General features: G+C 36.9%; 7 protein-coding genes across 18 annotated transcripts in view; 3 read left to right on the forward strand and 4 right to left on the reverse strand.

Moving 5' to 3' along the window:
- Positions 1–19,653: 19,653 nt before the first annotated feature.
- On the forward strand, positions 19,654–27,437 carry ufm1 (ubiquitin-fold modifier 1). The gene is made up of 6 exons (XM_051910608.1): positions 19,654–19,822; positions 19,924–19,980; positions 21,808–21,865; positions 24,003–24,042; positions 25,179–25,211; positions 26,224–27,437. Coding segments are annotated over exons 1-6 (273 nt in total). The 5' UTR covers positions 19,654–19,820; the 3' UTR covers positions 26,307–27,437.
- A 10,573-nt stretch (positions 27,438–38,010) lies between these two features.
- On the forward strand, positions 38,011–102,015 carry frem2a (FRAS1 related extracellular matrix 2a). The gene is made up of 25 exons (XM_051908759.1): positions 38,011–43,189; positions 45,508–45,597; positions 55,701–55,847; positions 59,919–60,149; positions 65,745–65,870; positions 67,077–67,328; positions 81,556–81,705; positions 83,175–83,384; positions 84,186–84,383; positions 86,091–86,255; positions 86,473–86,655; positions 86,900–87,030; positions 87,130–87,288; positions 88,471–88,774; positions 88,963–89,094; positions 90,267–90,598; positions 95,247–95,439; positions 96,466–96,570; positions 96,684–96,710; positions 96,821–96,948; positions 98,448–98,582; positions 98,757–98,883; positions 99,021–99,208; positions 99,808–99,954; positions 100,108–102,015. The coding sequence occupies exons 1-25, from the start codon at positions 38,191–38,193 to the stop codon at positions 100,612–100,614; spliced, it is 9,366 nt and encodes a 3,121-aa protein (XP_051764719.1). The 5' UTR covers positions 38,011–38,190; the 3' UTR covers positions 100,615–102,015.
- Positions 102,016–104,956: 2,941 nt separating this feature from the next.
- Positions 104,957–112,230, forward strand: trim47 (tripartite motif containing 47). The gene is made up of 8 exons (XM_051908758.1): positions 104,957–105,268; positions 105,552–105,769; positions 106,057–106,102; positions 107,366–107,461; positions 107,597–107,821; positions 109,343–109,365; positions 109,463–109,578; positions 110,271–112,230. Exons 1-8 carry the CDS (start codon positions 105,083–105,085, stop codon positions 110,798–110,800), a joined length of 1,440 nt encoding a protein of 479 aa, XP_051764718.1. The 5' UTR covers positions 104,957–105,082; the 3' UTR covers positions 110,801–112,230.
- On the reverse strand, positions 111,259–147,808 carry trim3b (tripartite motif containing 3b). Of its 6 annotated transcripts, XM_051908754.1 has the most exons (14): positions 147,689–147,808; positions 146,466–146,533; positions 124,220–124,401; positions 122,412–122,652; positions 121,864–122,015; positions 120,769–120,949; positions 119,957–120,689; positions 119,733–119,836; positions 119,400–119,567; positions 118,451–118,619; positions 117,513–117,572; positions 116,831–116,901; positions 116,126–116,266; positions 111,259–116,025 (listed from the first exon to the last, which is right to left on the reverse strand). In XM_051908754.1, the coding sequence occupies exons 3-14, from the start codon at positions 124,363–124,365 to the stop codon at positions 115,873–115,875; spliced, it is 2,319 nt and encodes a 772-aa protein (XP_051764714.1). In that variant the 5' UTR covers positions 124,366–124,401; positions 146,466–146,533; positions 147,689–147,808; the 3' UTR covers positions 111,259–115,872. The 6 variants fall into 6 exon arrangements, with proteins under 6 accessions (XP_051764714.1, XP_051764713.1, XP_051764712.1 ...); XM_051908753.1 differs by lacking the exons at positions 146,466–146,533; positions 147,689–147,808 and adding an exon at positions 139,803–140,052; XM_051908752.1 differs by lacking the exons at positions 146,466–146,533; positions 147,689–147,808 and adding an exon at positions 129,354–129,521.
- A 1,922-nt stretch (positions 147,809–149,730) lies between these two features.
- fhdc3 (FH2 domain containing 3) lies at positions 149,731–158,694 on the reverse strand. 2 transcript variants are annotated; one of them, XM_051909551.1, is made up of 12 exons: positions 158,519–158,694; positions 156,979–157,360; positions 154,871–154,932; positions 154,503–154,602; positions 154,128–154,213; positions 153,856–153,956; positions 153,361–153,431; positions 153,143–153,250; positions 152,941–153,011; positions 152,741–152,858; positions 152,426–152,590; positions 149,731–151,207 (listed from the first exon to the last, which is right to left on the reverse strand). In XM_051909551.1, exons 2-12 carry the CDS (start codon positions 157,234–157,236, stop codon positions 150,044–150,046), a joined length of 2,304 nt encoding a protein of 767 aa, XP_051765511.1. In that variant the 5' UTR covers positions 157,237–157,360; positions 158,519–158,694; the 3' UTR covers positions 149,731–150,043. The 2 variants fall into 2 exon arrangements, with proteins under 2 accessions (XP_051765511.1, XP_051765510.1); XM_051909550.1 differs by having other exon boundaries at positions 156,979–157,471.
- Positions 158,695–159,395: 701 nt separating this feature from the next.
- arfip2b (ADP-ribosylation factor interacting protein 2b) lies at positions 159,396–175,062 on the reverse strand. 6 transcript variants are annotated; one of them, XM_051909553.1, is made up of 10 exons: positions 174,816–175,062; positions 170,473–170,583; positions 169,230–169,262; positions 166,256–166,364; positions 165,464–165,526; positions 164,120–164,235; positions 163,801–164,022; positions 162,910–163,067; positions 162,207–162,381; positions 159,396–162,092 (listed from the first exon to the last, which is right to left on the reverse strand). In XM_051909553.1, the coding sequence occupies exons 2-10, from the start codon at positions 170,569–170,571 to the stop codon at positions 161,937–161,939; spliced, it is 1,131 nt and encodes a 376-aa protein (XP_051765513.1). In that variant the 5' UTR covers positions 170,572–170,583; positions 174,816–175,062; the 3' UTR covers positions 159,396–161,936. The 6 variants fall into 6 exon arrangements, with proteins under 6 accessions (XP_051765513.1, XP_051765512.1, XP_051765514.1 ...); XM_051909552.1 differs by having other exon boundaries at positions 169,206–169,262; XM_051909554.1 differs by lacking the exon at positions 169,230–169,262.
- Positions 175,063–203,453: 28,391 nt separating this feature from the next.
- The window catches only part of LOC127520785 (protocadherin-16-like), a 104,212-nt gene continuing 19,307 nt past the window's right edge, over positions 203,454–288,358 (reverse strand). The window contains exons 3-21 of the mRNA XM_051909351.1: positions 228,426–228,614; positions 226,249–226,480; positions 225,274–225,510; positions 222,630–223,676; positions 221,616–221,803; positions 221,284–221,380; positions 220,930–221,087; positions 217,248–218,097; positions 214,392–214,631; positions 212,963–213,088; positions 212,213–212,422; positions 211,248–212,114; positions 210,186–210,299; positions 209,830–210,041; positions 209,349–209,500; positions 208,828–208,958; positions 208,415–208,701; positions 207,918–208,059; positions 203,454–207,601 (exon numbers count right to left, since the gene is read on the reverse strand). Coding sequence (XP_051765311.1) covers positions 204,978–207,601; positions 207,918–208,059; positions 208,415–208,701; positions 208,828–208,958; positions 209,349–209,500; positions 209,830–210,041; positions 210,186–210,299; positions 211,248–212,114; positions 212,213–212,422; positions 212,963–213,088; positions 214,392–214,631; positions 217,248–218,097; positions 220,930–221,087; positions 221,284–221,380; positions 221,616–221,803; positions 222,630–223,676; positions 225,274–225,510; positions 226,249–226,480; positions 228,426–228,614 — 8,103 coding nt within the window. The 3' untranslated portion in view covers positions 203,454–204,977. The remainder of the gene's footprint in view (positions 207,602–207,917; positions 208,060–208,414; positions 208,702–208,827; positions 208,959–209,348; positions 209,501–209,829; positions 210,042–210,185; positions 210,300–211,247; positions 212,115–212,212; positions 212,423–212,962; positions 213,089–214,391; positions 214,632–217,247; positions 218,098–220,929; positions 221,088–221,283; positions 221,381–221,615; positions 221,804–222,629; positions 223,677–225,273; positions 225,511–226,248; positions 226,481–228,425; positions 228,615–288,358) is intronic.

Raw genomic sequence — 288,358 nt, forward strand, 5'->3', positions numbered from 1 at the left:
TGTTCTCAACCTCTATATACCTCAATGGAGCCCACAGGTGTTGCCAAGGGAGAGATCAATGATTTGGAACAGGTGCTGTTTCTAGCCAACATTGAGCTCAAGAAGTGAGAGGAAAGACAAGGTTTTGTGCACATCAATGCAGCTTGAAAGCTTAACTCCTAATACCCCTATGATATCTCCCTCATCTTTCTCAATATCTCTCCTCAATAAGGGCTGGTGGTTTCTTCCAGTATATCATCCAGTGGTTCTCAAATGTTCTGACAGGGTTGTAGAAATGTCCACATTTACATGCATGCACAAGAATATTCTGACATTACAGTAAATGGAATTTGGTCATATTCTGATTAGACCTATGTATGCATCATGGAAACTTTTTAAATTTAATGAAATCAAATACATACAATTCTTATTTTTCATGGGATGGGATATAATAGTAGCATTCATTATGAATGATTTATCCGTGCACATCATTATTTATGTTTTTTTAAACACATGTGCCCTTGTAATATTTAATTAATAACTTCCCCTCCCACTTGCAGCAAATCTCTTCTTTGATGTGCTGGCACAAGGGTGGAACAACCTGTCACCCATATGAGATCGCATCAATGGCAAACATCTCAGTTACTACTGTAACCCTTGTTCCCTGAAGAAGGGAATGGAGACGTTATGTCAGAACTGAACTGAAGAATTGGGATCACCTTCAAGTGTAAACTAAATGAGCCAATGGTGTCCCAATGATGTGTCCCAGCCATTCAGCGGTGGTACAGCAAATGTGGTGAAGGGACGTAACATCTCTGTTCCCTCCTTCAGGGAACGAGGGTTACAATAGTAACCGAGACGTTCCTTTTCAGTCAGTCAAGTTCGATGTTACATCAGAACTGAACTGACGAATTGAGATCGCTACCAAATCGTCACAATTGCTGCCCTTTCCAGCACCCCGCATAAGCCGCCTTATTCCCCCACACCTTCTGGGGCAGAGAAAGGACAGGGCTTAACGCAGAGAGAGTGTCAATCACTGCTGTTCCTTCTGACCCATACAGTGAGACTTTTGGAAAACACTGGGAAAGCATACCTATGGAGAGAGGGATGCTACAGAGACCGCATCCTGCCCGTAGGGAGGTCTCATGTGGAAATTGCACATATGGACTGGACAACAGGGCAGTGCTACATATAGAGGGACTCTGTGGTAGATTCAGCCTAGCTAGGGTGTTGTCAGTACCGAGCAGAGACAGCAGAGCGGGCTCTGCCAGGGAAAGACATGGGCTCGCCAACAGGGGAAGCGTACCGTGGAAGAATACATATGTGGGATCACCCGAAGGGAATCACAGCACATGGGCACTTAATCTAGCAGAGGGGCTGGCCTTCTGGGCATACACACAAATCCTATACCTAGTGTCTGATGCCCTCCTCCGAGGGTGCTGGGGGGATCCAAGCAGGGTTTGCCAAGTGGGGAACTCACCCCAGGGTTACTGGCTACTTGTGGCAAGTACACGGGAGGACACAGGCTCTACGCAGAGATTGTAAAACCTCACAAATGTGTTAGGTGTCGCCCAGCCTGCAGCTCTACAGATGTCTGCTATCGAGGCGCTGTGCGCCAATGCCCAGGAGGAAGCAACACTCTGAGTGGAATGAGCCCCACAGCTGATCTTGGGCTTGGTAAGCCAAGACTATGGCGTCCACTCTCCAGTGGGCCAGCCTCTGCTTGGAGACAGCCTTTCCCTTCCGCTATCCCCCATAACAAACAAAGAGCTGTTCTGAGATCCTGAAGCTCTGTGTTCGGTCCACATACAGGTACAATGCACGAACGGGACAGAGCAGAGCAAGGACTGCGTCTGCCTCCTCCAGGGGCAGCACTTGCAGGTTCACCACCTGATCCCTAAAGGGAGTAGTGGGAACCTTGGACGTGTATCTGGGCTGGGGTCTCAGGATTACGTGAGAGTTAGCCGGTCCAAATTCCAGGCACGTTTCGTTGACAGAAAATGCCTGCAGTTCCCCTATACCCTCTTAACAGAAGCCAGTGCAGTCAGGAGCGCCGTCTTAACTTAAAAGACAGGATTTTAAGCGCTACTGATTGCAGTGGTTTGAAGAGCACTCTCTGTAAGGCTGCTAAGACCAAGGATCAATTAGTCTACACTCGAAGGTGATCCCAGTTCTCAGGCAAGATCCCAATTCATCAGTTCAGTTCTGACGTTACATCGAACGTGACTGACTGAAAGGGAACCAAAACCATCCAATCAATTCCCAATGGACAAAATCAAGTCCCGCCCTACATTTTTTTCTTGTTGGGAGAAGCCACTTGGGTATAATTAACAATAGGGAAGAAAAAACTATCACAACTTCCATTTCTTCATGCCGACTTTTAAATCATTTTACATAACCCAGTTAAACCAATAGTCCTGTATTAGTGCGCTACTTTTGTTTTTCTGTGTATACACGCAGTCAGTTACTTTGTGACTGAAATTTAAGTGGTTATTCACTCAAAACCTTGTCCCTCAACATCTGAATCTGGCGCACACATGACGCAAGGAACTCTATCTGCGTCTAAAATCACATTCTCTCTTTAGTAGTTATTATTTTGAATACTTGCTAAAAATGTATGTTATATGTAGTATGAATGTGTGTAGCATGAATGTAATCCAGACATACATTCAGTGTTAGGTGTAATGCATTACTAAGTAATTTCTTTTCCCTTGAAAAAGTAAAGTAAGGGATAAATCTTAATTTTTCTGTAATTTAATTACAGTTACTTCTGATGTAATTGCGTTAAATACTGTATAGACTGTAGAACCATTCTATATAAAAAACAATAGGACTGGGACAATATATCGATTCTTGATTCTTGATTAGCAATACAATAATTCTAGATCGATTCTAAAATATTTTCTCTCTCTAATCGATTCTGAGCTTAGTTTTAACAGCAGATGGTGCTCTAGGCTAGTTTTTAACCACACACTCAAATGCTCATGAAGAAGAGTGCTGGACAGCACTTGTGCATTCGGGTGAGTCATGTAACTGGTTAAATATACTTGCACCACAGCTCAGAATGCTTTTATGATGCGAGATTAAGGTAAACACAGCCCATTGCGAACACCCTTGTAATTTGCTTTAACCTTTTTCAACTTTATGAATGATTATTTTTAGGTTTAAGTGGTGTGGATGGAATGGAAGCAAGCAGAGTATGGGTGTTTCTAAAGCACATAGTATATGCTGTTAAAAACTAAGCCCAGAATCGATTCGAGAGAGAATCGCGATACATTGGAGAATATCAGAATCGCTCCAGATTCTTTGCATCGTGAATCGAGAATCGATGTATTGTCCCAGCCCTAAAAAACAATAGTGGATTTAACATCAAAATTGAACGTCTAATGATAAAATGTATGTGCAATATTATGCAATATTATGCAATTCTATATTTTTTATTTAAAAGAATTAAAAGAGCAGTTTCATGTCTATCCTTGTATTGTTCAACTGGTTGAGGTTGATGGGATTTTTTATAAAGTAATTAGTAAGTAATGCAGTACTTTTTAGAGAGAGTAATTAGTACAGTAATTAACACTGTTGAAGATGTAATAAGTACTGTAGCTAGTGATTAATTAGCTTACCCAGTAAATTTTTTTTTTTTAGCTTACCCAACACTGACTACATTCATTATGATATGCTGCCATTGTCATGTGACCTACTAGCGTCAGTTATGTCCTTTCCCGTGGTCTCACGGGATAGTAAAGTGTACATCACACCTCAGAATCTCGCCAGAAGAAATAGGTCATCCATATACTTTTTGCCTACGCTTTTATGAGTACTGTGAATTCGGACATACTACTCTTGTCACATACACCTACTATGTAGTAGGGAAGTATGTGATTTTGGATGCAGCCCATGTTTGTTTACACTAGCCAGCGAGGTAATGGGTGATGCATTACAAACTTTCTTCATTGTCAAATAATATAAGATGTGTCCGATAAAATAAAATAGCTGACAATCATTTTGATATATATTTTTATTTGTTAATATAGATATTTCAATATTTTTGAATTATGCTGGGTTGCCACTTGATGTCCATTATCAAGTCCATCCTGAGAGGTAAAGCAAAACCAGTAGACAACGAATGATCTAACGCCTTTACCCTCATATATACACCACTATAAACAGGAGTCATTTAAAGCCTTGTATAAAATATCTAGTATATATCCTGAATACGCCCATGTCTATGTCAAGCTGAAGTACAATTTCAAGTAAAAGTGGGGAGATGTGCAGCTGTAATGAGGCTTTCTGCTCTTGAAATAAATCGTACAGCTACCTTCATTATCACTGCAAGACATGAGAAATGTATTTCATTCTACTTGTGTTCTGGTAGCAGCAACGGTATAAAAAAGGACCATAAAGGTTAAGCTCACAGTGTGGGTCTATGTCTTTGCCTGTATGACATCTGTTAATTGGGCAGGCGCCGGTGTCACACACATTGTGGACAGTGGTAACAATGAACGAGGAGTGAAGAGAGAAAGATCAAGGAAGATGGCAACAATATTAGATGACGCAAAGCTTGGTGCATTACTCCAGCTGTGCATGCTTTATTAGGGTTACTGGGTGATGCCTGAAAATGTGAGGAAGGGAGTGGGCGTATTTCTATTGTATTGTACATCCAGTATACCTGCATAAACAGGTAAAATCAGGCATTAAATTTTTTTTCTGACCCCAAGATTTGACAATCAATAAATATATATTTTTTACTGAATATTGCTGGAGAAATATACTTTTTGTAAAAACAAATACTTATATATTATAATCAAAAGTTTTGGATTTATATATATATATATATATATATATATATATATGAATGATCAAAACGATTGATATATATATATATTAAAATATATATTTTATAAATATTAGTTTTAATAAATAATAATATATTTAATACAATATTTTAGAATATTTTACATTTTATATAATAATATATCATATGAAACAAAATACAAATTATTATTTAAATATATTTTTAAAAAATCATAAATTAATTATCTTTCTTAAATACTGAAAAAGTTACATTTATTTATATCTGCGTCATGTGTCCATATCACTTCATGTTTTGTAATGGAACTCATTAGAACAAATCATTTAAGTTGCACACTGAACTTTATAATGAGTACACAAACAGTTGGACAGTCAATTATGGCGCCATAATAACTGTGAGAATATTAATCATTTAAATGTAGCTGTACCTTCTCAATGTTATTTCAGAGCAAGTCTCAGCTGCCCACGCTCTAAATGTAGCTCAAGGCGCTAATTAGCAAATCTGTGATTGTGGTTCAGGCCTCTGACTCCTTGTCATCAGAGCCTGATCATGAAAGCTAAACATAGCGATATAAAAGGAGAACTGAAAAAAATAATATCACAGCATGACTCTCCACTTATAAAATGAAGAAAAAAGCCTTAAATGGGACCTATTATGTCCCGTTTTACAAGATGTAATATAAGTCTCAGGAGTCCCCAGAATGTGTCTGTGAAGTTTTAGCTCAAAATACCCCACAGATCATTTATTATACCATGTTGTAAATGCCCATTTTTGAGGGGAAGGAAAAACATGCTGTTTTCGTGCATGTGTCTTTAAATGCAAATGAGCTGCTGCTCCACACCCCGCTTTCCAAAAGAGGGAGGAGCCTGTACAACTTGTGTCTCAGATACTCTGCCAAAAACTAGCAAAACATCTGTTTGGTTTTCATTATCATCTCTATCGCGGTATACATTGCAGTTCTTCGTCATCATGAAAGTTAATTATTTGCATGTGTTTTAAAGCTATAACACATCCGAAGCACGCGCACAGAAAGCTGGCTGTCCTGTGAGCATTAAACTGATTTCTCTTACACGTCTTATTGCACTTAAACTGTCAAAAACATACAAAGTTCACAAACACAGTCTGTTATGTCTGTGACGTAAACAGCGGGGAAAGAAATTGCATGTGTATATTAGAACTTTGTATTAAAGGGGTCATGAATTGAGAAATCATATTACTTGAGCTTTTGACATATAACAGGTCATCATACTACAAGAATATCCTGTAAGTTTCAGAACTGAAAACTTCCTTGTTGGTCCAAAAGCAGCTTTTATTGAAACTTAGCCCAGATTACGACTCGTTGTGGAATGTGCTTATTTATTACATCATAGATAGGTGAAAGACCGCCTCTGCAGAAGAAGATCAATGTCTACTTCTACATCATTACCACTGTAGCCCCACCCACTGATTCGCGCACGACAAGTAATAGTAGGTAAATAACACTGCATTTGGGGCGTTGGTGTCGATGCTTGATGGAGGGCATGTCTGAAGCTTGGTGATGACGTGACCGTCATAGTGACAACAGCCAATCACATTACTTTCCGGTACTGCATAAATGCAATTGGCTAGCGTCTGCGCTAGAGTATTTGCATAAGGTGATCTGATTGGCTGACGAAATTTTCAACTTCTGTCTTGAGCAAAACCAGTGACGCGACGCAACGGAACCCACAAATCAGTTCGGCAACACATGACGTCACCAATTTAAAGTAAATGAGAAGCGTTAACGCCGACGCCCAGTGTGAATTCACCATAACAGGCGTGACACTAACACTGGATCGAGCAACTAAGCGATAAACATGCCTTTGATGAGTGCAAAATGTTGTGCATTGCCAGGTTATGGAAAAACACATTAGAAATGACGCTGTGCCTATATTGGGTCCAACAGGAACAGAGCAATTAACACACTTATGTGAGTAAAAAACTTTTTACTGTGTCACTATTGCTTTGTTACAGATCGTTTGATATGTACGGATTATGTGGATTATGCTGTTAATATGAACCTTCCAACAATCTCCATTTCTTACTTGAATGCTGCTGTTAAATGCTTTAGTAAGGAGATAAACATGGCGGACTGTGTACAGCTCACTCAGGGGAGGAGCTAAGCTAATAGGGCAGATTCCGTTGCCAGTCATGGGTGGGGCTTCCCCCTACTCTTACATAAGAGTATCTGGAACCACTCGTTTGGAGAGACTGTTTATGGTTTATTGGGATTATAAAAAAGGACTGGGTGAATTTTTACCATAATAGGCTGGTTGTTACACACATTGTGGACAAACATCTGTTTTCAAACACCTTATAAAAGTAAATTTTGCATAATAGGTCCCCTTTAAAGGTAAATTTGAAAATGAAAATGTACATAAAATGAACAAACTGTAATAGCTGAGATATTCTTTAAGGGTTGCTTTCAGAGCTTTGACCTGCAAATGTTTATTCAGACCCTTAAACAGCCCGATCAGCTCAAAAGGTTATGTTGTTATAAGTTGAATTATAATAATTATTATATAGAGAGAAAAAAAATCCCACCTTCCTTTATAAAAAGGTCTTCTTGTATGGTTTTCAAGGCTCTAAAGTAAATATATATCTCTTCACAGCCCCACAATACAGGATGGAAATGCTTCTATCATTGCTAATTCTGTTTAGATATCAACTGTCATTTCTTATAATCACTAAAATGGGGCATCTGTCGTTTTGTTATGATCTTGTGATCACTGAATTGCATTTTAATCATAATGACTCACAGTGTGTCAGCTTTCAGGTGTACAGATATTTATTTGACATTTTTGGCTGTTTATGATCACTGATTTGCATATTGATCAAGCATGAATATATATATATATATATATATATAGATAGATAGATATAGATATATTCATGCTCATATATATATATATATATATATATATATATATATCTTATTTATATATAAATAAAATTTCCACCTGTATAGAGAATGTTTTGCTGCCATAGCCTCATGTGTTTGAGATCTCTAATTGTGTTTGGCATGGAGATTACAGATTGCAGGGATCTGTCAAAAGCAAGTAGATGTGCAGATGGTTGATATAACATGCTGAAATCAATTAAACCTGCATGAAGGGTAAAAGATGTAGACATATAGATTACGCTGACACAATTCGATTACCAGTAAGACTCTGCATTTCACTTTTAGGCATTGGAGAAGCTCCTCTTCATAATAATTTAGCAGCTCATCTATTTGGCACAATCAGCAAATTTGCTCTGAGCTATTGCTCAACATTAATACGTACATTTTTAAATGCATGAGTGAGTAAATGATGACACAATTTTCATTTTCAGCTAACTGTCCCTTTAATCTGGAAACACTGAATATGTCATGATCTGTCAAGAGAATGTGTGTATGGATTTCTCTCAAAGACAAACAGGCTGTAGCTCTGGCTGGAAGCCCCGATGAGCAACTGTGTGTCTCCCTCCAAGATTAGCACAGTTCACTGCATGTTAAGAAATCAGTTGTAGCTCTACATGGTTAAAGTCTAGAAGAGACAATTAATTGGTTTTGACCATCGTTGTCTTTGCTGAGCCAAATGGCTTATTTGTTCCCTGTTGTTTCAGGTCACTGCAGCCTATAGAACCATCAAGTGGACACAAATGATTGTGTAATCCAATTCAAAATACATTTAATCAATTAAATCCTACAACCTCTGTTTTTCCAGATAAGGTTGAATTGCATCCCGTATTATTGAATCGAATGGAATTGGTGGACCTGAACAAAGTATATCAGATAAAATGGTGTTTACCTGGACACCTTTCCCCTCTTGTGCACTACTGCATGATTTGAAACAACTTTGACTGCAACCAACAGACATGCAGATGTGAAATATAATGCTTAGAAATTGTGTCACTTTCATTTTCATTTGTATTTCTGCTGTAGCTGTGTAATCGTTCTTATAAAGAAAAACGGCATGACTATTAATCTATAATTAACCATGCATATATGAACAAAATAAATGGAAGTTAATCAAGGTTTTTAAAAAACAAGCCGCAACAGGGCACCGTCGTGATGTTTTTTACATTCTGCCTTTTATCTGTTCTGAGCTGTTGACACCATCAACACAGTATATTCACCACACAGTTAATCAGGGTCAACTTCACCTCAATGATTAAATGCTAAGAAATAGATAAAATGTGTAAAGTTGAAAATGAGATGAGGAAAAATTTTATAAAAGATTAATACTAAAAACTGTGTGTGTATGTATGTCTATATATGAAAGACAAAACATATGTTGTTAGGGATTTGTATTATGTTTCAAATCTGTGCCTCAGTTTTCTCTCATTTCTTTGTATTTCAGTTAGTCTCCTAGATTACAAATGGTTTAATTAAGTTGTCACAGGTGTTTCACATTTCTTTGACTGGTTTGTTCTATCTATTTAAGCCCTATGTTTCTTTCAGTTCATTGTCAGTTCTACTTTGCGTTATAAGTTGGTTGTTCTGTTTCTAAGTTTCTTTTGTTAATAAAATGAAGACTGCTGCATTTAGATCCTTTTCTCTTCATTATTGCAACCAATTTGTGACAGAAGAACTGACCAAATAATATGGATTTAGCAACAGTCCAGATCCTACTGCTCTCGCAGGGGAACCAATCTATAGAGGAACACACACAGGCTTTCCTGGACCTTCAACATCTAGTCCACTATGACGACACCAGCCTGTGTGTGTTTTTCCGGGCAGGCCTAAATGAGAGGACCAGGGCACGCCTTCCCAGAAACAGGCCTCTGGTGAATTTTAAGGAGTAGAGTGGGTACTCCTCCACAACGGTTTCCCATCTGCTAGAGCAGGGAGGAGAGCAGAGTGTCAGTCATTATCATCAGCCCAGCGATGCCGGAGCCCACCGCAGACAATGAGCCAGAGCCTGCCGCACTTAAAGAGCCTGAGCTGAAGCCAGAGATCACCAAGGAGCTTGAGCCAATCACGTATGATCAGGTGTGTGAGCCAGAAACATCACCTGTGCCCCTGGGAGTCCTGGTAGAGTATGAGGTTATGTCTTGGAGCCCAACACCCCCGACTACACAAACTCGACGAACTGCACATAGACTGGGAAAGTGAGTGCTTAATGCCAATTTCTGTTCCCTACACAGAGCCTGTCCCTGTTAGCAGTACTGAGCTCTTAGTTTTGTTTTTTCTGCCCTGCCTCCTGCTCCCACCTCCTCTGCCTGTTTTTAAGCTGCCTGTTTCAAGTCTGCATGTTCTGTGCCAGCCTAGAGACCTGTTCCTGGATTTCATGCCTTTTCCATGTTACCCTGTTGTGCCTGTCTGTTCTCCCCCACCTGTACTGCCCGGAACTCCAGCCTTGCTTGCACTGCCTCTCCTCAGTCCTTCAGCTCCATCTCTGATCATCATTGGGTCACCTCAGTCAGAGAATTCATCAGCCCAGCCCTGGATGGTCGACCCAGTAGCTCCACCTAGGACCTCCATGCCAGCCATTTCTCCTAGGTCTGTCGAGCAGTTGACTCCACCGTGGCTCATCCCTCCCTCAGGTCCACCTGTGGACGTCGTCCCTTCGGCTCCACTGGGCTTCCTCATCTCTCTGGCTCTGCCTTAGTTGGTTGTTGCTCTGCCTATGCCATGGACTTCCGTGACTTCAGCTGCACTTCGTCCCTCCAACCCTTTCGACTCAACCTTCACCTCAGTCCACCAACGCCCTGGCCTCTGCGTGATTGCATCTTGAAGCAGGTGTGAAATCAGTCCAATAGCATGACGAAACGTCATAGGCAGGTGACGTCATGACCAGGAAGCTATGAAGTGCACCCAGACCAAACAATGTCAGCTTCTGATTGGCTGAAGCAAGTCGATCACAGGCACGCTGGAAGTATGGCAGGGTGACGCAGCGTCTCGTTCCCTCTTCAGGGAACCGAGGTTACAGTCATAACCAAGACATTCCCTTTTAAGGGAACTTGCGCTGCATCGTAAGTTTATGACACTATGGGAACGTTAATACCCACTCCGCTGTACTGACCAGTGCCTGTCTTGTGTGAAATCAGGCAAGCACAACTAAGTCAGAATCTAGGTTGTAAAACCTGACAAATGTGTGCAGAAAGGACCAGCCCACCACAACACACACATCTTGTAGGGATAGCCCTTATTATAAGGCTTTCGAAGCCACCATACTCCTTCTCCTAATACAGCTAAGGCTGCCACGAATACCTTCAGAGTGGAGGGGTATAACCCTGTTGAGAATTTTGTGCAAGAATTCCAGCAATGTACCAACCGGGCAGTTAAATGAGTCCAGCTGATGATTCTCACACCGTGAAGGGAATACTCTCCACTCTAAGGCATAAAGTTCCCTCATGGAGGCCAAACCCACAGCTTCCACAACTCTGGGCGAGGGTGAAAGATAGAGCCCCTCACCTGAGATAGAAGGTCCCTCCTGACTGGAATCTACCAAGGAGAGCCGTCAAGGAGGAATATCAGATCTGAGAACCAAACTCGTGTAGGCCAGAGTGGAGCCACTAGCAAAAGATAAGCCCCATTCCGGCGAACTCTCTCCAGAACTCCTGGGAGCAGAGCGATCTGAGGAAAAGCATACAGACTTAGCCTCAGCCACGTCTGAACCATGGCATCCAACCCCAGTGGAGTTGGATGCATCAGAGAAAACCATAAAGGACAGTGTGACGTTTCATGTGACGTGAATACATCCACTTCCACTTGGTCAAACCTCACCAAATGAGATCCACCATCTCTGCCCCTGCCTCAACAGGATGTCTGCTCCCTGATTTAGGTGTCCAGGAATGTAAGCTGCTCCCCTGAGCCCACGGGAGGATCTGGTATGCCAGTTTGTAAAGTGGGCACCGATGCATTTTCTGTCTGGACAAAGACATGGTGGCCCCTTAGGTCTGGGAGGATGTTTTTCAAAGCCAGAAACTTAGCAACTTATATGCCACAAGAGATGATGGCACTTTCTACAGGCCTTGAGTCAAGCGACCCTCTAGGATCACTCACCTAGCCCGTGAGAGAAGCGTCCATCGTAAGCATCATGCGAGGAGAAGGAGCTCCCAGCATGGGGCCCTGGGAAAAGAACCAGGTCTTCCTCCACATCGCCATGGTACGAAGGAGTCTGCTTGTAACCTTGATCATGCGAAATGGGTTGCTCCTTGGGGAAACCCCTCCAGATTTGCCTGCATCCTCGTTGAATCCCAGTTACATCCAGAAAAGTGGTTCTCTGTGCTGGAGAAAGCTCACTCTTCTTGACGTTCAGCCTCAACCCCAGCTCTTTCATGTGGATGAGAACGACATCTCGATGTTGAACCGCCAAGTGCTCTGAGTGAGTTAATATTAACCAATCATTGATATAGTTTAACACGCAAATGCCCTGGAGTCGCAAAGGAGCAAGTGCAGCATCCACGCATTTCGTGAAAGTGTGGGGTGACAAAAGGAGCAACCCAAATATGATACGCTTCATCCCCAAAAGCGAATCTTCATCCCCAAAGCGGAACTTCCTGTGTTGTGGAAGGATGGGCATATGGAAGTACGCATCCTCAAGGTCTATCATGACAAACCAGTCCTCTGATTTGAGTCATGATTTGCTTCAAAGTTAATAGAACTTAGAGCTTTTTGACCATCCTTCCTATGATGTTCCGTCTCACCGATTGGATTGATTTCACATGTGCTTCAAGACACAATCATGCAGAGTTTGTTCCCATAGTGTCATAAACTTATGACGAAGCACGAGTTCCCTTGAAAGGGAACAATACTTCAATACACACAATAACAATACTACAAACTAACAATACTACAAACACATTCAAGGTCAAAAATTGCATCTGTTAACATATGTAATTAAAAATGTACATTACATACATTTAAAAAATGTTAAAACAAATTTACTTTGACATTTAAAAATGTTTTCATTTGACATTTAAAAATGGTTTGTATCATAAACTGATACATTTTGCTTGATGAAGGTCTAAAGCAGAGAATGTACTTCAAATGGCACTTAAAATGTGTGGCAGACAAATACAAAAATACAAAACATATGCAATTGTACGAAATGATTGCATATGCTCTTTGTTTTAGAATATATGCAATTGAAGAAGAATGTTGACCTTTTCTGCATTTTATTTATTTATTTTTATTTCTTTTGATGTACAAGCACTTCAGTTGAGGCCTGACAGGTACATTCAGATGTGTTTAAGGGTAATGACTCACTGTTCAATTCTTTTCAAGGGGGATGTGGCAGTTGTTAGCACTTCTAAACATTGTAAATGGAGAGAACAGCCAGTCTACAAAAGAGGCCCATTTTAACACGACTGGCACTATTGCTGCGTTCACGCCATGTCATAATTACCGTAGTCTCAAAATGACAACACGTGATGTTCTAGGAGCAGTTCACATCCTCAGACTGGGAATTTTGTGTTTCTATGGCAACACTATCGACGCCTAAATTATTCTGTAGAGGTCAAGTAGTACAGCTTTCACATGGTGCAAGTAGGAGCTCTCAGAAAATTCCCATCTTACAAGCTGTAATTACGAGGTCTATACGAGGACGTGAACACTTTTTACAAGTTGAAGTCTCGTATTTACATTAAATACAACATGGCGTGAATGCACCTAATAGCTTTCAATTTTTACCAGAAACATTGTGAGGAATTTTTCATTGTGCTTTACAAGCAGTTCCTAATTCATTCATTTTTAATTTTAAATATAATTTTTTATTAGACAATTAAATAAAAAGTGTTCACGTCCTCATAGAACTCGTAATTACAACTTGTAACATGGGAATTTTCTGAAAGCTTCTGCTTGTACCATGTGAAAGCTATAGCTATACCGGAGATGGTCTTATTATAGAATGTCATGTGTTGTCATTTCGAAAATATGGTAATTATGTCATGGTGTGAACGCAGCATTTGATAATCAGAGTCTATTTGTTCTTTACTTCAAAAATACATTGTCACTACACCAAACTGTAGGCTACTGTTTATTGGAATAGACTAGTGGAAAATGTATTATGGAAGGCCATCTGGACTTCACCAAACAAATGTTTATTGGTAAATTTCATATATATCACGTAACGGTGGTAAGGAACTCTCAAGACGAGGCAGAATATTTTACTTCCAAATAACAGGAGAAACACAGGGAAAAAAACACTCTACATACAAACGCCATGGCGGATCGGGCAGTTCGGGGTGCCATGGCGGATCGGGCAGTTCAGGATGCCATGGCGGATTGGGCAGTTCGGGGCGGTGTGGCCTCCGTGGCCTCGGCCCGGACCCCAGGCTCAGCCACTATGACGACGGCCATCTTGACCGAGGGCTCAGGCGTGGCGGCAACCATCTTGCGACAAGGCTTAGGGATGGCGGCCATCTTGTGACGAGGCTCTGGGATGGCGGCCATCTTTGTCACTGGACTGAGGACTTGGGGATTTGCCGGAGGACAGAAATGGATGGATCAATTGGAGTGGTATGTCTTCGCTGGGGCTGGATGAGGCAGATACTTTTCTTCTTTAACTTCTTCAATTTCAAAATTAGAACCATTTAAATAGAGAATAAGATTAATAGACTCAACTAGAGAGAAATAACAAGCAGGTTCGCTATAGCGAATAGTATCCTCATCCAGACCCAAGCGAAAAACATACAACGAGAGAGGCATCAGGCCCGCTCTCTCCTCCACATACCTCTCCAAAGGACGACCATTCTGCCTCAGGCTCCAGAGGTGGTCCTCAGCCAGGATCATGTTGTTGCAGTCGGTTCTTCTGTCACGTACCGGTGGTAAGGAACTCTCAAGACAAGGCAGAATACAGGAAGGTAGACTTTTACTTTTACAGGAAAAACCACTCTACATACAAACGAGAACTGACAGAGACAGAGGGAGAACACAGGGTATATATACACAGCAAAAAAAGGGAACTTAACAAGATAAAGAGATAAAGAAACACTTGAACTCAAACTCAAATCAATCTGTAACCAAGGGAACTAAATAACTAACTAAATGCCCCACCTCGCAACTTACAGAACTTAAAGGATCTGCTCTTGGTGCCAGATACCACAGCACACCTTCAGGGGTCTAATGGAGTCCATGCCTCGAGGGGTCAGGGCTGTTTTGGCAGCAAAAGGGGGACCAACACAATATTAGGAAGGTGCTGTTATGCCTGATTGATGTGTGTGTGTGTATATATATATATATATATATATATATATATATACACACACATATACACATACACATACACATACACATACATATATATATCAAGACTATTTTCAATTCACATAATAAGACAGCAATTAAAACTGTTTCTATGTTAGTTCTTTAATATATTTACATAATGATTAGCCTACCCCCCGGCTATATGTTTTGCTATGTATATAGTCTATGTATTATTGCAGTTCTGTCTGATATTCAACAAACAGTTAATATTGAAAAACATAAATATTTGGCGCAATATTGCTTATTCTTCTATTTTTTGCTGATTTAAAAATGAGGCGCGTCTCCACACAGTAGCATTGTTAATTTCCTGAATGAATCAGTGTGTTTGAATTGACTAAGTGAATGATCCACTGATTCATTCATTTTCACTTGTTTCGTTCCAGTTGGTTGGCTGAATCAGTCGATGTCTCTCTAAATACAATCACTTCCCGCCATCTTCTGGCGTAATAATGTAACCTCCAGAAAGAGACACTGAAAAAGTATTAACTTTTCTAAAATTTTCAAACTGGATCATTTTTTTTTTTCTGTACAAAGTATGTAATTTGCAATGAATTCTTCCAGGCTCAACTGAAACATTTAACCTTTTGAAAAACCTTCACTTTTCTAACACAGCCAAAATACATCTGACTACTTTATAGTGGACCCTGAATGAACCAAGAATCACAGTCAGAAAATAAGCTGATCAGTTAAATGTAAAAAGAGACAAAATGTTATTTTTGACCAGGTCACTATTTTCTATCATTCAATTTTCAGTTTTATTGTGATGTCATTTATGCTTTACAATTGAAATTGAATTCCATAACACTACAGACATGCACTGTACTTCATTTTTATAATCAAGGACAGACAAGAAATTTTGTGCACAAGAGCAAGTAGAGATATTTAGAAGCTCATATCCCTGAGGGCAGTCCTGTTCCACTGCACTGAGGATGCCACACTCTTTTGCCCTTATCAAGAACCGGCAGATGTTCTAAACCTGTCCAAATCCTCTCTTCCTCCAGAAAACAGCACAATTCTGCCTAAAATAGCCTCCAGATTCTGCTGTCAAGCCCCAAGGAACCACAAACTGACTCTGTGTGTTATTTATAGCACAGATGAGGTGTCACACTCAAGACAATGGAAGGGGAAATGGGTTTGATAAAGTCCTATGGTTGCCTATGAAAAGCTTGCAGTGAATGGTGAATGCAAAGATAATGGCTATATATTAAATCACAGTACAGAAGAACCTAACATGTAGGTGTGAAAGTTTTTATTTTTAGAAACGAAGCAAAGAAAGATTCCTCATCCTCCAAAAATATGACTCATTTTAAATCAGAAATTGCATATTACACTGCTGGGTTCTCTCACATTTTGTTCACTTGTTGAAATCAATTGAATCGCTAGCAAAAAAGCATTATATTTGGATAAAGACACACACACACACACAAAAACCCTAAAAAAAAAAATAACAGTCCCTACTTGAGTAACAATGACTTCTCAATATTTGTACTATAAAGTTGCATTGCTCTTGTGATATCAGTACGGGTTGCTTTTGATGGTACAGTCCAGGATTCAGGACCATGGACAGTGACACGGTGAGACTTTGAAACCTTGACTTTCAATTCTCCAAAATACTTCCTCTCATTATAAATATATTAGTGCTGATCCTCTGACAAGCTTGGTCAGGAGAAGGTGTTACCATTACACATTACACATTAAATCAAGCCTGTCCTAACGTGAAAAATTAGACATAAAATGGTGAAATTTACAAATAAAGACTATGGAGCCTGAGGATATAAAGCAGTAATTCTTCTGTTCAAACAACAATCAACACTGGCCTTATTTATTTGGTTATTGCATGTTCCTGCATGTCATACCCAAGTGCTACCAAATGCTTTCTTTGTAAGCTTTTATCAGAATAGAATATTTAATTATTATTATCTTTTGTCACTCTAAAATATGTCACAATACATAATTATTATCATATTTTATTATATATTATTATATTACATTATCATTCATAATCCATGATTATTGATACAAGTCAGTGCAGATCCATTATTTAGAATTATTGCATCACATTCTGTAAACTAATCAATAAATTTGATATTCGATACACTACCATTTATTTAAATACTTCACATCAAAAGACAAAGTACTAATAATGATAACGGCCTATTATCATCATAAACCAAATTTAAATGTTACTTTTTCTTCAAAAAATCAAATCTATTTGCATTTCATTTACAGATCTGAACATCTCTCTTGACATGCAAACAATCCTTATATAGGCTAAATTTTCATTGTTTAAAGTGTTCAACACATCTGCCTTCAGTTGTCACAGCTAAATTATTCGTTAGATTGTCCACACGAAAAAAGTTCATCTGACAGTATGAGCGATGTTTTTGGTATCTCATCCCCATCACCTCAGGAACCGCACAGCTGCTTGTCGCCACAAATGACTCACTACGGGCTTCGGTACAGGACATGATTAGGATAAATTTAGACAACAGAGTTAGGAAAGTCCTTCAGGAGATGTTTGTCAAAGAGAGGAACAGACTTTTGATCAAAGGTCTTTCAGTGCACATGTCTGTAATATTAATTACTGAAGGCTTAGTATGCATAATTGAATATTTGACATTTTGAAGGTGTCATGGCTCCTGCCTCTGGGTGCGATTTGGCGACAAAAGATTTGATAAATTCGTAGTGGTCTTAATAGCTCACATTTGATGCAAAACAACTTTATTCAGTGTCAGTAACGAAGCAATTGCACTATTCTCTGGTTGGTATTCAGCAGATCAACTTTTCCGCTTTATCTAAGTGGTTTCAATAAGCCTGTGACAAAAGCGAAATGGACTCCTGCAAAATTGTCAGCGTCTAGTGAATTTGGGTTTCAAGTCACACTGAGAAGTCTGTTTTCTTCAACACCCACATGTCCCTCTAGGGAAGCTGCTGGCAGTGTGCCCTATGGTGCCAACAAGCAGGGTTTGCTTTATGAGGATGACTCATGAGACTCAAGTTAGCTTACAGCCCTCCATAAATCCAGCAGCCGCCAGCGCTATATAATCTTCACTCTGAGACCAGCCAGAAAATAGACCTTTGGGCCAAACAGATTATGGCAAATGTGTATTTAAAATATGATTAATCAATTGTTCCAACACCAGTCCACCCCCGATTCCTAATTGGGCCTAAATGGGCTTTTGCATATGAAAAAAAAAAGTGTGAGTATAAAACGCAGGCCTATTTCCATCAATGTTTTTTTTCTTGGTTATGTGAATGTTAAGGGAACATTCCATTTTGCACCCTCAAGTTGTTTCAAACCTATGAGTGAAGAATATGGGTAACCATTTTTGACATTTTTTTTTTCATACTATGGAAGTCAATAGTACCCCACAACTCTTTGGTTTCCCATATTTTTCAAAACTTCTTCATTTGTGTTCAGCAGAAGAAAGATATTCATGCAGGTTTGGAACAACTTGAGGTTGAGAAAAATCCAGAGATCCAGTGTATGAATGTTTTTGTGTTAACGTTTTAAGAACATTATTAAAGACCAAATAACTCTGAAAGAACATTCTCTTAACGGTATTGGAGTTTGAGAGAACTTTGCCAGAATGTTAGGGAAGTTCTGACAGCATTCCCTGTTAGCTGGGTTGGTTCAGTTATCTGCATTGGTGATACATAAAAAAAATACTTACTGAACTTCTTAAAAAATGCAGGTTTTTCATATTCAAGATAAAGACTCTTAGAGTGATTGTAAGTTAACTTTCAGAATTTACAAAACAAAAAAGCTAGAACAAAATGAATGCAAATGTTTTCAAGTATTGTTTTGTGTTTTTTGTTTGTTTGTTTGTTTGTTTTTTGCAGTACCTCTTTATTTATAAATGTTGTTAAGTCAAAGTCTTTAAACGGCAAGGCACAATGATAATAATGTTAATGGGCCTTATATAATTCAATTTAATTTTGGCTCCAAAAATATTCCAAAACTTTAAAGTACAAGTTAGAGGTTTAAATTCCAGTGATTTTGCCATGACACTATTAGATATGTTTGATCAATTATTGACTAAAATAAATTAACCAAGAATGACAAGCAGCAAGTTTTAAACACATCAAATGTCTTCAGAATTGGGATTTTGGCCTATCCCTTAAAATAAACAGAAAATAAAATAGTTTTAACAATAAGCATTTCCTGAGGTTCATCTTGAACCAATTACCGTTTGTTGAAGAAAATGATGAAATAGACTCTATTTTATTCCTTATTTGTGGGAATAATTTAATTTAATATTTAAAGAAATAACCTATTGCACAGGCACATTTTTAACACAAAACATTTCACAAAAATAGGCCTAAGTTAGGCTAGTTGAAGGTAATTTTGAAATTATTATAGAGAAAATGGTTCAGCATAATTTGTATGCAGATACAACTCCTGTTAGTCGTTTTTATAGCAATGACATTATTATTTACACATTTTAAGTATGATTCTTCTTTGCAAATGCAATTCATCACTATTGCCCTTCATTTACATGTCTAAAATGCTTCGGTGCATTAACAACACACTTTACGGTAATACCCACTTCGAGGCGGCTTGAAATTTGCCTGACTGAAATGCACAAGCCGCAACAGTTTCTGTTTTATCTGCTTTTTTCCTTCTTCTTTTCATTTCTCTAAAATACTTGAATATGATCCAATTGATAAAATGTAACACTAGTAGTTTTAAAAAGGGCAAATTGAGAGAGACGGAAAAGAGAGGGCCATTGAACAGATGACGTGTTACAGCAGGTCCTTGCATCTTCCGGGTCGGTGTAAACAGTGTGCGGTCTTCTCATACAAATCAGTAAAATGTAAGTAAAGCTATTTATCATTTAACAACACTTTATTTTAGTTATACCGTGTATTTCATCTATAAATAAACTCCATGAATATGTGTCTCTGTCTGTATTAGGTCGAAAGTAACGTTTAAAATCACGTTGACGTCGGACCCTCGGTTACCATTTAAAGTGTGAGTGACACATCATTCAACACATGACACACACACCATCAACATTAATATTCCTGTTTTAATTGTTTCATTAGCCCTGATTTGCTTGATTTTATTGATTCTAATAGGAGCGTAAATTATTATGTGTCGCAGCTCTGCAGTTTGAGGAGCTGAATCATTTTTTTTTTTTTAACCTTGATTGCTTAATTCTATTCATTTATTCATTAATTTATTCATTCAGTTTCTTCGTTAATTAAGTAATTCATAAGCTAATTGCCAAACTGACTGATTTATATTTTTAAAATTTAGTTTTAGCACAACTATCAACTGGGAAATGTAAGGCAAGATAAAATAGGTTAATTATAACCATGCTTCCCCCGTTGATTAAAATAAATAGTGCAGTATGACAGTTGTTTTGTATTATAACTTTTCTGAAATACTATGATTAAATGTGCACATGAAACATTATCTAATTAAACTTGCACGAATTTGCATACATTTCCAGAACAACAATTAGATCATTTGATACAGCCAGGTTCAAAATTGTTGTTTCATTTTGTTGACATATTAAAGTTAAAGGCTTTTCATGGGGAATTTCGGATAACTTTTTTTTTTCTACTTCATAAATCAAAAAATACTTTTAGCAGTAAGAAAAAAAAAATTACCATATTTTTAGGAATAAAATGTTATACAAATCAAGTGAAGAATATATCATGTATAAAAACCCCTTTGTAAAAACCTTCAGAATATAGATAGAAATACAGTTGGTGTATGTAAATTTTACTGAAGTGTAGGTTTCTGGCTCAGTGCATGAGAGCCTTTAAAATAAGTATTTTGATTCAAATCTACAGATGCAAATAGTTAATGTGTAATAAAATAAACTCTTAGATGTGTGTTTTGCATATTTTCTTTACACTAGTATGCAAGAAGAAATGTTATGGATGCAAAATAGTCCAAAACCTTAAAATTGGTCAGTGCATGGGAAAAAAAAATAATAATAATAATAATTTCCTGTATTGTCTTGCCTTATGTCAGTTCTTAAAGGGTTAGTTCACCCAAAAATGAAAATTCTGTCATTAATTACTTACCCTTAAGTCGTTCCAAACCCGTAAGACCTTCGTTCATCTTCAGAACACAAATTAAGATATTTTTGACAAAATCCAAGAGATATATGACTCTTCTATAGACAGCAATATAACCACCACTTTCAAGGTCCAAAAAGGTACTAAAGACATCGTTAAAATGGTTGACGTGACTGCTGTGGTTCAACCTTAATTTTATGAAGCGATGAGAATACTTTTTGTGCACAAAAACAAAACAAAAATAACGAATTTATACAACAATATCTTCTTTTGGGTGAACTAACCATTTAAGTCTGTTTGCCATATTGATTGCAGTCACTGTAATAGTGCTATGGTCTGTGGTAATTTATAAATGTCACACTGTGTCTGATGGCAAACACACATTTGAGAGTGGTCTGTTAAGTGCCATTCAATTTCAAACAGACTGATTTACCAGCTCAGCCTTAAGCACCTGCAATGCTGATGCTCACCGGCCAGTTTGGATGATTTTTTTCAAATGCCATGTTTTTGAAAATATCATTCAGTGACAATCGATAGACATGAGCTGGTTAAGATGACCAGAGAATAATTTGAAAAAGCGTAATGTTTTTTTTAATGTACTCTGTTTTAAAACAAAATTAGACAGTGTTATGCTTCATATAATATGCTACTGTTGTGCTTTGTTTCTGGACAACCCATTCTCTATAGTAACACTTTCTACACAGGGTTTTTTTTTTTTTTTTCCCCAATTGTTACACAAAGATTCATTGGCATGATTGTATTTCAGATTAAGTGTACCTGAGAGCACGCCGTTCACTGCAGTTTTGAAATTTGCAGCAGAAGAGGTGAGCTGATTCATTGTCTGTTTAAAAAGAATTGGTGCAGTTGTGCATATGTGCATATGTTCACAGTCTTACTGCAACCTTATTTGAAAACTTATTTTTGACAGATCTGCTGAGGTGTAACATTGTGTCTTTGCCAAGCTTAGTTACATGTTAAAACATGATGAAAAAAATATTCTGCATGAGAATGATCTTGTATTATGACTGCCTTTCTGCTCAATTCTGGGAAATCATTGAATAAAATGGTCTACATCACATAGCATGGATCATGACGTGAACTTTAGCTCAGTTATATCCCATAGCTTTAATACTGTCTTTTTTAGTCTGATTTATCTTTTTTTGAGACACACAGCTTATCTTTGTCCACAGCCTCATTAAAATCAGAGCATGATCAATGCAGAATCAGATAATACAGTTGATAAGGATCTAAGTCATAATGAAACTAGGACCAATGTTAGTTTGACAACATTTCATTTCATTTAAGTAGATTATATATCAATATATATTTTTGCAGATTAACCAAATGAAGACTGATATTGTAAAGTTATACTGTTTAAATAAGAAATGACATTAGGGATTGATCAATATTATTTTGTAAAATGATATTGATTTTTTTTTTTTTTTTTTTTTTTTTTACATTTAAGTGATATAAGAAAAAAAAAGAAAAAAAAATATATATATTTTTTTTTAACATTTAAGTGATATAAGAAAAAAAAAAAATATATATATATATATATATATATAATAGGATTATAGGATACATTATATATGTAAATTATTTTTTTGCCAACAACAATAAAACACAATATGCATTATATACGCAATATGCATATTTTAATATTCATTAATATTAATAATTCAATATTTATGTAATGTCAATAGATTGTCAGTGGATTGTAAGCTGTTTGTTTTCAGTTTTTGTGTGTGTGTGTGTGTGTGTGTGTGTGTGTGTGTGTGTGTGTGTGTGAGAAGTTTGAGTAAATGTGTAAAAGAAAGATTTGATACATTCAAGAAATTGTGTACATCTTATTAGCAGTCAATAAATAGTTTTGGTTAAATACCTCCATTTGTATTTTCTATTTTGCTCTTTATATATAGCCATTAAAAAACATTTTTGACACTTGGCATAGGCAAAGAGTAGACCAACTATTTAAACTTGAAAAGTAAGGCATGATCTTTTCAAGCTGATACAATAGTTATGTAATAATTTACATAATTACAAATTATGGCTGATACCAATATGTTCACTAATGTGCATCCTTTTTGATAAGCCACAAATCTTTTGAAACTAGGTAAAAATTTGACAGAATCCTCTTGATTTCCTGTGGGCTGTCTGGTCTCTTTCACAGCTGTATTCAGAGCACGCAGACATACGGCATGGCAGAACGACGATGCAGATTAGCTTGGGTCGTTGCTCCTTTTTTGACATAATGAAATGCCAATTCTGACAACCTCATAATAGGAAGATGTAATGCATCAAGTGGGAGCTAGAAATAATGATAAAGTGCCAGGCTTATTTTCAGGGTTTTTTTTTTTTTCACCCTCTCAAAAATTTTTGTATTCCTGCTTCAGGTTATGTAAAGTGATGGTTATGTGATCTTTCATTGTTTTTGTTGTCTCTTTTCCTCCTGACAAAACTGACGAACAAAAATTAGGCAAAAGAGAAGCTGAATAAACCCCCACAAAAATCTGTATTCATTGAATTTAATATGCATTCTGAACAGTTACAAAATTGATTTTGCTGGTCACTAATTCTGGCACCAGCCAGGCATCTTGCTTCCCATCAGTTTTATACTGTTCAGTGGTGTACAAATGCCTTCAGGACACCCAGAAAGTGTTATTATATGAATTAGCCTGATTTTTGTTTGTTTGTTTGTTTGTTTGTTTTACTTTCGTGGCTCATTGTGACAGTCACAGCTCAGCCCAGAGAGCTCTTTCCTCAGACGTTTCAAGGCTTCTGTTTTCTAGCACAGACTCTTTAAATCACCTGATGCAAATGCAGACTCAAGTTGAATTTTTCTTATCCCTGCCTGACAGAGGGACTGACGGGTTGTTTATGGGATGTGTCTGACTATCAGCATAAGTTGTTGATGGATGAACAATAAAACTTTTTTTTTTTTAATTCCTCTTTGATTTAAAGTTTAAAGTGCCAGCAGCCACCAGTGCCATCATTACAAACGGTAAGTTGTTGATATTATTATTGTCATTATCATAATGCTCATATTTGATTAAATCTTTAAACCAGTGGTTATCAACCTTTTTGACACCAAGGCCTCCCATCATCCATAAAAATATTGTCCATAAAGTCCCCCTAGCCCCAGTTTTGTCTTCAAATAAAAATAAGTCACTACAATGATTATAATTAAAATAATACAATTTCAGAATTCCCAAAGTTTTAAGAGTTGATTGTTCTTCAGGGATCCCATTCTTTTTAACCAATGCATTTACATGACTCTTGCGGTTATTCGTGATTCTTAGAACAATTTTTACTCAATTCCTATTTAATAAAATATTTTAGATATTTGAATAACTAGAAACATATATGTTCTTTATAAACATGCCCATGGCGTTTTAAGATTTTATTAGTTTGACTTAACATTAACATGACTTTTCCAGGGTTAGAAATCACAATTTTAAAAATCTCATATATTCAGTTTTCCAAGACCATGGGAAACCCCTTTTTTTTAAGATAAAAGTTCTTATTTTAAATAATGTTATTGTTAATCATCTTGAGGCTCCCTTTGATGTTTGCTCAGCCTTTTTTGGTTGAGAACCACTGCCTTAAACCAGAGTATTAAACTTCGCTAAAGTGGCCAGACTTACTAACACCTAGCAACCACCAGGTGCACCCTAACAACCACATAGCAACATCCTGGCAACCACTCATACACATTTGTATCATCATGGGTTGGGTTCTTCGATAACTGCACTAAAAAAAACTAAAGTAGCCCAATTTACAAACAACTGAGTCTTTATAAACCAGTTATTTTAAAGGCTGGTGAATTCTTCACTTAAACTCACTTAAATCTTTCAGAGCACATTCAAAACAAGCCTTTGTGTGTACTTGTATAGCCGTAGACTCGTTAATGTAATTATTGAACAAATGCTAAACAGAACAAAGAGATAACTCACCTCTCACAACACAAGGCAGTTATTGTAAATGAGATGGTTTGAATTGTGATTGTTCAGCGTTTCAGTGCGTCAGGGTTTTTCTGTGCTTTTGCCCATCTGTCTGATTAATTGATTGTCTTTAAGTTTGATTGTTTTGTGTATGTATTCACATTGCTGATGATCTTTGTGATTATTATTTGTGTAGATGGCATCGGAATCAACCCGGCGCAGACAGCAGGTCGGTGTCTCTACTTCGCTCGATCAGGGCTGCCCTGTGGAGCAGCATCTGGCTGTAATAAATGTCATTTTGTCAGCTGTAAATTGTTTCGATATATCCAAATATCACACATGGCTGGAAATTTCTGTTGCCTGTGCAAATGCATGTTTGTTTGTTTGTTGGTGCTTTAATCCACCTTCCATATATATTTTTTTAACTTCCTCTTCCCTGCATTTTCTCATCTTATGAAGCGAGATACCTCATCTCACTCTCACCATTTACATGCGTGGCTGAGATTTCCAGCCTATCCTTCATAATCACCCGCATGCAAATGAATGGATCCTTCTGTTTACTACCTCATATTGTTCATGTTTATCCGCCTGGGGACCTTTTGAGAGATCGAATGATTTCCTAAGACTCCTTCAATAGGCTCTGCATGTTTTTTGTCTCTGCAATTTCACATATTACCTAATGAATATTGATGATGTGCTTCAATTATACAATTCCCCATTGTTGTGAGTTTATTCCCCTGACTAAATGTTCCTTTACAGATGTTTTCCATCCTGCATTACTTGTCATTTAAGACGGAAGCCATCTATCTCTAATCAATGGCGTTCTGTCAATATTTTCTTCCCTGAGTGCCCTGCTGCATGTAATCGCATGAAAATGACCTGTAATTTTTCATACATGTCATGGATTGAGCCCTAAATGTCAAATGAGCTGTAATTAGTTTTATAGTAGCAACATGTATAGCCTGACCCTATGCAGCAGGTTTGTACTATAGAGACATGTATCTTTAGCTTGGATTGAAGTTATACAATCACATACTAAATATAGCCTGTACTTAGACACCTGATTAGATTTATTTTCATATGCTGAGCTGAGAGTGTTTCTTATAGAAGAGAGTCTCCGTTTGTGCTTTCATATTATTTTATGAAAATTAACTAGCAAATAGACTTTATTTGATGCGATTTTAGCTGTAAAAATGTGTCTCATACTGTATGCAATGTCATAGATGTTTGTGATTCTACAGGAAATGTGTTCCTAAAGCACGGCTCGGAGCTACGAATCATTCCCAGAGATCGGGTCGGAGGAGGTCGCCGGCCCAGGATGTGACTATCTAGTGATTTTCTGTCACAGACGATAAACATACTTGTGTATTTATTGTCCAGCCCTGAGGTGTCAACTCTCAGCTGCTCTAACAGGCACTGCTATGGCTCCAAGTCTGTCAGAGGACCTCTCAAATCTCACCGAGCTGCCATCATTTCCCCCTTTTCGGCATAAACACTCACTGGACATTGTCGTTTTTGCCCCAGAATTTCAAACCACTAGGTATTTCGATCTTTCACAAAATGTTCCAGCTGTGTAGTTTAAGATCACATACTTAATGTTTTCATAATGCATATTTTTATAGTCAATTTAATATCTTTTTCTTTCAGTTTCATGTTTTATGGTCCCATAATGGTTGTTTTGAGCTATGTATTATGTAGCTGTTATTATAGGCAGATAATGACAATGTCAGCGTTATGAAAGTCCTTCAGTTGTGTAGGTTAGTAACTATACAAAATAATATGGTTAAAGAAGCTCTAAATACGATAATCAAGCAATTCATATTATATAATATGTAAATGTATATATTAAAAAAACTTCCCATAGTTATTAAAAAGTGCAATGTTACATAAACCAATTTGACGTCTAAGTTGCTTTTTGTAGCTTTCTTGGTCACTCAGCGGCTGTGCCTTTTCATTAAGTCTTAAAACCGTGACTTACTGCAAGAGCTGAATAGTATATCAGGCTAATGAATGACAGGCTTCTACCTTTGCTTTTACACCCTCCACTTACCCTCCTTCTCTTACATTACTGCCAGGCGGAGGAGGAGAGTCTGACTATTCAGTGTCATAATGGATCTTTCATTTGTTTTAATAAAAGAGCAGGCATGCTGTGCCCTTTCCATGCCACTCATTACTGGGAAAAGGGGAGAAGTGCATTATAGATACAGCAAGGCCAACATTATTCAAACGCAGACATGTTACTCTGGATCACATTTGAAAAGGCGTCGCTTGTTTCCAGCCTCATTTGGCAGGAAATGATGCGGTTTGTTCATTAGCCGTGGAAGAAGTTGTGCTTTTACTGAAGCGAATGAGTTTTCCCCTATAACAAATGTCAAATTGAAAAGTAAAAAAGTTACAAATACACTTCTGAGTGTTCATGTCATAAATATTAAAGAATGCATTGAATAACAAACTATATAGTGCCTGTTTTTTTGTTAAATAAAGATGCTCTGCTTGTAGTTGTGCTACTTGGGATTTTTTTTTTTTTTTTTTTTTCAATTTGTTAATGTAAACACAAACCATGTTTCAAAGCTTTAAATGGATACAATAGGCTTCAAAAGTCTCCTTTATGGTACAAAGACATGCAGTGATGTTGTTATTTGCATGAATTCAATCCCATGCCATCTGTAAGAGGCCTACTTAAGCAAGCAAATGTTGAATATTTTTGTTGTATAGGTGTCATGGACATGATTGTGTGATTTGAGGGGTTTAAACAAGCCATTACTTGGCAACCTTTTAATCAGAGCTTAAAGTCTTGTGATGGCACAGATATGGGCCAGCTAAGCCTATGAAACAGCTGGACAGTACTGGGTCTTGTGTTTATCTGACCTTGTTTTCCCTCATATTTCTATAGAAACTTAATTTGAACATTTCTAAGAGGTTTGTGAGAGACTGAAAGCTCGCACAAAGGCTGGCACTCTGAATTGCTGTTGTCAAGTAAGTAATTTTCCCCCACACCTCCTGAGTGGCTGAATGTTGTCCACATGTATTACAGATAAGCTATATTGCTGCCTGTCAGTTCTGCTTCTCACTCAATGTATCTTTCAGATGAGCAGATATGTAGCATGAATTTAGAGCTTGTGCATTCAAGCAGCAGATTCGTTTTCTGGAGTTCACAGAAGTAATTAATTTGCTATATTTTTCAAGCAAAGGAAATACTTGCTTTGCTAGTGTACAGTAGCAAATTGGTTTGGCTTTTGAAATGTGGTTTTGTGCTGTTCCGTTTTTTATTTAAAAAAAAAAAAATGAATTATTTGTGTTCTTTTGTTATAACAAAGTTCAGGGAATATCAAAGAAATGCTTTTTTTTTTCTGTCACTGCCGAATACATTTTTTGACTTTACGAGACTGTAACGTCATAATTGTCAAAAATGCTTTCTGCATAAACAATAAACTGGAGGTACACTAAAGCCACAAGAATTAAAGCAAAGCAAAGCCAAAAACAAAACAAGAATCAAAGCAAAGTAAAAAATAAACAAAAACCAAAGCAAATAAAGCCAGAAACAAAATAAAAATCTAAGTCAAAGACAAAACAAAAATCAAAGTGAAGCAATGTCAAAAACTAAACAAAAAGATCAAACAGAATCAAAGCAAATCCAAAAACAAAACAAAAATCACAGCAAAGACTGAAACAAAATAAACTCCTAAACAATAATTTTGGTTTATTTTACATGCTTGAAAAGCAAATGCTTGATTCAGTTATTTATTGTTTGTTTGTTTTGGTTGGATTGTTATATTTCAGTATACTTTCACACTTGCTACCACTAAATTTGCTCTTAAAGCTAGAAAACAAGCTAACATTTATCTTGGAATTGTCTTTAAATTCTCTTTTGCAGCATATTATTTGTGAGATCATCCTTAGATATGAGATCAGTCTCACACTTGCACCTCTCTTAATTGTTTGTTTCGTATTCTAGTGGTGTCTTGCCCTGCTTTAAAATCTATTAAATGAAATGTCATGCTGGCACGAGGTTGCACCTTCTTAAAGCCCGACTTCAGTTTCATTTTACACTTGATGTGACAGGAATGACTGAACAGGACGTTAGCAGCAGTGCACGGAATCATCTGCAATTCCAACATGTGAAGAAATGTTGATTCAATGTAATATGTTGTGAAAATGTGTTTTTCATGATTGCATATTATTTGCTATAAAAAAAAAAAAAAGCATCTAGTCGGGCATTTCCAGATATATTATAAATGGTTTGCGTGACATTTGGCACTCATTTTTCAACAAACCAATCTGATATCCGACTATCAGCATTGGTAGAATATAGTCCAAGTGATGTTTACACAAACAACAATGCTAGACAAATAGACTAGGCAATGGAAAAACATCAGGCTATTAACATAACATGGAAACACCTTTGGAAGGTTGGTCATAGATCACCGTGAAAAGCACATGCAGCTTGAGGCTAATGTCACAGTGAGCGTCTGGGTGTGCTTAAAGAAAATGAAAAGCCTCAGACAGTTCAAGTGATGATAAAGCTCTTGGGTAGTAAAATGCCTCTGAAGGAATAAAAATATGTGTGTCTGAGAAACATAAACATGCACAGACAATAAGACTTCTTTCCTCTTGAACCAAGACCTGGTGTTGGCACTGGTTTGGATTTCTCTGCATGCATCACTGCAGTTAAAAACATTTTCATAACTTAATGGGAACGTTAGCAATACATTTTTTAAACATTTTTGTTAAGCTATGGTACCATCTTCAGAACAAAGAGGAAAAGAGAAAAGCTTTATAAATGCAATTTATGTTAATTCAATCAACAAACACAATTAAGTTGGAATCTGATACAAATAAAAATCCTGAAACATGAGATGGCTGTAAGCTAAAATCTTCAAAACCCATCAAATCCAGCGTTCTAATGATCATCGTTTTGATTCACCAAATGGTACAAGCATTTCAACCTAATCAGCTTCTTATAAATGTGTTATTTGATATCTCAGGTTTTGAAGAACCACATTTGTGCATGCGTACAAACAGAATGCAAACACTTATGAAAGCGCCATTATGTCACTCTACAGCATGCGGCCTATAATTAACCTCCATCCAACCTTCTCTCTCTCTTTCTCACGCCACTCCTCCTCCCTTGCTTTCTTCCCATTACTTTAGACAGGAAAAGTATGATGTGGTGGCACCAATTATAACAGCCTATTTTCTTTAGTGAAAAGGCTTGAGGTTGAAATTTGGCTCTACAAAGCAGCAGCAGGGTTCTCCAAAAAGCAAGATTAGAGCAGTCAACCTTCCCACTGCTTTTGTCAGCCTCATTAATGACCATCTCACTCCGCAACCACTGATGTATTACTGTCCATAAAAGCATTTTGGAAACCACAGATCAAACTGCAATACAGCTGAAGTACTTTGCCTATGTACATAAAGATTCAATTATGGCTTGTGTAGTGATTTGCGAGCTTGTTTGATTGGTTTGATCCTCTTGGAGCCCCGAGCTAAGAATTCATCTCAGTGTTTAGCTGTTGTTAATATTGTGCATGATCTTTGATTAGAAAGTCAAAGGGCCTCATAATTAATCTGACAGAGGCTTGTTGCAGACAGGCAATATACAGAATGCCCTCAGTTGGAGTATTTGAAAATTAAACAGCACCTTTTCCCGTGTCAGATTAACATTTTTAATAAGAATAAGTAATGCCGCTCATTTTACCTATGACTTGTGCCTATAAATGACAGTATTGCAGTGAAGTGGTATACAACCCGAATTCTGGAAATGTTGGGACGTTTTTTAAATTTGAATAAAATGAAAACTAAAAGACTTTCAAATCACATGAGCCAATATTTTATTCACAATAGAACATAGATAACATAACAAATGTTTAAACTGAGAAATTTTACAATTTTATGCACAAAATGAGCTCATTTCAAATTTGATGCCTGCTACAGGTCTCATAATAGTTGGGACGTGGACATGTTTACCTTGGTGTAGCATCTCCTCTTCTTTTCAAAACAGTGTGAAGACGTCTGGGCATCGAGGTTATGAGTTTCTGGGGTTAGAATTTGGTCCCATTCTTGCCTGATATAGGTTTCCAGCTGCTGAAGAGTTTGTGGTCGTCTTTGACATATTTTTCTCTATAGGTGAAAGATCTGGACTGCAGGCAGGCCAATTCAGCACCCGGATTCTTCTACGATGAAGCCATGCTGTTGTAATAGCTGCAGTATGTGGTTTTGCATTGTTCTGCTGAAACACACAAGGCCTTCCCTGAAATAGACGTCATCTAGAGAGGAGCATATGTTGCTCTAAAACCTTTATATACCTTTCAGCATTCATAGTGCCTTCCAGAACATGCAAGCTGCCCATACCGTATGCACTTATGCACCCCCATACCATCAGAGATGCTGGCTTTTGAACTGAATGCTGATAACACGCTCCTCATTAGCTCGGAGGACACGGCGTCCGTGATTTCCAACAAAAATGTCAAATTTGGACTCGTCTGACCATAGAACACTTTTCCACTTTGAAACAGTCCATTTTAAATGAGCCTTGGCTCACAGGACACGACGGCTCGTTCACATATGGCTTCCTTTTTGCACGATAGAGCGTTAGTTGGCATCTGCAGATGGCACGGTGGATTGTGTTTACCGACAGTGTTTCTGTAAGTATTCCTAGGCACAATCATGCCGATGAGTGATGCAGTGTCGTCTGAGGGCCCGAAGACCACGGGCATCCAATAAAGGTCTTCGGCCTTGTCCCTTATGCACAGAGATTTCTCCAGTTTCTCTGAATCTTTTGATGATGTTATACATTGTAGATGATGAGATTTGTTTGTTTGAGATTGTTTGAGATTGTTTTTAAAGTATTCCACAATCTTTTTATGCACTCTTTCACAACTCTGAGACTCTGCCTCTCTAAGACATCCCTTTTATAGCTAATCATGTTACAGACCTGATATCAATTAACTTAATTAGTTGCTAGATGTTCTCCCAGCTGAATCTTTTCAAAATTTCTTGCCTTTTCAGCCATTTGTTACCCCCGTGCCAACTTTTTTGAGACCTGTAGCAGGCATCAAATTTGAAATGAGCTCATTTAGTGGATAAAAGTGTACATTTCTCAGTTTAAACATTTGTTATGTTATCTATGTTATATTGTGAATAAAATATTGGCTCATGTGATTTGAAAGTCTTTTAGTTTTCATTTTATTCAAATTTAAAAAACGTCCCAACATTTCCGGAATTCGGGTTGTAGGTGAACTATGGGTTTTAGCCCTGTGGACTTTTAGAAATTAAAGTCTCTGAAAACACACTTTTCACATTCTCATTAGTATATTTTATTTGTCCAATAGTGCATATAAACACATTATAGCAGAATTGTGAAATTTTGTCTTTCATTTTTTTTTAAAGTAATTAAAATTCTCACCACAGTGTCATATCTCAAATCATGTATTATGTTTAATAGCATTCAAAATTACAGCTTGAATGGAAATGATGCGCAATAAAAAATATTCTGTGATATTTAGTAATGTGATATTTACCTTTTTTAGCCCATTTATTTCATTTCATGTGTTATCTCAAGCTTTTCACTGACACTGTTGTTCTCTTGATAAAATAAAATAAAATAAAGAAAATAAAGAATTGAGAATTGAAAAAGAGAATTGTTTGGTGTCATGGAATGGTGACAGAGCTGTGGGAGTCATAAATAATAACTTTTATAAAAATGTATTTTAAGTAATACAATGATAAATAATAATATAAAAATAATAATAACAAATATAAATGAATTCATATTTTTATGATGCATTTTCATAGTTTACAATAAGAACTACAGAAAACTGTATTTATATTTGTTTGACTTCATGTGAATCAGATCAAATTTTATGAGTAATTTAAATAGTGTTCGCATACCTATTCCTTCTTATATGTCATATTTGTGTTTGAGGTAGCCCAAGGAATGTAATGAAGTCTGCTGCAGTCCATTATAAATGGTCTTTTCTCCTCCATCACGATTTTAAATTTACAGGTCTGACCTTCTCACACTCTGGTATTTCAAAAGTTACACACAAGCTTTGATGGATGATGGATTCTCTCTAAGTCGCCACAGTCAGTTTCAGTGTTAGGGTCTGACTTGAAAACTATATTTCATTCTCTCTCAAATGGTGAAATCAGACACTATTAACCTGATGTGGCACAGTCCTTTCTGATTGAGCAGATCTTCGCCTGTGGCCTTTCCTGACACCAGTCCACCCTGTCCACCCTTCACAGGGCCTGCATTAGATCTCATTTTAGATTATCTGCCTCAAATGGAAATCCAAGAGACCTTTTACTGACAGGGTCTGAACACACATGAAAGACAAACATTTGTTTCCTTCCTTGATTATCTCCACTCTTGTTCAAGCTTATTCTTTCAATTACAACCTAACACTGTAATATCCCTTGCAATTCTGCGCTTGTTTGGATCAATACTGTAATCAGCTGAGGCATTACTTACTCTCTGAATCATCAGTGAAGTCTGACATTAAATGATATGGAATGGTACAACAGTGCCCTCTTCAGGATCATCAACCTTATTGCGTGAGGATTTTGGACATTTGCCATGAAGCCTTAATGATGCCTAATTATAACTTGCTGCCACAGAGCTGATGAGGTCTTTACTTTTCAACCCCTACAATCAGAACCCTTTATGTAACACTCAATTAATCTCTCAAACAGGCAACAGTACTGAGAGTTTCCTCTCTCCTGCAGGTTACTTTTGAAAATTAGCCTTGGTAATAGCAGCAGGTGACGCACCGCTGGCTGCCAACAAATATATTATACCTCACTGACTCTGACTCATATGTACTTTTAGACCATACATGTAAAAAAAAAAGTTATGAAACAACATTTAACAGTGACCAGAAAGGGCTTAAGATGGTAGTTTGTCCTTGAACTTTGACAGCGGTCATTGACATAATGTCACTCAGCAAACAAGTGCTTGTGCACAAGATATAGAGTGCAAGACAGAGAATAATATGTAAATTAAGCACTAATGAGGGCTCTTCTGGTATGTCTGAGGGAGATATGTAAATATTTACAATAGAGTGTGACATTTAAAGAAACTGTAACAATTCATTAATTAAGCTAATTACCCCCCCTCCCCCCCCACACACACTCCCCTCAGCACCACTAATACAGAGAATTAATCTAAAATTTCAACACACTGTATATGTGATAAATGTGAAACTTTTACAGAGTTTTGTCATATTTCCTCTTCTATTTCCGCTTCTATTAAATGTGTTGTTATAATTCAGCAAACAAATGATTTTAAGAAAATGTAATCAAAGAAATTCAGAAATAAAAAGGTGTTAAAAAAACTTCCTCTTTTTGGCATTTTCCATTACAGAGAAGGAATAAGGAGAAGCCAATCATGGATGGCCTTTGTTGGATCAATGAGCTTGTAAGGCAACAATGATATTTATTTCATAATTTTGATTTCTTTTTTGTCCCAGAATTTTGACCTTTTATGGCATGATTATGAATTTATGTCATAATTATAGTTTATTTTTCTTATGTAGCAGAAATGGGCTTCCATAAAAATATGTATAATGCAAATTATGCTAATTATTTCTTAGCATCTCATTAGTGGGGCTTTTTATCTTATAATTTCGACCTTTTATGTCTTAATTATGACTTTTTATCTCATAACTCAGACTTTTATCTCATAATTATGATTTACCAAAGCTTTAATTTTTTTGTTCTTTGTCTTATATGGTGGAAATGGGCTTCAATAAAAAAAATAAATAAATAAAAAAAAATTATGCTATTATGCTAATTATAACTTAGCATCTAATAAGATTAACTTTTTATTTTATCATTTCAATAATTGACTTTTTATCCCATAATTTTGACATTTTTATGTCATAATTGTGATTTACTAGTGATTACCATGTTTTTTGTTGTTGTTGTTTTCCCCCTTTTTCTTATGTAGCGGAAATGTTTATAGTTTATAGGCCTATAATATGATTTTAATTATATTATATTCTTTCATTATTCTTTATTGTCGGATGCTGCCAATTTACAGCAGCTGGAATGGGAATTTTGTTAAAAAAACAAAATGGCAACTGTTATACCTCAGAGCAAATGCATGTCTGGTCTGACTCAAGCACAGCGGCATCAGCACAGCAGTTGTTACTCAATGATTGTCATTTAGCTCCAAACAGAGGTCTAATTTGAACCTAAAGCTTTCAATTTGAACCCCCCACCACCACCACCACCCGCTGTTCTCAGGTCTTTAGAGTGAGAGTAGCTGAAAAACAGATAATGTTAAACGAACATTTAGACAACACTGAGCACTGGCTTAAGAATATTTGCCGTCCCTTCAAGCATCTGTAACAGAAATGGCAACAGTACTCAAGAGGAACAAGTGACCTTTCAGAAAATGCATTGTAAAGTTCTGATACTCTCTGACAAACCCCAGATGATGTTTTATTCTTTTGCAAGGTGCAAAGATGCATTGTTGACGTTAACAGGAGGTATTTTTAACTGTGGTTTAGCTTCTTCCAGATCCATTGGGAGGACAAAACCTAGAAAATGTTTTGTTGTTACCAAGATTGTGTTTCACATATCTTTTCTTTTCTTCAGGATCATTATGGGCAAGCTATGTCCTTAATATTCTTATCTGTGTTCATCTAGGATAAAGTAAGATAAATAAATTCCACAAGTTTGGGAAGAATCTGAATATGTTACCCAGCATAATTCGAAAATGAATAAATCTGATCATCTGCACAAGAACATCCCATTAGTGACTGATAAATTCATTATTTCTGAACAAGTGTCCAGTTTTAAAATGTATTGTTTCATGAATCATTCAGTGAGACTGTCTGACAAGTGAGAATTTTTAAATTTGTTTAGGTGGTATTTTTATATACTAGACATGTACTATTTGGCATTGTAATTCTGCAGTCATGCCAAATGACAGACTGTCACCACAGGAGAACAGAGGAAACCTGAGAAAGGACGTTCAACAGCTGTGAACTTTAATATAAGCGGGCTGCCTTATTTATCACATGTATTTGGATAATGTTGTGTATATGAAAATAAAATGCACTGTAAAAATCCTCTAGGACATCAAATAAATAAATAGATGGTTTTGTCAGTAATTGTTGTGTGCTTTATATCAACGGAAAGCTCAAGTCTTGATTGCATCTTTTTTAATACCCTAAAATCCTTATCATACTAACATCAGTTTAAGCACTGAAATTTTTTTTTTCTCTTTGTTGTTTCGAAGTGCTGTTTCGCCCCACTTCTTGCAGAACTACAAACTTTTCAATGCTTTTGGTCCCTTTGGACAAAGTTTGTTGTAGTCTTGATCACAGAGATTAGAGTTCTGATTGATTCTGTCTACCTCCACCAATAAAGTGGGCATATTTTCCCAGAGCTACATTCAGACAAAAAATTAAATTGAAAAACTGAGATGAGGGAGAGAAAATACCAAGACTCTAACTCAGTCAAGCCATCAGGAGTTTTTATGGTGTCTGAACAGATGATTGATTACAGGTTTGAAGGTTTGTGGGAAACAGTCATTCTCAGAGAGCACACGTGAAAACACTGACTGTAGTCTTTCATACTATAATTATAAAACATGTGTCCCAACAAACTTCTGAAGACTCTCTCCTGTCCTCTCCCGCATGGATTTTTCTTTCACTGAAGAAGGAACCATTGTACAATGTGTCATGCCCTAAAACATCTCATAAACTGTAGAGAAGACCAGGGCATTTAAAAAAAAAAATTTTTTACTTCTTATCTAAGAGACTACACACAATACAAATCTGGTGTTCATCTTTTGGTATAAGAAAAAAAAATATATATATATCCCAAATGTAATAGTACCATTTAAATATTTAGATTAAGAAAGACCTGATCATAATTTTATATTTAATTCAAAAAGTCTGAATGTTATGTTAATAGAACAATATTAACCTACTGCATCTCGCATAAGAGCTGACCATATATTAAATCATTAATATTTAATGCAATGTAGTTGTTATCTTTATATGATACTAATTCTTTTAACTGTCAGGAGTAATGTTTTTAAAGCAAAAGTCTAAGTGGTAGCCACCTACATTATTAAAAATGGATTAAATCATTTTTACTAAAATATATTCATCAACTGAAGTCAAAAACTGTCTTTAATCTAGACACTTTAATTAGATAATGTTCATTACATACAGTATTTTAAATATTCAATACTTCTGTTCAGTCATACAATTTTTATTTCATAGCTAATGGCACAATTGCCCCCGACCTTATAGCTGAGATAAGATTAAGTCTTTTATGGCTCCCAGTGACAGTGTGAGTATGTGATGGTTATATTAACTCTTCATTGTTTTCTGTATCCTGGGGGTTACAGATATTTGAGGGGCTGAAGGGAGGATTCATGAGTGAGCGGACCTAATATCTGAGTAAAATATTAAAAAGGGTCCCTAAGGCAGGTCAAGTGACCTAGCATAAAAAGTTTTAACTGACTTTAAGGGAAATGTTGATATCTTCTACAAGTTATTTATTTTTATTCATTTGTCATAGTTTTTCAATCAAAAGCAATTTACACTTCATTCAAGGCTCACATACAGGCTATTATCAGTTCATGCATCCCTTGGTAATCTGACCCAACAGTTTTATTACTGTTTAAGCGACTTGGGAAATACAAACTTTTAAGTGTGTTGCAAATGAAAATAATTTTGTATATGTATTAATAAAATAGAGCATTAAAACTTAAGTACTGGATCTATTAAAAAATATATAGCACATATAGGCAACATATGTACCAATATATGTATTTTTCACAAACGATAGAGATCATTTTACTGATAATAAACAGAACAAATCTCTTCAGTTTATCTAAATGTATAGAATTTGTACCCAGACGCGACTATCACAACTAACAGTGACAGTAAAATTCTGTGAGAATACCACCTGCTAACGTGGGAATTCAACTCTCCATCCAATAGAATGAGGCTATGGGCGTGTCCTCCTGCTGCCATCCATGCACAAGTTAAAACTGAGCTCGCTCTGAGTCCGTGGGAATGCCGCGCGAGCATCCTGGCGCGCGTGTAGGATTTCTGAACTTTCTGTGTTTGTCTCCTGTTCCCTCGTGGATGTAATCATAACAGCGGAAAACCCAATCGAGCACTATTTGGATATTCAAATTACTCAAGAACATCCTGTGGCTGTTCACATTCGCGTTCAGCATGGAACTTTACAGATTTCTCATTCTCTTGCTTTCTTTGACAGGTAGTTCAGCGCGAGGAGTTGAAACACACGGTTTGTCGTACGCGTACACGCCAGAACTCTCCGAGGACGCGATACTGGTTGCAAACAACGGCATACACGTGCCTTTCGGGAGATCTGTTTACATCGATCCCATCAACGATTTGGTCATTGAAGTTCAGCCTGGAGACAGGTGCAGTATTACCGTTCTGGATAATGATCCACTGTCTCAGAGACCGGGACATGTGTCTCCTAAAAAGTTCCCGTGTGAATTTGGTCCTAACGATGTGAGATACTCTCATTTAGGTTCTAGGAGCCCTGCGGGTGACAGGGTGAAGCTGCAACTCAGGTATGACACTCAGACTGAAACTATTATCATCCCCTTCATGCTGGAAGTTGAGGTTGTTTTCACTCAATTGGAGATTGTTACTAAGAACATGCCTCTTATTGTTGATAAACTGCGTGGTACTAGCAATCCTATTGGCAGGAAGGTTTTAGACTTTACATATGATAAAGACTCTGAACAATGTGAGGTAACATCACTGGCTGCCAGCAGTCTTCTTCCTAGATATGGTAAAGTTGTTGATGAGAGCAAACTGGAGAAAATGATGGACTGTGACCTGTTTCTCAAATCAGATATCCGCTATGAGCACACGTCTACCCACAAATCACCCAATAAGGATTACATCCCGATGGTCGTGGAGCTACGGAGCAAAGAAAATAATTTACTGAAACAAGAGTTTTTCCATGTGATGATCCGCATAAAAGAGGGCGAGGAAAACACTCCCCCCAGACCGAGTTTCGTGTCTATGATGATGATGGAAGTTGATCAGTTTGTTATGACGGCTTTAACTCCTGATATGTTGGCTGCGGAGGACACGGAATCCAATCCTGATGATCTCATTTTCAACATCACTTCTCCTCTGTCTTTTGAGGAGGGTTATATTGTGAGTACAGATGATAGGAATTTACCTATCACATCCTTTTATCAAAGGGATCTGAAAGATCTGAAAATAGCCTACAAACCTCCCTCTCTGGACTCAGATACTGAGAGAATCTTTCAAATAGAGTTAGAGGTCATAGACACAGATGGTGGGATTTCAGATCCTTTTGCTTTCATGATTGTTGTGAAGCCCATGAATACATTAGCACCAGTAGTCACTAAGAATACCGGCCAGCTGTTATATGAAGGCCAGTCTAGGCCTTTGTTTACTCAGAGCAATTTAGAAATTAGTGATGAAGACAACCTGGAGAGTGTGAAGATAACTGTGGTTAATGGGCTGCGTCACGGTCTCTTAACTGTTCTGGGCACCAGCAGGAAGTATTTTACCCCAGCTGACCTGGAGGTCGGCATTGTGGTTTACCAGCATGATGGCAGTGACACATACAGTGATAATATAATATTCAGAATGTCAGATGGGAAGAATGAAGTTGAGTTTTTGTTCCCCATCACAATTGTACCCACAGATGATGAGCCGCCCATCATAAATGCAAACACAGGGCTGATTTTATTCAGAAATCAGATGGTGCCTATCTCACAGCTTATGCTCAGTGCAGCAGATATTGACTCTGAAGATTCCACTATTAAATTTACAATCGAGTCTCCCCTTTCTGCTATTGGTGAGGTTGTGGTGAGGCAATCTGAAGCACCTGAGGACCCGTCATCCTGGAAATTCAATGCAGAAGATGGTGTGTATGAAAAAGTAGTGACACAGTGGCTACAGAAAGATATTACAGATGAAAAGCTCTTCTATAGGCATACAGGGCCACACATCACAGAGACAGTTACTGATCAGTTCGTTTTTAAAGTACAAGATGATGCTGATCCTCCCAATCAATCTGGTGAGCATTCATTTATTATTAAAATTTTACCTATTGATGATATTCCACCCGTGCTGTTCCCAGGCACTACTTTGCAGATGACTGTACATGAATACCAGCTGACTCATTTTAGCAAGAATGTTCTTCGTTACACTGACTTGGACTCTGAGGACCGTGACCTGAAATATACAATAACTCGACCACCAACTGACACAGATGAGAATAATCCCATTAAATTTGGGTCTGTTGTTTTAACTGATAGCTCTGATACTGACATAACAGAATTTACCCAAGCGCAAATCAACCATCATAAGATTTCCTATAGTCCACCAGACCTTGAGCTCGGCATCATACCTCATGTGGTGCAGTTCCATTTCACAGTAGAGGACACGGCTGGAAATGGTGCTGATGGAGTTTTTACAATTTTTCTGCAGCCTGTGAACAACAAACCCCCACAGATAACGAACACTGGATTCACAGTCCTTGAGAGAGGGGTGCATGTCATCACGAGTGCCGAACTTGACGCAAATGACCTTGACACTGACAGTAAGCAAATTTCATTCACTCTAAGTAAAACCCCACTACATGGCCATGTTCAACATATATTTACTGATTTAAAACTAGGGAGTAGTTTCAATTTGATGGACATCTCTGATGGCAGAGTATCTTATGTCCACAATGGAGATGAAACGACAAGTGACTCTTTTAAACTTGATGTCAGTGATGGTGTTCATGTTGTAACGATCACCGTGAAGGTAGCGGTAAAGCTTATTGATGATGAGACCCCAACACTCAGACTCACAAAGGGCACCTTTGGCTCTCGCTTGGATGTGCTGGAAAATGGTGCCACAGAAATTACCTCTAATATCATCCAGGGAAAAGATGAAGACACTGATGACTTGAGGTTGACGTTCATTTTGGAAGAAGCCCCTAAGTTTGGAGAAATTCTGGTGAGTGGAGTTTCGTCAAGCAGATTCACCCAAGCTGATATAATCAGTGGCCTGGTTGTGTATGCTCACACCAGCGGTGAGATTGGTCTTACTTCGAAAGAAGATTATTTCAACCTGACCCTCTCTGACATGTCTGATGAGTGGAATGTAGGGGGTAACCGAGTAAACGGAGTCCGTGTTCACGTTACCATTCTCCCTGTTGATAACCAGACTCCAGAGGTCACAGTTGGCAATACCTTTAACGTCTTTGAGGGGGATAAAAACACAATCGGTAGGAATCAGATAAGGGTTGAGGATCCAGACACTCCAGTTGAGGACATCCTGTGTACCATCATTGTTCAGCCCACATCAGGATATGTGGAGAACATCTCTCCATCACCAGGCTCTGAAAAGTCAAGGTTGGGAATGGCAGTAAGTGCTTTTACCATCAGAGATGTGAATGAAGGTCATATTCATTATGTCCAAAGCATACATAAAGGAGTTGAGCCAGTGGAGGACAGGTTCACGTTCAGATGTTCAGATGGTGTGAATTTCTCAGAGAGGCAGTTCTTTCCCATCGTCATTATTCCCACCAATGATGAAAAACCAGAGATATTTATGCGAGAGTTTGTCGTAATGGAGGGCATGAATGTTATCATTGACACGCCACTCTTGAATGGAGTCGACGCTGATGTTCCTGCAGAAGAGTTGACATTTATCATCACCAAACCTCCAAATCATGGGTTCATCCTCAATCAGCTTGCTAGTGGCTCCGTCCCAATCACCAACTTCACTCTGGAACAAATCAAGGAAGCCTCTAGCATAATTTATGAACATGATGATTCTGAAACCACTGAAGACAAGTTTTATGTTCTTCTTACAGATGGGAAACATTCAGTTGAAGGCATCATAATGATCATGGTTATCCCTGTGGATGATGAAACACCGAGGCTTGCCATTAACGATGGACTTGAAATCGAGATTGGTGAGACAAAAGAGATAAATAGTAAAGTACTAAAGGCTACTGACCTGGACTCAGATGATGATTTGCTTACTTACATTGTTCGCTATGGCCCCAGTCAGGGCTTCCTTCACAGAAAATCAGCAGGATATGTGGACAAAAGATCTGCTGAATCACTGGAGAACATAACAATTGGCATGAATTTTACACAAAACGAGGTGAACAAGGGTCTCATTTTGTACACTCACAATGGACAGGAAGGCATTCGTGACCTTGTAAAGTTTGACATAACAGATGGCATCAATCCACTGATTGATAGATATTTCTATATTACCGTGGACAGCATTGACATGGTGTTTCCGGATGTCATCAGTAAGGGGGTGTCTCTTAAAGAAGGTGGCAAAGTTACACTCACTACAAACCTCCTAAGCACTAGCGATCTCAACAGCCCTGATGAAAACTTAGTCTTCACCATTACAAGAGCCCCGGTGAGAGGGCATTTGGAAAGCACAGATACACCAGGTATGCCTATTGTGTCCTTTACTCAGTTACAGCTGGCAGGGAGCAAGATCTACTACATCCATACTGCTGATGATGAGGTCAAGATGGACAGCTTTGAGTTTGAGGTGACCGATGGCTACAACCCTGTGTTCCGCACATTCCGTGTTTCAATTGTTGATGTTGACAATAAAAAGCCAGTACTGACCATTCACGACCTTCTAGTGACCGAGGGACAGACCAAACTCATTACGCCCTTTGAGTTGACTGTTGAGGACCAAGACACAGCTGAGCACCTGCTAAAGTTTACAGTTACCCAACTGCCCATTCATGGCAAACTGCTCTTCAACAACAGCCGACCAGTGACTTCGTTCACAAAGCAGGACCTGAATGAGAATATGATCAGCTACAAGCATGATGGCACTGAGTCGGACAAGGACAGCTTTTCTTTTACAGTCACTGATGGAACCCATTCAGATTTTTTTGTATTCCCTGATACCATTTTTGAGACCCAAAGGCCTCAGACCATGAAGATCACCATTGTTTCTGTGGACAACGGTATGCCTCAGATAGTGGTTAACAAGGGTGCACCGACTTTAAAGGTCTTGTCTGCAGGTCTGTTTGGTTATCAGATTACAAGCAAAGTCCTGAAGGCAGTGGACAGAGACAGCAGTCCTGACATTTTGGTTTTTCACATCACTGCACAGCCAGAGCATGGCTACCTGATTAGCCTGGACAGAGGAAATGACTCCATCAACACCTTCACACAAGGTAAATGAATCATCAGCACAGAAATGTTCTTATCACCATTGATTTGGTTCTGTGAAATCTTATTACTTTTTACACTCAGTGTGCTAGAACTGTGCAATGTAATCCCCTTTAGAACTATCATTTGAAGATACACATGTAAGAATTGTCTTCAAATGCTATGTACCCATCATGTTCAGGACAGGTATTCTGCTCTTATTAATGCTTGAAATAATGTAGTTCAATCTTTAAACAGACACTCAGCCCTTTGCCAAGAGCACAGACTGTAAGATGTGTCTGTCTCTTAGCCTTCAGCTTAAATTCTTGATGAGACAACTAGAGCGTTCACACATCTCCTTTCAATTATTAAGTTCTCATACTTTTGCCTTCTACTGTCCCTGTAGTGACTGACTATTTTTTGAAAAAAGTAACTGGTTGGAGGCAAACCACATTTTAAGCAGAGTTAAATGTGAAGTGTGTAATTTCTGTGCCGCTAACCATAACAAAAAGAATTGCAATATGTATTTTTTAAGCATTTTGACTAGGCCGTACTTAACAACATTGGCTCAACCAGTGGCATGAGTTTGGGGCGGGGCTAACTGTTAACGGAGCAATGGCCCATTACACACTCAAACTTTAGCTATTTAAATACTCAATGTTAAGATTTTTTGTTTTAACATTTTTTTTAATAATCAAGCTGAAAACTTGATGTTTTTGGAAGGGCATTTTGATGTTTAATGATTTAATTTATTTTATCACATGCATGAGATGTAACATGAGATGTTATGATATATAAAAAAATTACAGCTGACTCGTGCAGTTGTATTCATAAGTTTATATAGGAGTGAAATCTTGTAATTGTAAAAAAGTAAAAATTTTTATATTTATAATCATTTTAATTTTATATCTAAAATTATAATTTTTTACCTAAAAATATTCATCAGGGCTTTTCTTTATTAAATTATATGGATCTTGCAGATTTTGCAAAGGGTTTATAAACTAAGGAGCTTAACTCTTGTTACTTAGAAAATTTGATCATATCACTTTTTATAATAATTTTTACCTTAACCATGAAAATACATAAATGTCTATTAAAATGTTCTGCATATCACAAACAAATATATATATACAATTTATCTAAATATTTAAATTTAATGTTTAGAAACTCTTTCTTTTAGCTTTCAGGTAGCAAAATAATCAGCAAAATGAGTCAGCCGATAGCTTTGCATAATGCGAACAGGTTAGCCTCCTAACCTATCAAACTCTATGCAAATTTGTGAAAAGAAAAAAAAACTTAATAATTTGGCTTTTTTTATTTTTAAAAACATGTCTTTATGCGCATCCCTATAGTGCCTTTTAGCCAGAATAATAATTTTGCTCTGAAACAAGGTATTTTAATCGGCACAGGTTCATGACCTTTAACAGCGAAAGCATAAACGCACTCCTTCAAACATGAGTGCCTAGTGAGAAGATGTGAAATCCATGTCAGACTAACTTAGTCTGAAATGTGTCCCAGACGTTGGAAGAGGGCAGAACTGTGAAAACAAGAGGGAGAAACCTGGCAAACCTGACTTGACCTCATCAGTACGAGCAGTGAAGCAGAAGGGACAATCACTTCTCTTTATTTACTTTGCCCTTTCCCCATATTCTTCTGCCACTTGCTCTTTGGCATTCACTAAATATTTCACATATGAGAGAGTGTGCCAGTGATGAAAGTAGACATTTTATTTTTGATATGAAAAGCGGTTTCATCCATGCATAAAGCATCACAGGTTTACATTTTTATGAGGCCTCTTCCTCTGATTATCAATAATTTAAAGTAGTAGGTCAGAGCAAAGGGTTGAGCCAGAGAACAGAGAGCCAGGTTGTTCATGGTACATTGTAACTTAACCACTGTGTATCAGTGCAGATGTGGTTAAGGGGTCTAATTTGGTAGATGGGACAGACCAGATGTAGGGAAGTTTTAGGTTGGAATCCTGTGTTTTAAAATTCTTGTTCTCTCCTGTCATTATGCAACAGCTTGTCACCTGTTTTGCTGATTGTTTTGTGACTCAGTCCCTGCTGCTTTGGTGAAAATTCTCACCTGGATTTAGTAAAACTTAAAAAGCCTTTTATCTGCAAATGTTTTTTGCAAAACCAAGAATGTGTTTTGCATTAAAATGAAGATATTTGTAAGTTGAGCGGCTTATAGAATAATTTGATCTTTGAGCGTTTAACTCTAGGGTCTTTAGATCATCAGAAAGTGAGGATTTTCATAGGTTGTTTTGATCTGTTTTCTTCTAAATGAATAATAATTTTAATTTGTGCAGTTTAATCTTACCGTTTTGTGTTTGTGTTTTCAGCTGACATAGATGATCTTAAGATCTGCTATATCCTGAAGGATGAGAACAATGCCACCAGTGACCTCTTTAGTTTCACCGTAGAGGACAATGGTAAGTCCTAAAAAAATCGGCATTTTTAGGCTTTTTAATGATTTAATTATGCATTTAGAATTATTCATTAAAACATTTAGCCATATAAAGTGAGGAATAATACAGCACAAATTATTTGAATTCATGAATGATATAATGTGCTCTGATTTTAGGTGTCATTGCATATGGAATAGCTTAGATGATTAATTGTGAAAGTTTAGACCCAAGAGGCATATATTCAGATATGTAGCATTCAATTAGGCTTTTTTTTTTTCTTTCATGGTAGGTGAACTGTCTGTTGAGCTTATTACATGCTGCACTACCTTTGACTGGGGGAAAAAAAAAAGAAAAGAAAATTAAAATGAGTTTTTATTACATCAAAGAAAAACTTAAAAGTGACTTAATGTGGGTTAGAATGACCCTAAGAACATATTTCAACAGGGTAGGATTAAATCTGGTGAAGCATAGATAATCATGTATAAATTAGGTTGAACGTGCAATCTAGTGACTGCTACTGGAAGAGCTTGCAGCTAAAGACCTTGTTGCGATTAGTAATGATTTGTGTTTTAAGTTGGAAAGCCAAATATGTGATATGCACATTACAAAGCACACTATAGGAGTGAAACGTGGATTGTCTTTGTCAGTGCCGAAGGGCACATCATGGATTGAAGGGTCTGCATGTACACTACACAAAGGGCCGTTGAATATATAAAAGTAGTGGTAAGTTGATGCAAAATTATAGCTTGTACCTGTGATTGTAAGCCACACCCCTTGTCAGGCTTACAATTACTTTAAGTATTAGAGGGTGTCTGGCATTGGAAAGAGTTGGGAAAATACAAGCTCTATAGAAAAACAGCTGGTTTAACTGCAGTATAAAGACTTTGTGTCTCTCTCACGCTCACAATCACCAGTTGTGTCATAATATGTTGCGGCATGAAACAAGATAATAATTACAGACTTCTTAGCACCTTCAAGTCAAGAGGCATTAACTGTTTGTAAGGATTGGTACATGGCTGCATTTTGTGTTTTTAGTCGGGATGTTAACTGATTAACAGTTTTAATTGCATGGTGTGCTAATTAATTGTATGATTATTATTATTATTATTATTATTATTATTATATTTTACATAATTTTTATAAACATTTAAAAAATGTTTTTATAAATATTATATCTTTAATTTTAAAGTCACAAATAGTGTTGTCACGGTACCAAAATTCCAGTAGTCGGTACCAATACCAGTAAAATTTTATGGTTCTTGGTGCCAATTTCGGTACCACAGGAAAATCTGTTGGAACTATTTTACTATTTTATTTAACTAGCCTATTTTTAAAAACATATTAAATATGATGGTAATCATACATATAAATATTTGGAGCATGTGTGTGTGTATGTTTGTGTGTGTGTATAGCTACCTCAATTAAATAAATTTTGAAATATAAAAAAATAAATAAACAAATGCTCAAACATCTATTTTGAAATAGACGTGCGTGTTTAGCCTATTTTAGCTATTCCTGCTATTCCTTCAGTGAAACGACACACTACAGCCTGTAAAACTATGAATTAAATATCAGTATATAATGGTAGCTAACCTAAATAATAAGGAAGTATTATTCTAAAAAACATTTGTTTTTTATTTCCACACAAAGATGCGTCATATAGCCGCTCTGCGCTTTGAGAGGGATGTGGGACACGAGCAGGAAAGAGACCATTTCTCTTTAGCAATATCTTCATGTTATCTCCTGATGTTACAAACAACTGACACTTGTTGTAAAAGGTCTGAAGAGCTAGTATTTATCTTCAGACATTCAGGCTATGTTTGATTTTGTGCTGCCAGAGAAAGTGAAACTAAAAATCGCCGGTGTGTGAAACGCGCTATACAAATAAACTTGACGTGCCTTATAAAGTAGCCTATAATAACAAGCAAAAACTGTTAAATAGAAATTGACGTGCAAGCAAAAAGGTTTCTGTCCTACGGTGTTTTTTCTACTTTACCACAGTAAAGAATGCGAATATAATCAGCCTAATTAAAAGCAAACCAAGGAAGAAACGTTTATAATCCCCTGCGTCAGTGAAGATTTGGGAAAAGAAACAGAGATTCCATGTTCAGTGGAATTACTAATGGAATATTGTTAAATTCTCTGCTAATCGGGTGACCAGATTGCGATTCGCAAAACAGAATACAAAGCCGACAAAGCTTAAATGCATGACGTACCTCTCTCTTTCGGCATGAACCAAAATGTTTCCATGGCTGCGATGTCACATTTAATTGCTAACCTATTAGCCTATTTCTTCTGTAAACGAAGCTTTGTGCTTCACTCGTGTCATATTCACGTAAATACTGGCACAGCCCTATCAGTGGGTAACAAATATACCCGGATACTCGGTACTCCCGGTACTACAGAAATGCTGGTATCGTCACATTTTTAAAATTTCAGTACCGAAGTACCGGTACATTTGACAACGCTAGTCACAAAATTAGTTGATGTTCAGCTGACAGGCCCAGTTTTTGGTTTATGTTTCTATTTGTTCCCTTAAGTTCTTTTTCCTCTTCCCCCTCCCCCTCCCCCCCACTTTGGGAGTGGTTGTCGTTTGTCCCACTGTCAGTCATCTCTCAATTCAGGAAAGACTGAGGAGCAGGAATTTTTTGTTATGCAGCTGTGTTGGTGTCTGACCCCTGAGCCCAGTGGGTAATTACCGGTTTTGTTTCTGTGCATTCCTGGGGATGGTTTCACTCCATTGGTGGCGGAGGCATTTATTTTATAGGAAAGATCCTAAGCAGTAAGGGACTATCTGTATCTTTCTCATCTCTTTTTACAGATGTAGTGTGCAAACACAAAAGGGCTCAATTGAGCCGTTTCTATCATGAGGTGCCTCAAGGCTTTCTCCTAGGACCCCTTTTTTCCACATTTGTGCAGTAATATACAGCTTCAGCTTGAAATTCAGTGATTACAAACACTCTGCCACATTATGCCTGAAAAAGCTGGGCTAATTAGACTATCTTAGATTGTTCTTGTCCAAAGAGCCCAACAATCACAACAAACATCATAAACTCCATTTTACAGCCAATTTGTGTTAAACAGCTGCATTTATATAATGCACTCTGTTGGATTGCAACTTGCATATTTAGTACAAGTAGTATTCCAGAGGGGTTTAATTAATTGTTTTGTTTTCCAAAATGTTATGTCCTTGCATAGCCTATAATGATGATGAGGCTGTTTTTCAATGTAAAGGACTATTATCATGTTTTGATAATAGTCTATTTGAGTTTTAAAAAAAAAAGATTGTGGCCTTCTGAAGATATTTCTGGATGCACTTTTTGTGCAAGTCATCCATCCTTTTGGTGTATGGCTTAGGCTAAATGTCTGTAAACTGTCCATCAGAGCTAGCTAGGGCTAGATCATCTAGTTTTTGTTTATCTTTGCCTCTGTCTCTTTGCTCTGTTCCAAAACCTAGTGAGCTGCCTCTGGAGACAACATTGTAAGGCATCAAAGGTAATGCAGAAGCTGGCAACTTCATTATTCTGCCTCTTAAAATGATGAATATCTGGTTGTTTTGTTGTTGCAAATCGTTGTCAGTACAATATTAACATGACTTAAAAACAACAACTTTATTTTAGCCAAATTCATCGCATCATGTATCTCTTATGGGAAGGTAATCTAATAATGCAGTAAGCTCAGTGAAAAAATAAAATATTAAAAGGTGGCAATTAATAAATAAACTTTCATTCAATACTAAAATGTATTGATAAACATAATATTGTTTGTGCTATGTATTTTTATACCTAGAGAGTTGTGCTGTTAGCTTAGCAACATGCTAACTGCAAACTATTGCTCTATCCGAAATCACTCCATACACTCATTCACTATTGCTGACATTACTCCACTAATACTGTGTGCTTAAAGTAGTGAATAAAAAACAAGTGAGCAAATTCAGACACTGTGCCAGAAGTGCTGTGGACACTATCTTCTGGCGAGACACAGTTAATTTGCCACTCAGTGAATGGGTATTCTCTAGCTGCTAGCCATTAAGCATGCATTAGTTGTACACTCTTTTTTGAGGTGCATAATTTGATTGAATGACTTTCAGACTCCATTACAAACAGCTGTTTTCTTCAAATGGTGCACTATTTTAAGGTACAGAACAGCCTATTTAAGGTGTTCTGTAACAACTGGGTTTTTACCTTCTGTGTAGTCAGCGAGGCAGCTCATTTGGTTTTGCACCAGAGCTAATAGCTGTTTAAACTGTTTTTAGTCATATAAACACCCTTTCTGACTGACACTAATAAATGCAGTTCTCCATTTAACGGTTTTAACCAAACTTAACGGTTAAAAGAGGACAGATTTATCAGTTACCCTTCCTTTGCAAAAGGTCATGACAGATAACACTCATTCTGAATCCTCTACCCCTCTCCCTGCAATCATGCCTCAGAGGCAGAGGGAGAAATATGACAGGAACGACTGCAGGGACACACAGAGGCTACAAAGAACAGAGGGAGGCTTTACGTGACACATCATAGCTCTGGGATGTTTTTTTTTTTTAAATTTTTTCCTGTTGGACTGAGGGAATTTTTATTTATTTTTATTTTTTCAACATTTATTGATGTGAACATACACCAGTGTTCACTCTCAAGCAAAAATGCCATTAGGTACTCAAATGTTTTTTTGTACCGTTAAAAAGAAAGTTTGGTTTGTTTTCAACAGACCTGACCATCAACATCAGGTTGGGAATCAAAGTGGTGCCTATTTTCCAGACTGTTCACCACCTTTTAGGTTGTTCCTAGAGCTCTGTTGTGTCTGTGTTTTAAAAAAACAACTCATTGCTGGCTCTGTTTTCCTTGGTGTGCACATTGTATTATGGAGAATTTTGCTGTTGATTTGTTGAACATGGTCCAGGTTGTATGAACAATAAAGAACAATGCTAATCTTAGTGTGGATGTAGATAACCATATGTTTGAGCCATTTTTTTTTCTTCATATCAAATTAACCAGAAATAATGTTGCAGTGGGATGTTTTTGTAGCTCTGTTTCTCATTGTTGGCTAGACATAAGATTGTGTATTCACATGTGGATTAGCAAGAGCTAGCATTGAATTTCCACTGAAAGCCTTGTCTCTTCAGACTAAGTGAAAGGTGGGATGTTTTGTTTGGTTTTAGGGGTAGCGTAGGTATTTAGGGTCAGTTCAGATGTGGATTTCTAGATTAACCTTAGACCTGCATGGCTGACTGATTCAACGACAAGACCACACCTGTAGGTATTCCTGGTTAAACATTTTGAAGTGCCGTTGATCGAGTGGACAGGTGTCAGACCAATGAAGGGTTTGCGACTGGTGTCTTTTGTCGGTCTGTCGGCAGTCAAAAGATCTGCCGTTCTTCAAACAAAGATCTTCTGAATAAGGTTATGCAGGTCATTGCCGAAGACAGAGGGATAGAAGGGAGTAATTGAGGGCATCCAGGCAAGTCGTGACCTTCGCAGAAGAAAACTTCCTGTGTTTTGTGAGGTTGTGGACCTCTTGTTTAAATCTGAGCAGCCTAGATACTGTCCACATGTCCTTGTTGAATGTTTCTAAGTTCTGACTAGCTCAGCCTTCTCAATCCAAGAAAACAGTAAAGCAGACAGCCAAGACTTTGTGTCTGCAGCCAAGAGCACATTGAGCTCGACGAGGAGAGGCTAGAGGATCCGTGAAAAGACCAACAAGCTGCTGTTTTTAGCTGAAGCACTGTTTGAGCAACCATCCATCAGAATGCATGTGTTTATAATCAAGCTGAAAGTTATATTGTGAGGTTTTTGCTATTCGAGAAGCACCTAAATGAAAAAATAGCATTACTTTCAAAAGCAGTACTTTCATTGAGATGCATTACATTTGTCGAAAGTAGCAGTAAAGGCTTTCTATTTGATAAATTTTCTCTTGAACTTTCTATTCATCAAAGAATCCTAAAAAATAAGTATCATAGTTTCCACAAAAATATTAAGCAGCACAACTGTTTTCAGCATTGATAGTAAGAAGAAATTTTTCTAAAGCAGCAAATCAGCATATGATTTCTGAAAGATCATGTGACACTGAAGATGATGCTGAAAATTCAGCTTTATATCACAGGAATAAATTACATTTTAAAATGTATTAAAATAGAAAAATTATCATGATAATATTTCACAATATTACTGTTTTTACTGTATTTTGATCAAATAAATGCAGTCTTGGTGAGCATAAGAGACTATTGAACGTAGTGTATGTTACGGAAAAAGCGTATTCACAACGTACGTTTTGACTAGCACATATCTTGTATTATTTGAAACAGTCATATTCTTTTTAGATTTCTCCACTTCTAATTTAGTTGTCACCAGATTAATTCCGTAAACTAAAGGTTAGGAAATCAGGAAATATTAGTTAGTGCAACAGATAAGAACAGCTTTGATAAACAGGCCTCAAAGTAGCACTTATATGACTTGTGTTTAACTAAGTTTTGGGAGTGTGGAGCTCCTGAGGATTTGTGTTGATGTTGATGCTTTTGGCGTAGCGTTAATAAAAAGAAATTGTGCTTTAAAGCACATAATACTCTTCTCTACTCTTTTCATTCATTCTCATGTTAAGATTTATTTTCCAGCCCTGTTAATATAAGACCTTTATGAATCACTATAGCAGTTTGTAAATACCCTCAGGGGTCATCTCCATTTGACTTCTGTCAGGCTTTATCCAGTCTCTCGGGAGGATTGAGAGTGTATCTGATGAATTATTTGTGAGCTCTATTTTTAGATGTTGTTAAGAAGTTCTTCAAAGTTTCTCGATAGAGTAAAGCTTCTCATGCACTAGACACTGATTAGCTTTTAATGAGCTATTCTGAGTGAATGTCAGCTGTTGTGCTGTCATGTCTTTCTAGGAAACACTGTCTGAGCTATCCGGCTTTGAAACACTACTGTTTAATAAAGTCATTAGGGGCTTTTTGTGTGAGAAGCTTCATGGAAACTGTCAGTATCAGGGTTTGGACAAATCCACTGGGCTTCAAAGCAACTGTCTGTTGGTTTTTCAGAGGCAAAGCTAATGAGAGCATGTTATTGTTCAGCTTGACAACTGAACAAAACAAATACAAACAAATTTTATATTCACATGTGTGATGCTATCCTTTTATGACTAAATGGCTTGTTTTCTCTTTTCTTCTAACTTGTTTTGTTGTCTTCATTCGTCTTTTCAGTGGCTTCTACTAAGGCAAGAATCTATTTCTTATACTTAGTTAATGTTTTTCAAAACCCCAAGTATTTATGCTACAGACATGGATGACATTTACATACTGTGATACTTATTTAAATCCTGTGATACTGATATTTTTGCTGACAATACTTTGTGTTGGTTTTATGATTGACAACATCTTTTGAATCCTTAAAATTGAAAGAGGAGTTAACAATAGCAATTAGCATTACAGCTAGCATTGTGGCATGTTTTTCACAGGCAAACCTCGCTCACATTTTCTTTAGAAGATGTAAAAATCCATTTGGTTTTGTTTATCTTTCTAGCAACTGACGGTGCTGTGTGTGTGTGTGCTCAGCTCAATGACCTGAATGAACACACTAAACACACAGAATAGTGGAGTCCTTGAGCTGAGACCTTTTTCTTTACTTGCAAATGGTCTTTGCAGACACACCCTATCAATCACTTCTTCCCTAAACTGATAGAAGATGACAAGATGAAAGAAAGTGTCATTGCTGCTCGGATAATGCACTGCATTAATACCTCTGTCTGCATTGACTGCAGAAATGATGGGAGCAATGCTTTTTGCCTACTTATATACACTCACAGTGGTATAATACAAAAATGTATCAAACATTGTCACTTGTTAATATGTGATTGATTATTAGAATCTTTGTTTTAACGGATGTAGCTTATATATATATATATATATATATATATTTATTTATTTATTTATATATATATATATATATATATATATATATATATATATATATATATATATATATAAAATATAATTTTTTTTTTAATTTATAGTTATTTTTATTTAAATATTTATTTTTAAATTATATGTATATTTATTACAGCTTCCTTTTACAATTAACCTGAAATCCACATCTATATATGGAGTTGAAATATGAATAGATAAATCCTAGACCCTTGACTCCTAATTATGTTGACCACTATGCTAATTCAACGAATGAACCATAAGGGCTTACACTGCTAATCTTCATGAAATGTCAAATATAATCACTTCAACGTGTGAAATGGTTTATTTTCCTGCATTCTGAATTTGTATATGCTGTATATCATCTGCCTAACAGTTATCACCTAGCAACCGTACATCATTACAGATTAATACAGAGTTAGAAATACAGCATTACCAACATGTCAATTTTTCCAGTCATGACATCTCTCGGGCAAGGTTAGAGAGTGAGATATTAGGAGCCCGGGGTTAGCTCGAGGAAATCAAGTGAAACAAGCATTGAAAAGTCATGAATATACATGGTCTAGCTCGTTGAGAAATTGGGAATTTGTCTCTGATGTTTTCTGTGCACGTGAAGCGAATTATCAATATGCGTGCAAACTCCGATACATGATGTAAATATAGATTAGGTATGTGGGCACTAAATGTGATAAATTCACACAGACTTTTGCCTTTGACACTGACTTAATCCTAGGCTTCGTAATACATGAAGTCTAAACTCTTTGTTCTTGGGTATTCACTCATTTTTAATATATTAGAGGTGCAGACTGCCTCGGGAAGTGACTGGGATCGAGGGTACCATGGTAATCATCATCCAAGTATCTTGGGATCAGTTTGTGCTTAAACTAAATGATGATTGTGATTGAGTTACAGCTGGATGATACAATTAATGCGAGATACAACAAGAATTGTAAAACCAAGCATGTAAAGTGCGAAGTCAGCATGCACAAGATATAAATATTACATTATGTCTGTTCTGCACTGAACTACATTCTTTTTCTCTATAAACAAGCCATTATTTTTAGTTTGCATGGGTAAAAGACAGTTGCTAAGGCAATCTGGGGCATGTACCTGAGTGTAGAGACATTGTGGGTGATCAGAATATCAAAATTTTCATTTTCTGTTTAAAATAAGAGTATGCTACATGGGTCCTGTATATTGGGCTGTTTTTATGCTATAAAACCTGATGAAGTAGGTTTTCCCAAACGGTTTACATGCAAGATGTAGCATATGAGAGAGTTATTTAACATGAACCCCTTAAGTAAACACAACTGGTTGTGTGCACATTATGTTTGAATAATGATCTCTAATTAATCCCTTCTGAGTCCATTATGAGGGTCATATTCATAATGTATTCGTAGGAACGTGCACACAGAACTCCAATCAAAAGCTCTGCAGATTTCCACAGATTTGTTACGACCTAAAGTATTACATGTCTCCACCTGGACTAATAATTTATTTTTAAGTATTTACAAAAATATTTCACAGAGGTCTGCAGGAATTAGTCCTAAAATCCATTTTTTTAACTTTGAGTTCTGCTGTTGCAAAATCAATAGGTTTTTTTAAATTGGTACTTGGTAAATTCCTGAAATGTGGTCTGTGGTTACCACAAGCTTAAGAAATGTTCACGTTTTATTCAGCAACATAAAATAAGTCAGCAATACACCATTCATTATATTTTAAGATAACTAAATGTGATTATTGTCTGTGACAGTAAACACCATAACTCATCTACTCATTAGTATGCTATTACAGCCTAATTGTGTTTATAATCATGCTCAAACTTTTCAATTTCTAGCATTTAAATGATTGAAAGAGTTGTCAGTGGTGACGTTGAAGTCACGTGACCATGGTGTAGTTAGTTTATATTCTACGTTTACTTTTGGCAATTGTATTTAGGCTTCAAAATTCATAATAGTTTTGTTAATTTGTGAAGATTATCATGATGAGCAAATGTGTAAGATTCATAAACTTTTGTTAGTCACAGAGCTTATTTCCTACAATAATCCAAAAGCCATTGGAAAAATCCTATTCATATTTTTCAAGGGAACCAGTGTAATGGTAACTTTTGAGTTGGCCTACGAAATTACGTCATTACTGCAGCACTCTGTTCATTTAATAATGCTTTCAACTGCCAATAATAGTGCCCCGTCGTACACATTTTGTCTGTTATTTTTAGGAGGGAACAAATTGAAGAACCAGCAGTTTCGTCTGAACTGGGCTTGGATTTCTCTGGAGAAGCCGAAATATGTGGTGGATGAGCAGGATAAAGTTCTCGAGGTGATCCTCAGACGTCGAGGTTTTCTGGGTGAAACGTCTTTTGTTGGTGAGTATCAGAGCACTGGATCATTCTTTATTCGATTTATCTGCCATCAAAATGCTTTATTTCATATATTTTCCATTCTCCACCTATTTTTGCCGCAAAAACAAACCATTATCCAGAATTGATTAAATTTGACAAGAAGTCACCAGTACAACAGTGAATCATTAGCATTCAGTAGCGTCTGTGTTCACAGTGAGAGCTGTTATTACTTAAGCTTATCAACGGGAAGCTGTTAGAGATGTTTTTCTAAGTGCTTTTGGCTTCTTTGTGTCTGAGATGAAAGCCCTCGCTCTCTCTGACATCCGTAGAACAGTCTGAACAATTTTTTTTTTTTTTAGCGTACACCTGCTTATCTTGCCCTGCTCTGTGCTCAGCACAGCCCCACATGTGGTCAGTATTCATGAAACCAAGGGTCTTTGTTCACGCTGCTTTGGATTTGTGGTTTGTGTGTGTTGGCTTTGAGGGATGTTGAGGTTGAAAAGATGTAATGTGAAAGTGGAGAGCAGAAGGCAACAAGAGAGATGAGAAGGAAGGAAGCAGATAGAAAAGATGGATATGGGGTATAAATAATGAGGTTCTGTGCAGGTAAATGAAAATGAGTGATCAAGCTGTCTCCTCTCTGACCTTAATCAGTCCACTCATTCCTGATTTTCTTATTATTCCTGTTATGGATAACATCACTATACTCTGAGGGGCCCTTCTCACAGAGCACGTTTTTGCATTCCATCAGCTGCTGATTTTTTTTTTTTTTTCTCAATGTGCTGGACTGACTCCAGACATTGCGTTTGTGTCTTTTACAGTGCATGAAAAGGTTAAAAGTAGTTTAACTTTTAAGAAAACACATCTCTAGACCTAAGCTGCATCCAAAATTGAATACTTCCCTACTGTAGGCCTATAGTATGCAAAAAACAGAGGATTTATGAATGGAGGTGAAGCGACGCAACTGACGCTGGTACTGTAGGTCACATGATAATAACAACATGGTGGATGTATTACGTCTGGATTACATTCATACTACACACATTCATACTATATAGAACATACATTTTTTAACGGCCGCAAGCCTGCAAAGTACATCCAAATTCAAATGTTATTTTCATTTTTATTGAAAATAAATGCAAGCTTGTCAAAAGGTGGATTCAAACCCGCATTAAAAGCCACATCTACGAGCCTTACTCGCTACTGCTGCGCCATTAAAAATGTTGAATTCTGCGCATTTTTTTTTTTTTTTTTTAAACTTGAGTGGCCCAACCAGACATTGGTGGGCGGAGCTAGTGTAAATAGCATTTGCCAACAAGGGACACTCTTTGCACATTTAGTGTAAATAGACACTCCAATTTGAATATACACTACCATTCAAAAGTTTGGGGTAACAATTTTTTTTTTTTTTTTTTTAAATTAATACTTTTATTTAGCAAGGATGCATTAAATTGGTCAAAATTGACAGGAAAGACATTGATAAATTGTTACAAAAGATTAAAATGTTTCCACTAACAGTTGACCGTGGAATATTTAGTAGTGAGGAAATTTCATGAATTGCACAGGTGGCAACCTATCACGGTACCAAGCTTGAATTCACTGAGCTCCTGGGAGCAACCCATTCTTTCACAAATGTTTGTAGAAGCAGTCTGCATGCCTAGGTGCTTGATTTTATACACCTGTGGCCATGGAAGTGATTGGAACACCTGAATTCAATGATTTGGAGGGATGTCCCAACACTTTTGGCAATAATAAATATATATATATATATACAATAGAAAACAGTTATTTTAAATTGTAATAGTTGTAATAGTTCACAATATTTAACTTTTCACTGTATAAGAGACTTTTTTTCAAAAAATCATATCCACCCCAAACTTTTGAAAGGCAATGTACAGTATATAATTAAATAAAACTCAACACAATTCTTTTGAATTGGACAGCAAGAATGATTGCTTCAAATCACTGTGTAAACAAAACACAGCGAGGAAAAAATGATGTCCAAATTTCATTTTCGGATGAACCATCCTTATAACAGCAAAATTGTGATAGTGTTGCAACCAGTGAAGAGTGTTTGAGATCATGTTTCATCTGCCTCTGTGCTCTTTGGAGCCTGGAGCTCCGATCTCTGCCAAGCATCACCCCCCCACCCCCCAACAAAGCTTTCTACTTTTTCACACCCGCCTGCCTCTGTCCTTTTCTCTCTTTTTCCTCACGTCTCACTGTGGTTGGCGTCCTATGCTGCTTGTTGTGGTTAGAATGGGCCCCCCTGTTGTTAGAGAAATGGAATTGAAAGTGAACTCTCTCTCATTCTCTTTTTATTGTATTCGCCTTATATCTTTCAATCAATTTCTGTCTTTCTGTGCTCTGTGTTTTCTCGGAAGATTTTTTTTTTTCACATTTTTTCTGAAGTAGCAGCTGAATGCTGCAGCTAAAAAGACCTTTAAATGGCAGTGAACGTGACCAACAAGTATGAAGCTGAAGAAAGTGCCTCCATCCATCATAAACATACTCCACACGGCTCCGGGAGGTTAAAAAAGGCCTTCTGAAGCGAAGCAATGCGTTTGTTCAAGAAAAAAATCCATATTTAACAAGTTATAGAGTACAATATCTAGCTTCTGCCAGACCGCCTTCCATATTCAACTTACAAAGAAAGTGTAATGCTGCTCGCAGTTCAAAACGCTTACACTACATCCTATGCCTTCCGTATTCAACTTACTGGCTGTTACGCTTTTTTCGTAAGTTGAATACTGAAAGTGGTCTGGCGGAAGCTAGATATTTTACTTTTACTTTATAACTTATTAAATATGGATATTTTTCTTGAACAAACGCATTGCTTCGCTTCAGAAGGCCTTTGTTAACCCCCCGGAGCCGTGTGGAGTACATTTATGACCGTTGGATGTACTTTCTTGAGCTTCATACTCGCTGGTCCCATTCACTGCCATTATAAATCTTGGATGCATCAGGATATTTATTAATATAACTCTGATTGTGTTCATCAGAAAGAAGAAAGTCATATATACTTAAGGGTTGAGTAAATCTTGGGGTAATTTTCATTTTAAAGTGAACTAATCCTTTAAAAGGATGGTTGCCCAGAAACAATTCCAGTTCTTAAGGAACACAATATCAGCCATAATTTCTGCACTAAATATGGTAGAATAGTGTTTCAACTCTGTCTATGCATCAATAAATGCTCCAGTCAGTGGTAATTTTTCACAGCTTTTTGTTGTAGTTATACTTTTGGATGTAGTCATTATTCCGTTATTGGCATGGCAAATTCATAAATTTGAGTCGAATTTACTCATAATAAAATGGCATTTAATTTTAGCTGACCAAAATAACATTTAAAATGACAATGTGAAAAAAAGGAAAATGCGTTAAACTGTAAGCATGTACATTTTATTTTATTTTTTTTATGCTTGTCATGTTTCTAGTGGGTCAATAAAAAAAAAAAACTATTTATAATTAGATCCCTAAATCTACAGTTTTTTTTTTTTTCTACAATTTTGCTTTTCTTGTCATGTAGTAGCTTAAGTGTTATGGATTGAAGAGCAGCAATCATCCAGCATTGATCTGAAAGACTTTGGTGATTTAATTCCTCACATCTGTTAGGGAGGTTCTGGCAGACGGATCCCTGACAGTGTCTCTGCTTGATGTATCAGAGATCAAACGCTTCCGGGCAGGTTCACTTCAGGTTTTCCCACTGTGTGGGAATCCCATCACAGCTTCGTACCTATGTTACAGTAGAGAGGAAGTTAAGTGTACATGCTGTACTTTAGTTCAACATGTTCCCTGATTTTATTCCTACATCTTAGCCTCGAAGCATTAAACACTTACAGGCCTGGGGCTTTTTAACTTCTATACATGGTGCATCTCTTTCTGAATGGCATCGATAATGCTTAGACTCTTGCGCTGATGTGAGCGATCTTTATAAGTCTGGGAAATGCAGACCTTAGCTAATCCGAGCGTATGAATTTCATAATAAGCTTCTTTAAATAGATCATTCTCAAAGTCATGAGTTGTGACACATCTGGAGGCTGGAGATATGAAGTCAGGAAAAGTTTGTCAAAATTGTTGTATTTGTGCTGTTTTAAGGGATTGGTACTCTGGATGGCAGTGCAGAGAAGGAGAAGGATTTCCTGGGGAAATCTCAAAAGCAGGTACAGTTTAACCCCGGCCAGACCACAGCCACATGGAGAGTGAGGGTTCTCTCTGATGGGAAATACGAGCAGTCCGAGATGTTCCAGATTGTCCTGACTGAGCCGGTGATGAGTGTTTTGGAGTCGCCAGCAATAGCCACAGTTGAAATTGTGGATCCAGGTGATGGTAAGTCCAACAGAAGTTGATCAAACATATTCTGATAAACACGAAACAGTGAAAACATTTTTAAAGTCCTATTATGCTTTTTCACTATTAGTTAGTGAGTAATGTTGCTGTTTGATTAAAAAAAAAAGGTTACAAAGCTCAATGTCCACTACCAAAGGGAGATATTTTATTTAACGGAATCCACTTTCTAAGAACTACAACGAATGACTCGTTTGGACTACAACACATTTTTTCTGGGTTTTGTGAAGTCAAAATGTTACTCATTTAAATAATCCCCGCCCACGGAATGCACAAAAAATGCTTCCAGAACCTAAGAGGGTACAATGTAGGCTATGCACAAAAGCTTCTCCTGAAATGGAGCAGTTCTTACGTTGTGTTGTTTGTGGATCACAACTTATGAGTATGTCTTATTTGTAGTTGCGTTTTAACAGTTCCAATTATGTTTTATGTTGTTGCTACAATGTAAGCAAAGGGCAAAGCTTTCCCTTCAATTATGTGATTTAAAAAAAACCATGTGCATTAGCTAAAGGTGATATATAACCACCATTTAAAAGTTTGATGTCTGTAAGAAGTGTCTTGTGCTCACAAAGGCTTCATTTATTTGATAATATTGTGAATAAATAACTATTATAAACTCATATCATTGGTTGAGTCAATATGCTACTGTTGTCCAGCTGATCAAACAAAACAGCAATATTTTGAAAGTGCTACAGTGTTTATACCTTTTTTTTTTTTTTTTTCTTTTTTTTTTGGTTAAGTCAGGTGTAAACTTGAAAATGGCTTAGTTATGGTTGTCCTTGCATATTAAGCTGGGATATAAGTATTTTATAATTGGAAAAATGCTGGTTGATGCAGACCAGTACTTACCTGTATTATCTGAATTACACTACTGTTGTTTGGGGTCTGTAAGATTTTTTTCTGAACATTTATACTATTAGATTTCTGTTTCAAACAAACACTATATTTTTTAACTTTCTATTCATCGAGTTTGTTGAGCACCCAATCAGCATATTAGAATGATTTTTGAAGGATCATGTGACACTGAAGACTGGAGTAATGATGCTGAAAATTCAGCTTTGCCATCATAGGAATCAATTTCATTTTAAAATACATTACAATAGAAAACATTTATTTTAAATTGTAATATTTCACAATGCTACTATTTTACTGTATGCTTGACCAAATAAATGCAGCCTTTGTGAGCATAAAAGACTTTCAAAAAAATGTAAAAAAAAATCTTACTGACCCCAAACTCTTTAATAATAGTGTATATTACATTTTATCTTTTCAGACACAAACATATATGTAATGATTATATGAGATCAATCCTTTTTAATCAGACACATTTAACTTTTCAAAAATATCCAAACATCTCCGCTTCAGCTGCTCAATATACTGAACCCCCATTATATCTAGTGAAGATGTAAGTGAGTCAGAAGCAGGCAGGATGTACAAGAGACCAGAAAAAAACACAAAAAAAAGATACTAAAAACATCCCAGGCTATTTTATTTTTTTCATTTTCAATGTTGCAGATAAAAACACAGGCCTTATCTCCATATTGCAGATGCTTTTTTTCTCTTTCAGTGGACCTCAATTATTATAGCATTTGATATCTCTTCCTACCTGCGAGCTTTCAGCGCACCGCCCACCCCCGCATATTGGCGGCCCTTCTTTTCATCTCGAATTCACCGCACAGCTCTACGTTTTGTTTTGAAAGCGTCTCGTCGATAAATGTAAATTGACAACGGGTGTTTGAGAAAGGCTTGACAGGTCTGCACTGGCTCCCTCTGTAATTAAATTCGCATTTGAAAGTTAGTTGCACAGTTTTCAAGGGGTCGTTTCAGAGGAGGCGCTGCACTTTAGTCTGCGAGGACCTAAACAGAGAGGCAGCATAATAACAACAGAAAGGCATAATGAGACAGCCGTGGATAAACCTGTCATCAGAAACACTTTTCACACAACAAGTTTTTTAAATATATATCTCCAAGCAGCTCTTACAAAATATGGCTTTGTCAGTCTGTTGATCAAACCACGTTCGTCTCACACTGTCTGAGAGCCGTGGCTGAATTATTTGCCTGTTCATCATCACGACATCATCTCATATTCTCACAATTATGGGCGTATTTAGATGTGCAGTGCAAATAACCGGAGGCTCACGTTATTTTATTCTGTGAGTTTTTGTCTTTATCGCCTCCTCGGGGTCCCTGGATAATTAAAATTTTCATCTATAATCCCAAACGCTGCGATAGTTTCCATCTGAATGTTACTTAAGCCTTGCTATCTTTGCAGAAGTTATTTCTCCTTAGAAAAAAAGAAAGAAAACTCCGCTGCTTCCCCAGTGAGCTAATTATCAGTCTTACGGTGGGGTTTGTTTGCTGAGGCTGGTGCCCCATGGGAGGCTTAACGTGACGGAGTCTGGCTGCTCTTTCTAATGGCGAGAGGGAGGGGAGGATGGGGCGGTCGGCACGCTGCGGTCCTGTTGCTCCACGTGCAGTTTTTTTCCTTTCAGGTTAATTATCCTTTTAGCTTTTATGCGTGTGTGGCAGTGTGAGGTCAGGCATTAATATTTGAATGCAAGTGGGAGGTGGTTTTCTTCCGACAAGGGCCTTCGGAGACCTGTCTGACCCAGTTGCCACAGAGTCGTTCACACATGATGGCTTACACCGACCCGCAGGCTCAGACAAAAGCCTGCATCTGGAGTCACATCTGTGACTTGAATGGCTGTGATGTGACAAGCTTCCTGCTTTACAGCCAGAACCTTTCACTGCTCATTAGCGTAAAGAGCAATTAAGAAAGAGGAGAGGCTAGAAAAGCATTTTAAAGATGCTTGCTTGAACTTTGCTTTCTGTTTTTAATGTCTTATGTTGAAAAAGGTTTTAATGAAAGTTTAAATGACTTCACCTTTTCCTGCTGGAACACACTGAAATACTTCATTTTGAAGATCATGTGACTTGAAAAGGTCAAACAATCTACACTGCAAAAAATCATTATTAAAACTCTACATCATTAAAACAAGATACATTTTCTTGAAGCAAAACTGCATAGGATAATTAGGCATTTATTTTAAATAATATATCTTGAATTAAGTTCGTAAGGAAGTTCGTAAGGAAGGAATGAAGTTCGTAAGGAAGGAAGGAATGAAGTTCGTAAGGAAGGAAGGAATGAAGTTCGTAAGGAAGTTCGTAAGGAAGGAAGGAAGGAATGAAGTTCGTAAGGAAGGAAGGAAGGAATGAAGTTCGTAAGGAAGGAAGGAAGGAAGGAAGGAATGAAGTTCGTAAGGAAGGAAGGAAGGAAGGAATGAAGTTCGTAAGGAATGAAGGAATGAAGTTCGTAAGGAAGGAATGAAGTTCGTAAGGGAGGAAGGAAGTTCGTAAGGAAGTTCGTAAGGAAGTTCGTAAGGAAGTTCGGAAGGAAGGAAGGAAGGAAGGAAGGAAGTTCGTAAGGAAGGAAGGACGGAAGGAAGTTCGTAAGGAAGGAAGGACGGAAGGAAGGACGGAAGAAGGAAGGAAATTTTCTGAAAAATATTTTGTCTTATGCAATTTTGCTTCTCAAGTAGATTTATCTTGTTTAAGGGCATTTAATATTTATTATTGGAAAACAACACATTTAAAAAAAAAATAGGTTTAAGAGGCTTTTTCCCCGATGTAATTATCCTGTATGTTTGTTTACCTAATGCAGTGTATATTTCTGAGTTCATTGGAAGTGAATATAGAAAAGTACTGCAATTCTTTTTTATAAATAATCTGTTATGATTGACATGTATATAATTAATATAAATCCCATCTATACCATGCTATTCTGTCAATCAAAAGTAATTAGACCGCCTCTCTGCAGAGGACTCGACCAAGAGCTGAATATAAATGCACAGGATTTTACTTTCTAATCGGTCTTGTTTTTGTTCCTTACAAAACAAGGTCATTATTTTGGCCCCTGACGCATGAGAGTTTCCTGTGTGAGGGTAAGACACAGTCTCTCTCAATACGTCTTATACCTGAGAGGCTACATACATTCGCCTCATTGTTATTCTTTTCTCAGAGCCAACGTTTGAGTCTTGAGGGCTGTAAGATTCATTCTTTTATCAGCAGAGCAGTCACTCAGTCTACACAAAACTCAGAGACTGAACATTGCACAATGTTTTGGTTTTGCAGAGGATATTTTGTTCTGAAATTCACAGTCTCTTGCAAATGTCATGTGACTGAAAAAATCTGGGGTGGATAAACTGTTACTAAATATAGTAATTGCTTTCTCTCTTTTTTTCATTTTAAACAAATGGGGAGAATAGAAGATTGACATTTTCTGAAAAACCTGTCAAACATAGGATCAAACTGAGCAGTTTATATGAGCGGTTTTATTTTCAATTCATTTTCAAAGAGGTTTGAATCTTTTGCAACACTATTATCATGCTAACATCCATAAATACAGATTAAATTCTTTACAATATTAAATTATTTATTGATACAAAATTAAAAAACAAATATTTGAAAAAATATGTCAGAATTTGTAACAGAGTAGCAAGTAACAGGGTTGCAAATTTAGCCTAAATTAAGTTGTAATTCAGTATGGGCTAGCTAATTTTAGACCAAATATAGTTAGCTCATATTTCCTATAAATTAAAGAAATATTATTATTTATTTATTTATTTATTTTTTTTAATAATAACTTGAGTAACAGGGGTGAGCATCAATGCTATAATTTATGGAAAAAATGTAAACATTTGATTTGTTCAAAACTAGCCAACTGAGTTAATTTTAACACACAACATTTGTGAATATAATATTTTTAAAATATCCTGGGACAACAAATTGTACTGTAGGCCTATTTTTTGAATGTACATTTTATATTTCAAAGATGTCACTGTTTACCGATTACTTGAACAGCTAGTTGCTCTATTTCTTTACCTCCACTCCCCCTCTGTGCCAAATGACCACTTGCAGACTGGATGATTGGAGATGTTTGCAAAGGATCATGTATAATTGTATAGAAGGATCCGGGGCAAGAGAGGCCATGCAAAGAGGGATCTTTTTTTTTTTTCTCTTATTGGTCCCTGTGCGCCTCTGCTTCAAAAACACCACCAGGCTTTCACTAGTTTTGTCTATTTTATAGATTTTCCATCTCTGGCTAGAGGTTTTTTTTTTTTTTCCTCCATCAGTTCAGTGTGCTATAAAAATCTGTTTAGATGTTGACTCAATCCTGACCTACGGTATTTGAAAATAGCAATACCTGAACAAGCTCCCACTCAGTCAGAGGGTTTACACTGCAACACAATGCAATACACAGCCAGTATGTACAGATATCGATGCCGCGTAGTCCAAAGGCCACTAAAAACCTAATATGAAGCGCTCAATATAGAAAAATCTATTTTCTCATACAAAATGTGTTTTTGCCTTTTGTGCAAGATAAATGTGCAATACACGCCCAGTATAGAGCCGTATGATTTGAAATAATTATATATTGAAGAATCAATCCACCGCCTGTGGTGTTTTAAAGCCCTGCGGTAATAGTCTTTCTGACAGGGAGCTGCTAAATCCCTCTGTGACTGATATAACAGAACAGCAGTCCTAATACTGAGCCATATCTTCTTTTCCCTTTGACAGAGTCAACGGTGTTCTTTCCTCAGGCCAGCTTTGCTGTGGAAGAAGATATCGGAGAACTCCTGATCCCGGTGCACAGGAGTGGAGATGTCCGTGAGGAACTGATGGTGGTCTGTCACACCCAGCAAGGTGCAATACACAGCATGTAAACATTATGTATGCTCTCATTTTTATACAGACAGTCTTAATATTTAGTAGAATGGTAGATTATGATGGCCAAAAGTATTAACTTCTACTAAAAATTTTTTTTTTGCACAAAAACTAAACTGGAGCTTAACTGTGTAAAATAAAGAATTATGTAAATGTGCAAATTTTATGTACAAATACTAATTTTACAAGTTATTTATTTTCATGTAATGCCTTTTGTTAGTGGTGGAACTGCAGGTAGTTTGTGAAACTGCAATAGAAATTCAATGCAAATTAAATAAAAAATTATAACATTTTAATTATAAATTAAATGATTAAAATAGCCTCTACAAGATCTTATATAAATTAATATAAAATATTATATATATATATATATATATATATATATATATATATATATATATATATATAATATATATTTAATTTTACAGTCCATTTCATTTTAATTTTTTATGCCAAAAACTTGATGTTGAGAAATTCATTGCATTTATTGAATGCTTAGTATTATTCAAAATCTCAGGGGGTATACAAGTACTGTAAATAATGTATTATTCGTAACACTTCACCTGAACAGAAACCATTCTTGTTTTCAAAATTTGTTGAAGTGATATAGTTCAACCTAAAATAAAGATTTTGTCCTGTTTTGTCTGTGGAACACAAAAGTAAGTACTTTTCAAAGAGGATGGATGGATGGATGGATGGATGGATGGATGGATGGACGGACGGACGGATGGACGGACGGACGGACGGATGGATAAATGGATGGACGGACGGAGAGCCTTCTGAATTTATGCAATAGCTTTTTGCAAGAAACAGACTAAATATTAGTCATTATTCAGTACAATTTTCAGGAAGCTTCCTGTCCTTCTAAGCTTGTCTATAGACTTTTCTTATGTGTTGAAATGGTTTTGTCAGTGTCATTCATTTAAAAAAAACAACATTCATTTTTGTGTAATTCTACTTTTTTGTCCCGTTAAAAAAATAAATAAAATGGGTTCAAAACGAGGGTGAGTAAAGAATGACAGTCATTTGAACATTTTTATTGTCATTTTTTGGTAAACTATCCCTTTAAAGATTCTTACTTGCAACATTTCTTTGCAGATGTGCCTTCTACGTCCTAGCATCTGTAAACACTTTATGTGCATTTGAATTTATTCCCTGCATGTGTCTTTTCTGTACCTGCTGCAGGCTCTGCCACAGGAACCGTCCCCACTTCTGTTCTGTCCTACTCTGACTACATCTCCCGTCCAGAGGAGCAGGCCAGCATTCTGCGCTTTGATAAGGACGAGACAGAGAAGCACTGTCGTGTGGTGATCATTGATGACTCGCTGTATGAGGGTGAGGAGAGCTTCAACGTGACCCTCAGTATGCCTGTGGGAGGCCGTCTGGGGCCAGAATACCCCACTGCGCATATCCGCATACTGCCGGACCAGGACGACGGTAAGTACTTGTTTGCTTTTGTATGATTTAAAGTAAAGGAACAGGAAATTTTCTCTCCAGGAAATAATTATTCTAATATTGACAGTTTGATTTTTTTTTTTTTTTTTTTTTTTTTATATATATATATATACAGGTGCTGGTCATATAATTAGAATATCATCAAAAAGTTGATTTATTTCACTAATTCCATTCAAAAAGTGAAACTTGTATATTATATTCATTCATTACACACAGACTGATATATTTCAAATGTTTATTTCTTTTAATTTTGATGATTATAACTGACAACTAAGGAAAATCCCAAATTCAGTATCTCAGAAAATTAGAATATTACTTAAGACCAATACAAAGAAAGGATTTTTAGAAATCTTGGCCAACTGAAAAGTATGAACATGAAAAGTATGAGCATGTACGGCACTCAATACTTAGTTGGGGCTCCTTTTGCCTGAATTACTGCAGCAATGCGGCGTGGCATGGAGTCGATCAGTCTGTGGCACTGCTCAGGTGTTATAAGAGCCCAGGTTGCTCTGATAGTGGCCTTCAGCTCTTCTGCATTGTTGGGTCTGGCATATCGCATCTTCTCTTCACAATACCCCATAGATTTTCTATGGGGTTAAGGTCAGGCGAGTTTGCTGGCCAATTAAGAACAGGGATACCATGGTCCTTAAACCAGGTACTGGTAGCTTTGGCACTGTGTGCAGGTGCCAAGTCCTGTTGGAAAATGAAATTTGCATCTCCATAAAGTTGGTCAGCAGCAGGAAGCATGAAGTGCTCTAAAACTTCCTGGTATACAGCTGCATTGACCTTGGACCTCAGAAAACACAGTGAACCAACACCAGCAGATGACATGGCACACCAAACCATCACTGACTGTGGAAACTTTACACTGGACCTCAAGCAACGTGGATTGTGTGCCTCTCCTCTCTTCCTCCAGACTCTGGGACCCTGATTTCCAAAGGAAATGCAAAATTTACTTTCATCAGAGAACATAACTTTGGACCACTCAGCAGCAGTCCAGTCCTTTTTGTCTTTAGCCCAGGCGTGACGCTGTCTGTTGTTCAAGAGTGGCTTGACACAAGGAATGCGACAGCTGAAACCCATGTCTTGCATACGTCTGTGCGTAGTGGTACTTGAAGCACTGACTCCAGCTGCAGTCCACTCTTTGTGAATCTCCCCCACATTTTTGAATGGGTTTTGTTTCACAATCCTCTCCAGGGTGTGGTTATCCCTATTGCTTGTACACTTTTTTTCTACCACATCTTTTCCTTCCCTTCGCCTCTCTATTAATGTGCTTGGACACAGAGCTCTGTGAACAGCCAGCCTCTGCAATGACCTTTTGTGTCTTGCCCTCCTTGTGCAAGGTGTCAATGGTCGTCTTTTGGACAACTGTCAAGTCAGCAGTCTTCCCCATGATTGTGCAGCCTACAGAACTAGACTGAGAGACCATTTAAATGCCTTTGCAGGTGTTTTGAGTTAATTAGCTGATTAGAGTGTGGCACCAGGTGTCTTCAATATTGAACCTTTTCACAATATTCTAATTTTCTGAGATACTGAATTTTGGATTTTCCTTAGTTGCCAGTTATAATCATCAAAATTAAAAGAAATAAACATTTGAAATATATCAGTCTGTGTGTAATGAATGAATATAATATACAAGTTTCACTTTTTGAATGGAATTAGTGAAATAAATCAACTTTTTGATGATATTCTAATTATATGACCAGCACCTGTGTGTGTATATATATATATATATATATATATATATATATATATATATATATATATATATATATATATATATATATATATATATATTATATAACACACACACACACACACACACACACACACACACATGTGACCTGGACAAAGAAAGTTACAAACTCTCATCTGAGCCATAAAAAGGCTGAATAAGTCGGAGCTGTGGCTTAGTGGTCAGCACACATGCTCTTGGGGCTGTGGTGCTCATGTGGGAAATTTGAGTTTGAGTCTTGCGCGCGTCATTTCCTGTTCCATTTTTTCCCTTCATAATATCTTTCTTCTTTTTGTATAAATAAAAAGTGCAAAAAAGTAACAAATAAAAAATAAATGTAGAATATTTTCTTTTAATAAAAAAATAAAAAGGATGACACAGACTTACAATTCAGTCTGTGAACCATACAAATTAGAGCTATTCACTGTCCATATCATGCTCAGACAGATATGTATTTGTTAGTTCAACACTCAGTGATATTTAAGGAGCAATTTATCTTTCTCCAAAGCCTCGTATAGCATCAGAATTTTTGTGTCTCATGCGCATACGGCAGCCAGCGGATGAACCCAGAATAGACACAATGCACATGTAAATGGGCAACGCTGAAGTTTGCACAGGAGTCTCTTTCTCTCCAGCGTTATGAGGCCTGAAATCACAGATAAAGTTGAGTTATTCTAAAGCCTTCTTTCCTCAAAGCAAGAGAATTAATTATTTTTTGGTGGAAAGCGAACAGATTTTTGTTCTTTTATCTCTGTTTTGCTGTTATTATGGCACCTCTCAAAAGTTTGCTGAGGAAAATAGGAGCCGCTGGCTTAGCCCACCTCAGACAGAAAGCGTGAAATTGCACTCAGGAGAGAGCTGGAAGGGATAGAGTTCATCCTTTGGCTCACTATGACTAGGAAACTATACATTAACATACGTGTATATACCGCTGTGTGTCTGAATCCCTGTGCTGCTCGACGCTGAACGTGGATTAGTGGTAATTCCCATGTGACATGAAGGTGAAAGCTTTCATCAAGTTGAGTTCAGCTGAGCGTGCTGCATTCGGTATATCTGACAAATAGTGTTTATTAAAGCGTAAATTGTGTGTGTGTGTGCGTTCAAGAAAGGGACCGTGTAATTAGAGTATGTTCATGCCGCTTTGTTTTGGCACGTCTTTCTGACTCTTTATCTTCCTTTTAAATCCTCCCTTTTTCACACACAAACAGTACACCTCAGGCTACTGAAGTTTTTTCTGGGGCAATCCTCTTGTCTGTGGTACAATATCCTAAGGGTATTAGATCTTATCTGCCTCTATCTGAGGCTGTTATCAGTAAATCTGGGCTAAAACCACCAAAACATCAATCAGCAGCATACAATAGCAAAACACTCCTTAAATTCAGGAGTAGAGCTGCAAATGAGTGTATAGTTTCAGCGTATTGTGATTATTTATGCTTAACATAGAGGTTACAAGGCTCCTAAAGGCTTTAAACATTTATTATAAGATAAGTGTAACAATAATAAATTGTCTTTACTTAATCCAGAACATGAGCTGCGAATGTGAAAGATACAATTCTGTGTACAATATATGCCTGTTTATATCTTGATTTCTCTCAAGATGAGGGCTCAGAACCAAGTGAGCAACTTACTGTATACAACATTTTAAAGCATCATAAGCATATTATTACAGCATCAAAAGGTAGGAAGCAACATTATTCTGCCCACTAAAGTACCTAATTGTGGCCAAATTATAAAGCAGTGTCACATGTATGCTTCTTTGCATTGCAGTACTCAAATTGTCCAAAATCAACAAACATGTTCATTTATATACCCTATATTTCATTCTGTAATGAAAGGTATCAATTGAAATAGTTCAATGACTATTAAAATGGTAAAATGACTATTTTACCTAGTATACACATAATATTTATTTTTAAAAATTAACTTTTATTCTGCAAGGATGGATTAAATTTATCAAAAATGACTGTAAAGACATTTATAATGTTACAAAAGATTTATATTTCAAATAAATGCTGTTCTTTTGAACTTTAAATTCATCAAAGAATCTTTAAAAAATGTATCATGGTTTCCACAAAAAAATATTAAGCAGGTCAACTGTTTTCAACATTGATAATAATAAGAAATGCTTCTTGAGCAGCAAATCAGCATATAAGAATGATTTCTGATGGATCATGTGACACTGAAGACTGGAGTAATGATGCTGAAAATTCATCACAGGAATACATTACATTTTAACATATGTTAAAATAGACAACAGTTCTTTTACGTTATAATAATATTTCACAATATTAATGTTTTTACTGTCTTTTTGATCAAATAAATGTCTTGGTGAACATAGGAGATTTCTTTCAAAAACATGAAAATAATCTTACAGATCGCAAACTTTATAACGGCAGTGTATGTGTACATGATTTGTATTTTATATTCATTTTAGAGCATAGCTTCATTGGCTTAGCATTGTGGTAATTTCAAATTAATTCATTTTTTTCTTTTAACTTTGTGCGTGGGACAATGAAAAACAGACATGCCACAGTGGAGATCTTTGTGTGTGTGTGTTTGAAGAGGGTTGTTTTTCTACATTCTTTCTGCTTGAAGTGCTGACTGTGAATAGTAATAATGAAATTCTGTATGAAATACTACATACTAAATTGGTATCATCTTGTTCTCCTCAGTTCTATTTCTCTTGTGAACACACATTCGCACATACCTACGCATGAATTATTGATCTGGTGGCCCTAGTTGGGCTGCTCAAGTAGGTTGTGTATCATTTCTGTTTTTATTTTTCTGTTTATCAAGGTTTCAGAACAAAATAAAGAAAGTCTGTGAAATTTAGGCTATTCACTGTGTCATTTAGATTTATGTGGAGTGGATAACTGCAGATGGAGAGATAAACATCACTCCAGCAGAGTAAAGCAGTACACCTTCCCCCAAATGACCAGACACCATGAGGAAATAGACTGAAAGTGTGTGTTTTGTGTGTGTGTGTGTGTGTGTGTGTGTGTGTGTGTGTGTGTGTGTGTGTGTGTGTGTGTGGCAGGAGTTTGCAGGTAAACAGACAAAGGTTGACTCCCTCAGGCAATGCAGGAATGATTTTATCTCCAAATGCTGGAGAGAACATCTCAACGAGCAAGGAAAAAAGGTCAAAACTACAGCTGAAAAATCAGTCCAAAACTCATTACTCTCTCTCAGTTGTGTGTATGTGTGCTAAACGAGAACTAGTTTAAACCTGCCTCTGTATGAGATAAACAGTGTTGGGAAATAACTAAATCTTGTGAATAAACTAAATTTTTTTTAGTTGTGTAACAGTAGTTTAGCTGTTTTTTAAAATAGTGTTGCTTTTTCAGTAAGTCATTGAGTCGGGTGGACTGAGTTAGGAAGTTCCTCTTCAAACTGCTGTCTCTCTCTGAGAGCTAATGAACAACATCAAAACAAACAAGGTCCGGATGCCGAGCTCAGTGTTGTTTGGCCGGCAGCGACTGAGCACACTGCAGATTAAAACTGAAGAGATGTTCTGCTGCAGAGATAAAGAATACAGCATCTAGTGGAAATAGTCGAACAGCCAGACTGCAGGATATTCTGGCTACTTAAACAGAAAGAACCCAAGAATATTTATATAATTTTTTTACCTCTAATACACCACTATGTCCAACTGCCTTGTGCACGGCATCCGGTGCGTGAGGTGTGTACGCGCTCTGGCGTAGTTTAAAGGATTAGTCCACTTTCAAATAAAATTTTCCTTATAATTTACTCACCCCCATGTCATCCAAGATGTTCATGTCTTTCTTTCTTTAGTCGAAAAAAAAATTAAGGTTTTTGATGAAAACATTCCAGGATTATTCTCCTTATAGTGGACTTCAATGGTCTCTCCAAACGGTTGAAGGTCAAAATTACAGTTTCAGTGCAGCTTCAAAGGGCTTTAAACGATACCAGACGAGGAATAAGGGTCTTATCTAGCAAAACAATCGGTTATTTTCTTAAAAAATACAAATGGATATGCTTTATAAACACAAATGATCACCTTGCACGTGCTTCCGCTTTCCGTATTCTTTAAAAAGCTTACGCTGTATGGGTGAACTATCCCTTTAACTTTCTATTAAACTTTCTATTCATCAAAGAATCCTGAGAAAAAAAAAAACATTAATGATAATAAACAGATTTAAAATGACTGTTTTTGATTTTATATATTTTAAAATATAATGCATTCCCTGTGAATTTTCAGCATCATTACTCCAGTCTTCAGTGTCACATGATCGTTCAGAAATCATTCTAATATGCTGATTTGCTGCTCAAGAAACACTGATCAGTGTTGAAAACAGTTGTACTGCTTAATAGTTTTGTGTGCAACATGCATCAGACGGTCAGTGAATGTACTGTGAAAGGTCTGTACGTGTGCCGCCTGAGGCTGAGACCATTCAAGAACCAGAGATTAGTGCTTGACATGATGCTTTCTGCTCAACATTGTTTGTATGACAGTGTAGCCCTGGGTGGAGGCAGAGAATATGAGAAAATGTTTTGTACGTATCTGTTTGAAGGAAGTATATCTACAGAGACACCTGTCTGTAGTTTGAAATTAATGCCTGACAGCATGCACGTCTGTCTGACAGATGTTCATAGTCAGAGAACAGCAAATGTTTATGTCTAGAGAAACTCAAATATTAGCACACAACACAGCATGCACTGTGACTGTCAATGAGCATTATATTCACATTACATACACTAAATCACCCCCTCCTGCATTAGCTTTCACAGACGTAGAAAACAGTACACAGCATGAAGATGCACCCCAAACCATGTAGATCATCAAGAACTGCCGCACACTGAACAAAAATGGTGTTCTCAGTCAGCAGTATCAGCAGTGTCAGAGAGCCAGCTGTCTGAAGAAATGCTTTGTGCTGTTTCCTGTTCTGTCATTTATTGTGTGGAATGTACACACAGGTATTATTGCTCACATAAATCTGTCAGTACTAAATCAGTGCTGTTGAAGCCTCGGGGCATAAAGCCTGCCTCTGCATTAGTAAACCACCTGTGTAGCTCCAGACTAAATCAATACTTACTTTAATGCTCAGATGTGGATAGTGGACCAGTGCTCACATGCTGTTATGTGTTATAGTAGTTTATGTTGGTTAATTTATTCTTTTTATTGGTTTTGAAAATTTACCATGGTTGTACTATAGTTTATATTTTTTACAGTTCAAGAGAAAATAAATTCCTTATGAACTTTCTTCTTTCCTTATGAACTTCCCTCCTTCCTTCCCTCCTTCCTTCCGAACTTTCTTCTTTCCTTCCTTCTTTCCTTCCTTCCTTATGAACTTCCTTCCTTCCTTCCTTCCGAACTTCCTTCCGAACTTTCTTCTTTCCTTGTGAACTTCCTTCCTTCCTTCCTTCCTTTCTTATGAACTTTCTTCTTTCCTTGTGAACTTACTTCCTCCCTTCCTTCCTTATGAACTTTCTTCTTTCCTTCCTTCCTTTCCTTATGAACTTCCTTCCTTCCTTCCTACCTTATGAACTTCCTTCCTATCTCTCTATCTGTCGGTCAGTCATATATTTAGGTCGTATATTTATACTACCGTTTGGGGTCCGTACAATTTTTCTTTTAAAGAAATGAATACTTTTCATCAAGGGCACATTAAACTGATCAATATGGCAGTAAAGATTTTTACATTGTTACAAAATATTTCTATTTCAAATAAATGCTGTCCTTCTGAACTTTCTATTCATCCTAAAAAATGTAAAGTTTTCATAAAATTATTAAGCAGCACAACTGTTTTCAGCATTAATAAAAAATAAGAAATGTTTCTAAAATAAATTACTATTATTTAAATTTTATTTTAAATTGTGATAATATTTCACAATATTACTGTTTTTACTGTATTTTTGATGGGGGAAAAATGCATGGGTGACTTGTTACAAAACCTTTGAAAAAAATCTTAACAACCCCAAACTTTTAAGCGTGTATGTTTATATATATATATATATATATATACATTTTTGATAAATTATTTAATCAGAGCAGTATTTCTCTAGCTAAAAACAATGTCAGTGTTCATGCAAAAACTGAAATATTTCTAATTCATGTGTTTTGTTAGGTAGTGAGAGAATCAATTTAATACTTAAAATAAAAAATACACAACATTGCGTGTTATGTATTTTTAAGATTATTGTGGTAAAATAGTCCTTTTTGAATTCGATTGAGTGATGATTTTTTTTTTTTTCTCTCATCACCATAGTAGTTATTTTTCCTAAAAAAGCCTTTAGCCTTTTCACAACAAACATTATATTTTGCATTATAGAAATAACAGTTTCCACTGATTTCACCACAGTAATGAGGAACAGTCCGTGGTTTACCTGTGATTTAGTATGGTTTCACTACAGATAAGTTCAGCTATGGCTAATATGCAAGAATTTCATAAAGAATGTCAAACCTGTCAAAAACACCCTTTTGATGTCTCTTTTCAGAATCAGTTCCATGTTAACAGTAATTTCTAATCTTATTTCTCCCTTGAAGTTTAAAAATAGCTTCAGCTTTTGACAGATACAACTAAATACTGCACAAATCTCAATATTTCCCACCTCCATTTCATACTTAGTTTTCTCAAAGATGTTTCACAAAGCTGTCAAAACTGCATAAACCCATCTGCACTCCATGCTACCGACAGACACGCTAGTGAGTTCAAACATGAATTTCCACAATCGGAGAACACACAGACTTTTTTTATCACCTGAAGCTTTAAAAAGCGCTGACAGACTCGTGCCTGAGAGCAGGCTTCCGGAAATAGACATGACGTGCTGAGGTTTTGATTGAAACAGGACATCTCGGGGTAGACAGCCACCAATATTTGCCAAATACAATGAAGGTTTTGAAAGAACACAAGCTATTTTTCATAATTGGAATATGCATCTTACAGTGCAGATGAAAATGTGTCTGTCTAATCCAAACTGTTTGTTTGGACACCTGCATATGGATTATCCCCATGTGCCTACTTCCATATGGATTTGCTAATTACCAGTTTTGTCTAATTGTATCTTCTTCATAAAATTGAATCTTGTGCAAGTTTCTCTCTGTGGCGCAAATGTCGTCACTCATCTGCTTTGTGCATGAATCATTCCTCATTAGCCCTACTGAGTATAATAACACTCTGATGATTCAGCACAGTTCTTATAATATGCTGTGATAAGTCCTGAAATGGGTTTGCTTGAAGCTTATGTTTGTGTATCAAAATATAATGCAGTGTGAGATTTTACCCTGAGGGGCTTTAACCTTCAGCTTCACCCTTCGTCTCTTGCGGCTCTGAATATTTCAACACGCTAATTCTTTTTTAATGCTTCCCCTCATTTTCAAGAATTGAATCATTTTAAAATATCTTAACCATGAATGCTATTCTTTCTTTTTATTCTTTTTATTACAACCTTTGTGATTGCAAACAATAAAATTATTTTTAAAAAGGGAAAAATCACAAAGCAACAACCCAGAGCAACCAACTGAATAGAAACACATTTGCAAATACTCACATTACTTTAGCGTCTTTTGCATAGCCAAAAAGAAAATGTAAAATATATAAACATAAAATAATCTTATTGTTACATTGTATTAAATTAAGCACTGACATACAGAAATGATGGATATTTGTATGTTTTCTATTAAGGGAAAATGAGCCAGAACAAAACTCATGTCACTGCTGTTTTAGCATTATTTATATACTATTATAATGTTTATTAATATTTTGAATTGGCTTTTAAGGCAAAACTTTACAATAAGGTCCATTTTCATATCTTTGTAACTGGTCATTGTAAGTTCAGGTTCATTAAATAATATTAACAGACCACTTTTGCTTTTGATAATGTAAATGTAGAAATTAACATTAACTAAGATTAATAAATTGTTTAAATATGTTTTTTATTGTTATTTCATGTTAAATTATGTAGTTAACAAATGGGACCTCATTGTAAAGTGTCACCACTTTTATTTTTATATTTTTAGTTTTAATTTTAATTAAGTTTTAGTAATCTTGTTTTTGTGTTTTTGTCATTTTTATTAGTTCTTTTTAATATTTCTATTTAACTTTTAATTTTATTTTTATTTAGTTTTAGTATTTTTATTTTAGTACTTCTATACTTAAATGAAAATTAGAAATGATGCCTTGGTAACTAACTGAAATAAAATAAGTTTGTTTTTTTTATATATTAATTATATTTTATTTTATTTCAGCTTTATTTCAATTATGAAAAGTTTTTTTTATCGTTTTAGTTAACAATAACACTGACTCACGACTGCATGAGAGTAGCTGTGGTGCGCATAGATATGTAAATGTAGATGCCACATTCGATCACTCCAGACACGTCGGCACATCCTCCATCTTGGAACAGTCAACATGTGAGTGCTGTCGTCACTCACAGTAAAAATCATTGAGTTTTCAAAGGTGCCACAATCAGTGTTGGGGAGAGTTACTTTTAAAAGTAATGCATTACAATATTGCATTACTATCGAGTGATTTTTGTGCCATAATTAAACAAACAAATTCAGCATTTTGCAAACAAACTCAATCTGCTTTGCAAAGGGAAAACTCGACTCGCAAACAAACAGAAAGCAATGTGCAAATACAAAGGCCAGTTTGAGCGAAAACACGGAGTAACAAATTTTAAACAAAGTATTGTGTTTTACAAATATAAATAAATATTTCACAAATAAATACAAACCATCCTACAAATTGCATATAACCTGTGAACAAATACCAAACCTATAGCATATACATGCATACCTGGCTGTTACAATTGTGAGACACTTGCCTTTTTATGAGATCTCTCGGCTAGATTTTCTCACAAATGTGTGCAAGCAGATTTTCCCACAAATGCAGGTGAGCAAATTCCTCTTCCAAAACTCTTGCCTCATTATTTTAAAACACCACTGCACGCCACTGAGAACAGTGTAGTGGCGCTGGCAGGAAGTGGTGCTGCGACCTGCTGCTGCCAGGATTTGCGTTTGCTCTCTAGTGCTAAATTGATCCCCTTGCATAGCGCCATCTGCTGTTTTGGAAGAGGAAGTTGCTCAACTGCATTTGTGAGAAAATCTGCCTTGCACACATTTGTGAGAAAATCTAGCCGAGAGATCTCATAAGAAGGCAAGTGTCTCACAATCGTAACAGCCAGGTATGCATGTATATGCTATAGGTTTGGTATTTGTTCACAGGTTATATGCAATTTGTAGGATGGTTTGTATATATTTGTGAAATATTTATTTATATTTGTAAAACACAATACATTTGTTACTCCTCTGTGTTTTCGCTCAAACTGGCCTTTGTATTTGCACATTGCTTTCTGTTTGTTTGCGAGTCGAGTTTTGCAAAATGCTGGATTTGTTTGTTTAATTATGGCACAAAATTTACTCCATACATTACTCCCTTAAAAAGTAATTAATTGTGTTACTTGCTTACTTTTTATGAAAAGTAATGCGTTACATTACTTTTGCGTTACTTTTTCTAACATGGACTGGGCTTGCTTGTTTGTTTTTTAATAACAACAAAAATAGTTCTATTTTTGGCAAATGTTAAGACCCTAAAGTGAAAAGTAAAGTGAAATGAATAAGCCTCAGGCTGAAGGAAATGCATATTTACACCTGTACAGTATAGGGGGCACAGCTCAAACAAACCTTTCAGCTGTGCTGCCATTCTGAATTAAAGAAGAATAGGATAAAGGAGAAGGAAGTTCAACACTCTTATTTCTAAATCTAATCTAAAGTAATTTTTGCTTATTTGTATGGTTGAATTAGATCATTAAAGGTCAGCGACAAAGACATTGGTTAATAAAGTGAGATTAAATACAAAGTATATTTGTGTAATTTAATATATTTATTTATTACAGGTTTGCGTGAAATTCTGAGATTGCATTTCACTGTTTTTATTCATTTTGAGGAATACTGAATGTTTTCGTGCAAGTGAGATGCGTAAATGCATGTTCACATTTAGTCTAGAACTACAATAACCATCATGTTCACTCAGCGCACACAACACCTCTGCACTTTATTTCTCTCAACATGGGGACAGGAGAGCTGTCACTCAATAAATGTGAAAAAGTAACTTGCGTTACTTATTTGAAAAAGTAACTTAGATGTTTTGTTGTAAATTGAAAAAGTAATGTTACTTTACTAGTTACTTGGAAAAAGTAATCTGATTACATAACTCAAGTTACTTGTAATGCGTTACCCCCAACACTGGCCACAACGTTGCCCAGTCTCTGGTTGTAAAACCGCCGAGATGTAAATTCCCAAAGAAACGGATAATGTTTCACAGGTGAGAATGTCTTGGTTTGTGTTTTTATATGTATTAACTCAATATATACTTTTTTTAGCATACGCAGAATTATCTAACATTGATAACCTAAATCCTATGAAAATAATTTGCTGAAGTCTATTGCAGATATAGATATCCATACATGCGTATAATTGTGGACACACAGTCAACTTGATCTCAAGTGTTCCAATATGGCTGATGGAGATGTTATTGAGGAATCTATGTATTAAATCTATGGCGGTGTGTATGTCAGAAACATCTGCACTAACCACTAGGCCCTGGGTAGAAAATGAAAGTGTTTTGGTATGTTAATTCTTGCAGATATACAACAACATCTACAAAAACTTAGTTCAGGGTATTTATACCTTGTATACCATGAATCCATTCTAAACCCTGTAATTTGTGACCTGATCTTATGTTTAGAGTGTGTTCAGAACAGAGAGGTTATAGACAGGTTACAGGCATTTCTTTGTAAGTGGCTTCCTGTAGATAATGTGAGATGACAGCTGTTGAATCCTCTCCTAGGGACCTCTGCTCTTAGACACCGCGGGTGAGAAAAACAGAAACCTCGATGCAAGGTGTCAGTTTGTTGTCATGGAGACCGGCATCCACTGTTTATCCACTGTTCTGAACAGTGGTGTTGAGATGGTGGTTTTAGATGGTTTTAGCTATCGTACACTTTTTATTACTTGGTAGGAGGTTGATTTACTTTTCAGTACATGATTATTTCAAGGGTTTTTCTTAAACTTTACAATTAAATGCAAATAATAAGATGTTCTTGTATGCCACGAAATAAAATGGAGGTGGGTTGAGTTTGAGAGTTGGTTCATATAGTTTAATTTCAATAACTGCAATCAACAGAGTTCCTGCAGTCATGGAATACATATCTGGAAATATTTAAATTAAACAAATCTTAAAGGTCATGAAAAATTCATTAAAATTTCTGTAATGAATAAAACTTTAAAGTTATGTTCTGCTCTAAAATACTTTTTAAATTGGTTTTATATTGCACTTGTGTAACTGTGAACATTAACAGTGAAACTTTTAAACATTGTTTAATTGAGTTTACAAGGCTTACATATTTTCATCCTTCATATAAAAGAAAAATATTAAAGCTGTCCAAAATCATAACTAAATGAAGCAATGACGAAAAAACAAAGAAAAATCATTAAACATAAATAAACATGTACATAACAATAAATGTAAATAAAGTATATAATATAAGTTTATAATGTATTCAGTTTGCATGTTTGTTTATATGTGTACACACTCCTGGACAAAAAAAAAGGGCCAAAATAGCTCAATTCTAATCTTTTAATTGTCTTAACCAGAAATTATTGGTCAGGAAATTAGCAAAATTTAAGCAAATGCACTATTAAAAAAGCTACTGCTGTCTCATAAAACAATAAAAAAAAAAGACGGAATGAAATGTCTTTGAAAATCTGGAGAGAAATATAATAATAATGCATCTCTACCACAGTGAAGCATCGAGGAAGAGGTGTCATTGTGTGGGGAGCCTTTTTAGCTGCTGGTATTGGTGAGCTACTTCACTGTGAGAAGTCATTTAATGCTTTGGAGTACAGGAGAATATTGCAGAATGGCTTGCTTTCCACAAATGAAAATTTGTTATCTAAAGAGGAATGATCAGATGTTATTTTTCAACAAGACAATGCTCCTCTCTAAATTGAAAACAAGTCCATCAGGCTTATGTTTGAACCCTATAGTGAACATTTGGTCTTACAATAAACTCAAACGAAAAAGGAGACATTTTTCAGCTACTCATGAACTGTTTGAAGCCATTAACATTGAGTGGAACAATACTGACTCTTCTTCCTGTAAAAAGCTGTCTGCAAAGTTGGGGAAGGCTGTTCTGTGCTAAGTTAATTTATCTACAGTATTTGTGCAATTATTGCTGATTTCCTGACCAGTGATTTGATTAAAAAATTTGAAATAGTTCAGAACATTAACAGACCACTAAATATTTGGCCATTTTTGCCTTGCTAGGAGTATATATATTAATGTGGTATATATGTATAAATAGCTAAACATAGCAACAAAATAAAATTAAGAAAAATAATAGCATTAAATAAAATAAATAAACTTTTTTTGGGTTTTGAATGATTTTCAGATTTAAAGAATGTAACACATGGAAATTCATTGTCAATGTAAATTTTCTGTTTATGCCCCACAGCTCCTGTGTTCTACTTCGGCAATCAGGAGTATCACGTCGATGAGAGTGATGGCCACGTTGAAGTCCATGTGTGGAGGACAGGGACGGATCTCTCTAAAAAAGCTACAGTCACTGTGAGATCCCGCAAAACAGACCCGATTTCTGCCGAAGGTGAGTGATGCTATTGGATTTTCCTGGTAGTCCATCCTTTTTTCCTATCCTCAACCAGCATTGTTACTCATTTCATACAGTATGCAGCAAAGTTAGCCAATCATAACAGAGGTCATTTACATATAAAAGCCTTAGTGCCAGATTTGTTAACAGCTTGTGCCAACGCAAACCCTCTTTTGCCGTTAAAAAACTACTATCAGGATTTACTGTCAGGATAAGACATGCAGTGAAAAATTTGTGATGAAAAGGCGTGGACACAGTTATTTTTGCATCTGACCTTATTGCATATTGCATTTGTAGGAGTTTCTCTTTCAGATGCAATATTTATGGAAGGAGAGTATATAAATAAATCATGCAACATGATTTATTAAGGTTTGCGACTAGTCTGTTTACTAGTATTTGTGCCATTATTTAACGGCCCAAAATAAAAGCATGTCTTAAAGGGATAGTTCACCCAAAAATGATTTGTCATCATTTACTCACCCTGAAGTTGTCTACCATAGTAGGAAAAAAATACTATGGTAGTCAATGGGGGGCGAGATCTGCTTGGGTACAAACATTCTTCCAAATATCTTCCTTTGTATTCAGCAGAACAAAAAAAATTTATACAGGTTTGGAACAACTTGAGGGTGAGTAAATGATGACAAAATCATTTTTGGGTGAACTATCCCTTTAAGCCATTTTGCACCTGTGTTGTTGGTAGATCACACGCACCTGATTATCATCGGCTCTGCTTGTTTGTGAATTTGCGCTGCTCTTGATAGACTTACTGCGTTGGTCATTATGGAAATAATCTGGCTGCATCCGTGTTCTTTAACGTGTGCATTGTCAGTAAATCACCCTCAGAACTTTCCACTCCCATCTGAACTTTTATAGGATTGAGGTCTCACGCTAATTTGCCCTTTTTAGTAAATCTGGCCCTTAGAGGTAGAGTTCATTTTATTTAACTAAATTATGTCTTTTTTGGTTGAGTAATCCTGACTTATGTTAGAAAAAAAATAAATGCTAAAAAACAAAAAAACAAAAAACAAAAAAAAAAAACATTTTTTAAAAGTTATCTTTAATTCTTTTCAAGTCTTGTATCTCCAGTTCCTGTCATCCCAGCAAACTTAGGAACTGCAAAATGCTGAACAGGACAGTTCAGGGTCTTTCATAAATGTGAGAGTAAGTGTTATTGACTCTTTTGGCTTAGTCCTTGAACAAGTGACGTGTGGCATCAAAGATGCAGCTATGAGCTCTTTGCAAAGCTGAAATAAAAAAAAAACTCTGTTCATCCAAGTCCTCTGTGCTCAGTCAACCCAAACCTAGCTGTAAGTTCTATACAGTACATTGATCCTTCAAAAAAAACAAAAAAACAGCAGTCTCTCTGAGAGAGGATTAATTGAAAGTGAGAATCCTGTGCTTCTACCATTAAATCCAGTCTGACCTCTTTCTGACCTTAGCTTTATTTCTGTGTGTTCATCCGCTAGCGGGGGTAGACTATGTGGGAATCAGCAGAAACGTGGACTTTGCACCGGGTGTGAGCATGCAGATGGTCCGAGTCACCATCCTGGATGACCTAGGCCAGCCCGTTTTGGAAGGAACAGAGAGATTTGAGCTTATTCTCCAGATGCCCTCCAATGGAATTCTGGGAGAGCCGGCAAAAGTCACCATCTTTATCAACGACTCCATTTCAGACTGTGAGTATTTTTTCCTAACAAAATTGTGACCGAGACACACATAAGGAGTTTTCATGCTTGAAATAGTTAACCCTATGTCATTCTAAACCCCGATTAAACGGAATCCTGGATTATGTTGTTTCGCATTTTACGCGGCTCATACTTAATTATTCCTGTGTATTCATAAGCTAAGGTTTCACACTGTAGATTCCTAAACCCTGGGTTAACATCCTTATTTGCATATTTGCTGTGTCAATTTTATTGAACAAGTACAGCATGCAACCAGTTTACATAAAGGTTCTAGTATCACGCATCCTCTTATTATACATTGCCGACTGTACTATCAGTGGACTATAAAGTTAAGAATAAAACAGTCTCTTCTTCACTCCCGTTTATGCTTTTTCCATCACCATTTGCCATTTTTCCCCAAGACTATTGTTCATGCTACATGTGGTGTTTCTATGACTGTCTAACGCCTGTGAATATGAGGCATACGATTGGGCATCTGTTGCTAAGCATCTAGCCGTAACATTCTAAAACCACATTGTTGCATGTTTAGCATCGCAACGCAAAGTTAACACCGCAAAAGCTGTGCTAAGCCTGCTCCACAGCAGAGTAAAGTGTGAAACGTTCCTCTACCCAGGGTTAAAAGCCGGGTTTAACACAATGATAAACACAGTGGGAAAAGTCCTATAATGTTTCATATACTGTATTTTTCTGTCACCCAGAGAATGAATGACCCACTTATTACTAGTTTTTGTCCATGATTCAGAGGTAAATTGTTCTATTAGACCATCTGGATTTTTATATTCTTTTTTTCAGTGCCAAAGGTGCAGTTTAAACAGGCTGTTATGACTGCAGAGGAGAGTGAAGGTCACATCACTGCAGTGGTACACCGCAGCGGAGACATCAGACACAAGTCCACTGTACGTTGCTACACCCGGCAGGGCTCTGCACAGGTGGTGTCCGACTTTGATGAAAGACCCAACACTGATGTGTCCATCGTAACGTTCTTGCCTGGTAAATAACCTCTTACGTAAGCTGGGATGTGGATTGGAGGGAAGTACAAACAAATGGAAGATGAACAAATGAATGAATGAACAAGCAATTGAATGAATGAATGAAAGAAAGTGAAAAAGTGAAAGGGACATGTGAAAGCCAAGTATGGTAACCCATACTCAGAATTTGTGCTCTGCATTTAACCCATCCAAGTTAGTGCACACAGATTAGGAGTAGTGAGATGTGAACACACTGCAAACTGTGGACACACACACGCGGAGCAGTCAGCAGCCATTTTGTTGTGGCGCTTGGGGAGCGATTGGGGGTTAGGTGCCTTGCTTAAGTGCACTTCATTCATTTCCAACACCTTCGGGTTACCAGTCTGACTCTCTAACCTTTAGGCCTAAACTGCCAGAACGAACGAACAAGAATTGAACCGTTAAAAAATCACATGCTTCACCTTTTATTTGCCTAAAGTAAAATATGCAGTTGATGACCCTTTATGTAAGTTGGGATGTGGAATGGGGGTAAGGGGGTGTACAACTGAATAAACAAAAAAACTAGTGAACGAACAATTAGGTTAGTGAAATAAACTGTTAAAAAAAAATCATATACTTCACTTTTGCAAGGTGCACAATTAGTCGATTTTCCACCGTTGGGCCGATCGGTTGTAAGAACAGTAAGGAATGATTCCAATTATATTTCCAGTTATATTTTATATTCTACCAGCATGAGTCCATGTGTGTAGTAGTCTCGCGTAGCCAGACCTTCAGACTGACGGCAGAAGGTCTGGACTCTATCGCAGCTTTCATTGGCCAAGGACCGCCCAAGAGGACGTTTGACTGACATGTAACACAACCAATCACAGTTCATTTTGTTCCGCGTCATGTTTAGGGGCGTGAAATTATGAAGTTGATGTCCCTACAATAACAGACCAGCGTGCATTTAATAAATTATTAATTTAAGAATGTTGCGCAACTCTACTGCAACAATGTATCTGCGAACTTTACAAACTTCAGCGTTTAGTTGATCCTGGCAGGTGCTCATTGTCACCATTGTAAACACAACGGCGTTCTTCTTCCACGAGGGGGTTTGGCGTCACGGCATTTGTTTCCAGGTGGACCGTTAAAGAACGCGACACACACGTCTCCTGGACATCCTGTAAAATTCAACCAACCAGGTAACGACTTGTGTGTGTGTAGTGACGTCGCCACTCAGGATTTGTCACTTGTCTGTTGACTGGCTATCAGCTTCTCTGTAGTGCTATTTGAGCAAAGTTAATGCAAGTTAATGATAAAATTAAAAGAAATATCTGATCATCCTCCATAACGCGGTCGCTATTTACAAATCATATCATCTGTAAACTCACAGTGGAAAATGAAAGCCTATCCTCTGGGCTGGATTGGCACGGAATTGAACAGTTAAACAATGAGAACTGTTTGGCATGATGGTGGAAAAGCGGCTTTTGTAATATGAAATTGATGAACCTCTTTGTAAGGTAGTATGTGGAATAGGAAGAATACAACTGAATGAATGAACAAACAACTGAATGAATGAACAAACAAATGAATGAATGAACACATGACACACTTTACCTTTACTTGATATCTGCCATTCAAGTGAAAAACATTTGTCCAAAAAGGAGGTCATGATCTCACAAGACAATGTCAGTTCTAGAAACAGCTGATTTCTTTGTTCATACTTTGGTCTCCATGTTTTGGTCCCTAGGCGAGGCTGACAAACCGTGTGTGCTAAAACTTACGGATGATTCGATTCATGAGGAGGAGGAGGAACTGAGGCTGGTTCTGGGGAACGCAAAGAGCGACTCGCCGTATGGAGCATCCATAGGCAATCGGAACGAAATGCTCATAAAGATCAATGACAACACTGACAGTAAGAAAGAGGCAAAAACATTTTTCATCACAGCTGTTTTCATTTGAAATGCACTTTAGATGAATATTAAATGTAAATACCTGACATTTCAGATTTCTAGAATCTGGGTCAAACTTCAGTACAGTCTTACAGATTCTCTTTAGCTAAGAATCTTTTAATGAACAAAAACTTCTCAATTCTCATCTGTCTTCTTTAATAATTTATTTTCCACTGTCAGAGCCTATCATCAAGTTTGCTGAGACAAAGTTCAGTGTTACCGAACCAAAAGAGTCAGGGCAGATGACGTTGGTGAAGATCCCCATCCACAGGACAGGAGACGCTTCGAAAGTGTCCCTGGTGAGGGTGCACACAAAGGACGGCTCTGCCATATCCGGAGAAGACTACCATCCCATCTCCCTCGGTAAGGCTTCTAGAGGCCAGAACGGGTCATTTGCATTCTGAATATGCAGCATCTAATTATCCTTTGTAGATTGGCAGGTGGCTCCAAGCAGCTTCCACATGCATGCATTTCCTGTCTACATCAGGTTATATAGAGTTCAGGATGCAAATGACAAATCCAATCAGGTGTGGAAGCATTTAGGAGAAGAAATATCAGGATGTTGTTTATCTTTTAGTGTATGCAATTAGATATTTTGTGTGTGCAGATGTTGAGTTTAAAGCGGGTGAGATCGAGCATGTAGTGGAGGTGGAGATTCTGTTTGATAGCGTAAGAGAGATGAGAGAGGCCTTCACTGTCCACCTGAAACCAGACGAGAATATGATTGCTGAAATCCAGGTGAGAAATGTTCATTATGTTCCCTGCTTTACGTATTTCATATTTGAAGTTTAATGCACAATTAATGTGAATTAAAATCTGTGTCTCTTGTATTGGCAGATGACTAAAGCCATAGTGTACATTGAGGAGAGCAACAGTATGGCTGACGTCACATTCCCTTCCCTGCCTCATGTTGTGTCACTGTTACACTATGATGATGTCAGAAGAACCAAAGAAAATGCCCACCCACCTGCTGGATACCCTGTCGTCTGTGTCACGGTAAGTTTGTCAGTAAATATCTGTCAATCAGAAGGTTCTCAGAACTTTCCCACTTACTTGTGACCAACATCATTTATATATTAAGTTTCAGTGCATTTTTAATGCTAATTATGTGGTTGTTTTATCAAGTTTTTAGTTGGTCCTTGAAGTACAAGTGAATGAAAAAGATTATAAGATTATAATGATTTTTCAAATCTTAAGCTATAAAAAAGGCCTCACAGTTCTTAAATCATAAGGACTTTATGAAAGAGCACAAGAAGCACAAACAATGTTTAATCTTTTAAATCCTCTGTGTTGTTCCTTGTGATAAATTATTAAACAGAAGTCGCTTGTGTGCGGAACCTTGTTGTGTGGATTTTTTCCTTACAGTAAAGGACTGCTACCGCAGATATGTGTACCATGGTATTCAATGATTACCATATTCATGTATTATATTATATGTGACCCTGGACCACAAAACCAGTCATAAGTTGCACTGGTATATTTGTAGCAATAGGGTCAAAATTATTGATTTTTCTTTTATGCCAAAAATCATGTTCCATGAAGATATTATGTAAATTTCCTACCGCAAATATATCAAATTTATTTTTGTGAGTGCATATGCATTGCTGTTAACACAAACTTTTATTTTGGATGCGATTAATCATGATTATTATATTATATTATATTATATTATATTATATTATATTATATTATATTATATATTTAACTACTGTTTAAAAGTTTGGGGTCGGTAAGATTTTTTTTTTTTTTTTTTTTTTTTTATGTTTTTGAAAGTAAAAGTCTCTTATGCTCACCAAGACTGCATTTATTTGATCAAAAATATTGTGAAATTATTATGATTTTAAAATAATTGTTTTAATAATTTTATATATTAAATAATTTTAATTTAAATATAAAAAATAATTTTAATATATTTTAAAATGTAATTTATTCCTGGAAATTTGTTGATGGCAAAGGTGAATTTTCAGCAGCCATTACTCTAGTCTTCAGTCAGTCACATGATTCTTCAAAAAATATTCTAATATGCTGTTTTTGGTACTCAAGAAACATTTTTATATATACATTTCTTTAAAAAAAAAAAATCATACTGACCTCAAACTTTTGAACGGCAGTGTTTTCCTTATGGCTCCATTATCATATTTTATTTCTTGTTCTTGTCTATTTCTCTGACTTATTCAGGCCTGCAACCCCAAATATCCCGACTATGACAAAACAGGCTCCATCTGTATAAGCGAACGCATCAACGACACACTGACTCGTTACCGATGGCTCATCAGCGCCCCCAGTGGTCCGGATGGCGTCACCAGCCCCATGAGAGAGGCTGACTTTGATACCTTCTTTACGTCTTCCAAAATGATCACCCTAGACTCCATTTACTTCCAAGCGGGCTCTAGAGTGCAGTGCGCGGCCCGTGCCGTGAATTCTAACGGTGATGAAGGGCTGGAGCTGAGCAGCCCCATTGTGTCTATTAGCATGGAGGAAGGTGAGCCCGAAACCATCACATTAAGTGGGATCATATAAAAATGCTTTGCTTTGTATAGCGGCACCAAAGAACATTATGCTCTTCCTGAGCTTCTGGTTATAATATACCATTTGCAATGTGGAATTAGACTGTCAGTAGGTGGTAATATGCTTGAAGTAATGTTTCATGTCTTTGATGTTCCTGGGCAGGGATGTGCCAGCCACGTAAATTGGGCACAGTAGGTGCTGAGCCCTTTTCTGCCAAACTACGTTATACAGGCGCTGAAGACTCTGAATATGCCAATCTCATCAAGCTTACTGTCACCATGCCCCACATAGACGGTGAGAGAATTATTTCCCCTCTGGCTGCCAGGTTGTTTGCTTAGTTCAGCCCCTCCGAAAGAAACACTTCCCATATATCCCCTTGGGGGAAAAAATGGTATTCTTTTGGGATTTATGCGTTATTTGCTGTCAAAACTAAATATTACAGCCCTCTTCAAAAGCTTAAATCAAAGTCTGAAAGATACTAAACATGAAGTGTCTTGTCACAAATTTGCCTACAACGTTTTCCATCAAAATGATTTCTGGGATGAAAATAATAAAAGGGTGCAGTATTTTGAAGTATTTTGGGAAAAAATGTCAAGTTATATTTCACATCAGAAATCTAGGCCAAGCAAGAACAAATATAGATGCGTTAATATTACCTCTTGACTCATCAAAAGCTGTTTTCAACTGTACTTTTCCATAACTTTTCCTACAGTACCAAGATACCCTGCGATAACTTGCTTTACTGCATGCAAAATGAGCAATTTAATGATTAATTTACATAAAACTTCTATCATCATTTACTCACCCTAATGTTGTTTACAACACATATGACTTTATTTCTTCTTTGAAACACAAAAAGGGAAATTTTTGAAGATTGTCCAAGAATGAAAAGCTATAAAATTTTCTTTTATATTGTTTTTTGGATTGTCCAGTATAAAAAACACTTTAAAATAAGTCCATATGATTTGTACGCCATATTTTTCATCTTCTAAAACCATATGATAGCTTTGTGTGAGGAAAAGATCAAAATTTAAGACATTATTCAATGAAAATATTCCTGTCTGCAGTAGCTCTCAAATCTCATTTGCACTAATATGCAAGTATAGATTTTAATCTGTGTCATAACTGGTGATAAAGTTTGAATATATAGCTTTAAAAGATTAGGAAAATAGTGCACAAGTTATATGAACTTCTTTTATTGCTTTGATGGCTAAAATGTTATATAGAAAAGTGGAGTATTCACATTCTTCAAAATATCTCCTTTTTGTGTTCAACATAAAAATAATATACAGAAATATTAGCAAAAAATGGTGAATAAATAATACGAAAATTGTTTTTGAAAATTGTTTATTTTTGGGTGAACTATACCTTATATTATGTAATGCTTCTAAGATTTTTCTTTTTTTTACATTCATATTTCAGTGTTATAGCTTGATTTTAGTTTAATTGTCATTTATGTGCTCCAGGCATGCTCCCTGTGGTCTCCACTCGTGCACTGTCCAATTTTGAGCTGACTCTGAGCCCCGATGGCACTCGTGTGGGAAACCACAGGTGCTCCAATCTGCTGGACTTTAATGAGGTGTCCACACGGCATGGCTTCCTGACCAAGGCCACGCAGAATATAGAGAGTGTCGGTGAGACTCTGCCATATCAGTACAGCCCTGTCCTCAGAGGCCAGAGCACTCTACGCTTCTACAGGAACCTGAACTTGGAGGCTTGTCTGTGGGAGTTTGTGAGTTATTATGACATGTCTGAGCTGCTCACAGACTGCGGGGGAACGATCGGAACAGATGGGCAGGTGAGACGTCGTCGCAGCTTTCAGAATCCTCTGAATTCTAATGATTAGTGGTTCATAAATCGCAAATGTTCTTGTCCTAGAGCTAAAAAATGCATTTAAAAGAATTCCTAGGTTTGAGAAGACAATAGATATTCTGGTTCCTCATTTATCTCTTCACTCCTTTAGACGTGTTTACGCCGCTATAGTTTTATCCAGATCTATAGGCCATAGCAAAACTCCATTAAGGTAAGTTCACACTGTCAAAGTGCACCAGATTTGTCAAAATTACATGAATCTGACATTTTCAGTTCTGATCTGGGTCACTTTCATACAGTACCATTTAAAAGTTATTCAGTAAGATTGTCTTCTTTTTTTAAGGATGCATTTAAGTGTTACAAAAGATTTCCTTTTCAAATAAATGTTGTTCTTTTGAACTTTCTAAGAATCCATCAAAGATTCCAGAAATAAAATCACAGTTTCCGCAAATATTAAGCAGCACAACTTTTTTTTTTTTTTTTTTTAACATTGATAATAAGAAATGTTTCTTGAGCACCAAATCAGCATATTAGAATGAGAAGGATCATGTGACACTGAAGACTGGAGTAATAATGATGAAAATTCAGTTTTGCCATCACAGGAGTAAATCACATTTTAATAGAAAACATTTATTTTAAAATTGCAATAATACTTGACAGTATTAATGTTTACTGTATTTTTGAACAAGTAAATTCAGCCTTGGTGACCATAAAGGACTTCTTTCAGAAAACATTATGGAATTTTACTGACCCCAAACTTTTGAACGTTAGTGTATGTGGAAATAAATCTAATACATATTGTAACATAATCTGATACAGTCAGGCTAAAATTCATGTAATTTTTATGTGAATTCTCTTTTTCTTTTTCTTTTTCTTTTTTTTAAGTCAAACTCAACATTAGACAAATGATTGCATGCTTGCCATAAAAAAAAATAGGAATTGCAAAATATTAGTATAAAAAAATTTACAGTATAAGTTAAATTATATAATATAGCAGGGGTGGAAAACTCCGGTCCTGGAGAGCCTCAGTCCTGCAGAGTTTTTGCTCCAACACCTGATTAAAAACTCACCTGCCTGTAGCTTCCTAGTAACCCTTCACAAAGCCACTGGAAGGCAAGCCTGCAACCTTTTGCCAAAAAAGCATAACGGCTAATGCTAAGGCTCCGGTTCTGGCGGTACGCAGGGAAGGAGACCAAAGGCCATTACACGACAGGCTGAGAGGTGCAACACGTTATGCACACGTAGGTAGCCGTTATGCTTTCTCCAATGGTAAGAGATACAGACCCTCTCATCTCCCTATAATATCCAATCTCTGCCCTTCAGACCTTGATTAGCTTGTTCAGGTGTGTTTGATTAGGGTTGGAGCAAAACTCTGCAGGACTGTGGCTCTCCAGGACCGAGGTTTGCCACCCCTGTAATATAGTTCAAATATATATATATAAATAAGCTAATGCATCATTTTAAGACTGGAAGTCCAACGTTCTTATAATTTCATGTATTAACAAAATGTATCGTATTAAAAGGTATTAGGAAATCTGTATGATGCAAAGTTTAGGAGCAAAATATGCCATATTTAAAAGGGCTGATTTAAAAGATTAGTTCACCCAAAAATGAAAATTATCCCATAATTTACTCACCCTCAAGCCATCCTAGGTGTATATGACTTTGGTCTTTCAGACAAACACAAGGAGTAACTAGTTACATGTAACGTCATTACGTAATTTAATTACAAAATAAATGTAACTGCAATCCATTACAGTTACTGATTTTGAAAGTCTGACAGTAATCAATGTTACTACAGTAAGTTTAAGCCTGCCTGGTTTAAATGTTTGAAAAATGATTAACTGTTGAAAACGTTCGTTAGAAATTTAAAAAAAGCAATCAAAAAGTAATCAAATGTAATCAGTTACATTACTTTAATAAAGTAATTGAAATAGTTACACTACTTATTACCTTTCAAATAGGGTAACTTGTAATCTGTAACCTATTACATTTCTAAAGTAACCTTCCCAACACTGCACAATTGGAGTTATATTTAAAAATATCCTGGCTCTTCCAACCTTAATAATGGTGCCTTTTTTTTGGCAAAGGCCTGAATAAAGGCCTTCTGAAGTGAAGCGATGTTTTTTTTTGTAAGAAAAATATCCATAATTATAACTTTATAAACTGTAATCACTAGCTTCCAATAACGATCGTACGCAATTCTAGTTCCTTTGGAAGAGTGACCGCTAACCCGATGCATGACGTATTGAACGCAGAAGCGCAGAGGATAGAGCAAAACAAAACACCGGTCACGAATTGGGAGTCTAAAATGAGAATTTTTATAGAGAAATGTCAGGGGAGCTTGAGTTTGTTGCCAAGCCCTATTTCTTTGAACCTCAAGAGGCGTCTACGCTCAACTAAGCTTACGCTACGCCTACGTCATATGCCGGAATTTGACTTTCCCATGAACGTGCATATATTCATTACCGGAAGCTAGTAATTTCAGTTTATAAAGTTATAATTATGGATATGTTTCTTACAAAAACACATCGCTTCACTTCAGAAGGCCTTTATTAACCCCCTGGAGCTGTATGGATTACTTTTATGATGGATGGATGCACTTTTTTGGGCTTCAAAAAAGAGGCATTATTCACTCCCATTATAAAGCTTGGAAGAGCCAGGATATTTTTAAATATAACTCCGATTGTGTTTGGCTGAAAGAAGAAAGTCATATACAACTAGGATGGCTTGAGGGTGGGTAAATTATGGGATAATTTTAATTTTTGTGTAAACTATCCCTTTAAGCAGAAAATCAGAATGTGGTGTGAATTTAGCCCATCATTTCCTTAACTAGGTTCATTGTGTGTTTGGGTACCAGTCATCTGCTGTGCTATAGAGTATAATAGCGGGATATTGCATGTTTAAACAGAACATCCAAGTTACCTCAAATTGATTAACACCTCCCCATGAACACTTGTCCTCGTAGGTAGGTTTCTGCTTTTGGACTTTTCTTTGTTTTCATCTATTATTATGAACAGCATAAACTGGCAGCCATTGCTCTCCTTGGGTTTTATTTCTGCCACACTCCTCGTTGTTCTCAATAGAAGAGGAGACTGACTTTGCTGTAACCCGCTGAGCTTTTGTATTCATTCATTTCATTTCAGAATTTGAGGTCTTCCTTCAATGGCTCCCCATCGTAATCTGGTGTCTAAATGTCTGAATGATCTATGTTATTACAAAAATAAGTCTTAAAATAGCTCCGTAAAACAAGATGTGAATTCAAAACACTTCATCTAAAGGACATACTCAGATTCTACTGAGGATATTGAAAGGAGCTGGTTGAATATAAAAAGCCTGGCTCCTCTTTCCCTCAGGATGGGAATTTGACAATGTTCATGGGGATTTTTCTTGTCTTGATTAAACCCAGTCCAGCAGGTGTTCAGACCAGCCTCATTACCGAGGAGCACATTTTTATAGCCTGGTTTTTTGATTATAATTGACTATGTAAATTAGCAAATGTTTCATTCAATCAAAACAGATTATGCTTTGAGACAGCTAATCTTTTCCTCTGACAAAATGTTTCCTGGCTTATTGATGAACTTTACTTTGTCTAACAGCCAGTGCTGATTAATAGCAACCTCTGTTTTTCACATATTTTACATTTTTGCAGCACCATTCTTCCTAGTCTGTCAGTAATGGCTCTTTTTAAAAAATCTTATAGAAGACCTATTTTGCCCTTTTACAAAGTCTTGATTTTGTTTTTGGGTCTACTAGAATAGAGTGGTGCAGGGATGACGTATTTTTGTAGGCCAGCTCAGAAGTTAGCATCACCCTGGTTCCCTCGACAATGAAAATACAATTGGCAGAAGTCAAAAGCTAAACGTGGGCTATAAACGAACAACACCAATGTCACATGACTTCAACGTCACCATCACTAAGCTTCCGTCTTTGATTTATTGTTTAAAAACATTTTCCCTGGAAGTTTGAGTTGTAATAGTTTGCAAGAGCGCAATTTTAAGGACAATGGAACTGAAAATACTAAAATGCAAACTCGTTTTCAGGTTTTAGCCTACAAAAATACGTCATTCCCACACCACACTATAGGTTTTCATGCTTGAATGTTAAAAAAATACATTATTTTTCACATATTTTACATTTTTGCAGCACTGTTCTTCCCATTCTGTCAGTAATGCTCTGTTTAGTTCCTGTCTCTATGAAGCCCCTCCTTCTGAAAAGCACAATGTGCTCTGATTGGTCAGCTTGAACCAGTGTGTTGCGATTGGTCAACAGCTTCAAGCATGTTTCGGAAATATCACGCCCCTTACCATCTGCCCCACCCCCTTTTTTGCCTGGGAATTATTTAAATGAGGACTATTGTGATGTGTATGTCACAAAAATCAAGACTACAATCGAGGCGTTTCAGAGAGTTCAGAAACAGTGCTTACTGATATTGAGAATATTTTCGTTGGAGTGGGCTTTGTAACTTTGCAGACCTTTTTCATGCTCAAACAGAAACATTACACATACACACTAAAGACATTTAAAAATGTAAAAAAGCATAATAGGTCCTCTTTTTTACATAAATAAGTATGTATGTTTGCATTTTGCAGTAGATATTCATCTTCAGTATTATTTGAATGTGTTTTTAAAAGGTGCTGAACCTGGTGCAGTCGTACGTGACCCTGCGAGTTCCTCTCCACGTCTCATACGTGTTTCATTCCCCTGTGGGCGCAGGAGGCTGGCAACACTTCGACCTGCATTCTGAGCTGCGGCTCACCTTTGTGTACGACACTGCCATCTTGTGGAAGGATGGTGTCGGCAGCCCTCCGCAGGCAGAACTGCAAGGCAAGTCAGGGGTATTCAATCTTTTAGATGCCACGGACCCACAAATATGATCATCCTTGTGAGAGGCACCCCCATTCAAAAATTTAAAAGGCAGCTATATATTTTCATGTATAAAATCTCAATTTAGACTGTGAAAAATTAACATTATAAATGTGTGTAAAATAAAATTGAAAATATTTCATTTTTACTTTTCTATTCACTATAATACTGTACTGTTAGATGTATTATTTATTTAAATAAAATTAATATTTTTTTATATGAATACATTTTCTTATTTTAATCAAATTTATTTTATTTTTTATTTTATTTATTTTACCTTTTTTTTTTTTACACGTTTACATAGTTTTCCACTGACCCCTTAGCACTCTCTTGCGGCCCCCTGAGGGTCCAACGGACACCAGTTTGAAAACCTCTCCTCTAAGTTGAGAAAAATGTTCTATAAATTATATATTGTTATATAAATGTTATAAAAATCATTCTAGTTTTAAAGGACATATTATAATAGTTTTAAATATTTTATTGTGCCTCTTAAATGACCTTTTTTCCCCATTTACGTCTGGTGTTAATGTTAAATTGGCCAGAATTTCTCTCTTGTGTTATATTTAAAATTCTCTTCTATAATAAATGTTTAAAGAGAGTTCAAATCAGGGAAATTTCACACCTTTTCTACAAACATAAAATCATATTTTTAATACACTTTTGTTATTTATGTGTACAGTTTGTAATTTTTATGTTATGTTTGGCTATCATGGAAATGGGAAGTACAGTAACAGATGTCACATGGACATGTGAAGTAAAGTAAACAGTCATTCGCTGTTCATTCACTCCCTCCATCTACATTTTTCCTACCGGTATTGAGAATCCAACCCCTTCGGGTTACAAGTCAGACTCTGTAACCATTAGGCCACAACTGTCCCTTGAGGAATACAGAACTAGTGCAGGGTGTGGAAGTTGGAACTTTAAGTGAAAAGTCATACAATATTTATAATTCAAAGATATTCATATTAGACCATGTTTACTCTGCAGGAGCTTTATATCCAACCAGCATGAGGATTAATGAGCAGGGGAAGCTTGTGGTGAACTTCCGCACAGAAGCTCGCTTCAGGGGGTTGTTCGTAGCGGTACATTCTGGTAAATCTCCCTTCTCTAAAAGTCTTCCAAATATGAAATCTTATTTATGCTATTAATTATATTCATATTAATAAAATCTTATTATATTAAATGTATTGTCTTCTTTCCAGCAGCAAATTTGGGGGGTCTGAAGACTGCAGGTACAATCAAAAGATCATGTACAGTAAATAGCATATAGAACTTATGCCTTGTTTTTGATTTGAAGTTGATTTGATTAAATTAACTTGCTGTCTCTCACCTGATTACCCAGCATCCTCTGTGAAGTCCATAGTGTTGAGTGCAGACCACCCGGGCTTGACCTTTAACCTCACTCTGGTTAGGACTGAGCCGACCTACAGCCAGCCCATCCAGCAATGGATGTTCATATCAGACTTTGCTGTGAGTTGATCTCTTTCCCAGGCTTTTGACTTTAACCCTATACTGTATGATTTTCAATACACACATTTCTAAGACCTGTAAATTATCAACATGATCAGAACTTGCTAAAAGCCTGTTGTACATAATCTACTTTTTGCTGTAAAATCCTTTAATGGTTTTTATAAAGTGAACACAAGAATAACTTATATTGTTAGTAATATTTCAAGACGAACACTTACTGGACTGAAGCAACTTCAGTTTACTTGTTTATCCATACATCTTTTTTTATTATTTTTTTGTTAAAATGTGCATATCAAATATGATGCATCAGGCTTTTGAGTAACATTTAGTTGTACATGTATCAATCATCATTGTATTGCATTGGATTATATGTTTTGCCCCAGCAATAAAAACTACAAGGCTTTGATCATAAAACTAAGCATTTAAATAACGCTTTACATAATACATAAGACATAAGACATATTTTTGGGAGATATAGTGTGACAACTAGCTTGTTTCCGCCATGAAAAAATAAAAATAAAAAAGGTAATTGCGACATTTATCTCACAATTCTGACTTTTTTTCTCAGAATTGCAAGATATAAAGTCAGAATTCTTGCAATTGTGTGTTATAATGTCCAATTGTGAGGGGGAAAAAGACGACGTTTTTCTCAGAATTGTGAGTTTATATCTCACAATTCTGACTTTATAACTTGCAATTCTGAGAAAAAAAGTCAGAATTGTGATTAAAAACTCGCAATTGCGAGAAAAAAGTCAGAATTGTGACTTTATATCGAAATTATGACTTTATAACACGCAATTCTTACTTTATAAATCAAAAATAGAAAAAACGTCAGAATTGTGAGATGCAAACTCGCAATTGCGAGACAAAAAGTCAGAATTGTGAGATAAAAAGTCGCAATTAACTTTTTTATTTTTTTTATTTACTGGTGGAAACAAGCTTCCATAGACAACTGATATTAATATGCATTTTATGCAAGTAAAGATCTATTTGTATTACAAGCTATCATGATTTCATCTTACTTTTTGGCCATATAAATATCAGCAATTACACCACATTGTTTATTTTAAATAAAAATGAGGTGTTTTTTTTTTTTCTCTGAGTATGTGCTCTATATTCTCCAATATCATACTATATGAGCCATAAAAGCCAGATTTATCAAATATGATTCTCAAAAATATTTAATATTTGGTTCAACAAACCATTAAATGCAAGTAAACCAAACTGTACCTAACCCTGTAAAGCCTGACATGTGAAATAATAATCAGAAAAATCTCTTTTGAATCTCTTAATGAAAATGATTTAATAAAAAAAAAAAATAGATTTTTAGACTATTATTTCATATGTCAAGCTTTACATGATTATACAGTTTACTTTGTATGATAAACAATTTTGGCTGTATTGGGTCACCACTTGATGTCCAATGTAAAATCTGAAGATTTGTGAAAAACGAATGCAATGTTAAACATGTATGATACCTGTGTGTCTGTGACCTGCAGGTTCGTGATTATTCAGGCACGTACACAGTGAAGTTGATCCCCTGTACAACAGCACTGAATGTGGAGTACACTGTTCCTCCGGTCTGCAACCCCAGAGAGCCGGTTACTTTTGATCTTGACATCCGCTTCCAGCAGGTAAACTAAAGTATTCTGCCTCTAAAGAGGAAGTGAAAAAAAAAAATCTCAAAATTGTTAATTTTTTATTTCAAATGCCTTACTCAACTTATGTTTATAATATAATTTGTAATAGAAAACAGTTTATTAAATGTTAACAGACACCAGTGTGCATAATGTCTTTACTTTGTTTAGGTGAGTGACCCTGTCGCTGTGGAGTTTAGTCTAAACACACAGATGTTCCTGTTGTCTAAGAAAGCGTTGTGGCTGTCAGATGGATCTATGGGCTTCGGTCAGGAGAGTGATGCGGCTTTCTCTGAGGGTACATCTACTGGAACAACTACTGTGTTGTTTCAGTTGTTTAATTCTTTTGAATAAACATCTAGTACTGCCATTCTTGTGAATTCTGTTTCCAGCAGTGTTCTAGGTTATACTAACACTGAGCTTGTTCTCCTCAAGGTGACACAATCTATGGACGAGTGATGGTGGACCCTGTGCAGAACCTGGGGGACTCTTTCTACTGTAACATTGAAAAGGTGTATCTGTGCACCGGAGCTGACGGATATGTTCCTAAATACAACCCCACCAAATCTGAGTTCGGATGCCTAGCAGACTCTCCCTCCCTGCTCTACCGATTCAAAATTATTGTGAGTATGTTAGCAGTATTGTAAGTGTCAACTAACACTAAAAGAAATAAAATAATTTTCATGAATTAAAATACAGCTGAAATGAAATTAAATAATTAGAAAATGTAATTTTTATTTTTTATTTTTTTTAGTTTCAGTTAATTGCCAAGGCAAAATTTCTAAATGTAACGCTTTTTAAGTATAAGCTGAATTACTAAAATTACTTAAACAAAAACTGAAACAAATATAAATTAAAGCTATATAATAATATTTTTAAAAAAACTATTAAAAAATTAACAAAAAATAACCAAATTACTAAAACTTAAAAACTCTTAAAAATCATCTTAAAAACATCTTAAAAACTAAAATTAAAACTGAAAATACAAAAAAAATTCTAAATAGTTTATAAATAATACTAAAATAACTATATATTAGTCAAATAATCTTTTTATATTTATATTTTATTTTATAACAAATTATAAATTATTTTAATAAATTATATATTGTATAATATAATTGAAATACATTAATTTGATATACTTTAATTCGTCTGTTGAGAAATTTCTAAAAAATTTGTATAGTTTGTCTAAAAAAGTCCCATGACTTCACCTTGCTTCCAGGACAAAGCTCAGCCAGAGACTCAGGCCAAGAGTTTTGGGGATGTGGGTTTCAAAGCCCTGCTGGCTGTAGATGACCCCTCTGCCCTCTCTCTGGTCAAGCAGCCAGGATCTGACGGATTCAGGCTGGATTCTACTCCCCTTTTCCAGGTCTAATCCTTTTAAATGTTTATTAGCTATGATGTGATTATATAGAATGGTACTGCAAATCTGTGACATCACATGCTAGATTCCTGTCATTTAAAAGGTTTATGTCAATCAGAGTGACTTGATCAAATCCTCTATTATCCTTCTGGTCTGTAGGTGGCGGTAGGGAGGGAGTGGTTCATTCACACCATCTACACTGTGCGTTCAAAAGACAATGCCAAGCGTGGCATTGGCAAGCGAAGTGTGGAGTACCACTCAATAACATCCGGTGACCTTGTACCAGCGGAGGCCAAAGGACGCTCCAGACGGTCCAACAGAGACGTCCCGATACTGGCGGAGGAGATCGGACCCGAGAACAACAGAGGAACGAATATCATGCATGTCGCACTGGACCGCAGCCGTCGGCGTGCTGCGCCTGGGGAGGAGCTGTTCGCGGATGGACTGTCTCCACGGGAGCTCAGTGGGCGAGATGCCCAAGAGGATGCGGTAACGGTTGCAGGAGCCCTCGTGGGACTGCTTCTCACCATCCTTGTGGTTGTAGTGTTGGCACTGATGGTTCGCTCAAAGCGGACACCTACAAAAAAGGCCCCAAGTGTCTCGTCCAGCCTGCAGCCTGTTATAGTTAGAAGTAGCCTTGATAATGGAGACAGCTCGGAGGTCTGAAAGACTAATGGACTACTTGGAGACGGCACTGTTCTCCTTAGTCATTCATCGGATCAATTTGTTTTCTTTGTTTTAAACAAGTGCCTCTGACAGGTTTTATCTTACAGAGCTTTCACGACCCAGTTCATCACCAGCCCAAAGAAATCGCCATCCAGTCTTCATGCCATGGCCAAGTGACATTGTATGTTTTAACTCTGGCCCTGTTTACACCTGGTATTAAGATGCATTTTGGTCAGACGGATCACAACTGGACGACGCTAAATACAGCTGTAAACAAGGTCTAAAAGGTTTTGAGCTTGTCCACTTTCAACCATTTCCAGAGGTAGTCGAAAACGCATTTGACCGGATTGCTTTCGTAGTGTAGACTCTCATGTGGTTGAATGTGTTCGAACAGCCACAAAAGACCACCTACTCTCCGCCTACTGACCTAATGTGGGAAGCGCGCTAACCAGACAGGATTTAAACTTTGTCGGCTGAAGACCCAAGTTTGGTTTGAAGATGAAAAACATACCAATCACAATGTTCTCTTACTATTCCTGATTTCTAACACGCACTCACCGTGTTCGGCATGGTGCTGCAGCTATCAGAGCAGAAATAACTCAAAGAAATAAGGACAGAAGTGGTTGAAAGTGGACAAAAAAGAGACGGATTAAAACACAAGGTGTAAACAGGAATGTGTCTCCCTCATCTACTTGTGATCCGATCGACCAAAACGCATCTTAAAACAAGGTATAAACAGGGTCTCTGAATTTTGCTTGTCCAACAATGAATTGTTGAGGTGTGCTCAGTGTTCAGAGCTCTTGGGGGACTAGGGTGTTAAAAATTTACATTAAAATCAATTAAAATAAATCAATTTCAAAATTAAAATCAAATAAATGCAACAAATAAATAAATTAATCCTTTGATAAATTTGATATATTAACAGGAGCTCATTTGGTTCCATTTTAGTTTTTGAATTTAATGGATTTTTTTTTTTTTTTCTTGTTTTCAAAAGTTCAACATTTTAAATCAATAAAAAAAGAAGCAGACCTCTAATAAGAACAAAAACACTTTGGGGGTTTTCTTTATCCAACCTTTCATTAGTTATTTATACAATCTTTTGTGTATTGATATAGCACATTTCATACACAGTGATTATTCAAAGTTTCGTCAAAAAAAATCTACATTTTAAAGAATCTCCCTCTGAGAAACCCTCACTTTGAATACTGTCTACCACTATATGGACAATAAAGAGGCATTTTACAAAAACAAGTTTCTGAAAGAAAAAAAAAATGTTCTGAGAGTCATTTCTAATGAAATGAAGTGGTGAAATTGTGCACTCAAATGAACTGATCACAACTCTGACACTGCTATTGTGTATTTCATCTATATCTCAAGTATTAAATGTTTACTTGGCTACTGTGATGTCTTTGGAGAATATGACTTTTCTCAACTGCTTGGTGTGTTTTACAGATATGCTGGTTTTTAACAGCAAGTGCCAAGCTCTCAATGGAGAAATGCTGAATATGCATTTCATATCAAATTGTCAAATAGTTGTCACAAAGTTTACATTCAGTCTTTCAGATGTTGTCAAATTTCATCTACAGTATCTCACAAAAGTGAGTACACCCCTCACATTTCAGCAACCATTTTAGTATATCTTCTCAACCGACAATACTATAGAAATGAAAATTGTATATACTTTAGAGTAGTCAATGTGCTGCTTGTATAGTAGTACAAATTTAGTGTCCTCTGAAAATAACTCAACAAACAGCCATTATTGTCAAAATAACTGGCAACAAAAGTGAGTACACCCTAAGTGAACATGTCAAAACTGTGTCCAAAGTGTCAATATTTTGTGTGAGCACCACTGTTATCTAGCACTGCCTTAATCCTCCTGGGCATGGAATTCACCAGAGCTGCACAGGTTGTTGCTGGGATCCTCTTCCACTCCTCCATAATGACATCTGCTGGATGTTAGACACATGGCGCTTCTCCACCTTCCGCTTGAGGATGCCCCACAGGTGCTCAGTAGGGTTCAGGTCTGGAGACATACTTGGCCACTCCTTCACCTTCAGGTTCCTCAGCAAAGCAGTTGTCATCTTGGCGGTGTGTTTGGGGTCGTTATCATGATGGAAAACTGCCGTTCGGCCCAGTTTCTGAAGGGATAGAATCATGTTCTGCTTCAGAATGTCACAGTACATGTTGGAATCCATGTTTCCCTCAATGAAGCAGAGCTCCCCAGTACCAGCAGCACTCATGCAGCCCCAGACCATGATGCTACCACCACCATGCTTGACTGTAGGCAAGACACAAATTTCTTGGTACTTCTCACCAGGGCGTCGCCACACATGCTGGACACCATCTGAGTCAAACAAGTTTATCTTAGTCTCATCAGACCACAGGACATGGTTCCAGTAATTCATGCTCTTGGACAGGTTGTCTTCAGCAAACTGTTTGCAGGGCTTTCTTGTGAGCCAGCTTCAGAAGAGGCTTCCTTCTGGGACGACAGCCATGCAAACCGACTTGTTGCAGTGTGCGGCGTATGGTCTGAGCACTGACAAGCTGACCTTCTACTTCTACTACACTCATGCGTCTGTTTTTTGAAGCCAGCTTCTGCACCTGACGCACAGTATGAGGACTTAATAACTACTTTGATCGACCCTTGCGAGGCCTGTTCCGAGTAGAACCCATCTTGGAAAACCTCTGTATGACCCTGGCCACGGTACTGTAACTCAGTTTCAGGGTGTTACCGATCTTCTTATAGCCTAGGCCAACTTTGTGGAGAGCAACAATTCTAATTCTCAAATCCTCAGAGAGTTCTTTGCCATGAGGTGCCATGTTGAACATCCAGTGATCAGTATGAGAGAATTGTACTCAAAGCACCTAATTTTAACTGCTGTAATACAAGATACGCAAATTTGTATTGTCCTATAAAGCAGACAAAAACATGAACATGATGAATAGGACATGTGGCTTTGCATGGTTAAAAGATGTAGAGCTGTTATCACTTAAGGTGTACTCGCTTTTGTTGCCAGCTATTTAGACAATTATGGCTGTATGTTGAGTTATTTTCAGAGGACAGTAAATCTATACTACTATACAAGCAGCACATTGACTACTCTAAAATAAATACAAGTTTCATTTCTATGGTATTGTCCCTTGAGAAGATAAATATAAACTAAAATAGTCACTGAAATGTGAGGGGTGTACTCACTTTTGTGAGATACTGTAGTTGCTGCTGTTTTAATTAAAATTTGTTTGTTATAATTTAAGGGTTAGTATTCAGAGAGCTGCATGTATTAAATATTGCCGTCTTATCTCATTGAGTGTTGTTTTAATATAAGGGGAAAACTGTGACACGGGAAATCCCTCAGATTTCCACATTTGTGTTTCACTGTATTTTGCGGTTGAATCTCTTGCAGTTGTTTTTTTCCAGACCAATTTCTATCAACTTGTTCTATCAACTATCACATTTTTGTTGTCTTCACCATCATTGTTAGATACATCAAAGTTCAAGTGTTTGTGTGTGCATTCAAAAAACATATCCACAAGAACTCATCTATGAAAAACCAGCATCATATTGTCAAATCCATTTCACCTAACAATTATATTCCTCATCAGGCTGATAATATTTAAAAAGAAATGTGCTATGCAATAAAATCAGTGGATTGTTTTCATATTCACAGAGGATTGTGAGGCTATTAACAGTCACAAGCACGACATTTTGGGCACGATGAAATATTCTTTATGTTTGAAATGGTATTTATGGTGAGATATCGTGTTTTTGTACTTGGTTCACAGCTACATATTTCCAATGCTAAATGCATTTTTATGTACTGGGCCTTGAAGCACAAAATAAACTAAGTCTTAAGACTTTCAAAGTTTTAAGTCTCATTACTGTGACATAAATGTGTTCTGTTCAGTTGTAGTCAATTCGTAGACTCGTATATTGAGGAATCGAATTGAATTGTTTTTCTTAAACAAAATGAAATAGCCCAGCAAGTGTAAATTGTCTTTTTACTAGCTGAATCATGGCAGTAACAAACTCAACTGCGATTCATGTAACACAACAAAAGCATTTTGTTGGATAAAATCGTATTTAACCGCAATAGTGTGCTCGCATATGGCTTTTTCATGGTGTAATTAACGTCTTTTTATTAAATACAAAGTCAGTTTACACAAGAAACTGCATGGATGCTTTTTTATTACTATTATAATTTTGTAATGACTTCTTAGAATTTTTTACATTAATTTCTGAATATTAATTGCGTAATTACGTGGTGACAACATATGCTGGACCGGTTCTTTGAAATGAGCTCTTCGAAAGAACCGATTCGTGCTACACGCTTAGAAAACGGAACCAATCAGATTTGCTACTGGGCCCCCACGTGAATGGACCAGGAAGTGAGTCCAGAATGGGCTCTCTCTCTTCCGTCTAGAATCGCTTCTATCCCTGAAAAACAGTTACACTGTTGCTTGGGGAAACATGGCCACTGCCGGAGATTCGAGAGGAGAGCTTCAGAAGGAATTAGTCTGTTCTATTTGCCTTGATTATTTCGACGACCCTGTCATTTTAAAATGCGGTCACAATTTCTGCCGCATGTGCATTTTGATGCACTGGGAGGAAAATGGAGGCGATGATGTTGGTTACCAGTGTCCGGAGTGCAGGATGGTGCGTGGTTTGTTTTGATAAACGTTGCTACATTCTGGGTTGCTTAGTTACAGCTGTTTAAATGCACATAACGGGTTTATATACAGTTGCGTCCTAATCATGCAGAGTGACTCAAACCGACAGTCTAAATAATAATCGTACTTTACCATGTTGTTAATAATAGGTGTGATTTCTCCGACCACTTTAATTAAATCCCAAAATACAAATCGCCGCACGAGCCTTTTTGTTAGTACAGCATTAATGCTTTTCTGCGTCGTACATAAAACGGTGTCCTTTTTTGCAGGTGTTCGCAAAAATGAGTTTCACCAAGAACTACCTGGTAAAGAACTTAGTGGATAAACTGAGCGACTTCGACTATCTGAAGACGTGTAGGCCCTCTGCACCCGCAAAACCCGTGAAAATGGACGGGAAATGTGAGCGACACCACGAGGAACTCAAACTGTACTGCCACACGGACAGAAAGCCCATCTGCGTGGTGTGTCGGGAATCAAGAGCGCACAGGTGAGGCTCAGAGACCTCTGTGGCCCCCATATTCAAGCACAGACGGCGACTGTGTCTCAGATTCTACCTAACAATCTACCTAGACAAAATTGAACCATTTTTGGGTAACATTATATGATGACCAAAATACGCTAAGTTAGCAGTTCAGTCGGTTATGATGCATTGACCACTGTCTGAGGTCCAGATGTGCTTTGTTGTAGCATTTTAGCATTAAAATTGTTGTAGCATTTTACATAAAAATGGTCTAAAAATAAACATCATACATCATTTTATTTCTATTTTTCTAGACACCATGATGTTGCTCCTGTACCAGAGGTTGTTGAAGACATGAAGGTTTGTTCTAGATTGCTTTCCCCCCCCTCAAAGTTTGTTGGTTTTGTCGGTTGATTTAGCTTTTCTGTCTCTTTCACTCTTTTGTGGTCCTCCTCTTGTGGTCCTTCTCTTCTTGTCCTCCTTTTTGTTATGCCAGTCTGAATGTCTTAGTTGGCACCAGAAACCATTGACGTTCTTTCTTGGCTAACCTTGGGGTTGGAACAAGGAGCAACTATCTGTCACTGTAGTGCTGTATGTACATGTGACATTTAGCACTTTAAGTGTTTTTCTTTAACAGACAGCCTTGTAGTACTAACACATAGGCATTGTTTGATTGCAGACAGTCTTTATGTTGTTTTCAGAAGTCGAGACAACTATTAAAATCATCATATATATGTCCAGTGTTGTTCGGAACGGTGTGAAATTAACACCTGCCAAATGCTGGTACATTTTGCACAGCAGCAGGTAATTTTGCTCGCCTACTATGGCTGATACAAACAAGCACACTTTTATACACTAAATTATTAAAATATTATATTATAAATTTATTTTAGATTTTGTAATTAATATATTTTACAGTAAATATGATTATTAAAATATTATATTGTTAAAATGTGTTTTTTTTTTTAAACTAACTATAGTTGTATAATTCCAAATATTTTGGTTAATGTTTGTTGTTAACCTATATAGGTTTTAAAAAAAAAACTAGAAAAAAGGTGGAACTCTGTGTTATTTATTATATTATTAAATTATGTGTTTGCATTTTGAATATATTTGTAAAATAAAAATGGATGGTAAAAAATCAAAATGGCTGATAAAATAGGGCATTCATCAGCCACTGTGACTGGTGGGCAAAAGTTTTTTTTTTTTTTTTAATAAATACACTTTTCTGGAAACTTCTACATAAGGAAAGTGTGATGCATTTCACACACATGAATTATCTGTTTCTTTGCATTGTGATACTCCTTGTTCATAGCCCAAACATGTTCAAATATTTGATGGTAATGCAAAGCAGTAGGCGAGCATATCTAAATGATTGAATATTCTTGTGTAGAGCTGAAGTCTGCAATGCTAAACTCCCTCACAGTCTAGTGTCCAGTTTCACTATGGGAACTGTTGACCTTTGCACTTAACTGTTTCAATCTTTAAGATACAGTTATAAGCTCCATATATGTGCATAACACATATCCTTCACACAAATATTTTGTCCATTTTTGATTGTACTTTGAATAATCTTTGTGCTGTAACACTTCAAGTTGAAAGTTTTCTTATTTTAATATGCAGAGTGAGCTCAAGCTAAGACTCATCAAGCTGAACTGGCAGAAGTCCATGTGTACCAGAGTAAAGAGCACAGACGAGCAGGCCAAATCTGATGTCAAGGTATGAAAGCCCGATTGTTCTCACGCTGACTTTGCATACATGCAAATGACTCAAAATTGCTGTTATGTAACCTGCTGTGGATTTATGGTCTATGAGGAGGCCCTGATGCTGAATCTCAAACATTTGTCTCAACAGCTAAAAAAACAAGCGTTGAAGGAGAAGATTGAGGAAGATGTTGGTGCCCTGGTTCAGTTTTTGTTGGATGAGAAGGATGATCTGTTGGAAAGGTTGGAGGCCGAAGCGGTGGCCACTATTGGGCTGATTGATGCGAACCTGAAACGTGTGGAGAGCGAGGCAGCCAAAGTGGACAAAGCCATTACTGAAATTCAAAACCACCTGAGTGACAGCGCTAACTTTGAGGTGAAGAACTTCAACAGCTCGTATTATAAAATAAAATTTTCCTAATTATACACACGCACATACACACACATTTGCAGGGCTTGACATTAACACCCGCCAACCCACCAGATGAGGGTGGATTTCAGCAGTGGCGTGTAACGCGGTCCCTCCTACACTTTGGAGGGTTGAATTTTATATATAATATATACTCTTTTTTTTAATTGTAGTCTTTTAAAAAGGCGTCTGAAATAATAAACTAAGTGCAATGTAGTGTTTTCAAAAATATAAATTTTTCAACACTGAAATATCTGAAACGCTTCCAATACTCATTGTTAGAGGGCTTTAATTTTGGCATGGGATTGCCCGTATTGCGCATAATTTTACTCATTCCTGCAGATTTTGCGTACTCAAGCAAAGTGCACATAAAGCGGCCTCTCAGTACTAAATTGAATTCTTTTTCGCTGTTTATTGCGCTTAAACAGTCAAAAACACACAAAATAATGTCAAAATGCCATTCTTGGCGAGTATTCACGTAAACAACTGTTTACGTTCATTTAAAACATAACTGACTGAGAAAGAAAGCGCATGTATAACAATATAATGGATTTGTGCGTCAGGTCTTAAAGTGACAGCAGCCTAATATAGCTGCTGCCAAATTATGAGATAATAGTAAATATCTATTTGGCAGTTTTTCCCTAATGATATGAATGTCAAAATTGCGGCCAGTGAAAATGCTGAGTGGCTAGTAACTTTGGAAAACCACTAGCCACAGTGGCTGGTGAGCAAAAGTTAATGTCAAGCCCTGTATATTTGGGTGCAAAATAGGCATAATGTATAATATTAATGATAAAATGTTAAATGGAAAGGAATTACTACATTTTTATTGGTAGTTGAAAGCATAAACTGAGAATTAACTGAATTAGAAATATAATTTTCGTATGTGTTAATATGAAGCCAGTTTAAAAAAACAACATAAAATAATTGCAAATTCTTATCTCTTACAATTACTTCTTTATTTTTTGTAAAGGCGGTTTACACCAAGAATGATAACTATATTAGCATCCACAAAATATCCAACAGTTATGTCGTCTGCCACCTAATATGCTCAAGCTCTTTAAAGTCGAGTGGATTGTGACTGGCAAAATTATTATTTTTTTTACATTCATCAGCTAGAAAAAAAATTGTTCTGAAAGTGATTCCTATGATACTGTGTCATTATTGTTAAAGCTGTGGTTTGGAAGTCTCTATTCTCATAAAATTACCATTGTTATAACTTTACAGCTATAGTTATTGTTATAAGTATCGCCGTTGGTGTAAAACAGCCCTTAATTGTGACTACTCATAATTTTGACTTTTTTAAATAAAACAATTATGACAGTATCTCTTGCCATGTGTCTTTATATTTTGCAAATTGCAACTTTTTTTTTGTTTTGTTTTTTTATTCATTTATTTTTTATATTAATATATTATTAAAATTACATTCATATTATTTTCACTGTGACCTCATTAAATTATTAACATTTACCTTTTTTTCCCCTCCAGAGTATCAGTAATTCATACTTAAGGTATGTAAATCTGTATTATTTTAAATAAGTTAATTCCTTAACCTGTTCTGTCTATTTTTAGGGTTATATCTCTTATAATGTGTTTTTTACCTCATAGCCCCTGCCACGTTAACCTCAGCGTCCAGGCCTCTAACTCTCCTCCAGATTTCTCAGAGTTCACAGGCCCCTTTCAGCTCATTATGTGGAAGAAGATGATGCACGTGTTACACACAAGTGAGTGCTTTTAGTGCAGTCACATTTACCATTGGCAAATTTTCATGTGCGAAAGCCAGTCATTTCAGTAGGAATCCAGAAGATCGGGAATTTCGTGTGAGGGCAAAAGATTTCCCCGCAAACGCAAAATCACCACGTTGACCAACAGAAAGCTGCTTGGTTTGAAAGTGACTTCTCTCTGAGCGGTGCTTCATGCATCGCAACACTATTGTCAATAGACGATGAACCTTTTGTTTGCCTGCAAATTTTGCTGAAATGTGACCGCACCTTCATCTGTGAGATATGTGGTGCCTAGTCATGTGTTTTGTGGGAGTGTTTGGTTAAAGGGTTAGTTCACCCAAAAATGAAAATTCTGTCATTAATTACTCATCCTCATGTCGTTCCAAACCCGTAAGTCTTTCCTTCATCTTCAGAACAGAAATGAAGATCTTTTTGATGAAATCTGAGAGCTTTCTGTCCCTCCATTGAGAGCTATGCAACTACCACTTTGACGCTTCATAAAGAGATCATAAAACTAATCCATAGGAATTGAGCAGTTTAGTCCAAATTTTCGATCACTTTTATGATGAACAGATTTAATTTAGGCTTTTATGAAGGTGAGTAATTAATAACAGAATTTTTGGGGTTTTTTGGGGTGAACTAACCCTTTAACATGATGTTAAATGGCTAACCAGATGTTCCCTGTTTTCCAGTGCCTCAGAATTTGACTCTAGATTTAGACACCGCTCATCCCTCGTTGGCCATCAGCGACTTTGACACCAAGGTGGAGGAAGGCCGCGTGCGCTCCCAGGAGCCCGACATGCCGCAGCGCTTCACTCGTTTCTTTGGCGTGCTCGCCACTGCCCAGTATTCCAGCGGTCAGCATTACTGGGAGGTGGACGTGCGGGACAAGGGGGTCTGGTATCTGGGCGTCACCACCGAATACAGCAACCGCAAAGGTTTTGTAAACCTTTCGCCCTCCGCTGGCTACTGGAGCCTGTGTCTCCAAGACCGACTGTACGCCAACGAGGAAGACTCGCGTGTGCCCGTGGCAGACTACTGGAACTCTCCTCGTGTCGGCGTTTTCTTAGACTACGACCGGGGCCACGTTACTTTCTTCGACGCTGTTACCATGAAACGCATCTATAACTTTGTCACATACTTTGACGAGCCAGTCTCACCCTTCTTCAGCCCAGGGAAAAACGACCCGGGTAGCCGACTACAAATATGTCACTTCTACTGAAAACGAAGCGATGCGTACATGTAGTTCGCAACAAACAAAATAAATAATGATAAATGCTCCTGTTGTTGCATCTAAGTAAACATTTCAGGGCATTTTCCTTCCTGGAAGTAGGGAGGACGTTTGTTTTTAAGCTCTGCCATGTCTTTGGATTCAGTTGATCTGAATTAATTAGTTGCGTAGAGCTTTGATACACCATAATCTGAAGGAGTGAAATAAATTTTTCTTGCTCTTGAATTATGATGTAGCCCCACTGAAATTCAGGTAGAGAGGCATTGCCGGTTTTTACGCAAATGTCGACTTTAGCTGCTCTGTGTCGTCTTGTCTTAGACCTCAGTGTTGTCTTTTGTACATCATTGTAGAGGTGAAAATAAAGACTAAATCAGGCCAAAAATGTATTAATGGTTGATATCAAATTGTAGATTTGGGCATTTTAATCACTATGTATTCCATTTTATGGCTTTTTTTTTTTTTTTTTTTCTTTATTTTAAATCTATTTTAAACGTTTACATATTTTTGCCGCAATTTTGTTTTTAAGGGATGTTTTTGTTAGACAAATTACCCTGTAATGTAATGTTACATAAAGGCTCTGTGTTTGAACATATCGTAATAGCTCAGACTGCAATAGGTGCTATGCAACTTTGAGTATGTGAGTTTTCAACAACAAAGTAGGACAGATATGCTGTGAGGAGCGTCCTTTTATTCATTTAATTATGTAAATGAGTCCATTCTTAAGCTTTGTGCCATTCATGTTACATCATTTTAATGTACCTTTCAAATCTATTATATTAAAAATTTTAATCTGTTTGATTTGTTTAGCAGTAGTCAAATTTGTCTTGTGGGATGACGGTGAAGAGAGATGCTGGGAATGTACGTTTTTGTTTGCTTTTGTACTGAAACAAGCACAAAGTGACATTTCAGCACCCTTTGATTGAGCTCAGATGGTTTGTTATTCATGTTGATATTTACAGAACTAGTTTATATACTAGAACCGCTGCAGTCATTTGTACAAAATGTTTTTTGAGCTGACAAAGGATCAAGAAAACACTGGAACAGATCACTTCTGGATCTTAAGATGTTTTGTACATGTGCTGTTAACGTGAACATGCTCTCAACACTTTGTGTTACCAAGATCCATGATAAAAACTAGGATCTAAGTTTTATTTAACATTTAGTACTTTAGTAATCACTGTCTGTTTCCTCATATGAAATGAGTTCAACTTGAAAACATTGACTCTTTGTATGTTTAATATATATATATTTTTAATTTGGATTTCTTTTAATTGCTGATGTAAGAGAACTGTTACATCACTTTTGAGCATTACTGCTGGATGGCACCATCAGTACATTTTACTTTTGTGTGATTTAAAACCACTGCAATATGTTAAATGTTTTCCTCTGCAGTCATTTAAAAATAAAATATTACAACAGTTTTTTTTTTTTTTTTTAATTTCAGTATTTCATATTTCATAGAACCAGGAAGTTCCACTTTATTATCCAGATTATATAACAATTTTTTAAAAATGAATCACTTTGATTCACAGTTTTAAAAAAAAAGAAAGACAAAATTTGAGAAGTGTCTTGTATATACAGTTTTATTTTTAAACTGCAATAATAATAGACCAGTAAAATGAACATATGGTTGATTCTTTGTTGTTCAAGATTTTTGTTTTTTTAAACCCATGAAGCACATTTACTAAATCATCTGTCCAAGCACTAGATCATGCATTGGATAGAGTTAAAGTCCATCCACACCAAGAACAAAATTAGCGTTCACACCAACGGACGATAACTTTATTGATTCTAAGTTCGCTGCAGCAGTTGTCGACATGAAAGTCACCATGAAATTGAAATTGACAATTGTCAATTTTTTTCAACTTGTTTTTTTTTTAAAGAATATTGCAGTATTTATTATAAATTCATCCGCGCACATCAATATTTTTTAAATTAATGTCAATCACAGCAATAGCAGACCACAATCGTCCAATCAATTCCCAATGCACAAATTCAAGTCCCTACATTTTTTCTTGTTCCAGGAAGCCGTTTCACTCGGATATACGTCGCAATAAGAAAGAAAAGACTATTGCAACTTCCATTTCATGCCGACTTTAAAGTCGAATTATCAGCCATAAAAAAAAAAAAAAAAAATCGCACAGTCATTTCAACGATACCGTTCTTCTATGTCCTTATTTTTATAGCTGTGGTGTGGACTTACGATTCTGATGTTTCGAAATCTGCGGTCATATTAGAGAATTTTTACGGGTACATTGTCTATTGTCAATATTTTATCAGTCTATGAAGCACAGCTCACACTTTCAAAACAAGCATTTTTTTTTTTTCTTAATTGGTTAACGTGGACCAATTCGTGCGACCAATTTGAAGACGTTGCAAAATCTGCATGGGGAATTATTTTGCTCTCGCAAAGTTCCTGATGACGTGGATTCCTATTGAAACGTCTGGATTTCTCCCAAGTGTGTCCGACTGAATCCCGCAGTACTACAAACCTCGCCCCTACAAATTACACCCCCTACAATGAAACAGCCAATCAGGATGTCATCACAATTCCTCCCTCTAGAATCGCTAATAGAGTACCTCAGGGATGACGTGATGACGGAAGTTAGCGGCGCACGGGTTCCCTCGATCGAAAGCCTATGCATTTTTCCCATAAACTTTTGGAAAAGTTTATGGGAAAAAGTATAAGCTCTGTGTTTAACACAGGATTATGACACTTACACGTTTTGTCTATCAAGATAATCTTTACAAGCTAACACAACATTTATACATTTTGAAGCCTAAATAAAGTCGTCAGATATAAAAAACTATCAGTCGCAACATTCCCTAGTCTGCCTTCTCTTAAAACAAAATGCATTTTTATCAAGCTAAAATTTACATCTAGTTCCCAACGAAAGTATTGTTTAGTGTAAAACATGATGAAGATTAGCAAACAGACTGTCGATTAATTAAATGATTAGCTATTTCCCCACAAAAGCTGTTTAATCAGCATAATGAAGCCTCTCATCCATTGACATCCATTCAAAAAACGGCCTCTGGTCTCCTTCCCTGCGTACCGCCAGAGGCGGAGCATTAGCATTAGCCGTTACGCTTTTTTGGCTAAAGGTTGCAGGCTTGCCTTCCAGTGGTTTGACCGGAAGTCCTAAAATGCTAACTTGCTTCTGGGTTTTGCCTACAAAAACACGTCATCCCTGAAGTACTCTGTCGTCACTAGTACAACTCTTCTTCTACTTCACTTTCCTCGCTTTTTAAGCTTCACTATCGCCACCTAGTGATAAGGCACACAGATTGCATTACATAAACAATCAGGGTAGGGTAGGTTTTTAATTTATTTTATGTTTTCCTAATAGCTGTCATTTTCATATTTCATAAGATTTGGAATATAAAGAAAGGAATATAAGTTAGCCTTACTAACATTCCATACATAAAACATAAAATAATTTACTTCAAAAGATTGTTTTAATCAACATTGTTCGCGGGAGGCGTAACTTGCAGGGCGTGGTTTGTAGTACTGCAGGACGCAGACCTTTCTTGGATTTCGCCTGCAAAAATTCGCTGAACAATAGTAAATGTGACCACCTTTAGAGCAATTTTAAAACTTTATGGTTATAGTTAATCGTTCATAGTGTGAACAGGCCTTTACTGATGATGGTTCTCCAAAAGAGCCCATCACGACGGAAGCAACTAATTATCTCAACTTGCAATTCGTATATATTATAAATTAATATACAGTATAGAATATTTGTTTTTGGCTATTACATTTTTTTTATTTATTTCCAGTCTGCCAATAGCAAATCATTACAAGTATTTCGCTGCTGCAGAAACCATATTCAGACTGCTGGTAAAATCATTAACATGCAAAAACGTTATTTGCACAGATATTAAGATATACGTTCACCGTTTCAGCTGCGAGCCACCGTTCATTAATCTTGTACAGTATCACACAGAGTAGCCTATTAAGGAGACGTGGTGCCACATAAACCTTCAAAAAGACAAAGGAAATATCCACAAAATTAAAGGGAAGTGATTTTGAAATCATTCGCTGGTGATGAAGGACAATCTCAAAGGAAAATGTGTACAAAACATTAAATAAATAGACAAATGAAGCATAAACTAATACTGACTAAAAACAACATTTGGTTGCTACACTGTAAACATCTGGCATCTGCATGATTATTTACAGAGAAGAGATATAATTCCATACAGCGGATCATCTTTATAGAACATTAAAAAACAGAGGCAATAGGCCTATACTTGAAATACTTGGGTTTGATTATATTTCTATTTCCTCGCTAACTTGGATTTTTCAACACATAAAGTAGCCTTGTGCTTTAGAAAAATAAATAATTTGGAATGGAAAAAAATATGTAGTTTTTGGCTCCTTTTGTTAATTGGTTTGATATTTTTTGAAAGAGCACAGCAGGGATGCGCATCACTTCCTGTGCTGCTGATATCTGTGAGGGCTCAGATGTTCAGTCTGAATGATTTGAACACCCAGTTGGCTGAAAGCACTCACTGAATAGCTCGGATATAGTGAAATCTCAGTGGTAAATGCTGACAATACAAGAAGCCAGTGTCATTTACATGTTACATACACCAAATATGTTCATATGTACATACATTTGTATATTTACAAATGCAGAATGTAACAGAATTAAAATACACAACTGTTGCAGTCATGGGAAGGTCAATCACTATGAGACGGGAAAGGAATCTTGGAAAAATCTTGGAAATAATTGACTTTTCGGCAAGGGTTTAAGACGCGATTAACAAAATGTTTTGCTATATATATATATACTTTTTATTTATACAGAACTTACATGATTTCTAATAAGAATCTGTGCTTATTGATATGGTTTCTGTTATTTACAATAAACATTCCTGGTTTAGTACAGAAGCAGTTCTTTGTTTTGGAACATGAAAATCAGTACAAGATTTAAGAAAAGTGCTTTTTGTTCATCCGATTCTTCCTTTCTGGAGGATTTCGCTGATATGACTATGCAAACTGTGATGAACCGAAGTCGCAGGAGAGTTTGTGGCACCCTGTGGCAGTACCTGAGGCGTTACTGCAGGTACCGGTAGACTTTGAAGCAGTGGTTACCAGAATCGGCCACCACAACATGGCCGTCGGAGGTTAAAGCGAGACCCTGCGGCCCATACAGAGGGTCTGCAGTTGTGTTGATGTAAGAGAGAAATGAGCCTGCGCTGTCAAACACCTGAGAAAAAAAAAAGACACACTTGTTTTGTAGAAATTGTCATCTTAAAAAGTGCTTCTAAAATGACTAATTTTTTGGAGATGTTTAGAGGATTCAGTACCTGTATTCTGCTGTTGCCCCAGTCTGCTACGATGATGTTGCCGTTAACATCAACAGCGACCCCTGTGGGGGCATTAAACTGGCCGTTTCCCTCTCCATGGGACCCAAATTTGAACAAAAACTCCCCATCTGCACTGTAGACCTGAGGAAATACAAATTTTAATCACCCATATTAAATAAAATACAATGTCACTTACAATAAAAGATGCATTCTGTAATTCCATTTAAGTTTTACATATAAGAAATGAATAATACTTTTGAAAATATATCTAAAATCATCAAGTCATGTCAGTAGCCTTATAAAAAAAAAGTTTTTTTTTTGTTGTTTTTTTTTATGGAGCAGGTCACCTCATGGGGGCAGCAATTTTGAAATCACATGACAGATGAATATTTAGTTTTACCTCTGTAACTCCCATTATTGGAAACTTTCACTTGTGGAATAAATGAATCATTGCTGACTGCTAATATTGCATTTAATTTTACAATAGGGAAATATACCATATACTATTTTTTTGAAGTGTGAAGATTTTTTAAGAAATATTTAATGAGTACAATTAAATAATTTCTTTGACAATATATATATATGATATGGATATGGTTCAGGTCCCTTACTCCACAATTTATGGATTTTTTTTTCTTTTTTCTTTTTATCCAGTGTACTGGTCTCCAAGTGAAAATTGTAAGTACGGCCGTGAGATACACTCACCTTGACGGAGTGGTTATGAAAATCTGTCACCACAATTTCATTCTTGTTGTTGACAGCAACAAAGTGTGGACCTGCATGTGTGGAAACAGAGAAAAATGGGGGAGAAGAAAGATTCAGACATGATAAAGACACAGAAAGAGAGCGGAGAGGAGAGCAGGGATGTCATGTGATTAAGATCTCATAGCTGATCAGATATGCTGCGTTCACGCCACCTCGTATTTACCGGAATCTTGAGATGACAACACGTGACTATATATTCGGAGCTGTTCACGTCCTCGGACTGGGACTGGGAATTATGCGTTTCTATGGCACCAATATCAACGCCCAATGAATCTACAGCAGTCAAGGTGGTACAGAGGCCACGTGATACACGTGGGAGCTTTCAGAAAACTCCCAGCTTACAACCTGTAATTACGAGCTCTACGAGGGCGTGAACGCTTTTTACGAGCCAGAATGTCGTAGTTACAGTAATTACGATATGGCGTGAAGGCACCTATAGATCTCGTGATGTAATGTGTATGGAAGCCTTCATCCTCATCATTGAACAATTAGATTTTTGTCAACATTTGATTAGAAACACAAAGCACAAAATCATATTCTCTTGAATTCAGTTCTAGAATGAAACTTGATTTCAATAAGATAAATCACCACATTCTGGGACGAGAATTCACTCCATACTTACTGAACACAGGGCCAGATTTACTAAACTTTTGCTCCAGTGCAAACTTTGCACCACTTTTTTCTAAAAAGGAATGGGAAAAACACAAACAAGGGTAAGCGGAGACAAATAAATGACAGGGCAGAAGGGATTGACAAAAAAAAACTGCAAGAGCTACTTCAAAAACATTTCAAATGGTGCAAGGATGAAAATCATCTTTAAGTGCTGGAACAAACATGGAGCAGACCAGAAGAACAATGGAAAACTGTCTAGAGATGCACATCCCAAACCAGTCCGCAAGCCACATGCACTTGCTTAACAAGGATTAGGAAAAGGAACTGATGTATTTAAATAGTAAAATAAGCAGCAGAAAGGAAAGTGCTGGATGAACTTCAAAAAGCATGACTAATATGTGTGTATCTAGCAGTATCTTAGTAAGAATATAGGCTCTTACATGTATGTATGCATTGGCCTTCATTATTTATCATACAGACAGATAATGCAACTGAAAACATGGCTATTGCTAAAGTGAAACAGGAACAGAACTGAGGCAGGGGAAATATACAGGTCTAGATCCTTTTAAACACTGGAACTGAAGCCTGTGTAAATCTGGCCATTTCTGTATAAAAAAACCACCAGCCTTTTGCAGCGTTTGTCTTCCCAGAATGGTTCTTAGTTGTTGCTTTTGTACTGAAACACCATTTAGCTCTTGTTTCTTTAAAGTTTGTTATTGAATTGCAACATTTTAGGTCACAAGAATAGTTCCTGAGTGCTGGACAAGTGAGGTATTAGGAAGAGATGTTAGAGGACAAGCAGTCACAGCACACAACAGGGGGCGCCAACAACACTTCTGCAACTCTTTAGTGCTTAGATAGGTTAACCACCACAACCACATCTTATTATTCAATGTTGGCTCTATTAGCATCATGATACAGTGTTTAGGCTGTGTTCAATCCCTGTACCTGCGAACTGTCTGTCTGAAGTGCCTCTGGCTCCAAACTTGGTCACTAGTTTGCCATTAGATTGAAAGATGAACACACAGCAGGCTTTATTATCCACTGCAATGATATGACCGTTCCTGTCTACAGCCACTCCTTTGGGTCCCATCAGACGGCCAGCACCGATCTTATTCTGCATGGGGCACAGACACAAAGAGAGGGTCGTTTAGAGGACCATATTAAATGGCTCTTAGGAAAACGTGATTCTGAGTAGCCAAATCTTTGACAATATTCAAGAAACAACTGATAACTCATCTCTTCCATGAACAATTAAATGACTTAAAAAACAAACAAAAATCTTATAGTTCCAGCAGAAGAGTGACCTCTGACCCGACGCATGACGATCAATACGTCATGCGTCGGGTCAGAGGTCACTCTTCTGCTGGAACGCGGAAGTGCAGAGGAGAGAGCAAAACAAAACACCGGTCACGAATTAGAAGTCTAAAGTGAGCATTTTTAAAGAGAAATGTTGGATATAAGAGAAGAGGAGCTTGAGTTTGTTGCCCAGCCATATTTGTTTGAACCACGAGAGGAGTCTTCTCTCACCTCAACATCATACGTCGGGTCAGAGGTCACTCTTACGCCGGAACTCAACTTGCACAAGGTTGTCATTTTTGGGTGAACTAACCCTTTAAAGACTTGTGCTGCTTGAGTTATGTTGCTTAAATTTTTTTTGGAAACTGTGATACATTTTTTTCTGTATTCTTTGATTAATAGAAAGTTCAAAAGAACAACATTTATTTCAAAATTGAATTTTTTTGTAACAATATAAAATTCTTTCCTGTCACTTTTGATAAATTTAATGTATAAGTAAGATTTAGTTTGTTTTTATATATATATATATATATATATATATACACACACACACACACACACACACACACACACACATATATACACTGTTAAACATCACCTTGAATTTCCCATCAGGAGAAAAGATGCTGATCCATCTGTTATCATAATCAGCTACTATAATGTCTCCATTTGTGTCGACTGCCACTCCTGTCGGCCTCTGCAGTTGTCCTGGGGATCGACCTCTGACCCCAAAACGTGCTTTAAACTGGCCATCATTAGTAAACACCTTCATAAAAGCAAACAAATTATCAAATTTTGCACTGAATGCAATGAAAATCTTTCTATATCTCTGTATTGAACCCAAGTAAAATTACTGTGACATACTGGTTCCAGTAAATCACTTTAGAAATGAGGCCTATCATTTTTATAATACTGCTATACATTGACTAACCTGTATACACTGGTTGTTGCTGTCTGCTACAATGACCCTCCCATTATTGGAAGCAGAGATGCCCTGTAGATTAGTGAACTCTCCCTTCTCCCTCCCCCGAGAGCCTGAGGGGTCAGACAAAGGAACAACACTGCCATTCAAAATCAAAATAATATTTAACAACAATTTAATGTGTCTAAATTCTTATTGTGCACACAAATAAGTTTGTGTCCTGTGTTTCTTACCCACTCTGTAAATCAGCTCATCCTCTATGGGGTTTTCCTTCTTTTTGGTGGTGCTGTACATGCTGGAAGGTCTCCGTACGGCTTTCTGCCTGATGTGTCCTCCTGTTCCACTAGGAGATTTAACCCTCCTTTTCACATCGTCGGGAGACTGGGGGACATCCGACGGCTTTATCGCCCGCAGTCTGAACGGACTGCCCCGCACGGGCTGTCCATACAGCATCAAAGAGAAGGAGTACTCCCCTTCACTCTTAAGTGTGTACCCTACCTCATACGTTCCGTTTTTATTGTCCACAACCTCCACCTCTGCCACCCGCACTCCGTCCTGCCCTGTTATCTCTGCTCGGAGGACCGCATTACCGGTCCGCACAAGCTCGCTGTCCTTATCCTTAGTGGTAACTGTTACAGTCACATGCTGACCGACCAGGGCATGTCTGAGCCCTTCTCCCGTTGCCACACTCGTGTGTCCCACGGCACCTGTCGTCAGCAGCACGCCCAGGTTCTGGATGGAGCGTCGCAAGCCCTCCGTCTCTATCTGGCAGTCCAAGTGGGCATTTTCGTGTGGCCGTTCAGGAAAGTCGTGGCAGGCGAGGGCACTCACCCGCTCACTCATCTGCTTTTGGACCAGCAGGACTTCAGTGGCGCTGCCGTGGTTCAGGGCCTGCTCAGTAAAACTGCAGCTGCTCTGGATGTGCTCTTTTCCCTGCAGAAGGGAGGATAACTGTGCCTGAAGCACCTGCAGAGAACACAGCAGAAAGGAGTGTTAGAGATATAGAAGGAATACATCCTGTTTAACCTATCAGGAAATTTCTGACCTTCTGCTTGGTGCTACAAATGTTCTCCAGGTCGGTGATGAGCGCAGCCTTGCGTTGATGCAATGCCTTCTCGAGCTCCTCAAATGTCATGTTGATCTCATTGACTGCTTCGTTCTTCCTCTCTATCAGCTGTTTAGAGATTTCATTTACCAGCTCAATGGCCGCTGTTAGTTGGGGCAGCCTGACCGAATAAAAAAACTAATTTTATCAGAGAAATTATGGAAAACATCCAAGTTATTTGAAAAACAGACAGCAATATTATTCACAATGATTGCTTAAAACAGCTTAGAAAAGCATAATTTTGTTTTATAGTTAGTTACTTGTAAAAGGAGATATATTATTATTTAATTTCATTTATATTTCATTTATTCATATTTTTTATATTCATATTTTTTGAATATCATTATATCAATATTTTTATCATTATAATTGTCTTAATTTTTAATTTAATTTATATATATATATATATATATAAATAAATGATATTTTTATTTGAATTATTACTATTATCAATACATTTTTATTATATTATTATTATATTTATATTATTATTATTATTATATTGTTTATTTTTTATTATATATATTTTTTTAAATGATCATTATTACTTTTTCATAATTGTATATCAACATTTTTATCATTATAATCTTTTCTTAATTTTTAATAATACAATTTACATATATATATTTATATATATTCATTATTACAATTTTATCATTATATTTTAAAAAATTATCATAATTTTTTTCATAATTGTAATAACAGTAAAAATAGTAAAACATTTTAACACAACATTACACAATTTTATATATATATATATATATATATATATACTTAGAATAAACTTATAACAAATTATCTAAAACTAACATAATAATATATTTATTATTGCTACCATTATTTACTTATTTATTTATTATTATTATTATATCGGTTTTTTAAATATATAACTTTTTAATAATATTTTTATAATAATAATGACAACAATAATTAAAATGACTTTAAAGCAATATGTATGTAGTGTGTTCTGTTGTTATTATTATTAAAGTGATGAACTGTATATAACAGCTGTCTGTTACGAACAGGCTTATGTACCTGTTGCGTATAGCATCTAGCTGGTTCTTTAGCACTGCTTTGTGCTGTTCTAGAACATCCCGCAGTGGAACGGTCACATGCTCCCGGTGTTCCCCCTCCGTGCAGTCCAGGCACATGGCCGTCTCACATGACTCGCAGTAAAACTCCATCACCTGCAGGGGCACCAGTGAGCAACCCTTTCATTGAGCATCCTAATGGATTATCAAAGGGAGCTAATGTGTGCTAACAGGCCTGAACAGCGTAAACACACTGTGTATTATGACTTTGAAGACACATAAAGGAAAGCCGCTGGTAGCTTTTAGGTGTGTTTCAGAGGAAAGAGCAAGAACATTGAAGAGAAAGTGACAGCAGCCTATGCCAATGAAAAATTGGCTTAAATGTAGAGAAATCAGGGGTGGTAAAGGAATTCCCAATCACTTGTGGCTATACAGACATTTCTACATTCTCGCCGCGATTTCACAAACAACCTAATTTGTGATGGTTTCTCCTTCATGTTCCCACCAAGTGTTGCCAAATTTGGTTTCATCATCAGATGGTAAGAGGCTTACCTTGCCCTCGTGATTGGGGCAGGAGAGCGGTTTCCCAGCGGCTGCTGCACTGACAGACTCCAACACGCTGCAGGCCTCCGGCCGAGAGCATTCTGGGTCTCTCTGCAGCACCTCCATGAGGTTTGTGATGAAGAAGTTGTTCTGTAGTGCCGCAACACCTTTCTCAGGCAAGATGGAGGTCTGTCTGCACACCGGGCAGGACAGTGTCAAAGACTGAGCAGGAATGTAGTTCTGTAGGCACCTGTGAGACATGATTAACATCCTCAAACAAAATCAATCAGCCACAATTATCGGTCTCCTCATGTTGTTCCAAACACTTCATTTCTTCTGTAGAACACAAAAGGAAATATTTTGAAGAAAGATCACATTGCTGTTTTCCTAACAATGAAAGTAGATGGGGACCAAGGACTGTCAAGCTCCAAAAAGGACAAATACTATAAACCACCATAAAAGTAATCCATATGACTATATGCACTTTATTCTAGAGTCATACGATAGCTTTGTGTGAGGAAATGACTGAAAGTTAAGTCACCATTCACATCCTTTTTATTTGGAAAGGAGTAACATATATTTTGCTATAAATAACTCCCTTTGTGTTCTACAGAACAAAGTAAGTCATACAGGTTTTAAAAGACAAGAGGGAGAGTAAATGACAGTATTTCAATTTTTTATGTACTATCCCTTTAAATAGGTATAAAGTAATGTATTTTAACGTCATACATTTTAAATGTTGTATTTTAACATACTGTATATTGTAGACTTTAATGTAAAAGTATCTTTGAAGAACAGATATTAACAACCATTAATATACACTACCTTTCAAAAGGGGTTAGGATTTTTTTAAAGAAATTAATAATTTTATTAATCAAGGAAGCTTTAAACTGACAGTAAAGACATTTATACATTTACAAAAGATTTCTATTTCAAAAAAATGCATTTTTAAAAAAAAAAAAAAAAAACTTAGAATCCTGAAAAAAAAAAAATTAAGCAGCAGTTTTTAACATTGATAATAATAATAAATGTTTCTTGAGCACTAAATCAGCATATTAAAATGGTTTGTGAAGGATCATGTCACACTGAAGACTGGAGTAATTACTGCTGAAAATTCAGTTTTGCATCACAGGAATAAATTACTTTTTAAAATATATTCAAATACAGAACAGTTATTTTAAATTGTAACAATATTTCACAATATTACTGTTTTACTGTATTTTTGATCAAATAAATGCAGCCTTGGTGAGCATAAGAAACTTTTTTTCAAAACAAAAAACTTCACTAACCCCAAACATTTGAATGGCGGTGTATCTCACATTTCATAAATGATGTACTCCTGCGAGACAGTGTGAGAGCGAGATGGCTAGGAGGGCAAGCGTTGCTGAAATTTCAGTCACAATACGAACAATCACAGTGGAAACACTCCACTGACATTCAACCCCACAGATACAAAGCACAAAACACCCAAAGAGATGAATAAAGACACAGAGAGTCTCATTGTCACACAGCACACATCTCATGCCATCGATGCAGAAGAAAATATTTGTGGTAGAGACAGAGCATCCATGCCAAGGATTGTCAGCAGTAAGTGAACAAAGTTGCAATCCTAACAAAAGGTTAACAACTGTTCTATGCTTCAATCATTAAGAACATTATTAAAACCGTGAGCACTAATTTTAATATGCTCAGGCCGGAGCTGTGGCCTCGCGCTAGTGCTCATGTGGGAAATATAAGTATGGCTTGCTTCATTACCGGATCTCCTCCTCATCATTTCTTGTTCTCTACTATCAATAATATTGGCAACAAATACAGACCTTTCACAGAAGGTGTGCAGGCAGGGCAGGACTTTGGGGTTGTGGTAGTGGTCCAGACAGATACTACACACCAGGAACTGCTTGTCTATCTGGCGGACCACTGGGCTTGTGCGGCCGGTCTCAAACTTCGCCATGGTGACAGACATCCACAGAGGGGGCCGAGGGCCAGGACACACCTTAACCTGAAATAAAGAAGATGCTATTAGTTAGAAGTTATTAAAAGTCTTCCAACAGGAAAAAAAAACACAGTGTTTCATCATTTTAACTTTAAAATAATGAAGAGGCAACCAACGCAGACAATCAAAAGATTACAGTACGTCACTTCTCAGACATTCCACGACTCGAAACAAAGCGCCGACCAACGCCAACAGATGCCGACATGGGTAACACACTGACAAAACCTGACAAAGTGTCTGTTGCCATTGGTCCACGACCTCTGTGTCTGCTGGTACAGAGTGAATTGGCCTTTAAAGGGATAGTTCAACTAAAAATGAAAATTCTGTCATAATTCACTCACAATCATGTCATTCCAAACCCATAAGACTGGTTAATCTTTGAAACACAAATGCAGATATTTTTAATGAAACTTGAGAGGTTTCTGTCCATTGAAAGTCCAGAAAAACAGTCCAAAAAGATATGAAGCGACTCCATATGAATAGCGCAGTTTAATCCAAGTCTTGTAAAGAGATGATTGCTTTTTATGATGAACAAATTTAATTTAGGCTTTTATTCACATACAAACACACATACCAGATGTGATGTGCCCTACGTATGTGTGTCGATCATTGTTTAGGTGTAAATAAATCTGGTCATCATATAAAGCGATCATATCTCTCCACAAGTTTTGATTTAAACCAATCAATTCAATTTGTTTTATGATGTCTTTATGACCTTTTTGGATCTTTTAAAATTAGGTTACCTGGACTGTCAATGGAAGAACAGAAACCTCTCAGGTTTCATTAAAAATATATTAATTTGTTTTATGGGTTTGGATTGATGTGAGAGAACGATGGGTGAGAGGATGAGAGAATGATGACAGAATTTTTGTGTGAACTACCTCTTAAAGGGATAGCTACCATAGCACTGACTACCATAGTATTATATTTCCTACTATGGTAGACAATGGTATTCATCCAGATATCTTCAAATATATACAAATATCATTGTGTTCAGCAGAACAAAGAAACTTAAACAAGTTTGGAACAACTTAAGGGTGAGTGAATGATGACAGAATTTTCATTTTTGGGTGAATTATCCCTTTAAAGAGATATTGACATGGCAAGAGAAGACAACCTCCTATATGAACAGGATAACGTGAGAGTGAGACAACAGGTGACGCCTGCTGAGCTGCTACCAAACCAGCAAATTTAACACAGGAAAATAACCGTTATTCTGCAGGGCAAAAAACACACTGTATTTCATCAGAAGAGCATGGAAAAATGGATTACAGAGTTGTAGAGGCAAATAAATGCTGACAATTTTCATGTCACTTTTCCAGATGAGCAGCAACAGCAGCGGGCAGACAGATAAGTACTGATACAAGGACATGAGCTACTGCTGAGGCCATTACAAGCTCCTGCAATGTGGGTACATGCTGTGCCACTTTTTACTTTAGTTGTCCTCTAGGCAAAGAGATATGAGACAGAGGTAAAACTAATATTTCAGGATGTAAAAGAAAACATCTAACATAAGGACCATAGAAATATGACCGTCTTTCAAAGAGGTCCACTGACACACCCGTGTCATGTTAAGGAGTCAGTTTAATAATTTACGATTTAAATAGAAAATTTAATGCACAGTTCCACTTCTAAGTCTCATTTTGTTATTCACATATATAGTGACATATAGTGAATATAGTGAAACAATTTAAATTGCAGTATTTCTGGCATTAGAAGCAAAATTACTATCATTATTAGTTGATCCACTAACAGCATGTATCAACACATCTGACACACTTTACCCCACAGCTACCTTTTTTTAAAAAAAAAAAAAAAAAAAAAAAGAAGAAGAAAAAGAAAAAAAGGTTAATTTAATAATTCATGGATATTTAATTAATTATTAATTTACATGGTTTAGATCTGTATATATTTGCTTTGACAAATAACATTATCTGGCATGAGAATGTACTTTAACATGCAATTTTCAGCGTAAGTAAATAAAAACCTTTTCACTTTTTTCTAGTGCTGTAAAACTGATTAATCTAAATGAATCGCATCTAGCATAAACGTTTGTAAATATAATATGTGTGTCTGTGTGTGTGTACACACAAACTTTTATGTTAGATGCGATTAATTGTGATTAATCGATTTGACAGCAATTCCTTTTTCATGTCCATCTGTCAATCACAGTGAATATATGTGCAAATATACTGTATATGATATATATGTTCACAAAAAACACTTTATACAACTTAATAGTTTGGGAAATAATAATAATATTAATATTAATAAAAATATTAAAGTTGTATTAGTCTTACTAAATGATTTTTGTTCAGCACAAAGGGCCTAGATCAAATCCGACATAATAATTTAATAAACATAATCAACATATCCTGTGCAGTGTTATTTTAGTGAGATACTATTATAGATTTTTTTATTAATATTTTGATTTAGTTTTTATTTTTATTATATTTTCTGTTTTCATTTTAAAGTTAATTTTTTAGTAATTTTATTGTGTTTTTGTCATTTTTATTTTTTAAATGTCTATATAATATTTACATTTTATATAATTTTTTAGTTTTTTATAGTTTTTGTTTCAGATTATTCATTTTAGTTATTTTAGTAAATACATTTAAAATAAATGAAAATGAGAACTAGAACTAACTAAAATAAGATAAGTTTAAGTTTTTTTTATGTAGTTTTAGTTAGCCTATACCTATAATAACCCTGCTCCTGTGATAGCTCAAAAAATGTGAGTTGACATGTGCCATGTGACCAAAATTATGCATGATTTTCTAGATTAAGGGGATGACACATCTTACCCCACTCTCCCCTACAAGTCAGATTCAATATTCATACCTAGTATCAAAACTAAAAATAAAATAAGGCCTTTAATTCAGTAAAGTCTCTGTCTGATCAGCTTGCAGGCCAATTATGACACTTCCAGTCTCTCCCTTCTGCTCTCTGTCATGTTTTGACAGCGAGCGTCTTGCTCTCAGTTTACTCCAGTGCCTCTGTTCCCAGTGTTGCTCTGATACTTTTGACATGTGCTCTCATGGACATATGAGTGATGGTAACGTGAGAGTGTTATAGCTGATATTAGTTCCCTTCTCCCACTTTCTAAAATCCTCCTCCTTCAAACCCCCCTCATCCTTTCTGTTTTGATGTGTTTGATATGCGGGCTATATTTAGACGCATGTCTCACTGGGCTAAGCTTAATAAGGGGTCATGTCCAGCAGCGGATGGCTGAGATTCTTGTGCACAACACAGAAAGAGGAGCCAGAGCAGGTATCTGGGCTGACAGGAGCTCAAATACACACTGACACGTAGAATTCATGATCATGTGACTAAAAATGCAAAGCATATTTATAAATGAGATTTACTGGTCTGAAATGAGAATCACATCTGAATATAAGCACACAACCTTTTCTGGAGTTGCTACATGGTCAATGACACAGTGTCCATAAAAAATTTATCTTTTGGAAAAACTGATTTGCATGCACGTACATCACATTAATACACATTATTATTTTCAAAAAGGATTTTTTTCTTACATTTATATACATACATATTAATTCATAGATATTACATTTTTGGGGAGTTTGACTACATGACATTTGACTTGAACTAACTTTGTCTTGTCATAAAAAGGTCACATTGTCTGATATTTTAGGAAACTTATTGACCCTCACACATTCATGAGGTTCTGCAGAGGTCAAAAAATGAATTGTTAGATTTACTTAAAAAAGCAGTGTTTCACGCAACTATATTGAGTAATTTGTACAAATAACAATTTAGTTGTATGAACAAAAATTCAAGTGAAGCTGACAAAATTTCTTTATCATTTGAATTTGTCACTGTAACATAATATTTATATGTGCAGTTTACTTAGTAATGTTATGTTAAATTTATAAAAGTTTATTACATAAGGTGAAGACATTTACTTAATTTACCATATTAAATTAACCATTTGCTCTACAAAATAGAAACAACTCAGTTAAATAAAGTTGCATGTGTTTTTAAGTAATGGTTTGAGTGAAACTAACAACAGTGAAAGTTCATTATTTGAGTGTAATTTCCTGTTTTATGTATTTTTTCTGAATTTTGTTTGGACCTCATGACAGGCAACATTTTTTAAATGTTTAAAAGCAATGAAGCAGTTATATGTGTGTGTGTGTGTGTGTGTGTAGTACTGTATATACACTGCATATAGTAAAAAAAAAAAAAAAATACTATAACAGCGAAACTACTTACTGTGTTTTTTCTTAATTATATATATATATATATATATATACACATACATACATATACATATACATATATATATATATATATATATATAAAAACCACTTTTAATGCAGAACTTAAAAACAAATCTTATCATAAAGATTGTTGTCACTGATCCACATGCATGCCAACCAAAACACTATATGTGACATGAATTACTCTAAATGCTGACTGACATAAATCCACCTGTTCCAATAAAACAAGATCTTATGGGTCAAGCCACCGGTCAGCAACCCTGACCCAGATACAGCCACAATTGAGAAACCAAACACTGTGTCATTGTTCAAAAAAAAAAAAAGCCAACAACAATCAGCAATTGTGTCATGCCGCCTCATACAAAATTATCCCACAATGCACTCCCACACGTCACTGTGTGCATGGCACATGTGTATATACCTTTCAAACACACTCAAATCCCATATATCTGCTTCTGTCATCCACCTAGACCTGGTAAAATCAGAATAGGCAGTAAAGGTGTGAACATGACACAGAGTGAAGCATGAGATTATTCAGAAACCTCGAACCATCTCTGACCAGATGTGAAACAGGAGACAGAAACAAAAGCATTCTTCTCTTTGAAAGCCACAGCTCTTCACTGCTCCAGTGAACACGCAGAATCATTGACAACCGTTCACGTGCACACAGCAAGACTCAAACGCACTAGAGGGTTAAAGAGGAATCACACTTACACGCAAAAGTAGAGTGAATCCTTCTCAGGCAGGCTCCATTGTTGTTTTCTGAGATTTCAGTAGGGCCTGGTGGCTGAATAACACAACAGATCCCCTTCCCTGTTTCTAGACCCCCTCCCCAGATGAATGCACCGCTCGTCGTCCCCACGCCTAGTGCACTCTCACTGCCCGAGCAACAGCTGTGATGTCACAAAAGGGGCGGCTGGCTAAAGCCAAACCACGTCTACTGGGCTACACCATTGGCTGAGGATGAATGCACAGATTTTGCTCCTCCCACAAGCTCTGCTGTGATTGGCCTTTCAGTGTTATCTTCCCAAAGGCATGGATTGCCTCACAGAGAAACAATTCCTATTGACAGATTGGGTGGGTTGGGAAAGGGAGAGGATTTAAGTTGAATGCCAGCTTTTTAGTGCAATGACTTTAGTGCGTGTGTGAATGCTTAGGATGAACAATAAAAAATAATGATCATGTAAAAAAAAAAAAAAAAAAACTGTTCAGTTCACTGTTCACCTGCTTCTAAAGGAAAAAGCTTTGAGATGAAAAATGCTGCTTTTTAAAATGCACTTAAAAGTGAGTAAACATGAAATTATTTTGAGTCATAAAAAGCGTTTCAGCTGGGATGTTTCATTTCCGTGAGGTTATTTAATTTCCCTTTATGTTTCAACTATTTTAACATGACAAAAAAACATCAAAATTAATGCTAATCTTGATTTAGCTCCAGACATTGCCCTGCTTTTGCTTGCTTGTGAACTGACTGACATATAAAGTATTAAAACAATCACTCAGTATGATGGTTATATAAGAGATGATGTCACTACAGCTGGGTGGAGTGACTCCAGATTGTAGGATTATGAATTCCAATACCTCTGTTTTCATGAATAAAACAAAATAAAAATAAAAATCAATATTTAATAATAAACAATATTTTTGCATCAAAATATATAATTTTACTTATTAGCTATAGTTTTGCATATTTGTGTATATAATTATTTATTTGTTTAAAATAGATTTAAAAACATTCTGAGCGGATGACATTTTTAATCCGTCAGCAGATTAGATGGAAAACATCAACTGTCATTAATCTGGAGGGATTGACTGTCTGATTTCTCCCACGGCGGCTGGTTTGCAGAAAATACTTACACCTCTAACTGACGCCGCTGCTCAAAACTTGCACCAACACAACAGGCACAAATGGAGCTGGACTTTTTATTCATGGAGATATATATATATATATATATATATATATATATATATATGGGAGAATACAAGCTGTAACTTGTGTAAAAGGGAAGTTAAAGACAGAGAAACTGCAATGAATGCAATGAAAATGAGTCTATATATATATATATATATATATATATATATATATATATATATATTAATCTTTGGAACAGAGTAGCTTTGTGGTTAATGATCTGGGCTGACATTATAAATATTGTCCGCTTGCTCCCAGGTACAGGCACCCAGAACTTACTGGCCCCTGAAAAGGAGGGAACTTTGTTCAACCAAATCTTGAGAGGCAGCCAATTGAAATCTTGAACGTATATCCACTGCAATTTCCTGTCCTTCTAAGCAGGCTAATATCATCTGTCAGGGGTTTTGCACTGGCCATACCTTCTCTAAGCTTGTAGATCAGTATCTCCATCGCAAAACATGATTAGTTCCATTCTGCAATCATTCTAGCTCAAACAGAAAAAGTTTTGATACTTTAATTGGAGATAATTTATTTCTAAGTATTATTTTCTTATGTGTTCATCTGTGTAATAACCAAACATATGGTGCTCTCCCATACAGCACAGTGAAGCGTAATTAAAGTTTCTTGGCAACTGCATTAATTAATCTTTGCATAAAGTGTAATAAGATGCTACGTCTAGTCCACTCGGCTCAGATGGAGCCTTCAGGCACCGTCCTCTTACTGTGTCCAGTTATGTAATTCAGCATGTCACTGCAATTGCAGAGAGGGAGAGGTACTCATGCCGCAGGAAACATGACTCAACAGAATGCTGTCAGGATACCGCAGGCAGGAGAGAGAGAGAGGGATTCAACAGAGAGAAAGAAAAGATCTTGCTTTACCTATATCATGGTCTTGTACTGGTCATTACACAGATTTGGGAGTATAGAGCTACACTATGGGACTTCTCAAACTTGGATTTTTTTTTTTTGCATATGGGAGAATACATGCTGTAACTTATGTAAAAGAGAAGTTAAAAACCATGTGCGATGAAAAAGCATCTGTTGCGATCTTCGTGACAAAGTAGCTTTAAGTTTAGAGCTCCACTATGTTAATTCTTACATTCATAAGCTGATGTCACACTAGAGGATTTTTTTATTTGATCAGCAGTTGTTCTTTTATAGCTCAGGCTATAAAATCTAGACATTATTAAAGTTCACAGTTATGTCTCACAGTTATATATACACCGATCAGGCATAACATTATGACCACTTTCCTAATATTGTGTTAGTCCCCCTTTTGCTGCCAAAACAGCCCAGACCCATTGAGGCATGGACTCCACTAGACCCCTGAAGGTGTGCTGTGGTATCTGGCACCAAGATGTTAGCAGCAGATCCTTTAAGTCCTGTAAGTTGCGAGGTGGGGCCTCCATGGATCGGACTTGTTTGTTCAGCACATCCCACAGATGTTGGATTGAGATCTGGGGAATTTGGAGGCTAACTTAACACCTCAAACTCGTTGTTGTGCTCCTCAAACCATTCCTGAACCATTTTTGCTTTGTGGCAGGGCGCATTATCCTGCTGAAAGAGGCCACAGCCACCAGGGAATAACGTTTCCATGAAAGGGTGTACATGGTCTGCAACAATGCGTAGGTAGGTGGTACGTGTCAAAGTAACATCCACATGGATGGCAGAACCCAACGTTTCCCAGCAGAACATTGCCCAAAGCATAAGACTGCCTCTCCCGGCTTGCCTTCTTCCTATAGAGCATCCTGGTGCCATGTGTTTCCCAGGTAAGCGACGCACCTACACCCGGCCATCCACATGATGTAAAAGAATACGTGATTCATCAGACCAGGCCACCTTCTTCCATTGCTCCGTGGTCCAGTTCTGATGCTCACGTGTCCACTGTTGGCATTTTCGCCGCTGGACAGGGATCAGCATGGGCACCCTGACTGGTCTGTGGCTATGCAGCCCCATACACAACAAACTGTGATGCACTGTGTATTCTGACACCTTTCTATCAGAACCAGCATTAACTTCTTGATCAATTTGAGCTACAGTAGCTCATCTGTCGGACCACACGGGCCAGTCTTTGCTCCCCATGTGCATCAAGGAGCCTTGGCTGCCTATGAACCTGTCGCCGGTTCACCACTGTTCCTTCCTTGGACCACTTTTGATAGATACTGACCACTGCGGGAACACCCCACAAGAACTGCAGTTTTAGAGATGCTCTAACCCAGTCGTCTAGCCATCATAATTTGGCCCTTGTCAAACTCGCTCAAATCCTTACGCTTGCCCATTTTTTCCTACTTCTAACACATCAACTTTGAGGACAAAATGTTCACTTGCTGCCTAATATATCCCACACACTAACAGGTGCCGTGATGAAGACATAATCAGTGTTATTCACTTCACCTGTCAGTGGTCATAATGTTATGCCTGATCGGTGTATATGTGTGTGTGTGTGTGATATATATATATATATATATATATATATATATAATGACTATTTCCTTAAATCCTTACTGTAGAGAAACAATCAAGATAATCAAGACATTAAAGAGAAAAATGGGCCTGAGATTTTATAAATAATAAAATGAAACATCCTGAAAAATAGTGACTGTTTTTTTAAACGTGATTAATCCAGAACATCCCTTGCTAAACACAGAATGAGGCGTGACACTGAAATTCTAATTCAGGCATTAAATATCCGTCAACCACAGAAGATCAAAGCAAACTTAAGACGGGTTGGATTGTCGTTAACTTTTCTAAATTGGTTAGAGGCGCACGCGACTCTATGCACTCCTATGTGAGAGGGGCTCTTAACCGGGCTTGGTCCTGACAGTGGACCATGAATAGCTTATCCACATGTCCTAATCATATCTCACTGTCTCTCGCTCTCTCTACACTGTGGAAATATTCCTGGAGGGAATGCATGCATAGCTGGGTACATAAGACGGGCCAGAAATAATCTGATCCTTCAAATAACTACTGTTTATTTGTGTGTTTTTTCAAAAGAGATGCTTAAGAACACTTAATGCCTTAAGCATATAAACAATATCAACAAACAGGTCAAAGACTTCTGAGTTTAATAAAGTACTTGCCATATGTAAAGTGGAGTGTTTTAATAAAGCTAATGCACATGTGCTTTCCGCAGATGGGTGTGAGTCACCCTGCAGATAGGCCTCTGGTGCTTCAGTGGAAAAACTCACTTATACAGTATGTTTATCAGTTTAGGAGTATAAATTATGCAGAAATGTCCTCATTCTGTGGTTCAGGACTGAACAAGTGTTTTCTGAATAGTGAGCAGAGGACCAGACTCCTGAGAGTTCAGAGGGGCTGCAGTTCTGGTGGGCTATGAAGCACGCCTTCACAAATAACCAGAGCAAACATGGAATAACTTAACACTGCCAAAGGCATTACGAGATACATTAAATTATTATGCTGCGTTACACAAACAGCATTAGATTTTTCTTTGGATTTTAAGCGTGTAATTTTTTTCTCCTACCTTAATGTGCATAGACAACTTTAAGTAAGCCAATCAAAGTTTGGGCCGTGGCGCTTTCAACATGCCTCATTTATCAATTTCAGGCTCAACCAATTGCGTGAGAATGGGGCGGAACTAGCTGTTAGGAAAGAATCTTTATTTCTGCAATTGGGCGGGGACATAGTTCTATCCATTGGTTGTTGATTGGATGGAGGAAGAACTGAATGCGAGCTTGTATTCAGTTGTAAGAAAGGGGCAGGATGTAAATGCACTAAATGACTGGAGAATCACCAGACAGAAGTCTGTTGTTTCACCAGAAGATTGAGTCATGAAATTTTGATTAAAAGGTCAAAACAGTTTTAAAAAATGAAACATGCATAGACTAATCGTTTACAATAAAATCAATGCCTGCCCACTTTTCCAGCGGCGTTGACTCTGGAATTATTTTTCCATTCATTTTTCCCATAGGGATTTCAAAAAAGTCTTCAAATAACATTATAAGCCAAGAACCAAGCAAACCAGCTATGAGGTGAATCATAACATTGCAAATTTTGATATGAAGCAAAAAATATTTGAAAATCAGACAAAAATTAGCCAGGGAAGTCCCATGAAGCATTGCTACCAGCATCATTGAATTGAAAACAATGGAGAAATAGCTATAAATCTACTAATTTACAAATGTTGATTACATACTGTATATAGAAACAATACACTTTAAGTTTATTGCAAAATATGCATATTCAAATATTGAAGTATTTTGAGAGTGTAGAGAGACCGACTCGATTGCGTCATTTGCGGTGATTCATGGGAGTGGGAGGAGCTAATGAGGTCTTTTGGCATGTTTTGCTTGTTTCGACTCTATGATCGGTGGAATTTTCTGCACAGCATGATGGTTAATGTAGTTTTTCACCACAAATTATGCTTTTAAACATGATTATTTTAATCTAATTTGAAATAAGTCTTCAACAGAATCAAATAATATTAATTAGCAACCTCGCAGCTCACAGTAAGGATGTCTTTAAAGGTTTATAAGGTTTCTCTATGGAGAAAATTAATGGAGTTTTTACTTCCGGAACCTGACTCTAAAAGATCAGTTTAAGAAATAGATAGGGTGATTTTTTTCAACAAAAAATCAAAATATCTATTTAGCTTTTTAGACATTCCTGTTCTTAATTTGTCTTCGTAATATTTTATCAAAATTCAAATTCATCAAAATTACTTTCCTATTTCAGTGACATCATGTAGGCTGTAGTCTATTTAAAAGTATTAACCAATCGCCAAAAAGCTATTAAGAGAATATTATTTAGCAAACTTGTATTTTGGTCTGGCAATCTGTATCTTTGTACGGTCTGCTTTTGACAATCCAGCCTATTCCCGATGGGTAATTTTTTTTCCTATTGAATAACATAGTTTAACTCTGAAATACATCACATTATGCAATTAAAATCAGTTACAAATGTGGTTTCATGTTGACAGGTTTAATGGCAGGTTAATATGAAACACTATCAAAGTTAGCATGTAATATTGAACCAAGAAGGGTCAACTGACTCGAATTAGCAAAATAGTTGCACTACCAAATAGGATCATTAAATTTGACTGTATTTCTTTAGCATTTATAGTTCACCATCAGTATTCTCACACTGTGTGGCAGCATTTTTTTCAAGTTCTCCTGACCCTTCATTAATTCTGATCTTTTCCTCCATTTCTCTCTCACTCTCTCGTTCTCAGAAACGCCTTCATAATCAAGGAACAATAGTCAATACTGTCTGTAACCAAGCCAAGAAAGACTAATTCTCCCTCAGACCCCTTACGCTGACAGAAATAACACAACACTCTGATCTCTGGAGAATAATTTAGATTCAAAATAAACCCCCTACAACCCAGCAGAGAAGTAAGACTTGACTTGAGAATGTTTTAAAATTATTGTTTTGTTGAGGATGTACATGTTGTCATGCTTGTTTTATCGCATTACAGCACGCTTGATCACATCAAACACACACACACAAACACATAATGCAAACACATCCATGCATTGCTCAAGTGCATCTAGAGGCAATTATAATTCTTTTCTCATGCTGTTTCACATGAACACTGACATTCACAGTCAGCTGTCTTCAAAAGGAAAGGATCTATGGTCTCCTTTAGGTCTTTTTAAAATCAGTTCTTCAAACATTTTGGATCTGTCAGTAAGTTCAACATGTTAAGAGGTTCTGGCATTGAAAGCTACTGTATAACATTTTTCACTTTGGTTTCATTTTACTTACAATATGAGGCAAATTTCCTTAACTATGCTGGCAAACTGACCACTTTGAAAGAGCTACACAAATCAAAATTAATAGAACCCACGTAAGTGGTTTTCATAGAACATACCCTTCCATCCTAAGGCTAAAAAGCCATTATTTTAGCACTAACCAGTTCAGACAGTGATCTCTTTTGTCCCTGTCAATCAAACTACTATCTCAGAGGATGACTTCTGCACACTACTGACATGTACAGTTGTACACGTACAAACTGAAGTCAGTGTGATCACACAGGAATAATGTATGTCATATTTCATTTTTACACTTGCATGTGCTATAAATATTAAGTGACACTTCAAATAATAATGTAACTGAGGAAAAAACATCTAAAGCCATCTGCCAAAGAAAGCTAAAATAATATCTGCCACAATTAACTGTGACCGATTATATCAATAGACTTTAGGAAGTTTTCCTTTTGAATAAAAACAAAGATGCACATATTTTAGGTACAATAAGATGCATGAATCAGCGAAAGCTTTTAAATAGAAACTGGTTAGTGTTTGTATTATGAACGTCACATCAAAATAGCTGTAAGTTTAAGTGCATTGATGAACTGGAATGACTGCTTGGGTCTCTATAAACCATGTTGAATGGGCTAAATTGGTTCTATTGACCACATTAACAACATCACAAATTTATCACACCCAACAGAAGAAACACACATCACAAGTGAATTGCTTTCTCCCATACATACACACACAAACAAAACACATAAGAATACCCTAAAGGTTAGGTAGAGTAATGGTCACTCAGGCAGCCATAACTATCACAATAAGGGCTGTATGTCACTGGTGAGGCCTTTAATGTGATCCTACAGTGGAAAGAGCGCAAGAACACACACACACACACATACATGAACAATGACCATGAATGACAATTCACATCACTACACTAAAGCAGAGACATCTGTCAGCTGAGCTCCATCTCACTGCCCTTCCATCCATCATAATCTCCAACCAAATGATGTCAAATGCCATTTGTGACTATGACAATCCCTGTTTGACCTCCCAGTATCAATCAAGGGGAATTGTACAGTCAAACCTAAAGTAAAGTCATTCTGAAAAAGGGTTTTATTTGGTTTTATCACATGAAAACAAAGCCTTGGAGGAAATGCTTGCTTCATCATTGGTTTGTTGTCTGTCCAACTGCATTTGTACAAGTCCAAACTGCCAATTGGGTAAAAAAAAAAGACAGGATTTCAAAGCCATGCTTTACTTTTAACTCTAATGGAGACTTTGAATACTCTGTCAAGTTAATTTTCTCTGGAGCCATTACATCAATGCCAGCTGGACATTCCTGTTATTCTTTGTAACAGGCCTCCCTCTTCAATACACATGTATACATAATGGCATGTAAGTGCCATTCACTTCAATTCAGTTCATGTTCTTCGCCTTTATTGGCCCACAGAGTTGATAGTACAGAGAGGATCAGCACATTTGGAATAATCTTATTCCTCTGAAAGTACACCAACAGCTGGATCAGTACAGAAATTACAGCAATGGCAAACAGTGAATCTTAATGCCTGTGAAACTGTTATGCAAAAAAGAAAAATTATATTGTGTGTGTCATACATTGAATGTTCATATCTAAGGAATGGCCTGTGTGAAAGTAAAATCACAGATGAGATCTCTGTATCTCAGTTATTTCTCTTTTCTTAAATGGATAGCAAATTGCTAAAGGCTCCTACTTCTAAGGGTTAAACGGATCGTTGATCCGTGATCTGTATTCTCGTAAACACAGTCGGTTATGTCTTAAGTGAACGTAAACAGCTGAGAAAGAAATCGGATGTGTATCATTATACTGTATCCATGCATTTGGTCTTAAAGTGGCAGCAGCCTATAAATACCTGCTGCTGTCTTTATCATTAATGTTAATCAAACAACAAAGCGCATATTTAACAAAGATTCATCATTTATACAGTGAAAACTATAGTGTTATTTTACATTTAGGGCTAATTATTAAATTTCTGTACCTGGATATTTCTGTTAAACTTCTACTTTATTTGTAACTTTGTTCTATTATGCTTCTAATTAGTGTATTTGTTCTTTTTTTACTGACTGTTCACTTTAATAATGTTTGAACGTTATTAGTTGGCTAGTAGTTTTTGCTGTGGTATCGAAGTACTTAAAATGTGCTTTAAGCAATAAATGAAAAGCAAAGTATTTTTTTTTTCTTGCTGCTCCGAAAAATTATCCGATCCATGACTCAACAACCATAATATGGTCCAAACCGTGAGTTTTGTGATCCATTAAACCACTACCTACTTCTCAGATTTTTCTCCTGAAAGAGTGCCTCTGGATTATAACATTAATTCTAAAATTAATCAAATTAAATTATAATATTAAATTAATATATATATTAAAATTAAAACATCAAAATAAAAGCACATCAAAATGACTAAAACTTAAATACTATTAAAATGAAAACTAATACAAAAAGCTAATTTAAAATATCAATAAATACTATAACAGTATATAAATAATAACACTGCAAAGTTAGGAGAAATGTGAACTGATAGACAAATGAATCATATCTGAGAACTCTGGTAATCGTTTTGAACTTTAAAAAGATCAACCTTATGAGCAATATAATTTCCATCTTGGAAACCATCAAAGCTAATTAAAATGATTACAGACTTAATTTTATAGGACATCAACAGCTGTATTTTGCTAATGTCTACTAAAGCAATATTAGAATGAGTGTTACCAGTCCTACCCTTGATTGCACAGTTGTATTGTCATTATTACATTATTTATAGCTGCCAGCTTGGATGATTACTATGACTGTACCTGTAAAATTATGTCACTGTAATAGGGTGTGTCATGCAAGTCAATAAATGCTAAAAACAAAACAAAACGGTTTTATTCTTTAATACATCAGATGCTGGATCGTTAAAATGTATCACACATCTTCTGTCTACAGACACTTCCTATCATTGCTAAGAGACAGGAAGCCACTGTGGCATTATTTGAACACACTCATCATGAATGTACAATTAAATTTGAAGCCAACCCATTTAAAATCCCACCAACAAAACTGAATGTTTTCCCCTTCGTGACTTGGATAAGTGGAAAGTACAGGCAGCAAAGCAGGTGATATTGAAGAGAGAGCCGACAAACACTGATCACACATGTCAAAGGAGACAGCTAACATACTTGTGTTTACACACACACTCATCTACGTGCACATCCACACAAACACAGCTCATTTCTTAACACACAAATACACTGTTGTTTTACATAAGCGCTGGAAGGCTGGCAGGGTGTTTGTGATCATGTCTGTGTGTTCGTGCATGCGTGTGTCAGAGATGCCCAGCTGACTGAAAGGGAGAGGCCAGACACTGCAGTAAATTATTCATCACAGTTCTTCTCAACGACAGCTTGATAAAACGCGTACAAGATGTATGGAGAGTTCAACGAAAGTGATGGTGACACGACACAAGGAGAGAGAAGGAGGGAAAAGGGGGGAGCTCCCCGACGCCGTACTCACGTGAGTTCTCGCAGCTGACAGAGATAGAGGGATGAAAAAGGAAAGAGAAAGATACGGACAGGTCTCAGCGAAGCATCCGAGCACAGACCCGTCCAGCCTTACAGCCCCTCATCCCAAAGGAGAAGAACCAGCCAGATTAAAGGAGTAAATCTAGAAAGCAGGAAAGACTAGCAGGCAGGAGAGAAGAAGAAGCAGCAGCAGAAGCAGCAGCAGCAGGGTGTGAGCAAGCGAGGGTGTATAATGTGTGTGAGAGAGAAGAGAGAGAGACTCTGATGAGGAAGGAGGGAGGGGAAGAGCAGATAGTGGAAGGGTATTGGCTGAAAGGAAGGGAGGTGGGGATGCGGTCAGCCAATGCTCTGAGTGAAGGTGCAAGGCAACAGGAAAATGGCAGAGAGAGAAGACATCCTTTAGATACAGAGGAATCTCTCTTACTGTCTCTAAGGGTCTCTAAGGGATGCCACTATACCATATACACTGCAAAAATCATAATATTTTTTGTATTGTTTTCGATTAAGAACATCCTTAAAGTCAACATGAAATTGAAATGTATTTTGTTAATGCAATTTTTGTCTTACTGTGAATAATTCAATTGTGCATGATATTCCCAAGAAGAGTTTGTCTTCTTAATCTTTAATCTTTTCCCTTAGAAACGACTTTCATTTTCTACTGATGTCACTTGGGCCACACATGCTATTGGATAATGTTCACCAATGGCCGAATAGCTAATTACATGTCACATTTCATCTGGCTCTATTCTGGAATGGAACACCCATTTTTAAGTTGGCTTGAAAAAGCCAATTTACTGATCTTCTATTTAAGATTATTATTCTTCTTCTTAGACTAAAATTTCTAATTTATGATTAAATTTCCGATAGAACATTTCTTTTCACTTGGAAACAGAGGTCAAATTGGTTACGAACTGCAACACAAGTTTGCTTTAAATAAATAAATGTACACATATGTATATATATAAATATATATATATATATATATATATATATATATTAGTGTTGTCAATCGAATAAAAAAATTGATTAATCGCACATTTTTTCTGTGATTATTCACAATTAATCGCAATTAAAAACATTTACGTTTTTATACGTTTTTAATATATTTTATAATGTAATAATTTCACAGTTAATCTCCAAATTAATGTAGAAACAACATAAAGACAGTATATTTTAAATACTTGTTTAATGGCATCTTCTTATGACGATGAAATTGATTTTTTTTTCACTCAATTCTAAACATAAATTATAGCCATTCAACATTACAGTGTAATTGAAAGCTATAATTTTTTTTTTTTTTATACATTTATTAGGCTTCAAAAATATAACATTTAAGTGAACTTAAAACAATCCTCACATAAACCCATTATAAATGTCATATTTACCTAAATATGAAAAAAATGGATGCAGAAAAAATGGATGCTGCGTTAATTGCTTTAAATATTTTTAACGTGTTAAACTGGAAAAAATGAATAGCATACGTTAATGCGTTAACGTTGACAGCACTAATATATATATATATATATATATATATGCTGATTTGGTGCTCAAAAAAAAAAAAAACCATTTCTTCTTATTATCAATGTTGAAAACAGTGGTGCTGCTTAATATTTTTGTGGTATTAATATTCATATTTAATACAATTCATATTTGTAATAAAATATAAATAATATATTCATATATTCATATTAATATGTCTTTACTTCACTTTTGATCATTTAATGCATCCTTGCTGAATAAAAGTATTGATTTCATAAAAAGAAAAACAACTCTTCTGACCTCAAACTTTTAAACAATAGTGTAGATTGTTTTCATAGAGTATATCTTGATTTTTTCCATTTAATAATAAAGCATAAAATACTCAAAACATTTTATGAAGCATTAGATTTATGTATAAAAACGGCCAATGGGGTAATAAAAATAAACTTAATACCAAATAAATTATCTAAAAAACATAAACAAATTAATATTCAAGTTTTTTTCCCACAATGTAAATTTAACATTTTAATGATGTTTAGATATTTTTACTGGAAAACAAGACAAAAATACTGATTAACAAATTATTTTTTGCAGTGTAAAGCACCACATATCAATACAAACAAACAAACAAACACACACAAAGTATCACATGTTTGTGACTATCTCAAAGAGAAAGTCCTCAAGAGGTCAAATCAGGGAGGTGAATATGCAAGAAAATTAATAACTCTCCTGCGTAAAGAAATTGCATGATTACATCTTGTCTGCTTGCACATGGGCATGACTCTAGCCCTTTTGTTCAGTTTCCCAGCATGCTGTAAGGGGGAGGGTTTATTTGTATTCACAATCAGGAGAAATGAGGGGAAACGAAGAGATAGCAGGAACAACATGATAGAAGAAAAATCAAGGGGACAAGATAATGACTCAGTTACTATCAAGATAATGATAGTAACTGCATGAGAGCTAATGAAGATAAATGACTACAGAGAGAAAGAGAGAGACATGCCACCACTGTAGATATTCCCTACATTATACATAAAATAAGTCCCAGCATAATTATAGTCTAGAAATTCCAGATTGGGCAGCAGGGGTCACTTAAGTCACATCAGTCTTCCAAGTCAAGCTAAAAATATCCTTTCTGTCAAGTGAAAGACAAAGACTCATGGTGAGATCTTGGACTACCAAGTCACAACCCTTCAAAGTAATATCATATCACCGACATCTAGAGTGGCAAATTGAGTTCAATTCATCACTAAGCACCAACCAAAGGGTTGGAATGGGTGGAGACAAACAGCTGGGGGCGTGGCTTAGATGACAAAAGCAACAACTGCATCCACGCTGAGGGGGGTGGGCTGGGCCTGATCTCATTCCTTGATTTGATTGCATGAGAGAGCGATGTTACCATGGAGACTGCATCCAGTGCAGCAGAACCCAGATGGCAGGCTGCCTAGTTCCCCCTCCTCCTCGTCTCTCTCTCTCTCTCTCTCTCTCTCTCTTTCCTTAGCAGCCTGGAGTAAACTCATAGAGGAAGAGCACAGACCTGCAGGACGCATAGTGTAAATTGCATGTGACTGCAACACAAAGCCAGCACTCAGCAGTGTGTGAGTGTGTGTATTTGTGTGCTCTATTATTGGTATGAAGGCAGACCTCTTCAGGAAGCCTGAGGGTGGTGATGGCATCACATGTGATGCTGCAGATTCCCATGTCGTGGTTTTGTAAATAGACTCTCCAAAGAGCACTAAAAAACACTCTGGCCAACACCGCAGTCTGCTCTTGTATTTAACGATATGCACATATTTTTTCTACTATTGAGTAGGGCGTTTCATCTTAGATGCTTTTGGCCCTGTGGACTTTTAGAAAATAAACTCACTTAAAAACATACTTTTAATGCTAACACTATTCTTTCATTTGGCAATGATGTAAATGATTACCTGAAATATACATATACTTTTTTCTGAAAATTTGCATTAGCATTCTGTGGTGGTGATGAGACTTTGTGTATATGTGTTTGTGTGTGTGTGTGTGTGTGTGTGTATATATATATATATATACATACACACACACATATATAAGATGTTTATTTATTTTAATGGGTCTTATATTTCAGAGTATAGGCCTACTAACTATTGAAAAAAAAAATATTAGTGACAAAATTGTTGGTTTCAGTTTTTGCATTCTTGTATACTCAGAAACGACACAAAATTAAATTATTTCATAAGTGATATTTAACTAGATTTTTCTTTATTTTAATGGGTCTTATATTTCAGAGTATGGGCCTACTAACTATTGAAAAAAACTTATTAGTGACAAAATTGTTGGTGGAAATGGCAGAAAAACGAGGGACTAGTATCCAAGGATTGTAATTTGTGTGCAAATTAATATTAATAATTATTAATTTAATAATATTAATAATTCATTTTCATACAATAAATATTAAAACTGTTTGTGATTATTTCAATCATTGTTATCATAGTTTAAAATAAAATCTTAATTTTATGATGGATTTTCATAGTTTAAGAGTGCATCTAAAATAAGATACGAAATGTAGACAAAATGTAAAACAATACATTTTCAAGACAGGTTTATATATATATATATATAGAGCGAGAGAGAGAGAGAGAGAGAGAGAGACCGCAGTTAAAGGGTTAGTTCACCCAAAAATGAAAATAATGTCATTTATTACTCACCCTCATGTCGTTCCACACCCGTAAGGCCTTCATTCATCTTCGGAACACAAATTAAGATATTTCTGATTAAATCCGATGGCTCAGTGAGGCCTGCATTCACAGCAATGACATTTCCTCTCTCAAGATCCATAAAAGGTACTAAAAACATATTTAAAACAGTTGAGTGTGAGTTCAGTGGTTCTACCTTAATATTATAAAGAGACGAGAATACTTTTTGTGCACCAAAAAAACGAAATAATGACTTTTCAATAATATAGTGATGGGCCGATTTCAAAACACTGCTTCGGAGCTTTACGAATCGAATCAGTGACTCGGATCTCCAGTCAAACGGCTAAACTGCTGAAATCACGTGACTTTGGCGCTCCGAGTCACTGATTCGATTCGCAAAGCTCAGAAGCAGTGTTTTGAAATCAGCCCATCACTATATTGTTGAAAAGTTGTTATTTTGTTTTTTTGGCGCACAAAAATATTCTCGTCGCTTTATAATATTAAAGGAACACTCCACTTTTTTTTTGAAAATAGGCTCATTTTCCAACTCCCCTAGAGTTAAACAGTTGAGTTTTACCGTTTTTGAATCCATTCAGCCGATCTCCGGGTCTGGCGGTACCACTTTTAGCATAGCTTAGCATAGTTCATTGAATCTGATTAGACCGTTAGCATCTCGCTCAAAAACGACCAAAAAGTTTCGATATTTTTCCTATTTAAAACTTGACTCTTCTGTAGTTACATTGTGTACTAAGATCGACAGAAAATGAAAAGTTGCGATTTTCTAGGCCGATATGGCTAGGAACTATACTCTCATTCCGTCGTAATAATCAAGGAACTTTGCTGCCGTACCGTGGGTGCAGCAGGCGCAATGATATTACGCAGCATCTCTCACAAATATCTCCATGGTTGCAAGGCACGTTCCCTGTGCAAGCAGGGGGTCACAGGCGCTGCGTAATATCATTGCACCCATGGTAAAACGGTAAAACTCAACTGTTTAACTCTAGGGGAGTTGGAAAATGAGCCTATTTTCAAAAAAAGTGGAGTGTTCCTTTAAGGTAGAACCACTGAACTCGCATGAACTGTTTTAAATATATTTTTAGTACCTTTATGGATCTTGAGAGAGGAAATGTCATTGCTGTGAATGCAGGCCTCACTGAGCCATCGGATTTAATCAGAAATATCTTAATTTGTGTTCCGAAGATGAATGAAGGCCTTACGGGTGTGGAACGACACGAGGGTGAGTAATAAAGGACATTATTTTCATTTTTGGGTGAACTAACCCTTTAAAGAAACACCCATTAATGTCACAAACAAATATTTATATATTTCTAATATTAGTGTACCACAAACATTTTCTTTCCAGGTTAAAACCTTTCCATTCTTTCCTTTTCTTTTTGCCAACATTTAATCTAAAGCAGTGGTTCTCAACCAAGGGGCGTCAAACTTCCAGGGGGGACCCAATAAAACTTCAAATGAATTCAAATGAGTTATATTAACATAATCCTAATTCAAATAAAACAAAACACTAAAAATAAATATGTACAACATTGACCTGACATCATATTTGGAGTTAAATTATTTTTATTGCAAAAGAAGTACCAGAGGTATATTTCAGCCTTTGCATATTTTCTTGGACAAAGGGGGATCCTGGTGTCAAATAGGATGAAAACCATTGAACTAAAGCTTGAATAACCAACTGGTTGCATGTCTGATGTCTAAAGCTAAAGATACGCATCAGCATTTATCAGGGTCTTATTATATTTAATATCTTAATATATGCAAACAGGGAATACCAGTGCTTAATTACTTAATAACTGCCTGGTATGAGAGAACTTTAATATTCACTATAATAAGGTTTAACTCTCAGCTGCACTAATGAGTGCATTGTACTGAGAATGAACCACAGGGATTAAAACCATTTTAAAGCTCAGTCTTAAACAACTAAGGAACAAAGTTCACCTATTATAGTCCTGCTGTACTTTACTTACTCAGCTACATGTGTATGTAGTAGAGGATAAACCTGGTGTGATGAAAGCAACTAATTGCAAAGCAAGTGTTTCCCAATATCTCTACTCATTCATTCTGAAGCTTAATGTTGAATGGAATTGAATGAGAATCATTTGGTCACCATTGTTTGTAAGTCTTTTTTTTCTAGTGGCGTGGGAGTTCAAATACAGGTGATATCCAGTGTTACTCATGACTGACATAATACAGCAGTGAATGGCTTCACAGGGTCACATCCATTTTCACGCTTTTCCGGCAAACATAGGCCCGGAAATGACTCCGTGAATGCCCAGCATTGTCCTGCTATCAGTTGCAACCTTACTCAGCTTCCTCCCCTGCATGTCTATTGGACCATTTATGCTGAGCCACAACAGAAGAGTTATTGAGAAAAGCAAAGTTTGATAATCACAATTACAGATTTTAATACCAAAATCCAACATTTTATGCACTTGAGGATTCATTTCCCAGCACAAACCAAAATATGGAGTTAAACAACTTACCCCAACATGTTGCTGCTTTCAGTGATCAAGCTGAATTAGAGTGAGACATCATTCCAACTGTGTGTGAACTATAAAGAAGGATAAAACAAATGTGACAAAAAATAAAGAGTTAATAAATCACTAGGTTTTGAAAGTGAGTCTACTAGCAGTCTACTAGCAGTTTCCACGAGCAAAAAACGAAGAAACAATAGTCAGGGGAAAGGAGTTAACTTTTTTAATATTTAACTTTTTATGTTAGATAAAAAAGAAACAATAGTCAAGGAAAGGAGTTATGTTAGTTTTAGCGTGATGACGTCGCTATTTCGCACGCACAGAACAAAGTCAAATCGTTTTACACCAACGTGACTTTTGTTATTAGGAAAATTTTATATTCATCAAACTAAATGGAGTAACTCAAAACCCAATATTACTCATTTTCAAACAGCCCTTAAGGTTTATTTAGAATCTGTAAAGTTTAAAAAAAAAAAAAAAAAGCCCAAAGAACTGTATGCTAAATGAATTTAACATGTTTGTGATGCCATTTAATTTTAAGTTCAATTTTTTTATTTCTTTTTATTTAAATTATTGTTGTTTTAATTTATACTTACAAAATGTGAAAATGTGTGAAATATGTCAAGAACTTGCTTTTGAATTCTGTTGTTTTGAAAGTTTAAAAAAAAAAAAAAAAAAAAAAAAGTCAAATCGTTTACTAAAATATAGCGACATCTCCTGGACACTTTTGATACCATAATGAATTACTAAGTGTGGGAAAAGCCCAACGGAGCCACTAAGATAACATTTAATTACAAACGTAAACAGAAATTATGTAGCTACTATTTAATTGTTTGGTTGTTTAACAACCCAAAGGCAGTTCAGTGTCATTCCTTGTATAACTCGCTCCACAGCTTTACTTGCTTACTATGAACGAGACATTTGATGATTCCATGTCAAAATGTTTACATTCCGTCACAATACTCAGTAGAATTAAGCTATTTTAAATGTATTATAATAATTTTAAATAACACACAGCCCACACCCTCACGTTAAATGATTCAGGTTTGACTCTCTCTCTGGGACTCACAAACTCACGCTATTGAGTAAAATCTTAATTTGCTAATCTAACTAAAATAATACCATTTTTTAAAAGTGGCTTGTAGTAGTCCAGTTGTAATAGTTATGCATGAGCCATACTTCTTTCCATTTCTAATATAAAAATAGGTTTGTTAAATAAATAATATACTTACTTTATATGATACAAAATATCACAGGTTGGCAATAGTTAGTCTGCAGACGTGTTTTGTCAAGAATTCTCAGTGCCCAACAAAGTGATCTTGTCTTCCTTTCCTTCTCTAAAGCTCGAGTTTCTTCCTCGTTTTTTCTTTCTCCTGTCCTCTCTCTCTCTTTTGCTCTCTCACACACACATACACACACAAATCACGCATTTTCCACATGCAAGATGTAGCTACTACTTGTGCATTATTTTATGAACAGCTTGCATGGAAAGCATCCCATTATTTAGGAGTGGTCTAAATGGTGGAACACTATTAAACAAAACATAAAAAAGGATAAATTACATTTACTGCATATGGAGAAAAAAAAGTTCTTAAAAGTGTAAAAATATATGCTACATGAAGATAATTTTGTAGAAGTTCTAGACTGTTTCATGAACAAAATCAGCCTTTGTGAGAGAGCTGAGGAGGACAGTATGAAAGAAGACTCTGTGCTCTGCAGTTTTTTCCAGGGGGTATTATTTCACTGAGACACCAGCCAAATGAGATCACACTGTAAACATACACCATTACCTAGACAACATGGCAAATTCTCTTCATTTCCATTTTAATCTTGATGAACACGAGCAGAGAAAGAGAAAGAATGTATTAAGTTCAGACAGCAAAAATAATGTAGAAGAGAAACACGTGTACACAAAAGATACAAAAACATGAATGAATAGTGACATCAACACCATTTTGTCCAGGGCCACCAGAGTCCTTCATGCTACAGTGGAAACTTCTTACTGCTTTCTTTGTCATTACTAACCTAATAGTACAGTAGTCCAAATACTTTTTGCCGTAATTTAAAAAAGTATTTAAACCACTTTTTGTGAAATATTTTGCTTGAAAACAGCGTTTGTGCAACATTTCATTAATACAGTGGTTTTTAAACTTTTTGCCTTTTAATGGGAATAGAGTACCTCAGGGATGACGTGTTTTTGTAGGCCAACCCGGAAGTTAGCGCGCACGGGTTCCCTCGATCGAAAGCCTATGCATTTTTCCCATAGACTTCTGGAAAATCGCAAAAAATAAGCTTTGTGTTTAACAAAGGATTATGACACTTTCATGTTTTGTCTATCAAGATAATCTTTACAAGCTAACACAACATTTATAGCCTACATTTTGAAGCCTAAATAAAGTCGTCAGATATAAAAAGCTAACAATAGGCTATAAACAGACTACAGCACACCATGGTCGTGGATCAACGTCACCACCACCAAACTTCCTCAAACTTTATTTAGAAAACAACTTTATTTAAAAACATGCTCGCTGATTATGATCTGCGCTGTGTATGAATACTTATCCACTTTTTCACGAGAAATGCTGTCCAAATGTCAAAATCCCATTTAGCAAAATCCCATTAAAAAAACCCATAGACTTTAGTGCGATGGAACCGGAAGACCTAAAATGCTAACTCGCTTCCGGGTTTTGCCTACAAAAACACGTCATCCCTGAGGTACTCTATAACAGTGAGGCTGAGGGTGAGGGATAGATGTAGGTTACATCTCTTCAGTGGGTTCTACTGTCATTAATGTGTTTTTGAATTGCTGACGAAACACCGCAAAAATATCCAAGAAATTTTAGTAGACCCAAAAAAAAAAAAAAAAAAAAAAAAAAAATTATTTATTTTTATTTTATTTTTTCATTTTACAACGGATGCCAATGAAAACACGTTAAGTCCATCCCTCACAGCCTCACTTTCATACGGAGTAAGGGTTAGGTAAAGGTCTGAGTAAGGTCTATTGTCCAACACATATTTCTGCTAATAATTACGATAATGCTATTCGTTTTCAACCTTTTTTGTGTTTCCAGAAAATTCAATGTACTGATACAGCATGTTCTTTAAAAAAAAAAAAAAAAAAAAAAAAAAAAAATTTGAGGGAAAAACATTTCAATTTACATTTTGATTTAAATTAAATAATTTTAAGTCATCTTGTTCGCTGAGACCCTCCGGTTGACTTGACTGACAACTCTTGTATTACTAGTTCAAGGGCGAAGGCACACACAACAAAGGCTTTAAAGGTGGAATCCACACTTTATTACATAAAAATAAGACAAACTTTAAAAAGACAAAGAACAAAAATAAAATGCATTTCAGTCCCTGAAATTCAGTGTTGTGAATCAATAAAATCAACTTGTTAGAAATAATGCTAAAAACTAATAAAATATCAAGACATCAGCACGCGTCATCAGGTAGTTTTGCATAAGAACACAAAAGACATTAAGAACATTGTAAGACAAGTCCCCAATTGTCTACATTCATCAAATCCTTCATGGCAGCGTAAAATCCTTAAAAATATAAAACTCTGTAAGACATGCCATGTCTTCTTAACCAACAGTTCCTGCCCTGTTTCTTTCCCCAAAGCGTCGAAAGAAAGACACAAGTCCTGAGCTTTCGGGTCTTTTATCTGGAGGAAGCTCCTGTCCATTGCGTCTATGAAAGATCTGTCCCAGTTTGAAGTTAGATGCTTGCTCTTTTTCATCAGTAAGTGATGCAGACCTTATAGGCATCCCGTGTGCTGGAGTTTGCTTTGATGGACAGTCTGGTAATGAGGATGAAGTCCCCACACCCGATTTATGAGAGAAAGAGGGCTTGTCGCGCACAGGTGTGTCAGGCAACGCCCATACCCCATCATCAAGGATATCCACCCTGGAGAAGGAGAAGGAGTGTCTGCGGTGGGGAGTGTTACTGGGAGAGATACGAGGGCTGAGGATGGTCCACGGTGAGCCTAGACCTCCCATTCCATTCTGCAAGGCCAGATCCACCTCTTTTATGTTCCTCTGTCGAGGAGTAGAGGTGCACATGACGTGGCCTCGGGAACGATCTGGTGTAATGGTTCCATTCAGGCCGCCGCAATCCTGAAAGCGGAAGATTTTGCCGGAGAGCTCGGGCATTTTGTCTGCCTCCTCTGTATTCTCATTGTTCTCCTCTCTTTCTCCTTTATCCATGTCTCCAGTCTCCTCCACTTCTCCTTTATCCACCCCTTCACCTTCAGTCACCACAAACTCTTGTTTGGTAGAGGTGTTGCTACACCCACCTTTTTTATGGTCATTGCATTCAGGAATCAGTCCATCATCAATGCACTGTCCTCTTTTGGATGTGGCGCGTGCTCGCTGAACATCATTAACACCGCAGAGTGAAGCCTCCTCCTTCTGGCAGATGTCCTCTGGTTCTTGCACCCTTGAGATCTCAATTTTCTCCTCTTTGGTTTCCGCAGGGCTGTCCAGATGCCCTCCGCCCTCAGGCTCCTCAACCTGAGGGCAGATGTTTTTGATGGGGCTGTCTGTGACAGATCTGTCCCCAACGGGCCTCCTGCGAGAAGGACGCTGGCTAAGGAAACTGGTCAGGACAGATTCTAGAGCGGTGGCTTCATCACTCGCATCCCGATTGGAGCATGTGCCGGTGGATCGGCGCTTAGCCGTTCTGGTCAGCTTTTCTCTTTCTCTCTGCTGTCGCTTGCGAGTCTCAGCCACTTCTCGCTCACGGTTTTCCTGCAGGACAGGACAGAAGAGGCTGTGGGTGTTTCTCCAACATTGAGAACAGATCAACAACAGATTTTGACTTTTTTTCCTTTTTGTTTTCAAAAATCTTGGAAACTTTTTATGATGTCTTTATTAATTTGTGCAACTTTTAAATGCCTTATGTAAACGGATTTTTATTGTCTTACCCTTGTTCTAGTCCCAGTCTTTAAAACTATAAATCATAAATATGACAATTACATTTAAATCTAATATAAACATGTGTGAAAAACACATTTCAATATTGCGTTAATAATTTAAAGAAAAAAGGCTGTGATCAAAGCATGGGCCTCCTATGAAAGCTTGTTTCCACCATGAAATTAAAATAAAAAAGGTAATTGTGACTTTTTATCTCACAATTCTTACTTTTTTCTCAGCATTGCAAGATATAGTCAGAATTGTGTGATATAAAATCAGAATTGCGATGAGTTATAAGACTGACTTTTTTTTCCCCTCAGAGTTTACATCTCACAATTCTGACTTTATAACTCGATGTTGCATGTTATAAAGTCGGAATTGCGAGATATAAACTCACAATTCTGAGAAAAAATTCTGAGATAAAAAGTCGCAATTACCTTTTTTTTATTTTTTTTATTTGGCGGAAACAAGCTTTCATAGCCCCCACTATAGAGGCTTTACATTACAGGCCTTCACACACTATATTCATTATTTTGTTCATTTGTTCTAAGGCTTTGACAACTGCAAATAGTTTGTGTTTTTTTTTTTTTTGTACTATATGCATAGATATGCATGTATGCTACTTTGATTGTAACAAATTAGATGTGTGCATTTTAAACAAAATAAAAGAAAAGAACAAATAAAATTGTGATGTCACTTCCATCACACTGGGGAAAAAAAAAAAAAAAAAAAAGTTCAAAGTTAATGTACACACTTGTTTACCAAGAAGTCAGCAGTGTCAGTGAAGAGCATGACTGAGATGAAATAAAACATGTGAGCAAAGCCATGAAAAATTAAGGTAAATGTGTGGTGCGATCAATTTCAATTAATCCTAGGCTAACAAATAATATCTAAAGTTTTCATATCTGAAATCAGAATACATTTTTGTAAGCAATATGCAACAGAAATTTGATTTAATGAAAGTATTTGAAGTGTTTTGTGTGTAACAACACTTGGCACCACCCTTCTAATAAATTTCCCAGCATTTTGCCCTTATAAGACATGACAATTTACCTGTGTAGCTCTCTCAAACCTCTCACAGAAGGAATGAAAGATAGAGCAACACTCCTCTAGTTTAAATGAGGCTGGGTCTTCACAGAAGTACTCTGCCACTGAGGCACTGATGGTGTCCAGTTCCTGAAGAGAGGCCTCCACGTCTGCAAGCCGAATGTCTGCCAACTGTACAAGAGCAGACATATATTATTCCCAGAATACTGATACTCCATGCTGTTTTTCCTATCAAGGTAATTACAGAACAAATCACCTGACATTACGTTGCAATTTCAATGCATTTTCTTGTAGGTTACATAGAAAACCAAAATATCTTACACAAAGAAATGCTTCCATCTGATGTTGTAAATCGGGCTGTTTACTAGCATCCATCTTTGCTTCCCTAATTTTCTCCAACTCCCTTTGAAGGTCCATCTCCACCTCCTGCTTTTGGATCCTATATTGAATTTATGAAAACAAAGTGGCATTATACTCCAAAATGCATCTCCTATACTTTACAAAACATGTATTCTACCTACCTTGCAGCAATTCCAATGTGTTGAAGCTGATCAGGGAAACGCAGCAAAGCTTCATCGATCTGCTGGGCTTGCTGTAATAAATAGAAAATAAAAAAAATAAATAAAAAAACCACCTCACTGTATCAATTTTTTTCTAAATATGTTCAGAGAATTAACATCCAATAATGAATAAAGTCCTGAAAAGTGTGATCACTTAATTTACCATGGATACATAGTGCATAAGGTTCATGCCAGGTTTATTTGCTTTGGTGTCCACTAGTTTGAGCAATGATGTCATCCTGAAGCCAATGGCACTACCTGCATAGCCACCCTGAACAAGATACAGCATTTATTATTACAAGTCATTTATCTGCTCCAGCTGTAGTTCACACTCAGAAGTAGTGCATCTATAACAAACAGAACAGACCATGTGACACTCACTGCATTCATGTAGTTACCAGCCTTCAGCACCAGTCTGATGATTGAATGTAGGTCATCACATGCCAGCAATTCTAGTAGGTAAAGTCCGAGGTTAGCATGATTTTTGTTGTTGTTGTTGTTGAAAGATAATAACATTTTTATTTAGCAAAATTGATGAAAAATAACAGTAAAGACATTAATAATTTCATATAAATGCTGTTTTATAAAGAATCCTGAAAAAAAAATAATAATAAAATAAACAATTCTTTTTTTTTTTTTTTTTTTTGAGTACCAAATCAGCATTTTAGAATGATGAACATTGTACAGACTGTCAGACTGTCCACTGAAGCACAATATGCACTTTCTGACCACAGACCATTTTCAAATCATGCTAAAGAACATGTTCATCAGGTTTTACACAAACATAAACCAATTTTTCACTTAAATTCATATGCTGATAATTTCTAGTAAAAAAAAGAAGCATTTTCACTGGTGGTCTTAGACTTTTGGAAGTACCATTAGCAGCAGTTGTCATGACAGCAATGGAGTGCTTGATCTCCTCTATAAAGGGAAAAAACTCTTCTCTGAGGAGCAGGCTCTTTAATCTCACTTTATACCTGAAAACAAACAAAAGTCACAGAATTATTAGCAGCTTTTTAGCTAAAGCCTATTTCAATTCGCTGTTTAACACATTTCAACATGTATAATTATGTTCCCACAGAATTTACCCCAATAACAGCACAGAAATTGGCCTTTCAAATGCTTTGAACCATGACAGAAAAACTCACCCAGGCACTTGAACCAGCATCACCATGAAACGGTCAGGATCATTTAGCTGAGATAAATCTCCATTGAATGACATCAGCTTCTTTGTCTGGAAAGTGTCAATACATAAGCAGTGGTAAAGGGATAAATAAAAAAAATTATTAATTTACTCACCCTCAAGTTGTTCTAAACCTGTATGGTTTGGTTACAAACATTCTTCAAAATATCTTCTTTTGTGTTCAGCAGAACAAAGAAACTCATACAGGTTTAGAACAACTTAGGGGAAGTAAATGACAGAATTTTTATTTTTGGGTGAGCTATAACTTTAAAAACAGAACTGATGACATAGCTGATCAATAGCACAGCACAATGTAGTCATATAGAAAAAGCCAGTTTACCTCCATGTCATCGGGCAACAGCTTGTTGAGTTCCTTCAGTTTCCCGGAAGCAAAGCAGAGGTTCCCGTGCCTGACAGCCTCTACAATGTCCTTCGGTGTCCTGAAAAGTGCACGGAACCACAGATAAGATGTTTTTAAATGGCTACTTGTGAGTTATTTTGGGAGCTCTCAGCAACTTGTAACACATATTACTCATAATGGATGTAATTCAGTGTAAGGTTCTTTTAGACACTCAATTTAGATTGACTTGCTAACCAGGCAATTATAGTACAAGTACAAGATTCACTCCGAAATGCAAAAATGTTATTGTGAATTATGAAATTAGGAATTTTAAGGAAAACAGACAATAATTTAATTTCACACCTTACCTTTTAAACCGTTTTAGCAAAATACCAATATTCATACTTTTCTTAGAGTTGAGAATTGATACCTAAAAAAAAAAAAAAAAAAAAAAAAAAAGACAGATACATGGTGTCAGTTTCTCATAAGCTGGGAAAGTCTTCCCTGAAAATAGCATATATTATATTCAGTGACAGCAACTAAAAAGAAAATCCAGTAAGCATGATGTTTAACATGCATCTTTCATTGTATAAGAGAAGATGGAAGTGCAAAAAGACATGAGCAAACATTGTTGTGAAAAGTTCAACACTTCTGAGATTAACTTCCTCACAAACAGTACACGTTCCTTAAATAGATGTGTAACAAAAATGCAATAGGGCAGACGAGCATTTAAATCATCTGGTCACACTTAGGTTTATGTGATAACAGTAAAATATAAAAGATTACCCTTTCACAGACAAGGCTTAAGCTAATCCCAGACTAAAATGCAACTTAAACTTAAACTTGACATTTACTTTTTAAGACTTATACAGCTACATGCATTGCTTTTTAATTTAATGTTTGCAGTCCTAGAGAACATTATGCTGCACATGCAAAATAATAGTAAATTTGAAATTGAAATTAATCCCTCATAAATACTTTTGAAGGATAAATGTGATTTTGTTTATTCATGTTTAATCCCTGTGAGCCCATGTAATATAAATGTCTTAATGGAGGACATTTGAAGTATGTCATCTAGACCTTCTATTTTTATTTTATATCTTCTTATAGTTGACGCTTCAATGTTAAGTATGTTGTTTGAGCTATTGAAATGGCCTCGGGGACAAGTTGGTTAAACAAGAATGCACTGGAAAACAAACAAGTAAAGCTAATAATCTTGTTGTGCTTCCACCTAAATGAGGTCTCAGAAGACAGGATGTACAATACTGAAGCTTTATCAGAGCATAAGTACTGGAGTCACCTCTCCAGATCATTTGCCTTTTGAAAGGTGAGAGACACAAATGAGTAATTGATTGGGTTGATGTAGGCCATGAACGAGTACTACATGTCATGTTTAATTCACCCACTTGCTGCTAAACTTTCAATCTTGATACACAAGAGATGACATCTGAGCTTTCTTTCAACCCTGCATTGCTGTCCCAGCCAAAGGGCCTCACTGGAAAGTACAGCTATAGTTATACATGACTAGTTTTCAATGACGAATCCTTCAGCTTTACAACAAAGTTCAGCTTAACAACCGTCAGTGTTCCAGTAGTGGCTCCCTATACATTTATTGCCTTTTTTCCTTATCACATATTTTGGTAATCATCATAATTATTATCATTATTATTTGAACACTCAAAGTATTTTAAAACCTTTTAGCTGGCTCCTACCCCTAGAGGCTGGTCTCATGTTTTAAATTGTACAAAATTACTGCAACGTTTTAAAATCACATTTTTTTCTAATGTTGACAAAACATATATCATTGAAAGGACTGAGAATCAAGGTTTCATATTTGTTTTGAGATAGAACTTGGAACACAACTTGGCTAGACATATGGCTTTGCTTTTCTAGAAATTTTGGAGTCCAAATTATTTGTAAAATATATATTTTATATAAACGAAAAAAAAAAAAAAAAAAAAAAGTTTAGTGCAGTACATTTGCTTTACCGTAAAACTTTTTTACACTTTCATTTTTTTGAAGTGCTAAAGTTCCACTTTGGTAATAATCTGCTAAGCGTCTTTGAAAAGAGACCAACCTTAGGTCTGTATTACAAAGCATTCATGAATTAAAACCATTTAAGTTTGGATAGTGCATTTTCACATCTATGCTCAAAAAGGAGGTGGCAGTTAAAGGTGCAGCTGGTGATTTAGGAAATGCTAACATTAGCCTGCTAGTATTGAAAGCATATGATCCCACCCTCCCTGCAAATTGCTGTCCAAAGCCACGCCTCCTTCAAAACACATGAACGTTATTTGGTCCTACACCTTCCATAGATGATATATATTTATAAAAAATACATTTAGACGGTTTAACATAGGGATTGCTATCAGGATATGAGGAGACTTTCAACCAGTATAACAAAAAAATGTTTCTGTAGAGAATCATTTATTGCACCTTTAACAGGTTAAATCAATTTTTAAGTAAAGGCACTTACATTCTCTGCTTCTGTAGTGATTTGCGAAAGGCCCCACACACTTTTTCTGACCGTCCCACCCTTACGGACTAAACCCTGGTGCTCGTTGTGGCTGAAAAGCTCCTCCATGCGCTTAGTGTCCAGTTCAAAGTTCTCAAGGTTGCGTTGGGCTGTCCACACGTTGCGCTTGCCCAAAACGCTATGCCTGGGGATGGCGTCCCAGTTGAAGTTGCGCATTTTTGAGCGCCGTTGGACAGTCCGGGTGAAGGGGTCCCCCATAGGTGAAGGAGGTGGAGGCGGTGGGGGTGGTAGTGGAGGTGGCGGAGGGGGAGGAGGAGGTGGAGGGCCCAGGGGAGGGGGCTGGGCGGTACGTCTGAAGGGTGAGGTCTCATTTTGAAAGCACCTGGAGGAAACAGGAGGTAGAGGTGCCGTGGTTACAACTGGAGCTCCATCCATTGGAGGACACGAAGTGGACATCCAATTGTCTCAAATCCAGTTCACTGGCTGAAGGGATCTGATAGAAATGTATATATTAAAAAAAAAAAAAAAAAATATTATACAAATACATAACAATGAGAGGCAAAAACTGGTCCAGAATTCCTAGAGAAGCAAGAACATTTAATTTAATTTAATGTTCTTGCTTGAAATGAAATTCACTTCTGAAAAATAACTTTAGCCATCCAAGATTACTACCATCAATAACATAAGTAAAGCCACAATTTAGGACCAGATGGTGGACTGTTCAGCCTGTTTGTTGGATACGGTGGATGCAACCAAATGTCCATAATTAAAAACAGCAAACATATGAATTTCCAATGATAACACTTAGACTGGAAGAGCAAGTTGCTTATTTGAAAAAGCCGTGTGAGCAAACCACAAAGTCAGATAATACTTTACAAGACCAATTTGCCCATGAACTTCAATAGGCAGTTAAATAAACCATTTGATTAACATTATCAGGCATAAAGAACTTTGCATATGACACATACTTTGGTCTCTACTTTTGAACTCTATTGGCTGCTTAATCTATTTTTCAGGTGTAAGAGGAAATTCCAACATTTAAAGTAACTTAATGCTTTGGACGCGACTATCATTGTATATAGCCTACACACTGGGTTATTATGATAATTTACCTAGAAAATATTAATATAATTTTTATATAAATATTAATTTAATTTATATACATAATATATACATTTTTAATAAAAGCATTATTTTTCGTAAAATTACACTAGCAAAACAAGATTTGACTTATTTAACTTAGTCTACAGCAATTCAACAAGTATGTTTACAAAAAAAAAAAAAAAAAAAGCCCGAGGATACAAATACTGTGATAGAGATCACTACATTATTCGAGTTCTGCAGTTTTAGACAAAATAGTTAACTCCGAAATTGTCCAAAATTATGGTGAAAATACACTGACAATTATAAAACTCTGGAATGTGTAACTCCCAAACAAGTGAATAATTAAAAGTCAGTAAAACATCACCGATTACAGGAAAAACCACGAGAAAAGCAACAGAAAGTGACAGAAAATTAATTGAATTTTATATGTACGTACCGGTAAGTAGATAATATTAGGATACTGCCGATGAACGCTTAATCAACTGACATCCATTGCTGGAGAAACTCAACAGACAATCCTCATGTCAAACGCCATCAACTTCCAGCACGAGCACTTTAATGGATGAGAGTAGCCACACCCCTCACGCAAGATATCCTCCCCACCTGAGCAACTCTCACCTTTTCTCCTTAAAATACTTCTTCAGAAATAAAGAACATTGTACATAATTAAAGAAGAAAGGAAACTACACACACTGGGTCATTATGCTAATTTATTTTTAGTAACAACACAACACGCGAGGTTAAAACAGGTCTACAGTTTGAATTGTAACGGCTGTAACTGAGAAGACGCTGCTTAAAGGTAATCCATGTCGTTTTCCGGTGTATGAAACGGCATGTTTCTACAAAAATGACGTTATAATGCCCTCTATCGACATTATTCAGCAAGTCTAACATATACAATATCAGAATCCTTTTGAATCTACGGCTTTCTCTATTTTGTTGTATAAACAATATAGTCAGTTGAGTAAATGTTCTTTCAGCTCAGAAACAGATGTAAAGGTTTTGGAAGAAATGGTTGGTTATCTATTCAGTCAATGTTACAACTGTATAAAGGTTAACAATGGATTTTTATGATTTTTTTTTTTTTTTATTTATCATCCATTGATTTAAAAATTTAATTAGGTTACTGGAGCACTGCCCCTACAACTGAAGAAACATCTGTAGTATCATATTCAACATTACCCTCTAATGGTCAGCATTAATTTTGCATGGCCTGACTTCAGTTGGATGTGTTTGTTCAATTTAGGAGACAAACAGGTCAAAGCAACAAAGCAAAACAGGACATCAGGTAAGTAAAAATGACACAGAGTCAATTTTTGCAAACTTTTCAAATTTTATCTGGTAGGTTATTGTACATTTGTTGGTCAAAGGTTTGGTCAAAGCCAGGAGCAAAAGCTAACATCACGGGTTTCCAGTTTCAAAATCTGTCTTAATTATCTTTACATATATACAATCATTCATACACTACAATACCACAAAGCAGCCTAAAATATTGATTGTACATAAATATGGTAATATTTACCCTTTCATTCTGCTATGCTAAACTAGGCTTACTAATGGAGTGACCATTTCAATGCCAAACACTTCTGTTAACAGAAATCAAAATAAAAGCAACAACAGTAATCCCCCTGGAAAATAACATCCAGATTTAGTGTTGAGGTCTACATTTAAAATCCTATTGCTCTGGAACAAATGTCCATCACTTCATGGATCAGTTCAGTCTCTATGGCTCGAGATGGAATCCTTTTCTCCAGCTCTCAAGAAGAAAATGATGACACACCGTACCGTCTCTGCTGTCCGACAACTGTACAGAATGTAAAAAACAAATAAAATACTCGGTATAAAAACATCTGACGCATTTTTTTTTTCTTTCTTCTGGGGTTACAGAGTGGTCCTTACAAAACAAAACAAAACAAAAAATTAAAAGGCAATTTAAAAAAAAAATCTTCACTAGGTTATGTGACATTCAAACTAAATTTCAAGCATTCTTTAACATTCATGAGAAACCTTTCTTTTTCCAAGAAACGTTATTTTCTTGCACTACTACCCATGTAGTGTTTTACTGAAGCACTGAACAGGAATGAATCACAATGCATGGAAATGTACAACTAATGTCATCAGACCTGCCATGCAAAAACACACAGGGAACAGCCAATGCAGGCATACATGAAAATACACTTTCTAGAAACATCTTCAGTATTGCTTCATCTCAAGCTTAGAAAGATTTAGTGCAATGTTCAAAAGTACTGAACATTAGATCATAGTCATTATTTCAGTTTTATGTAATGAAATAAAAAATGAAACTAGACTGACATAAACTAATCTGACAGTCTGCATTTAACCTCATTACCACTGCATCAAGTTTGTTTAGAACAAAACATATTTCCAAGAAAAAAAAAACCTTACTAATTTATAAAAAGGCTATCGCAATGAGCATATGTAAATATTTTAGGTGAAAAATTATGTAATTTTGAAATGTTCATATCTGTTTGAATTTGTACTATATTTTCTGTGAACATTTAGAATTAATGGAATAAAAAAAATGCTACCGTGATATTAATCAGTATATAATCTTTCATTTGGGGAAAAATATTTTGTTTTGTTAACAAAGGTAAATAAAGGCATTAAACACAGGGTGCATCAGAACCAATTGCTAAGGTGGCATTTGAATACATAATGGGAGAATAGTTAAAGAGGCAGATAATAGTGGGCCTTAATCACTGGCCCATGTTAAATTAATCAAATACAATTCACACATACGCTTCATTGATTAACTTCTGATTGTTAACTTAAAATGATTGCAACAAAACTTTCTATAGTATTTTGCATTGGAACATGATTCCACAATAAAATATAATTGTCAAAATAAAACAAAATAAAAATTACACTCTTCTCCCTTCGAGAAAACAATCATGTTTCATCTATTCAAAGCTGTAAAGCAAATGTAACAATATTGATAAGAGACAGTAATATTTAGATTCATCTTCTATTTTGGGCATTGTTAAAATGTGCAGGAAACTATACACCCACATCTGGTGAAATTCAATCCATAATCAAATGGATGTCAAAGAATTATTAATTTGAGGTTAAATAGCTTAAAATGAGAGGCTCATTTTAAAATATTAAATCTAATGTTTCATGTTTTCAAAGTATTTCAACGAGAGACAACTAGACAAGCATTGACTCAACAGTACTCTCATGGCCTAGTAAACATACAAGGATGCAATACCAATATCAGATAAACTTATATCTGGATTTTATCCAAATAAAATCACTTTTAGTTAGAACCACAGACAATGAACACGGAAAGCTCTGTGATATGAATGATATGGATCCCCCCCATCAGCTACAACACCAAATCTACAATACAGAAAAATATATAGTAGTGACGAAATAAAACACTTTTCACAGAAAACAAAAGGAAAAGGTTCCTCAAAATGTGTTCACTGTCAAGAGAGAAAGTGTGTTTGTAATATTGAGAATAGTCTTGGGGAAAAAAAAAAAACAAAACAAAAAAAAACAGCTGTTCTGACTGGACATATCAGAAGGATCGTTTCAGTCGGTTTAATGATATTTTTAGGGATGAAGCTTAAACTGATACCTTTGACATTTGATTGGACCCTTTGGGACTGGTTACATACCAGAGGTGACTATTCAGACATTTGAAAGTCTCAGAGCAAGAATAGGAGGAGGAGAAGAATCAAGGAAGAGAATTATAGAGAGAGTTAGTTGAAAGAGGCTCTGTTGTAGCCCCCGTCTCTGCTAGCATCTCAGATCGCTGGTCTCTTGTGGTCCTACTGTGTTGCTCTGTGTGGCTAAAGACATAACAGGAAACCAGGGGGAAATGGGAACTTTCACTGTTCTTCCAGCCAAGACGGTTTGTCAGCCCCGGGTGGTTTGAGTTTAATGTTGAACTGCTTGAGGGTCTGTTCCAGCTGCTGCTGGTTTCCAGCAAAGTAGGCAGAGATGGCATTATGGAACAGCAGAAGTTGCTTGTGCATTACTTTTACCTGTGAGAGAGATACACATACACACACCATATTAGATCACAAGACAGAGACAACAGATAGATCAAGGGCTGTTTAAGTGACTTAAAAAAGAAGGTTATGTGAGTGGTTGGGCACCTTATTTTCTTCCAGGAACTTGAGCTTGATGGTAACATCATTGCGAAGACGTTCATATTTGTCCTTGTGGATCTGGTACTGCTGCTGAGCAGCCTCGATACGAGCCATGGTAACAGCGTCCCGCGGGCCCATGTTCAACTCCTCTAGATCTGCTCTGTACGCATCAAACTCTAGCCTACAGGACATCAGAGAAAAATCATTAAAAATGGCACATTCAGTTATTACTTTTTATACAATGTGATGACCAAATTTGAAAGTTATTTATGGTGCAATCTGACACTAAATGTAGATAGTATTACATCTGGACCCAGGTAAATCAGACAACAGCACAAAAGCATCAAAAGGTTTCCCAAAGTTCTCGGCATATACCACATCAAATAAATAACTGTGACAGAGGATATGCTTCTTCCTTTTCAATCTAAAGACTGAGTAAGAGGGCCAGCCAGTGTCGGTGCCTGTTGGTTCATTCAATACCATCTCGTATGCACGTGCAGCAATATTCGATACTAACCCAGACAACTGTAACGTATAATGACCCTCTCAAACATCCAGTAGCATCAAAGGCTAATTAACTTAAAACACAATTCAAGTGCTTGAATTTCAAGTCCTGACAAAAAGCAGGGCCCAGGGGCCTCTTCATATTGCAGAGAAGTAGAACACTTCAAGCACCTTGGAGAAAAAAAACTGCTGAAGTAGCTTTTACCTGGCATTCTCATACATCTTGATAGTCATCAGTGTGTCTTCCATCGTTTTGTTCACCAGTGTGTTGATACTGGACACAAAGAAGTTGATGGCACCAAGCAGAGTCTCTCCATTCTTGCACAACAACTTCTGTGTTTCTGCATTGTATCCAAACTCATCCTGTGTGTAAACAATACCACAAACCTCTATATTGTGACTCTATTGCCATTTTTAACTAAAACTAAAATTATATTAAAAAATTTTTTTTTTAAATTGAACTGAAGCTGCAATAAATTTTAGACAAAAACTTAAAGTTTAAGTTGAAGTACTAAAATTATTAACTAAAACTGAAGTAAAAACTAAAGATAAATTTAAAATAAAAAAAAATGAAAAACTAAAATAAATAAAACCCTGAAAATATAAAAATAAAAGCCAATTCAAAATATGAATAAATATTAATGTCTCAACCACCGTAATTCTGTAAGTTCTGTTTAATATGACATTCCTACATTTTCATCCATAAATGGTTGTATAAAATACATATATATGTGTGTCTAAAGTTTGGCGCGTAAAATGTAATTATTTCGCCAGTATGTCTGTAGAGTGTTGACTGCTGTTTAACTAGTTTTAGACAATCCATCCAGCAATGTTAGAGACATTTTTGACTGCTCAGGTGTATAAGCAAAACACAAAAGCTAAAAAAGAAATACAAAAAAAAAAAAAGCCTTTTAGTGCTTGATGACAGTTTTTTCTGTCTGTAAGCAGTGGCACTAGTTATTTTTAAACACTGACAGTTTGAATTATACATTCAGAAACAACTTAAAAATACATGAGTAGGTTTACACCACCCCCCTAATTTTGCATGGCAGTCACAACAAATGTCATAAATCTTAAGATGGCCATGCCGTCTCACCCGAAGTTCTGGAGACTTTTGACTGAGGTCGGCAAAAGTGTCACCAAGGGCGTGCTGCGTCTGCACCATGCTGTAAAAGTGGTTGGTTAGTGCTCGTGCTAAATGCAGCACATTCTCGTACTTCCGTTTGGTTTCCCGCAAAACCTCGATCTGAGCCTCCAGCTCCAAATCCACAGTACGTGAACCTCGGCCAAACCTCTCAGAGATCATCTGTTTGGTGCACTAAGGGAGAAATCCATAAATACAAAAGGCTTCAAAATAGGAGTGGCTAACAACAGATAACATCTAATTAGAAATGTCAAACAGTTAATTGACAAGCCTTGTATGTGTTCAGGCCCCATTTCTTCATGATGTCAAATTTCTCCACAGCAATGCCTCTTGTGGCCTCTTCTGCTGTCATGGAGGAATTGCTACTGGTGTGATGCATGTTGGACCCTGATACACAGAAAAAGCTTACAGTAAGTCTCCAATTACACACATACACTGTACAAATGTCTATACTTCCACAATCATTTACACATTTTCAGATATTGTGGCCATCACTGATTGCATCAGAGACAGACAGACAGTGTATCAGTTGTATGTGAAACAGATGAGATGAGAGAATAAATGAATGTGTTACACTGAATAGGGGGAATATGTTGCCAAAGAGCACTTAAATGATCCAGCGCCCTTTGGGATACCTGGGATACAGGGGATGTCATCTGATTGGCTGGCTATTCGGCAGGCTGCAATCTGGCTTGGGGCAATGCTAACACCCCTGGACTTCATTCGCAGGTCTGGAGGGGGTCATGGCCAGGAATAGCGGGGGGTGTTGGGGGTATATAGGGTTATGGGGAACAGGGAGTGGGTGGTGGATATGTGGAGAAGTTTAAAAATTATTTAGGCAATTGGGAAAGTTATGTTTTACAATGGAATGGATTGAACCACATGAGAGTGAAGTGTCAGTGTGAATGTATGTGAATGTGAAGGAAGAGCAGGAAGATGGAGGAAGGGGAAAGGAGAACAAAGGGAGGGTGAGAGAGAGAAGGTGATAATGTAATGAGATGAAATGAACACAGGAAAGCACATGACTGATATTTTGTTTAATCTACTGCCTCATGACAAACAGATGGAGAACATTTACAGTTCACTTAACAACACACAACTGTTATTTTAAACCCCAATATGTCTGATCATTTATTTTCAACTGCAAGTGTTCATTTACACAGAAATGCAGTGTGACTAGGAGTATCAGACAGTAACTGTTCTGAAAAAAAGAATCACCAAACATCCTTTACACCCAGCCATTCTGCAGCAGATTTTTCTAAACATTTTCTCAACAAAGTCAGCAAGATTAAAGCCAGATTAATGTTTCAAACTGATTTCCGAAGCAAAATGACAAAAGGTTCCTCATTACAAAGGTCTTGCTAGTGGGAAAAAAAGCAACCTTAACCCTGGAAGAAAGAAGAGAAAGAAAAATGCAGCCCGATCCATTCTGCTAAGAGAGAAATGGAAAAAAAAGAAAAACAGAAGTGATTAAATTTATTCCTGCAGAACAGCATCCCATGCCCTAGGATAGGACAAAACGATTTTGAACAGGACAATAATTCAAGCCAATAATTCATGGGAAGGTGGAAAAAGAGAAAGAATTGAGATGGGGTACGAATGAGGGAGAAATGACCTTGCCCTTCATTTGGAATGCGTCTGTTGCCCAGAAAGTCAGTGTTAAGATGGATTGCAGGGCCTGAGAAAAGGTAAAAGAGACAGAAGGTCCTCACACAATCAGAAGGGAATACATTTACACTGATTTTAAGGCCCCAGGATCACCTTACAATTGGTTCTAGAACATATACTGTCCAGACAAAAAGTAATTTTGTTAGATACATGAAGCTAAATTAAAATAAAATCAAAAGCAGTCAGTTTTAGTTGGGATACTCTGCAAAAGTTAGCCTCACTTTTCATTACAGAGGACATTCATTTAAAAAGGATCCCTGAGGATCTGTGGCCTTTTTCACTCTGGTTAATGTCAAACTTTAAAGCCATAAAGCATGACTTGCACACAACCTATACACACATTGACCAATGCCGGAGGCCCTGGCTCTCATTTGGACTGCACCATTGGAAAGAAAGGAGTGGAAAACCCAGAAAAGAAATTATGCAAACAATATTGTACAATTCCAACTGCATCTCCACAAAAAAAAAAAAAAAAAAAAAAAAAAAGTCTGTCTTTTTTCTGTGTCTGTGTGTTTTGTGTCTGAAAGTACAAATGTCAATGTTTGTTTAAGGTCAAGTGAATCTAAAAACAGCCTAACTATACTGGAATTTCTTTGCACACGTGATTTCGAATATATGCAGTTTTGCATATTGCTAGGTGAGACTGTATTTTTCGTATACACTGCAGAAGTAGCAATTGGGTTTTTGAAGAAGATGTGAAGAACAGTGAAGAGTTAAAGAATGACAGAGTTTCTTATACCTTTGATAGAGCTGGTCGGAATGATGCCTTCTGTTGTACCTCCATAACCACCTGATACGATACTGGTTTCATTTAGGTTGGGCCCAGACACCATGACCTGCTGCAAGTCCTACAGACATGGAAACAGAGAAAAAGAGATCTTAAGAATTCAAAATAGTGAGCCAATTGTGTTCTAAACCCAAACATTGGCAAAAGTTGTAAATTGTTAGAAGGAACATTTTAGGGTTAGAATCACATTAGACCTAGAATTAATAAGAATCATGTGTCCGTAAGACATAAAAAAATAAAAATCATATTTAACTTCCTGTGAAAACAAACCCTCTGAAAAATCCATGTGTTTCCTTGATGTAGTAAAAGGAATTTGACACCAAAGCTTACCAGGCAATTACAGCACAAGGAAGGAAACAGTCTGAACAGTTATCTAAAACAAGCCACATCAATGCAATAACTGCATATCTGAGACCATAAACTAAGAAAAAGAGCCTTCTTAAATAAACAACAGCACATGTAAACATTACTTGTTGATAAATCAGGTCTTCAACAGGGGGTATTGTAATTTATTTGTTAAAGAATCACAATATTAAGTCAACTTTTTTTAAAAGGTGCACAATGTAACTTTTTTTTGTTCAAAATTAAAGGTGCAATATGTAAGAATTTTGCAGTAAAATATCCAAAAACCACTTGGCCAGTGTTATATATTTTGATCACCTGAGTACTTACAATATCCCAAATGTTTGCAACTATTTGTGAATCGTGAGAAAATTGCAGTTTTGACCAAGGCTCCGGGACGTGTGAGGAGTCGCCGGTCAATTGCGTCATACCCACGTTACCCTCGGTTTCTGGTTTTATTTTGTAGAAACCATGGAAACAACAAAGACGCTTTAATATTTACATGTTTTAATAGGCAAGATAACAACTGTTTTGATATATTTATAGACAGAAAACGAATTATTGTTATATAGCTCAACACGTTTAGTCTTATTGTTTGAATCTTTTTTTCTTGATTTTCCGTGAGTACCATGCTTTACCATGCCTCAGAGAAAAACAATATTTTGTGAAGTAGCTAACATAGCATAATCAGATGCAGCTTTATTTTTAGTAACAGTAATACAGCATTTTCTCCATCATACAATACGTTTTAAAATTAATTGCATGCCATTTATCAACAAGTCATCCAGCGTTTAATATGATATTCTAATATTGATCTAGCTGACTGCAGTGTGCAACAAGTGTCTCACAGCAGCCGCCGAGCGAACGCACAGAGTAACGTCATAACATTTTCAACACACTCAAATGTATCTAATATGATAAATGGAGCTGCATTACCTCATACTCATGACCGGAACAGCGGAAGCGGCACCGGCGACTACGGCATAATAAAAGTTCCGCTGCTTGTGAGGCGTGTGTTGTGCAATCGCTCCAGCAGCCTCGTTCAGCTCCCACAACACTCGGTCCTGCTCTGCTTCGTACTACAGTAACGTTAATAACCGCATCCATGAACATGATTTCTTCCCGAGGCCTATCGGAATTCTTTTTCACCGGCCATTGAGGTGAAGACCACATGTCCCAAGATTCCATGCTCAAACTCGGCATCATCAAGCTACGCCTTTGTTTTGAATAGGCCTGTTATTAGTGTTTATATTTTAGACAGAGCGGAATGCTTTTCATGCAAAATTTCAAATTTACGTCACTCATCCATGCGTGTCTCATCATATCCGGGACCGTAAATAGAGAAAAGATGCTCCGGCTACTTTGACCTGTGTGGGAGTGGCATACAACGAACGAGAAAGGTTGACATGTAGCACACTAAATCTCCAATCTCCGGTGAATCACCCATTTTAAACAAACGCTGAACAAAGGAGAGTCTTCTGGCAAAAAGAGAACGCGACAGAGCTCGTAATAAAACAAGAATCAACATTGGCTTAGGTTTTCGGAGATGGCGAGAACTGAGGAATTTGAAATGTTGTAAAAGCAATGCGGAGATGACATTTTTATTGCTCAACAGGTGAGTAAGGTATTTTATTGAACAGATAAATTGCCATATGTAGCTCTTTAAGAGTTCATTGTGAAGCATTGTGAAGGGTGAAGTAATGTATTTATTAATGATTATAGCTACAGTAACGTCTTCAGCTAGTCAGCTTGAGATCCTTTCCATCTGAACTGGTTATATCTCTTAAGCCTAGTAGTGAATGTTTTATGAGCAGTAGAATAACCATATTCATCTGCCTAGTCACACAGAGCTGAAGCCCAACCAAAACAATGCTCTTCCGCAAAATGCATTCACTTTTGTTTTTTAACTGCTAGAGGGTCAAAAGTTACATAGTGTACCTTTAACTAAAGTTAAAAAAGAAAGTTAAGTTAAATGTATTATTATACATTTTAATGAGGGATGAACAAAATCAATTCAAAATGTAATGTACAAATATATGACTATGTAGTACTGTAGTGAATATAGTCCTATTTCACTGATAGTACAATTTAATTCATTTCCATTGTAAAAGAAATGTCAAATGAATGTGTTGTTTTTGCCAGGACATAAACAGGCTCATGTTATACATATGCTGGTATACAGTACATTCTGTACTGTATGCAGTGACACCTTTAAATAACAAAAAATTAATTATTAGGTTAATACAAATTCTGCTGAACATACTGTATAGAGTTAATAGGTACTAGAAGGCTACTAGCCATTGGTTAATACCACAAAGGGAAAAAACAAGATGTTTTTCAAAACAAACAAAATCTTTATCGCTTGGATTTGCAAGTCAAATCATTTGATTAATATGGTTTGAAAGAGGCCAAAAAAATAATGCATGTGATTTGAAAAACATCCTGTTTATTGTTACAAGATTATGGGGAGAACTAAAACCATTTTCTGCTGGAAAGACAAACACGTGCAAGCAAACACACACACACACACTCTGCCACCCTTCCCAGTGATCCTTCTCACCCTGAGGCCTGCAGGACTCCCTACCTTCTCTCTTAAGCTCCACTGAATCTTTGCAGCCTGCACAGACATCAGGGAAGAACATGACAACAAAAAGACAAAAGAAAGAAAAGAAACCAAAAATGAAGCACAATGTGAAACAAAAACAAACTTGAAAACAGTGGTGATGAAATAATCTATCAAACACAATGGAATCCATATTTTAGGGCCGATTAGCACCTGTTAATACAACAATGACAGACTTGACAGGCTTGACAATAAAAAAATACATTGAGTTAAACTACTCCATATAATTTCAGCCCTCGTTGAGCAATGAATTAACCCTCTTCATAAATTGGGTTGCTAACAGATCCCTGTCACTCCAAACATCAGTGAATAAAAGGATGGGGATTTAAAAAAGAAAAGAAAAGAAAAGATGCCACTCTTTCGCTCTCTGGGTAGAGACAAGAACACTTAAAAAGTCTGTTTTCACATTCTGGCTCAATGCTCCTGATCTATTTAAAGACACAATGTAACGCCAAAGTGCCATCTGCCTTTAGCTTAGCCATTATTGCAACTGTGAACATGATCAGCCGCAATCCTCCTGGGATGAGCTTTTTAAAATGGACATAACATGAGAATGACAAAAAAAAAAATGTATACCTATTTTAAAAACAAATTAAAACAAATAACCTTTAGTTCCCTATAGGAATGATTCGACCTCTTAGCAAATATATCGCTTGTGTTTGCTTAACACGTCTTCTCCCGGATCCAGTGCTACAGTTTAGTTGTCTTACAGAGGTGTGTCTTGTGACAACATTACCACTTTACCTTTATTTACAGTGGTTTGAACAATAAGGAGATTTGAATACTTTGTCCTTGGCTGCATTAGCCTATTACTGAAAGACAAGACGACACATGCTAGACTTCAACTGAAGTATCGCCACAAGCCATTTTTATGAAACAAATGCATATTATTTTTACATATTTACAACCTTAATTTGTTACTGATTATTTCAAATCTCCAAGAAAAAGCTGAACAACTATGAACGACAGTGTTTGCATCACCTGCTACCTTGATTTTTTTTTCTCATGGCTGATATTGTGAAACAAAACTAAACAAACTGGGCAGACAGCTAGATTTCAGACTCTAAAGATATGAAAACCTAAACATGAGGTTTAGGAAACAGAGGGGGGTAGGGGGACTCAGTCATAACCTGGACCATTTTTTGACATTGAAATAACTCTTTAAATGAGTCCCAATGTAACTGAATCACCATGTATCACTCACCTGCTCCAGGCTGTCATCTTCTGCCAGATTTCTAGAGTCCCCATTACTGCTAATAGGAATCTCCATAGTGGCTGCTTTACTCATCATACTGTCCGCCATACTGGAGTGTTACTGAAAGAGAGTGAGATAAGGACAAAAAAAGATAAGAAAATAAAACAGAGAGAGCTCTTCAATATATTACAAAAGGTTGTCTGTGACATTTCAGGATAATATATTCATGAATTCACAGCTGCTTATTAACAATGTAGACCAGAACTCACTTCAGACAACAAGCACTAGATTATTACAGGCTATCTCACAAGGTCAAAGTGAATGGTAACCAAGGCTGGCTGTCATTCTACATAACATCATTTTGTACAAAACATGATGACAATGTATTTTTGGATAAAATACCCCTTTAAAATCTACAAGGCCTTCTATACTCCACATACGTTTGGTGAAAACATAGAAAAGAGTTTACTCAGGAATGTTCTACTCAAAAGCACTTATCAGCTCTGACAGAGCCCAACCCAGTCATCACCACAAAAGGAACTGCCATGGAGTTCAAGGACTAGACCTTTCACTTAAAACCAATTAAGCCGGCTAAAAACCCCTGTGAGTTTCTATACCTCTGTGATATTTCCATTGATATTTCCTTCGGTTACTCCTTCAGAGCTCGATGCTCTCACACCTGCGGGAGGGGCTTCACAGCGATGAGTGAGCAACTTCTCAAGCAGGCTTTCATTGTTAGCGCTCATAAAGCTCCCAGGCTCGGCCTCCTCAATGGGCTGAGGAAAATATAGGAATGCGGGGAGCTATGTAACAATCATGTGACTCATGCAAGTTTGTCTAAGCTTCAGCTTTAGACGGGCACTCAGAGAGGGAGCCTCGGTGCTCAGAGGGCCGATTTGAGCGTAGGCATCATAGCCTGCCTTCACATAAGAGCCATTTAATTCTCTTGAGTGCTGGAGCATGAAATTTAGGCAGGATAAAAGCTAATGGTTCAGGTCCTATCTGTGAACCACAGGAATGGAAAACTAGCATTAATAAATTTGCACTCAGTGAGAAGTGGTGATGGCGGTGAGCCAGTGCAAGTGCTCCTTTACTATAATGATGGAATGGAGGGGATAGGACCATGGTCAGGGAATGTGTGGGATGCTGTGACCTTATTGAAGACATTAAAATAAGCACCATTTACTTAGCATAATGAAATTGTGGCAATGTCATTATGCTAGAAAACAATGATTCAATTTGTGGCTTGCAATATCACCCTTGATTAACCAGCATATGTGAATTACATTCTCTGCAGCTGCACATTTGAAACGCATGATCCAGTGAAGAACTGCTATTATTCAGAAGGACATCTGGGATCAATTTGGTTGACATGCCAGCAACCTATTGTCAATCATGCAAACCCTCAATTACAGCTCATCTGATGGATACATGGATGGGTGGATGACTACTGACAGATATTTTGCAGAACTTAAATGTAATTACGTTGCTCTACCTTGCTACATGGACAGTGTGAACATATGGGAACTTCGCAATGGCTTCAAAGATCTACAAAATAATCTGGAAGAAAAACAGATACGCCTGAAATTTGGCAGCTATGAGAATACTACAACATGCATCAATGACTTTGGCCTTTTTTCCTGTGATTTTCCACAGGATTTGCGGAGGCAGCATGCCATCTAACCAAGGCTGCATCTATGACAACCAGTACAGTGAAAGGACACAACTCAAGCTGGCTGAGGTGATGTTTCCTCATTAAGCTCCTTCCTAAAATTAAATCTCAAGGGACTAGCATGGTAACAAGAGGCTCTTTATAACAAAACAAGACATATTCCATGTCTAGACTAGTAGTGAGGATTTTATATCATCTCAGTGAATTTGAATATTTTGAATCTGTTCACTAAAACTATTCGTTCTGCTTCATGCCAGTGTGTTACGAAGAGTCATTAAACCTTTGAGTGCCAGCAGCCATATCACCCTGTAGCCCAAGACTGGTTGCCCACTGAAACTAAGCAGGGCTGAGCCTGGTTAGTACCTGGATGGGAGACCTCCTGGGAAAACTAGGTTGCTGCTGGAAGAGGTGTTAGTGAGGCCAGCAGGGGGTGCTCACCCTGTGGTCTGTGTGGGTCCTAACACCCCAGTATAGTGATGGGGACACTATACTGTCAAAAAGCACCGTCTTTCGGATGAGACGTTAAACCGAGGTCTGACTCTCTGTGGTCGTTAAAAATCCCAGGATGTCCTTCGAAAAGAGTACGGGGTGTTACCCCGACATCCTGGCCACATTTGTCCATCATGGCCTCCTAATCATCCCCATATACTGATTGGCTTCATCACTCTGTCTCCTCTCCACCAATAAGCTGGTGTGTGGTGAGCATTCTGGCGCAATATGGCTGCCGTCGAATCATCCAGGTGGATGCTGCACATTTGTGGTGGTTGAGGAGATTCCCCCTTCCATATGTAAAGCGCTTTGAGTACCCAGAAAAGAGCTATATAAATATAATTATTATTATTATTACTACCTTTCACTCAACCGATTTGTTTGCAAACACAGAGTCGACCAAAACAATTATATCCTTTATTAAAGGGTTAGTTCACCCAAAAATGAAAATCATGTCATTAATTACTCTCCCTCATGTCGTTCCACACCTTCATTCATCTTTGGAACACAAATTAAGATATTTTTCATAAAATCCGATGGCTCGGTGAGGCCTGCATTTCCAGCAAGACAATTTACACTTTAAATGCCCAGAAAGCTATAAAAGACATATTTAAAACAGTTCATGTGACTACAGTGGTTCAGCCTTATTGTTACGAAGCGACGAGAAAAAAACAAAATAACTACTTTTTTCAACAATATCTAGTGATAGGCGATTTAAAAACACTGCTTCATGAAGCTTCGAAGCTTTACGAATCTTTTGTTTCAAATCTGTGTTTCGGAGCGCGTATCAAACTGTCAAAGTCATGTGATTTCAAAAAACGAGGCATCGTTATGTCATAAGTGTTTCGAAATTTCAATGGTTCACCACTGGGGGGCGTGACTTTGGCAGTTTGATATGCACTCCGAACCACTGATTTGAAGCTTCATGAAGCGGTGTTTTGAAATCGCCAATCACTAGATATTGTTGAATAAAGTTGTTATTTTGTTTTTTGTGTGGCGCACAAAAAGTATTCTCATCGCTTCATAACATTAAGGTTGAACCACTGTAGTCGCATGAACTGTTTTAAATACGTCTTTAGTAACTTTCTGGGCATTAAAAGTGTTAATTATCTTGCTGGCAATGCAGGCCTCACTGAGGCATTGGATTTTATGAAAAATATCTTAATTTGTGTTGCAAAGATGAACGAAGGTCTTACAGGTTTGGAACGACATGAGGGTGAGTGATTAATGACAGAATTTTCATTCTGGGGTGAACTAACCCTTTAAAACATGCATGCTTATAAATCTACTAAAAGACTAAAAAAAAAAAAAGTGTCAGTCATTCCTCACAAACAACAAAGCAATTCTATCTATATTTTATCAACTGTTGGCAATGACGTTTATCACTGAGATGATTATTGTTGTTGAAAAAAAAAAAAAAAAAAAAAAAAAACATTTGCCTAGACAGCGACTCGTTCAATGAATGATTCTTCAGTAAGTCCAACCAATGAAATGCTCCTTCACAGACAGCACTCAGATGTTACTGGCTCGTGCTATACTTGAAAACATGAATGCAGTCATGAGCTTCAAACGAAAGAATTGTTAGTACATGGACGAGAACGAAAATGATTCGTTTACTAAACTAGTGGTGATCGAATCTTTGATCTGCGTGCTGTCTAAACCCTATTGGGCAACTACCTGAGCGAACAGGTGGGACATAAGACAGTGGGTTCGTGAAATTCACTTCGAGAAACAAATACCTTCAATCCATCTTTATTATAACAGCTCAAGATTTCTACTCCGATGATTTATTAAGATTCAAGATTTTTATTTGTCACATACAGAGTTATATAGAGAATTTATAACCAGCAGTGAAATGTAAACCGACCATATGGCTCGTTCAACCGTGAAACAGTTAAGCATTTTATTTCCCATAACGCATCATTGTCATAATGTGTCAGGTACAGTCGGCTAGCTCAAGCAACCAATGTCCAAATGACGGTCCTTGTCGCCCAAGGGCCTTTCATTAAAAGAACCCGCTTTTCGTGCATCAAAACAGATATAATACACTTGAACCGTAAGATCGCTAGGCAAAGCCACATATTAATTTTTGCCGTTATATATTTCACAGCAATTCACTGATTCAATGTCTGCTTACCGTTTAGTGCGATAAGGACTGCATAAATAAATATCAATATAAATGTTATCTTACCTGTGTGTTTCCTATTCTAGGATTAGCTATTTGACACGCGTGCTGAATATTCTATCCCAGTTCATGCACAATCAAACACTGACACTTCCAAAAGAGTGCGGGAATCATAAAAGCATGCATTCATGAAGGCTGAATTTATGTTAATTCATAAGCAGGCGGCTTTTCGCATGTTCAACCGATTCCACTATGTCCGGCAGCTTGTTTGTATTATTGGGCGAATCAGCCTCCAGTAGCCCGAAATGCCTTGCGGATCTGACGACAGTCGCCGACCTTCCTTTACCGACGTGGAATAAGCAGCTAGCGCGAGGAAGAAGCCATGATGAGAAGGGAAGAGAGGAGACGATGCATACGGCATTGGTAGTAGGATCATCACCTACTCTGTGTGAAGAATAAAAACTAAACGTACAGAGAAGAAAAAGGTGGTGGTGGTGATGATGATGATAAATGTTATTATTAGAATATAAAAACAGAAAAGAAAAAAGATTTAGAGAACTGTTTCTTAAATCTTATAGGCTTATTTCACTTTTATCAAAGACCTAATAATAACCTACAAAAACAACACATTTCTTTAGTCTGTCTTGATGCGTAACCTTGGTGTGAATTTTTAAATATTTACTTAAAACTATCTGTTTTATGACCACTAGATCCAGCAACCAGTAACATCCTCTGTTGATCAGAGGGTGGCAGTATAAGGCAAGGCAAAGCAGTATAAGCAAAGACTATTGTGAAAAAACATACGAAATAAACTGAATGTAAATGAATATCAAAGATTTGTAGACTTCGGGTAATAAAAGAAATTTGAAAATTTTCTCATTTAAAAAACACATAGAATTCAAACATAAAATTCACAATTGTTTTCTCTAGAAAGTTATTATAGGACTATTGTTTTGTTTTCGTGGCCCTCAACCATCTTTACCCACAAAAGCATTGAAATGCTGCGCAGTTGCCTTAGGACAGCAAAATTTACCATGATGCAAGGCGCTCTGTTTTTTTTTTAAAGTGGTTGAACCATGTAGCTACTGTTTTTTTCTCTGTCCTGCAGGCCATGCCAGGCTCCTCTGTCCCTTTCTGACTTGTGCTCCTACTTTTTTTCTCACTGGTAGGCCTTCTTGATGTAAGATTCACTGCTATGGTTTCACCAACATGCAATAATAGATATGCTTTTAAAATAGTTCACTGAAAAAAGTGAACACTTTAGAAATCATATGCGTTTAAACAGTATGGTTAATGATATTTTTTTTTTTTTTTTTAAAGTGCAAAAATATTCCACACATTAAGAGATTTTGATTTAAAAGAACCTGTCCCACTCCATTTCTCTTTCATTCCACCTATCATCTACACATACTTACTCTCACACTCTTTCTCACAGCTTCTCTCTTCTCAAAGTGTCATGAGAATATCTGTAAAAAAAATAATAATTTGTTACATTTATAAAACGCTTTTCTTGGGACTCAAAGCGCTTTACATATGGAAGGGGGGAATCTCCTTAACCACCACCAATGTGCAGCATCCATCTGGATGATGTGACGGATCAACGGCAGCCATATTGTGACAGAACGCCCAGCAGCTTATCAGGAGACAGAGTCATGAATCCAATCAGTATAAATATGGCGATGATTTTGGAGGATATGGAGGCCATGATGATGGACAGAGGCCAATGGGCAAATTTGGTCATGAATACCAGGGTTACACCCCTACTCTTTTTTGAAGGACATCCTGGGATTTTCAATAACCACAGATAGTCAGGACCTTGGTGTAACATCTCATCCGAAGGATGGTGCTTTTTTTGACCGTATTGTGTCCCCATCACTATACTGGGGTGTTGTGTCCCACACAGACCACCAGTTGAGCACCCCCTGCTGGCCTAACACTTCCTCCAGCAGCAACCTAGTTTTCCCAGGAGGTCTCCCATCCAAGTACTGACCAGCTCAATCCTGCTTAGCTTCACCGGGCAACCAGCCTTGGGCTACAGGGTGATAACTGCTGGCATTCAGACCTGAGAGGAGAGTTTGTCTCCAAACCTCAGGTTAGCAGCATTATGGAGGGTCCTGGTACTTCAGTATCTCAGCAGGGGTGCCCTTCATTTCATATTAACCTCTCTGATAGAATCAAGCAAACAACCATCCAAAACATAAAGGGATATTTTTATGGTTATTAATGCAATATGTAATTGTTGGCCTTCTCAACCACGTGTAAATACATTCCTAATATAGTTTTGTAAAGCAGCTACCCTAATTTGGCAGGTGAAGGCTGTTAACAGGACAACCTGCCATTCTTTAGAGGTGTTTCAGAAGTTTCCCTCAGCTGCCAAAGTTGAGCTTTTACTGTTTTTGTTAGTTTATATTTCACCGCACTGTAACGGCACTGTAATGGCACTGTAATGTGGAGCTTGCACGTATGACTTTTTGTTTAACGAGTGATTTGCACGTACAGTGATGTTGTAAACCTTCCCCACACACAAACTGAATACCCACAATCATTACACACATAAAACAAGCTCCACAAAGAAAAGTGTTTCAAACCACACTTTAGTTTAGGCAAAAAAATACATGCATATTAAAGGAAATCCGATTATTGATAGCAATATTTGCCTGCCTCAGACTATTTACTATTTGGTAACCTGAACTTAATGGTCAATGACAAGATGCTTATTCTTTTATATCTTTTACTTTATTCAAAAACATAAATTCATACAGACAAAGACCTAAATAATGAACATGTTTTCAATTTCTGAATTAAAATTAAATTTGATATATTTTTTAAGATATAAATATATTCCTTTTTTTATGGTTTCTGAACACCCTTGGTGGCGCTGTAACCATAGATTACATGAGAATGTATGTATTGAAAACTAGCCACCACCTCTTTGTAACCTTGCTCACCTTAAATGGCTGCATTCGTCTTGATATGTGTGACATGTTTGTGAGTTTTGCAGTTTACAATTGGATGCACGTCATAACAGGCAAAATCCGGCCAGTACAGCTGCCACACATCAGCATAGCACGATTTGTACTTCTCACGCTGCCAAATTTTTCATGTCCCTCATCATAAAACTCTAATAAGGTCACTAATGGGGTCCTGATCACGCTATTTTTTAAACTTAAAGTTGTTCATCCTCTGGCTCTGAATACAATCTGGTTTTGACTAACTCTTTCATCAATGAACTCAGGAAAACAGTTGTAAGTAAGGTCACAGAAAATGAGAAAGACATGGAAAGATTTATTATTGACATCAGCTGATTATATTTTACAAACTGTTAAGCCAAGCATTATTTGAACCTTTTTTAGACTCTGTGTTTCAAATAATTCATGTCTTTGTTTATCCGTGAATAAACAGCTTATTATTTGTGTATGTGACTGGAAAACACTATTGTTACATGCACAAAGCTATTAATCAGTTTGACACAGGCACTGCATTTTATCTAAATCAACTTGCGATGCAGTGAAGATAAACTTAAACTGATCAAAAGTGACAACAGACAAAGACAAAAAAAAAAAAAACCTTTCAAATAAATGCTGTTCTTCTGAATTTTCTATTCATCAAAGAATCCTGAAAAAAAGTATTATGTATTGATTTCCACAAAAAAAAAACAAAAAAAAAAAACTGTTTTCGACATTGATAATAAGAACCATTATTAATAATTGAGTACCAATAATAATTTATGATAACTGAGCACCAAATCAGCATATTAGAATGATTTCTGAAGGATCATGTGACACTGAAGACTGGAGTAATGAGTGCAGAAAATTTAGCTTTGCCATCACAGGAATAAATTACATTTATATTGAAATAGAAAACAGTTCTTTTGAATTCTAATAATATTTCACAATATTAATACAAAGTTCTGTCATGAAACTCTAGATGGCACAGGCTAATAGGTCCTTAACTCAACCTGCTTGCAATCACGTCATTCTCTATAGGGCACAGCTGATTGGTTCCTGCTGTATCAGTAATGAGCTCGCTGCTCAACCTTCAAATACTTGATTAGCATTTGCCTTAGCAGTGCAGTGCGCTTTCAGAAACCCTCCACCTTCCCCAGCTCCACTTGTATAGATCTGCTATGGGTAATTCATGTACACTATATTGTACAGCAGCAGCATCTTACTTGCCCACAGCAGCGTGTTGTTTATGTATTGGCAGTAGCAGCAATAACCTACGGCAGATCTATTCCGCCACGAATTACCATGCCAAACACTCAGAGAGTTGTCATGACAGAACTGTTTTTACTGTATTTTTAAACAAATAAATGCAGCATTAATGAGCAGACTGACTTCTTTCAAAAACATTCTTAATTATTCCAAAGTTATATCCCGCAGTGTACATGTTCCTGGGAATTAAACCCATGACCTTGGAGTTACAAGCACCATACTCTACCAGCTGAGCTACAGCAACAAGAAGACACCTTGTGTATGTACTTGATCTCCCCTCAGTGTGGTTCTTGTTACTTTGGTCTGGACCAAAGCACAGATGACTGATTCCTGGATGCCGAGCACTACGGCAGCCTGTGGGATCAGCTCTGGAATGCTGCCATCACTTGTGAAGAATCCAGAGTCATGTTTATGAGATTAAGTACCAAACTGCACTCCCGGCTCAACAGATGACCCCAACATCCCACCTCGATATCTTTCATGAGGAACCAGATGCCATTTCGAAAGGCTGTGCGTGTATGAACACGGACATATGTATGTTCATATGTGTGTATTTGCACAAAGAAGCACAACTAGAAGCAGCTGCTGGATCCCCTTGCTCTCGGCCCACAGCTCTCGCCCCAAATCACCCTCCAGAGAGCACAGAGACATGGTACATCAGAGGCTGCTGACTGATCCAAACCAGCTCCCACGAGACGCACAGCACCAGTTTGTCTTCGTATGTCAGAGCCGGCCGTTGTTCAAACTCCTCTGGCCAAAGTTAAATCAAAAAGTTCTGAGCAAAATATGCTGATAAAATTATGTAAATTAATTAGGGAATGTAATTAAGGAATTATACAGCAGTTCTGGTTAGTTTTGTTATTGTTAACTAGAACTAATAATAAAATCATTTTTGTTAATTGTAATAAAGCTGAAATAAAATATAAATAGATGAAAAACTTAGAATTAAAAACCTTAAAGGATAATTAGAGATGTTGATAATTAGAAATAAAATAAGTTGAAGTATTAAAATTACCAAAACTATAAGTGGAATAAAATAAAGCTAAATAGAAATATATTTATATATATATATAAAAAAAGAATAAAAGTGACAAAAGCACAACAAAATTACTAAAAAATTTGAATGAAAACTGAAAATATAAAAATAAAATCTAATTGAAAATATTAATAAATACTATAATAATATAAATAATTCTGAAACAACACTCTAATGCTCGAATTTGACAGTCTGTGCATTAATGGTGGGGATTTTTCAGTGACTCTTTCTGAAAGTTACATCATTATGCTATGAGGAGGCGACAAGATTGTCTTTATGAGTGAATCAATTCATTTACCAATTTCTTCAAACATACATACTGATTCATTCAAGAATGAAACAAGTGGCTGTCTTTTTGAGTGACTCATTGAATCATTTACTTAACCAATTTGTTCAAACACTAATTCACTGAGGAACTATTTTCACTGGTGGAACAAATATAGACTGGCAATATTGTGTCTGAAATGTAATTATTTTTTTAAATGGTAATTTATATAGATACATATTTTTTCTGTTAGAAAATTTATTTATAGCACCTACTAGGCAATTGCACAATAGTGCCTTCCCACAATTTCCTAAATGATTTTAACTGTGTCAAGGATGGCTTGAGAAGCTTTCACTTTCACCCATTTAACAGTACATGGTCGCCTAACTGCTGCCAAAAGGCCACAAATACATTGCCAAGGCATCTAAACCGCAAAGTTAAACGAGTAACAGGGCTGTTGTATTTTAGAAGCACTGAACTCTCGCTCGTTCCAAACACCATGAGGTAAAAGTCTCTATGTGGCTTTGCCCTCCACAGTTTGGAGTTTTTCTCTGTGAACATAGCAGGAGAGAGTATTTACGCATGTGTGTGTGCATCTGTGTTTGTGGGAGATTACTCTGTGACAAAGTGTTCACACGCAACTCAGCGGCCAGCTGCAGAAATTCTGCTTGTTTTCTCCACAGAGCTGTCTCTGACCAAGGAATCTAAATGTTCCCCTTAAATCACTTTTAACCATATATGAGGACCAAAATTTAGAGCCAATGACTTAATTTTTCTAAGCCTTTATCATTAGAGATCTGTAATTCATTTGGTTCAATACACACTAAATTAAGAAAGAATTCACATGGTAGATGTTATTTGTTTATACTAGGTGGGCGAGAGAGAAGGAAAGAGCAGATTTACAGCTGTGAATACAGGTGTGTCCTGTGAGATCCATCAATAAATTGTCTCAAGACACTCAAGTGTGAAAAGCAAGAGTGAAAGCAAGATTGGTGTGTTTATGTCAGGATATCTTTTGACACCGCTTTACCATTTCACATTCAATCAAAACTATAGAGCTGAAACCAAACGGGAGTCAAATCTGTTTGCTTAAGGCAGCGTCCCAGTAGTCGATTCAAAACAAGAAATTTTGATAGGTAATATCATTCCTGCTGTATTTGCTGAATTCTTACCCTCTTCTGTCAGAATTTGTCACACTGAGTGTTTATAATTAAATCTTGCTTCAATGCTAGCATGCTAAAACATTATAGCGTGCTAGATGAACGTGACTCCCTCATTTTGTTTTATTTCAAACGAATCAATGCGATTCACCAAGTATAAATAGCTCATGTTCAGCCCTGTGGCCATAATAATCTAGATTTAATTGTTTGTGTACTAATATTCAAAATCTGCTAATGTTTATCATTCCAAAACAAAAAGGCATGCACTCCTTGTGATGTTGTGTTTACCATAGCATTGTCTCCAGCACGGCTCCATGTAAACCGTGTGTATCTGCCAGGCGGTCACCTCCTGGAGTTCAGTCCTGTAATGCGCAGAGAGAAAGATGGATGGTCTTCCTCAACAAAGTCATTAAGAGGGTGAGCAAACGTTCCCTTAGTCCCTCTTAAAACGACAAGCCTCTTTCTCTAAATAAAACACGTAGCCACACAAAAACAAATAACTTTTCCAGAACACTCCTCTCCAATGTCATCTGATTGGGAACTGCTTTCTGAAAGATGTACTGATAAATAAATGCACGAGGGTGACCTTTGACCCATGAGGGGGTCCTATAGTTACAGGCTAGGGGGCCTCAGTGGTTAGAGAATTGAAGGGAGGCACTGCTTGAGGTCAGTCTCTTATAATGTGTGAACACCTGTAAGCCTGTAAGTGAATAATGGTTCGCTTCTTTGGTTATTTGTACCCACAGCTATTCAGCTAAACTTCGAGTATATAAATCATCTAGATTTAGCATACACTTCTCTTCCAGACTGCCCATTGCCTAAACCCACCTGTACTTTTGCTTTATGGACAATGATGAAAAGAGCAGCTCTGGTGAAACCAGCCACTAAGTTTAGTTTTATAGGCCACATGTTTGTAGTGAGATCCTTTTATAATAGGCCTTCTGTTTATTTGGGTTTACTATATATCTAAAAGGACTTTAGAAATGCTTCCCACATCTTCAGATATGTTCACCCGGTCTGTTTTTTTTTTTTTTTCATTAGATTTCTCATGTGAATACTGAGAATATATATATATATATATACCTGAACGTATAAAAGCAGTAGGCTTTTTTTGAAAGGAAAATTTAAACGATAAAAAAGAAATAGTAGGGAGAATCAATGAATTACGAATAATTTACTGCCATTGTGAGAATAACATGTAATCATGTAATCAATAAAAAAGTAACTGTAGTCTGATTAAAAGTATTTTAAAATGTATAATCTAAATTACAAGTACTTAATTTTTGGAATCTAATTACGTAACGTAATCAATTAATTGTAACAGGTGGGCATTCAGGCAGGAAAAGGAGCAGGCTGGGAAGTGGATCCACGTGCAGTTGGATTTATTAAAGGATTAGTTCACTTTCAACTGAAAATTAGCCCAAGCTTTACTCACCCTCAAGCCATCCTATAGGTTTATATGACTTTCTTGTTCCTGATGAACATAATTGAAGAAATATTAATAAATATCCTGATGCATCCAGGCTTTATACTGGCAGTGATAGGGTTCAATGAGTATGAACTAAAGAAAAAGCTTCAATCCACATCCATCCATCAAAAAAATGTGCTCCACATGGCTTCGGAGGGTTAATAAAGGCCTTCTGAAGTGAAGCGATGCATTTGTGTAAAAAAAATATCCATATTTAAACAAGTTATGAAGTCAAGTATCGAGCTTCCGCCAGACCGCCTTCCGTATTCAACGTACGCACAAAGTGTAAAATTCTTGCAGTACACAAAGCTTACGCTACATCATGCGCCTTCCCTATTAAACGTACGGAAAAAGTGTAATTGATGCAATGCCAGTTCACACTTTCTCCGTAACCTGTATACGGAGGGCGGTCTGGCGGTAGCTCAGGTATTTCACTTCATAAGATTTTTTTTTTTTTTACACAAACGCATCGTTTCGCTTCAGAAGTCCTTTATTAACCCTCTGGAGCCATGTGGAGCACATATTTATGATGGGTGCATGTGGATGGAAGCACTTTCTTCAGCTCATACTCATTGAACCCTATCACTGCCATTATAAAGCCCGGATGCGTCAGGGTATTTATGAATATTTCTGCAATTATGTTCATCAGAAAGAAGAAAGTCATATATACCTAGAATGGCTTGAGGGTGAGTAAAGCTTGGGCTAATTTTCATTTCAAAGTGAACTAATCCTTTAAAAGAGTCCACAAGGTCAGAGAACACAAGGTAGCTGGAATAAACAATGGTACACGAACAGGAGGAAAACACGAGATAATCCAGGATATGCACATACAATGACTGACAAACAAACTAGTGACAAGCAGGGCTGAGCAGAACCAATGAACTAATGAAATACTATGGAAACTGACAAGATGGGTGTGGCCAAATGAGTGTCCATGGCAACAAACAAGGGAACAGAGCAGCAGGGAAACATGAGGTGAACAAAGGAACAATGGAAACACAGAACTTCAAAATAAGAGTCCATGACAACAGACCAGGAAACACAAGCAGGGATCGTGACAGTAATAAAATTATATTATGTAATAAATAATAAAAAATAATTATAAATTATGTAATAAATTCTGATCTACACTTTTAATTGTTTTTAATGATTTAGCCCAGATAATTAAAGGCTTTTTACTTTAACCACATGAGTGCCTTGGAGTATTCCATCTATAAAATGTGATCTTTACCTCCAATTTATCCAATAAGCACCAGTGACTATGTAAAGATACCCATGTGGCACTCTCTGCTTTTGTTGTTTTGTAGTAGTCTAATTATATTACCTTAAATGTGTAATGTAATGCATTACGTCATTAACTACATTTTTTGTCATTTAATTTGGAATCAGTAACCGACTATGTTGTAAGTATTCTACCTAACACTGTTATATTCAGCATACTAAGAAATAAAATAAACAATAACTGAAATAAAATAAAATAAAATATATTAAATATAATTATTTTATTTCAGTTATTTGGCAAGCAATATTTTTCATTTTCATTTAGTATAACGTTATGTACTAAAATAACTAAAACTTAAATAAAAATATATATTAACTATATGGATATTATTTAAAAAATAAAAAAACATAAAAATTACAAAACAGCAAAATTACAAAAACTTTCAAATGAAAATGGAAACTATAAAAAGTAACTAATTCAAATATTAATAAAAAAAGTAGTACCTCATACTAAAACGGCACTGGTTAAACCAACAATATTTCCCTAAATGTTTCCCAAATAGCCTAACAATGTTGTCTGACAAAAAAAAAAAAAAATTCATGCTGAATAATGTTACTCACTTGCAGGCTCCCTGCATGCATTGCAGCATGAATAAATTATGCATTTAGTTTTTTAGTCTCATTGTTTTGCTAACTATTGCTGTTGTTATTTGTTGTGTGGTGATGTTAAGTGCTCATCATTTTGCTTAATTATGTTGACTGTCACCATCATTGAGGTTTGCACTGGCATACTCATGAATTTTAAAAGTTTAAGTGAGGTCTGTGTGCATCTGTATAAAATTATATTGCTCTTAATGTTTTTGCTTTGCAAGTTTCTCTTCTTTAGGGGCAAGTTTTCATATAAAAGCCATATAATGTAAAACCCAATCAAATGGTGATCAAATTTGTGATAGCTAATTGATTTGCTTAACAATAAATCTAAAAAAAAAAAATACAATCTAAAATAAACATCTAAAACAAATCATTAATAAAAATTCAGAACAATAATTACCTTTGACAATTTTTTTTTTTTTTAGCTGAACATCATATGTAGCATTTAATGGATGAACAAATACACAGACTAAACAGAGTATTAAAGGTAATTATTACATTGGCATGAAATTTCAATGCATCATGTTGCCAGATTTTTTCAACAATGCCTTTTTAAGAGATTATATATTTAGATCTGAAGTTAATTACACTAATAGAGAGAGAGCACTGTGTTTGAGTCTCCACACACATGTCAAGCACATGCAGCAATAGCTGTAATGTGTGAGCTGTGACCAATCCCAAACAATAAACCACCAGAACGTTTAGCGTTCAGCTTTCATAAACCGTCAAGACACAGTCTCTCATTATGCTGCACTCCACATGAGGAATCCATCCTGAGAAAACCCAGCTCAGCTCATATCTTGAGCGAATGTGTCAGCAAAGCTATAATCACAATGGTGATGCCCTTATAAGGGTACTGAGTGTGTTTGGTTTATGCTTGTCTCCCCAACCCAGCATCCATGTTCTTATTGCATTCCATCACTTTCTCTCCTCTTCTGCCAGCTAATAATACTGCCTTAAAGAAGGGATATACACAGGCTAAGAGAAAAGAGAGTGGGAGAAACAGACTACTGAGTATCACAACCAGTATTAATGCATTTATAAATGTGGGCACATTTAAAAAAAAAAAAAAAAAAAAACTGTCAGATTAGAACTAAGTAACTTCCACACTTAAAGAAATAGTTCACCCAAAAACTGCCATCATTTATTCACCCTTATTTCATTTCCAAACCTGAATGACTTTCTTTTTTCTATGGAACACAAAAGCTTTTGAGCTCCAAAATAATGCAATAATATTAATTTAAACTTTAATTTAGCATTTTAATAGAATACATTTTATAGAAACGTTTCAGTTGAACTACTCCTTTAAAAAAGCAAATCCTTTTACTGTCTAAAATTTAATCTGATTTCTGAAATTAAAGCAATCTTTCTTACCTTCCCTCACCTTATTAATGTTAACTGATAAAATTTATACAGATCTAAGCTGCTGAATGGATCAAAAACCTGCCATTATGATTATAGATGTCCACTTATTCTGTGAGAAAAAGGCATAGATATATTTTTGTTTCTGTTGCTTTTTGATTATTTGTGCATGTTTGTTTTTGGAGGCTCTGAGCCATCAGTGGCTATTCACATGTGTTTGGGATTACTTGGGATATTTTTGGGGCCTGAGCACCGATGGTGTGAGGACCCTATTGTAATTGCTCGGTCAATTCTTCTTCTCTGAAATGAATCGCATTTTTAGGGCCTAAACATGCTCGAAAACTCATGAAACTTTGTACACATGTCAGAAGTGGTGAAAATTTACGTCTGATGTGGGTGGAATCAGGTGTTGCAAAATGGCTCGATATCGTCACCTACAAAATTTCAATTAAGCACTCTTTGCGCTACATTTGACAGACAAGTATGAAATTCGGTAGACACATTTAACGGCCCAATACCTACAAAAAAGGGTGCAAAATCTGAAAACCCAACAGGAAGTGAGATATTTTGAATTTTCTCTGCAAAATTTTTGCAGTTTTTGCCATTTCCAGACGTTGTACTTTAACAAACTCCTCCTAGAGCTTTAATCAGATAAACATCATATTTGGTCAGTCTAATCTAAAGGCCTTTGTGACGTTAAATTGCAAAGATCTTTGGTGCGTCCCAATTTGCGTACTTGTGCACTATTCTATGACATTTTTAAGTACAAATAGTGCAAGTAGTGCGTTCACACAGAAAATTCCAAAAAGAAAAAGTGCACTTTAAATACCCGGATGATGCACTAAATTAATGGAAAAAACGAAGTGTGGAATGTTGGACATTTCATGTACTCAACTGTCGCAGCTGTAATTACGTAGCGGAGAGGAAGGGGGTATCAGACTCCGATGATAAATGACAAAATAACGTTATACAATTTACGCACTACATGGATGAGTACATAGTGCATAAGTACATAGTGTATAAGTACATAGTGTATAGTGTATCATTTGGGACACGACTCTTGAGATTTCCCTGAAGGGCGTGTCTGTGGCAGCCTGACAAAATTCAATGTTTCGCCATGAAACAGGAAGTTGTTGTAACTTGGGCATACAATGTCCGATCTGACCCAAACTTCACATGTTTTATTAGAGTCCTGGCCTGAACACATCTACATGCCAGTATTCAATTACAGTCATAGCGCCACTTGCAGGAAATGACATGTTTTACACTGTGATTAACTCCTCGTAGAGATTTAACCAGATCAACATCATATTTGGTCAGTCTAATCTTAAGGCCTTAGTGATGTTAAATGACTTGCATGGTTTTATACGTTGCTAAATCACCAATATTCATCATAAATATTTTTAGACCTGGACAAATTTGCTTTGATGAAACAGCCATTACATCTGTAATGTTAAAATTTTACTTTGACAAGCCAAAAACAGTTTTTAAAGTAAATAAGCAACTTCCACTCCTCCCATGTGCTTCTCCTTTTCACAGTCTAGCAGAAATGATGGGTGGTTCTAAAATATATGGTCACATGACAATAAAATGGTATGGTTGCCAAGATACAGGGGGTGGGTCAACTTATCCACTGGCTCATCTTACCCCACTCTCCCCTACAGTACAACTACAAAGTAGCCAAAAAGATACTTAAGTACAGTAACTAATTACATTTACTCAAATACTTTACACCTCTGTACTCAAGTAAATATTAAGATTACTTTCACTTTTACTTTACTTGTACTTTTACAGTTTTTGGATACTCTATCCACCTCTGTGTGGGGGCCATACAAACTACTGAATACCATTTTGAGTTGCTGCAATGAAATTTCAGCAAAATGGACTAGCCTGCTGCATCATTTTTTCACTTTGATTTTCGGAGTGTCTTTGAATTCAGTCCTCTGTAAGGTTGATCATTTTCATTTCCATCTAACGATGTGAAGTCCTTTCGTTCCTAACACATTACCCAGTCCATATCAGTATAGATATCCAGAATGATATTTTTCCCCATTGAGATCTGATGTGTTTTCAAAGTGTTCCTTAAATTTTTTTGAGCAGTGTATATTCTATTTTTTGTTATCAACATGAAGTGCATTATTATATAACATCAGGGTTTACTAGACTTGGGTTTGTGAGTTTAGTGAAAAGCTATTAAGTAATTATATGATTAAAATTAACCGACATCAGAGAACCAAAAACTTACTTTTTTGATGTTTTTATGTGATAAAAACATCAAATATGCAAACATCAGAGAAGTTAAACCTCAGCCATCTACACTACTCATACAATAAAACCACTGATATTTTAAGAACATCCTCACGTATCAGTCTTTATTCTTTATTTTTATATTTTGTAACAATGTTTCCAGTTCTTCTAAATTTATTTTCTATTGTTTTTGTTAATGTGGTTCTCAAAGAGGCGATTTTACTGTACTACATCACAAAAGTGCTCAGCCAGAAATCTTTCACTGCTATAATAAGTGAGAGCATTACTCTACTCTCTACTTTGTTTTGAACAAAACTCATTGTTGTGTTTGTACAAAGTTATTTTTTGCTGTATACTCTGCCAGACTAGAATCACATCACTTTTGGGAAGTCAGTAACTCTTTCCTGTGTGTCAGCTGAAAAACAAGGGGCTGTTTGGCACGCAGTGGCATGAGAAAATGAAATCAAAGCATGCAACATGTCAGTGATTCACACTACATCTCTGAAGTCTTGTGACCATACAGATGGACTTTATTTCCCTGGAGCTGAATCATGCTTTTTGCTTCGATGACTATTAGCGGATAAAACTGCCAAGGTGCATGACTTGCCCTTGGATGAAATTACACAGTTTAAAATATTCTAGGTGAAGACTTTTAGATTGCGTGACTAAAGTGTGCACCCTTTTCTGTCTTTACCTTTCCCAGCAACCTTTACATCCATTTCAGGCTTTTTTTAAGCATGATCCAGTGCCACTCAGTCCTAAGCCCCATCAGCCCACCCTATAAACCTCTTGCAGACTTCAGATGAATTAATGGATTTAGGCAATGTGTTGAACTCCCCATTCAGCCCAACATGGAGTCATTTCTTCCTTCTTTCAAGGTTTATCATATTTGTGAGCTGATCAGGTTGGCAGGGCTCTGGATAAAGTCTCTTGTGACTTCCAGAACACAATGCCTGGTCTGATCTCTCAGCAACCTGATCTGCCAGTGATAGTGTGCAGGAGGTTTGTCTGGAATCACTAAATAGGTCAAATCCAGCACTCTCCTGGGGGAAATCAATTTCACAAAAGGTCCAAACAGACAAATAAATATGTTGATGGTTAAATCACCCATTTCTAAAGAGAAGAGCCATTGGTGCCATAAGGAGGTAAAGCGTCACCTTGGAAATATGAGAGGTTTGCAACTCATCCTTTATTCATGTCCAGGCAACTTCATCTCTCAACACGGTGTCATAGGAATGCCATAAATATGGTTATAACAGGGAGGCATAGGTGGACCAGGTCATGGGTTCCTGTGGTAGAATCACACATCAAAAACTTCCCCTTATAGTCATAAATACTGTAGATTAGCATTTGCCAAGGAAATATCAGTAAAATATAGTCACCTAAATCTTAAATATACAGTGACACTTAAATACTCAATGACAATCATCTATTCTGAATTATCTTAATCACAGATGAAAAACAAGATAATAACATTTAGGTTATTTTGGCAATGTATTTTTTTTTTTACCATATGTTACATCTTTCCCCCTCTGTGTGGATATCAGGCCAAGGGCAGCAAATAGAGCAAATATAGGAACGGATTCTGACAGCTGGATTTTTGCCATCAGATTCTGTTCCCCCCATGAATCATACACAATGAGGTTGTAATACTTATCAAACTCAGGCTGGTTTGTTCATGCCAATAGCCCAGTGGGCAGCACACTGACATATAATACACTAGTGCTTTGAGAGACCCGAGGTCAAGTCCCGGCTCATATGCTTTTCCTCTTCCACTTTTCTTCCTGTCTACATACTGTCCTATCACAATAAAAGGCAAAAATAAATCTTTACAATGATGCTGGTTAAGCTCCATCCACACACAGAATAGAATCAGGATCTTTTAAACCACTACAGAAACATCTCTCATCATGGGGATGGGGGAACGGATTCTGACAGCTGGATTTTTGCCATCGGATTCTGTTCCCCCATGGATCATACACAATGAGGGTCTAATATTTATCAACCTCTGGCTGGTGTGTTAATGCCAATAGCCCAGTGGGCAGCACGCTGAAATTGTGCTTCAAGAGACCCAACTTCAATTCCTGGCTCATGTACTTTTCCTGAACCCATCCCCCTCTGTCTCTTCCAGTTTGCTTTCTGTCTACATACTGTCCTATCATAAATATTAGAACCTCATGGCGGGAGGGGGGGAACATAATTCGACGGCAAATATACAGCTGTCAAAATCCACAAGCCTGGACTCCAACCTAGGATTCTTTGTACGCACCTGACTTAAAAGATGATGATTCCATCTTCTGTGTGGATGGAGTTTAACCAGCATCAGTTTAAATGTTAATTTTTTGCCTGTCATGATTCTTTTTGGGGAAAAGTAGCGATTCTTTTATTGAAAATGTAGCGATTCTTTTTGAGGAAATGTAGCGATTCTTTTTGGGAACAGTAGCGATTCTTTTTGGGAAAAGTAACGATTCTCTTTGGGGAAAGTAGCGATTCTTTTTGAAAATGTAGCAATTCCCTTTGGAAATGTAGTGATTCTTTTTTAAGAAAGTAGCAATTCTTTTTGGGAAAATAGCAAATCTTTTTGAAAAATGTAATGATTCTTTTTGATTATAAAAAAATATACAGCTGTCAAAATACACAAGCCTGGACTTGAACCTAGGATTCTTTGTACACACCTGCACCAGAGGTCAGCGCACTGGCCACAAAGCCATCGGACAGTGCGAAATAGAACCAGTTTGATAAATAGTAGAAACTCATGGGTGGGGGGGAACAGAATTCAACGGCAAATATACAGCTGTCGAAACCCGTTCCCCCCCAAATGATGAGAGATGTTGATGCAGTGACTTAAAAGATGATGATTCCATCCTCTGTGTGGATGGAGTTTAAATGTTCATTTTTTGCCTTTCATGATTCTTTTTGAGGAAATGTAGCGATTCTTTTTTAGGAAAGTAGCGATTCTTTTTGGGAAAAGTAGCGATTCTTTTTTAGGAAAGTAGCGATTCTCTTTGGGGAAAAGTAGCGATTCTTTTTGGAACGGTAGCGATTCTTTTTTTAAGAAAGTAGCGATTCTTTTTGGGAAAGTAGCTAATCTTTTTGAAAAATGTAACGATTCTTTTTGATTATAAAAAAATATACAGCTGTCAAAATACACAAGCCCGGACTTGAACCTAGGATTCTTTGTACACACCTGCACCAGAGGTCAGCGCACTGGCCACAAAGCCATCGGACAGTGCGAAATAGAACCAGTTTGATAAATAGTAGAAACTCATGGGTGGGGGGGAACAGAATTCAACGGCAAATATACAGCTGTCGAAACCCGTTCCCCCCCAAATGATGAGAGATGTTGATGCAGTGACTTAAAAGATGATGATTCCATCCTCTGTGTGGATGGAGTTTAAATGTTCATTTTTTGCCTTTCATGATTCTTTTTGAGGAAATGTAGCGATTCTTTTTTAGGAAAGTAGCGATTCTTTTTGGGAAAAGTAGCGATTCTTTTTTAGGAAAGTAGCGATTCTCTTTGGGGAAAAGTAGCAATTCTTTTTGGAACTGTAGCGATTCTTTTTTAGGAAAGTAGCGATTCTCTTTGGGGAAAAGTAGCAATTCTTTTTGGAACTGTAGCGATTCTTTTTTTAAGAAAGTAGCGATTCTTTTTTTAAGAAAGTAGCGATTCTTTTTGGGAAAGCAGCTAATCTTTTTGAAAAATGTAACGATTCTTTTTGATTATAAAAAAATATACAGCTGTCAAAATCCACGAGCCTGGACTTGAACCTAAGAGTCTTTGTACGCAACTGCACCAGAGGTCAGCACACTGTCCACAAAGCCATCGGAAAGTGCGAGACAGAGCCAGTTTGATAAATATTAGGGGAAAATATACAGCTGTCGAAATCCGAAACACGTATGTTTGTTTGTTCCCGGGATTTTGGTGATGAACACTTTGTAAACAAGTCCCAGTTCGGCGCTGGATTTGCAGATCGCAGGTGGTGAGTAAAGCTGCATCAGATGTCTGTGTGGCGCGCAAGTGCATAAAAGTGCATAACAACATGAATGTTTTGTTCCCTTTTTATTTATAATGATGTCGCAGCTAGCAGACGATCTCTACACAAAAGCTGCGCGCACTCATGACTCTTTAGCACTGCCCACAGCACTGATGGCAGGCACGCCTCCAGGAGCTCGGCTTTTTTCGGAAAGACTCGGTACAGCGTATCTATCTTTTATAAATATGATAAAACTAAAGACTTTTCGGAGATATGAAGGATGCTATACTACTCTATATGTACTCAAGATTAACATGAGATTGGCAGAAACTGTGTGTGATACCACCCCTTTAAACTGAATCCGGATGAACTCCATCCACACACAGGATAGAATCAGCATCTTTTAAGTCACTGCATCAACCTCTGTCATCATATGGGGGGGAACAGCTTCTGACAGCTGGATGGGGGAACAGATTCTGACAGCTGGATTTTTGCCGTCGGATTTTGTTCCCCACATGGATCATTCACAATGAGGTTCTAATATTTATCAAACTCAGGCTTGTTTGTTCATGCTAATAGCCCTGTGGGCAGCACAATGACATATAGTACCCTAGTGCTTTGAGAGACCCGAGGTCTAGTCCTGGCTCATGTATTTTTCCTGATCCCAACCTCCTCTGTTTCTTCCACTTTGCTTCCTGTCTACATACTGTCCTATCACAATAAAAGGCACAAATGCCAAAAATAAATGTTTTTACTGATGCTGATGCTGGTTAAGCTCCATCCACATACAGAATAGAATCAGCATCTTTTAAGCCACTACAGAAACATCTCTCATCATGGGGATGGGGCAGCGGATTCTGACAGCTGGATGGGGGAATGGATTCTGACAGCTGCATTTTTGCCATCGGGTTCTGTTCCCCCATGGATAATACACAATGAGGTTCTAATATTTATCATACTCTGGCTGATGTGTTCATGCAAATAGCCCAGTGGGCAGCACGCTGACACATGGTGAGCTAGTGCTTCGAGAGACCTGGGGCCTCATTTATAAAATGTTGTGCAGAAACCGTCCTAAATTTGATCTTACGATCATTTCTCAGATGTGCGTACGTGTGATTCATAGAATGAACGTACACACAGAAAACGAGCGCAAGCCTCTCTTTCAGATGTGAAATCTATAAATCGCAAATAATCTTGAACTTGCACGCAGCTGAATGTTTTCAGTTCTCCGCATTGTAAACGACACCCAATTAATGTCATTTACATATAAAAGATCACCAGTCATCGTCCAAATCCTTTAATTTGGAATAGCAAGCTGCAAGAATAGCTTAGATTTCCAAAAACCTGCAAGGAAAAGTGTGTACGTCTGCTCAGACCCTGACATGGCGCTAAGCACTTTTCCACGTCAAAGACCGTTTTTATAAATATGAGCGTTGGCATGGATTTAAGCGTACGCACACTCTAAGATTAAATCTGTGCGTACGCACGCTTTATAAATGAGGCCCCCTGAGTTCAATTCCCGCGTCATGTAGTTTTCCTGGTCCCATCCCCCTCTGTCTCTTCCAGTTTGCTTCCTGTCTACATACTGTCCTATTACATTATAAGGCAAAAAATAATCTAAAGCACTATATGCCAAAGCACAGGCCAGCGGCCTGGCAGAGCACATTGCCTTGATGATAAGACGACACGATTTGAATTAAGATCTTTACTAACACTACTATCAACTTCATCTGTTGAAAAATAATTATTAAGTGAGAAAACGTTGCAGAGGGTAGCCTTGCTTTTAGTCTAGATCTGTCATGTCCCAATTCCATTTCACAAAGCTGTTCAAAACTTGCTTTTGAAACTTGGAAAATGTTTTTTTTTTAAGAGTAATCTACAAAGTGTAATCTATAATATTATTAAATACCAGTAAATAATTATCTCTGTAATATGTGGCATTTTATGCATTTGTAGCTTATTTTGTGTACTAACAAGTATCAACATTTCTACAGACATAAGTTTAAAGACTTTATAGAAGACTCTGATAAATGTTTATGAACTTAAATTTTAAAACTAGAGCCATACATTTAATACATGTTAATAAGTTTGCTTCAGATCAACCCCCAAAACCACTATGAAGCTTTGTTTGCTAAAATCACATGACTCTGAAGCACCGATTTTAAGTTTCATAAAGATTTTTTTAAAGGTTTCTAAGCTTGTGAAGCAGTGTTTTGACCTTTTGAGCCGATCAACTACCATTTGGATTTCCTCCTGTATCCTTTGCTTCTATCAATAAAATGTCGAAAAAAATAACATATACTACTAAGCTTTTACCTCAGGAACTTTTATAGTTGCTGTTAAGTTGGGACCTGTCAGTTACTGTACATAAAACAGTGGAATACAGATGAGTCAACTGAATCAAATGAGTAAGAGAATCAAACCAAAGGATTCACACACCAATAAAAAACAAACCTGATGTTTCACACAAGCAATATGATCTGACACGGGGCAGGTTTTATACAGGTCAGTGGGAGAGAGAGGTGTGCTGCCTGCTGCAATATAGCCATAGGGAAAGGAGGAAAAATAAAGAAAGAAAAGAAAAACTGAACAAGAGGGGGTTGGAGAGCAATAAAAGTGTTCAGGAGGGATCTTTATTTAGGTGTGGAATTGGACTCTAAAGTGAAAGCAGATGGTACTATAGTCAAGAATATTTTCCATTTGAAGTATGTGGCTCTTGTTTGAGCTACTCTGGGCCGACTTCAGATCTCCACAACCCAGTTTCTGGAGCTTAGACAGATTTTGGGGCCTGCATGTGCATGAAAAAAATGAAAATCAGATCCAGGACTAATTTAATTACTAATTTATTTAAATAGACCTGCTGTGAAAAATGCATTTGATAAAGTGCCTCAATTAATATGAGGTCATGCACAAAACGTGTTAAGATGATTTGATTGGAAAACCAGTTTAGATGTAACATCATCTGCAGTCCCATAAAACAGAAACAAAACAATGCATGGACAAGATCTGGGACAATTAAACCACATATTTGAGATGAATGCAGAGGCACACTTCTCAAAAAAAAAAAAAAAAAAAAAAAAAAACCTAATTTGGATTTATTTGGTGTTTGTTTTGAGAGTTTAAAGGGGAGCTTTAAAATGCAATGCCTTGGAATTCACTCAAAGCTTTGTGTCAGTGTGTATGTGAGCATTAAGATAAAATCTCTGGCAGTGTCCAAACAGCTCTGCCTCAATGTCCAAATGGCTCTGATCTTTAAGGCTCTGATCTGTGACACACAGACAAACAGATAGATCATAATTACATTTACCAAGTCTCACTCAGAACTTAGAGGCAAATTTATAAATTCATGAAATTAATCAGATATAGAGGTAAGTGATGACAATTTAACTTAGTACTAAACAGTCTTTTTATTTCACAGATGATGACTGGATGAAGACCAATGGCAGAGGATGGAAGACAACAGGACAACATAAGCATGTAAGTAACATGGGTAGAGTCTATCCTTGTAGTATTTACGAAACTGCTTTTAGCCCTGGATTTTACTTGTTGACACTTACAGTAAATATCTCAACACACATGTCAAACACTCACTTTTAGTACCTGTTAAGTCTTTGGTTCCACCTCATTTGTCTCTTTTGTTGGGTTAAAATTTTCTGAGCAACTAAAATAGTTTTTAACACTTTTGCCTTATTCAACAGTTCGGAGTAACACTTCAGATTTACTTGCACTGACCGCAGTGTATTTTTCTCAAACACAAAATTTCCCCCTTCAGTACTGTAACATTGCCATAAACATATTGCTGACAATCTCAGTGTCTTGCCAAAAGTCAAACTGTGCTGAGAGATGAAACTGAGAGCCAGAGTTAAACCCGAACCCCCACTCCTGTCTGAGAAGGTCACGTCCAAGACGTAATATTTAAGGTACGTCTTTTCTTTCCCGAGGTGCTTTATGCACAGCAACAGCCCACTGTCGTGTGTTTTCAGACAGACCTGCTGAAAAACAAAAAAAATTGGCGTGACAGTGAGAGAGAAAGTTAATTTCAAGTGGAAATCACTACAAAACCTATTTTGAACCAGAAAATCCTGAGACAAGCCATTGAGATCTACAGTGTATTAGATCCATCTAGCTAACACTAATGCAATTCACATTTACTTCCTGAAACCAAACACTATACATGACTCCTTATGTCCAACATAAATAAAATAAATGCAGTAAATTTCATTGTTCAATATTCAGAGCCATACCCTTGTGTGAAATATTTTTTGTTGGATATGGTTAAGTCTCAATTCAGAAGCACACCATCATTCTTGGTACAGGTCACCGAATGGAGGAGCAGGAGCTCTATTGCTGAATTAAGTTTAAACCATGTAGAGCAGTGCTTCTCAACCAGAAGGCTGGGGCCCACCAGACGGCCTCAGTTTTCTACCAAAGGGGCCTGAAGATAACTTAACTGATGACCTAAATTATTTAAAATAAGACAAAACAAGCTTTAAAATAAACTAAAACTACTAAAAATCAAGGTATGTCTTAATTAAATTTCCTTCCTCAACAACTGTTTGTTTCCTTTGTAGAAGCAGTGTTCTAACAATCTTGGAAAAAGCTGGATATATGAGATTTCTAGACCTGGAAAAGTCATGTAAATTAATAAAATCTTAAAATGCTGTTGGTATTCTTATAACAAATATAAGTTTTTCTAATTATGCCAAGCTCTAAAATAATGTGAGTAGAATTGTAAGCATTTTTTTTTTTTTTTTTTTTTTTGTAATCCAACAAATGCAATGCAACTAAATGACCAATGTGATGTGCTATACGTGATTCAGAACAGCCTTTTTGTATTGGCTTTTGAAAATTGTGATCCAGTCACTATGACCTTATGTTTGATGCAGGAAAATCTTATGTTTGATAAAAGAGTATGATGCAGGAATAGGCTTAGACTGGAATGGCCAAACCAAACAGGAAGTTGAATTGGAATTTAAATTGGAATGGCAAGAAGCGGAATTGACTGAATAGAGTGCAACTGTTGGGTTCTGGAAGTTAAAACTCCATTCATTTTCTCCATAAGGAAATTGATTTTGAACGATAACTTATAAACCTTTAAAGACAGACCTACTGTGAGCTATGAGGCTGTTAATCCATGGTATTTGCTTCTGCTGAAGCTGTCAACCAGCATTATTTCAGCTTATTTTAAAAATAAACGTGTTTAACAGTGGAATTCCTGATTTAAAAAAAACTATATTACCCCTGATGCTGTACAGAAAATTACACCAGTCAGAGTTGAAAAAAGCAGCACGCTCCAAAATAGCTCTTAAGCTCCGCCCACTCCAGTGAAGCACTGCGAATGACATAGGCCAATCAAATTGATCTCCCTACGCTCTGAAACTACTGAAATGTTTGTTTGAAGATTGTGCAATAAATGTAAAATATAGCTATTCTTTTAATACATATAATCAACTTTTGCAAATGAGTAGTTTTATATTTTTTCCATTGTTTTTGATTCGATTATGCTGTTAGCAATGTTCTTTCCCTCACTAAAACCGTCAAGTCTTTTTGTTCGATTTTTTTTTAAAGTTTCAAATCAAAGTTTGTAGTGTTGTGATTTACCTCATAGCTGGTTGGCTTGTTTCATTGCTTATAACTCTTTAATGAAGACTATTTTAAAATCTGTATGGGAAATGTTAAAAATACTTCTTGAAGCAATGCTGAAAAAGGGGACGGGCACTGTTGCACTTGTATTAAAAAATGCATTTTGGGAAATAATATGTTCTCCCCCTGTCCACAAAAGTTAACTTATTAAAGATGATGAAATATGTAAACTAAATACATATTTTTAGATGACATTTCAAACATGTTGTAGATTCATCATTACCTTTTTTTGTAGTTAATGAGGAATAATTTAGTTATTTTTCTACTTTTAGTGTCATAGAAAACAAAGAGAGAGAGAGAGAGAGAGAGAGAGAGAGAGAGAGAGAGAGAGAGAGCGCTCTCTCTCTTTGGGGGGAAAATAAAAAAATCTTATTCCTAACGGATTTTTGCACAATAAGTAAACATGGTCTTGTCAGGGGGAGTGCTGGAAAAAGGGGGCAACAGGAGGCTCTGATAATGGGAGCAGCTCTTTGCAGAAGTTATGGATGAGGCCTGTTTCCTGCTGTTGAAGTAAACTCAGACCACACAAAAGAAGAAGAGGTGACGAGAACACTGACATTCACCGATTCAGAGCCTCTGTTAACTGTGATTCATCTTGTTCTCTCACACGACATTAAGGCTGATATCTGAATTAACTTTGCTGACACATTTTGATTCAGGGTTGATGTGAGATATTCAGATTTTCAGACTTACAATCGACTTGTTCACAAATGCTAGATCAGTCATTGAGGGTGGATAAATCAAAACCAGGTGGGATACTGTTACTGTCACACTGTTTGGCTCATTAGATCTTCAAAAATAATCCATCATTCTCCTTGACTCTAAATGCTGCCATTTATTCACTTGAATGGAAAAAATCTGTCAGAGCTTTGGAGGGAATTGTTTATGAACAGCCACATTACAACACAAAGACGTTGACAACTTCCTTGTTTCAGCACATCTATTCATCATCTTCATTTGTAATTCAACATCTCTGCATCCAAAATAACAGCTGAGTCATTTAATTCAGCAAAGCAGCAACAGAAATTTGAATGGTGCTAGTAATTTTTTTTTTTTTTTTTTTTCAAAATTACGTTTATATGAATTACTTGCCAAAAGTGGCTCCAGAGCCAAACCACAGCGCCCTACTTTTTCCCATGCTTTTCTCGGGTGTATCTCCTCCAGACACCCCGGGAGATGTGAGAGCCCTGTGAAGAGATGTAATCATGAGCAGAAGCCGCAGGCCTGTGACTCAATGCTAGTACAAACTTGCAGTGACTCAGCAACTGGAAAACAGAGGCTGTTTACTGAACACTGTGGCTCCAACCTGTAACTGATTCAACAGTTCAATCACACTGCTTCTCTCTTGATTTTAACCAGCAGAAACAGAAAGTTATAATAATAGAGTAGGGACAGAAAAGACACTAAACAGGAGTGATACATTGCTTTGGGTTGCTTTAAGCTAGGAGCTAGGAAACCTTCCGTCTTAAGCTAACAAGGCTAAAAAAAAAAAAAAAGTATATACACAGAACTGCGCAAAAGATTTTAACGCTGCACTATCAAGCAAAGACTTTACAGGCAGTGTTTGTGCACAAAGGTACCTCATGAAACTGATTTTGTACAGACTTCTGAGGCAGCATAACGGTTTAATGATCTACAACATACTTTTAGTGAAAACTAAGCAAATATTTAATTAATTCAATAGTAAATTTGTGCTAGAAATGACATCAAAAGTGACATTTACACACAAATTGACCACCAGCTGCAACTTTCAGATGCCATCTTTATTTTTTAGCTTAACTGTCACAGAATGGAACACACAGGATTGTGGGATATCAAAGGCGATGAATAATACATCTATGCTGCCTTCAAAAATCGATCAGATGAAGGTATCTCAGGAGACAGGAACTGAAGCTAATATTACATTTAGATGTGCCTCTGATCATGAAAGAGCCCTAAAATATTGAGCAGCACAACTGTTTTCATCATTCATAATAATAATAATTATTTTGTGAGCACCAAATCAGTATATTAAAATGATTTCTGAAGGATCATGTGACACTGAAAACTGGAGTAATAATGCTGAAAATTCAGCTTTGCCATCACAGTAATAAATTACACACTTTAAAATACATTAAAATAGAAAACAATTATTTTAAATTGTAATATTTCACAATATTACTGTTTAACTGTATTTTTGATTTTTGATCATAAATGCAACCTTGGTGAGCATAAGAGACTGTGTATATAAAAAATTAAATCAATATAAATCAAAATTGAAGTTTGGTGTATTTTAGTTCATGACTATTAGAGTTGAAGTCACATATGCTTTGTGTCCTTCTTCTGGGTCAACAAAGAAATAACATTGATGACTCATCCTGCACTACAAAGAATTTTGTCCAATCAAATGCCTTCTATAATGAGATTGTCCTGCCCCTTGATAAAATGCATTTTACCTATAATAATCATGCAAGTTAGAGTTAAAATCATATTAGGTCAAACATCTAAGAGGACATGACACTGTTGACCATAATCCAAGTTGAAGTCAAACTCTATTTTACTTCTGCAGCTATTTCCTTTTCTCTCAAGCCTGGACTGTCATAAATCAGGAGCTGTTGATGTGATCTATCAGCCGTGTCTGGTATAGTTTTGTCCACCTCCGCATTCAGCTCCGGTTCATGCACAGACCATGAGAGAGGGCATGCGCCACCAACTCTCCTCAGTTAGCACTATTGATCACCACTGCTGAAAGACGAAATACATCTCCTCCTAAATGAGGAAGCACTCCTTACAGCAGTGTTATTACAATCTAATTTTACATATACACAAAGTAAACAGTGAAACCGAGCAACAATTTCTGAAGTAAAACAACAATTGTGACATTATAAAGCTGCTTCTGATATAACCTTTCTCAGACCTCTTCCATCTCTCTTATTCTCCAAATAAAAGATCCTCACTTTGGCACTTCTACCAGGTTAACCAATGAAAAATATACATATTTCATGACCATAAATAATATTTATTTTGGTGAATTTCCATGTTGGTGATTAGGATGGCGGAAGACAACTTAAAAGTTAATCAAGAAAGCAAATATGAACCGGCATATCAGACATGCAACAAGCAAGCACGTGCCTTAGAAAGACAGGAATGGATAGATTACACACAAAAAAACATGCTACAAGAGCAAAACAACATTTCTAGTGCTAGAAAAAGTCTCATGGACTGAATTTGAGCGGTCCCCACTGAATCTGACAGATTTTGAGGGTGACTTTGAGTCAGTTTTAATAAAATTGAGAACAGAGGAGGTTGTATTTAAGAAAATGCAGAAACCTTCCCTTTCTTTGAGCTAGATCTGCTCTTAATTAACCGATCCTCTTTATAGGCACTTTTCAAGAACAATTTATAGCATCTCAGGATGATAAGATCTAAGAGCCAAAAAAGACGGTCCTGTAATTTAAAATATATGTTTGGCATAACTCAAATTTCATAGAGACATTTACCGTTTCTATTCCACTTAACTAATTTTGACTATGCAGAGCGATTCATTGATTCTAATCAATGAAAGATACATCTGACTTTTTTCCATGAGGAATGCAGGGATCATAACAATTTACTACTGACCTGATGGGAGTAGCAGACTTGTTTTAATAGCCAAGTCCAAGACTGCGGAATCTTTCTTTGATGTGTATTTTCAACTTGAATGGTGCTATGGAGACTTCCCTTGTTTTTCTACTGAAGCGTTTAAGAAATGATAAATCTTAAAGCATAAACTGCCCACTAATCACTTTTTAATTTATCTCATGTTATTAATCAAAAAACATTGCGGTTTAATATCAAAACCAGAGGTTTTACAGTGGAATGCAGGGTGAAAATTCATGATTATTCTTATCTATAATCTTCAATGGGAAAAGCTTGACATAATGTCTGATTACCTGATAAACCCATTTCAGCAGCACAAAGCTTTATGGTTTTATACATGGTAAATATAATATTTTTTCTGCTATTGTTTTTATGGGTTTCACTTTATTTTAAGGTGTCAGTATTACAGTGTAATTATACATTTAAGTACTGAGTAATAATAATTAACTGCATGTACTTACTATAGGTTTAATTATGCATAATTTCTAGTTATTACAACAGTAACTACATGTAACGTGTAACAATGACACTGTAAAATAGTATTACCTTTTATGTCTTGGATATTTTTATGTAACAAGTATGTGTTAATAATATAAAATATGATTAAAATTTAAAATAAAAGAAAATAAATTGCAGCAAGTTAAAAAATATTGCTTTGCCAAGAAAAAAAAAAAGGTTCCACAGCACTGGCAATAAATGATGGTGAGAAAAATGGGAAGACAAAACAAAAACTGCCCCATATCCTTCAGCAGCCTCTTACTTATAATGACTGACAAACAAAAGAGCTGTAAAAGTGTACAAACTGTGTAGTAGCTAGACTTGATAACACATATACACACAATTGATAACACATATATGATAACATAGCTACAGACTACATAGATAAGTGAAAATGGCCACAGATCACAATGCTTATATCAGAATAAGGTTAAATCTCATCCTGAAAATAATATCAATGATAAAGAAAACATGTTTATACAGTGCTCACACAACTCATTGCAGTGTTTATAAAACACTGACTGTGCAAGCGAGCGAGACTGTTATTTCTTTGTGATATCTGGGATGGTGTAAATCAGTTAGACATGCATAGCACAGAGATGGAAGAGAGCTGAATCTCAGCCAAAACCAACTTCACAACAGGGGATGAGAAAACTCAATACGATAGAAACAAAGGCAGAATGTGAGAGCATGTAAGGTGTGCTTCAGTTTCATATTCACTGTCAAAAAAAATAAAAATAAAAAATACTACATAGCAGCTTGTTACTGGGGCAGTATCCTCGAAAAGTACTAATATGCAGCCTTTAGGTGTAAGTAAGATACAAAGGTGTACCTTTCGAGGGTAATTTATTATTTATTTTTTTGACAGTGCATGAAAATACTGTATTGCATCTGGAAAGGTACATGCACTCTGTTAAAAACAGAAGGGGTTTGATGTAATGATATGAGGACATGAGTACGTATGAGTGATTTCCTGTATACAGTGCCTAACTGTACATGATACTGTACAATTATACAGTGCATAAATGTTAATATGCATTTTTTATTCTTTGTGTACGAACAAATTTAATTTGAGGAAATGTTTCTTCATGGCTGCAATTGATTTTAAAACGGGCACACCCTGTGTTGAGCTATACACAGCCTGAGGCCCGGCTCTAGTCTAGGTTTTTGGAACATGCTGTATCCTTTCAAATTGCTTTTTAATGAAGGACAAATTTGACTCTGACCCCTCCTGTTTCCTTTTTTCTAAAAGCCAGATGATTGGCCTTTCGCTACACTTCAGTTACTCTGTAACTCCACATCCATGTTTTGATTTAAACTTGGAGGAAGGAAGAGAGAAGACTCAGGTTTGACAAAAGAAATCAGTAGGAATTTAATATTTGATTTAAATATGCACAGATGATTTAAACTGTACTGCTGCTGGAATGTAGGCAGCTGTCTTGGAATCTGTTGTTTTCCAGACTGAGACAATTAAATGTCAACTTTTAAAATGAATTGTGTAAGACAGACTTCAAAAATGCCAGGCCCCTCTTTTCCTTGCATCTGTGCTAAACAGGGGCCAGTTACACTTGAAGCAGTGGCGGTATCAGGCATGCACCAGGTAGCAAAACAGTCCCTCTGGTCATTCAACAGGTCATTCAAATGCTTAAATCTCTTTCCACAAAGGAGATTGTTAGATAAAAAAAAATTCAGAAGCTTCTTCTCAAAACAGAAAACATCCACTATGTATTACAAATGAAGGTCCATTTTCTAGTGATTTACCCCTGAAAGGTAAATGCATCCTAGATGATGGGGGTAAAGTTTTTTCACTCTAAATTTACTAATGAACCAACAGTAAGTTATGTAGACAATACAAAACTTTTTTTTATTGTCAGAAAAAGCAGCATAGAAACAGTGTGAGAGAGCTGCTGTTTTGGAAGAAATCCATTTATATACAGAAGAGTCTTTGAGGTTTCACCAATTTCTTGAAAGGTCTCCAGATGAGCCGAAAAAAGTATGGCCCCGGTCAGAGATTTTTTTCTTTTTTTCTTTCTTTTTTTTTTTTTTTTTACAATAAATTAGCTAAGATGCTAACAATCTAGTTCAAAGGGAAAGGGACAATACAACTTGAAAAGGCCTATAATACAACACTATGCAACATGGGAAGTTTCAACACTTTCAGCCTTTCTCTTTATAAATAATAAAATACAACAATCTTCCAATCATTCACATTACAAGTGTCACAATTTTCACAACAGTATGGTGATCCTAGACACTATACAATGATAATACATTTATTATGGCTAGCATACATATAAATATACATACAAAGAATGTCACTAAAATGTAAGAACTCCTTCACTCAAAGCAATGGCCAGTCCTTCATAAAAAAATATAAATGAAACTGAGTAGCATTATAAAAAAATACAAAAGAAAAGAAGAAGAAAAAAAAAATCCCAGTAATAAACAAACATAGTGACATCAGTTTGAGTTTCTACAGAGTTCTCATTGTGGTCTACAAAGTATGACAATAGCAGCTATTTTGGATGGACTTAACATAACACTGGAGTTTCAAAGCTGTTTGAGTCATCAGTATAAAAAGAAACAAACAAAAGGAGCAGTCAACGTCTTGCCTCCCTGGCCAGCCAGCGAGACAAAACAAAGCAACACACAACTCACTTCACATCAACACTGCGGTGGCTCTGAAGAAGGGTAACGTCGCCACACAATGTTTTTACCCTTTCAGTTACCAGACACCTGCGTCACTATCATGGCTTAGCGACTGATTCTTCATGCTGCCTTTTCAGGTATGCAACATTGCTTTGAGTGACTACTGTAATGTCTTATCAAAAGACATAAAACGGCCTCCACAAAATGGAGAGCAATGTAGCATTAAATTCTCATCTCAGCCTCATCACTGTGCTCCAGAGAGTGCTCTGTGGTGCTGATGATGGAGGCCGAGGGACCTTGAGTGACACCGAATGGGGAGACGGCTGGGGATCGTGCAGCAAGTGGGGACAGTGAAGGGGAAAAACTGGGAGACATCGCTGCTGAGGAGATGGAGCCCTCGTGGCTTATAGGTGAACGCCTTAAGGATGCTAAGTGGTGGAACGTCCGTGCTATGGCGGGTTTAGGTGGGACAGATTTGGCCCCTGGATGAGCCACTGAGGTAATGAGCGGTGGAGGGTCAATTCTTGGCTTGGGGTCTGTCTTGACTTTGGGTTGGAAGGGTCTACGTGGGTTGTTGGGAGGTAAGCTCTCATCTTTTAGCCTGGCAATCTCTGTAAAGACACTGGCTAAGGGTTGGAACTGAGGACACCAGTTGAGAAGGTAGTCCCAGTTGTAGCTGCCTCGCAATTCCTCGTCACTTGCCACTATGGCTGTGAGGGAGCCATCAACTGAGGGTTTGCCATCCTCAGGGAAAGCATAATCTTTTGGATGGGAAATATTCAACCCACGACCTACTCCAAGGTAACCCCCGCCTTCATCTCTATAGACTGGGAGTTGACCAGACAGTAGGGTACCACTGAGACTCCCACTGATGCTCCCCAGTTTCTTACTTTTGAACCACTGGCTTGCATCAAGTGGCCCCGGTTCACAAGAAATATCAGAGAGTTGGTCCGCATCCTGTTGGATACCTGAATCAGGGCCCCTGGCAGAGATGTGTTCTTGCATTGAGGAGGTGATGCTTGCAACTCTTGGGTACTCATTGATCATCCTGATTTCGTCATCCTCTGCCGCTTCGGCAGATCCCCGTCCACTGGAGTGAGAAGGATCTAAGGATCCTCCTCGAGTATAAGAGCCTCCACCTGTTCCTTCCTCATCACCTGCATATCCAGGAAGCGCCTGATGATAGATCCTGTCGCTCCCTGCGGGTTTAGACTCATCCAATTTTTGCAAAGCTGTGCCTGAAGATACAGTACTATTCCCAGTGTCTTGTCCTTTCTTCTTTCGCTTTGATCTTACTAGATAAAGAGCCACAGCAATTATGACTAACAAGACAATTACTCCAAGAGAGGCAGCAATTATGCTCACAAGGAGGATGTTTAAGTCTGTTGTGAGACCAAAGGATGTGTTGGTGACATCAATGGTTAGCTGAGCAGAAGCTACTCTCGAGGTGTCAAGGGGGCTGTGGGCGGTAACATCCATAGTCATTAGGCGGGTTTCCCTTTTCGAGCGACTCCCACCACTTGAGCTGCCAGAGCTGTCCATCTTTAGGTAAATTACACCGGTGGTCTTATTCACTTCGAAGTAAGGAGAGGAATTAGGGAAGGAGTAGAGTACAATCCCATCCACCCCACCATCCTCATCTTTGGCCTGTACTTGCCCAATGCTCTGACCTTTCTTGGCTCCCTCTGGTACCTCAAAGGACAAGTCTGAAGATGTGAAAACTGGGTCATACTCATCCTCTCCTGTGACATAGACCTGCACTGTGACTGTAGCCGAGTTGTTGCCTGCATCTACAGCCAAAGCGATAAAGTTAAATGAGTTTACCTTCTCAAAATCAAATATCTGCCTGGTCCGAACTTCTCCAGAGTTCTGATCTACCAAGAAGAGGTCTTTTCCTAGACCGGAGTGGTCCATCAAATAATACTTAAGCTGTCCATAAACTCCTGTGTCATAATCGATTGCATGTAACACAGTCACAGCAGAGTTGGGTGGCTGGTTCTCACGGACACTGGCCGTTAACGTAGCAATGGGAAAGTAAGGTCTGTTGTCATTAATGTCCTTTACCTCTATGCTAATAGGAGCCAAGGCAAAATGACCATGGCCATCTGAGGCTTGTACTATAACCACATGGGAAGTTTGGCTCTCTCTGTCTAAAGGCCTTTGAAGCTTCAGTGCCCCAGTCCACTGATCCACAGAGAAGAGTTTCATCTCATCTCCAGAGCTGATGCTGTATTGGACCTCTGCGAAGGGAGCTGAATCTGGATCAGTTGCGGTCACACGTAAGATTTCTGTACCAGCAGCTGCCCCTTCACTCAAAGCCACTATGTACTCAGCTCGGCCAAAGACAGGAGGGTTGTCATTCACATCAGTGACTGTGATGATGGCTGGTACGCTGGAGCTGCGTTGGGGAACACCACGGTCTGAGACCGCAATGGTGAGGTTATAGCGTGATAACGCCTCAAAATCCAGTCGCTCCGCCAGGATCAGGGTTCCTACGGTCTGGAATCCATGGCCCTCTATAAAACGAACGCTACTCTCAATCTGGAAAGCATTTCCAACATTCCCACTGGCGATTGCAAAATCAAAACCAGAGTTTTCCTGAGAAAGGTCTCCATCTACTGCCTCTAAGGTCAGAATAGTGGCTCCAGGTAGCTGGTCCTCAGACACTGTGGCTTTGTACTCCAACTGGTGGAATATGGGGGCGTTATCATTGACGTCCATCAGTTGAACTTGGACTGTGGCAGAAGATGATAGAGGTGGAGATCCTCCATCACGAGCTTCGATGACTACACTCACAGAGGGCTGCTCTGGGTCAAATTCTGCTTTCTGTCTGATGAAAAGTGTACCTAGAAAGACATGGGAAGTGCTTTTACTACAATGCTAATGCTTTAAATATAAACTATATGTTAAAACTATAGGCAGTGGCTTTTTAAACTATATGCAAGTAGCTGACTGTTGTTGGTAGAGTCTGTTTTCTTTAACTCCATCCACCACTTTATGTCAACATTATCTACTACTAATTGCACTTATTATAAACAAGATGCTATTTGTTGCCATTTAAAATTATTTATCTACCACTATTTACACTTAATAAAAACAGAATATACATGTGTAAATGCCACTGACAAAACAACATGTTTAGTATAAACATTGGGCTTATACCATTTTTAGGATCAATGTAAAACCCGTCCCTCGTTGAAGACAACACTCGATAGGTGACCTTTCCATTTTCTCCTGAATCTCGATCTGTTGCTGTTACTGTGATAACAGGACTGCCTGGTGGAGAATGTTCTGGAAGTGTTACCTGGAAACCAAAGGCAACAACAAAGCTGTTACTTGGCATGCTTCTTCCTGTATCCACAGTGATGTCATTTTGAATAAAAGCATCTGCTAAACGAATAAATGCAAACATAAATGACAGCATACTTTGTACTGGTGTGAATGAGTGCATGTACTTTTATTCTGGGATAAATTTATGATAACCAAGTTATTTTTCGATCTAAATCCATGAGAGTCAAACCCTTTTCCTCACACTGACTTTTCACAAAAGTTAACAACAGAAGAACAAAACCAATAAACCTTCATCAATCCTAATAAAACAAGATACAAATTATGTCACTCCTTTTAAAATACTTCAAATGGTAGAAAGAAAAAATTACCTGATATAGATCTTGTGTAAATGTAGGTGCATTATCATTTATGTCCTCCACCAGCACAGTTAAATTGGCTTCACTCTGGTGCTTTGAATCTGAAGCTCGAATGGTCAATGTGTACCATGTCCGCTCTTCAAAGTCCAGTGGTGCTGTCAAAGACACACGGCCATTGTAACGATGGATATCGAATTTTCCCTGTGATGAAGCATCCAGCTGCAAAGAGTAAGAAAGCACTGGGCCAGAATCCACATCATTTCCAGTAACCAGGGTGATCTCAGTGCCGATAAGAGAGTCTGGAAGGGGGAAGCAGGGACACAACATTCAGATACATGTACAGTAATAAAAGTGCTTGTTTTTTAGGTGCTTGTAAGTTAGTCTTTCAGGGTAAAGGGTCAAAGGTCACCAGTTAGTTCACTTACTCTCTGGCACTCTAATTTCCCGTGGCACTGGGATGGTAGGACTGTTGTCGTTGAGGTCGACAATAATCACTGTGATGGTTGCAGTGCCTACTAGCTTGGGGCTACCACGATCAGTGGCTTTTATCACCAACCTGATGCAAATTAGATAAAATAAAGGGTTAGATACATTTTTTCCTAACTTATATCATGTGAGAGATGTTTCTGTTCAGGTTCTTTTTTAGATCAAGACAGAGAACAAAGATGTCTTCTATTTTCGGAAAAAAAATATTTGTACAACAATCCAAAAGCTCTAACAGACCAAAAATGTAATAAATTAGAAGCACACAGCTTTATACGGGTCGGGGAACATTTTAGAAACAAAACACATGAGGTAAAACTACGAGGGCTTGAACACATCACACACACAAACTAAATAATGCTGGAGAGGACAGTTACATTCCACAGAACAGAAGGAAATTAAAGACCTGCAGAGCAGTGACTTCATTGGCCGAACAAGCGCAGCACACATAATATACACTCACTGTGCCTGTGTCCAGATTTCTCTGTCCATAATGGCCGCAGTCGTAATGCTGCCGGTCAGAGGGTCAATTTTGAAAAGGCCACTTTGACTCGAAGATTCAATGGAGTAAGTCACCTGACCATTCTGACCCTGGTCAACGTCCTCTGCCATAACCTAATGCATACAAAAACAAGTTGATCAACACAGAAAGGGTCCAAAATGATCATTTGCCATACATGGTTTAAATCTGATGCTTGCTGATGTCAAGTCAAAAATATGTGAGGAAAAAAGTAAATAATTCTAATGTAAAATGGTTAATAAAGTAATTAAAAAATACCGTTTCATGACCGCTAAATTATCTACCCACGATTGGCAAACAGGTATGATGTAAAAGAAAGTTGTTTGTAGAATATTCAAGTTTTAATACTTTTTCCGATATGTTTTCAATTATATTTTACCATTTAGAAGTACAAAAAAAAATAAAAAAATAAGAGACCCCTTGCCTGAATAATAGGAAAATCATAGCCCTGTGCTTCATGCATATAAGCCACATAGTTCTGCAGCTGGAATCGGGGTAGGTTGTCATTGACATCCTGAAGAATCAGGTTGACTGCCATGAAGGAGTTTGAAGATGTAGTTTCAGCCTTCACCACTAGACGGAGTCTTGGAGTATCCTCAAAATCCAGGCCATTTGAGCTCTGTACCCAGATTTCACCTATGAAAGCACCAATAATGCAGTGAAGTAGGTCAAACTGATTGCCATTGTGAATAAGAAATATTGTTTTTCATCTTTATGATGAGTTTATGTATGCATCTTTTCAAAATCAAGCCATTTTCACATATGGGGTTTTTAACTGACCTGTACTGGAGCTGATGCTGAAAGAATGGTATTTGTTCCCACTGAAGATGCTGTAAGTGATGCCGTCACGGGTGCCATCAGGGTGCTGAGCCTGAGCCTGGGCGACCGCAGTGCCTGTGGGGAAAAATACACACAAAAAAACTCAATACTCTTCTGCCACACTCACTTAAATTGATGCATTGGCTTTCGATGCTTCACAAACTGACTGTGCCTGTGAGTGCTGAAATACAATGCTGCAGTTTTCATCATGCAGTTCATTGCAAAAGTTTTTAACTGCCTCGTGCCAGTGCTTTGAAATAACGATACCACAAAGACTAACTTTTAGTGTAGGATTTATAATAAAAGAGTGGCAATTGAGGTCTGTATAGTTTTGCAATGCACTGTATAATCTGTAGAGAGATAGATTTTATACAAGTATTTGAATGAAAATTGATACTTGTTGGCATTTAAAGTCAACATGAAGTGGAATTTTCAACCCATTTTATTTCTGTAATGTGCTTTGTTTCCAAGCAAAACAGGACATAAAAAAATTAAGTAAAAAATATGGTGAGACATAGTATTATCCATCTGGAATTGACTGGATCAAGAAAAAGTTGCATCTTTATGTGTCCCAATGGTAAGAATTTTTTTTTCTCTATCATTTGGTATTATTGCCATCAACTATATTACATTAATCCTGGAATTAAAAAATATTTTGAAAATGTAATTATTTTCTAAAAATGTAACATTATTTTCCCCTGTAATAACTGTGCATGGCCTTGATGACATCAGCTGAAATGCAAAAAATGATTACATTTTAATTAAATATTACAATTTTTTTTTTTTTTTTAGGAATAACATGCACTGAATAGTGCACAATACAACCAGCAACATTAATTAAGAAAGTAAATTAGGGTTGATGTTGACTTCAATCATTTTCATTATTTATTTTTTACATTACGATTTCTTTCATTCCCTTTTTCCATGAAATGGACAGAAAGAAACAATTTCTTGCTTTTTTAACAATTAAAATCTTCCAGGCTAATAGCACACCGAATCTTTTGCTGTAAATTCTCTGCGTACCTTTAGCTGCATTCTCCTGTAAGCTAACATCTCTAGTGGTGCGAGAGAATCGAATGCCCTTGTAATTTTCCTCCTTCACATAAACGACCACCACCCCTAGGGAAGACTGAGGAGGGCTGCCCTGGTCCATAGCCTCCACTATGAGGGTGCGTTGGGTTTGCGTGAGGGTTTGGAGCTTCTCTGTCGTCTGGATCTCCCCCGTTAGCGAGTTAATAGCAAATCCTCGGACTGGCATAGCAAAGCGGTAGAACACCGACCCATTGGCTCCAAAGTCCTTATCTTCTGCTCTCATGGTGGCCACCACCTGATGCGTGGACACACTACCACTGGACACGTTGATAATCAGTGGGTCCTGGATGAAGAATGGTGCATTGTCGTTGACGTCCAGGATGGTAACGGTTACTTGGGCTGTGGTGTTGCGGGGTGTGGCGGGTGATAGGTCAACAGCGTACACTTGGAAGGTGTAAGAAGCTCTTTTCTCTCTGTCCAGAAGTGCTGCGGTAGTGATCCGCCCTGTGTCTGGATGCACTGTGAATGCACCTTTGGCTTCTTGGCTAAGGAAGTATAAGATCTGCCCATTTTCACCCTCATCCACATCTGTGGCTGTCGCATCCAATACCACCAAACCTACAGCAGCATCTTCTGAGACATCGACGTTGTAGCTACTGCTGCCAAACTTGGGGCTGTTGTCGTTTACATCAAGGATTGAGATTTCCACAGTGGCGGTGCTGCTCAGAGAGGGGCTGCCATGATCTTGAACCATCACTTGCAAGGAATAACTGTTCTTCCGCTCTCGGTCAAGAGGTCTTGAAGTAGATAGAGCTCCAGAGGAGCCGTCAAGTCGAAAGTCACCATCTGGGTCGCCAGCTAGAATAGCAACACACAGACACAACATTTGTTAATAATCAAGCAGAGTGGGTCTTCTTTTTATAAGAAACACACACGTAATGTGAAAAAAGTTTTACCAGTGATCTTATATTCCAGTCGCCCACTCTCTCCGGTGTCCAGGTCTGTGGCTTTGATGGTGAACAGCTCCACGGGCTCTAGGTTCTCAGGCACCTCCAGACTGTAATGCTGCCGCCCGAAAGCAGGAGCATTATCATTCTCATCCAGCACTGTGATGTGGACTTTAGCCTTGGCAAAGTTAGGGGGTATGCCACCATCTTTTGCATACACTATCACATACAAAAGATATAAAGAGGATTATTAAGTTTAGTATAAGTTTTGATAATATTGTAAATTATAATTATTTAAAATAATATTTTATAGTAGCATATAATAATATAATATGATAGTTTTCAGCCCAGTGTTGTTATTGTTAACTAAAACTAAACTATATTGAAAACGTTTCTGTAATTTAAAATAAAATAAAATAAAATAGTAAAAACATTAGATGAACTTTTTTAATTTACAAAACTGTATATATACTATTTCAGTTATTTGCCAAAGCAACATTTCTAATTTTTAAAGTTGAAGTACTAAATTACTAAAACACTAATTAAATACAAATACAAATTAAAGCTAAATAGAAATAAAAATAGAAATATTAAAAAAAATATATATATAAAAGCACAGAACAAAATAATAAAAATTAAAATCAAAATATAAAAAAGCTAATTCAAAAATATTAATGAACACAATAATAGTATATAAATAATACTAAAATAACAATGTTTCAGCCATATTATGTGCAGATCTTGGCTGTGTTTATGTACCTGTTACAGTGTAGTGGTCCTGAAGTTCCCTATCTAGAACCTGAGTGGCAGATATCACACCCGTCTCTGGATTAATTGCGAATCCATCCCCAGTCACACCACCGTAAGTCACTAAGCCATTAGTGCCTGCAACAAAAACAAAAATATATAATCAGTAATTCTGACCAGAATCGAATACTACCTTACTACCTACTCAATACTGCACAGTAAACACTGCAAACTGCCAACTATATTAAGTAGAAAGTGAAACCTTTCAAAGTATTCTTTGATTCTGCGTGACTGTGCAGATGAATATGGTTTTCCTACTGCTTACTGTAGCTATAATTATTAATAAACACGGTACTTCCTTGATAATAAATTCCAGCACAGGACTACAACAACCATAATGAAATGACCCTTCACAATAGATAATGCTTTACAATGAACTCTGTTAGAGAGCTACATATGGCAATTTATCTGTTCAATAAAATACCTTACTCACCTGTTGAGTAATAAAAAAAAAATGCCATCTCCGCATTGCTTTTACAAGATTTTAAATCCCTCAGTTTTCACCATCTTAAGCCAAGCCAATGTTGATTCTTGATTTATTACGAGTTCTTTCGTGTTCTCTTTTCGCCAGCAGGCTCTCCTCTGTTCTGCATTTTGATGATGGATTGAAGAAGGATTGATGATGTATTTACTCATTATTTAAATTTTGTTCATTTTGGACAAAAAAAGTTAAATAGTGTACCTTAAAATTATTTATTTTTATTACAATATTTAAATATTCTTGGAATTTTTACAATATTTAAATATCTTTTGGCAGTCAAATCAATTATTTGTATGAGTAGTATATAAGAATGCTGTTCCAGACACAGCCTGTGACTGGTAACAATCAACCAAAGCCTCTTTCCTTTCATTCTAAGTTAGAAAGTGTACAAGAAGTTGTGAACAACCTGATTTGAATTAAAACAGAAGTGCAATGTCAAATGTCAAAATATTCAGGTTCAAATCTTTTCATCTTGGATTTAACACTGGTTTCATTAGTAGTTCCTTTTGCTGATTCAGCCACAGAGTCGTGGTCCACACTGGACTAAAGACATACGGGTGCCAGATTGCGTGCAAAGTTAGCCAGCTTTGGCACGAGCACCTGCTTACTCAATTAATGCTTCCTGAAAAATGTCTTTACAATCTCTCTTTCATACTCTCTCACTAAACCCAGGAGGCTGAGAATGAGTCCCACATACCCTCCACAGGAAGCGTAAAAAAAAACAAAACACTGCCCTCACTGCAACTCAACATAACTGCTTTAACCAGATGGCAAAGTTTTCAGACACAGGTCATGAATATCAGAAAGGTTGAAATACCCTAAAGTGTAGCTGATTCTTTTCAGTAGTAAAGGAACATTTAACACATGGATTATTGCAGAATTTAATCAAAAATCATTTACCATGATCCCGGTCTGAAGCAGAGACCTGCAGTATGCTTGTTCCTGCTGGCTGGTTCTCTTTGATTTGGGCTTCAAACTTGCTGTGTTCAAACCATGGTGCTTCATCATTTACGTCAATAACCTGGATAGATAGAACTTGAGTGGTGGAATGTTGGGGTATCCCATGATCCTCAGCGACAATTGTGAGATTGTAATTTTCCTGCTCCTCACGATCCAGAGGTTTAAGGATAGAGAGGGAGCCTGGAGAAAAGGGAAAGAGAAAAACATCTGTAGATCTGCTGCACGCTTCACAGCATGGCCTTGTGCTCATATGCCCTGTGGCTAGAGAAGTGTGACTGAGGTCAGAGAGCTGTTCTGTTTTATACTATGCATTTTTGTAATATTTCATTATGTACATGCCAGACACTATCTTAAGCTACCTGAATGTGGCTGGGCTATTCTGATGAGGTTAGGAGTTCATTCATGACTTAAAGTAGCCCACCACAACAAATAATGCCAAATGCCGTAGGTAATCACAGTGTGCTAATATACAGCCATATTGCACGGCTATGAGTGTGATATTGTGTTTATACAACAGTTTGATGGCACAAGTGAGTAAATAAATAAGAAACAACAATGGAGTGTCTTTAAAAAATGTCTTTTTTGCAGAACTACTTCCTTCCGCCACGGATTCAAATCTCACAGTTTCAAAGTTGACAGTTTAACAGTTGTGACCAAGCCTTCGTAACTAATTCTAAAACGTCACTTTAGGACTAGTAACGAAGGAACGTTGAGTCACTTCATTGAAGCTTACTGTATTATGTAGAGTAGAGTATTATGGTATTATGAGAGAGATCGACTAAACGAGTGCATTACCTGCATCTGATATAGCATTCATTCTTCAGGTCGATGTACATAATATTATATCGATTATAAATATCAGTTTGAATGTCCGCTGAGGAAAGCAATATTTTTGTCCTTTTAAAAGTTAAGGGGATTTCCCATGACTACTGACAGTTTTGCCACCATCTAATAGACTAATAATGTAACTTTAACTGAAGTCCATATCACGATCACTAATAGACCCTTTCTCAATACCAAATATGGCATATTATTTATATAAAATAATATTTATTGAACAATAATATTCAAATGAACAACAATAACCATTATAAAAGACAGTAGTAAATAAACACAAGCAAACAATTCAGTCAAACGTACAAAAGCAGTGCTCTAGCACAGGATTTAAGTTAAATATAGCCTAAATGCAAAGTTATGAAACTTAATTAAATTGATTTGCACTGGAACAAGTAATAGATTAATAAGACCAAAGATTTCCCACTTGATATACCGCAAATTAATTATATAATCATGTTTGACCACTATCTACATAAGAGCCAGAGGTAAATTCCCAGAAGACTGGCCGAGATTAAGCTGTTTTCGGTGGGTACATGAGCACTGAATGGCTGCTGATGGCCTGGAGCTCACATCTCCGAAAGCGTCTAAACAAATTGTGAAATAGGTGTTTATATATATGAGTCACATATTTGAGGTCTAAATAACTACATTCTAAAAAACTCTTAAAACTACATTACGTGACACAACAACAGTAGTATTTGTAAAAAATATGGTGGATTTGCTCGACCGCCATGACAGTCGCCGCAAACAGAGTGATACAAATGGTGAAACGGTTCCAGTGCTGATACTGGGGGAATATCACACAGCTGGAAAGGCTCTCAGCCAATCAGATTCGAGAATCAGAACAAACTGTTGTATATAATATAATATAATATTATATAAAAATGTTTGTCAGCTGAGAAAATACATACTGAGATGAATAGGGATGCTAGCTTTCTTTAGGTATTAGAGCTCTTTGGTATTAATTTTTTGTTAGCTTGCTTCATGGGATAATTCATATTTGCTGGTCCTTTGTTAACATAAAATTGTTCATACAACATAGAAGTCAAACACAATATAGCTACAGTCTGACATTCATTTTAGCTTTATTCATCCTGTTTTTCTCCTCAGTTTAGCTCCTGCAAGGAATTTGAGAATGAAGCTTTTTGCTGACTTGCTGGTATGAAGAAAGTTGTTGTCATGGATCCATTTTTGATCCTTTCCAGCTATACCTCTTTACAATGCTGTCATCAGCAAGACCCCAAGCGAGGGTCATTTAGGATAAACACACCCCTGCGGTTGATATGGCAGCCTAACTGCTTGCTGACTGCGAAATATTATTGTGTGTTTGTGAGAAGTCTGTGTGCGGCCTCTTTTTTTATTTATAGTCCACCTAACACACTCTAGCTTTAAACACATCATTGAGATGTTTGAGCTGGCTTCTGCTTCTGAATACGGTGGCTCTGGTTTTGTGCTTAACGTCCATCTCTAGACCTCCTCCTTAAAGAGTCCAAACAGTGTGAAGACTTTCTCCTCGGTGTCTGGTTAATATCAGCTGTGACTTTATTGTGCTCTTTAACACAACTTTAATATATATAGTATATAGAATGCGCCTGATTTAGAACAGGAATTAAACACTAACCTACATCATAAACCATTTGACAATAATGGAAGGAAAATCGTCTACAGATGTTCAGTCGATTAGGTGACTTTGTCTATTTAATCTAATTTTGCGTGAGCTGTAAATGGTGGTATTCTTGGAGGTTGAGAGGAATTTCAAACTAATACATGCTTACTTCCAATGCCAAATCAAAGAGGTGCGGTCGATGGGCCAAAATAAAACTGTACTCCCATGAATTAAGCCTTCAAGAAAATAATCTGTTCTGCTAAACTACTTCTGGCTTTGAGCGAATGGCCCAATAAAACAGTGTGGTGTGAGAAGGAGATGTCTTTCAAACAGAGAGAAGTAATGATTCCTACCACTGTTCGGGCTGAGGCTGAATCGTCCTGCTGTGTTTCCTGACTGGACCCTGTAGGATACTCGTCCATTTTCGCCCTGATCTGCATCCCGGGCCATGACGTAGAGCAGCACAAAGCCCACCGGCTGATCCTCCATCACACTAACAGCAGTCGGGGAGCTGAAGACTGGAGCATTGTCGTTCTCATCGGTGACGAAAACTCGTGCCGTCACCGAGCCCCAGAGTCTCTGATTGGGGTCCGAGGCTGAATCCGTGGCATGAACCACCAGGAACAGGCTGGAGGTCTCCTCATGGTCCAGCTCTCGACCCAGTTTCAAGACTCCTGTGACAGGATCTAGACTGAAGAGATCTGGGTTGTCAGGCCACCGCTGTTGGATAGAATAACGTACCTCACTGTTGGGGCCACTACCATCTTTATCAGTAGCTTGGAAGGTATAAATGGAAGAACCGGCTTGTATGTTCTCAGGAATAACAATAGTAACTGGATCTTCTGGAAACTGTGGTGCGTGGTCATTACTATCCTGCACGTTGATTTCCAACTGAACCATGTGAGTGCTTGGATAGGCTTTGGAGAAATCATCCACCTCGATCTGTAGAGTATACCGTGACCCTTTTTCATAGTCCAGCTCTCTAGCCAAGTAAACATCTCCTGTCAAACGGTCAACCATAAAGGTTCCTTCATGATCCGTGCCTCCCACTACAAGGTAGGTCACCTGACCATTTGAGGTCACTTCATGTTGGTCATGTGCTCTAACTGAGCCAATAACAGAGCCTGGCTTGGCTCCTTCCACTGAGTTGAGGGTCATGGATAGGGTGTTGGGCTTTGGAGGGGTCCTTGTGGAGCCAATGACCTACAGATTGAGAACACAAAGAATTTAGAAGACATGAAATGTTAGTTATATTTTACTTTCAACTAGTATATTTTACAATATTCGTCCTGAACTATGAAGCTCGCCAAACAATTTTTAAACACTTTGAGGGACAGATGACGAACAAATTGTAAGTATAAAGGCCATGAAACCCAACAAGACAATCTCAGTAGACCAAAAAAAATAAAAATAAATAAATAATAATAATAAAAATAAAAAATAGAGTGACAAGACAAAATACTGTAGCTAATTTATGGCTTTTTTATGGTCAGTGTCTGTGCAAACTAGATTATACTAAATCAAATTTAAAAGTTAGCTTTGTCATTACAGGAATAAATGACATTTTAACATTTATTAAAATAGAAAACAGCTACTTTAAATTGTAATAATATTTTACAATACTGTATTCACAATTTACTGTATTTTTGATCAAATAAAATAAATGCAGCCTTGGTGAGCATAGGAGATTTATTTCAAAAAATTCTTACCAACCTCAAACATTTGAATGGAAGTGTACACATGTGTAATGTAAAAACAGAGGATTATTTGTCATCATTAGCCAAGTATACAGTATGCCACAAGTGTTTTCTCATTGTTTTAGATGTCAACAGTACACACAATACTGAACGAATAAGATGGAATGACCCTCAAAGGTGCGTGATATCATTTCCCATGTCCTTGAAGTACAGTAGAGCTGGAAAATGGTTGACAGGTGAAGCCTTTCATACTAATATCCCCATGAAAAAAAAAAAAAAAAAAAACAGTACATGCATACCAGATCACAGGAAGGAAAGCAACAGAAGGATTGACGTTGATCCATTTCTGGGCTCTCTCTTAGGTGCAAAGTACACTGGACTTTCAAAATGAAGCTGGTATTACTGATGGTATGTAAAATATTATCTCGAGATTGCTATGGTGCAAAGTTCTGTGGTGCGAGCGTATCGGCATTAGCGCTACCGTGTTAGGGGACCGAAGTTTGCAGCTTTCCGTTTGATCATGGGGAACCACAGCTGGGCCTCATCAGGGCCATCTGGGAACACTTGATTCAAAGGTGCATTCTCCCTCTGTCTCTCTCTCACTCCATTTCTCCCTCACTCTCATCTTCCCCATACAAACATGGAGTACAGAAATTGCATGCAACCGCACACTCTACAATTAGCCTCCAATTCCCTTTTTGAAATCACATCTGTAAAAGCACTAAAGATATTTCGCAACAAAAAAGAACCCGCAAGAATCATTTTGCAGAGAATAAACTATTTAAAATCCGGATTCTTTTACGTTGGAATGAAAAGCTATGAAAATTATCCAATTGTCAAAGATATAGTTTGACATGTCTGATTCACGCAGTACCATGCCGAGCGTTGGGATTAATATATGGTTTTGTGTTACAGTATAGTTCTCTGGAGCAGGAAGTAATCCTGGGAGTTTTGAGGTGTTTGTATAGAAAGGAACTGGCCTCCGGGTCACAACTCATTTCCCTACTTGAATATAGATACCACAGCTCAGGGGACTGTGAACATGATGATAGTTTGGCACAGTGAAAGGCGACTTGCCCATATTGCTTCTCATGCAGCAAGATTTTAAAAATTGACCTATTATGCTTTTTTTTTTATCTTTTTTTTTTTACATTTTCAGCTTTCTTTAGTGTGTAATGTTGCTGTTGAATGAAAAAGTCTTCAAAGTTAAAAAGCACAAAGTCCACTCCAATAGTAATTCTTTACATCAATGTTCCTGAACTCCCTGAAATGCCTCAATTGTAGTCATGAGTTTTCTTCTGGAAACGTACACATCACAATATTCCTCATTTAAATAATTCCCGCCCAAGGCATACGCAATAAAGGGACGAGGCCTGGGAGAATTACGTTAGTAGTGTGTTGAAACTTGAGGTTATGGTAAGGGGCATGACATTTTCAAAACACGCATGAAACAGTTGACCGATCACAACACACTGATCCAACCCACTCATTGAAGGAGTGGCTTCATAGAGACAGGAACTAAGTGCATGTCCCATACAACGACGTAACTCGCTGCTTATCTACCATAGTACGTTGCATTGTTGAAGAAATCAAGTAGCTGGTCACTCACGACTAACCAAATTTGTTGTTCAACCACGTTGGTTAATGATGTCACGCAGGTGGTGGAGTAATAACTTCTTTTAATGAATACGTTTGAGATCGAATTATCAAATTAATATAATTTCAGACATGGCATCTGAGGACTAATTCTCATTTTTATCAGTTATTTTGCTTTATTTCCAGATTCAATCATAGGCTCGTTCTTACTAGAGCACGTACGCCCTCTTCAAAAACGGTGTTTGACAAACTAAAAGAAATAAATGACATTTGTATATATTCGAAATAAAAGATATAGATTGTACTGAATGTCAGCTTGCTTATTTGGCTCAAGAATAGGACTTATTAAGTCCACATGCCATACAAACGAGAAACTATGCTTCTAACCACAGGTTGAGAGCTGTTGTTTCAACCGCACAACTTTGTGATGCTGCTTGCGAATGTTCATTGGAATTATGGTTTCGGGAATCTCTGACTCGTTGAACTATGCTGATAGCGATGGATCTTGCTACCATAGATGGCTAATGATGCTTTGGGAAATGCACCCCAGAGTGTTTAGAGGTACAGCAAAAATGAAACACATGTTTCTGAACATTCAAGCATGAAAACCTATTCTAGTAGACCCCCCCAAAAAATGAAGACTTTGTTAAAGGGTATAATATGGCCTCTTTAAGGCAGTAGATTAACTAAATAAAAATTAAGGGTAGACTTTAAAAAAAATTAAATAAAATAATAGTCTCACCTGTACAAGTAAGGCAGTTGAAGAGCTCTGAGGTGGAGCTCCACGGTCCGAGGCAGTGACAGTGAAACTGTACTCTGCCTTTTCAGCTCGCCTCAGGGGGGAAGAGGAGCGCAGCTCTCCGGTATTTGGGTTCAAGGAGAAACGTTCCGCTCTGGAGCCTTAAAAAGCAAGGACAAATGGAAGCATAAATATAGACAAATATGGTAGTATAATTAGCCATACAATACATCATATTGGGCACAAAGATAACTGTAAGGACATGTGTTTACATTTTATAGTTTTACCATTTTGCAAAAACATCCTCTGGCAATAATAATACCCAACACGTAGGAAATATTCTAGACTCTTGTTTACCTGATAGTAAGTAGAAAATAGTGCCATTCTCTCCCTCATCTGGGTCTTTGGCGTGAAGAGTTCCTAATAAAGAACCGGCAGGAAGACCCTCCTGAACCTGGAAAACATCAAGCGCGTTTTAAACAGCACAGCCTGGCTGCTTATTCCTGATACAAACAACTTCAAGAGTGGGAATGTTTCCAAGGTCACATAAACAATTTTTGAAAGACATTATGTACAGACGTAATGACGTTTTTATTATGTGTAAACTGTGCTTTAATAAACACAAGCACCTATGTTATGACACCCTGATTTAAGGATTTGAATATAGTCTGTGCCAGTCTGTTTCTTGCCTGAATGAGAATCTCCCTGCCAGGCTGCGTGTGGCTGAACGTTGGTGCGTTGTCGTTTTCATCCAGCACCGTTATATGGGCTGTTCCGGTGGCACTACGTGGAGGGGTACCACTGTCCTGGACCACTACAATGAGCTGATAACTGGACTGGTGCTCACGATCCAAAGCTGCTCTGGTACTGATTTCACCTACACATGAAATATGGGAGTTAGTCGGAATACTCAGTCTAGAATGCTGCAAATGATTTTCAGTGTTGTTATTGTTAACTAAAACTAAAACCATTCAAAATCATTTTCGTAAATTGAAATAATGCTGAAATAAAATAAAATATAAATATTAGATGAAAAACTTAAACTTAAAAAACTTAAAAATTTGCCTCAACAACTAACTGAAATAAAAGTTCAAGTACTAAAATTACTATAGCTAAAACTGAAATATAAAAAATGAAATACTAAAAAAGATTACCAAAAATTACTTCAACTAAAATTAAATTTAAAATTTAAAAAATTAATTCACGATATTCATAAATTTATAAACACAGTTAATTTTTCAAAAGTTTATGGTCAAATATTAGAATATAGAGTCTAGAATAGGGATTTTCAAGCAGATCCAGAAGTTTCTAGGCAAACAAATAAATAAATATTGGTAAAATGTAAATTATTTTTTTATTAAAAAATAAATTAATTAAAAATATTCTTTCTAAAAACAGATTATTTTCCATTGGAACTTACTGAGATGAGGTTAATCATAATCATAATTATTTTAATCTATTGATAGCCATAGTTCATACATTTAACAGTACTTTTAATGGTGGGTAGAAAAAGATTAATAGAAAGTAAATATTTTTCCCATTTCCCCCTTATTTTCCACAGTATAAAAGGGTCTTCATACATGCCTTTATAATAAACATATTTGGCATCAAAAAGTTTGAAAACCCCTCATCTAGAAAATTTCTTAAATGTATACTGTAAATGTCAAATATCATTAAAGTGTCGGGATTGTGTTCCAGCTCACCAGTCTGTGAATTGATTTGGAAGTATCGGTCCGTGTGAAGTAGTCTGTACGTAAGACGGCTGTTGAGACCAGCATCACGGTCAGTAGCAGACACCCTCCCAAAACCAGTTCCCGCAGGCAAGTTCTCCCTCACTGCCAAGAACACCCTCTCCTGAGAGAAACGAGGAGAGTTATCATTTTCATCCGTCACAGAAACCCTGACCGTCGCGCTGCCGGTCTTCCCCATCTGGCCGCTTCCAGACGTAGCCAGCACAGTTAGCAGGTAGACATCCTTGGCTTCTCGATCCAAAGCGCTCTTAACAAACAGCCAACCACTGTCCGGGGCAATCCCAAAGCCTGCTGCGTCCCCATCAGGCCGGAGTCGGTAAGCCAGTGTGGAAGATGGTGTGGAACCTCTGGATGACCCTCCATTTCCATTGGGATCTCTATTGAGTGCCCGGACCTGTAAGAAGTTGGTTTTGAGTGGCGTGTTCTCCTTCAGCTCCACACGGTAGGTCATCGTGTCAAACACGGGACCCTGGTCGTTCTCCGCCTGGATGTGGACCACCAGGCTGAACGTAGCACTAAGCTGAGGCGCGCCGCTGTCTTTTGCGATCACTTCGAGGTCATAGCGAGGTACGCTATCGTACGACAGACTCCCAATTAATCGGATCTCCCCACTGCTGCGCTCCACGCCAAAAGTGCGCTGCCCTCCAGCTGACATCAGGTCAAAGCTCAGCTGTCCATTAGGGCCAGAGTCGCGGTCCTCAGCCTGCACGCGGTACACAACAGTACCCATTTTTGTGGCCTCTGGTAGGAGCAGAGACTCAGAGGATGATGGGAAAAATATGGGGGCGTTATCATTCACATCTGCAATGGTGACCCGAACGCGCGTCTCTCCAAAAGCTGGAGGGGAGCCGCTTCGCGCTTGAATTTCCAAGTCGAAAAAGGGACGTGACTCATGATCGAGAGGAAGGCTTGTTCTAAGTGCTCCAGTTTCCGGATCTACCATGAAATAACCATCTGGATCCCCAGCAGAGATAGTGTAGGTGACATCCTTAGAGACTCCTGAAGCGAGATAGTGATGGGATAAGATAAGTAAGCAGTGATTTAGCAAAAGATTTAATCTAAAGTGACTTTGTAAACTTATTACAAGGACAATGTTCTTATGGAAACAATGGTGATGATTCAGGGATCATCTCTTCAGTGATTCAACCTTTTGGTTACAAACCCAGATCTATTACTTTTGTCTCTTTTGCTCAACAAGGCTGCATTTATTTGATCAAAAATACAGTAAAAATGTATTCCTATGTAATTTATTCCAGTGATGACGAAGCTGAATTTTCAGCATCATTACTCCAGTCTTCAGTGTCATATGATCTTTCAGAAATCATTCTAATATGGTGCTCACAAATAATTTGGTGCTAACAAAATATTTCTTATTAATGTCCATGTTGAAAACAGTTTATTATTTTTGTGGAACCAGTTTTTTTTATTTATTCAAGAATAGAAAGTTTAAAAGAGCAGCATTTATTTTCTTTTGTAACAATGTCTTTGCCATCACTTTTGATTAATTTAATGTGGAATAAAAGTAAATAAATAAATAAATAAATAAAAATTTCAGGATTATTTGATGAATAGAAAGTTCAAAAGAACAGCATTTATCTGAAATAGAAAGCTTTTGTAACATTATCACTACCGTTCAAAAGTTTTTTTGTTTTTTTTGTTTTTTTGGAAAGAAATTAATACTTTATTCAGCAACGATGCATTAAATTGATCAAAAGTGACAGTATAGACATTTATAATGTTGCAAAAGCTTTATATTTCAGATAAATGCTGTTCTTTTGAACTTTCTATTCATCAAATAATCCTGAAAAAAAAATTGTACACAACTGTTTTCAACATTGATAATAATAATAAATGTTTCTTAAGCAGCAAATTGGCATATTAGAATGATTTCTGAAGGATCATGAGACATTGAAGATTGGATTAATGATGCTGAAAATTCAGCTTTGCCAACACAGAAATAAATTGAATTTTAAAATATATTCAAATAGAAAACAGTTATTTTAAATTGTAAAAATATTTCACAATATTACTGATTTTGCTGTATTTTGGATCATACAAATGGTGAGTAGAAGAGACTTCTTTTAAAAACATTAAAAAAATCTTACTGTTCAAAAACTTTTCTCAAAATGAATCATGAACATGAAAATAATTATTGACTTGTCAGTATCAGCCAGAATTGTAATATCAGTGCATCTCCAGTACAGCCAGGTACTTCTTATAGAATCCCATTATTTTTCATTAAACATCCCAATGAAATTGCCTGTGCTATCAGAAAATATACATCAACAAATACATTTCCAGCAACATGAGGTAGAGTGGAATCTGTGATGGATGTGACTGTTTAATGAGGTTCACACAGCAGCTGCTGCTCTATTTGCACAACTGGCTCAGCGAGAGTGAAAATATTCCCTATCAGGCTTTTCAGCACCCTTGACTGTCTCACAGACACCAGTTCATGGTTCAGAGAGCCACAGCAGTGAGGTTAGCAGAGCTATGTGAAAGTATGCTGCAGCACATGGCTACTTAATTTAATTTATTTTTAGACAACGTGATGGTAATTCCAAGAAGGTGGAACATGGAAAATGCTGAAACTAACCATTCCTGCTGCTGGCTCTCACTACGCCAACCTCGGTTCCACGGAGTACGTCCTCAGATACGGTGAAGAAGTACTGCGCTTGCTCGAACACTGGGGGCGCTACTGAGCCAGCCACAACGCTGATGTTCACTCTGGCATTGACAGGTGCTGTGAGACCACCTCCGTCCCGTGCTGTGATCACCATGGTGATGACAGAGTTGGCCTTTCCATGCAGTGAGCGTGACAGAGAGATCACACCTAACAGGAAAAAATGCAGTGAGAAGGGAATAAAATGAGATATAGGCTATGATCAGTCCTGAAGACTGTGAAAAAGAAATATGAGGATACAGATAAGCAAGTTCAGTCAGCCAATCTGACAAGTGATTAATGGAATTAACGACAGGATTGTGGATACTGAAAAGGCAAAAAACGTTTTATGGGAATTTTCAAAAATCAACTAAAAATCACTTTAAAAGCAAGAATACACCACAAAAGAATTCTTCAAAAATGCATATTTTGTGATCCACGTAAGGAAGAAAGTCATACATTCAAAATCACACTTTTCAAAGTCATATAGAATTGTCTGAATTATTCCTTTTCTATAAAAGTAATTTAATAAATTCCATTTAACATAAATAATACAAATAATATCAATATACATACATCCATACATATACTGTATATACATTAGTGCTGTCAAATCGATTAATCGTGATTAATCACATCTAACATAAAAGTTTGTAAAATATATGTATATGTATGTATATATATATATATATATATATATATATGTGTGTGTGTGTGTGTGTGTGTGTGTACACAGTATACACACACACACAAACTTTTATGTTAGATGCGATTAATAGCGTTTAATCGATTTGACAGCACTAAAATACATACGTGTGTGTGTAATAATAGTCTAATAAATGTCTAATAATATATTAAATTAATAATGAATATTCATTTAATTCATTGCAATTCATTTAATAGAAATACCTGTGTCCTTGTTGAGGGTAAAGAAATTGGATCCACCACCAGGGACAGTGTGATATGTCACTTTACCATTTGCACCAGCATCTGGGTCTTGGGCCGTTACCCTGACAACAGAGGTCCCGGGTGTGCTTTGTGTGCTCAAGCTGACGGCATAGTTCACAGGGTAGAATGTAGGTCTGTTGTCATTAATGTCCACCAGTGACACCTTCACATAGGCGGAGGATGCAAGGCCACCCTGCGGGAAAATAACAATTTATATTAATGACGATGACAAGAGGATTGCGGATACTGTCACGCTACTATCTAATCAATCTTGATGATTTCTTGTGTGTAATAATGCAGAAGAATACTGCGCAGTGGGATATAATTGTCTTTCCAGGTTACGAGAGGCCAGTGAGCTGTAGCATGTACTGTAGTAGGCCTGCTTGCTCTTCACAGGGAGCATTTTATGGCTGCATTAATAATTGAAATGGGAAACAAAGCGGGCCACTGCTATCAGCTTAGAAAGGGAAATAGTGTGTGTGTGTGTGCATGTACAGCAATGTGCCCCTGAGACACTGCGGTTTATTGTCTTTTCATTTAGAGAGCTCATGATTGTTGTTACTGGCAACTGAGAGAGAAAGAACTGAGTGACTGGGCATCTAGGTGCTACACAACAGAACCAGTGATCTTTTTTAATCAAACTTTATCTTTCTGCTGTGAGTTTTAAAGGGTTTTCAACTCTTAAAGCTGCAGTGTATAATTTCCAAATGGATCAGGTTTCCCAAATAGTTAAAAAGCATATTAAATGTAATAATGACCAGCATTTTTCCAAGTGGTCTCACACTTTTGGACACTAACATACAATGTGGGTCTTAAAGGAATATGTGGTTGAGGTTAAGCTCAATTGACGGCACTTGTGGCATAATGTTGATTACCACAAAAATAACTGAATACTTGTAAATTACTTGTCACTCCTTTTCTTTAAAAAGGGCTGGGCTACAATGAGACCAGTGTTATTTTAGTATTATTTATAATATTTATTAATATCTTCTTTTATATTTTTTTTATGTTTTTAGTTTTCATTTTAGTTTTAGTAATTTTGTTTTGTGCTTTAGTCATTTTTATTGTTTTTTTTAAATACTTCCATAAAGCTCCATATAAGTAATATATGACCCTGGATCACAAAACCATTCATAAGGGTCAATTTTTTTTTTAATTGAGATTTATCTTCTGAATAAATAAGCTTTCCATTGATGTACGGTCTGTTAGGATAGGACAATATTTGGTCGAGATGCAACTATTCAAAAATCTGGAATCTGAGGGTGCAAAAAAAAAAAAAAAAATTAAAATATTGAGAAAATCACCTTTAAAGTTGTCCAAACTAAGTCCTTAGCAACGCATATCCACTCACAAAAATAAATTTTTTATATATTTATGGTAGGAAATTTACAAAATATCTTCATGGAACATGATCTTTACTTAATATCCTTATGATTTTTGGCATAAAAGAAAAATCCCATACAATGTATTGTTATGTATGGCTATTGCTACAAATATACCCGTGTGACTTATGACTGGTTTTGTGGTCCAGGGTCACATATATATTCCATACAAGTAATTTTAGCACTTCAACTTAAGCTTTTTTCAGTTATTTGCCAAGACAACATTTCTAATTTTTGTATAAGTTTGTTTTTCATCTAATCAATCAATTGACTAAATTGATAAAAAAAAAAAAAAAAACATTTATATTTTATTTTATTTTAACTTTATTTCAATTACTGAAAACATTTTGTAATAGTTTTAGTTATAACAACACTAAATGGGGCCAAACCTTAAATGTTAAAATAGTCAATGTTTAGCTAAAGTATAGCTAAAAGACAAACAATATACATATGATTTTAGTGTGAAAAAAATGCTTTCTAACCTTTTGTCTAAAGTTATTCCCATTTTTACAATTTCAACATCTAAAATGACTAAGAATTATGAGAACAACTTCACAGCTCAAATAATACAAGCTTTAACAGAATAATGTTTTCATAAAATTATAAGCTTCAGATTTCTGGCCTTAAACCCTCCAAAAATTGGTCACCATAAAGTCGAAAAAAAAAAATTTTGTGGCATCTACATTATGCCATAAATATCAATTGAGCAGAACTTGTATTGAACACAGAATACAGGTAAAAAACTAATTCCCTCACCCCATCTGTTGCAGTGACAGTGAAGTCAAAACTGTCTGATCCTTCATCTCGATCCAAAGCCACACTGGTGCAGATCTGTCCAGTCTCCTTATTGATGGTGAACTGGCTGGGTGGAGCACTAGCAGGCCCGGATCCAATCGAGTACGTGATGGCCCCAAATGACCCACCATCTGCATCATCTGCCTTTACCTGTGAAGCAAAAACACAGAGAACGTTGTCAGAATTATGGCAGACTGACGTCATAAACCTTCATCACCACAGAGAGAAAGCACAACAAGACCAAATTCAGAGGTCTTAATATGTTTTCATTAAAATAATTAATCAATAGTGCTGAGACTTCGGTATAGCCCCATTAAATAACCAAGACACTCCAGACATAAATCCCCATCCCTTTGTAATTTCTTTCTCTCTCTCTCCTCAAGCTGATTGTACCATGGATTTACTGCCAGCCGGTCTGTTCTTGGCCGCACCTGTCTCATCAATCTCTCACAGTGGAGTGGGAAAACAAGAGAAGGCAGAAAGAGAAGGAGGGAGAGCAGCAAGGATGAAAAGTGTCTCCCTGTATACGATTCACATTCCCTGCCCTTGAATGTCGGGGTAAATGTCTAAGGAAAGAGGGCCACTCTTGCTGAGAGATGGAGACTCCAAGGAGTGAGGAGGTGGAGGTATCTGGTTGAAGCTATTGGGCTTCTTGTAATGAAAGACGCCATAGGTGGAAAAATCTGGCCTTGTGTTCGGAAAGGGCTTTAGCCAATTTATAGCGGCATTAATGTGAGGACAGAAGCGTAGATTCATCAAATGCATACCATATGCAGCCATACAGAACTGAAAACACTGTATTCACAAGGGGCAAATGTTATTGAGAGAATTTCAGATATTCTCAGGAGAGCTTAGGGACTGTAGTTGCTGAAGGCTAGGAAAGGGAAAAGTCTAGGATCTCTTTTTTCTATGCTTCCACAAATCATAAAAGCCTTTGTTTGTCTGGGCATCTTGCCCTCTGTGTGCACTGGCTTTTGTACAGCACCTCAATGATATGTTGGTGATATGACCAACTTAAAAGGTGGAAAGCAATCTGAAAATGTGTAAGAGACAGTCTGGATTGGAAGAAACACAATTTTTATGATGCAAAAGAAGGAGTCAGGATTCAAAAGTAAGTATTTATTTATATGCTTTTGAAAAATTAACTTTTTATTTAGCAAGGATGCATTAAATTGTCAAAAGTGACAGTAAAGACTTTTACGTTGTTACAAAAGATTTATATTTCAAATAAATGCTGTTCTTACTAGTCATTAAAAATTTTTTTTGAACACTTTGCATGTGAGAGCTTGATTTTTAGAGAAGAAGGAAACAAGGAAAAACATTTAACTGAAAACTGTCCATTAGCTGGAAACTTGTGAAAACAAGTGTAATTTTTGAATCAGATAAGGTCAAGTTCATACTAACTAGAATGAACTAGACAAATAGGAAAAATCTGTTTCAATTTACGTTTTCCTACTAAAATCTACTCCAACAGTTCATATATAATCATTAAGAAGATATTAAGTAAAGGATAATATACATTCAGCTGGTCATTATCACAATATACACCCAGACAGGGGGATCAGGAGACTCGTATCACCCTGAAGGGGTTTATTTTGCGATAATGACCGGCTAACTGTGTGTTATCCTCCTTATTACACAGCTCACACTTATCAAATACTGTAAGTAAATAAATGGAATTAATACATTTTCACAATGACATTTTTTTTCATTATGTAGAAGAAAAAGACTACAGAATGATACAAGAGACAAGAAACATTGCCTGGTAATGATACAGTTTAATGGTCATTATACAAAAAAATATTTAACAGCAACTGACCAATCAGAATCAAGCATTCCAGAGGGCTGTGAAATGAAGAATTATAGTTTATGAAAATTGCTATTTTGAAGCTAGTAAATCAGTTGAGCTTATAATACAGCGAATAGTTAAAAGAAACCGCAATCACATTCTTACACACACCACCACAGATAATCTTCTTATTGTCACGGCCATATAACTGCAGCTGTACAGCTGATTCACATTACAGTCCTGACATGGTAAAAACAGAAGAGAGAAGCCGTACAGAACTTAAGCATCTCAGGCTCTCACTCAACAGGGCTCCTGCTACCGGAAAGGTTGAGGTCACGAACCCTCAACTCTGCTTTATGCGGTGACCCCCCTCCCACCATGACGCTCTCTGTAAACAAAATTACTCTGGTGGTCCACAAAACTTCCCATTCATCAACTTCATAACGACCTGTAGACCCTAGTGCCTGTAACACAACAAAGGGCTCCTTGCAAAACATTAAGGGGAAGTGACCTTTGACTCTGCCGGGCCTGCAAATATTTAATACGGTAGACTGTGGAAGACGTTTCATAACGTTGCTTGCTGCCATTTATGAGGACTACAAAAACCTGTTTTTTATGCAATCTAGAGGATGTGAAATCTGGCCAAAATGGCAAGGTCAGACAACTTTTCTTCATGGATCCTGATGTTTTTTTTCCCCCATATCCATTCCAATAACAATATTTTGTAAAAACAGGATGTATAAAAGCCTCAAGATGATTGTCCTGTCCGGTTGCCAGCTGTTAAAAGCACAATTTACCTAAATATTCAGTACTGGAGAGAAAAATCTGATTCTGGTTATTATGAAAAATTATAAATTGTAAAATATCTTGGTTTTTTTTTTTTTGGTTTTTTTTAATACTGCCTTTAATTTGTAGATGTGAATACAATAAATTAAATGAAATTAAATAATTAATTAAGTGTAGATGTGAATACAAAAAAATAAAAAATAAAAAAAATAAAAAACCTCAATGCACTGCAAAAATCTCATTCTCATTATTAAAAACAAATTGTACAAAAATGTATATACCATGATATAGTTGTTATACTGCCCCAAATTTTAACAAATCAATTTTAAATAAAAAAAAATCCTCATTACAATAATGCAAAAAAAAAAAAAAAAAAAAAAAAAAAAAACACAAGTCCAAATAAAACTCAATGCAATGCAAAAATCTCATTTTATTTTATCTAATTTTAAATCTCATTTTATTACTATAAATGATATAAATTGTACGTTTATATCAAGATATAGTTCTTGTACTAACTTTAATTTAAATAAATATATTTAAATAAAAACGAAAACCTTCTTATTTTACTATATTGCAAAAATCTTCTGCATATTTCTATAAATAATATAAATTGAAAATATTTATATGTCATGATAGTTTTTGTTGTACTGACTTTTAAATTAAATGATTTAAAAAAAGCAGTATTACAGTATTGAGAATAATAGGAATTACAAAAAAGTCAAAAAGTAAAACATCTGGATGCTTTACGGTAACAAGAATGGATTTTTCCCCCCCCTTTTTCCATTACAGTTGCATCTCGGCTTGATACTGGCATGGAAGAGCAAGTCTGATATGGGAAAACTGCATCTTGAGGTTCAATTATTAAATCAAAATCAAAACACCTGCTCAGAGAATGCTGTCCACATTTCACAATGCATTCCCATGTGCATTTTATATACTGTTTTGGAAGGCTGTAGCGGTGGTGTTCTGGTATGACAGGAATGGCTCATGTGTGCAGCAACAGACCAACAGGTGAATTTCTATTACAGCTGACGTGTGATGGAGCGAGATCTTGACCCAAATGAGACCACCACTGCTCACATTCTGCTCTGCAGTGGTCAATTCTTTTCCATCTGTTTTTACCATTATCGCTGTTATTTCCTGTTGGGATTACGTGAGTTGAAATACTATCTTTCTGACAAATCAAAGCCCCACGTTTGCCTGTGTTCTTGGGATATTTGGGCAAAGTGGCTGGGATTAAGCGCCTGCGATAATGATTCGTCTTGGGACATTGTGGTAGCCAGACCTCGCTCTCAGGGCGCTGATAGAAACAAGCTTAGCCCACCTGGTGAGCATGACCTCTACACCACCCCCTTTTTCCAGAGCAGACTATAGCTGATCATTTATACTGCATTAAAGAAAAAGAAATCCAATAAGATTCAAGCTATGGATGATTTGATCAGGTGTATGGGGGTAATGGGGCATGAAGGTCTAGAGGGTTCAACTGAATGTGTGTGTTTATGAGGTTGGGAGGGTGAAAGAAACCTTCTCCAATAAACAGAGCACAGGTGAGAAAAGCATTAAGGGGCCCGGTGAGATGTCGGGCCCTCTGGGTGCTGAGGGGTGGAGGTCTTATCTGCAGCGAAAGAGTTGATACTGACAGGGGAATGAAAGCAGCACATCCAGTCTTCACACTCTCTGACAGTGCACAAAATCTGTATGCAATTTTGCTGGGAAAAGCTGAATTTGTTTATTTTATTTATTATTACACAAACATAAAATATTGTACATAAATTAAATTATTTTGTATAATATTTTGTATGTATGCGTTAATACACACAATACAAATTATTTAATATATTAACAATATAATATATAATATAATATATATTCAATTACATATATAGTTATATATAATTTATTTTATTTATTATTTATTTATTGTGTATATTGTTAATATATTAAATAATTTGTATTGTGTGTATTAACGCATACATACAAAATATTATACAAAATAATTTAATTTATGTACAATATTTTATGTTTGTGTAATAATAAATAAAATAAACAAATTATACACACACACACACACATATATATATATATACACACACACACACTCAAACACAAAATATATATTGTGCATATTATTTTTGTAGTAAATAAATAAATAATAAACAAATTATATATATATATATAAACAAAATATTATACTAATTTATTTATTTAATTTATTAACAATTACACAAATAATTAAATAATAAATACATATAAATTATGCATTATAATACAAAATCTATGTATTTATTTATTTATTTATACATCAGCCGAACATCCATAAACAGAGCTTGTACACTTCAAAAGAGAGAAAAAGGTCAGCAAGTTTGCAGACTGAAAGTGGGCCGCCAAGATTTTCTGCACACTCATCAATGCCAATTAAATGTAAAGTTGTATAGTATTTCTGCACACGTGCAAGAATCCATTTTCCATTCTGGCATCAATCAATCTGACAGTCTTGACCAGAATTCCCATCTGCATCACTCCATCCCTTATTCATCAATAAATTAAACGACAGACACTGAGGGTTTCTCAACGTCACAAGAAACAAATCACTAACTCGCCATGTTTTTCACAGCAGATCAATAGCGTCGAGACACATTCAGCCCACGACAAGCAACTAGAACTTTCAAACACCACTTAGTCTTTCTGGTATTACCAAACTTTACAGTTAAATCAGAGACTTGTGCAAAAGTATTGCAATAATTCAGTCTGGATGAAGCCGTGCTCTGCCGTAGAGACTCATCCATTCCCTATCCAGAGCTACACATGGGACAAAAGATCCCGGAAAATAGGACTTAACACCATATGCCATAATTCATGGCTTTCTTGGGTTGCAGACCTCTCAGGAGGCTGAACTCTGCCATAACTAACCAGATGAACTCTGATTAGAGGAGAAAAACTGTAATTGAAGGGTACTGTATGATGTAGTACATGTTTTCCGTTAAAACCTCTCAAAAACTGCCACGAATAAATCATGAGTCATGAAACAGCAGATTCATATTAGTTCATATTAATCTTGACATACATAACTGAATTTATCACAGCAACTAATGTGCAATATTTTCTTTCGCCTGATGCCCCCCACTGCACTCCATAGAAAAATAACATCCAGGCCAAGTACAAAGTACAAAACACATACAGCAGAATTTGTGTGGAGGACATTTAGTTAGATGTCTTTTTTTAAACTCTCTCAACAACTTCACAAGCATTAAACAAGATCTATAAATATATGAACAGTTTGGTTCCAAAACTCCATTTTGATTAATTTGAATAAAAATGTGTTTTCTTTATCAAGAAAGTGGCAAGATGAAAACCACTATTTTCTGTTTCAAACTTTCACATAGCATCTTTTGGTTATAAAAACATTAAAAATTCAAATCTACATTTTGATTTTAAAAGGTTTATTATAAAAATGGATTATTTTTTCCCCAAAATGCAATAAATCCATGACACGTTTTTTTTTTTTTTCAAAATGCAATTAATCCATCAATATAAAAGTTATTTTTCATATAGAAAATACACAACAAAGTAAACTGATTCACATATATGACAGCCTCTGAACTTTGCCAATACTAATCTTATATACAGGCAATACATTCAGCCGTCGCTCCTAAAATGAATTCAACGGGTCATCTTGTTTAATGTTATAAATGAATTATGTCTCCATTTGTCATTACCGATTAAAAAGTATCTGGCACCACCGCACGGTTAAAATAAACACATTTACAGAGTACACTGGTATTAAAAAAGGCTTTTAAAAACTGTTCATGATTCAGTTTTGGGGACCGTGACAGAAGTTTGATGCTGTCGTGGAACAAGCAACAGCCGGCATTTTTCCTCCTCCCGACTCGAGTGCCTCATCTTCTTAATCTCCTCACGTATATGATTACATTTCGATGACTTGCGTTTCTTCCCGACCGCAGAAACCACCACAGGTTCATCAATGCCATCAAAATTATTCATTTTTCTGTTTTTGTTGATCACAAAGTACAAAGCAGATAAGGAAAACTAGGATGCCGGGTGTATTCAGAACGCCGCCATTACTGTTTACAGTGCGTGGAATGGTGCGCTGTGATTGGTTGAGCGGATATATCGCATTCTGCAGAGAAAGGAGACTGGCGTTTGTCGCGTTTTGGAAAGAAAGGGAGAAAACATGACAGAATAACACAACGGATATCGCATTTTGCGCAAAATTAATAAATGACCTTTCAATACCGACCAGATACAATATTGATTTTTGGCGGAAAATCAATTTTTTTTGAAAATGGCGTTTATCACGTTTTGGATCCAAACTCTTCATATGTAACGGGCATTTCCTCCGAGGAGGCAAGAGCGCAAGTCACTCGTATTTCTTAAGGAACACTGCCCAACAGCGACACCCGCAGGTAAAGTTACAGCAGGAGTCATGCCTCCCTTTGCTCTCATAGAAAACCATCAGACCCCTGGCGTGTGGGTTTTGTAGGGGGTTATTGAGAATGAATGGGGGAAAGTCACGTGAGAGGAGGCAATGTCTCCATCGCGCTATGATTGGATGTAATTGGTTATGATTGGTTTGTGCGATAAATCCCGCCTCTTGTTTACGTGCGCGTTCTGCGCGTCAGTTTGAATGAACAAATGATGCCGTCAATGGGAAGACTAATTGAAAAGTAAGTAAACAGATCACACAGTTAGATATCACTGCTTTATGTCACGTCAAAATCAAACTTGAAATGGACTGAAAACACGATGACTGCGGGGGTTTTTAGTGCAATCAGCTTGGTGAAATTAAAAATACAATTTGTGTCTGTGACAGACGGTGTTTACGGAGCATGACTGATGATCCAAAATAGCCTAAGTTAATAAGAAAAACATCAATACACAAAAATTATTAAATTATTATTGCCTTTAGTTATTATTTTGGAGATGTAGAAATGCTTAAAACACTAACTTGATGAGATTGACTTGGTTTTGATAAATAGAACATTTATTACATTACATTGTTAATGTAAAATTACTAAATAGAATTGTATTTGGTTTCTTTTTTTTCTTTTTTGATATAATGTAAAGTAATGTTCATTTAACAAGGAGGATGTGTCAACGTTAACAGCAATGCTTATGAATTTACATTGATTCATAAATAAAAAAAAAAAATTGCCTCCTCATTTCAGAATACCACTGCACGCCACTGATATGTAAATATATATAATACCACTGGTGAGTGACTGCATTATACATGATCAAACCAGTTTGAACTTCCTAAATTCCAGTAGTTTTTTCTGATATTTCAAGCTGACAGATGTCTATGTACGTAAATTTTACATAGCAAACAACAACAAAATTGCCTAAGATCTCCCCAGGGTCACTGCATTTTTACAAGTGCAATAAATGCTTTGTTATTACATTGCTTACAGTCTCAAACATGTGGTCTAAATTATTAATCTTTGAGTTTATCTTTTGCTAGCATCCAATGTCAAGAGGCTGATGCTGTAATTTATCTGCATTTTTAACATGAAACATTTTTTTCTTTTTTAAACACTGAAGGCATCAGTTTCAAATGCACATGAACCCACTGACCCAAACACAGGCTCATATAAACAATTTCAGATAAGACAACAGATCTATTACAGGTCACTGCTTGTCCAACAGACAAATTTGTGTTATTTTTACAAGGCTCAGCAAACTTATAGAGTTTCTCGCTAATGCACACAACCTTGATATCTGTAATTCAAGATCACCTGGTTAATCTCCGATTTCTCCTATCGTTCCCAAGGGAATCTGTCCTCTTTTAAAAATCGCAGGGGTTAGAATAAGTCAAAGAAATGGAGGAAATCCACTACTACAATGTCTCAGGTCTATATCAAGATAAGCAGCAGTGCTTTGGATGTGATTAATTGAGAGCTAATCTCTAGATGTCCTTTCCTTCACCGTGACCTTTCTGCCGATCCTTTTCAAAAAGGTTGTGAGTGGCAGTATGTTTGATTCAAGATGAAATCATTTCCAAGCACTCTCATGTATATGTCACACTTTAAATCTAACACCTGTGTATCTAGACTTATGCTTAAATCTGGATTAAGAATCCAGACAGTGAGAACTACATTTGAGGGTCTCTGTATTGAGTTTGAGTATTTGTGAGGCACAAAAGCAAATTATTTATTTATTTAAAGGGATAGTTCAGCCAAAAAATGAAAGTTCTGTCATTATTTACTCATTATCATTTTGTTCTAAACCTGTATTGTATTGATATAATCCTGTAGATATTGCTAAATGGAACTGTTTTTGTCCATACAGTGACAATCAGTGGGGTCCAAAATAACATTGGACTCATTGACTTTCAATGTATAGACAAAAACAGTTGAAACATTCTTAAAGGATTAGTTCAATTTCAAATTAAAATTTCACCCCCATGTCATCCAAGATGTCCATGTCCATCTTCCGTATTCTTCAAAAAGCTTACGCTGTATGTCCTACACCTTCCCTATTCAAATTACGGAACAAACGTGGTGCCAGTTCCGTTTTTTTTCGTAAGCTGAATAGGGAAGGTGTAGAACATACAGCGTAAGCTTTTGGAGAATACGGAAGGCGGTCTGGCGGAAGCACTTGCGAGGCAATCATGTGTGTTTATAAAGCATATTCATTTTTATTTATTTTTAGAAAATGACCGATCGTTTCGCTAGATAAGCCCCCTATTCCTCGTCTGGTATCGTTTAAAGCCCTTTGCACTGAAACTGTAATTTTGACCTTCAACCGTTTGGGGTTTACTGAAGTCCACTATAAGGAGAAAAATCCTGGGAAAATGTGAAAAATGTTTTCATCAAAAACCTTAATTTCTTTTTGATTGAAGAAAGAAGGACATGGACATCAAGGATGACATGGGGGTGAGTAAATTATCAGGAAATTTTAATTTGAAAGTGAACTAATCCTTTAAAAATCTTCTTCTAGGGAGAAAGTCATAGAGTCTACAAAAATGGTCTACTTTGCAGAATTTACAGTTTTAGACATTATTGATCTCTAGATCAATATTTAAATATATTTACAAAAAGTAATGATTAAACATAGATCTGCCAAGTTTTTCTCCCTTCAGAGGAGGGTCTGGACTCTCTAAATATGGATTGGATTGGTAATTTAAATATTTTAAACAGTCCGTTCCCTTGGCAACATGAATAATGGATTAAGATCAATACAGCTCATAAATCAAAACCCTAACTCCTCCTATTCAATATATCATTTACCACCACAGAGAGAATGTAAAAACAAACTAACCATCACTAGTCTTATTAATTAATGGGAGCCTTTAACTGACATATGGTGTTATGAAGGCCAGATAGAACCAGACCACTCAACTGTCATAGCATGAAATAAAATAAAATAAAATAAAATAAAATAAAATAAAATAAAATAAAATAATTAATTAAACTAAGTAAAATAAAATAAAATAAAACAAATTAAAATAAGATAAAACTTCCTATTCGATATATCATTAACCACCACAGAGAAAATTAAAACCAGACAAACCACCAGTAGTCTTATTCATTAATGGGAGCCTTTCGGAGACATTGTGTTATGAAGGCCAGACAGAACCAGAACCTCCCACACTATGGCAAATGGCAGTTCAAAGAGGAAGCTGGTCTGGCACTCATATGCTACTGCTAAAATATGAGGTCTATTGTAAGAAGTGGTGAAAGCGAGGTGGTTATATTGGAGCAAACCTGTAGCTGTTCTTTGATCCAGACATGAGTCAGCAGACCGTACTGTTCATTAATGCTTTACTGGTAAATAGCTGACTGCAACGCACATGAACTATTCATTGATTAGTGCAAGTGGACTTTTGATCATTACATTCTAAAAACGCTATGCACATGATTCACTCTTTTAAGGCTAAGGGTAGTTATTAGAATAAATACCCATCAAAAATGTGTTACATTCCCAGACCAATTTAAGAAATGTACTGCAATGATGGTGTTTTCTTAATGGGTCAGTTTTGGGATAATAATGATACTAAAATATGTAAAAGAAACAAGGTTTTTATTTACACCAACTGTTTGGTTGTCCATTGTGCCATTAGAACCTACTGCAAGTACTGTACTATATGGTATATAATGCAATAGAAACCTATATTTATATACTATACACAGTAGACATCCCTTATATTTTCTCTTTGGTGGTTTATTGTGCGGAATATTTTACATTTGTGTGGCCACATAGAGTTATTCATATTCTAACAAATCCATACAAATCATTGAAATCTACTTTTGCAACTTGTCAAGTGTTAACTTGGAACCCAAAAATGTCTAAAATATGCAAAAAAATACGCTGAGTAAGCTGGGAAATTAGGAATACAAAAGCATAGAGACAAACCAAATAAGAATGAGAAATGCTTCCAGACTCTTTTATGAATGAAAATTTATTACTTCCAGAACACATTGCCATTCAAATTTAATTTCCATGTGTAGAGACAGCTGTAATTAAGCAGGACATTGATGGACCAGGGACAGTCCAGAACGTTCTCTAAACTGGCAACAGATGAGAGCAGACAGATTCCAACCACTTCTCTTTCTCAATGGGTCTATGTCTCAACAACTGCAAACCACGCTGGCGAACTGCTGTTTGTGTAACACGCTGCACCTTTAAGAAAATTTATGGGCAAGAGCATCTCGCTTCGAGGCCCTGAGCTATGCATCACTACAGAGAATATAAAAGGCTGTATTTTAGTGGTTTTACAATGAAGGAAGGGTACAGTGTGGATGTTTTTCCTCCCAACAGCTTTTGCAAGATGCCACAAGAGTCTTATTTTCCTTTTACAAGTTTGTGGGATCTGGCCTGGGTCTTCGTTTCAGACTTGTGTATGCTTTTGAAGTGTATGCAATGCTTGTTGGTTGCTTCCAATTTGTATTTCATGGCAGAAGTATGTACACAGACGAGAAAAGCACAAACATGTTATACATAATTCATTCCTCTACTTTGGCAACTGAGGTTTGGAAACGATCGTGAGCTCTGTTTTGGGGGCAATGTACTCATTGGAACATCACAGGGTATTTTACAAGATATTTTCTGCCTGTTTCCAACTTTCTGGCAAAGTCAGAACGCATTGGAAGAAAACACTTGATTTTTAGTCTTATATGTTCACTTGTCTTTTGTATGAATTGTTAACAATGTATCCTAAAATGCACCCGAGCCCATCTACCTCATCCCAGGCATTGTAAAGTGGATTCATGTGATTGTTCTGATGGAGCCTAGGGACCAATCCTGTTAAATGTAGGCTGATTAGCATCCCCGCTAGGCCTCTAATGAATGTGAGAGAGGCAAGAGCCCAGATCTGGCTAGGGTTTCCTCATCGGGTCTGGCCGGGGACAGCACGCACACCCATCTATACAAGCACACTGATTACAGCACTTCTACACTTCATTACCACTTATTCAAGAGATCGAATCGATCATTATAAACTAATCAGACATTTATAATGTTACAAAAGATATATATTTCAAACAAATACTGTTCTTTGGAACTTTCTATTCATTAAAGAAACCCTGAAAAAAAATGTATCATGGTTTCCACAAAAATATTAAGCAGCACAACGGTTTTCAACATTGATAATAATAATAATAAATGTTTCTTGAGCACCAAATCAGCATATTAGAATGATTTCTGAAGGGTCATGTGACACTGAAGACTGATGAAAATTCAGCTTTGCCATCACAGGAATAAATTACATTTTACAATGTATTAAAATAGAAAACAGTTATTTTAAATTGAAAAAATATTTCACAATATTATCGTTTTTACTCTATATTATCACACTTTTGAACAATAGCATATGTTGAACGTGTCATTTCACTGACCCAACAACCAAATTGTTGATAGTAGCTTCACTAAACTAACAAGAAAGGTACCTATATTTAAACACTAGTTTAGTGTGTTCCTACAACAACATTCTTATCAAGCAGCCATTGTGATTTTAGGGTTAAAGTTCTGATTGGTTGATATAAATGTCTTGATGACAATATGGATGTTGATCTACTGTAGGAACATGTTCTACTGGGATTAAAAAACCTAGTTCAATGAAAACAGAGCTTAAACTTGAAGCACACGGTAGTTTATAATCATTTCCTGCCCATAATATGAGTACAAGCCCATTGATTTATTGATATTACCTCAGTGATGCTGACAAAGTGCAGGCCAGAAACTAGAAGAATGCTGCCTCCTCCTTCCACACATCCCCCAACCCCTGACCTTGAATGGCACAAAACTCACATCTCAACACTCTTACACTAAGTGATCCCAGCCCTAAGGAAGAGGGAATGAGGATGGAGGGGAAAAAAACAAGGGAGAGGGAAGGAAAAAATGGAAGAAACATGGCATCATCATCCCAACTTCCCCACTCTCCATCTCCTCTCGGATGGTGTGGTCTTGATTACACAGCCGCCCAAAACCCAAACAACATTAGAGCAGCATAAACTGACTCTAATATATAACCTACAAAGCCTTTCAATGCAGTCGCCACTGTGACAGCAGTATCTCAGTCATACGCCTCACAACAGCTCTTTGGGATGGGGGAGGATGGGTCGAGTAAGAGCAGAAGGGAAGAGGGGGTAAGAAAGGGGCGGAGCTAAAACTCAACATCCTCTCGGGTCTGAGGGAGTTCAGTGGATAAGCATGAGCTGTCAAAGCCCCATAAACATGGGCAGACAAACTGTGCTCTCCCCCAAAACATGGACCTGTGCTCCATACGGTATCACTTTAACTTAAACGCACAGAGCACCAGGAGTCTTTAAGCTTATTGAGTTATTAAAGTATGCAGGCATCAGGTAAATCATTCTGAACCCCAAGAGAAGAAATGAAAAAAGTTTATGTGGATGTCAATTTTTTGTAGCATTACAGCATCTGTAAGACTTTTTGGCCTTTATTTGCAGGACTGTAGAAAGCAAGTGCATTATCTTCTGTGGCACAACTCTTCTTAAAGGGACAGTTCACACAAAAATAAAAATTCTGTCATCATTTACTCACCCTCATGTCATTTCAAATCTGTATGACTTTCTTTTCTTCTGTGGAACACACACACACACACACACACACAAAAAAAGATATTTTTATCCATACAACGAAAGTCAAATGAACAAATAACATTCGACCCCATTGACTTTCATTGTATGGACAAAACATACTAAAACATTTTTCAAATGTCTCAATTTTTATGTGTTCCACAAAACAAATGTAATACAGGTTTGGAATGACATGAGGGTAAATAAATGATGATTTTTTGGGTGGTGGGTGAACTATCCCTTTAAAAGAGATTATAAACAAAACCAAGAGCTTGGCAAAGTTGGTGATCTTGAGGTTCCTTGTAACAGCAAGATTTGTCATTGTTATAAACAATTTCTGCCACAGAGTAAATCGCCAGCATCATGAAGGGAGACACACTCGCCTGTAAGTTTACAAATTACATACAAGTATCCATGAAGCATAAAGCCACTTTGTGAGAGGAAGTACGCTGACAGTCATATTTGGCATTGATTACGGCAGAGTCCTGCTTTTCCTGTCACAAATTTCAACCATGGCTGACAAACAGTTGATCAGATATGGTTTAGATTTCAGCATATGTCCTCAAACATGAAAAACATGGGTTGGATGACACAAAGCTGAATTCTATTACCACACTATGTTTTCTTTTGTAACTGTCCACTATGTGAATTGCCATTTTCGACCCGTTTTACTTCCGCAATGTGATGTATTTCTAAACAATACGGAATATAAGAAAAACAAAAGTAGGATTGACTGTATCCTTCAGGAGTTTACTGAATCATGAAAGGTTAAATAGCAGAATGGAGTCAGACTGAATGCAAGTTTTCTAAAATATTAATGACTAAATAGACTGTCGTTCAAAAGTTTGGGGTCAGTAAGATTTTTTTTTTAAATAATACTGCTTTTTAAAACAAAATTGGTTTTATAATATTATAAAAGTACAACTGTTTTCAACATTGATAATAATAAGAAATGTTTCTTGAGCACCAAATCAGCATATTAGAATGATTTATGAAGGATCATGTGACACTGAAGACTGGAGTAATGATGCTTTGCCATCACAGAAATAAATAAAATTACACATTACAAAATATATTAAAATTGAAAACACTTATTTTAAATTATATTAATATTTCACAATGCTACTGTCTGTACTATATATTTTTATCAAATAAATGTAGCTTTGGTGAGAATAAAAGATTCTTTCAAACACACAAACACTCTTAAATCTTACTGACCCCAAACTTTTGAATGGCAGCGTATATATTGATTAAAGGTTATGAAAGCAAACAGGGTCCATTTTGATTTCACATTGATTTTGAGTTTTGTTTTTTAAAGTGACTTTGTTTCATTTTTTTAATGATAAATTTGTTGCTAATTTGATCAGATGACTTACTCTGCTGTGTCTAACTAACTTTACTAACTAACTTTACACACTCCACCTGCAGAGGTACACACACTGCCTCCAGTCATGGCCCATGGACCTTTTAAGGGTCAAGGTCATAGGTCAGCAAAACGTCATCCAGTTCTTTGTCAGCCGCCACGTCGACCCCTGACCCCTGGCTGCTAAGCTGCATATGCAATCCTTTCACTACATCTAAAATAAGCTGTTCATTTGGACTGTGACAAATGCAACATAGCCAGACAATGAGAGACCACCTGTTATCTTTAAATAAAACACATACACAAACTTCTGTGGCCTCCGCTCATCTCTTTTCATAGGAGCAAATAAATTCAATTAGGAAGGGGAATATCCTGAGGCATGATGTCACTTGCTTTAGTCAAAGGGTCAGGGGCTCTGCCTGACCTCATTAAATTGTGGATAGCTGTACCATGTTGGTTTCATCTCCATACAAATTCACACTTGCTTTCTAAGTTTGGGGTGAAACATCAAACCGATTTCAGTGCCATGTGAGTTCAGATTATGGTCCATTCGAGCATTGCAATGGAAACTGTGTGAAAAGTTAAAAGCAGGAGAGAATTATGGGAACACAATGTTGGTGACAAACCCTAAAGCATCTGATCAGAGCCTGGACTTCAATCACATGTGCTTTTATGTGAAGAATAATCACAATGAATATAATAAAATCTAAAAAAAAAAAAAAAAAAAAAAAAAAGCTTTTCTACTACTTTTCCTGATTCCATTATGAATCTTTTTAGCAAATGAGTCATTTTCATTCCATCTGTCTGAACAAGAGAAGGCATGATGTTTGGTCAGTTTGTGAGTCAAAAAATGTAACAAAGGCGTTATTGAAAGTAGTATTTATGCTATTATTGTGGCATTTTTTTTCTATAGCTTGCTAACAGTCATGGCTAAAGGTTGGAGGGAAAATGGAGGGCAAAAAATATAGATTTATTTTGATGCTAAAAGATGCTAAACACTCTTTCTGCAGTCTCTAAACCATTTTGTAAGGACAAGGATCATACAATTTGTTTCAGTCAGTTTTTTTTTTTTTTTTAATCAGCTGATTGAATGATTCAACAGCAAAAAAAATAAAAAATACTGGTGATGTAACCTGAGGAAAATGCCACTGCATGATTCAGTGAACACATTTTAATGAACTGACTGCAAAGATTCAAATCACTGGGATGAATCAATTAAACATGATCTGTTAAGCACAAACTAGAAATGTTTCTGAATGTTCAGTGCCAAACATTTCCAGAAACAACATTTCAGAAACAGATGAAAACCTACAGGATAGTCATTGAGAAATCTAAACAATAACGCTAACAATAACTATTTCCCAACTACATGTTACTGAATGTAGGAAAAAAAGACTTTTGGAAGAGTCAAATTTAAGCTCCATGCGAAAAAAACAAACATCTGAGGCCTGAAATCAATTACCCGAACCCAGAGAACACAGACCAAAGTATAGAGCGAGCAGGTCAGTTCTACATCGTTTTCCTATCTCATGTAGCTAATGACTCAAGTCTTATCACCACCCCATGGCGGGGGCCCATGAAAGATGGAAATCATTTAAAACCACATCCCTTGACCTTGCTCCCATAGTATCACCACAGAAAAGAAAAATGTCTACCGACCAACTTTTGAGATTCATACCCACTTCATTCCTGGAATTCCTCTCGGTTTTCTACTACATCAACAGAACTTTAAGTTTCCAGAAGTCATGGGACCACCTACTGTAACCTGTGAGGTCAGTTCAAGGGCTGGTCATTGAGTTGCAAGTGTGTCTGAGAGGTTTCCAGGCATTGTGGGTTGTTTCTCTGCTCCTTGACTGTGACATAAATTACTTTAATAAGTCTCAATATGAAATTCAATTTTACAACTAAAGCTCTGCTTTTGTGAAATACCCTTTGATGTGGGATTACAACATAGCGAACTACTGCACAGACCTTAATGATACAATAATGAACAATTCAGAAATAATATAAATGTAAAAATTGTATATAAAATTTAAAGTACTTCAAACTACGTAGGGTTGAGCAAGATAGCTAAATACATTTTTCAGACCTTTGATATATAATATAATATAATATAATATAATATAATATAATATAATATAATAATATGTTCAAAATGTTACAGTAAAAATCTTATTAATAATAATTAATATATATACAGTGGTGGTCAGAATTATTGGCACCTTTGGTAAATATGATCAAAGTAAAAATAAATCTGCATTGTTTATCCTTTTGATCTTTAATTCATGAAATTAGCAAAAATCTAACCTTTCATTGAAGGAAAAGAATTGAAAGTGTGTGTGTGGGGAAATAAATGTTTTTCTCCAAAACACGTTGGCCACAATTATTGGCACCCCTAGAATTTTTTATGAGTAAAATATCTCTGAAGTATATTCCCATTCATATTTAATTTTTTTTAGCACACCAGGGTGATCATGAACATGAAATTGTCCAGCCATGACTTCCTGTTCCACAGGAGTATAAACATGAGGAAACACAAAGGCCAAATTCCCTTATTCATTCATCACAATGAGAAAAACCAAAGAATATAGCTCTGATGTGCAGCAAAAGATTGTTGAGCTTCACAAAATAGAAAGTGGCTGTAAGAAAATAGCTAATGCATTGAAAATCCCCATTTCCACTATCAGGGCAATAATTAAGAAGTGCCAATCAACTAAAGATGTCACAAATCTGCCTGGAAGAGGACGTGTGTCTAAATCGTCCTAATGCACAGTGAGGAGGAGAATTTGAGTGGACAAAGACTCTCCAAGGATCACAGCTGGAGAATTGCAGAAATTAGTTGAGTCTTGGGGTCAGAAAGCCTAAAAAAAAAAATGATCAAACAGCACCTACATCACCACATGTTGTTCGGGAGGGTTTCAAGAAAAATCCTCCTCGCTCATCCAGAAACAAACTCCAGCATATTCAGTTGTCAGACAAGACTGGAACTTCAAACGGGACCGGCTTCCTTGGTCAGATGAAACTAAAAAAAAGAGTTTTTGGCAGCAAACCCACCAGATGGGTTTGGTGCACACATGGATAAAAAGTACCCCATGCCCACAGTTAAATATAACACTGGATTTTAATGTTGGGCCTATTTTTCTGCTGAAGGTACATGGATTCTATCAAATACCAACAGATAAAAAAAATCAAAACCTGACCACTTCTGCTAGAAATCCAATAATGGGCTGTGGTTGAATCTTCCATCAAGACAATGATCCAAAACAAACATCAAAACCAACACAAAATTGTGTCTCTGAGCACTAAATGAAGCTTCTGCCATGACCATCCCAGTCCCCTGACCTGAACCCTAAAGAAAATGAGTGGAGTGAACTGAAGAGAAGAAGCACCAACATGGATCTGGGAATCTGAAGGATCTGGAGAGATTCTGCATGAAGGAATGGTCTCTGATCTCTTGTCAGGTGTTCTCCAAACTCATCAGGCATTATAGAAGACGACTCAGAGCTGTTATCTTGGCAAAAGGAGGTTGCAAAAAGTATTGAACAAAAGGGTGCCAATAATTGTGGCCAACGTGTTTTGGAGAAAAACATTTATTTCATAATGTGATTTTCCCCCCACTTTCAATTCTTTTCCTTCAATGCAAGGTTAGATTTTTGCTAATTTTATTAATTAAAGATCAAAAGGATAAACAATGCAGATTTATTTTTAAAGTCATCTTTGATCATATTTACCAAGGGTGCCAATAATTCTGACCAGCACTGTATAAATATATATATATATATATATATATATATATATATATATATATATATATATATATATATATATATATATAATACATTATATAATCTAATTTAATGATTTTTTTTTTTTCAAAATGTTAAAACAACATTCAGCCACACAGACTTTGTTGAACATTTCCGAGTCATTATGCAAATTAATTGTTGAACTGATTCATGGAAATGAATCAAACTTACCAACTCTAAAGCTGTTTGTGATATTAACAATCCAACAATGTTGAATAATTTTAATAAATCACAAACATATAATCATTGCTAGCATATTATTAAAGTTCTATATATAAAGCCTAGCTCAAATTTCAAGATGTCAAATTATTTTGTATTTCTACAGTTAGTTGTATAGTAAAGGAAGTTAAATATCACATAGTATGAACTCATATTTAACAAGGTTGAGAGAAAGGTCACAGGCACAAATGCTGCTCAGGATTCACTTATACGATGCAAATTTAGAGAGAGGAGGAAAGAAAGAGAGAAAGACAGAGAAAGGGGGAAAATAGAAGAAAAAAGGTGATTAGAAGGCTAAAATGGGGGGAAGGGAGAGAAAAAGCACCTCCCTTGAGAGTTCTGCTTAGTGTTAAGGCCTTGAAAAACACTTCAGCAGAACCCCTTCCAATCTGTCTAATGGAAGCCATATTGAATTAGGGCGGTGTGAACACATGCAGCAGATTGTAGAAGGTGACTCACACACACTTTTATGACCACAGAAATCACAGTAAATGCCAGCCAATTGATAGCTGACAACTGTGTAAGCCGCCAAAATCCAAGGTTAAAGTCACATATTGCTCTCAGTCGACCAATAACTAGATTTTGTTTTTGTAAAGGCGCAGTATAGTTCGCTTAACCTGATTTACACTGCATTGACCGATCAAGACCTTTGTGAGTGTGGAAATAGAAGCACTGTTTACTTATTCTGGACTTATTAAGAGAACCAAGCTTATTGATCATAATATATAATAACACATGGTTTAAAGGGTTAAAATCCCAGTCAGGGTCCCAAAGGAGCTGTGTGAATATGAATCAACAATCAGGACCCGGGGAACATTATCTGGAGGACATGAATTAATGGAGGAAAGACTGTTTAAAGAGCAAAAAGAAAAGGAGAGAAACAGATGAAGAGATGGGAGATCTCTTGAAACAATGACAAACAATAAGACATCCCTTTTTAGACTAGAAGGTCTGTGTTTTAATGTATAATGCTGATTGTGGAACAAGGCATCATTTATTTAAACTATCTTGTACCAGAAAGGAGATACAGAGAGAGTTATGGAATCAGAGATGGTACGGCGAGAGAAAACCAGCCGCAGTTTATTCAGACCACATTCCAAGCAGGTCAAGGTTCCCCATAGGATAGAAGAAAAACAACAAATCAGACCTCTAATATCACAGTTGTTTCTCAGTGAGAGCAATGAGATAAAATGGAGAGTAAATGGGAGAGTTTTACTTTAGTCCCAAGAATTTTCTCCTAAGAAACAGGCCTCAGTAATCTCACGTCTCCTCAAGAGGTTCAGAAGAGATCTCAACAATGTCTCATAAGCCCTGGTAAATACCGGTAAATCAGTTCTGGTATGAGCACGTACAAGGTCATAAAGCGCTGACCAATCATAAAGCTCTGTCAAAGCTGTTTACAGAAGCTCTGCTGCTTTTAATTGTATTTCTATGTAAGTGTGTGCTAGACCTGGGGCCAGTTCAAAAGTAATCTGATTGGATTTCAGCTATCGGATTGGATCAAATCTTGAAAAAGGGTTGTTCAAAAGAAAAAGAAAAAAAAGGATTTTGAAATCAGATTAGATCACAAAATCCAATCTTGGTTTTGATCTGGATCAAATCATCAGTTTGTGCTGTTCAAAACATTTTAGTAAGATTGGAATAACTTTGATCCAAAAAATCAGGATTGAACTGATTCCAGCAGAAGGGTGGATTTCAGGAGCAAAAATGTAATAAAACTTTAAAACTAGTAAAAAAATACAACATTTGCATCATGTAATATACACACATATATTTTTTACTGTTAAAGTAATAAATTAGAAGTGGACATTATACCTATTAAGCCTTTCAGTAGTCTACAGTAAAGTAAAAAAAGAGATTTTGGAGTCATAAAATAATCCCCAAACAGTAAATATCAAACAAAAATATATTTAATTTGAAGTGTTTTTTATCACTGTTTGTAAACTATATTGGCACAATCATAAGAAATGAACCAGTCAAAAGTTCTTTGCGAGCGAACGCAAGGTTTCTCGGGTGAGCGCTATGCGAAAGTTTTCCGAGAGAACGCAAAAGCATTGAAATCACCATGTCCCTTTAGGGGCTCTGTAGAGCACTAGTAATCCAGATTTGGTAATCTGAAAAAGTGTGTATCTGGATCAGGGTGATCCAATACAATTTTGCTTTGAAAGATGGATTACCTTATTCTGGATACCAAAACATGGGATTTCCAAATCCAGATCATTCTGATCCAGATTAAACTTTTTGAACAACTGGCCTCAGGGGTGTCCCAAATCGGTTTAATCGGCTTAAATATATCGGCCTATTCTACATAACAAATTACCAGCAATATATTGGGTATCCCTAATGCTATACACAAAATTATAGCTGTATACTGTTACTGTATGTCAATCTATTTTTAGGAGAAACCTTTGAAACTGAATTAAATCCCTTGAGCCATGAGCAAATAACCTTTGGGCAGTAAAATCACTCTCTCTCTACACTCAGTCGATTTTATAGCATAATTGAACTCATTTACTCTCTGGCTATAAATTATAATTAGATCTGAGTATTTAGACCCCCAGCACCCCCAAATGCACACATGCTCACCAATCAATCCCCACCTCCTCACACATGTGCCTCTTATATGCTCCAAAGGGGGGTTTGGGGGAGAATTCAAACTTTTAAAGCACCTGTTACCACAAGGGTGCCCTGTTGTTGTTGAGAAAAGATTTCCGAGGAGCTTAGCAGGGGCACACAAACCGAAATAAAGCTGTCAGCGAATCCCTGCTGCCCGGATGTAACCGTTACTTCCTTGCTTGTCTAGGACGCACCAGCCTAGTCACAGCCTCTGGACACGGACGGATTCGATCAAAGCAAACCACGATGGTTTACACCACATGCTCAGCAGATAATTAAGTCTCTCCCTTGTGGAAAACGGGTCATAAATTATCAGAGTGGTACAGCACTTCCTGCGCACCCATATGCATCCATAACAAAACTTACAAGACGTACACACATATAAAGCACTCGCAGGCACAGACGCACACCCTCCCACACACACAAACATCCTCCAGACAGCACACACCAGCTTGGTCCCACTTGCACTCTATTTTCTTCACTTTTGGCTACCTAACGCTCTGGGAATGGCCAAGAAAAACATGCCGGCTGAGCGCAAGATAGCGCACGGGTCAAAGGTCATGAGGCTCCAGCTGGGACGTAGAGAGTCGGGCCGAGAGCGGAGCGAGAGAGATGAGTAACATGCATGCTACAAGCGCACGTGTGTTTGTATGTGCGTGCGGGTGCAGAAAACGTCCGAGGGAACGTTAAATCAAGACCTTGTCCTCGCAGAATCGCTCAACCTTAAAGCGGACTGATTCAAGGACTGGTGCCTGCATTTTAGGAGGAGTAATTCAAGCAAAATAAATGGCGTAATTCTCAAAAATGACGCATTTTGAAGCCCTCTGATTTGTTTTTGTTAAAATGGTCTTCTCTCTATGCAAATGGTTATTAGAAATCAGGACCAGAGAGGAAGCTTTTATCTGATTAGTGTTTGACATGAGTCTAATTGGAAGCGTCCCCTGAGGACCAAACCACAAAATGATGCCTCGACTGCCAACTCTTGTTACTAAAAAAAAAAATGGGTTTACAGCAAACGTCAGAACAACCACAAAGAAATTAAGGCATTTATATACATTACAGATGTTTCATTTTTCAACACTTATGAACACACACACACACGCACACATACACACACACACATACACATATATATATATATATATATATATATGATTATATAATATATAATAAGTAATTATTTTCACAAATACACACATACATGAATACAGTATATACATATATATGCTACAACTTTTCACCTCTAATTTCATAACATTATCAATATATTATTTTCATGAAAGTATATTATATAAATTATTTTACAAACCAGATTAACTGTCTGTATTGAAAAAAAAATATCCAGAAAGAAGGTCATATTTTCTGCATCACTGAAATGAAAATATTTGTACAATTAGTGCTTAATTGTCCTTTGTATATTAGTGTTGTCAAAAGTACCGACTTCAATACCAAGTCGATGCTGACATTTTAAAAATTTGACTCTTTGAGGATTCGTAAACACCTGTGATTGGCCATTGTGTTCACGCGCTCATCAGATACTGTATGTCTGTGATTGTCTTTAATGATCAATGCACGAAAGCATTTGAAAGTGTACGGAAGTGTTTGAAAGCGTTTTGAAAGCAGGAGCGGGAGCGTTTGAAAGCAGGCATCTATCAGTGGACCAGTCCGTTGATAGAAGCCTGCTTTCAAATGCTCCCTTGTGTATCTGTGCAAGAGCTGGGTGAAGAGCGTCAAACATGTCTATTTACAACATGTTTTTGAAGCGTTGATCATTGTAGCCAATCACAGACATATATGTTGAGCCTGTGAACACAATGGCCAATCAGAGGTGTTTACGAATCCGCTCAACAGCGCTCAAAGCGTCACATTTTTTAAATCAACTTGGTATCAAAGTTGATACTTTTGACAACACTACTGTACATTATCCCTTAATTGGGCTTCATTTGCTTTAAAAATATAATTTAGTTCTTTTTCTTTACATAATGGGATTTTTTATTGTCTTCATAAAAGTTTCATTATATTCACCAAAGAAGGAAAATGGAAGTTGGAGAGGAGAGAAGAGCTCTTAAATTCTCCAGCTGTAGACCGTCTATAAAGTCAGTGTCTCATAAAAGAGATGAGGAGCATGACATCATCATGACCTCAATTACAAGAGATGCCTTTGAGGCTCTCACACTGTCTGTTTTCTTACATTTATGATTAACTCAAAAGATACCATCTCAGTACATCACACCCACAATTCTGAACCAATAAATCCCTCATAGATTTTAAATATCCTTATGGCATTTAACTGCCATATTTGTGGTATGACAGGCATGAATAATTCGCACTACAAGTCCTATTGTTTCAATTTTGCAGTATGTATAGCAGTCCCCTGCTCTCATCAGGGTTAGTGCTGCCCATGTCCGTTCCACTGAAAATTAAACCCTCTTCACGCTGAAGTGTTTCTTCATATGGTTCTGTCCAGAATTTCTGCACAGCGAGCAGAACTAAATTACCTCAGAATTAATCCTTTCCCAAAACTTGCTTTATGAGTCCCATTATAACAAAAAACATCTGTTACAACACTGCAAACAGAGCCAGCCATCACATCAAACCCTGTAGACATAACACGGACCCCCTCTGCAGTCACCTCCCGGGATGGGACCCATTCTGGGTGGATGTTCGTTTTTCGCACCTGCTGGTTCCCCACAGCACCTCCACAGCCGGTTTAACTGAACTTGTTACTGACATACACAGAGGAGATGACGTGTTATTGAGGTAGGAGATGCGCATGGATTGACACTCTCACACACACATTCCCACACATGGGATACAAACAAGGAGTTAAGGAATATGTTTTGGAAAAATTAGAGAGAGTAGAGCTGTTCTGTGTGCCAATATAAGCCGAGGAGGATGAGATTATCTTTAAATCACTGTGCCTCTGGGCCTCTGAACTGCCAGCAAAATAAAAGACTTCAAGTCAGGGTGCAAAGCTCTCATCATCACATGATATGTGCGGTCAAACAGGGCTAGCAGGAAGGTGATTAGCTGATCAAAGCCCCCTAAAGTGGATTTTGGTTTCAGGGTGGGCTCCGAACAGATCAGTTGTACCTTTAAGTGCAATGCTTCAGTATTTAGGAGGGCTGTCTGGAGGTGTTCACCACTATGTGCATTTGGATGAGAGATTTTTAATTCCTAAAAATAAATAAATTAATGAATTAATTAAATGCTAATAAATGCTATAGTATATTACTAAAGTAATTAACTAATGTTAACTAATGAAACCTTTTTGTAAAGTGTTACCATATATAGTAGTGCTGTCATATCGATTAATCGTGATTAATTTTACATAAACGTTTATAAAATATATATATATATATATATATATATATATATATATATACACACACACACAACCTTAGACACATTTTCTTCAGAAGCAAAAATAAGAGTAAATAATTAACATCTCGAATTAGAGCTCATTATTATCAACATATAATACAATAATACTATAATACAATAATAATACGAAAAATACTTATTTCTTATTTTATACATAAACCCATATACATACACATGTCACACATATATATTATGCAGTCTCAGCAACATACACCATAAACTTACATAAAAGCATTATATATATACACAGTATATATATATATATACACACAGTATATATATATATATATATAATACTACTATTAATAATAAGTAGTAATTGCACAGTTATTTCTTGTTTTAATAAACAAAAAAAATCTTCTTGTTTAAAATGATGTATAAATATTTTAATTAGAAATCAATGTAAAAATTCTGACTAAGAAAATTGTAAAAAATTTTTTTTTTTTTTGTAGTTCACAGCAACAATGACCTTTGCTACACAATTTTTTAAACATATTCCCTCTGCTGTCCAAGACAACAAATCATTTATTACCAAGTGCTCATATCCAATGACATACATATTGCATTTTGTTTCATATTTATTAAATCTTGCTGCAAAACAAAATAAATAGTTGTACAAAAGGCATTATTAGTCTTTGAGCCAAGCACCTGCGCTCACAGGTCAAATACTCTGCCAATATAGGCCAAGAAAACAGCGTGATAAGAATTGGCTCTGATGGTATTGTTCCAAAACTGCCTGTTATGACTGTTTGGCTCTGAGTTCCGCCTGTGAAACAAAGCTACTGTCAATGGGAACAGCTCTGCATCTCCTTAATATTTGCTTAACAGCAAAAGACAAAGCAGCATGTTTCAAATGGATGCTTCCTTCCAAGAATCTCAGCTCTGTACATTCTGTGAACCTCTTTTCCTGTCCCAGGAAAACACCCGGAATTGAGTGTTCCGTCTGCCCCTTCATTGACTCCCAAGCAGCACGTATTTCCAGCCTAGGATGACCCTGTGGGAGTGTCTGAGTGTGTTGGTCAGCATATTTGTGTAAATTGTGTCTAACTATTTATCTCACGTTCATGAATTCCACTTGAATGATTTCATTCATAATCAAGCTAATGTATATTTCTCTTCAGATTCTCCCCAGGGCATTCCCAAACAAAACCCTCTACGGTCTGTCATGCTGTAATGCAGAAACCAGCTCTCTGAAACACAGACTCTGAAAATTTTCTGACCTCTACAAGGACATTACTGCAAAACTCTTCTATACATTCTCTCTTTGACTCCTGCCATCTCTTTTTTTCCTACGGAGTCCCCAGATAAGAGACAGAGATCCTATAATCAAGCTTAGCTGGCAGTCTATTTCGGGGTCATGTTCGGCTCAGCACAGCACTGGTGTGAGATAAAAGGCAGAGAAAAAAGTGTGTGAGCAAGAGAACTCGTGATGAGACACCCTAATGTTCTTTCTTTAGCTTGAGCAAAGTCTAGTCACAGCTCCATATAGTTCTGACTTAGGTGGAGCTGCATTCACTTTGCAACATTATGAGTGGAAATTTGAATTCTTTGATAACTCTACAAGGTTCAATTTGCTAACATTAGCTAATTGACAGATATCATGAACTAACAATGAACAACAATTTTTAATAGCATTTATGAATCTACATTAATGTTAAACTATTCCAAATGAATTGAGCGGTTTAGTGCAAATTTTCTGAAGAGACATGATAGCTTTATATGATGAACAGATTTATTTTAGGCTTTTATTCACATATAAAGATTGATCAACAAACATAAATAGAAGCTCAACCGAACCTGCTGGACATGTGAGAACAAATCTCTTGCGGAAGCTCAAACGTGCTGCGTAACACATGAGAATGAACCTCATTGGTTCTCGCACGTCAATTAAACATGGCTAATGGAAGTGTCTTTCCAATTAATCACATTTCCACTAGTAAATCAGCAATGTACACATGTGCAAGGATTACTAATTTAAAGCAAGAAGTTACCCAGAACCCCAAAGCTTTCTGAAATTGAAGATGCATAGCTTCATATACAGGGTTACAGGGTCTGACCTGCTGACCTCTGAAGCAGGGAGACAATAATCATCCATGTTTAACAAATGTCCCAAAAATGATAGAGCATGAGGGGATCGAACACACCACCATCCCTTTGAAGACAACAAATGTGAGCACATTCCACTATTTAATTCATTGATCTCAAAATCAAACACCCAAAACGATAAATCTCGACAATATTTTAACTCTGAATGACACAAATAAAACAATGTTGAGGAAATAGCTGCCAACTTCTGGGAACTTCACAACTTTTACATTTACTGAAGTGGATGTGAGATTGAGGAGACTGACGTTTATGGAGGGGGTGGTGGGGGGGTGTGGAAGGGCTTCAACATCTCTCTCCAGAGAGATGGGCTAGCATAGGATGAAGAAACAACACAGCCTTGTAAATTTCTACCTTAAACACTTGGTTCCCTGCAGGCCTATTCTAAACCAGGCCGTCAGATTGGGTTAGCCACCAAATCCAAAGCGCACAATGGCCTCTATGTGCACGAGGTTAGTTAATACCCCAGCCATCTTCTCTCTCTAAACACATGCACGCAGACATATACTACCACATTTTTTTCTCATTAGTCTTTTGCACATATCGACACGGCTCAGCCCATAAACAGTGTCTGCAATCAAATACAACTATCAAACAAATCAGGATTTTTCATGACCCAGATTGGCTAATAACATTATAGTGGCTTCTTAATATCATGTTAGTTGGATTGCTAAAGCTAACTATAGCTGCAGAAATACCAGTTGAACACACAAAATACACTCTCTTTTAAAAAATAATTTATAAATAAAAAGTCATTATTGACTGAAAATCTCATTTGCATTTTTGTATATTCAAATAAAATTCAAATGCAATTGGCCATATGGCACATTAGAACCAATACCATTCAGCACAATTGACGTAGAATCTGGCTTGATGTGTCTTCATGAAATATAATTGAATATATGCATAAGGCAAGAGGACAAGATTTCTATCAAATAATGGCTTAAATTTTCTTCACAAAATTGTATTTAATTGTTGGTGTTCTACCAAATATTTTCCACAAAGCACTATGGGAATAATTCCCTCATAATGAGGCGCAATATTCTTGCCAGGCCCAGTTCGTTATCAACTCAGCAACCTTTGTGTTGTAGATGAACAGTCAAGGTATAAACAGATCAACACAGCAAGTTTGTTTAAGCTCATGTGTAGCCTTGGCCAAGCAACTCTCTGACCTCTCCTTATCCGAGACAGAATCACAGACTTAAGTTATTCATCATTCTCTCATGGAACAACAAACAAATCCATGGTGCAGTTTTGTAAAAGAAAAAAAATCTAATCTACAAACGTCACTTGAACAACTTGGAGTGAACAACTTAACAGGTTTGCTATACCTCATTGTGTTTCTAACATGTAGGCCTATAAAAGAATATTGCTAAGTTAAAGCCAAATGAGAGTGGGTTCATTTGGTGGCAACAGCTTATATTCATCAAGCTTATATTTGCTAGATCTTGCTAGAACTATCCCATTCATTGGTTACTCAAAAAATTAGACAAGAAAGCACTTGTCATTAAGCTGAGTTAAAAGGCCAACAAATATATATCTAAAATCTAAAACATTCTCACTAGTCCTCTTGAATTGTGGAGGGAAAAAACACTGTGCAGTTGTAAATAAAATAAAGATTATTGGAGTATGTTTTACACGAAAATACTATTTCAGTCTTTCTACTTCAAAATGTCACATTTAAAGGGTTAGTTCACCAAAAAATGAAAATTCTGTAATTGTTTTATACATGTTCATCTTTGGAACACAAATGAAGATATTTTTAATGACATCTGATAGCTTTCTCTCCCACCATTGATAGACTACGCAACTACCACTTTCGTGAGTGTTGTGTTGACACGAGAGCACACGGTAAATGCTTATGGGTTTGGGAGGACATGAGGGTGATAATTAGGCTAATGACAGAATTTTCATTTTTGTGTGAACTAACCCTTCAATTCAGTAAGTTGCTTGAGGATTCTTTGTAATTATTTTAAGAAATTTCTAAGCAAAATTTTTTTTTCCAGTATTGGGAGCGATTTCACCGCTCATAACAGACTACAGAATAGTTTAGCGATTTGTTGTGTTGGCACATGCAAAAATTTTGAGGGCAGCACAGAATGAGTGCAACAGTGCCAGTTTGTCCACCCAGTTGTTAAGTGTGAGTCACTGCCCATGTGTGTCAGAGTTTCACTTATCACTCTTGCATGTTTTACCAGGACCCGTGGAGTGTGATTGTGAGAGCCCTGGAGAAATGTGGGGCGCCAGGCGGCATTCTCCCATTTCCGTCTCAGCAAGTATATCTCTACCTTTTCTACCACCTCTCTCTTCCTGTCTGTCCAACAAAATATATACACACATACCTCCTTAAGCAGAATTAGACAATGGCCTGAAAATAGCCTGAGATGTTTGTTCATTCTGATGTTTTTTCTTGGTGAGATATTAACCTGTTAGCATTCCACTGTACTGCTTGTGGTACACATAAAAGAGACCTTAGGAATGCTAAGGGCTTAAATGACATGGTCATTTCATCCCAAATAAGAAGCTTTTAACTTTTATCAAGAAAACCACACATAATAATGTTAAAATAAAAATGTTAAACATTAAATTACAACTGTTACAACTGGGAATCTGGGATAAAAATGGACATATATATTCACTTTTCTCCAAAATAAAAGTACCACCGGATGTGAATTCACCCATGAGCTTAGCTTTTTAAAAGTTCTATGTGGAAACTGACTTCTTTACAGCAACATAAGAAACCAGTAATTCAGGAAAAACCTGTGGTACCTCACAAATGTTGAAGAAGGGAAAAAATGAAGTCTCCAACCTTGGAGGAAATTCTGTAATAAACCAGGAAAAGGTGTCTATTGTTGGCGGAGAGAGAACGGAAGCTTTGCTAATGCGATACTGGCTTCATTTGCAGACTGTTTTCTTTCCTTTACGTTTCTTCAGGGCTCTAACCATCCTGAGAAGACATTAACTTTGCACGTATATCTTCTCCAACATCTATTTTTAATAACCGGTAGGTTACACTATCTCATAATGCACTGGGCTTCCCTTTTTTTCTTTCATATTTTCCCCTGGCAGCAAAGAACAGCTGCTGTTCTGTAAGAGCAAACAGCACAGATGGCAAAATCATTGTTGTAAGGCAGTTAATATAGCTGACATTACGTTTGGCTCCCTACAAATATCAATTTAACAATGCGGAAACACTGAGCTCATGTGTTACGAACACAAACTTCAGAGGCAAAGACGCGTTACCTGAGTGGCAAACTGTCAACGTTTGTTGCCACACAAAAAAAAAGTATCATAAAACAGAAGAAACAATGTGTCCAGACGTCAGTTTTCCTCATAACTCAGTATTACAAGAGCATAATAAATATCAGCATTTCGTAGTTTGATGCTATAAAAATAATCACAACATGCCATCCATGGCTCAATATGTTTGAGATTACTGTGTCAAAGCTTTATTTGCCTAAAAACCTCAGGGTGTTCACACTCGTAGTTTGGGTCTCTTGGTTCTCTCTGGACCAAAAAGAAAATGCTACATTTAGTCCTGGTTTGCTTAGTGTTCACACTGTCATTTTTAACTTTGAATCTAAAGCTTTTATGAAGTGTATTTTGTGACAGAACTTAACGAACATCCAAAACAATGCTGTGTGTTGGGCTAAATGTGCTTGCTGTATGTGCGTACATACTGTAGAACAAGCTGAGAACTCACAAAGAGCTTATAAAATGTGTAAAGGAGTCAAAACAGTGCTGGGAATTCATCCGTTACACACAAACGAAGATCTGCCGCAAGGAAATGGGGGTTCCGATGCCTTTACCAAACTGTAATGGGCAACGTATCTTTGAGCATTATGTCCTTTTTAGGGTTGCATCTTGTGACATCACATTCTGTTTTTGGCTCGTTTAGATGTTTTTGGTCCATGTTGCTTTTGTATTTCAGTCAAACCGCACCATAAAAAGGTGGGTCTCGGTCCACTTGTTTGTTGTGCACCAGGGTTCAGATGGCAGCGATCACACTTATTCAAATGAACCACACTAGCACAGCAAATGCACCAGAGTTTGTTTTAATCAAATCAAACCTGCCAAGTATGAACACACCCTAAAACAGATGCTAACAGAGGTTTTCATGCTTACTTTTAAGCTAAATGTTTTCTGATTGAAGATTTGTTGGATTTTTAGGATCAACACTGTCATGTTTGAGTAAACATACATGCTAACAAACAACCTATGGCTTTTCCATACTCCTAGAGTAAATGAAAGAAAACGCAAGGCTAATGTATCTTTTAAGACTATATTAAACTTGTCTTGATCCACAATGGTCTTTTCATATCTAATTTCACACATAAGTAGATTCATAAAGTAGACGTGAATCTTCACTAAAAACGTACAAATTATTTTACAATCTGCGTCTTCAGACTATGGCATAAAAACAACATGTAATCGGTGTAAGTACAGTGTTTTGTGTGGGTGAAGGGACATTTTATACGGCACGGCTGTTCTCCTCTGGGTTTGGCATATTATGATTTCTTCCATGAGAGCTTGCCAAAAGCTCAGGCTATTACTACTATGAATGGGCGTCACTTTGATTGGATAAGCCACTAGGATAGATGCGAATGAGTCAGAGATGATTATTAAACCCCAGAAAATCAAAAAACAAGTTAAATGTAATGAAGAATTAAAAATCCATGTCATTTTGATTTTTTGATAGGGTGTAAATATGATATTGAGGGCTGTGCTTATATGTCAGTGTTGGCCAGAGCCTCTGTGATGATTGACAGTAATGATTTCAGTAACTTGTTTTGACTACATCCATGTGAGGAGGCTGGCAATGAAACCACATTGCTTTGAATGACAGGAACTGTCTCTGAACATCAAATAACAGACATGAGACCACAAACAAACAAAGAACGCTGTCTGCATGTTTGAATGTAACAAAAAAGTTATAAATTACCATCTACAGTGAAATCTAAATATATCAAAACTTAATTTACCTTAACATTTCTCAATGTATTGTGAAGTAACGTCCTGCCATGTGTCATAAAATGTTAAATATGTCTATAATTAATGCAACATGTAGCAGAGCAGTTCACTGAACGAGTTTTAACAGCACTGAGTGTTGGCTTTAAACACATTTTTGCAACTGTGAATACCAAAAACTTCATAACTTTACATAGAATATAACTTGAAGTATGGAAAGTGATTTTGTAGGTTGACTATAAAAAGAGGCATTACAATAATCAGTAAAACCACAATAAAAAACAATAATAATATTATCATAATTAATTATTATTATTATATACTACCATTTGAGGTATTTTTTTTAAAAGAAATTAATAATTTTATTCAGCAAGGATACAATAAATTGATCAAAATTGACAGTAAAGACATTTATAATGTTCCAAAAGCTAACTTTTGTAACTTTCTAATCATCAAAGAATGCTGTTGTGCACCACAACGGTTTTAAACATAAAATAAATGTTTATTGAGCAAATCAGCATATTAAAATGATTTTTGAAGAATCATGTGACACTGAAGACTGGAGGAATGATGCTGAAAATTCACCTTTGCCATCACAAGAATAAATTATATTGTGTAATATATTAAAATAGAAAACAGTTATTTTAAATTGTAATATTTCACAATATTACTGTGTGCTATATGAACGCTATAGGTGTGTTAAAATAGGTGTATAGTTGTGCCTTTAGCCTTGTAGTACCCACATATAATTGGAAATACATCACTTTGCATAAGTAAAATGTGTTGCGAAATGGATTTCACAAATTTTCTTTGAATTTTGTGTTCAACAGAAGTTTTCAGCTTTCAAAAACAGGAAAAGCACTATTGTTTCTTAAAGCCTAATTACCTTAACAGCCTCATTGTTCCTTTCCACTTGAGTTTGAGTTTGTGCACTTGATTCAAATCACTGAACCGAGCACTGAGTAGAGATGATCCAAAGGCGATAATTTCAGTGCTGCGTCTATGCCGGCTGCAGTGCTGTTAGCACTAAAAAGTAGACAGGAGACCAAAAAAAAAAAAGACAGAAAAGCCTTTGATACTGAGGTAATTTTAGGTAATGGCTTCCAGAATGTGAGTTTAAGGTCACTGGAATGTTACAGAGAGATCTTCCAGTACTAGTACAGCCTTTCAATGTGACCTTAGGGTTCCCTTTACAGCACCTCAACAACTAATTTCTCTCTTTACACTGCAGAGGTTGAAATGTGCTGGGTCATCAACCAACATAAGAGCAATAGGAAAAGAATCTGGCACACTTTATCAGTGGGGCGATGTGAAATTGTAGTAAAAGCAAAACTGATATGAGTGCGGCATTCCTATACCTGTGGTGTCAAGATGCCTACGGAGCCTGTTGATGTTTAAATGCATCTATCAGTGTGAAGGATTGAACTCTAGAATGCCATTACAAAGGAAGATCGTTTCACGCAGCATGACACATTCCAATCAATCACGTTAACTGAGGGTCAGCACTATTGGATTCATCAGTTGCCGGAGAGCAGAACGAATGCAGCAGTTAAGCCATGACTCCTGCAGCACACTTGACCTTTTCACCCTCGGTCGGAGTGCAATCTCATACCTAATCACCAGCACATGGGGTTCGTGCACCTCAAGAAGGTTTTAGGCACACAGGTATGAGAGGTTAATGCAACCGGTTTGATGAGGAACATGCTTGTTTTTGTGTCATAGAAATCTCAAGAAAACATGTCCAGATCATGTTTTGCATTGATTTTCATGACAATTAAGCACATTTCCTCTCCAAATTCTCACTGCAAAACACATGTATATACATACACACACATATACACATACATATATACACATATATGGTCACACTTTAGATTAGGGTCCAATTCTCACTATTAGCTAACTATTAACTACAACTTTTGCCTCAATAAACTCGCAATTACTGCTTATTAATAGTTGTTAAAGGATTAGTTCACTTTTAAAATGAAAATGACCCCAAGATTTACTCACCCTCAAGCCATCCTAGGTGTATTTGACTTTCTTCTTTCTGATGAACATAATCAGAGTTATATTAATAAATATCCTGACGCATCCAAGCGTTATAATAGCAGTGAACGGGACTCAAGAAAGTGCATCCATCCATCATAAACATACTCCACACTGCTCCGGGGGGTTAATAAAGGCCTTCTGAAGCAAAGCAATGTGTTTGTGTAAGAAAAATATCCATATTTAACAAGTTATAAAGTAAAATATCTAGCTTCCGCCAGACTGCTTTTTGTACTCAACTTAGGAAGAAAGTGTAACTGATGTCACTGCACACTGGAGAGGTCTTTAGAAAATATGGTATTGTTTTGCTTGTTGGTGTCATAACACAAATGTCCTGCCAGTTTTATAAATTCTAGTGACCTGCCTTTACTCCAGTCCAATCCAAATCATTAAGCAGAATCACATTACAGTAACAAGCATTTTGGATGTACTCAGCTCACAGAGACACACAACAGAATCAGATCTGCATTAGATCATCATGGTCTTCCAATGAAATCACCTACTCACGAAGTGTAGAAACTGATTTATGTGAAGGCAAATCTCATTATAGCAATTTCTTAAAACACCTTTGCATTCTCAAGACACAAAATCTATGGCTTCCTGAATGTTGGCAGAAGAAGAGCAATTAATTATTGAAGCATTTGACTGAAACCGTACCCTGGGAGACCATTACCCCTGGACAGGTTACCACGGACAGATACCGTCAGCAGCATTATGTGCTGCCTCAGTGATGCCCAAGCCTGACTGCACTGATAGTGGACAGATAAACCGGCAAAACGCCATGAAATTTCCCAAGAGGGAAGAGAATCTACGAGGCTAAACCATCAGAGTACTTTTCCAAACAGTTTACATACTTGCTTATCCAAGCATGATGTCAGCATCAAGATAGGTGCAGTGATAAAGAGATGAATTTGTGTATTATACATCACAAGACTTTCTGCACATAAACATTCACACATGATGATTAATACGTGCTTATAAATGAAGACATGCACAGACTCAAGCACACACTAGTTTCACCGATGAACGTGTGAGCACACACACAGGGCCTGCTGGGATGGTGTGTTGAAGAGTATAGTCTATTTGTTTAGCTCTTCGGGCTTCCAGAGAGTCTGCAGTTTCGAGTATGTTTACTCTTCTGCTGATCTTATGTCTAGGCCTCCCCTTTGTGTAATGATGTTGACATGGAGGGCAGGGAAATAACCTTCACATGGTTGAAAAAAACCCAAACCTGTGTTCTCAGAGAAGTGGAGACTGGGGTCAAAGGGTTTAGGCTGCGGATACGAATAGAGAAATTGATGAGACAAATAAAGTCAGTGCTTAGTGCTACAGGTAATGGCGCAAGTCATGCTGCAGCTGCCGCTGCAAACACATCTGGCTTCCTTCAAATGGGATTCTGGAGGTTAAAGGGTGGATGTGGTGGACCTTTGAAAACGAGTGATTGAATGTATGACATCAGCCTGTAATGTGGTCAATAAAGCCATAGATGGAAAATATAGACTGGTAAAAGCCATAATTTCCATAGTGTAACATTCATAACGGTTCTCTACATTTGACAATTTGTGGTTACTTTGTTTTCATGATGTTAAATGTGCCCTCAAATGGCTTTCCGAGCAAACACCTCAGTCCAAACCCACCACCACAACACCAACGCAAACAACCCCCCAAAAAACAACAAACGCTATCCTCGTGTTACCTCGAGAGGCTGATCTAGGATGTGTTTTAGAAGTGCATGGGCAGCACCCGAAGTGCTAAATCAATGACATCAGCTCAGCACAGCTCTTCAGGTTTCTGCTGATGAGGTGCCTTCACAGAGGCAGTAAAATGAGAAAAAAGGAGTGACGGGAACATTCAAGCTTGAAAACGAGTCAGTGGACTGTGTATGTGTCCAAGAAGGGCTCTTTCCAAGAACAAAGAGGTTTAATCAATCACATGGTTTTTAATTTTCCTCCCTGGCCCCCGTCACACTCGCACAAGATGTCTGAGCTGTCAGCAGTCAAGGCCCGTCTCAAGGTGAGAAGCCAAACAGACAATGAGGCCGTTGGGTCGACTTCAAACTGTGTTGAGGAGTGAGAAATTAGTATCATTAGCCATGTCTCTATCCATATTGTGAAAAAATGGAATATGAAAAAATAAAATCAAAAATAAAATATTAAATTATATATTTTTTAAAAAAGTATCTGATAAATTAAATAAATAAATACATTTCTAGCTGTTTATATATTACTATAGTGTATGATTAAATGTTTCCATCCAAGTTGCGATAATAAAATAAAATAAAATAAAATAAAATAAAATAAAATAAAATGAAATGAAATGAAATGAAATAAAATTTCGATCCCTTGTGTTCAAGAGAAAAAAACGTCACTTCTAGGAAAAATTGGTGCAAAATATGTAAATAGTTGTAACTACTGAAAATGCCACTGTGGCTGTTTTATTAAATGTAATAAATTATAAAACACTCTGAACTACATGCTTGCTACTAATTTGGCAGATGTTTAAATTGTTATTATTAAACTAAAAAGTATTATGTGAAAAGAAAATGACCACTGAATGATATGAATGACCACTGAGCGTTAAACTTATATCTTAAGCTCATAGCTTTGTAGCAAAATGTGAAATGGTCAGTTAACAGTTTAGTGGTCATTACTTATTAAAAAAAATTGACCAGCAGAATTATGACAAGTTATAATCAAGTATTGGAGCTATGTCATAAGTAATATCCTACATCTCAGCCTTTGGGGTACCATGGCGCTCAAAAATCCAGAAGTTAGCAAAGACGGAATGATTTTGCTTTTTTAATTGCTTTTGCTAATATTCTCACAGTGCATAATAATGTTAAAACCAGCAGGAAGACATTCTTTCTATACTAAAAGGCTGAAATGCATTCAGAGTAGCACTTTAGACATCAAGGAACCCTTTTATGACCTTCCACATTAATTAAATTAAATCATTTCATGTGGGCCATAAACGTCTTGATTCATTTTCAGGGACTGCCCGATGATGCCAGCATTCACATGCTCTCTGTCTCTCTCTACATCTGTTTGTTTAATTTTTACTTTGTTCTGTTTTTGTTTTTTCTCCGCTCCACTCACTTATGGCTCAGCTGTGGCATTCCAGTTTACATTAGTCACAAAGTTATGACAGCTGAGCCCGACACTGTTCCGTGTAAGACGCGTCCAAGATTCATGGGTCCCCGCTCAAAGAGCAAAACCTTCACTGTGGGATGATAATGATGCCATACAGAGGATGAAAAAAAAAAAGAGATGAGCGCTGCACATTAAAGAAACAAGACAGCAATGTCAATCCACTACTCAAATCTTGGGTTTCAAAACAGAGATCGCTTCCAGACGCCATCTGCACATGAACGCTGTTCATAAACAAGCAACAAAAACAGATTAATTTCAGGCCAGTCTTGAGTTCCTTCTGCCATTCTCAGTTATACAGAGCAAGAGAGAGTGTGAGCCCAGCCAAAACTGTTTGGCCTCCCCTCCACGTCGCACTTTGGCTAATTGGATGGCGTTGTGCTGAAAGAATGGTCCTTATTAGGATCAACCATGTTAAAAGACATGTTAGCAGCAGGGAGTCATTTATGAACGGCATCTTCTGACCATGTAACTGTCATGCTAACTGAATGACTGAAAGGTTTTTAGCAGAAAAAGGCCTTTGGTACTGATTTGTGGCTAGGTATTATGATTGGTTCAAGTTAAACTGACTCTTTTGGCATAGTTTTGCATTCCTGCGCTCACTTTCTGACCTCTAACCTTTGCCCTTGAAACTGTGATTGTAATTCGATCAGCAGGCAGGAGCTTAGTTGCTATCTCTCGCCATTTGTCGACCCGAGAGGTGAAACACTTAACCCTAAATCAAACCCAAACCCCAGGTCATCGATTTCTGGAGTTAAACTATTATTTTTCTTGATTAATTCTAATTCCTTTGCAATAATTAAGCTACAGGTCTCTGCCTATGTACCAGTACCTGACATGTGGGATCGAGAGTGTTTAGCGCCCGGCGGACTTGTTTACGAAATCCAATTGTTGAAATCCAGGCTTGACAGATGGCCTTGGGTCTCCAATCAGCGCCTAGCGTGAGGAGAGCCTCAGATTGATAAAACAGACATGTAAAGATATTTACACATGTCTGCCAAGAGAGACCCTCTCTGGAGAAACAGGAGAGGGGCCCCCAAGTCCCCCCTCACCCCGTCCCCTGTTCCCTTTCTGTTTAACATGCGTTTCTCAAGCCCTCGCTCCGTTTAGCTGAGGAACAACAGTTAAAGTTGGAGGTTTAAGGGTAGCAATTAAAACAATTTTCTCAAATATCCCAGAGAAAACAAATTAACCAATAGACCAGATGCATAAAAAGCATGTTGGAATGAGATCATTGTTGTTAATAATGCACATTTTCCCATTACGTGATGTTGCCAATGGAGAACTAATGGAAAATGTCCTTAGTTTGATTGAACAGAATGAGTTGTCGACATCCAATGGGCCAAATGGATCTACTTTTTTAGCGATTATGGATTTATAAGCTCTACAATTATAAAAGAAGGCACTCAAATACCTCTACATTCATATTTGAATCTATCGTCATTAGTTTTGGCTCAGCAGACCGGGCAGACAGCAGATGCACTAACACTAAATGTACCTCAAGTGTTCGCTGGAGGCAGGGACCACTCCACCTGGCGTGTGGACGCTGGGTTTAAGCGGGTGACAGAATTTAGGCAGGGCAGGGTGACAGCTGTCCTGCTACAGGGAGGTAAAGTAAAAGCTGGTTGACCGAGAAGTCTTGCTGGTTAAGCTAGTCAAAGTATAAAATATGTTGGTGACCCTTCTGCAGGGTGGTTAAGCTTACCATCTAAATGTATCTGTCACCAGCTGGTTTCAAGCAGCAGAAATAATATAATAAGCTTAATATAAGAAATGCTGTGATGCTCGCATGTCAAATCATTTAGTAAGACACTTCACATGACGCACGGTCCGCATAAGCTGCAAGGTCAAAAACTAGCATGTGCATTTCATTACAGAAACCTCACATATGTCTAGCAATGGTTTAAACATAACGGGCGTATTAAACTGCATTCAACATCCAGCTTTCAAAGCAATCTGTTGATCAGGTAGACATTATGAAAACAGGGTTCGAAACTAAAAGCTGTTGTAGTCGGCTTACTGATTTGGCAGAAGATGTGACCTGCCCCAGATCTTTCATCAAACATATATTAAGCGGGTGCACTTTCAGAGTAGTGAAACTTTGACTGAATAAAATAAAATAAAATAAAATAAAATAAAATAAAATAAAAGTACTGTGCTGGGTTGCCACTTTCTGTCCATTGTAAAAGTGTAAAATCAATATCCTGTAGCAAAATAGGTTGAGAACCACAGCTTCACAGTAGAGGCAACAGGAATTGTAAATCACCACAAAAACTCTTTGAAATCAAATCAGATCTACACTGATGAAGCACTGAAGCAGGCAGGATCTCTTTTCGTGGAATACTTTAGCTCTAAGGTTACCTCTAAAAAAAAAAACAAAAAAAACAATCCATGGTCACGCTCAGTTCTTTTCAGTCCTAATCAACCGTCATGGTATCCTCTTGTGTGAAAAAGAAATAACGGGAGAAAAAAAAGGAGAGAGAGAACAAGATAGACACTCCCTGTGGCTAAAGAAACTGACCACTCTCTCTGAGCAGGGTTCAGTTTAAAGAGGATAGTCCCTCTGGGAAGTAACTAGGCACAACATTTAGTCATTTCTCACCTTCACGCAGATCTCAAAGCCTTATTTCCACCACTGAAACAGCTGCCTGACTCATTCTCACTCGGAGGAATAATGGATGAGGAGGCCGGACAGAGGAGGAGTGGAAGAACTGATTAAAAGGAGCACCAGCAATGGTGTGCCAAAGAAACCATCACACCTGAAATTCCCTGACAGACAAAAAGAGACAAATGAACACTGTATGTGGAGCAAAAGAGAGATGTGGAGGGGAAAAAGTGAAAGAGGCCCATAGGATAAAGCTGTCAGGTAGAGTTATAACTTAAAGCCGGCTGCTAAATGTCTTGAGTAACACTGCCCAGATCTTGGGCACCTGGCCTCAGTCCAGTCTAACGGCCGGTTTTCCTTCTTTGCAGATTGCTGATGAAAAACTGGACTGATCGGAATCATTTCCCAAAAGAGGAAATCTGAGATTGCTATGCCATGCCGGAGGCAATAACTGGCATGACATGTTTCAGTTAACAACAGTGATGTGAAGCTATTGTGGATCTGATATGAAACAAAATAAGCTTCTTTATGTGTGTGAGTGAATGACAGAGAAAGAGAAGTAACTGATCTGCTATATAACAAAATCCATATCCTCGCTGTTGGCACTATTTTGGACTGCTGACTTTTATTCCCACAATGTTGACTGACATGTAACGGAGTAATAGAGTAACTCAGCACTCTCTTCCCGATTCGGACCACCGTGGTCAATAGGAGTTGCATGGTTAGAGAGACTCAAGAAATAATCCCAAAAAGGTCCTTGCCTAAAGACACAAAGTCTTCACTACATTAAGGATACATTAAGGGAAACAGTTGCTCCATAAATACTCAGTTACCGCTTGGAAATGTTTCCCTTTTCCTACCTTGAAAATTGCGGTCTGTTCAGGCTGACTGAGCCAAACTCAACTCAACCAGAAAGTTTCGGATCAGTATGGATCTCTTCAATCTGTCTCCCTAAAACAACGCCAGTAAAACATCCACACCATGGAAAACAAGGGATAATGTTCTACACCATGGAAACATGTTTCCTTTTAAAACACTTAAAGCATATCTAAATGAATGAAAAATAAAACATTAAAAACTAATATCAATAATTTTAAATGTTAGAAAAGAGATCCTAGCATCCCAACATTGTAATGTACAATATGAAAATGGATATTCATCTGGAGATTAGTTAAGATTATCTTTAAAAGTGTTACATTTTTGTAATTTAGAGACTGAGAATGTTTCCGTTGGTGCACAAACAGGTAAGTTAAAACTCCAGACCCAACAATTTCCTCCTAAATCAAATGCTGACCTGATAATGCCTGGCTGCCAAGCTTCTCTACATTGCCACAGTTTGACCTTAAAATAGTCCCAGACTCAAATCCCAGGACTCTGTTTTGGCAGCACATACATACAGTGCTGTACTGCAAACCTTAAATATCCCTGCAGCATATGTTTCAAACATATATTCCAACAAAAGCAAATATATTTTGCCTTTCACCCATCATGCCAAGAATTAGGCCAAATTAGATCACTGGAGACTAATGCACAGAAACATACATTTACACCTAACCGTCAGCTGGAGTTGAGACGAGAACTTTCTGGGGATGAGAACTTTCATTTTCCATAGATAAAGGAAGCCTTAAAGTGTCTGTCTGGACTCCTGAGCACCCATAGTGCTCCTGTGTCTGCTCTGCTGGGGTTTAGTGGGGCTAAATCTCCCAATGCTGCTCTCTATGACTCATTTAAACCGGCTTTATTTAGACACTCCTCATTTCCTCCTGCTGAGGGGAGACATTCAGCATCCCACAATACCCTGGGGCATGCTGGTCTGCTCAAAACTGACGTTTCCATGGCTAGCATCCTCACGGCCAGATGTGGAGTGGCATCGGTCGCTAAACCAAAACTATGAAGTATTGGATTAAACATAGGCAGATGAAGAATGATACATTCAGAAAGAGAAAGAGAGAAATAAAAGATGGGCAGACAAAGAGAGACAGAAAGGAAGGAAGGAAGGAAGGAAGGAAGGAAGGAAGGAAGGGTAGATAAAGTAAGATAGGGAAGGGAAGAATGGGCAGACAGAAAAAAGAAAGACAGATAGATAGAAGGACATAAGGACAGTTAGAAAAAGACACACAATCAGAGAAATAAACAGATGACCTATAAGAAATATAGTGGGAAGAAAAGACAGAAAAGACATCAGTGAGAAGGACAGATGGATAGATACAACAAGACAGAAAGAAAGACAGATGGACATAAGGAAGTAAGCCAGCAAGAAAGAAAGTTTTGCTACAACACCCAGATGAATATTACTCCTAATCTTTAAACCCAGATCCTGGAAGGGAAAGTGGAGGATGGAAGTCTTTAAAGCGCACATTGTTACCGGCAGACAGGGCACATAAATTAAGCTCTGCCACACATTGAAGCCTCACTCCATACATCACCCCACAAAACCAGAACAATCACTATTATGCCTGAAATGTTTCTCTTTTCAGTTCAGCATAAAAACTAATTCAGCTTAAGAACAAAAAGAAGCCATTCCACTTAAGAGCCGTTTTCACCAGTTGACATCAAGGGCACTATTGTGGAGTAACGCCCAGGGATCCAAGAGGCGTTCTGGGCTTTGGTCCGGCACTCAATCTAAACTGCCGGAGCCCATGTCCATGAGACAAATGGGGAGTCTGATGTATAAAACATAAATTTGCCATGGACCTGGTTGTCTGTTACGCAAATAAATAGAGAAGACTAATTACCTTGAAAAGAAGGTCATGTGGCATTTTTCCATTTTAGGGGAACGTTTAGCTCAGGGCAGCCGCCCACCCTCTTAATATTTCAAAGACAATTTAGGATGAATATGACTTGGTGGCATGTGAACAGCTTGTGAAAAGATTGTTACCATATGACAAGGGTCTTTTAACCATCAGCAGTCTTTAGACAAAGGTTACAATGTTTACATGACGAAAGTGGTCTCAATAACACACCGAACATCCAGGTGTTCATCGTGTACTGCACGGTTAGGGATTGAGCAACACTTGTGTGATGTCAGAGACGTTTCTCACCAGATTTCCCTCCGGAGACATTATGTGCTTAAGGGATGTTAAGATTGTCTTATTCAGAGCCCTGCCTTAAAATAAATCACAAGTGCCCAGCGACATCAAAGAGCTAAAAAAAAAAGGGTGCAAATGGCTCTATAGACCTGACTTGTTTAGGCTGGAGATGGGAGAGGTTTGTGAGAAAAATATCACAAGGGTTCACAGCAGCCGGGAACAGTCTGGATGTTTTCCATTACTGTAGTTTTGCAAATAATAGGAAGAGGAGAAGGTTTGGAGGAGATTCAGAGAAAAACAAAACTTCTACATCAACACTGACGTGAGATGATATGTCGATTTCTTGTTGACTAATGTTATCCAACAAGTTATAATGGCTACGGGTGAGGGAAATTTTGCATTTTGCTTCATCAAAGCTGCCTCCCCATACTCCAGGAAGCAAGGCTATTGCGTGACTCTACAATATTTCCCAAGTTCTTCAGCAGCCCTATCAATCATTTTACTAATGCTTGCTATATTATGTCAGCGGTCATATTACTACAACTTAAAAAGCTACAAACACTCAGGGACTCTGGTCTGTAGAAGCTGCTCTGACTTGACCTCTAAATTCAGTTTGAAATTCCCTACACTCAACCGGCAGAAGCCTAGTTTAGTTTCAGGGGTCAAAGGTCTAAAGGAGCTCAGGGTTAAACTCATTCTAACAACTCTGGATGCTGCTGTCGACACCTTTGTAAGACCAACAAGAAAATTCTGGATAAACAGTTCTAGGTGCCAGATCTGTAGTCTTGATCTTATGGAGTTGCTCTAGAGACCTTACGGGAACACATTAAGGTGACCTTGGACTAAGTCTGAGTCTCAAAACTAGGGCAAAACAACATATTTTTTAAAATCAGCTAGTTGGAGGGTTGCCTGAACAACTAGTCTTCTGGTAGCCCTGGATGATTAGGTTAGTTTTGGATTCACCTGACCACACTATATTTATGTTAATATGCACCCATTTTCGTCAATCTGAATTAATTAAATACAATTGCAGTTTCCAAAAAGATGGTTTATATGTACCATAAACATTACAATCCAATTCAAATATTCATATAAATGTGCATTACATATATTCAGAACAAAACTTCTGTGGAAGTGCAGTGTCTGTCGTGTAAAACGAATGATGTAAAAAGAGCATGTGCATCAAGTATTTTTGAATACAATTCAAAAATAGATTCAAGAGTTTATATGCCCAATTTTTCCTATTTACCTGATTATTTCAGATCTTCACCACCCCTTTCAATCAGATCAAAATTTCATAAGGGTCAAACTCAGTCGGATCTACTGAGTTGTTTACATGAAAGCTTTTCAGTCCGGTTGAGCCATCAGTTACTGATGGATTATTACATTGCATGTAAAGCAGGGAATGTTCTTGCATTCAAAAACAGCAGGACGGAGTGCAACGGAACAGAACTTAGGCTGTGCGTCTACCAAAGCATTTTTAGCCAGCTGAAAATGGTAGGTGCTCTGCTGAAAGCGCCTATCTGTGAGCGCTTGAGAGCGCTTGGGCCGCGCAGCATTTTTTTCAGTTGAGACGCTTTGTTGCTATGATATGAAATATCCACGGCACTGTTACTTGTAACTGATTTCGCAGATAATTTGTTTCAGACTAAAAATGTCGATACAATGTAGAGTAGGACTTGCTATGTACAGTATGTTCGGAGATCAGCAATATTAATTTCTCATCCATTTTGTTCCATTCTCTGCTTGTTGATGTCGTTGTACAGCAAGAATATTGTGACAATTGGTCTGTGTTGTATTTGTCCCGCCCCTCCTCCACTCTGATTGGACGGCTGGCTAAAAAGTGTCAGTGATGAGCACAGCGTTTTACGTCCCTTTCATGGAAAGTCTGCTCACTCGGCGGCCACATTTGCAACACCTCCGGGCATCTATTTCGGGCATCCAAGACCAAGTCCCATCTATTTGAATGGGGGAATCCTGAAATCTCAAAAACTGCTTGGCAAACATACAATTAAATAACATATTTCAAATCAGCAACAAAATCTGACATGAACTGTCCCATACATGTTGTTTCTTATGCTCAAATAGTGTTAAAAAAAGCTTATTTTTCAAGCTAGACGAGCCAATGCGCATGTGCAGTCTTATTTGCGCGAGTCTCAGGTTTCTATGGGATCCGGAGCTTCTAACGGCAGCTGCAGTGACGCAATAACTTTATCAATGAGCGATTGGTTCTTTTACTTAGAACAAAGAGTATGGAACCCAAGAGGTGAAACTCTGATCCTTTTTGGGTAACAGCTACGAGAAGATGCTTCGGTAGCGCAGCAGCCATTTTGGGGTGAAAATGCCAACTGGACAATAGAATTCATAACATCTTACGTACCCAAAATCGGCGAATCTCACAGCCAAATCAGAAACGCAATTGAAAATTTCTCAAATTCAGTAAATTTTATGACACCTACAGTAAATGTTGTACTGTCTTAACCTATATATTTTTTATATTATCAGTTGTGGAATCCAATCATTACACATCTGAGGTAACGTAGTTAGCCTACTATTTCCATTTTATGCAACTTCACATATTTACTATTAATAGTAAATTAATAAATTAATAATTAATAAAGTTAAGATCATCATGTTTGTAGCGTGATCCAGAGGATTAAAACGTATATAGGCAGACCTAGTGGAGTAATATAGTAATAGTAAATTACACCACTAGGTCTGAAATAACGTTTTAATCTACTGGATTACACTACAAACATAATGACCTTATAGAACATGATGCATTGCTGTGTCTGTTATCACATAATTGCCACTTTTGGACTCTTTTTTGTTTACATAGTCTTGCTTTAACGGACATTAATATAAGACAACACAAAAACTGTCAAGCTGTTATATTCTGTATATTTATTGTCCAACATTCCCAATTTTTCTGATGCATGTCCTTAATTGAATTTCATATGTTGGTATTAATTCAGTGTTATATAATGCTAATACTTGAAACTGGCTGGGTTTCTAGAGAGCAAAGGTTTTGTGAAAAAAGTGGAAGACTTAAGCACAAAGTCTGTAAAATAAACTGTTAAAAGGATTTGAGGATCACTAGCGATAGTATTTTATTCTGTATTGTCATCATTCAGGTTGGATTTTAGCTTTAATATAAGTTTTTTTTTTTTTTTTTAACAAAGCAGCTGATATTGCCATAGAAACTAGTGGACTGCTGAGTCGCTTTCACCCCAAAATGGCGGAAACGCAGGGCTGCTGCTGGGCGCCGGTGTTGCAATGGAACGTTCTATTGAGTGTCGCTTCTTGTCAGTGTATATTCTTTGCTTAGAAGGCGGGGATGTATTCTACCATATTGCGCATTGCAGTTTCTCACATTCATAACTAATAGGAGTGAACAGTCTTTCTATATCTATAGTCTTTGGTTTTATTCAAAGTTGAACATTCTTCAACTCAAGGCGACCGGTTTAAATATCGCTGAACGCTCAGCACTTGAACGTGAAAAAGAGGCTCATTGCCTCGTTATGTTCCTGGCATTTAAAAAACATGGCGCTCCCATTGAAAACAATTGGAAAAGTACGCTAGCCGCTGGAAAAAAAATGCTGGACTCCTGAAATCACTAATCAACTGGTTGTTAATTGAAAGCAGTAGGCTAGTCGCTCATAATGCCTTTCCCTACTGGTAGCATAAAGTCTTGATCTGGATCTGGTTGCACTGAAAAAAATAACAACAACAAATTTCTAATGATGCACTGTCAAATTGCGCCTTTGTTCAACTCAATTATCTGCAGAGCCAGGAGGTTAAAAACCAAAGACAAATGAACGATTACACTGCACTCCCCTTCATTCTCTTTTCTTTCTTCTCCTCGCCACTCTTCCTGTCTCGTCTCCGCTTTTTCTCTCCCCTGCAGCGCAACAGTGACAAATGCATTTGCGAGAGAGATAAAAATGGCAGCCTGAAAAAAAATAAAAATAACCATGTGCAGATTTCTTTTACAGGGGAGGCCGGGAAAAAATTAATTCACTCAAAATCTACAATTTCAAACAGCTACAAAAATATTTTCTCACCAAACACAATCCAGATGGTAGTGAGCTCCCAGTTTCACCTCTTAAGTTCCCTTATTATATTGTTTGTGGTATAACAATGCATGTTCCTATTAGGAATGCTAATTTTTTTGATTACTGATAAGCATCGAAACAGCACTGTGGTCCAGACGGCATATCTCTGATCAGCATGAGGTGTTAGCTTCCTGCTCTGAGATCTCCATAGGAAGGAAGTGATTCCTTAACAGATGAGGTAATCCAGTTTGAAAATTACGGCACCATCTGACTTCACTGGCGTCCACCGCTCCATTTAGAATCAGCCTTGCTGTGATAGCGCCATTATTCAGATTAGAAAAAGCTAAAAGTCTGAAACCATTACGCATAGGTTGATAAAGACATCAAAGACTGTAAGTTTTCCTATCGGGATTTAATACATGTTAGCAATCAACAAAGTTTCACATTCCCTTCTTTCTGAATTACTTCTAAGCTTGCCAGGCTCAAGCTTAGAAGTGTTTTTTTAATGTATTTTATACCATTATGCATTTTAACCTAATTTATTTTATTATTAAATAATATTAATATAATATAAATAATATATACATATATTTTTTTTTTTATAATTCTAGAAATAAACATTTACATAAAATATATATATATATTATATATATATATATATTTAATAAATTTAAATTAAAGCACTAAATGATAAACATTATAACACAGTATTAAAAATGCATATTTAATTTAAATTTAGCTAAAGATTACATTTAATAGTGTTATATTTATATATATATATTATAAAGATTACTTTAGGTGTACAATGATCATGCACAATTAAATATCCAATATCGGTACATACCGATAAATTAAAAGAAAAATCTGAATTTTGATCCAATATGGTTCCAATATATTCCACATCCCTACTTAATGCAGTCAGAACAGATGAAAATTCATCAAATAATTACAAGCTCCTGCATATTAACTGAAGCATCAGTGGCTGCTGTTTGAAGAACCGAACATTCAGATGAAAGTAAGGAAGTCGTGTTCTCCATCAGGAGACTGGATTTTCCCGTTACACCATCTCATGGATCATAACAGCGTGTGTGTTTTAATTGGGTCGGTGTGAAAATATAAAAGAGACCAATCCTGTAAGAAATCCCCTCCGCCTGTTTGATCATTTTCCACCCAGACAAAGGGCTTTGTATTAGATCACTTCACAGCTCTGAGACTGGGTGGGGTGGGAGAGATGTGGCGCTTTGCTCTCAGAATGACTGTTAACTCAAACTTCTTTGATTATGGAAAGTGGAGAGACTTACTGTAGAATCGCTCAGAGTTCCTACATGCTTTCATTGTTTTTTGTGTTGCAGGTTGTGGTGGAGTGATTTGCTCTCTCTTTAGCTGTTCATAATGGTTTGCATCTGTGTGGCAGGAGGTACAGTGATCCCTTCGTAGATTTCATACGGTGGAAAATAAGGCTGCCGAGGATTAAGACCAATTTCCCTTGTGGTAAATAAAAATGGGTTTATGGGTTCCTTTAGTTTGTCAAACAATTTCTACGGGTTTTGATTACGCCACAAGTAGGATCACAGAGTGGTGCTGATGTAAAGGAGCTGTTGCTTGAATAACCATTATGAACAATCAAAAACCTTCCAGGCGCCATGTGACATGACATTTTATAAACAATGAAACAGCATGCATGTGCAAGTAGTGACATACATACATATGCATAAACAGTTCCACAAATGAATTGTGGATTTGTCCAGATGGTGCTCTTGATAAAGGTCTATTAAAGATTTACAAATAACACCAATGCAGGTCAGTCCATCACCCTTCATTCCGACATCCTGTTTGTCCTAAGCTTACATGAGTTTTCTTTCCCTACACCTGCCATCCCATGGGTGTCGGTTACTATAGTAACAAGGCTGCTAAACCTAGCTAATGGTCCTGTTTATCCTTTTTTTTTCCCTCCCCTTTTTCTTTCTCCCGACCACTCAGTCATACCTGGTTGGTAGACAACAGACATCACCCCAGACGTTACACTCCACTACCCTTACCCTTACAAAATCCATGAGATCCACAGAGGAACAGATGTCTTGTTTTGTGTGTGCTGTCAAACAAAACCAACACCAAATCCAGAATAATTAACAAGGCACCCATTTACTCAATGGATATTATGTGAAGAAATGACAGCCAGCTTCAGTCAAACGGACAAAACACAATCATAGCTCTGATTATCAGGAGAAACATTAGCAGCCTGAGGATGGCGAAGCACCGGCCTATTTTAATATGACCTTGATACAGTGAAAATGCATGCAGGAGACAAGTGTTAATGACTCTAGGGGTTGTCTATGGGCTATGAATGATGACCTGGGAGAATTGCATAAAGACATTACAGAAACATAGTTATTCAGATGTGAAGTTAGAGGTACTGGATAATAGTGGTTGCAATATGGGTTTAAATGACAGATACAGATATGTGGAGAGCAAGGGTGCAAATGGTAATTAACTCTCTATGGCATGATTTTTTATTTTTGTGGGGGGAAAAATATTTCACCCCATTTTTTTGGGAGCTTGGGTGTCCTTGATAATATATCCATCATAAAATGATTTCTGAAGGATCATGTGACACTGAAGTAGTGCTGTCAAAAGTACTGACTTCGGTACCAAGACGGTACTGAAATTTAAAAAATGTGACGCTTTGAGCACTGTTGAGCGGATTCGTAAACACCTCTGATTGGCCATTGTGTTCACATGCTCATCAGATATGTCTGATTGGCTACAATGATCAACGCTTCAAAAACATGTTGTAAATAGACATCAATGACGCTCTTCACCAGACGCTTACACAGATACACATGGGAGTGTTTGAAAGCAGGCGTCTATCACGCTCCCGCTTTCAAAACGCTTTTAAATTCAAACACTTCTGTGTGCTTTCAAATGCTCCTGTGCGTTGATCATTGTAGCCAATCACAGACATATATGTCGAGCGCATGAACACAATGGCCAATCAGAGGTGTTTACGAATCCACTCAACAGCACTCAAAGCTTCACATTTTTAAAATTTCAGTACCGACTTGGTATCTAAGTCAGTACTTTTGACAACACTACACTGAAGATTGGAGTAAGGGCTGATGAAAATTCAGCTTTGCATGACAGAAATAAATTATATTTTAAAGTATATTAAAATAGAAAACCATTATATTAAATTGTAATAATATTTCACAATATTACTGTTTTTTCTGCATTTTTGATTAAATAAATGCAGGTTTGATGCGCATAAAAGACATCTTTCAAATGTTAAAAAATAGTAACGTTTCCAAACTTTTGACCGGTAATGTGTATATATTAGTCCTATCGATTTTGATGCTGTTTTAACCCAGCAGCAGAGTGCAAACAAGAAAAAAGCCAGAATGTGGATCTACAATCACCTCATATACATCTATATCTGTTTATTTTACTAATCTGGATATGAAAGAAAACTTCCTTGATCAGATTGCTGGCACTGAAATATTCCACAAAGATTTCAAGCTGTCTTTTAGCTAATTATGTGTATGGCTCTTCTATAGTTATAGAAGCTTGATTTAACAAGATGATGATAATTAGACATGATAATTATCTAAGGCACAGTAACAATTAAGCAATTGTTTCACACCTACATAATCTCACCCACATACACTTTTGCATGTAGACTCTCAGCCTGATACTTAAACAACCACACAAACCACATACAGCACCACTTCAACCACACAAAACAAGCACACATCCAGTATGAGTTTGAGGGGAAATGAGTTCAAGTAAACTAAAATTTTTTTAAAAAAAAATCAATATATGTGTGTGTGTGTGTGTACCAAGGTACAATAACAAGACATCAATCACAATTATGACTAATATCTATTGCAAAATAAAAGAATATAAATATCATTAAAAGAATATCCACATGCAAACCAGCCCAAAATGACTATGGAATTTAAATTTCAACACCATAAAATGACTATCTTGTGCAGAATTGCATGTTTAAATGTTTCACATTTGAGCCAAAGATCAATTTTCTTCTCAAAATGATCACTCAAACCAGGAGAGACAGATGATGGGCAGTGGAAAGGCGGCTTGTGTGTGAAGGAGCTCTGGAGGAAGGGACAGCTCTTTGTTCTAGTAGAGAGGAGATCTCTGGGGAGAGCTGGTGTTATTCTTTACCAGTGTGATACCAGCATGGCTCACTGCCCACAGACTGTCTGCTTCCATTTTACTCTCTTTTGTCATGTAATTCTCTGGTTTAAGCAATTCGATAAGAGTGTGTAGTTTATGAGATAGAGTACTCAAGAAAATGTGTTAGACAGTAGGGAGTGGTTTTGTTTCCCCATCGAATAGCTATTTATTGTTGTGTGTGTGTGTGTGTGTGTGTTTGTGCACAAGTTTTACTTACAAAGGATCACACTTATAATGTATTAACCCACTTCTCATGTCCTTGAGGGGAGCCCAGGCAGACATAAAGCAGACCTGCAGACACACACTTAAAAAAGCATAAAACATAGAAATGTCTAAAAAAGGACAAAAGGGACCATTGCCAACCAGACCATCAGCCGAAAGCAAATTACTACCCCTACACACAAACCGACACACACACACAATCACACCACAGACATACACCACCTCCCTCCTCCTCGCTGTCGGATTGTCATGGTAACCATGACTACTGGCACAATTCCTTGCTAATAACTCACACCACATGCTGACATCTCCCTCCTTTTTTTCTCTCTCTCTCTCTCTCTCACACACACTCACACACACATACATACATACATACATACTGTACATATATATAATAGATTTATATAATGGATTTAATCACCTGGAGTTAATCATTAGGCTTAAAAACTGCAGAAGGGTAATCTTTTGGGGGAGCATAAAGTTTCAAATGATACAACTGTCCTGATGTCATAATGAAGAAAAAAGCCTAATAAAAGTAATTATATCTGTAAATTCTTGAAAAGAAAACTTTAAATAGCTTGGCATGAACTTTTATTACTATTTCTTATATTAAGATCTTACAATTATTCTCATATCAGATAATTTGTCATTTGTATCAAGGTTTGTTCAGATTTTAAAATGTCATGTGGAGCGACTCTCCAAAAAACAATGCTATTTATGTATTAGTAATTCAAGATTGTTATTTTTACAAAAATATATACTTTTTACCTTTAAAAGAATATAATTTAAAACATATTTTTGAAAATAATTCAGATGTGTACACTCACATGTATTCAGTGTGTAAGAGCCATTAATTTGAAACAGGTTTCGAAACCAACATGAACACAAAGAGTACATTTCTAAGAAATTCTAAGAATTTTTTGTTTTATCAAGGAAACTCTTAAATGTCATTGACCAAGAAAATCTGAACTGCGAATGAAAGCCTCCCTGATGAACTGATTTATCGTTATTTGTTGTTGTAGAGCACACATCCAACTATGCCGATAATGGGGTTGTAATTTATGTGTGTAAGTGCATGTACGAACTGTACGAAAGTGTAAACAGCCAACCAAAACAAAACTCCCAGATCAACTTCTCTCATAAACAGTTGCCTTTAACTGCATCATTGCTCTTCTTGCTTCTACTCATAAGAACTCTCATAAGACACTCTTAAACAGTTCAGTCACAACCATCTGGCAGTCGGTGTAGATTCAGGGTTATCCAGGGACACATTGCTGCTATTTTTCAGCACCTGGAACTGAATGATCTGTGTTTGATTCCTGTATATGAATTGATTAGTTGGAAAAAATCCAATAAGGGCACAGCCTCTCCGCAAGGCAGCTGAGAGCTTTTATTGAACATTCGAGAGTCCAGAGATCTTATCAAATGTTTCTGTTTGATCAGCGCTGGCCCATTTACCCAATCTTTAAGAGAAAAGGAGCAAAAGAAACATCTCCACCTCATTATGAGGGGTGCAGGGCTCTTTATTAGAAGTCAATGATCTCTGCTTGCAGGTGGAGCAGGTTGAGCTAGATGATCCGGTCAAGTTCTACTGCAATCACGGGGCACCCTCATATCCGCTTTCTCCGTGTAAGCAACGAAAGCACTGCATTCCAGGGGTAAACTCATCCCGAGGCAAAACACTTGAGCTCAGAGCAGTGCGTGCTACTGGAACAATGATGAATGGTTCAGCACAGCATAGACGGCCATTGAACTAGGGTCAAAATCATCACCTGGAGTGTAGAGGACAATGGTTATCACCACAGGACTGCAGCTGGCGGAATGTCTTTCCACAGAATGGGACCATGTTAAAGGACTATTCCAGGTTCAGTACAAGCTCAATCAAAAGCAGTTGAGGGATAATGTTGTGTTGCTCACCAATTAATTTAGACTTGTCCCTCTATTCTTTTAAAAAAAAAAAAAAAAAAAAAAAAAAAAAAAGAAGCAAAAATCTTGGTTGCAGTGAATGGGGAATTTGTAAATATTAAAATACTCAGTATTTTAAATATACTGTACAGCCACAAGATGCCAACAATATGTGTGTTATCATGATATTAGTGAGGGAAAAAACACTTACTAACCTTTGTCTAAAGTTATGTCCAATTTTACAACTTTGATGCCAAGATAACGTAAACCTGAAACCCTAAAACTATGAGAATTCCCCAAAAATGATTTTTTGTTATTTTATTAAATCAAAAATGCAGCAAAAACTGCTATATTATAAAATATTATTAAAATAAAAAACTCTTTTCTATGTTAATATATATTACAAAAGGAATAAGAATTTTCAGCATCATTACTCCAGTCTTCAGTGTCACATGATCCTTCAGAAATCATTCTAATATGCTGATTTGGTTCTGACAAAACAAACTTCTTAATATTATCAACATGGAAATCAGTTGTGCTGCTTAATACTTTAGTGTTTTTCAGGATTACTTGATGAATGGAAAGTTCAAAAGAACAGCATTTGTTTTGAACAGAATTTTTTTTGTAATGTGAAAGACTTTACTGTCACAACTGATCAATTCAATGTGTCCTTGCTAAATAAAAGTGTTCATTTCTTTCACAAAACAAAACAAACAAAAACGCACTGAAAACTTTTGAACAGTTATGCAAGCTTCACATTTCTGCTTTTAAAACTTCCACATTCATTTACTTAAAATGCAAGCACCTCACCGTAACCTTGATTTTTGCTTTTTTTTCAAAAATTCTAAAATATAATTTTGGCAATCAACTTTATGCTTGTACTGAACCCAATATTCTTTTAAGTTACATCATTCCTCTGGAGCAACCTGCATTAAGTTAGTAAGTCAGGCTATGTTCACACTGCAAGGCTTAATGTTCAATTCTGATTTATTGCTCAGATCTGAATTTTTGTTGTTTTTTTTTTTTTTTTGGCTGTTCACGTTATCTTTTAAATGTGGCCAATATCAGATTCAAGTTGAACTGGTTACAGTCCTGAACTGACATGCATGCACAAAAGAAAGACGACACGCTGTCATAAGAAAGTAAACACAAAGGTTACTGAAGTCAGCATTTACACTTGTAAAGTGTAATGAGATGTGCCACTGAAGTCAGCAAATTTGTGTGCAGGTGATAAGGAGGATGCAGACGAAGATGAGGAAAAAGAGAGCAACCTTTTTCTTGTACAGTTTTTCTTCAGGTTTTGCTTGTATAGAGCTGTCACCGTAATACTTATGAGTTCACCATAAGCTCACAACAGCTCACCATCCCTCCACTGACTAACTTTGCTGCCGTCTTCAATATTCAAAGAACTAGGCATGTAAAATCTCTGGAGTGATGTTCATCAGCACAGAATTGACAAATCGATTCAGAGTGACATAAAAGTCATAGCAAAACATCAGACCTGTATCGGATTTAGGACCACATATGGAAGTCGCCCAAATCAGAATCAAAAAGATCAGATTCCATGTGGTTTGTGCTGTTATAAAAAAAAAAAAAAAAATTCAGATCTGAGTCACATATGAGCAAAAAAAAATGGATTTAGGCCACTTTTGTCTGCAGTGTGAACATAGCCTTAGTAGTTGCAAGAGGGCTTAAGACTTGCCACGAGAATCAAGGGCTCCATCTGAAAAAGCACTATGAATTCAAATGAACGTCTCTTTTCTTTCCAGGCACTGAGTGACAGTAGACATAAAGCCTGGTCCACACAGACCAAACGCAGCTACTGGAACTCGCTCCCCTATTCACTGTAATACTTTTAAGCGTCCCACACAAGTTTGATCAAGCTGACAGAGACCGTGAGGTCGACAATCTTATTTTTCCAGGCTCTGCAGCCCAAGGTATTTTCAATAGGCCTACAGAGGCCGTCCTTTCTTGATCTGAAACAAACGTGGACTGGAAAAGAAAGGACCATGCCAACTGAAAACGCTTTGAACAGTAGGATAAGAAACACATTGTAACATTTGTGTCACACCGCTCTGAGAGAGTAAATTTAATACGGTACGCACAAAACTAGGACAACTATGCAAGAAGTCCAAAAACTTTATTGGTCACAGAAGGATTAAAAAGCCATTTTAGCCAAAATAAAAATACTTCAACCTCAAATCAGCTGAAAAAAATGACTGATGGATGAATTTCCAAAGGCTTTGCTTCTATGCTTTTTTCCAAATTCTATGCTTCTATGCTTTATGAAGGAGACAAGTAAAATAAGGACTGAATAAGCAATGAACTTCATTTGGATAGTCACTGCAAGTAATTCAGTACTTAAGAGTTGATCTGGCTTGAATACAAGACCTTGATTATGATTCACTCTGAGCAAGTATGACAGCTTGGGAGGAATAAAACGGGGCCAATGTGTGAATTCTGAGTGGAAGCACCTCCATATCTTTCTCTTCGGCTTGCAGAGTCTGTTCCACGAAGTTAAATCTCGCAGAACCACGCTCGGATGCCAACTCAAACAAGTTTACCCAAACTCTGCCAAGGGTAGATGAATCAACTCAGCGTGAGGTTTGGAAAAATGCAGTAAGCTCCTTTTCCCATCAAACAGAAACCTCAGGTTAATGTACAGCCTCTTAAACGTAATGCAAACAAACCTTAAAAATACTGACAGGGCATTATGTAATGGCAACACATGGAGGGAAATGACAGTCCTGCGAAAGAGGGCGAAGGCCAGAGGCTTCGATAAGTAACAGAAAATGGCGAGATCTCACAAAGGCCAGCTGGCAGAGCATCAACCGTGCGGGATGGAGGTCAGACAAGAGACCACCAGGGTGACGGCAAGATTACTGGGTGTGTTGGAGGGATAATCTAGGTGCCTGACAGTCTGCAAAAGCAAGGATGGGTTAGAAAGACCACAATTAATGGCACCGTGTGTGTATATGTGCCCCGTTTATTGGCACGTCGGCTTATAAAGGCAGTTGTTCAGAAACTTGAAGGTGGAGCGAGCAAAAGCAGAAGAGATTACCGCTACCATGCTGTGGTTCAAGGTCCGCGGGCTTTAATGGACTGTTCGCCGCAACGTGTTCATTAAATCAATGCAGCAGGTATTATTACTGGCTGCGTCTGGTGCGCACAGTAGCTTTGTAATTAAATTTCATTTATTGGAGCTCTTTGATGGGAAAAGCTTAAAAAAGGGAGGGAGAGACCTGCTTATTTTGGAGAGTGGACACCATAGATTGAACTGTAGTCTGAAATAAAAAGTAAAGTTTGAAAGGAAAGGAGTGACGCATGGCAAAAAAAAAAGAAAAAGTGAATGCAAGCATTGTATGTGTGAAATAAAAGCAGAAGAGTGCAATTACCCATCTCTAGTCACCTCTCCTAATTTGCCCTTTCACTAAATTATAATCACTTTTATTCAAGCCTCATTAGGCTCTTTGACTGGATGCAATTTTGCCTCTGTGCAGCACAGCATTGATATCTACATTAGCTCAGCAGATATGAACTACAGAAGCTAGCAGGAGGGGAAGAGATTGAGGAGTGTTTGTTGAAGATATGCTTAAAGGGTTAGTTCACCCAAAAATGAAAATTCTGTCATTAATTACTCACCCTTTTTATTCACATATAAACATTGATCAGCGAACATAAACAGAAGCTCAACCGAACCTGTGTGATGCGCGTGAACAAACCTCATTGATTCTTGCCGAAGCTCCAAACATGCTGCGTAACACGAGAATGAACCTTAATGGCTCTCGCATGTCAAGCAAGCAATGCTTGAGCTTCCCTTTATCATAACTGATGTGTAAGGTGATGAATGTTTATGTGAATAAAAGCCTAAATTCAATCTGTTCATCATTTAAAGCGATCGTATCTCTTTAGAAAATTTGGACTAAAACCGCTCAATTTATGGATTCATTTTACGGTCTCTTTATGAACTTTTTGAAATATCAAAGTGGTAGTCACATAGCTGTTGACAGAAAGACAGAAAGCTCTCAGATTTAATCAAAAATATCTTCATTTGTGTTCTGAAGTTGAACAAAAGTCTTGAGGTTTGGACCGACATGAGGATGAGTAATAAATGATAACAGAATTTTCATTTTTTGAGCCCAGTGAAATTGACATCACAACACATTAAAAAAGAGGTTTTCACAGCCTTAAAGGGTTAGTTCACCCAAAAATGAAAATTCTGTCATTTATTACTCACGCTCATGCCGTTCCACACCCGTAAGACCTTCGTTAATCTTCGGAACGCAAATTGAGATATTTTTGTTTAAATCCGATGGCTCCACGAGGCCTACATAGGGAGCAATGACATTCATTACGCTCCGAATCTTCCTGAAGCAGTGTTTTGAAATCGGCCATCACTAAATAAGTCGTTATTTTGTTTTTTTTTGGCGCACCAAAAATATTCTCATTGCTTTATAATATTAATATTGAACCACTGTACTCACATGAACTGATTTAAATATGTTTTTAGTACCTTCATGGATCTTGAGAGAGGAAATGTCATTGCTCCCTATGTAGGCCTCACGGAGCCATCGGATTTAAACAAAAATATCTCAATTTGCGTTCCGAAGATCAACGAAGGTCTTATGGGTGTAAAATAGCATGAGGGTGAGTAATTAATGACAGAATTTTCATTTTTGGGTGAACTAACCCTTTAAAACCCGTTCGCACCAAAGTATTTTTCTCATTCATTTTCTCCATATGGATTCTTACAATTTTTACAAATCTCAAAAGGTGCAAGACTGTGTACTTAACATCTTTCATGAGGCAATGAACTACACATAAAGCACTGCGAATGATGCAATCAAATAAAAAAATGGTACCACTTTAGTTTAGGGTCCAATTCTCATTATTAACTAGTTGCTTATTAGCATGCATATTACTAGGATATTGGCTGTTTATTACTTATAAAGCAAACATTAATGCCTTATTCTGCATGAAAATATTCTACCACCCCTAATCCTACCCAGTACCTAAACTCAACAACTACCTTGCTAACTATTAATAAGCAGTTTATTGATTAATTAGGAGTTTATTGAGGCAAAAGTCGTAGTTAATAGTTAGTTAATAGTGAGAACTGGAACCTAAACTAAGTACAGTACAGTAAAAAACTAATAGTTTATTGCAAAATAGTCAAATATATGTTGAATTTAGCACTGCTTCACAAGAGTGGGAGCTTAGTTTAAAGTTTAAAGCAAAATCTGCAGGATATTTCTCTTCATTTTGCAAGCAATGAAAGTATAATAAAATTGTTTTCTCCCACACTAAACCATATCCACAGAGGCAGAGTTACAGCCCACTAAGGCGAGAAACATTATTAGGATTAAATTCTGCTTTTATTAAAGTTTTAAATTGTATATTTTTAATTATTCTTACTTGATGAATTATCATCATTCGCCTCATCTGATTCCTGGCTTTGGGCGCCCCTGACGCTTTGAGAAATGCTGCTTTGAAATCTCCTTTTGACCACAAAGAATTATACATGTGAGACATAACGAGGCCAAGACACAACAGTGGAAAAATTGCGGTTGTCTAGATTTCAGATTTTGTGACATGAACAATTGTAATACTGAGGAAATGAACAATGGAAAAATATGAGTGTTTAAACAGATTTACATTGTTGAGATGCTAAACAAACTTGTATATCCTGTTACTGCTGTGTTTGTTTGTTCTCTCAGATGACAGCTTTATGTCTTGACTGAATTTCTCAATTATAATGTAATATTTTATGAGAATATTCCAGATCGTATCTAACCATCTACAGATAAAGACCAGATGTGATTCATGATGGGCCATCTCTGCTTTTCAACTTTATCTCTTATTATATCAAATATGACACTCTGGGAAAATTATCCCCAATGCTGACCTCACCGCCCAAAGGAATCATCACCTCTAAAGTCATCAACCACCTGCTGTCCCATGAAGCAACTCTCCAACAGCAACGTTCTGGACCCTAAGGATTCATACATGGTAATAGTCATCTCAACACATCATGAAATTCAATTAGCTGATCTTAAACAGCACCACTGCCCCCAGAAACCTCTAAGCTTGCCAGTCTCAACACTATGTCACCAGATACAGCCACAGCTGCTCTGCTTTACTCTGAGACAACAGCAGTGGACATCAGGCTAGCAAACGAGCGAAGGTCGAACAGCCACATGAGTGTTAGTGTGAAAAATATGGAGAGAAATGAAAGAATGGTGAGGAAATCAAACGGAATTGAAGATAAAGGAATAACAGAGGCATGAGAAGACTGGAAGTGTGCATAGCTCTCTGGAATACTTGATTTTGAAAGTTTTTTTTTAAAGGATCACTAAACTCTACACAATTTTATCTAAATAAATAAAAAAAATGTGTTAAATGTTAAATTTGTGTTCAAAAGTGAATTTAAAGGGGTGCTGTAATGCCACTTTTACAAGATGAAAAATAAGTCTCTGATGTCTCCACAGTGTATATGTGAAGTTTTAGCTCAAAATATCCCACAGATCATTTTTTATAGCATGTTAAATTTTTTGAGGGTGAGCAAAAACGCTCAGTTTTTATGTGTCCCTTTAAATGCAAATGAGCT

The sequence above is a fragment of the Ctenopharyngodon idella genome, chromosome 10 (genome assembly GCF_019924925.1).
Source record: "Ctenopharyngodon idella isolate HZGC_01 chromosome 10, HZGC01, whole genome shotgun sequence".
Classification (NCBI taxonomy): Eukaryota; Metazoa; Chordata; class Actinopteri; order Cypriniformes; family Xenocyprididae; genus Ctenopharyngodon; species Ctenopharyngodon idella.

What these genes read in the sequence shown, in the direction of transcription:
- ufm1 (XM_051910608.1), top strand. An exon ending in TGAAATTTGCAGCAGAAGAG is followed by an intron (nt 21,866 to 24,002) that starts GTGAGCTGATTC and finishes TTTGATTTAAAG; the next exon opens with TTTAAAGTGCCAGCAGCCAC. An exon ending in CAGTGCCATCATTACAAACG is followed by an intron (nt 24,043 to 25,178) that starts GTAAGTTGTTGA and finishes TTATTTGTGTAG; the next exon opens with ATGGCATCGGAATCAACCCG.
- frem2a (XM_051908759.1), top strand. Translation starts at nt 38,191, where the DNA reads ATGGAACTTTACAGATTTCTCATTCTCTTGCTTTCTTTGACAGGTAGT. An exon ending in GGTCTGTCACACCCAGCAAG is followed by an intron (nt 65,871 to 67,076) that starts GTGCAATACACA and finishes TACCTGCTGCAG; the next exon opens with GCTCTGCCACAGGAACCGTC. An exon ending in CTACCATCCCATCTCCCTCG is followed by an intron (nt 86,656 to 86,899) that starts GTAAGGCTTCTA and finishes TTGTGTGTGCAG; the next exon opens with ATGTTGAGTTTAAAGCGGGT.
- trim47 (XM_051908758.1), top strand. Translation starts at nt 105,083, where the DNA reads ATGGCCACTGCCGGAGATTCGAGAGGAGAGCTTCAGAAGGAATTAGTC. An exon ending in ATCAGTAATTCATACTTAAG is followed by an intron (nt 109,366 to 109,462) that starts GTATGTAAATCT and finishes TTTACCTCATAG; the next exon opens with CCCCTGCCACGTTAACCTCA. An exon ending in GATGCACGTGTTACACACAA is followed by an intron (nt 109,579 to 110,270) that starts GTGAGTGCTTTT and finishes CCTGTTTTCCAG; the next exon opens with TGCCTCAGAATTTGACTCTA.
- trim3b (XM_051908754.1), bottom strand. Translation starts at nt 124,365, where the DNA reads ATGTCTGTCACCATGGCGAAGTTTGAGACCGGCCGCACAAGCCCAGTG. An exon ending in GCCCCAATCACGAGGGCAAG is followed by an intron (nt 122,016 to 122,411) that starts GTAAGCCTCTTA and finishes GTGCCCCTGCAG; the next exon opens with GTGATGGAGTTTTACTGCGA. An exon ending in TGAGCTGATTTACAGAGTGG is followed by an intron (nt 119,837 to 119,956) that starts GTAAGAAACACA and finishes CTGACCCCTCAG; the next exon opens with GCTCTCGGGGGAGGGAGAAG.
- fhdc3 (XM_051909550.1), bottom strand. Translation starts at nt 157,434, where the DNA reads ATGTCCACTTCGTGTCCTCCAATGGATGGAGCTCCAGTTGTAACCACG. An exon ending in TCACTACAGAAGCAGAGAAT is followed by an intron (nt 154,933 to 156,978) that starts GTAAGTGCCTTT and finishes TTTTTTTTTTAG; the next exon opens with GTATCAATTCTCAACTCTAA. An exon ending in TTGCTAAAACGGTTTAAAAG is followed by an intron (nt 154,603 to 154,870) that starts GTAAGGTGTGAA and finishes TGCACTTTTCAG; the next exon opens with GACACCGAAGGACATTGTAG.
- arfip2b (XM_051909552.1), bottom strand. Translation starts at nt 170,571, where the DNA reads ATGGCGGACAGTATGATGAGTAAAGCAGCCACTATGGAGATTCCTATT. An exon ending in AAGATGACAGCCTGGAGCAG is followed by an intron (nt 169,263 to 170,472) that starts GTGAGTGATACA and finishes ATGTCTGTGCAG; the next exon opens with GCTGCAAAGATTCAGTGGAG. An exon ending in AGTTCCTGGAAGAAAATAAG is followed by an intron (nt 162,093 to 162,206) that starts GTGCCCAACCAC and finishes TCTCTCTCACAG; the next exon opens with GTAAAAGTAATGCACAAGCA.